This window comes from Protomyctophum parallelum (genome assembly GCF_964188405.1).
Source record: "Protomyctophum parallelum genome assembly, chromosome: 1".
Lineage (NCBI taxonomy): Eukaryota > Metazoa > Chordata > Actinopteri > Myctophiformes > Myctophidae > Protomyctophum > Protomyctophum parallelum.
This window is the reverse complement of record NC_139697.1, coordinates 7,190,569-7,478,926: the sequence shown is the minus strand read 5'-3', so window position 1 is coordinate 7,478,926 and position 288,358 is coordinate 7,190,569. Positions and strand designations below refer to the sequence as shown.

Below are 288,358 nucleotides of genomic sequence, written 5' to 3'. Positions count from 1 at the left end.
ACTGGTAGGCGAGTCAGTAAGATACTGTACTCACATACATGTACACTACACGTGTAGTGTCTGTCACTGCAACCTGCACTACAGTTAGTCACGTGGGAGTTTATGCAACCACGTGTCTCCTCCGATACAAATGAAGTTGCCAGCCACTTATTTTCACCTGACAGTTAGGAAGGAGGAGTGCAGAACTAGGGGGGGACAAATGAGCCACCAGAACAGCGACATAGATTGCCCCCCGCTAGGCTGTACCGAGCTTCCCACCCGTGAACATGGGTAATTGTGTTTGTTGGAGCAACTAGCCCAACCTGAGGCATACAGTATGTTCCATCTTGGATTTTAAGGCTCTGTTGAATGCGTTCCCAAACTATGTGCTCCATACTGTATGTCACATCACCTGCCTCCTTAGTGTGAGATAGTTCCTGCCTCCTTAGTGTGAGATAGTTCCTGTTTCCTTAGTGTGAGCCTGGTAGCTTGGTGTACAAGTACACACCTTGGACATGACACTGGTATGTCTCAGGGACTTACAGTACCCTCAACACAACGATGCTGGTGCCAAGCAGGGAGGCATTGGGTCACATTTTTGTGAGCTTTGTGTGTGTGTGTGTGTGTGTGTGTGTGTGTGTGTGTGTGTGTGTGTGTGTGTGTGTGTGTGTACCCCATAGCGTTTTGATTGGCTGAGCACGGACTTGAGGATAAAAAGTGAGGACAGAAAAGTGAGGACACAAATCGGTGTGATGTGATGATGTATGATTTTTTTTTTGGGGGGATTGAACCCTGACCTTCCAGTCTCACTGCCCCAGGTCTAGGGTGGACACCACCCAAAAGGCCCTGCTGGTTCCTTTTATAAATGGGGTTCGTATTTTTGAGGGGCGCTAGCCCCTCCTATGTCCAGCTTTGAGGGTGTGTACACAAACAAACACAAACATTGAATGCTATAGAGGGTATGCGCATGCTTAAAGTGAATGGCACATCGAGTGGCAAAGTGAGTTTAACATTGTTTAACGTTGTTTAATGCAATCAGATAGGACTTTTCTGTTTGGAAGCATGGGCTGTCAAGGCCTGAAAGGCCACTCAGTAGATATTCCTGCATAACTTCCGGGTTTGGTGATGATGTCACGTGCATGCCCTCTATTGATAATGAATGGCCAGCTTTGAGTGTGTGTGTACACACACAAACATTGTTGTGTTCAAACAAACATTGAATGCCATTGACAATGAAAGGCCAGCGTGTGTGTGTGTGTGTGTGTGTGTAAACACAAACATAAATTGTGATTGGCCGGAATGAGAAGATGTATGATGATAAGAGCGCCCCTCACTTCACACGGGTGTGATTTTCAATATCGTCCGATATGACCTTGTATGAGCATTGACGTCAGACTCAGGGGGCTTCTGATTCCATTTGGTTCTGCTTTCATAGGTTTGCATTAAAGCCTTTATCAATAAACGACATTGGAACAGATTCACTGCACTGAAGCAATCCTTGCGCTATAATGGATTTATCAGCTCTCTGTCTCTACAGAGATTATACACTCTGCAACGCGCTGAGGTCGGTGTGGTGGAGAGGAATTTTTGGGTGCTGTGTTTTATAGCTGCTGTGTTGCCGCTGGCGATGACAGATATGAAGTGGATGATTGAATGAGCGCGAAACCATGAGATTCACTTCCCTCTTTCTGTCTATCTTCTACACACATGCACAGTACACATAAACACACACACACACACATACACACACAGAGTGAGAGAGGAACACCCAGTGCTTTACAAAGCAAAATCCTGACCAAAGATAACCAAAAATGGACCGGTAGCGGTTTTTGCAGGGATGAATATAAACGTATGAACATATGAAGATTTCCAGTCAGTGCCGTGTCCTTCACGGAAAAATGAATAACACTAGACCTACTGTACATAGACTAAGGAAGCACAAATCATATCCTGCCAAAATAAATGTAGGACATAGTTCTCTGGCCTAATTTTGTGTCGGCCAAGAAAAAGGCATTCCTTCCTCAGAGGTCAATGCAGAGCACAAAGAGAGGTTACGCGCCTCTTCCCTGCTCTATCTGGACTGTGCGCGGTATTCTTTACACGTGTTGCTTCATAAATGGAAGCCCCTGTGGTCTCAAGTGCTGCTTGAGCCCCTGCGAGATGAACTGGTGAACCTCCTCTATCTACTTCAACATTCTTGTCAATTGGCTGAGTAGGAGCGAAGTCCTGTTATACATGGCCATAAAGGGCTGGTGGGAGTTTTAGAGAGTGTGTGTGTGTGTGTGTGTGTGTGTGTGTGTGTGTGTGTGTGTGTGTGTGTGTGTGTGTGTGTGTGTGTGTGTGTGTGTGTGTGTGTGTGTGTGTGTGTGTGTGTGTGTGTGTGTGTGTGTGTGTGTGTGTGTGTGTGTGTGTGTGTGTGTGTGTGTGCGTGTGCGTGTGCGCGTGTGCATGCGTGCGTGTGCGCGTGTGCATGCGCACTGTGCGCGTGTTTCATGGTAATCCAGTTTGAGATATAATGTGCCCAAGAGAACATTTGTGTGTAATGGTGGCGCTACAGAAAGGCCATTGGGCCGAGAGATTGAACTCTTTCAGACAGCAATTCTTTGAACCACGACGTCTATATTTGGTAAACTCCAGGCCTATAGCTGACCATCTAGTAAGCCATATAGATCGTTGCACACATTTTGAAACGTGATGATGTACGAGAAATAATCGTTGCCTCGGATCTTCAGCATAATGCTAACATTGCAATGCAGGCCAACATTCGGTTATACAACAGTCGGTTGTATAATGAGTTCTAAAACTCTTTCAATACGATTGTGCAGCTCATTGTTAAGACATTCAAATACTGAGTTCAGAGGTGCAAATGGATGAAATTGCTGTTGCTTCAGTTCCGCTGCCAATGCTGAGCCAATGCTGAGCGAATGGATTAGTTTAGTTTATGCCTTGATGAAAACTTAATTCTTCAGTCTAAAATGAAGCTGAATTCCCAGTACAAAGTGTGACAATGATTTATAACGCATGGTTCAGGTTGTAATCTGTATACACTCCAGAGACATGTTGACGTGGCATCCCTCACTGGCTATGAATCACTTTTTGTGTCAAATAGAAACCTTTACTTTATTCATATGAAAGCATATTATTCCACTTCCTTCCAATTTTAATCCAAGCCAGCCCTAATGAAGCAGTCATTTGGAGCCTTTTTCATTGCTGACAGGCTGAGTTATAGCTACTGTATTAAAAAAAGAAATCTTGAATTAAAGTGCACCCTTCAAAGGGATGACAAATCACCTTTAAAGTCAGCGAGAGATAGCTTCACTTTTTCCTCTCTCTTTTTCCACACAAGCGACTTCATGCAACACAAGTCTGGAACCCATTTCGGTCCCTTTTCAGATAACGACATGAGAAGCACTTAGGTGACACTCAGCAGAGTCCAGGTTTAAGCCACTCACACAATGAGTCCATTCATAACAACACAGATGCCATCTTTCCATTCGAATGCAGGACACTCAGGAGAGACATGGCAATAATAAAGCCCCGACATTTTTTGGCAGCACTCAGCCAGACATGACTCAGGTATGTGTGTTCAAGAGAGGAAGGTAAGGAAAACCACACCAAGGGTGGAAATGAGATGAAGCAGCTTTCTGGACTGAACCGCAAAATTGAGGTCAGATTTATTAATAGCCACTCGAGGGAGCGTGTGTCGGTTTTCAGATTAATCACATTTATTCATGATTACATACTGTACGCAGGCACACACACTCCGCTGGCAGTGTCCGGCTTGTGTTCTGCAATTACGGTGGAAATCTTTAATTTTCATCAATCACACACTACTGACAATGACAATGTCACTTAATGTCATGGTCTTAGGTATTGCTGTCACATTAGAGCTGTCAGGCAGACAGTTGTGTGCATCCCCATGCCAATGCAAATATATCATGCCTAGGTAGAGCGTGGCACAGTTCAACAGGGCTCATATCGAAGCTTGTACAGCAAATTGACCATAATGCCGTGCAGCTGTGAAAGTGATTGCATAATTGTGGATAAACGAAGACGTCTCACATCCTGGCTTTCCCCAAAGTAACACGCTCGGAAAGGGCGGACTGTTAACACAATATGACGTCCCACTAAATTAGAATAAATCGGCCAGTGAAGTGCACTATTTGGGAAATAGAAGGTCAATGAAACATGATGGCTGTGTGTTTTTTTATTTATCATAACCATTGAGAAATGAGCATATGAGTCCCACGGGCACAATTCCAACTGATGAGGAACCAGCAGAGGAGGTCCACACGTCTCGGCGATACGTGAAGCATAAAACCCGTGCGCTACATCAATATTTGAGAATCATTTCCTTTGCCCTGTTGGGACTGCGGTTGATATGGGCCTGGCATCCGGTTGTCCTGTTCGGAAAGGCTTCCATGTGTCGCTCTGCTCCACTCCAGAGTCCAGCGCACCGTCCAGCTGTCAGTGGGAGGTAAAAATAGAGGGTGAGAGGGAGAAAAGGCCTCGAGGTAGAGTATAGAATGCAAAGGCAGCCGCGGAGACCTCTCTCTCCTCTCTGACACCTTTCAGCAGATACCAGACGCACGCAATTAATCGAGCGCTTTCTTCCATAAAGGAATTAACCTTTGAGAGTGAAGGCGGCGTGTGTGTCTAATCTCCCGACACCTCGGTGACATGAAGCCTGCCTGAGAGAGAGAGGGAACGGGCCGAGCCCCGCTGAGCTCGGGGCCTTGATTCAATTTATCTTATCCAATTCGCGGCCAGAGAGCAGGCTGGCATGGACGTGCTGGAACATAGTTTCATTTCATGCATGCGTGCGCCTACACTCAGTTCTCCAATACTGTACAGTGTGCATAATGTGATGTACATGATGATGAGGGATATCGTGTGTTTCAGACCTACAGTTGTGTGTGTGTGTGTGTGTGTGTGTGTGTGCAGTAGAAGTGCACGTGTGTGTGTGTACAGTAGAAGCACTTTGATTACCTTCTTAGGTCCTTATCACTAGGATGATACTTGATTGTCTGATGTCTGTCTGCTGTGATGTCGGTTTTAACCGCTCAAGACCTATTTTAGACATTGTGGCGCATTGTGAGTTTTCCGCTAGTGCAGTGAGCTTTGTAATTTGGCTATTTTTGATGAAGAGATTTGGAGGTTTGGTGTAGAGGAGAAAAAAAAGCCCAAATCTCTTCAACAACGATAGCCACCCTACAAGCTGTATAGAAGTACAGTATAGGGAGTATAGGCCTATAAATCCCTGGTCAACTTAAGTATGGTTTAAGATGTAGTTAACTGTCTGGATTACAGTGTACCCTTGGGTACCAATAAAGAAACATTGAAATCTTGAACCCGAGATAGAATACAATTTGAAGTTAATTTGGGGAATTTAGCCAGCGTCAGTCCACTGTGAGAGCAGTTTGTTTAGGTTTTGTGATAACTTCTACTATAACCAGAAGCGCCACTGAGGCTGCACCGTTATCGCCACACCAAAGGCTGAGCAGTTTGGCGGCCGTGGCAGAGTTGGATCACAGCTCCCACTTTCCAGGCAGAAGCTGCGTTTCATTTTGGACATTTATCCGGCTTCAAGGTGACAGAGAGTGACTGGGCCGATATCACAAGAGGGTGCTAGCTACCCTGCCAGCCCACAGCCACAGGAAACAACTCACAAGGCTACACCTTCAGAGGCCTAAGATAAACACAACCACAGACCTATACAAGCACATGAGCACTGCACACAAGAATACAAATATATGGTAGTCTAATACTTTCAAGCCGCGACCCCCAAATTAATACAATTTGAGCTGGGGACCCCCAACATTTTGAACTGTGGACCCCCCAAAATAATCATGTTTGAACTGGTTTGAAAAGTACGTTTCTGAACGTGCCAAGTATCGCGAGACTGTCCACCGTGTCCTGTCTGGCAGCCAAATCTCGCGATACCTCAGAGGAAACGATACCTGCTGCTGTTTAGATCCTCAAATAAAATTACATACTGTGCACTCTGTGCACATCGAAAAGCAAGAGATTAGAAAACAAACTTTGATATGTCTACTTTTATATTCCTGAACCGATTATATGACACAGGTCTCAGGGGTTCATAAATAATGTTTGTTATGAGCTGGTGAAGCTGGCACCATTCACTGCTTTGTATTCATGTCCGGTGCGAGATTTGGCTCCCATGAAAGTGTCATGGCGCAGCACAGTCACGTGACCATGACCTTTCCTTCTCTAAGCTTCCTTGGTTTTGAGCAAGGACTATACGTAAAGAAGCCCAAAGTTTGGGTTATAGCTAGGGTTAGGGACAACTATGAATAATTCAAACATATAGAATCTTCTTATTATTTACTTAAATTTATTTCATCAACCTTTGGGTTCACATTTCCCTACCCTCCCAGTAACCTCGCCTCACCAGGCTTTCCACCACCTCGGAGGAAAGCCTGGACTCAGTGTACTCCTTAATTGGTTTTGAGGGAAGAAGGTAAGAGGAAAAGGAAGCTTTCTGTGCCAAGCTGAGTGCAATGTCAGCTTGTTTTAATTTATCTTAATGCCAGGGTAGTGAGTTTATTAACCAAAAAATGTATTGTTATTGGCTTAGTGTTTTATTAGATCTTTTCAAATTTGTTGGGGATTTGGTGGTGGAATTAGTCTTCAAAGTGCCGACTGCATGCACCAAAGCAATGAGGTGAAATCATTCATTCCCCCTGAGCCTGATGTTTTATACAATGCCAGGATTGTTTAGCGTTTGACAGGCGTGTGTATTTTCCTAAAGCCAACCACCCCCTTCTTCTCTCTGCATGTCTCTCCAGCGCTCACCACACAAGTTATAATAGACAGTTCTTTGACTCAAACACAGATTTTTGTATTCAAGATCCAAGATTTATAACATCTCTGCTCTTTACAAGTATGAGAGAGAACAGTCTCTCGGTTTCCTTTAACATTATTGATTTCAATGATTTGTATATTTTGTTTGTACCCCCGGCCGTCATTGATTAGAATTTGTGTCTCTGTTTGCTTGTATATAGATTTCTTTGTAAATCTACATAAGTAATGGGCAATAAAGTGTTCCTTATGGGTTCTGAAGCTGCCACAACACCAACAACACAGCACAGCACACACAGCTACATCAACAATCAGGTGTTATATAGTCGTATAATTCTTTTTATCGCATAGCCCCAGAAAGTAAAAAAACAAGTGCTAAATTGAACGCTAATTCAAATTTCACCTATCATTTTATAATGAACGTTTTACTTTCGGCAAGTGCTTCTGAGACCTTAGTGTCAACCCCTGAACACCCAGTTTATCTACATCAGTGGTTCTCAACCTGTTCTGGATCAGGGTCCACTTGAAAATCTGAAAGATATGTGATCCCCCCCGTAAAACATGTCATCTATGATTATACTATACTGTATATTATGTATTGTTTGTTTTTACCTTTCATGCTTATATTTTGCTCCCTGTATCATGTCAACATTTCTGATTGTGTTTCTTGTTTGCATTTTGTGTTTCCTTGCTTGTCTCTGTTTTTCCACTGATCTGTACAGCACTTTGGTCAACCGTGGTTGTTTTAAACTTGCTTTATAAAGTTTGATTTGATTTGATACTATAGGAGGAGGTTTTTTATCCTCAAAAAAAGTGTACAAATAGTGTTAAATCTTTATGTGGCCATACCCACCAGTTCATTAAGTATACTGTACACTTTAGAATCACCACCTGAACTTAAGCCTCACCCACAGCTGTTGTTGTATGATATTGGGGGAGGGGTTAGGGGAGGGGATGATTTTATGATGAGTGATGACACTAAAGTGGTGTATTTCGATTAGGCCTTTTTGACTCAAAGTCTGTCAGGAAGAAACCAAAAATACACGGGAAGACATATTTCAATATTCTAACCACACCTGGGGGCCTAATGTTAACTCACGGCTTCACTCTTAAGACCATGTTTATTTGTGTACCCGGCACCGGCGTCGATCAACGTAGTTGATAGTATTATCAGTATAATAGTTATTATCGGTATCTCAATGAAGGTTTCAAGGTTTGAAAGAAAGAAATTGTAAAATGGGCTCGCAACTCACTTTTGAATGCTCCAAAAAAATTGATTAGCAACAACAGCAGTAATACGACGTTTCGATCGTGAGGTAAAGTATAAAGCAAGAAAGAAATATGACGTTTAGTTATTTTTTTGCATACATTAATAATATATAATCAATAAAATCTGTGTTCACTATAAATCACTATATGAAAAGCATGCATGATCCTGATCTCTACTTGGCCATATGACACATAGTGAGGCTGTTATTGGTGCGTGACCCACCATACCATGGTCTACAAATCAAGCATTACTGAAGAATACCGTACCAAAACTATAATAAATAATTGCTATTGCTACCATCTGCTAAAGGACTTGTATGAAACATATAATGCTTTAATAAAATATTCATGGTGAGATTGAGCAAAGTCGCCTCCACTGATGGGATTGAATAACGTTGGCCTTGTCTTCCCTCTCTTGTCTTGGAATAGATGCAGAAAGGATCAGTGTGAAGCTCTGCAGGCTCATCCTCATGTCTCTGAGTCGCCATCCTCCCGCTATGGGCGCCAAGAAGAGAGAGAGAGAGAGAGAGAGAGAGAGCACGCAACAAATGGAAGGTACCTACTCAACTGTATCATGCTCTGTCTATAGCACATACATGGGTAACTGGTGGCCACATGCAGGATTTCGATTCAAATAATAGCTGATCTACAAGCTCAAGACTCGAGACGCGTTTTGAGCTTGTAGATCAGCTATTTTTGCTACGACAGTAATATGCAATGTGGCCCTCTGCAGTGAGTGTGGAAATGTAAACGCACAGTTGCATTGCACAGTGAGACACGTTTTGAGCTTGTCGATCAGCTATAAAAAAAATATATAATTCAGGATTTCAATTAAAATACTAGCTGATCTACAAGCTCAAGATGCGTTTTGAGCTTTTAGATCGGCTATTTTGCAGTAATATGCGATGTGGCGCTCTGAAGTGACCGTGGAAATGTTGTGGCCCTCTCCATCTTCAAAGTTGTGCTAGCATGCAGACACACCACATATACCTCTCGCACACATACACACCGTACATTACAGTATGTACCGTACTATATATACAGACGCATAGACTAAATTATGTGCTGTAAATGTCGTACCTTTTACATCCACTTACAATGTTTGACAGCTTTAGTTACTAGTTACTTTGCAGATGTATGTTTTTAATAATAAGCTGCAAAGTAGGCTACAGTACATTAACTGATCTAATAAACATCACCTGTAACAGCTGCAACATTAACGTGATAAACACATTATTTAAGATTTTCTATATAATTGCTTTTATGTAATATTAGTATATTTTGATGATGCTTTTGTACTGTACTCAAGGAAAAATTCAGAGAAGCTTACTTCTAAAACCACTGCATATGTACATGTTGTGTACACACACAACACTAAAAGCACTGCATATGTACATGTTGTGTACACACACAACACTAAAAGCACTGCATATGTACATGTTGTGTACACACACAAGCACTCACATAAGGATACTGTACCTCTTTACTTACCCAGCTGCTACTGAAATACAACAGTCAGTGGCCCCCATAGACATATCTATGGTGGCCCCCCACCATTCTCTGAGCTTAGTCTCCTATACAGTATCTCCATAATCTGAGGGAAGCTTAGAGAAACAATCCCATAGCTTCATGGAAAATGTTGTTAGCATTCTTTTGGGCAGTTATAAACCGACAGGCTGTGCCAGCATAACAGATTCGTTACACTAATGCTCTTTGTTTGTTTACGTCGCTTTCCAACAGCGGTGGTATAGCATGATCGCTGTCAAAAACTGAATTGGCTTGGTCTTGTAACCCTTTCGCTGTGGTGAACCCATATATTATCTCGTTCTTATGTTCTTTCAGTAATAAAACATACACTTTCTGAGAGTATTGAAGATGAGAGAAGGGGTTCCTCATATGTTTACTCCTTTAGATTAAATGTTGTGATTAAATCTGCAATTGAATGGACAAGAACCAGAACCTTTCCTTCCTGGGTTTTTGAAGCATTGAAAAACACAAACACACACAAAGAAACTCCACCTGATATTAAAGAGGTTTGAAGGAATGGAAAATAAATATAATAATAACTTGAATTGTTCCAAACAGGGACATTAACTTGTATTTGAAATGTCCATGTAATACTAGAATATTTTACAATCAGTCAGATTTGGCATTTCCATTTAAGATTTTGTAGGATTTTTTGTCCAAACTTGTCTTTATATCTTCAAGATTCAAGATTTGTATTGTAGGCTAAATCGTGTAGCCTACAGGTAAAAATCGTATGTAGCCTACTGTACCTGTACTGTAAAAAAAAAAAAGGAATTGAATAGCAGCTATACAAAAACAATGCGTTAGTGTTATATGTATATCGACATTGTGAGCATATGTTTTGATTTTCAAACTTGGCATGTGTCTCTGTGTGTGTGGTATGTGTTTAACAACACATACAGTAGGTGAGTAGGCTTCTTCTGAACATAATGTGACGGAGGGGGATTTATTGTGTGTCCGGTGTTTACTGTACGCTTTCCCCCTGGTCTGCTTGTTCATAAGCCAGGTCTTCCAGGGGAAATAGATATTTGCCAGCCTACTGCCAGTAACCATGTGGCTTACGTAGCCACTTAATCGCCACTTGGCAGCATCTGAAACAGTTTGTTCGTATCTGTTTGATACTACATCATATCAAACCTTGTGGCCTGAAAGCTGCAAAAAAAAAGCAGCAAGGAGTATGAGTGAGTAAGCGGAGGTTATATAGAACACGTTCTAGGAACAGGCAAACCTTTGTTGGTTAAAGTAAATGTAGACCTGAATTTCCCCACAGGGATCAATAACCAACTAACGTTGACAGATGTCTGTTAAGGCTTAAGGACTTATATCCATTCATATATTCATTGTTGATAGACTGTGATTGTATTTTATCCAGATACTCACTGTTCAAGGCCTGTTGACACAGCACATACTGTATAGGGTACTGTCTATTAATCGTATTCACTGCTGATAGTCTGTACATAATACTGTATTATTCCATTCTTGTATTTATTGGCTTCACAGATTCATATATTCACTGTTGATAGGCAGACATGATTGTACATTCATACATTTATATTTACAGACTCTACATGCAGCATGTTAACCCATTCTGACGGGGCATCCATTTTGGTGTCAGCATCATGTTATGCTTTAGCTATTGAAAAATAGCAGACCTACAAGCTCATATCGCGCCACCGAGTGGCGCGATATGAGCTTGTAGGTCTGCTATTTTTGAAAAATCGAAGAGCGACTGACGTTTTTTGAATCTGATCTCAGGTCAGAATGGGTTCATCAGACCAGTGTGTGTCCGGCGGAAACCTCGTATGAATCTGATCTCAGGTCAGAATGGGTTAACTTATTCATTTAGAGACTCAGGGCAGATGCGTACTATATAGTACAGTAGACATGCACCCAAGGTTCTTTTCCAATTCTTCATAGATGCTAAAAGGAGACGTGACTGGGATTTGGACGTATTACTTGCAGACAAACAAAGTCATAAATCCTTTGCCATGAGTCCGAAACTTGCTACAGATATCCAGCTGTAAATTTGCCCCAGGAATATACAATTGTCCAATAGGGGGAACCACCAGTTTGTTTTTAAGCCCTGATTATCTTAAACATTTGATCAATAAGGTCAACGCCATTTTGGAAATAACTTGGGCCCCTTCCCTACTTGGCACAGGTGTTACCACTGATACTAATGAAGGCTCTGTTCCATTCTGGTCAAACAGAGTCAGGGTGCTGTTGGCTCACTGGAAATACTCTGCTATCCCATTGGGTCTCAAAGTGTCCTTGAGTGGGTTCCAAATGGCCCCGTACGGGTGTGTAACTCATGGTGTGTACAAATGGGCATCGAAAATGTTCCCCCCGATTTTAGGCATACTGTATAGCCCATTCCTCATATACTCCTCCTGCGGCCTCAGCGTACACACCTCATTCAGTTTATCCTCTCTCTCTCTCTCTCTCTCTCTCTCTCTCTCTCTCTCTCTCTCTCTCTCTCTCTCTCTCTCTCTCTCTCTCTCTCTCTCTCTCTCTCTCTCTCTCTTTCAGTTCACTTCACACAACACACTGCCCAGTGTTAGTATGCTGACTTCTCACACTCTCTTTCTTCCTCACACTTGCAGTTGATAATCTAGTTGTCAGTGTTATTAATAGGGCTGTGCCCCTTGGCTGCCCTTTCCTACAGCATACGGGTCCTCTGGACTACTTTTCCCATGACTGTCCGCCCTGCTCTTTATCGCTTTGCCCTTCACCTTTTCTAAAAAGGATATTTTATGCTGTGTTGTTATGCTGCCAGGGCTCGGAAACAAGAGTAAGAGTCTAAAGGCCCTATTTTCGCCAGTGCCTTACCCCTTATCCCTATACTTCTTTCCCTTTTTTTTTTTTTTTACCATTTTCCACTGAACAGTGTTTATGTACGTATAATAGCCCGTGTAATTGTTTGTTATAATAGATATTGGCTAGAAGAAAGGCCACATGGGGTCACTATAATCAGTGGGGTTTATCCTGGGATCATAGGATCACAGATGAACAGACAGATGGGCGGGCAGACCAGTGGTGGAAAGTACATTTACTTAAGTACTGTACTTAAGTACAGTTTTGAGGTATTTGTACTTATTTTTGCTTCTACTCCACAACATCTCAGATCCAAATATTGTACTTTTACTCCACTACATTTATTTGGCAGCTTTAGTTACTATAGTTACTTTGTAGATTTGGATTATTATTACAAAACATACATTACCACTTCAACCCTATATACATTCTGGCCATTTGAAAATAGCTGATCTACAAACTATTTTCCAAAAATGTTGATACATTTGAAAACTTGAAATGAGACATTCTGCAGTACAGTACTTTCTGCTTTTGGCACTTTATGTATACATTTTAATACCAATACTTTTGTACTTTGACTCAAGTACATTTTGAATTCTGGACATTTTCTTGTAACAGAGTATTTCTATATTGCAGTATTGATACTTTTACTCATATACAACATGTGAGCACCACTGCCAATATAGGCATTGTTTGATCCCGGCAGCACGACGCTGTGTGATGTACGAAACATGGGGTGTTGACGATGACGAGTGCGTAGCTAGTGTGCAAAGTATGTACATATGAGGCATGACTGTATGGCAAAAACATAGCACTGTATCATAAACTGTCATCGTCCAAACCATATATTTGTAGATATGTCCATGAACCAATAAGTCATCTATTTTTTTTTGTTTTTGTCTGGCATAAGTTTGGCAGTGTCAGTTTTTACATATTTGGCTGTTTTCGATTGTCAGCACAGATGTCAGACGTTAAGAATTTATAACGTTGCAGCGCTAAACAGGCTTTGAGAGGGAGAGACTGCTATCCAGTGAGGTGCTAGCCTTTGTCGCAATTATATTACACGATCAGGTGGTGTTCAAGTTTAGCCAATGTAAACCGTTCAACAGATGCTTTAGAGAATTAATTTAAAATAATCCCATTGCTCAATCTCCTACAGATCTTTTTGTGTCTGTGTGTCTGCGTGCGTGCGTGCGTGCATGCGTGCGTGCGTGTGTGCGTGCGTGCGTGCGTGCGTGCGTCTGTCTCCTCATTTGTGGTGAAGTGGTAGGTATCTCTGGCATGACGGGGGTGATGCCTCATTAAGTCTCACAGGAAATACCACCGAGTACACAGTAAAGTCCTTAGTCTTCATTTATCCATCTGTATCTCAGAGAGCGTACAAATGGAACCTAAATGTCTGTTCGTACACTCTCTCTCTCGAGTTAAGTTGACACTAAATATTTCACAGTGTGAAAGTCAACCAGGAGTTGAAGGTTGGATCTAAGAAGCAGAAAGACTGTCAGAAATGAACATAGAGGTTATAATTCAAGGGAAGCCACACATTCCGAGCCACTGACTGAGTGAGGTGCACAAGCGCTGTTAAACAGATATTGTGTTGTTGCCCCCCCAAGGATCACTGGAAGGAGTGTCTGTCACAATGTGGAAATGACAGATAGAAAACACAGCCTCCTCGTGTGATTTAACTTTCTCACAACCCTTAGCTTTTCACCTCATTCTGCGAAATGCATTCCTAGCCGTTAGCCATTTGTCTACATTTTTGTAACTTGCGCAACGCTAACAATGGCGCGCCAATTTCCCACTAACGAATCCGAGATTCTTGATTGAAAAGCTGTATTCTCAGTATTCGCATAGAGCCAACGTGGACAGCGCCTTGTTGAGCGGCTGTGAGGCTTTTCACGGTATTTACTTAATGGTCCCTGGCCTTTTCTCTTATTTTTTTTTTAATCACTTATCATGACCACATAATTCCTCTGAGGTCAAGAAAACCACACTGGTGATCGGGCCAACAGGGGGGAGCATTCCGCCTGGACTAGCACGCCTCCGCATCGGCTCTCTTCGGCACTGGCTGGAATTCCAGTGAAGGTACGCTGTACATGTCGAGAGTGAGTCAGTCATTAAGATCCCCTTTTAGGTGCCGCTGACAGTGTGCTCTGCTTTGGATTTATTGCTATTTAGTGTTGCAATCCCCCGAAGTGCATTTTATTACTGTAATCAAAAGCACATCGCGGGTAAGGGGCGGGGGGTGAAAAGGACAACTGATTTATCATTTCAACGTCATGTGCCCGCAGTGGCACTGCCAAAGAGCGGGGTCAGTTTACACAGAAAAGCCTTTGCCTTGGGTGGGTGTCTGTCTTCTGCAGGCCGCTGTTACAGTATACTGTACTGTGTCACTGGGTGGGGAGCCCCTGAGGACACTCCATCATACAGTATATGTCATATAAGTGGGACGGGGTTGTATCACCTTTATTCATCTTCCTCCTCCTCCGCCGGATAATTCGGGGGTCCCCTCCCCGGGGACAGGAAGAAGGTGGATGTTTTTCGGCCCAGAAAAAGTGGCAGTGACAGACAAAACAGGACCTAATAAGCCCCGGAGAGCCTCATCCTTCTGGCCCAATCTCCACGTGTTGAGAGCTTTCTTGGCAAACGCCGCAGAGCATATGAAGGTGCTTAGTAGAAAACCTCTCCTTCACCATGGCAGGACAAAGAATGGAGGCGGCTGCGTGTATTGAGGGGGTAGCTAGCATGTTATAGCAGGGGTTGGATGCGGTGTTGAAAGGCTGGCCACTTTCCAGGCGGAATATGAAATGTCCGTTGCGGCGTGATGTGATAGACAAGCTATAGTTGATATACAAGTTTCCTCTGTGCACATCCGCTCTTCATTATCAGCTTGGAGGGTCTGGGTGGATGGCTGCATATATTTTCTATGCACTCCCCGACAGACCACAGCAGTTATGGATCCTGGAAATTGATTGCATCATTAAAAAGAAGTGTTTCATGGCTTAAATAAAGATGTTTCTACGTACATCTGAATTCTGAATTGTAGCGGGAGCATTGCATCATTAGAGAATGACTGTAATGTTGGCGGAGTCTGCCGACACAAAAATAGTGTACATTTTATTTTATTGTAAAGGACAGACAATTACTGAAGTGAATCAGCCTCGTTCAGTCTCGCTTTTTCCTCATTGAGTCATGGACCCTGGCAGATGCACGTCTCAGATTGTTTTGTAGGTATTGAAATGTTGTCTTAGCAACAAAATAAACGTTGTTTTTTTTAATGCAGGTGAAGTGATTGACAAACTGGCTGGAGAGCACCTTCTGACCCGGATCATGTTACTATTACTTTTATTTTATTTTGTTTGCTGCAACCAAGCAGCTGCTGAAGCCACTTTTTTGGTCAGTCTGCGGTTCGGTACACATTTAGTGCTGTCAAATACAAAACCCATTCATGGTTATTCATGGTTATTATTCCTGATAGCCCTGCATCCTGATTGGCTGAGCGGGCACATAATGTTTTATCTGAAATCTATTAAATACATGGTGGTCTTTGTAGCAGTTTCTGACACGTTTTTTAATGTAACGTTGTACATTCTAACTCACACATGCAACCTCTAGGCACAGGATGCTTGTTTTAAATTAAGACCTCACCTCTGGGACCCCCGGGCCGGGACAGCAAACGTCCTTTGGCAGGCACAAAGAAAACAAGTGTTATAATAAGTTATAATTGCATTTTCTGTGTTTTTATTTGGATCACACGCCTGAAACGCCCTCCAAGGTAAACCCTCCGTCAAACGTTATTGCATTTTGTCAAAGAAAAAAAGTATCAGCTTTAGATCTCTGGATGTTGCTTCTAACTTCAGCATACAAACGGGATAATAATAGCGGACAGCTTACTCTTCCTCCCAAAGCATGGCTCCAGTCTGTCAGCGGTTAACCCCAAAACAAAATGTCTGCCATGGCATGTTAGCGCTCCCGAGTCCTATCAACAGGAAGGTCAGATACTTGCTACAGTATATTGCTAGAATGTGTTAATTAATTAATAATTATACCTATGTATAGACCTAAGTACGGGACACATTAGTGAAGCTGTTTTCTATGTGTTGAATATTATAGTCTTATATCGTTTAATAATTACAAACACCTTCTCTTATATCGTAATATTACTAATGCTTTTTTTGTTTTGGTTGAACCCACAAATGGGAATTATCCGTGCCAAAGTTGTCAGACAAAACATCTCCTTCAAAACCACATTGAGACTCTGGCTGCATTCAATTATTTTCGACTCAATTTTCTTTTTCTTTGGGAAAATGTTTGACATATTTTACATCAGACTGTTGACTTCTAAGACCAGATTTATACTTTTTTTTGCGTGCAAGATACAATGTGCAAGTATAATTATAACTCAGTTTTAATCGTTCTGTCAGTCTGACAGAATGTATAGAATACAGTGTGGTTAAAATACGCACAAATACCTATACTGTAAAATAAGATGTATAGTCTATACATAAAAGGATAAACTAGATGGAGACTATCACTGATTAATCAATTAATGCAACTACTATTTCAGAAATTTTAATTGTTTAAATTAATAAAGTACCTTTTTATTTGATAATAATTAACCACTTTAACTCTGGCATCCCTATTTTGGGCATATCATTGTGTGGAAGTGGAAAATCCTCAAGCATTTACAAAAATAGTGAAAATTGCAGATCTACAAGCTCACTTACATTGTACAAGCTTAGTTTGTAATCTAAATTTAAGTATAAAATAGGTTTTAAGTGGTTAAAAATGATAATGGTTGCATTTAAAGCAGCATGAATAACTAAGGTAGCAGATTTATAGCCGCTGAATCCAAACTTTAGAAGAACAACAAGCAAGTAGAACATTATTAGCTTTGGAAGGCTGGGGCCTTTGGCACCGTCCTCTATTTTCATAAGTCCACACGTCCAGGCCTCACTCAGTACTGCGCATGGGGCGGCTGTCACTGTGACATGGTCGGGCTAGCAGAGAATGTGCCTGGGCTCTGCCCAGCTGTCTGCCCATCTGTAAAAACTGGGAAGCTCTCTTCACAACCAGGCCCCTTCATTATATAAACTGTTAGAACGCTAGGAACAACAAACAGAACCGGCGAGATAGGCAAGTTGGTCGAACCCACGGGCCACAGAGGTCATGCACCATGTGCTGGTGCTTTCGCTCCCCCTTCACCAAATTAGCTTCCATTTATTTTTACACGCTAATAGTGAGTGCGGTGCCTGACAAGTACATAGACACACACTTAAAATAAATGCCGAAGGCCCTGGCTGGTGTGTACTGGGGGTCGAGTGGAGAGGGCCCTTCATTGATTGTGTTTAGTGTCGGCCTCCTGACCCATACAACAAAGTGACATGATGTAAACCATTGGCGCACTTCTGCCTTTATTTGATGTGACAAGACTTGGAGTAAACATATACACAGTGTGGCCAAACCTTCACTGCGTCTCCACTGTGCGACAAATTTCCCCACGTGAAATTGATTAGGTCAAATTGGTGGCTGTGTGAGCACAAATCGTGTCGATTTAGCGGGATCAATTTATCAGTCATGACAGCTAAAGGAGACATTTGTTTCTGATCAGCGACCGAGGTATTTAAGTCTGAGCACCGCAGCATTCCGCGGTGTTGGAGTGCTTCACCTCATAAAGTGTGGGAGGAGGATGGATAGGTCTGGTTTGTTGCATGCTCAGAGTCCCTGACAGGTGAGTGCTGTTGCGTATATATATCCCCACCAATCGCAAGGCGAATGACTGCCAGTTAGCCCCTGAAGCGTGTTAAGGCAAATGCTGTTATTACTGTAGTTTTAATAGGCGGTTAATAGGCCCTGCAGCCCACGAGGTGTTTAAGGTCGGCACTAAACTCTGTCACTCAATCCCCGTGACCTCATTGTGTTTCTGATTGCTGAGACGAACGAGCGTCGCCAGATACTGATGCAATGATGCTTCGCAGGCCGCTTTCATATTCAGAGAAATTGTGGAAAAGCTTCCCCCCCATGTGAAAAAAAAAACGAAACAAAAATTCATGGCACACTTGGGTGCAATGTTTCTCCCCCTTTCTCTCTCTCTTTCTCTCTCTCTCTCTCTCTCTCTCTCTCTCTCTCTCTCTCTCGCTCTTCCCTGCCTCACGCTTTCGTCATCGTTTGAGTCCATAAATGTCACTCGTAATCAAGCCTCGTCAGGCAAAGTGAGCCGTACTGTCAACAACATTGGTGTGTTATTTATTTATTTTTTATTCGTATCACTTTGACGACGACTTTGCGCGCTATCTCATCGCTGTGACCGCGATTCGCTTAGAGGCATGAGATTAATCTATCGGAGCCCAGAGACGACAAAAGAATGACTTTGCCGGTTTGGCAGGCAGTTTTTATGAGTGCCTGCACGGATGTGGTCATGTCTGTTAGCTGCTTTTATCCACAGAGGTCATATCGTTAAAAAAAAAAAGTAAGCTCACATAAGCTCACACTGTAGCCCCTCAATGCGTTAGAAAACATTAACATTTGGCAATGCCACGGCATTATCACAGCTTTAATGGGTGGTCAGAATTTGATATGCGTGCACGAGAAAAGATAAGAGCCCGAAGGAACATGAAACTTGATTTCCAAAGCGCAATGTGCTATCTATAATTTAATGTTCTGCTAATCAGTTGGTCTTAAATTGAAGATCGGCATTGAATAAGTTGATGGCCTAAACAGTATACTTTAGGATTAAGTTAATAATGCATGAGCACAAGAACAACATATAGGCCTAGTGCCAGTACTTACTTACTAACATCGTCCTTTAAAGGTATATTCAGTGATTTCACTCAAAAAACCTTAGGTTTCGTTTTTGGCTGGGACCTAAGCCTTTCATCCAATCAGGATAGAGAGCCAAAAGCGAAACCTAAGGTTTTTTGACCCCCAGGGGTTAACTGGGGACAGGGAGGAACTCCTTATATGGTCAGCACACTCTATAGTAGAGAGGATTATCACAACAAAACAAAAAAATAAGTGATATTTGAATTAAGTGAAATCACTGAATATACCTTTAATGCATGTCTTTAAGTAAGGCTATTCCTGAGTCGAAAAGGTATTTTGCCGGAAAATAATGTTGAAATCCCACATCAAAACTTAGCAGTTTTATACTTTATGAATATGTCATTGTCACAGCTGTTACGTCAACATTGTGGTTATGTCAAATACATCAAAATCTAAAGAAACGCTGTAGGCCTTTTTTATTTTAACACTGTCACAATCAGATTGTTGGATGTGAAAGGGTATAGCTATAGCAACGATGAAGAAACCATTAAACTATAGCTGTTATAGATGTGATATTAATTAAGTCAGTCATTGAGTCAGTCAGTCAGTCATTGAGTCAGTCGCGTGTATAGGGCTGGCCCGCGTGTCGATCCAGACAAAAGGTTGTTATTGGCAGATAACACCGTGTTACAAAGACAGTTTTGTTTATAGAAACCTCTACTGGGCTGTTACGGTGAGGGCTCATCAATCTGTTGAGAAGGGAGTAGAAAGAAAGAAAGAAAGAAAGTAGAAGAAGAAGCAAAACAATCAAATCACTCTGCATTACTGCAAGAATGCACAGTTGGATGTGGAAACGGGGAGGAGGATGTCAAAACACAGCGTTAGGAGTGCCAGTGTGGTCTGCCCGAAGCACTTAGCCTGTGATGACCTGCGCTCAGTTTTGCGGGGGATTACCTTGGAGATTATTTCAGATAGTACAGTATGACCCGAATAAAAATGCAGAAACTGCAATTAACCCATTTTGACCTGAGATCAGATCAGTTGTTCTTCGATGATTTCAAAAATAGCAGACCTACAAGCTCGTAGCGCGCCAGATCTGCTATTTTTCAATATCTAAAGCATAACATAATGCTAACACCAAAAGGGGTTCCCGCCCAAAATCGGTTAACCCACAAAGAAAACCCATTTTGTAAACTCATAACTGAAAATATGGTCCTACTACGTTTTTACCTTAATTTAGGCCAACGGAAACTACTGTAATCCTGAAGGTTACTTGCTTAGGTTAGGTTCATTATATGTATTAGAAATGAGACACAGAGACATTAAACTCTTTGCCGGTCAAAATATATTTCCATGTACACAACACCACACAACGCACGCCTCAGAACTGGTGTCACCTCACTAAAGGTCCGACTATCCCCCAGACTGAAAAATAATGAGTTATGCCCTTTTTCTTCACAGTGTACTCAATGAATATAAAACCTCTTACACTACTATATTATACTGTACATGTGTACTGTCTGCGTGTGCAATGTGTGCATACTGTATACGCACACGCATGCACACGCACACACATGCACGCACGCACTCGCGCGTGTGTGTGTGTGTGTGCTTGTGCGTGCCACTAAGGAGACAAGAAAAATAAGAAGACAATGTTGCCCATAGCAATATGATCTGTGGATGAAACACAACAACAATGGTGCTTTGTCTAAATTACTACAAATGTAATATGTGCCTGATGCCTCAGCCACTTATTGCACAGACCATTATGCTGTTCAAGGACCCAGAGTTGAATTCAACCAGGTATCTGAGATTATAATGCATAAGAAATGGCAAAGAGAAATCATTAAAAAGCGCATATTATGCCTTCATGTTTTAATGTGGCGTGTTTGTTTCTGCACATTTGTGTGCATGTCTAATCCATGAGCATGTGATGAAGACAGGAGAGGGAGAGTGAGAAAGGAGAAACTGTTTTTAAACAGTAACTAACCCAGTAAAGTTTTCCAAAAGTCATCCATCTCACCACAACGTATACGTCCCACGCTAAACCTCCCAAAGACCATTAGCAGTATAGTCTCAAGCGCATAAGTCTATAGCTTCACTATTGTGCCTGTGTCCAGCACCAAATATTCAGAAAGCAGGTGAGGGATGACTCGTGACTATTATAGAACCGCTCTGTAAGCCAAATGTAAATTGATACAGGATTCACAAAGGTTTAATCACAAAGTCTGTTTGTGTCTGAGTACTCAATGACTTTAATGTGATGGGTCACATGGGACCCAGTTGCCATGTGTGTGCCTGCCCTCTTTTTTCTTAAAGCAAATATTTACATTTTCACTGCATAAATGGTGACATATGCCAGGAGCGCTTGTCAGGCATTTATCTGGCTTTTCAAGTCTACTCACTCACTCTTGTTTCTTTGTAGCTGTTTGGGCTTGCTTTAATTCTGTACGATTCCTTTATTCATGCAGTGTTGCTAATGTAGTGTATTTGTTTATTTGGTGAGATAAGAGTTCTATATGAAAATGGGCGATTCTGCTTGCAATTACAACCACCATACATGAGGCACATAATTTAGTAAAGTGAACTCCTAGCCATATTGTGACAATAATGCCCCAGGTAGACTTTATGCTAAGTTTGGTTTTAAATGTTTCATTATGTACAACTGCAGAACTATCTGGTGCTATATATAAGCTGTTTTGAATAGAAATATTGTATTTAAAGGGGACTGACATGGTGGTGTCATAAACTGATATATTTTACAGGCTTCAGAAACATTCAATTATCACTAAGAACAGCAGCTTTCAACGCACCTCAGAGCCATTTTGGCTATAATCCAAAACATGAAACAATTAAGATACAGATATGTTTGTCTTTGCTGAATGTAAGCATGCAGTATACGTTTTCATATCACTTCTCAGAGATAGCAGCACGTTGTGAATCTGTGCTAGATGGATGTTACATCAAGTGCACTATCGTTAGAGATTCATCTTCTACCGCGGTCTTTCTCCACCTGACACGGAGAAAACATAGTGAGCATTCTTGTAGCTCGCAGGAAACTAACCCCGGGTCCATTAAAGGATTACCATGGTGACAGAATCGACAAAACCCGGCTCTGTCTGATGTCGGCTGGATCATACTTCATGATATTGCAAACAAACCCCCCCGATCGTAGGTGTTGGGTGGGTGGGGTGGACAGCCAGGAGACGCAGACAGGCCCAGGCCTTGTTCACCGTGGGGCCTCTTTATCAGATCCACCGTCCTCCACCCCTCATTTATTACGGGAGTGGGCAGAGATACTGTAAAGCTGGAGGTTTTTACCAGAGCCCGTCTTCATTCGTCTCTCTGCATTCTGGTCCACCACCATGCATCATTCCCCCCCCCCCCAAAAAAAGAAAACACAACGACCTACAGACAGCGCCAAGATGCAGAGAAACACAAAAGACAGAAAACACTTTAAAACACACACGAGCGCTCTTTATAGGAAATTGTGTGTGACGTCCCTTTTCAGCGCCGTCTCACCACCTTTGTGCGCGAGTCATTGAACACCAGAGGAGAAGGGTGAACTGTGGCGACGCCTGCTGGGACTCACTGATTGGCCAGACAAGAGACAAGGGAGTCATAGGTGGACTTATTTCTCTCGCAACTGTGATCTCATCCAAAGGCACACAGACACACACCCACTCTGGCTTGATACGTGCTACGGTTTCAGAGAAGCTGATGTCATGCTCGTTTTCCCATGTTGGGCTCCGAGCGGCCCCATTACCACAAGAAGAAAACACAACATGACAAATGGCAGCGCATTACGATGGGAGAGCGCAAACATTGCCTGCCAGTGATGAAATTAGCGGGACAAGTAAGAAGATCTAGCTTCGACTGACTAACGCTGTCCCGTCTTGATGCACGATGCCGACAAAGTGACTTCGGGCCACGTCGCGCCGTGACTGATGTCAAACGGTGGTCCAAGTAGCCCCGGCTAAATGAGTTAGAGCTAATTAACCCATTCTGACCTGAGATCAGATTCATACGAGGTTTTCCACTGGACACACACTGGTCTGATTAACCCATTCTGACCCGAGATCAGATTCTAAAAATGTCAGTCGTTCTTCGATTTTTCAAAAAATAGCAGACCTACAAGCTCGTATCGCGCCACTCGGTGGCGCGATATGAGCTTGTAGATCTGCTATTTTTCAATAGCTAAAGCATAACATGATGCCGACACCAAAATGGGTGCCCGGTCAGAATGGGTTAAAACCACATTGCTATCTCGCTCCCCGCGGCGGATAGGGTTGCGGCGTTCAATAACGTTATGGTAGAATCGACGTGCTCGAACGCAATCGTGGCAATCAATCTCATGTGAATCGATGAGAGGCAGGGTGATGCAAGACGGGAGAAGAATTATGATACTGTATAAGAAAGCATGTTTCTGTGCAAGAACAATCTTTAATCTTAATGGAGTGATCCAAGGACAACTCTGCCACAGACTGACACGGCATGAACTGTAGTAAGCGGCATGGTGACAGAAGCAGTCGTTAGCTCCTACCAGGTGGCAGCTATCTCTATGTCTTAAAGTAGAAAAACGTCACACTCTCTGAGGTGACAGCTAGGGGAGGCCAGTGGACGTACAAAGACCACATTATCTCAGTGCTCAGGAATGCCACCGTGGGCATAAGGGTCCTCTTCTCACTGAACCAAGTCAATTGGTATTTATACTGTACCTCCAAACCAGGCTCAATTTGTGTGTGTGTGTGTGTGTGTGTGTGTGTGTGTGTGACTGTGTGTGTGTGTGTGTGTGTGTGTGTGTGTGTGTGTGTGTGTGTGTGTGTGTGTGTGTGTGTGTGTGTGTGTGTGTGTGTGTGTGTGTGTGTGTGTGTGTGTGTGTGTGTGTGTGTGTGTGTGTGTGTGTGTGTGTGCGCGCGCGGGCAGGGAGGAGGGGGGAGTTAGACCTAACTTATGTTTTGGAAAAGATTCAGATTTGGGTTAGGATTTGGCATTTAGAGGTTAGGTTGACACAATGTGTAGATTGACTATTTTTGTTGTGCAACATCTGTACAATTACGTATAAAATGCCAAAGAATTTAAAAATAGGATTTATAAAATAAAAGAAGCCACATGCGGAGGAGATTACAGGAGCCAGTAGACTACAGGTGTCGGGTGATATAAATATGTTTATCAGTATCCAATCAGCCTCAGGAAGTGCAGTGATTGTCCTCTCACACTCCATTGAACCTCCTGGTGTGTGCGTGTGCTTGTCTGTGCATTGTATTTACTCAGCTCTACCTCAGAAACCGAAGACGAAGACACACACAGTATGATATCCAGTCGGGCAGCAGATATACGTCTGTGTCCAGCCAACGTCCTCCTCTGAGCCCTGCAACAAGCAACGAAGCAGCACAGCTCATGTTCTTTGTTTACACGTTTGTTTGCACACGGGGTCAGTCAAGCTGTTGATTGCAAATTAAAATCAGAGCTCACGTTGCGTCAAATAAACTGCACCATGACAGATTTGATCAGAGTGATTTTGGGCAACAATGGGTTGCCCAAAGTTTGTGAAGAGATGTGATTTGAATAGATAGACGAATGAGCTTGAGCCCATGACATGGCAACACTGCATTGCAGTACAGAGCAACCCAGGAACAAATAATAAATAAAACATGTTGGAGCTTTCAGCATTGCTTTTCTATGATGCCCCGTACAGGGGCAAGATAAATATAGGATCTGAACCGCAGAAGCTTTAAGAGGTCTGGCAGTTTAAATGCATCACCCACGCTTCCATTAAACCTTCTTCGTCTATCCTTTGGACCGCATTTCCGTTTTCCATTTATTTTCAAATGCTTTGTCTGCTCTCTTAGACCTTAGTACCATAGCACTATAGAGCACACAGAGGGCACTGTTCCCAGGGTTCCTCTACTATTTTATTTGTATTATAATCCCCATACTCCATGAGGGTATTTTAGATCGCCTCATATAAGAACTGGGTTTGAAAAATAAACAAATCATCCCAGCGGTTTCACTCATATGGATATGAAGAATCAACTGACTGTGAGAAGACGCTGTGATGTTATTGCTGCCGAATTTTAATAGTTTTCGCTAGAAACAGACTGTATCAAATACTGTATGAGTGACTGACTGTCATAAACTATAGAGACACACCTCCCCGACAACATCGCAGAGACGGTTCGTTTATTTTTGGACCACAATTCTTAAGATGACCCAATGTTATTCTCCATAGAGAAAAAACTTGAGCGAGTGACGTCATGACTTTGGCGCTCTATGCAGTACCAATCCAATATTAGCCTACTGAGGGTAGTAGGCGTAGCTTAGTGGGTAGAGGGTCCGTCTGGGAAAGGAAGATAACCAGTTTGAGCCACGGCTCAACTATAGTCTACATGTTGAAGTGTCCCAGAGCTAGACACTAACAGCTCCCTATAACTGCCATCTGAGCAGCCATCTGCTGGGTGAAGCCGTAAAAGACGCGGATCATAAAATACTCCCTCCGTCTCCATAGTGTGGCTTCCCAGAGAACGGTACATTCTCTTATTCCTGAACTTTACTTCGCTCTGTTCGTGACCCATTTTTAGCAGCGCAAAGTACCGGAAGAGGAAATCGCCCTTCAGTCAGCAGCTGAAATAGAGTTACATTTACAACAGCCACTTTTTATATTCGATCTCAACCTGACCTGATGTTTGTCTCTGTATGGGGGGACGACTGAACCGGGGCTAGAGAGGGTTTGGGATGACAGGCGACAGAGCCCAGTTCCTGTCTGTGGTGGGCTGGGCCCCCACAAGCCCCAGGGATGGGGGGGGGGGGGGGGGGGGGGGTGTAATGAGGAATGGCAGCCGCCTTGCGCTAATGGCTCTGGGGTGTCACTCCACCACCCGTCTTTCCCCTGATGACATCATGGTCCCAGGCAGCCATGATGTGCCATGCTGCAATGCTTTGAGCATCCATCAAGTCATCTGCTGCCGCCGTGCACACATTAGACCAAGGTGTGTTGGGTTGCAAGATGAGACGCATGATGTGTCTATGTGGGCATGCGTGTGTGTGGTCATGATGTTAACCAGTAAATCACGTATACCTGATTTATACTTTGTGGATTCGTGTCACATGGTGAATCTACAAACTCTTGTAGTTATTTTTGTATAAAGTAAGCATATGTATAGGCAATAGAATGTTTGCGTATATTGACAAACAGCGACACCATGGTCAATGTGGTCATAAGTACCTTTCCTGTCTGGACCAGCCCTATAATGGGATCAGAACTTAATATCTCTCTCCAATTCCACAGAAAAGCCTAAGCATAACAAGACTGAGGCTCTACCAACGCCTTTGTTGATTTTACTCTGCGCTCACTACTTGAGTCTGTGCTTCTATCCTAAATCCTTTTATGTTTCTCCTGGGCAAAGGAAATCCGTTGAGGAGATTGGGCCGTGGTATTTGTTGCCTCAAGGACCTCTGGACATGGGCTTTACACTGTGAGCTTATTACTCTATAGGCTTATTCCAGTCATTGGTGGAGCCACCTCAAAGGCTTAGGCTGTTGGTTTACTGCGCAATGCCTTGAGCCCCATTTATACTACAGTACGCTGCCCACCTCAAATAGGTGATCTACAAGCTCACAATGCGATGTGTCGTGAGCTTGTAGAAGTGCTGTTTGTTTGCTGGTGTGCGACAGCAGGAAACGCCAGAGTTTAATTTAAGCAATTACACACATGCACTTCAGCACGTCCATTCTGTCTGCGGGCCTTATGAAAGTGAAAACCCCGGTCCAAGCACGCACGCACGCACGCACACACACAGTCACACACACACACACACACACACACACACACACACACACACACACACACACACACACACACACACAAAGAGTAACTCCTTAACTCTCACCTCTGTACCGTCAAGCGTGAAAAGTGAAGTCATCACTCACAGACATGCTAACAAGGCTATTGTGTGTGTGTGTGATTAAAGATCCCCTGGGAGGCCTCGTACAGAATGGACATGCATGGCTCTTTCAGAAGGAGCTCAGAATATGACAGGTCCGCCCGGGACTCAAAATGGCACAACAATAGCCTGGAGTGACCCGTATTAGCACTGGCAAATTGGTCTCTCTGTTGATGACTCAATGGCATGAGATGTTGGCACTAGATCAACATAATCCCGACTCTCTGTGTGTGTGTGTGTGTGTGTGTGTGTGTGTGTGTGTGTGTGTGTGTGTGTGTGTGTGTGTGTGTGTGTGTGTGTGTGTGTGTGTGTGTGTGTGTGTGTGTGTGTGTGTGTGTGTGTGTGTGTGTGTGTGTGTGTGTGTGTGTGTGTGTTATTTGTATTACCAGACTTGTTAGCACTGTATGTCCTCACAAGTATAGTAGACATTTTGAGGACCATTTTCTTGGTCCTCACATGATAAATGGATGTTTTTATGGTAAAAAAACAACAAAGTTAGGCTTACAATTAGGAAATGATTCAGGTTGAGGTTATAGGGTTATGATTCAGCATTTAGAGGTTAGGTTTAGGAGCTGGGTAAGACTTGTTCCTATTTCATAGTTAGTTGTGCGGTGATGTAACAAACGCATAAAAATTTTAGTAGATTGTAGCTTTTAGACCTTTGGCAGATTTTGGCAAATGTTATGAGCATTTGCGCCTGTCGTAGACATGCGCAGAGCAAGTTCAGTCAGGGAACCTCAGTCAGCGCGCCGGCCGTTAATTGGGCCACCGCAGCATCAGGCTCTCATCCACATGATTCACTCAGCCAATCACACGCTCACCCCATCTCATACCGGCTACTTGAACCAGAGGTTTGCATTCCTCTGCCTTCTTGCTTGCTTACTGCTGTTGTATCAGTGTGCTGCTGTCATACAACCTGCGCTCAATTCTGCTTGCTTACTGCTGTTGTATCAGCATGCTGCTGTCATACAACCTGCGCTCAATTCTGCTTGCTTACTGCTGTTGTATCAGCGTGCTGCTGTCATATACATCCTGCGCTCAATTCTGCTGCTGCTGCTGTTGTATCAGCGTGCTGCTGTCATACATCCTGCGCTCAATTCTGCTGCTGCTGCTGCTATACTGTATACCCGTGCTGCTGTATACAAGTGCTCACCCACCTCCACCCCAGCTACCACCTGTCGTTTTGGATCTGCTGTTTAGGTACGGGGGATTCAGAGTCCCTATGGTTGGGACTGATGCGCTTGACCTGAGTACCTAAAAAGCAGATCCAATACATCGCCAAACCATAATAAATATATTGCATTGATTATCTTATATTCAATAAATATATATTACATCCTCCTTGAGTTGTCTGACTGAACTGCTATTTTCAATCCTGTTCTAAAATGTTGAAGTCTTCACAAGTATAGGAGGCTAATATACAAGTAAGTGTGTGTGTGTGTGTGTGTGTGTGTGTGTGTGTGTGTGTGTGTGTGTGTGTGTGTGTGTGTGTGTGTGTGTGTGTGTGTGTGTGTGTGTGTGTGTGTGTGTGTGTGTGTGTGTGTGTGTGTGTGTGCGTGCGTGCGTGCGTGCGTGCGTGCGTGCGCGTTTCTAGTGTGAGAAAATGCTCACTCACAATCACTGACGAGCAGTGCCGATTAAAGGTTTGAAAAGTGTGTGTGCAGTCTGTGTGTAACCGTGCCATCAGCGCTCCAAGTGTATTGCGCAACCATGTAATGAATTCAAAAGTGTCCTTGTTAAAAGGGAAGGGTAAACACAGAGGGTGCTGAATCTATTGAAGCAGGTCTGAATGTGTTGCTGAGCTCTACCGGTGGACTCAAACAGAACTCCTTTCGTTCCCTTTTCACTATCTGTGACAACTACATTTATAATCCTGAGTTTGCCTCCTTTTTCTGCTTCTGGGAAAACTAAAATGAACCAGTCAGTTGCTTTTATAAGCACCAAGAGCATTCATTCTCACTATTACAGCATTCCTGTTTCATTAGCTTTTTTTCTTTTAAAGAAGTGGGCGGCAGTGCCCAGATTCGGCACAAACAAGGGACTAAATTATTTTCGCTCCTATGCCACCAAAATGTGGAACGCCCTACCAACAGTCATTAAGACATGTGAATCCCTTGACTCCTTCAAAACCGCTCTCAAAGGGCACCTACGGACGGCTGCAATTCGAAACTGGCCCCCGTAAAATCTGAATCCCCCCCCCTTTTTCCCCTCACTGTATAATATTCTATATATATATAATATTCTTTTCCCTTTTTGCTTCCTTTATGATGAATTCCTGTTCTGTTCTTTTACTATATAGAAGTGTCTATTTGTACGTCTCTAAATGTTTTGATGAATTGAACATGGTGGACCCTCTTGTAAACAAGTGTAATGATTAATTGGGTCGTCCACTCACAGGTAACAGTCTTTGTATTGAGTTTGTGCTTGAAATGTACTGTAATTCTGCAAACTGTTAATAAATATTTCAATCAATAAAAAAAAGCCTTAGGGTAAGGTTCCCAGTTCAAACCCGGGCTCCCCCAGAGTTATTGTCGAGGTGTCCTTGAGCAAGACTCTGAACGCCTAATTGCTCTCGATATGCAGGTGGGTGCCTTGCATGGTGTGTGTCGGTGTGTGAATGGGTGAATGTAATGCACAATCTCTGTAAACGCCTTGGATAAAGGCACTATATAAATGCACCATTTACCATTTAGAATGATCCAATGGGATTGTTATAATTTTTTATTTTACAAAGCAATAACTTTGTTGTGTATTAATCAGAGTACCGTCTTGCAAAATGAGTTGTAGAACAGTATGCTTAACCACATGAACCTAGTCCCTATTCAGGCGGAGAACATTCCGCAAAACAATAGCAGATCTACACTCACAGTGTGACGCATTGTGGCACCAAAGAAATGTGGTGTTGAGGGAATAAAATAGCAAACCTAGATAGAGCCCCGGTCAACTAAATATAGAGTACTTAACCCTTGGCCTACAATTCACGGAAAAAACGGAATTAATCGAAAAATCTAAACCTCCCGTTAACGGAAAAAACGGAATGACAATCAATATCAGTTATCGCGGGGTCAAAAGAGCAAAAATTTATATTTTTTCGCTAATATCACTAATTACTTGGATGTAATTTACCAAAAAACGGCCGAAATCCGCGTGATCGTGCGCTATCGTGCACGCGCGCCGTCTCTATGTGCGTCGCTGTAAAAAATGTGATATTTTGCGATCTTTTGGGGTTGATTTGAGGTTAATTTGACTTAGTTATGAAAAATATAGCATTAGCTTAGCAATCCGGACCAGCCAAGCTATTGACTAGGGTCAAAATACTACAGGATGTTGTTGATCGTTCAACCGGAAGTGACTTAGGAAGATCCGTCTATTTTAGCCAAAATCAGCATAATGGTGCTTTCCCGCCATCTGGTGGCGAATCGAGAGAATACATTTGCAATGAATGAAAAAAAAAAAAACATCTCTTCAATCCACCAGATCTTTCTTGTATGTTAAAACGATGAATTAAAAATATGCCAATTTGTTACCCAAACAAAAAAATTGGGACTGGTAGTCCAAGGGTTAAGAGGAAGATTTCAAAAGGCGCAGCACCGCCACCGCCCAAAGAGCCCATCTCACTTATGTCTCCAAAATGACCTTGGATCGCCTCAAGATCCCCCAGAATGCACTTACTAATGTTGCTCTGGAGAGGGAAGTCTGGAGCTCTCTGCTGGAGCTATTGCCCCCGCGACCCGACTATGGATAAGCGGTTGAAGATGGCCTGGATCTCACTTCCTCCATTCCCACATCCATTGAACTGTATATCACATGCTGCAGAAGACCAGTGGCAGTCTGGATTGATGTTGAATTAAACAAAACGTCCATCTAATCATTTCACAAGTGAAACATGAGACAGATTCCCATGCATGCCGGCTGCCTCCAGGCCACTCACAACAAGAGACATGGCCCATACTGGGCTCCTCACTCCCGCGTTAACATATCTGACTCAACGTGGGGGCTGTACTAGTGGATGTACCCAGTGGTTCTCTAACCTTTTTGGCTCAGGGCACCCCTGTAAATAACCTTTTTGTCCTCCATGGTACGCCTGAATTACATTTGTTCTTTATAGCGTCTTTATAGCATCGTTCCCACTGAGATGCAGTATGTCACAAGGAAAACTTATATCTGTTTAGATTAGGACAGGTTGAAAATAAATGTATAAATTGATATTTTGATTGATTGATTGATTGATTGAAATATTTATTAACAGTTTGTAGAATTACAGTACATTACAAGCACAAACTCAATACAAAGACTGTTAACTGTGAGTGGACGACCTAATTAAGCATTGCGCTTGTTTACAACAGGGTCCACATTGTTCAATTCATCAAAACATTTAGAGACATACAAATAGACACTTCTATGTAGTTAAAGAACAGAACAGGAAGGAATTTAACCACTTGAACCCAAGCATCCATATTCTGGAGGGAACATTCAGCATTTTACTAAGTATATAGGATCTACGCGTGGTTAAACTGAAGTGACATTCATACATTCCAAATATATTTTAAAGATGTGCTGTGATTTGTATTTTTTACTTAATTAGACCCCTTGGTGTGTGAAATGATGTCTTCCCTTTGAATTTAGGGTTTCTTCCTGGAGGCTGAAACACAACAAATATTTCATATATCAACAAATACTTATATATATATTTTTTTTAAATACCTGATGATCATGTTGTAAGGTGGAAGAAAATCACGGCACTCCATCTTTAAGTATTCTGCGGCACCACTGGTCTTTATGGTGCCACAGCACTCACTACACACACTTACAGGTTAAAGCTGCACTCTGTGCCTTTCATGTCCTACGTGGGAAATCGAACGCGGCTCCACCATGATGAAAGTGCTGAAATTGTTACAGCTGAGCCCATGTAAAAGGCCTAGTTGTTTCGGGCAGTACCGCCCCCCCCCCCATGTCAACCAGTAGTGGTGCAGACCTACCACAGCATCTAAATGTCTCAATAGGAGAGCAGCACATTCAACCATCGTACTTGTGTGTTGGGTTATATTGAATTAACATACTCTACTTTGATTTAAAATAACATTATTCTCGAAGTTGCATAACTCTTTTAACCCGTTATAACTTTAGCGTTTAACTCAAATTGATAAATTTACATTGGTTTTACTGTGTGCGGTAAAATCATGGAAAAAGGGATACCAGAAGTATACAAAAAATAACAATAAAAATAGTTACTATAGCCTCTTATAGCCTCAAGTGTGTCGTTTTCCTGATAAATTGAATGTTTACACTCCGGTGAGAATTTGGATCTGAGATTAGACAGCTCAATATTAAGAACGCGTAAATATGAACAGCTTGTGTGTGTTTCCTCCCGTGGATTTACAACCGCGCCGCCGGCGGGGCTGCTTGTTGTCAAAGCGAGTGTTCGGCGCGGGCCAAAACACACCAAAATACAAAGGAAGTCATTTTTGATCGTTGCAAAATATAGTGTTCTTCCAAACATATTTTGATAAGAAACATGTGCTCGCACTCTGCTCCCAAGCCTCGCGCATGATCTGTAATCTGTATACATCCCTATGCTAACTTCATTGTACGCGAAGCGCACAGCCTAAAGCTTTTTACATAACTTTGCAGAATTTAGCCTATATACTGTAGGGTAGGCCTACTGTATATTTTATGACATCATATTTAAATATGATGTGAAAAAGAAAAGTTAAAGCACTATATTCTGTAATCCTTGCTATTGAGTATTGTTCAGTGACAGGGTTCTATTGAGTATTGTTCAGTGACAGGGTTCTATTGAGTATTGTTCAGTGACAGGGTTATATTGAGTATTGTTCAGTGACAGGGTTCTATTGAGTATTGTTCAGTGACAGGGTTCTATTGAGTATTGTTCAGAGACAGGGTTCTGTAATCCTTGCTATTGAGTTTTGTTCAGTGACAGGGTTCTGTAATCCTTGCTATTGAGTATTGTTCAGTGACAGGGTTCTGTAATCCTTGCTATTGAGTATTGTTCAGTGACAGGGTTCTGTAATCCTTGCTATTGAGTATTGTTCAGTGACAGGGTTCTGTAATCCTTGCTATTGAGTATTGTTCAGTGACAGGGTTCTGTAATCCTTGCTATTGAGTATTGTTCAGTGACAGGGTTCTGTAATCCTTGCTATTGAGTATTGTTCAGTGACAGGGTTCTGTAATCCTTGCTATTGAGTATTGTTCAGAGACAGGGTTCTGTAATCCTTGCTATTGAGTATTGTTCAGTGACAGGGTTCTGTAATCCTTGCTATTGAGTATTGTTCAGTGACAGGGTTCTGTAATCCTTGCTATTGAGTATTGTTCAGTGACAGGGTTCTGTAATCCTTGCTATTGAGTATTGTTCAGTGACAGGGTTCTGTAATCCTTGCTATTGAGTATTGTTCAGTGACAGGGTTCTGTAATCCTTGCTATTGAGTATTGTTCAGTGACAGGGTTCTGTAATCCTTGCTATTGAGTATTGTTCAGTGACAGGGTTCGCCCCGTCTCAGTTCGTTAGTAAAGAGAATATTAACTTTCGGGATAGCAATTTCATCCAATACAGGAGTATGTGGAGGTCTCTCCACATTAACTTGGATACAAGTGGTATCTCAACCTCTACATGAATATTCTCTTACTGAAAAAATCTATATCAATGATTACTGTTGGAATAGAGCAATTTAACACTTATTTTAACAAAGAAATATCACTAAATGTACTTAACCACTAAAGCCCTATATGACAAAATAGTGAAAATAGCTGATCTACAACAACAGATGGCCTTTTGATGTGTTGTGAGCGTGGTGTAGATTACAAAGTTTGCAATATATATTTATTTTTTTAACAGTAAAACATTTTTTGCCCAAAATAGGGACACCACATTGAAAGTGTTTAAAACTTTGATCTTACCCTCACAGCCGCCCCAACAACACATGCGATTATCTCGCCTCTCGGTTTCCCTTGGACACGGCAACCGGCGCCCATATTTTAGGACACCAACAAACTTGTGCGTCAACCAGAGACAAGCTCTCCCAGAAATGTTTGCGCATGCTTTGTGTCTTGGGTAGGCTGGGTTATTCTGGGGGTTTGTTATCTAGGGTCTCCTCTGTGCATTAATTCCAACCCCCCCTTTCTTACGTGGCGGGCCCGCCGCTATCACTGAATACACACCGTCCATCAAATGCACACACCAACGACGTACAAACGCACGCATGCACACACGCACGCACGCTGTAGGCATGCCCACACAGACAGATGTGTGTGCGCATTACACAGGCCCATAATATACGCATGTGCACTGTATGCATTCATGTTAAAATTAGACCCACATGAGTCAATCTGTGCACTCTCAGAGTTAAATACAGACAATGTTACTGCATCATAGTATAACTGTTGACTATAATATATACACACATGTGTCACAAACACATCACCCTATCTCAAAGACACACACACACACACACACACACACACACACACACACACACACACACACACACACACACACACACACACACACGCACACACTTGGGTAGGCTGGAATATGGAGTGATCAAACCTTTTGCCAGAAATAGGCTGGCTGCCTGTCTCTCCTGACTCTGAATGAGGCATTTCAAAGCACATTGAATGCCTCATTATGCAGCTTAAATTAATTCATGCTCCGTCGCACGGCCGTGTCGCACGCCAGAAATAGAGGAGCGACGGCCCTCTCCCACCCTGCCTAACATGGCGGCTACTATAGGGCTGATTGGCAGGGTGGAGTTGGATCGTCAGAGAGGCGTTATTGTGGATCCCACCGCAGTTCTAGGAAAGCCCCGCTGTGATTGGCCAGTAGTCGCTGTGATTGACAGTTCTCGTTTTTGCAACTATGTCTAAACCTATACCCTATAACCTCAGTACTATGCCTAAACCTAACCCTAACTCTTAATATACTCTCAGTCGATTAAATATCTAAAACTTTAGTCTTTTAGTAATTTTGTCTCAGTCTTAGTTTGAATTTTAATAGTAAATTCAGATTTTGCTTTAGTCCTTTTTAATACACTCTTGAGGCGTCAAGAGTTGGTTTGTTGAGGAGCGGCGTTACTCTGGCTGACTTGAAGGCAGATGGGAACCAGCCTGAGGTTATACCAAAGTGTTGATGAAGGAGGTGATGAAGGGGAGAAGATCAGGTGTACGATGGTCAAGGAAGATTTGAGGGGGGGGTTTGAGGGATGGGGTCAAGATTGCAGGTAGTAGGTCTAGTGGAGGTCAGATGGAGATCAGGTAGTAAAATAGAAGCTCACGTGATGTGTTTGTTTGTGAGAATGTGAGCTTTGGTCAACGGACAACACTGTTGTGTGACAAAGTATGAATGAGGCTTAAGGACTTATCGATGTTTGACCGGAGGACCTGCTCTGATGTATTCACTCTCTGCTCTTCCTCCACTGGCCACATTCCCCCTCTATCTGCTTACAATTGGATGTATTTTCTTTTGTTTTCATTCCAGTGACATTGCCTTTAGTAGCTCTTACGTGCTCTTCAAAAGTAAATCCAGAGAAGTTGTACATTCTCAGAGTTTAATTAGATTTTTCATGCTTAAACAATATGCATGTAGGCCTACGTTGGTCCTCACCGATTTCTCATCCCCAACCACTAACCATCAGCAAAAACAACACTATTTATGAACCATTAAGACCTTTGTCATATAATCAGTTCAGGACAATTAAAGAAGACATATCACAGGTTGTTTTCTAATCATTTTGCTTTTCGATGTGCACAGTAAATAATTCGTTTCTGTCTCTGAGGTATCACGAGACAGAAACGATACCGGACACGGTGGACAGTCTGGTGATACTTGGCACTTCAGAAACATACTTTGTGCTCTTTAGATACCTCTATAAAAACAGTGTACATATCGAAAACCAACACAGCAGACAATAATGTGTTCTATGTCTTCTTTTATTTTCCTGAACCGAGTATTTTATAAAGGTCTCAATCATTATATGCTTGTCCACTCAGCTCCAATGTATTCCACCATTGTTTCGGCAGCAGTTTGCCACCCAGTGTGATGAATCTGCCGGTTGGATTTGGTAGAGAAAATGACATTGGCGACCTTTCCTCGTAAGCTTTCTGGCCCAGTAGCAGGGGGTGGTGCATGCACATGCCTTCATGTCCCTGTATCGTGTGCGTCCACACGCGCACCAGGCGCCATATCGACAGAGGAATCTGTCTCGGTGCATATGCAGGGCATGAGAGAGAGGAATACTGCATGCTGCCCCATTACTGAATGCAGAGCGAAAACACACTTACAGTCGGACAGGTGTCCTGAGAGAAGCAAGTGAAAGTATATGACATTGAGCACTTAATTCCAGGCACATGCTCTCTCTCTCGCTCTCTCTCTCTCTCTCTCTCTCACACACACGCACACTCACTCACACACACATGCATGCACACACTCACATGCACGCACACGCACGCATACATACACGCACACACACACATATGAACAGACATGCACAAAAGGGCAGAACTACCACATAAGCCTGGGTCAGAGCGTCTGTAAACCGATCCTCACAGTCTGAGCACATCCTCTGTGTGCCGGGGACCCTCTCTGCCTGGCTCACACACACACACACACACACACACACACACACACAAATGCACAGCGGCACACGCACACATATGAACATGCAGAAACACACACAAGCTCGTCCTTAGACACACATCGTACGCACTCACGCACGCACATGCTCTCTCACACACACACACACACACACACACACACACACACACACACACACACACACACACACAGTCACACACACACACACACACACACACAGTCACACACACACACACACACACAGTCACACATGCACATTCCTCCACATAGGCATAGTGAGGGGCAGGCTCAAGAGTGTGCTGGAAGCTTGGAGCTGTTCCTCACTCACAGCGCGTCTCTCACTCTCTCCACGCGCTCAGTCACAGAGCAGAGAGGAGAAAGTCAAGGCAGAGAGAGAGAGAGAGACCAGGGGAGGTCTGACGACACAACCCACACACCAGGCGCTGATATTTAATCAAATAGACTGACAAGGCGAATACAAACACAGTCTGTGTCTGGATGTGATATGATGTCTACTGCGGAGATGACCGAGACCTTCTGTTAGGACTGAGCGAGCTGTCATACCACGTGTGTGTGTGTGTGTGTGTGTGTGTGAGTGTGTGTGTGTGTGTGTGTGTGTGGGGGGGTGGGTGTGTGTGTGTGTGCGCGCAACTTTCACTGCCAGGATGGACTTCTGAAGGACTTCTGGAGTGGACAGACTACTCAGAACCACATATGCCTGCCTTTGTTTGTGTGTGTGTGACAGATCTGGGGAATTAAAGAGAAACCAGTGACTATGCTCGGCAGACCTTTTCCCCTCTGGAGGTCCTGCATAAGCATGGACGGTGTTCCTCACCGATTTCTCATCCCCAACCAGTAACCACCAGCAAAAAAAACTACTAGACGGCAGTCAGAAGACACTGACGAGAACTTCCACATCTCTCGGCTCATCTCTCAGCCGCAGGTCTGGTATGATGTTGTGGCACAAGCTGGCCTGCCACTTGCTCTCGCTGGCAGCCCTTCTGGTGATAGTGAGCTGTGGAGTCGGAGAGCAGAGGAGAGCCACGGAGAACGCCGGCAGCACGGGACAGAGTGGCACAGGTGGCAGTACGGGAGGCGCCAGCAGCAGCAGTAGCAGCAGTGGTAGTGGTGGTAGTAGTGGTGGTAGTAGTGGTAGTAGTGGTGGTAGTAGTGGTAGTAGTAGTAGTGGTAGTGGTAGTAGTGGTAGTAGTAGTAGTAGTAATGCTGGGAGCAATAATAGTAAAAGACAGTACCATAAGATCCAGCACGGCCAGTGTACATACACATTTATCCTACCTGAGGGAGAGGGGAACGGAGGAGGGAACTGTCGGGAGGCGAAAGCCGGCGGCGGTGGCACTACCCAGTATAACGCCAACGCTCTCCAGAGGGACGCCCCGCCACTGGAACAGACAGACTTCCCCAGCCAGCGCATCCAGCAGCTGGAGCACATCATGGAGAACTACACCCAATGGCTGCAAAAGGTAAGCTGGGGTCGGTCCCCCAATGGCCACCTCATGCCCGATTCATTCTTCTGCGTGCAGGTGTGTGTCCCGACGCAAAATATAGCGCAAGCGTGTCGGTGGTCTTATTCCTGTAAAAATCGGTCTTGGTGGTTAGTAATTTTTATTATATAAGGGAATGCAGGCAAGAGTTTGTAAACTTTGGTATTAACTTTCAGTATTGTTCAGATGTTCAGTTGTATTGTATCCATTTCTCCAGACTTGAATGAATGAATAACAATTATCTCTTAACGAAAATATGTTGTGTTTTGGTTCATCATGATTTCGCTATTGAAATAAATGTATTAATAATATTATGCTTCATAACAACATATAGTATAGTTTAAGTTTTACGCAGACACATTTTTGTGTGCACGTGAGAGGGTCAGTTCCTTGATGTGCTACGGTTGAAGTGCGTTTATTGAGATGCAGCATCTGCTTTTCTGAGGGTGTGTGGTCTTGTTGAGTGTTGCCGTTTGTTTGTGGTTTCACTAGATAGATCTTGGCTTTATCTGGATGACATTCTCACACCCAATTACCGGACAGGGTTTGCTGTGTCCGATCGGTGATCGATGTGTTTCTACATAGCTCTTCCACAAAGCCTTTTTTAAAGGCCTAAGATGTGATCAGGCTTTAAAGGGCTATGATATTCCATGGATAAGATGCAGTGAGTCACATTGATGAGGACACATCAACGGAACATAGCCAAGAAATCCACTTTTGATAATCCAGTGGCCTGAATTACCAAGACAACCATATACAATTTATGTTATCAATGCTGTGTTGTTATGTAACTGTATATACAGACTATACTGAGCTCTGTGTGCAGCTAGCTCCTCAGCATTCTGAGTTGCTAGTCTATCTACAGTATAGGGACATTGGACATGGTCTCTCTTGACTTCTGGCTCAATTTCTTGCATTGGACATAATATAAATATACTTTCTTTCTTTTTTTTCCAGTTCTCTGTGTAGCCATTCGGTTCAGTGTCGGTTCAAATCCAAAGTTAAATTCCACAGATGTCCAGTGGAGTTCCACAGAGCGTCGGTCAGAGCAGTGGTAGTTATATGTCAGTCACCCCCTTTTCTCCAGCGGGCTGTCTCTTTAATGGCAGGAAGTCAGAGAGAGCCCCCAGAGACACACAGGGAGAGGAGGGGAAAAAGAAAGAGAGAGAAAATGCTCCCTTCATTTACTCATGTCAAAAGACTTGTGAATATAGCTGGAGAATATAGAGTGGATCAAACCACAGACGGAGAATGACGTGACTTGTTTACACATTGTATATATCCAAAACCAGCTCTACATAATATACGTAGAGTCCTATGTCCTTTTTATGTTTTAAAAGCAATTTGTTTCAAATAACTGCTCCATTATAGGGCAGTTTATTTCTGTTATTAGTTGTGTTTGTGGAGCCACCAAGGTGTTGACTATACTAAATCGTGGCTCTACTGTGACGTGACGTTAATGACTTAAGAAATTGTGAGGTCATCACAGATACAGCTTGGCAGCAGAATTGCTTTTCTAAGCTTTGAGACTCTGCGTCTCCGAAATGAGCGGAGACTATCTCTCTGAAATGAATACATGAATCAAATAAACAAACCTCAAACTTCACCATACCCCAGAACCAGCTTCTCCTGGTCCGTGCGTTCCACAATATTGTCTCTCTCAAATGAGATTAGGGGTCTCCAATCTATGATTAATTGCTTAAACATAATGGTTTATTTTTCTCTGGGGGGGAAAGAAAAGGTTGCCTTCAGACGACACAAATAAATGCCTGCATGATGTCTGATGGATTTGATGGATTACTGTGGAATTGTGGGATTAATTGACCTGAACATAGTCAATAACCGTTAGCAGGCTGAGTTCTGCTGCTCATTAGTGCCCTTCTCAAAACTGTTTGGGGCTATACTGCTACTACGCCTTGTGAGCGTTTTTCATCTGCGGGGCAAGTGTAAACTTTTCACTCCTCATGTTTGGAGGAAATTGACATTCCTCATCAATTAGCCAGCCATTGGTCACAGTATATTTCCACCAACGGTTGATTGAGTTTATAATTATAGCCAGGCAGAGTAATACGTAAGGGACGTTAACGTCTGTTACGTCTCTTAACTAAAGTTCAGAGTCTCACATAGTTAAACGGAATTTTGTATGAATGCAAAATGAAATATTGCAGCGGAGGAATTTCCGGGACAGTATCTGTGTTCTATCATCTTATCAATGGACATCATTGAGTTTATCTAAAACATTCCTGGTGAAGGATTTTTAAATGGTCAAAGTTTGAGAGGTGACATACAGTAAGTTTTGCACTCGTGAGGAATCACCTATACTGTATGCATAGCACAGTATAAAGTAAATTAGTAGACTTCAATATATGGCACTGTGGAAATTGTTCATACCTACAATACACTGGCTCAATTATTGATGTATTTACTAAGAACTTTTCTACAGTGATATTTTAAGTGATGGCAATATTGCACAGCACACAGTTCAGAGGAATTTGGTTTGATTGGACAGTTTGGAAAGTCCTGGGTCTGTACAGCTCCCAATAGTGGTCCATGTGTCAACCAAGGCCAAGGGTGAAATAACAGCGTTTTTTATCTTTACTCAGTGAACCTCATCCATCTGTGATAGTCCAAGTGATACTATGAAAACAGAACGGCAGCGACGGTGGACTGACGCTTTTGACTAATGAGACGGCTAGAATAACCTCCCCTCCGACGTAGAAATGGGAGCATGCGAAAGAGCCTGCCATCGCCATTAATATCACCATGCCTCTTCGCTGACACTTTGGCATCCTTCACGGGACCACAGGCCTTTTTCATTTGCTTGATAAAACTGAATCACATTGTGATCCAAGCCTTAAGTTTCACAACGATTACTGAACAATTTTGAGTTTTCCTCGTCGGTGCATCTTTGGTGCCTTCCAGCAAAATTAGATAACTGTTAAACAATTTACAATTTACAATTTAGGCATTTAGCAGACGCTCTTAATCCAGAGCGACTTACATTTAAGCAAGAACAAAAGCATGGTAATACATCACATAAAAGCATTTATCATGAAACATGCGTAAGCTAAGAAAGTAACAGTGGAATATCTATATAATGAAACTATACATACACTATACATATAAACTATACATATTTACTACTATGCTATACATATGTACTATGGCGTGCTATGACTATATACAATACAATTATAGTGCTGTCTACATAACATGCTATAAGTCTGTGTCAAATGCTATCTAAGCCAACAGAAATGCTATCTAAGGGGTTAGGGTAAGTGCTATGGGCCATGATGGAGTCTGAAAAGGTGGGTTTTCAGGCTACGGCGGAAGATTGGGAGTGATGCTGCAGTTCTGACTGCAATGGGAAGTGCATTCCACAGTTTTGGAGCCAGAAGGGAGAAGAGTTTGGGACGTGTGGAGCGTTGTCCCGGCGTTTTTAGTGAGGGTACTTCCAGTTTCCCTGCGTTGGCTGATCTGAGTGCGCGGGAGGGTTTGTAGGGTTCAATCATTCGTTAAAGACACTATAGCCTTTATAACAAGTGGATAACGCATCAGCACCAGAAGGGAATAAGGTAAAGGCATTTCAGAGTGCAGTCTTAAACACACAGTGATAATTCAGCCTAATTACTGAGTGTGGAGAGAACATCAGGATGCAGTTAACATTTTTCATTGGACAGAAGATTAAGTGTCTTGGCCGGTCTATCTGTCTTAATCACGTCGTAAGCCTTGACTGCTTGTCTAAGGGGGAAAGCTGGCCTTAATGTTGCTCCAGCCAGCCCTGATGAAAGAAACGCACAAAAGGATACCATACCAGATACCTCCCACCCCCATGCCTGGCCGCTCAGACCACTGTGGGGGGTAGAGAGAGGGGGAAGAGTTAGGGAGAGAAAGTCCCAGCAAACAGCTGTTGGTAAAGCAGTCTGCAATCTTTCCTTCCTCGGTCCAGGGAAGAGTATATGGTCCCTGATAACATTCCTGTTCAGTCAAAGGTGGCTTCTGTTTGTCCAAGGATTACTTCCACAGCCCGGCCTGCAATGCAGTGGAGCCTTGGACGAAGAAGATCGCCTCTGATCTCAGGGAGAATTTAGTTGCGGGGGGGAAGCAAGCAGGCCCTTTTCAAAGTGCCGTGAGAAGTTTGTTGGCAAGATGTTCTGTGGGATAATTAAAGAAATGGTTACTGAAATGATTTGCGTGTATGATTGAACACATGGCTTGTGACTCTGAAGCATATATGTACTCTACATCTACTGTATGCTGCTACATACACCCCTCTACAGTACCGTACGTCTTCAATATTTCAAGGACAATGCGGACTTTGGCAGACAAGTCCAAGTCTCCAAGCCAAATAGTGTTTCTGCACACAAGAGTAAAAGTAATAGATCTTCATATTTCCCTTGTGGTGGAGACAGTAGAGAGTGGCTGAGAACAGTGTTTCTTGAGAACGAAGGCTCGTGCCAAACGGCTGTTGAGCAGGAGGAGAAAAGTGAAAGAAGTTATCGGCGCTGTCTTATCCCTGTGAAATTCTCATTGTTCTGCCTCTAACTTAACATGACCGTACTGATCAAAACAAACACACAGGGGTTTACCCAATGAACTCCACTCTCCGTCCTTCCATCCCCCATGTCCTTGCTCACTGTCAGTGAGCCATGTGTGTGCTTAATTACACAACGGTGATAAATTGTGAATGAGGCCGTGTCTCATTTGCAAGGAAAGTTGTACCAATTTAGAACATTCCTTGTTAGGTAAATGTTTTGTCCAAAAGGTGACATGAATTGGGACGGCTCAGAAAAGTCGCATCATGACACGTAAAATCTGACACAGATTGTGGCTCTGGTGTAATCATCAGGCCTCTCACGCACCTGGCACCAATCGAGTCTCTTGCGTCAACAGATTCATGAATGAATTTATGGACAACATTTTCAGAACTTTTGTTTTTATTAGTTTTTTTAGAGGAAGCATGAGGCTAAGTAAGTTCAAATGAAATAAATTTAATTAAAATAACCGGATGTAAGAGTTGTCAGCCTCACTGCACGGCCTTATGGGATGTTTTACACAGCCAGGGAGGAACCACTTGATGTTACATTGAATATTTGCCAAATCCAGGTATCGATGATTCCGACGCTATGCTTCCAATTGTAGCGAGAGACCGCCTTTAATAATCGTCTCAATAAAATCATCAAATATCAAATGCGACGGAGCATAATTACTACAGTCTGTGCTGAGTGATATTAGAGGGCCACACAGCATGCTTATAGGAGCCAAGGAGAGACCAAGCTATTTCAGGCGAGACTTCCTCTATCAGAGTTTATTTTAACTGATAACACAAGCCTAAAACCAACAATCATGATGATGCAGAGAAGCTAGGGGACGCTCAGCTGAATAACAAAAAAAATCCTGACCCCCATAATTTGTACAAGTGAAACCATGGATATATATATAGCCAAAGGTTGCTTATAGTAACAGTTTGCAGAAAATCCTCTTTTGTGTGTGCCTCACATTTGCACCTAGCTTCGAAAAGGCGAAAGGGAAACAGAGTTTTCTGTCAAGGGAATAAGGAAATGCATTACAGCTTGAGCAATGCCATAGCATTTCCACATGGACGTGAAAAAGAGCCCGTTGTTTGTCAATGTTCTTGATTTTCAGGAAAGGGGGCATTTAGTGTTTTTGTCACAGTCGATATGGCAGTTCACTTTGTTATGAACTTTTTTTTCTCTGCCAGAAGTCATATTTCAGTGCAGTCGTTAGCTCACTACACTCTGGAAGCCTTGATATTTGGCAGAAAGGTGCACTTAGCAATACAAGGTACTGTGTGATGAGATTCAATGAATGACAAAGTACATTTCTGGACAATTTTGTTCTCGCAAGTCCCATTACTGAGTGTACTGCTGTGTACTGCATTTTGAACGTGATCTATTTAGCTTTAATTATTATTATTATACAAAAAATAAAGTGTATTTGGCTAGGTGTGCAAGTCTTATATAACATCTGACCCGAAAACAATTTCACTTGCTTGCATCTTGGGACACACAATTGTATCTGTGGAATAAATTGAGAATGTCCTGTGATAGATTGGTGTTTTGTTGTGCCCCTGAGTATATTCACCTCTGGAATGGTTCAAATTTTTCTTCATCCGGTTACCGTGGCCGTTATAAATGATGGTGTTCTGCAGTATGTCACTCAGGTGAAGCCCACTTCTTTACCGTATTATACACTGTCGGAATTGATGTTTGGGTATTTTAGGCCACAGTGGCATTCAAATATGTCCTTGTGTACAGTATAAGCTAAAACCATTGCCCTTAAATGGAATGAGCATAAATAATATTGTTCTGGGCAGGCAAGTGGAAGTCATTAGGACTGTGTGTGTGTGTGTGTGTGTGTGTGTGTGTGTGTGTGTGTGTGTGTGTGTGTGTGTGTGTGTGTGTGTGTGTGTGTGTGTGTGTGTGTGTGTGTGTGTGTGTGTGTGTGTGTGTGTGTGTGTGTGTGTGTGTGTGTGTGTGTGTGTGTGTGTGTGTGTGTGTGTGTGTGTGTGTGTGTGTGTGTGTGTGTGTGTGTGTGTGTGCTCAACTGCACTGTAAGCTTGTAGTGTTGCCAAAAGGGGTTCGGGGCTATATCTCTGGCACTGCCTCTCTGTACTATGGGTGAGTGATTATGACCCAAATATGAGATAGTACTGCAAGTGCTCAGGCATTGTGAAATACTAGACAATACAGTCAAAGAGGTTGCACAGTTAGCGAGCCAGTAATGGTGTTATCGCAGTCTACTGCAACTAATCATGGCCGAGTTTGAAATTATTTTCGGCCATAGAAGCCGGCCTTATCTTCCTTGTATTTTGGTTTTATAATCGTTGTCGATAAGCGGAACAGTCGATAAACATTAGTGTTTCGTATCTGCTGTTACTCATATTGCTCCAAACTTCAGAGTTCTGTATAGCATCAGGGTTTAATCAAGGTCACGGAGACCAAAGCATGATATTTGTTGAAGGATAAATTAAAATGTGTCACCACTCTCCAGAAAAGGATTCCACCTCGATGGCTACAGAGTTTGCCTTGTATATAAAACGTGCCGCTAAAACGTTTACAGCTGTTTTCCTTCCAGGAACAGCTATCACAGAGAAAACATACATGCATTATTTTTCTGTTTTTGGTGTGGAGTGGGGGAGAAAGAGGGAAACACTATGTTAAGCTTTTTATGTCATCTTTGTTATTTCTGATTTTCTTGTTCAGTTGATGGCAGCAGTGTGGGCTAGTGGTCAGGCACTGTCCCTGGATCAGCATGTCACAGGTCCTATCCTGACAACATCTGAGACATGAAAGGCGTAACATGTAATAATAATAATAAACTTTATTTATATAGCACCTTTCATACATAAATGTAGCTCAAAGTGCTTTACAGAGCAGAAAAAATTATAAAAACAAAAGCAAAACAAAACAGCATTAAAACAGGCATGCAGTTTAAAACAATAGGACAATAGCGCAGTGTCAAATCAGGAGAAGGCAGTGGTACAAAGATAAGAACAGATAAAGCAGGGCAACGACATTAAAAAACGACAATAAAAAACAAGCAGTAATACAATACAGTGAGGACATGAATAACAAAAAAAATAAAAAATCACTTAAAAGCAATGTAGAGGTGGGTCTTGAGCTGAGCTTTAAAAATGTCTACAGAGGCTGCCTGACGAATGTACAGTGGGAGCTTGTTCCATGCCGACGGCCCGTAGAAGCAAAAAGCTGCTTCCCCGTATTTTCTAGTTGCCACCTCTCTAGGCAAAGCGAGCAGGCCAGCAGTGGAAGACCTTAGGGGCCGGTTTGGGACATATTTATGCAGGCAGTCATGTAGGTAGGAGGGCGCGAGACCATTGAGAGCTTTATAGACAAGTAAAATAAATTTAAAATCAATCCTAAAAACAACCGGAAGCCAGTGCAGTGATGCCAAAACTGGAGTAATATGTTCTCTCATCTTAGTTCTAGTTAAAACTCTAGCTGCTGCATTTTGGACAAGTTGTAATCTGTCCGTTGTTTTCTTAGGCAGTCCTGAAAAGAGTGCATTGCAGTAGTCAAGCCGAGAAAAAACAAAGGCGTGGATTAGCGTTTTTGCATCGTCCAAGGACAAATAGGCTCACATTTACTGAATGCAAAAGATTGTTGTTTTTGTCCACCCACAAATGCCATCTGAATCCTCTCCAAATACCCACAAATGCCATCTGAATCCTCTCCAAATACCCACAAATGCCATCTGAATCCTATTAATAGGAAGCCCCGAATACTGGCAACAGTACGTGTTGTATGCCAGTATTCCCACCCACCAAACTCTGACAGATGCATTGTAAGCGGTGCCTTTGTCCAGTCAGGGCTGGAGAGCTCGCTATTGAGGTTACAAAATGAGTTATTTCTTCATCTTCCTCTTCCTAGGGATGAAAAGCAAAACAACCCCCCCCCCCCCCCATCACAATCAGCAGGGATGAGAGATTCACTTTGAATCGGCGAACTGTAAGATGATAAATAATGAGCCGTGAAATCAGCCCGCATATAGCGAGAAAACAGATGAGAGAGGAAGTGACTAAAGGTGAAAAAAAGGAAGATATGGAAAGAGCTAGAGAGATATTGGGTGACAGATAAAACAGTTTGACCCGTGTTACAGCGCGGGCTGGATTTTAAATGACTAATAGTCAGTTCTGTTTCTCTTGTTTTGTTCTCTGCGCCGCCGTTGGGATGCGAGCCAGTTGTGCTATAAGCCTTGATGTCTCGTCCAGGAATGACCTCAGTTATTTATTTAGCATTTCTTCTGTCGGTGCGGGTTAGAGTTGAGGGGAGAGAGCTGTTTTTTTCTGCATGCCGTTCATCTCTCGTGATGGATTAACCTGGAGTGTCAAAGCCACACGTTTTATGGGGTTTTTCTTTAGAGGCACAGGATGGAGAGAGATAGGGCCCTTTCTGTCCTGTGGGTGGTTCATGCTCCAGGGCGGGACGTGGTTGTGGTCCTGGTTTGGTGATTTAACTCTGATCTAGTGGTGCTTGTTCAACCTACACATGCATGCACACACACACACACATACACACACACACACACACACACACACACACACACACACACACATTCTTTCATATAAGATATAAAGTCTGATACACATACTGTAGGCCTATACTGTATGCTGTACATGTACTGTATGCACGCAAAGTCGCAAACTTTAATGCTCACACACACACACACACACACACACACACACACACACACACACACACACGCTGCTCTGGAGGCTGCATGTCTTAACCCTGTCCAGAGTGGAGTTTGTCTAGTCTGGGACTCAGGCCAGCCTTCTCACATTCCAAACAATACCAAGGCTGGAGCTGGCACCGCTGACTGTAGATCACAGGCAAAGATGGGGATAATTGTCTATAGCAGCTGAACCGCCTGCCATCGTTTACCCTCCCATCAAATACTACCCCACTGCAGCTGAACCCCCTGCCATCGTTTACCCTCCCACAAAATACTACCCCGCTGCTTCAAATGCAAGTCAAAGGTCAATCCATATTTAAGTATCTTAGCACACAGAGGACAGAGCCACTATAGTCTTACCCTCAGTTACAGTCACACGTGCACGCGCGCACGCACGTTAGTTCTTTATTTCACCCCGCCCTGTCACCCCCGTTGCCCTCTGCTCTCTCGGCCAGATATCCCTTGCAAACCTCCACAAAACCATCGGTCCATATGAAATCCTCCTCCTGCCCCCTAGATATTGTCCCTACTTCACTTCTTAAGGAAATCTTTCCCACCGTTGGTCCCCATATCCTATCCATCATTAACAGCTCCTTGTCCTCTGGATCTGTTCCCCCCTCTTTCAAAGCTGCACTAGTCTCACCCCTCCTTAAAAAAACAAACCCCTCTGTACTGAGCAATTTCAGACCAATATCAAAATTACCATTTCTGTCTAAGGTTCTGGAAAAAGTTGTCTTCACCAAGCTCATAGACTATTTAAGCGAGAACAGCCTCTTTGAAAAGTTCCAATCTGGTTTCTGTGCCCTCCATAGCACGGAGACAACTCTCTTGAAGGTCGTCAATGATCTCCTCCTAGCCACAGACTCTGGGAACTGCTCCGTCCTAGTACTCCTTGATTTAACAGCAGCATTTGACACCATCGATCATGTAACACTTCTCAACCACCTCGAGAAATATGTGGGTATCTCAGGCACAGCCCTAAACTGGTTTTCATCCTATTTAACCGACAGATATTTCTCAGTCTCCATTAGTGAGTCCATCTCATCCAAAGCCCCGTTACACTGTGGTGTCCCTCAGGGCTCACATGGCACCTCGTCCTCCACACAGACAAACTGCCTATAACAGCCGAAACAGAACAGCTTTGCTCTTTGTCATGCCAGCTAAGACACACACACCGGCCATTATGTTTACTGTTGCGCAGCACATTCTGGTGTTCATTTAACGTTTAAAGTGTAAAAATGTAGCTGTATGGGTGTCAGGGCGTACCTGTGCATTTTGTCCACACTGTAGTTATTTAGTGAGCGCTCCCCTATTGTTTTAGATGTGATAGAGACCTTTTTTTGTATAAATGCTACTTGTAATTTATTGGAGCACACTGGATAATACAGCCATTATCTGCTCCCACAGGAAAGGGTGTATCACAGGCTATAACGTTACACTTGCCCTTTCGGGGGGCAGTTCTGGATGCCTAAAACGTATGATTCTTCCTGTATTGTTCTCCGCCGAGCCAGACCGCATCTCTAAATGGTCACAGGATTGCATTTTGCCGGGAATTCTACACGGTCTGGACAAAGGCCAGTCAAAATGTTCACAAAATGAAGCAACGCAAGAAAGACACGGAGGAGGAGAGGAGCGTCTGAGGAAATGTAATGCGAACAGAGATTTATAATAGCAGAAGCCACGGGAGACACATAGCAGACACCCTCGTGGGGCCAAACAGCAGATTCAAGGTAGATGACATCTAATAACAGCAGGTCTTTATGGTCCCGCTCTCCAATATCACTTTGAAATAACAAGTGGAGCCCGCCTTACAAGGCCCTGCACTCCTCCACCAGTATCTGCTGGGTGGGTGGATGGATGGGTGGATGGGTGGATGGATGGGTGGGTGGGCTCTCTGATTGTGTGGAGTCACAACTGGCTCCCACTGTTTGTGTGTTCCACAGAGATGCAAGGGGGTTAATCCTTCAGAGGTCTGTGTGTGTGTGTGTGTGTGTGTGCGTGTGTGCGTGTGCGTGTGTGTGTGCGTGTCATGTGCGTGTCTGTGTCATGTCTGTCTCGTTGTGCATTATGTGCACAATGTTGTGTGTGTGTGTTTGTGTGCATGCTACGCCCACATGTGTGCGGGTGTGTGAGCTTGCATTTGTGTGCAGACACACATGCGCACGCGATTGCGTGTGTGCGTGTGTGCGCATGGCGTACATGAGTCCATTACGAGGGTCTGTGTTCATCTGTGTTTGGATGGGAGGACCCTCAGGTTAACTGATGGGCTGCAGTGGATCAGAGCAGATCTGTTTCTGCAGACCCAGCCCGGTCCCGAAATGAACTTTAGACACATCAGCACAAGTTCTCACGTTTTTTCCATTACTGTCAAACAGCACTTCCATAGTGAGTCTTCACCATGAGCGATGATGTATACGTTCTGAGGGCCTTGGTGATGCATGGTGTTATGTCTTTACTGGCCAGCTCTGTGTTCAATTCTTCTTGGCATTTCAGTACCCGTAAAACATATACGGTGAAGCGCAAGGCACGAATACTGTGCTTTTGTATAGGGGATGTAAATGGGGCTGCTGTAAGACACGCTAGTGGGCTGTGAACGCTGCCATGCTGTAGAGTTTCTCTGCTTCGGGTTGCGGTTTAAAATAGGTTATAAAATAATATACACACTTGGTTACAGATTTTTGTCGTTATCCCCCCCCTCCCGCCATGTGTGAGAAGACTTTCCCTCTCCATCCGGTTACCCACCCGGCCGCGAACACCGCCTGGAGAGCCTGGCCAAGAACAGAGGCACCGTGGAGGATTCAAACCCCCAGTCTCTGTAGAGATATTTTAATCCATGAGCATATCGCAGTACTATAAATTCATACATTTGTATTACTTCTTTTACAGCTGCCGTTGAGTGTCAGTTTCTAATACAGTCCTAAAAAGACGCACGCACCCACACACACACACACACACACACACATGCACGCGCACACGCACACGCACACACACACACACACACACACAAAAAAATATTGTTTAAGGTGCAGAGGCCCAAAATATCTAACATCAATCTGAAAAATGTCATGAAATCCCCCATAAAACAGATTTATTATATTATTTGACATTTTGACTATCAAGTCTTCATCAGAACTTGATAGTGGAAACATCAACAGCTTTTATTACATTTGTGATCACTACAGTATGTTTCGGCTTAATCGCAGATTCTCCCCAATGACATGAAAATGATCACACAGCTCTGGGTTTGATAGTCACATTCCCAAAGATTGGCGCTATATATAGTATTGATATTAATCATTTATTATGTTTTTATGAGTCCCAGCTCTACAGACATGTCTCCATATTTCCTTTGGTTTGGAGGAGATAATGGTCCTATTGGTCATCTTTAGGTGTAGCTGGTTTAGATCATTCCATATCTCCCCCTGCTTGTCACTGTGTGTGTACACACCGGTACACACACACTTCTTCTGCACTTCAGTCCGAGAAAAGCAAAAATAAACAGAGACCCAGACAGATGAAAGGCCAGGGATGTCCTCCTCCCTGTTTACACTCTCACATACATCTCTCTCTCTCTCTCTCTCTCTCTCTCTCTCTCTCTCTATATATATATATATATATAATCCCTTCCTCTAACTCCTGATGTCTCTCAACCATCGTGCTCTCTCCCTTCCTCTCTCTCACCCTCTTTTCCTCAGTTTAAGGAATGGCTTGATTGCTTGGACCGCTCTTAGTTTGAGTCCAATCTGTCTGGGGTTGTACTCTCCAGATTTCTTGGAGCCTAGAACTGGGAGCATGTTGTAATTATCCACTCAAGATCCACAGATTATCGCAGATCTGTTTCTTTTAGTTCAGTATGTTACAAGAGGATTGATGTGTTTTATTTAGCTTTGCAGGCCTCGTTCTTACAGCAAGGCTATTGGATTAGTAAACCTGGGTTTACTTTATCTCACTACTATCTCATTAAAGTCGATAGTGTAGTAGAGGTTTGTGCGCCTTCGGCGCGCTCACATCATTCACACAATAAAAAGTTAAAAAAATAATAAAAGGAAAATCATTCCCATCACGCACCTGTAACCCAGCATGCCTTGCGCTGCGTCAACGTGCGTGTCACGTGATCGGCCGTAGCCAATCGGAAGAAGGAAACACAGAAGTGCAGTTTCTGTTTGTGGGCTGTTTTCTCAGAATGTATGCGCCATCCGTGGTAATTGAACGCAACGTGGATGTTCTGGGATCATTTCTGATGTTATGCTGTGTTGAGGTTTACAATATTTACACAGAGAAATATAATTTTTAGACAGAGGGAGTGACTAATGGTGGCTTTCAGAAACGGAAACAGGCAAAATGGTTTCAGAAACATGACACTTGTCAAAAATCGATTGTTCAAGTCACAACTGTAACTTTTCGTCCTGATGAAGATCTTGAACATGAAAATAGGCATGCGTTGTCGCCCCTCAACTTCTCCACGCGTCCAAAATAAACGCACGCCTGTCATTGAAAATGAATTACTAGGCGCGTCAGTCGCTGCCCCTCTTTACAATGTGGACGTTGAGTCGGGTTATTTGTAAAAAATCACACCCGTGTGAAGTGAGAGGCGCTCTTGTCGTCGTACGAATTTAGGAAGACATTTGACCTAATTTCTCCTTTCACTGTCAATGGCAAATATCGAGACGTGTGGGGACAAAGTCTGTATAGGAGGGGCTAGCGGCCTCAAAAAATTAAAAGGTACCGTGAGGGAAAGCATCATCATCCGGCATCAACCAGGAGTCAGGTCAACCCCACGTCCAAGGCAGAAGTCCGCTTAACCACCCCCCTCTCCTCCCCGCGTCCAAGGCAGCAGTCAGGTTAACCACCCCCCTCTCCTCCCCGCGTCCAACGCAGCAGTCAGGTTAACCACCCCCCTCTCCTCCCCGCGTCCAACGCAGCAGTCAGGTTAACCACCCCCCTCTCCTCCCCGCGTCCAACGCAGCAGTCAGGTTAACCACCCCCCTCTCCTCCCCGCGTCCAACGCAGCAGTCAGGTTAACCACCCCCCCTCTCCTCCCCGCGTCCAACGCAGCAGTCAGGTTAACCACCCCCCTCTCCTCCCCGCGTCCAACGCAGCAGTCAGGTTAACCACCCCCCTCTCCTCCCCGCGTCCAACGCAGCAGTCAGGTTAACCACCCCCCTCTCCTCCCCGCGTCCAACGCAGCAGTCAGGTTAACCACCCCCCTCTCCTCCCCGCGTCCAACGCAGCAGTCAGGTTAACCACCCCCCTCTCCTCCCCGCGTCCAACGCAGCAGTCAGGTTAACCACCCCCCTCTCCTCCCCGCGTCCAACGCAGCAGTCAGGTTAACCACCCCCCTCTCCTCCCCGCGTCCAACGCAGCAGTCAGGTTAACCACCCCCCTCTCCTCCCCGCGTCCAACGCAGCAGTCAGGTTAACCACCCCCCTCTCCTCCCCGCGTCCAACGCAGCAGTCAGGTTAACCACCCCCCTCTCCTCCCCACGTCCAACGCAGCAGTCAGGTTAACCACCCCCCCTCTCCTCCCCGCGTCCAACGCAGCAGTCAGGTTAACCACCCCCCCTCTCCTCCCCGCGTCCAACGCAGCAGTCAGGTTAACCACCCCCCCTCTCCTCCCCGCGTCCAACGCAGCAGTCAGGTTAACCACCCCCCCTCTCCTCCCCACGTCCAAGGCAGCAGTCAGGTTAACCACCCCCCCTCTCCTCCCCGCGTCCAACGCAGAAGTCAGGTTAACCACCCCCCTCTCCTCCCCACGTCCAAGGCAGCAGTCAGGTTAACCACCCCCCTCTCCTCCCCACGTCCAAGGCAGCAGTCAGGTTAACCACCCCCCTCTCCTCCCCGCGTCCAACGCAGAAGTCAGGTTAACCACCCCCCTCTCCTCCCCGCGTCCAACGCAGCAGTCAGGTTAACCACCCCCCTCTCCTCCCCGCGTCCAACGCAGCAGTCAGGTTAACCACCCCCCTCTCCTCCCCGCGTCCAACGCAGCACTCAGGTCAGTCTGTCTGCAACAATTCCATGTGGTGAAGTTAGCCGCACTACTGCACCTCTTCTTCCTGCTGCTCGCCTCTGTTTAGATTGGACTTAGCCGTGGCATGCGTCCTCTCACTTAGGGGGAAATACGCATAGATGCATGCGTGCACGCGCATACACACGGACAGACACGTGCAGCAGATGGACACACAACACTCACAAACACATGCGTGCAGATGGATACATATACATACTGTAAATACACACACACAGTTACTCAATCAATGCTTACACACATATGGAATCACACACACTGTAGTGTGTCCTGAGATGTTATATAATAAGTGTATTGCGCACAGAGAGACGCATAAGGTCAAAGAGATACATGGAGAAGGACAGAGAGAGAAAGAGAGATACAGTAGATGGATAGATAAATAGACAGACCGACGGCCGGATGGACGTTAGCCGCCGTCTGTGCCACACCATGACTTCAAAGAGCCTAGCTGGTCCCAGATCAAAGCATGGCTCACTTGGCTCAGTGCGTCACGGCCACCACTACACGAGGCGAGAAGTCGTCGTGGTGCCTAATCTGGACCTGATGTAATGGCCGGCTGGCAAACTTCAGATGGACACGGACTGAAAGGAGAGGAAGGAGGGAGAAAGAGAGAGAGAGAGAAGGCAAAACGAGGGCACCAGAGAGAGAGAGAGAGACAGACGGAGAGCTCCAGTGGAAGGCCCATGTGTTGGAGCGTGCTGTTGGAGGATTTGTGATCGTAACACTGGATGACTACACCGTCGGGCGTATAAACTCTGCAGCCCTTAATGGGATGTTAGGATAGAAGATAAACATGGACGTGACATTGAAGGAAACAACTGCTGTCATTAAATGCCTATTCATCCTGATTAGAAGGTGCACCCTGCGTGACAGATGACGCTCCTGGCACCCGCACTGGAACACATTAGATGCAGTGCTTATGTCACAAGGGATTCCATTATACTCCAAGTTAAACTGGAGCCCGCCGAATACGGCTTTAACGCTGATCGAAACATACCATCTTCTCTTGTCAAGTCCCATCTTGACGTTCCCCTTTTTTCCGTCTATATCTGTAATATTATTTCACAGCAGAAGACAGTTCGATTTGGTTAGATTGTTGACAGGAATACCATTTCAAAACGTTTTCTATGTAAACAGTACATGTGACGGCAGGCTGCAGCCCCTGTGATCGCTGTTTGCTGGTGGAATATAGGGGACGCTGGCGTGCAGTAGGTTGTGTGCCAGTGATATAAGTAAGCCATCATCAGATGGATTGCCGTGGAAAGTTTCCCATAATGCAGACTTGCGTCACAACAACTGTGGCCTGATTCTCTGTGGCGCTTGCTGGTCCTCGAGTACAAAGCTTCCAGGCGAGGTCCGACTAAATGAGCAGGTCCAACATTTGTTTGTATGTTTGGGTTTTCGTTCCGCATTCCCTGCATGTCTTGGGTGAATGCAAGTACTTCCTCTCCCATATACTTGCAGATACTCGTAATTAATTGGGGGTAATTTGAGGGCCCGCTTTGACATTTTTGAGACAGTCAACATGAAAGAGCCCGGCTGTGGTAACTGGAGGATTTGTGAAAATATACATTCATGCACAATCTCTACCGTACCGTGTTATGTTTCCAGTTAGTCATGAATAGAAGTCTCATGGCGGATTTCTGGTGGTAGATTCATGAAAGGAAAACGCATGTTATAGTATGGTTATCGCAATCTAATTAGTACTGATTGTACTGATTTGTGGAGATACATGTATTGAAAATATAACTGAAATGTGTTATGCTTGCCTTGATAGTTTTTTCCCTCTCTCACACCTTTCCCTTTTAAGAGGAGCGGCCATTCAAAACACTTGTTATCAGAGAGTCGATCAAGGTATGCTGCGCTGGAATCTTGTCTCCGAGGACAGCCAAATAATCGTCGTCTAGACCAACTCTGGAAATTCATTTCCAAAATCACGATTGTAATAATAAGCAAACGTCTGCATCACAGTACCCAAAAAAGCAAACATTTCTCTTGGATGTACTCGGAGCGCTGAAGAACTGAAGTTCAAGGACCAAACATGTTGTCCATCCATCCTTTTTTCTTTCTTGAAAAAAAAAAAAAAAGAGAGAGAGAAGAAGTTCATGCTTTTCAAAGTAGGATGTCAAAAATTAATTGCCCTTTGCTTTCGTTAACCGCGTTTGACTTTCTTGATAAATTGGCTTTCATCTTACATGTTACAGGCTTTCAGAGAATATTTTACACTATCCATCTTGCTCTGCAGTACATATAGGCTTTTACTTAACCATTGAATCCATGTCTTGTAGACATAACACTGTCAGAGACCTTGATTTAACAAGTCTTAACAGCTAGAAATAGCTTTATATAATGGCCAGTGGTGGTGAATTACAGTAGATGAAAGGGAAAGTGAGAGGTAGTTCACAAGCGAGGAATTAACATCAAAAAGAGTTTTTTTATTTTTTTCTCATGTGAACAGAGCTAAAATACTATGTATTTCCCTGCAAGAAAGAAATTTAAAAACGATTCTGGCAGTACAATATCCAGTCTGTTCTGTTCTCAGGCTTTTTGTAGATTCTCAATGTTTGACCTTAACCTCTACACTTTACATTCTCAAATCTGACTCAAGTTCAGCTACATTTCTCTTAAATTGTTTCCAAAAATATGATTTAGCGATGTGGAAATGTATGTTAAAATATGTATATAACTATATATATAATATGTCATAATTTCCGGTACACTAACGTTATTTGCAAATCATCAGTGTCATATATATATCCATAGGTAAATGGGCCATATAGGAAGCATATTTTTATTGTATTTCTCACGTCACATTTTTCACCTCATTTAACAACAAAAGTACAAAGTAATCGAAAGAATACAACATTATTTGTCAACGTAACTAATACAACAATGGATACACATTAATTGTAAAATATTTGGCAACATAAATAATACAACAATATACCATTTGGACATTGCCATAAATCGAAGATTTTTCATCACATTTTCAATATTGAATATTCATTTGTATCACTTATTTGGATATTCTCTTTCTTGGCATTGAATAATTTCAAATATTTGGAAGGCAAATAGTCGACAGTGACGTGAAGGTCTATAATAGTGCGATACTATATACAGAAAATCACAGGCTTCTTGGAAACCAAAGAGCTGACAATGTTTACCGCACAGTTCTCACTTTGTTTCACTTTGCTCACTGTTGTCAAAATGTTGTGTTAGAAAACCTCTGATGGACAGAAAGGCTTGTGCCTCCGGGCCTGCCAAGTGATTCTGGGCACCTCGCTCTGAAAACGCTGTAATTTGCCCCAAAGAGTAACACAGAAATGGTTGCTCTGGTTTCAGGTTGTGTACACTATGCTCATTATGTCCTTGGAAATGTTCAAACAAATTGTAATGAATTGAAATCAACACAACGGCATTCTGCAGCAAGACTGAGGAAGAGCGCGAGAGAGAGAGAGAGAGAGAGGGAGGTGGGTTCCTCGCAGACGGTACAAGGTTGTTTTTAGGATGGCAGTCAGTGGGTCTCTATGGCTGAGTGGTGTCCTGGAATCAACAGCAAACCAGACGCGTTCTCTTCACAGCGGTGAGATAGGCGGAGCCCAGAGCCAGACCACCCACCTCACTCGGGACCCCCTGTTCAAACCAGCCTTTTGGACCTAGTTTCCATTTTTGAATTCCGAATTCCCTTTTTAGCTCGCTGAGACTACAGAGACTCAGGTTGCCTCTCTCACTCTCTCTCTCTCTCTCTCGCTCTCTCACTCTCGCTGCCTTCGATTTATCTTGTATGGTTTGTTTGTTTGTCTCTTCACTGCGCCTCTATCGTTCTCTCTCTCGCCGTTTGAGGAGCGGGAGAAGGAAGTGCTGTAAACGCCTCGCCTGGCGGCCACCGTGTCAAAGGTGACAGAGGTCAAATGAGGGCTCATGACCTGAGTTGTTGTGTTGTACTCACCTAGTCCTGACACAATCTGTCTCAAAACAAGGTTTCAATGTGGACCTGAAAACAAGCCAGAGAAAAGTACCGAAAAGGTTTTACGGTAAAAGTATCAATACACTGCAATATACTGTAGAAATACTCTGTTACAGATCGGTTATTTTCAAATGGCTGAAATGAAATAGGGCTGTTGTGGTTACTGTATGTTTTGTAAATACAAAAATCTACAAAGTAACTAGTACGTTTTCAAATAATTGTAGTGGAGTAAAAGTAAAATGCTTGCCTCTGAGATGTAGTGGAGTAGAAGTAAAAGTATTGGAAATTGGAAATACTCAAGTAAAGTACAAATACCTCAAAAGTGTACTTAAGTACAGTACTTGAGTAAATGTACTTAAATGTGTTACTTTACACCGCTGCCAGTGGCTGACAACAAGACAGGAAGTGCTTGCATTTCCCGGAATGTTGACTTCTGAAGGGGTGACAGCGCAAGCCAAGCAGTAAAATTGTCAGTGTTAATTTAACTCCAAGAGTGTACAAATAGAAGCAAATGGACCCCACACCCATTTGTAACTCCCAAGATTTAACAAAAGGAACCAAATAGACCCGTAAGGGTTCATTCCATTTCATTTGTACACGCTAGTGAAATAGACACTGCGGATTTTACTGCACAGTGAGTTAGGCTAAGACCTCTCTCAGTCATGGGTGAATTATGGGCCCAGCAGGTTTTCAGAGAGGCATATCAAATTCACCCTTCACTGTCAGCCGCCGATAAGGAAGCGCAAGTGTATTCACTGGCGTGGGTCCCGAGGTGGCGTGTGATTACTCCAGGAGGTGCTGATGGGGGTGTAATAGCCCCTCCGCAGTTGTCCATTAAAGTGGTCTGAAATGGTTCCAGGCCCCCAAGCGCAAGGAGAAGCATCCCAGAGCTGAGAGTCAAGACCTCCACCCCCCCCCCCCCCACCCCCACTCACACCCCCCAGAGATAAGCAGCGATCTGACAGAGCTCTTACAAAAAATGCTTCATACACTCCAGACCCACCGTTTTGCTCGTCTCACTCACAGTGGCTCTCTCTCTCTCTCTCTCTCTCTCTCTCTCTCTCTCCTCATTACCATCGCCACCATTGCAGTACTACCACTACCTCCCATTGCTGCTGTTTAGAAAAGTTCAAGACCTCTTTTGGGCGGATGGAAAATGCTCTGAATGCGAAACGTCAGAGAAGTGGTAAACACTCGTAGTAATCTGTAACCGTGATAGCTAAGGGAGTAGCTTCTGCTGGGATTATCCTGTTTCAATTATGGACAATTTGAAAGCTTCTCCTGATAGCATATATAGCATATGCGTCTGTGATTAATTCTGCTGACAGATTGCAAAACCTCCTCACTTGTGATATTCTCCATGAATTATATAAGGATGTAGTGTACATTGTGGATATAATCCACGTTATCCACCTGCTGGAACACTTGTCTTTGTCAAACGGTAAACGGCTCCTCTGCTCTAAAATGCACTCACGCTGCGTCTTTCAAGTTATGCAGCCTATTAATTATGTCCTTGGACGGCCTAAAGCTGATTGTTTTATCATTTACAGCTGGTTGTAACGTACCTCCCAGGGCTCATAATAAGTCATAAACCGGCCAAAACAGAAGACGCTAAATGCTAGTGCTGTGCGTAAAAACACACTGCGATAGTTGCATTCGCAGGGCCCTTGTTTTAACAGCCTAACAAGGCCTCGCGCGGCGCAGAGCAAGGGTCATGGATGTCAGGTAGTGTCATTAGTGAAGCCGTGGGCAGTCTGTACGGAAACCAGCCTCTGCCAAATACAGCTCCTTAAACCTTTATGCCTCCCTGTCAAGTAGCAGTTTGGGAAACATAAAGTTCTCTTTATGTGACTCTCACTCTGCTAATGGTGATTATGTAAAACCAGGGGCAATATTTAGCAGGTCTAAAAGTAGCCCAGAATGCCATTGTACCTCCTGGAATGTCGCTCAGTACAAATCTGTTCTGTCACTTTCCAAAAATACAGACCAAAATGATGTGTGGTGTCGTTTTTGTGTTGTATTTTCATTTTATTTGTGGTGCCACATTTTAATTCCTTTCCTATTTCAAGCTCTCGCCTACATAATGAAAGCCATTCATCTTGAAAGGCCACCAGATTAGCCGCAAAAAGAAAAACAACAAAGTCAAGATAACATGGCATGTTCATGACAGAAATCCTATTTTCAGTGTAGTAACATATTCCATTAGTGGTAATGATACACCACATGGGTACAAAGATTAAACCTGGCTCTCTGGTTAAGCCTGACCTCCACCTATTTGGGTTGACCCCTGGTTGGTGGGCTCTGTGTGGAGACTAACCAAACATTGTGGTCTGGAAATCTGTATTTTCACAGAAATGTGATTTTTACGATTCACTGGCTCGTAGCTGTTTGGCTTTCTTCGATTGTCAAGAACACTTTGCTCTACCTATTGAAATCCATTCGTTCCAGTGTCAGGTTGGCTGAAGCAGGTTACGGTATATCTCCTGGTCAAACGTCAGAGAGAATCAGTATTTGGCATAAGGACCACAAATCTCAGTACCTCAAGAGAGAGAGAGAGAGGATACCATAACCTCTGTATACACATCATGTGCTCATTTATTTCGCCATCCCAGTCCCTACTGACTCAAACGGTTCTCCACATGCATTTAAATACTCCAGTCCTGGCAATGAAAGAAACTGTTTGCTTTTGCTGCTTGCAATATACTTCCATTTAGTGCTCAAGCAGAGCAGTTATGTTGAAGTGCAGCTTAGAGACCATTGCAAATAACTCGACACCCACACAGGCTATTTTACTGCTTCCCGAGTGTTTTCTTTCTTTTTCTTTTTGTGTCGGGCGTGTTTGTGTAATCTTGTTTCTCCTTGGTACTTTCCGTTTTATGGCCCCCAACAGATCCAGCCTTGAGTCAACCACATTCCCCGGGAGACGGGCCATGAGCCGAGCCCCAGGCATGGCGTTTCTGTCAGCCTTCCGAGTGTCACCTCACTTTCCCCTCTCCCAAGGTGACTTCCAGGTTGCGAAGTGTATCGCATGCTATTGCCACATGCAGCACAGTACACACATTGGTCTCGGCGGGTTTGCAAGCTTCAGTAAAAGGCTGCTGGTCGCTGTGTGACAGAGGAGAAAGACTAATCTAAGGACACAGAATCAAAACCGAAAAAATACTAAATCTATACTGTAATTCAGTATATCGCCACGTGTTGGATCGGCTATTATTGCCGAGTGTATAGATCTTAAGTGGCCAAGTGAAGCACTATGCACACATCCTTAGCCGTTCTAAAATCAGCGTAAACGTCCTTGTGTGGCTTATTGCTTTTCTAAAATCTTCATGCCAAATATGGCAATATGAAAATTATAGACTCTTCCCAATTCAAACGTTTTTTACTAACTGTAATTTCACTACAAAAACATTTTCTGTTGCTCTGCAAATGCTCTGCAAATGCACAGAAGGTTGGTACACATCATGGTATCTGCCTTGTTTTAAAACGATAACAAATTAAGTAATGCCTTTGTCCTAAAACCGATACGATACCCAGGAAGAAAAGGAGTGCTCCTCATACAGTATCTTGCCATAGGAAATGCTAAATTGCAAACGGTAATACATCCATGCTATGTGTTTACATGGACAGATATATTCCACTTGTATTCAGAATGACTGTTCATTCAAGATAAAAATGCTCATGTAAACACCTCAATTGGAATAGAATATTCCATTCCCGTTTGACCCAAATCAATTTTCATGGAGGTGGTACAGTATATACCGTTTGAATCAGGATATATTTACCATATAAACACTTGATTCTGAACGCTCCTGAGAGTTTGTAATGCATGCCTTATTTTACACATGTCTGCCCTCAGTAGTAGCATTCTGAATGAATTCTTTGGTCATGTAAACGAATGAGGCACAAGGACTACTTTTATTCAGGTGTCATGTAAACAGCTGGGTATATGAATCTCTGTTTGGCATGATTTCATTCTGAATGGATAAATATTGTCCATGTAAACACAGCCATTAGGATTGGAACGATCCATCAAAGAATTGCAGTTTTGAACCCAGGGCTGAAGCCATGTGCTTTGACTCCTCATACCATCCACTGGGCGCCACCAAGATCTTTTGTAAACACAGCTACTATAAATTCTATATGTCATTATAAGCGAGGGCAATCTATCAATGCTCCTGACCATAAGGATTCCAGACTCCACCATTTATTTTCAAATTTTTTGCCTAGATCTTTGGAGCTTTCATGGAACGAGACACTTATATCAGCCATGATGTAGTTAATAGTTTGGGGAAGTTGTTATTAGATCTGAAATATGGCCTAAAAGAATGGCGCATTTCACTTTAATGTCAATGCCAAGGGAGGATATTACGGTGAAAAGCTTATTCCACTTGGCAAGACATGATGGCTGATGGCTGAGACATGGCTGTTACATCCCACTCTGTTTTATTCTCTCTCAATTGGGACGATTTAAATGTTGAAATCCATCTATTCTTTACACGGGCAAGCAATACGCAATAATTCCTTGCGAGTGACAATCTGTTAAACATGCACAAATATTATGGCCATTATCATACTTTCAGTCACTCTCATTGCTAATAATTTGATTAAAAGTTGTTATATATTTGCTTTGCCAAGCAGTCATTTAATTTACTGTTGCGTTTCGCTCTCAGCTGTGTTAAGGAATGTTAAGTGCCTTCTCTGGACTTTTCTTTGGATAAAACGTGAATTGAAAGCCCTCCAATAAGCACGGAGAGCCATCAAACCGCTGGTGATGTACTGCTCCATTACTCTGCTGTGCAAAGGTAGTTTTAGACTTGTCAGGAATATGGTAGCTAGTAAACCTTAGGGCCTGTGTGTGTGTGTGTGTGTGTGTGTGTGTGTGTGTGTGTGTGTGTGTGTGTGTGTGTGTGTGTGTGTGTGTGTGTGTGTGTGTGTGTGTCTGTGTCTGTGTCTGTGTCTGTGTCTGTGTCTGTGTCTGTGTCTGTGTCTGTGTCTGTGTCTGTGTGTGTGTCTGTGTCTGTGTCTGTGTCTGTGTCTGTGTCTGTGTCTGTGTCTGTGTGTGTGTGTGTGTGTGTGTGTGTGTGTGTGTGTGTGTGTGTGTGTGTGTGTGTGTGTGTGTGTGTGTGTGTGTGTGTGTGTGTGTGTGTGTGTGTGCGTGTGTGCGTGTGCGTGTGCGTGTGTGCGCGCGTATTCCTCTCAGTTTTGCCCCTCGCTGAACAGACCAACCTGTTGGAGTCACTAGTGCAGCGGCAGAGATTGCCCTCCCGGCCGGCTTCCAACGGCCAATGGGCTCTATATGCACACGCCATTTTGGAAAGAACTTGGGCCCCTTCCCCCCCATACTGCTGATACTAATGAAGGCTAGCTGTTCCATCCTGGTCAAACAGAGTCAGGGTGCTACTGCTATCACTGGGATTACTATGCTATACCCCAGTGGGTCTCAAAGTGTCCTTGAGTGGGTTCCATAATGGCCCCGCGCAACAGGTGTGTCCATTTGGTTCCATTTGTACACTCTCAGAGTTACGGGGGTTCTTGAAATTAAGACGTTTGAGAACCACTGAAGTAGGGAAGTTAAGAGTTATTATGTGTGCATAGAGCCCATTGTGCTTGTTGCAGTGTCCGGCCAAGCCAGCCGGATGCAACACGGAGGGATCATAATCCCACAGGGGGGGGGATTCTGTTTCAGCTTCACAGAGGTGATGGCTGCTCAGACGGTCATGATGAGTGCTTGCTTGTGGAGGAGCAGTTAGGGGTTAAGTGTAACGCTCAGGGACACTTTGACACGTATTACTTGGTGAACTTTGTGATTAGCAGACAGCCTAGTCTACCCACTAAGCTACAGCCAACCCCCTCCCTACTAGTCTCCATGACGGTGGGCCCAAATATTTCCCCTGCGCCACACCTCTCTCTTGTTATACATTTAACACCTCCCCACGCGACCCCAGGATATAAAACACTGTGTGATGTGTGTGTTGACACATGTATCTTTTTCTCTCACTCTCTGTATGAATAATCGAATTGAATGCTATGACAATGGTCTGTCGTCGGTATGCCTGTGTGTTATACTATATCCACTGGGCCCTCCGGTAATTCTGATTCAAACAGTCATGATGTAAAACAGAATTGATTTAATCAAAAATAATAATAAAATTAAAAAACGCTATACATGGTAGGGTTGGTTGGGCTTCAGTCCAGTCCCTCAGCACTACAAGTGCTAGGGTGTGTGTGTGTGTGTGTGTGTGTGTGTGTGTGTGTGTGTGTGTGTGTGTGTGTGTGTGTGTGTGTGTGTGTGTGTGTGTGTGTGTGTGTGTGTGTGTGTGTGTGTGTGTGTGTGTGTGTGTGTGTGTGTGTTGTGTGCTGACTTTGACCGTGCTGTCAGGGAGCATCCCAGGACATCGAGCCCAATGTGATAATGAGAACAATCTGTACCTTCAGAGCAACAGAAAAACACAGCTGAAAGGGTTTGTGGTGTCATCAAACACTGTCTCTCTAAGCATCTTTGACTCGGGGTGGGGGGGGGGGGAATGTTTTCCTTCCCAGACCAGTGAGTGCAGCGTAGCTTGGTTAGTGACGTCTCTCTCCTGTGTGCAGTGAGTGCAGCGTAGCGTAGCTTGGTTAGTGACGTCTCTCTCCTGTGTGCAGTGAGTGCAGCGTAGCGTAGCTTGGTTAGTGATGTCTCTCTCCTGTGTGCAGTGAGTGCAGCGTAGCGTAGCTTGGTTAGTGACGTCTCTCTCCTGTGTGCGAGCAGCTCCATCACGTCCACGGCCAGGGAACCGGGAACGTACTGGGGAACATGCAAGAACGGCAGCTGAGTAAGGACATCAGACGTCACGTGGCATTGTGATGCTTGGAACCTGACCGAGCCCCGATGACGCATTCCTCCAAATTAGCCGCTGTATAGTGTCATCCTCAGCCAAGTCAAATAGAGCAAGCATTATAGAAGAGATAAAGTCCTTCTCTGTGACTTTGAAAGAGTAATGAAAAGTCCTGCTGTGTTTTTAGTCTCTGTGGTATGATGAAGTAAATGCCTGCACATAACAGGCGGGCGCTCGACATGAACTGTAATCTATAGGAAGAGCTCAATCCAGTCCTACTGTACCTTCTCCTCGGTCTTGTCATTGACTGAAGGTCTAACGATAAAGATGAAAGACTTCTTTCAAGATAAGCCTCAGTGAATATCTGTTCATCTCCGAGTACCTCTTCCTTCCCTAGCTAACCACCTACATCTGGTTCCACCTACATTCACTAGACTCACTCTTCACTTGGGGCAGAGCGCCTCTCAAACAATGGAAACACATAGCTTTGTTTTGCATAAACCTTTTTTTAAGGGGAACAAAGTCGGCGCCACTTAGATAATCCATGACACAGGGATGCTTCAGATAAGCTTTTGGAGACGTGTGACCGAAGGCATCCCCTGATGCTAGAAGTGTGTCGGTATCTTTTTCAATGTGTACGGTGCTCATTAAAACGGTGCATGGAAGCCGAAACATCTTCGTTCCATTGGATGAATTCTCATTTCAGGATCATTCTTCCTTGAATATATCAAAAGTATTTTCTTAATACTTAATACTGGGGGCACGGTTGCACATTTTGGTAGTGCTGTCGCCTCACAGCTAGAAGGTCCTGGGTTCGATTCCCGCTGGGGACGCTGTGGGCGCTGGGGGCGTGCTCTCTCCTCCGCATCATCACTGCACATACCCGAGGTGGGGTTGGCGAAAGGGCCTTTCTGTGTGGAGTTTGCATGTTCTCCCCGTGTCCCCTAGGGTAGGTACCCTCACAAAAAACATGCAGTAATCCTGGTCTCTAAACTACCTCCCCCTGGCCAGCCGGGGCACCCTCCACACGCCACGTCCGGCCGGGGAAACTCTCCCCTGGCCCTGTCAGGTGAAAAGAAGCAGCTTGGACTCCTCATGCATAGTAATTCTAAATGTGAATTTAAGCACATGCTACTTGTGTCTGATTTTACTTCAGACATGCTAGTGTTAAGAGTATGTTATTCTATGATCTGGAAACTATGGTCCCCACCCTGAGGTATTGTACACTGCAATGCATTTTATCTTGAATAAATCCTACATCCATAGGATTGTGGCCTGACTGAATTGGGAACTGGGTAGGAGGGAGTCCATTTTAATGTTGCGACCCAAGGTTGCCTTAGACTGGGTTGTAATAAATGAGAAAAAGAGGTTGCGCATCAGCAATGGCTTTCAGTGGAGTGCCAAACCCAAATCAAGTAGCCTATACATCAAAGAATAGGATTTTTATTTTTTTATCCAAAAAGGTAGCACATCCAAAAATTAAACAAACGGGGGTCAAAGTACTCACTTTTCCATTTCTTTATTGGCACACACCAAAAAGGAACACTTACGGCTATGCAGCCTTCATCAGAGCATGCTCTGATGAAGGCTGCATAGCCCACACGCAGCGGTTTGAAGCACTTCTCTTATTGATTTGAAAAGTTTCTCTTACTTATTTACCTTTTTCTAATTACAATTTACAATTTACAATTTAGGCATTTAGCAGACGCTCTTAATCCAGAGCGATTTACATTTAAGCAAGAACAAAAGCATGGGAATACATCACATGAAAGCATTTATCATGAAACATGCGTAAGCTAAGAAAGTAACAGTGGAATATCTATATAATGAAACGATACATACACTATACATATAAACTATACATATTTACTACTATGCTATACATATGTACTATGGCGTGCTATGACTATATACAATACAATTATAGTGCTGTCTACATAACATGCTATAAGTCTGTGTCAAATGCTATCTAAGCCAACAGAAATGCTATCTAAGGGGTTAGGGTAAGTGCTATGGGCCATGATGGAGTCTGAAAAGGTTGTTAACTTGATAAAGTTGTTATTTTGTTTTGCTCTCTCCCCCGGCACCCACACATGTAAAGCGTCTCTGAGTACTTAGAAAAGCGCTATATAAATCCCAGATATTATTATTACTATTTCCATAGTTTTATTTATTCAGCATTTCAGTCGTTACATTAAATAATGACGCACTTACATTTCATGTGAAACACCTGCACATTATGACATTCATGAACATACAAATGCTATAACATCACTGTATACAGGTATACAGTACAACAATATGCAGAACTATAGTATGCCTGTATCAACAGTGGCAACAAAAGAAGTCTCTTTTATGGCGGTTTTGTAACTTGTCTTGTTGCTTTTTGTTTTTGGACAGATTGAGAACTACATCAAAGAGAGCATGAAGGCGGAGATGGCTCAGCTGCAGCAGAGTGCCGTCCACAACCACACGGCGGCCATGCTGGAGATGGGAACCAACCTGCTGTCCCAGACTGCCGAGCAGACGCGCAAGCTGACCGACGTCGAGACACAGGTAACACGCATACGCGTGCATGTCCAGGTGTGTGCGCGGCGCACATACACGCACGCATGCATGCACGCATGCACGCATGCACGCGCTCACACTCACACTCACCCCCACTCTCTTTATCTCTATCTATATCTCTCAAACAAACAAACAAACGCAAAACAAACAAGCACACAAAATCCTTTATGGGCACTCTTTCTTTATCTGTCTCTTTTGCACGCGCGCACGCGCGCACGCACGCACGCACGCGCGCAAACTAAGGAAATCCACCATGCACCATTTAGCCTGCTATTCCACTTTCAGCTGCCTCAAACATGTCACAGAGAGCTGGCCAAAGACAATATGGAAGCCATAGAAAAAATACCTAACCTCGCTTCATGTTCATGTGGCTGCGGTTTTCCTCTTCTTTTCTGGACGACTGGGGGGACTTATAGGCGACAGGAGCTAAGCAAGCGGGGGGCCATTTTTGCTGATGCTCAATAAAGAGACATGTTTACCGAGCCTAAAATGATTCCTTTTCCAAACACAGCTGAATATCATCCTGAGTGTTACCATGTGTCGGGCAGACGCTCCATCTGAAATGAGCTCTTTATTTTCTGAGGACGAAGCTGATGATTTATATACACGCCTGACCTGTGCAGAGTCTCGCTGTTGCACCTTGGTGCACACAGGAAGCCTGTGAGAAAACCCCTTGGCTGTATTCCTGTCTGGGGACAGCTTTTGAATCAAATGTGTGAGAATTACCACAGCTTATAGAGGTACAGTATGTGATATATACTGTTAATATAACGTAATATATCAAAAGGTAATTATTATTCTATTTATAATAGCTACAAATTCCTATCGGAAAAAAAAATCAACTACATAGGTGCTCAGTGGAGGTGCAAAAAGTTTAAAAAGTACGGATGGTGCTTCAGAAAAAAAGGAGAGGGCGGATATAAAATTGAGGTACTTTAGTATAGTTTAAAACACCCGTTTTAAACTTTAACAAAGTACCTTGATTGTATGTCTCGCCCTCTCCTCTTGTTTCATATCAGCAACAAATTCATGTTGTGAGTCGACATACTGTACATAGCATTAGCAACATCTAAAATGACACAGGTGCTTTCCCGGATTGAAGGATATGAGAACGTATGGGCTTTCCAGGTCTAATTGGGTTAAATCGCTTTTTTAATCTGTTGTAGATAAGAAGCGGAAAATAAGCCCATAGAATGTTGTCGCTCTGTGGCTGTGGCTTCCGCCTCAGCGTCCTATATCATATTATTCTTTCGACACTAGTAAAAAAAAAGATTCCGACACTAACAGTGGTTCACATACCGGTATACACATTATCAACAGAATTCAGTAAAAAACGGCTACTGTGGAATTCTCCTTTAAAGACCATTTCTTGTTACTTCTATCAACCAAAAAAGGGAGCGGAGCGGATCACGATTTTTTTTTTTATATACACATTTATATACACCTTATTATCTCAGGGACAGAGCTGAAGAGCAGCAGTAACTCAGTAAACGTAATCGTAAAAGGTGCATGAACGTTAAGAATGGTTCTTCTCTGCTCCAGGTTCTAAACCAAACATCGAGGCTTGAGATCCAGCTGCTGGAGAACTCCCTGTCCACGAATAAGCTGGAGAAAGAGCTGATGGTCCAGACCAATGAGATCAGCAAGCTCCACGACAAGAACGGGTAAACCAACAAACACACCAAATATCAGGCTGCCTACAGCCTACCACCATGCTGCTGCAGGAAATACCCCGTACCACAATGAAACCAGATGGACCCTTATGGGTCCATTTGGTTTCATTTCATGCTCTCGTGTGTTTAAATTATTGTTAAACATCTGGATTACTTAATTTACAAGAAGTCTACACAATTAGAGAATGTAGAAGAATTGGTATTTTGATCAATGTTTCCTATGGTACCAACATCAATACAGCATGCATCCAACGACAACAACATATTCTTAATTTCTTACGTTTTGGGTCCTTAGATGCTAAATCTCATCAAATCAAATGGTGGTCCGTGGCTCAAATGCCGAATAAATAATGGACCATGGTATGAAAAGGGTTGAAAACCACTGATAGTCAGGTGGAATTTCAGAAACAAGGCCTTCTATGAGGAGGTTACAGGCGTTTAAGTATAATACAATACAAATACATTGTGTATTTCATTAACAGTCCCGCGCGCATCATGAAACACTGTTTTCGTTGTTCGGTTGTTGCAAAACAGACGATTAGAATGTGGGTTTTGGATAGATTCTAATGTCTCCACCTAATGTTATGCTTTTAAAATGATTGGACCAAAGGGATGATGCCGTGTTTGAAAGAGAGCAGTCCGAATTGCCCTCTGCAGATCAACACTGCCGTATACAGATTCCTCACAATCACTGCTATTTGACACAGAAATCTCTAGTGATTCCAGTTGTTGAGTTAACTCCCCAGGCTTATGGAAACAGATTGCTAAAGGAAATTTTCCTGCGCTTGAGCAATTACAAAGGAATTCATATTATGTCTTTTTTTTTTAACCAGTTAAAAGACAAACAACTCTATACTTGGTACACTTGTTTCACTCTAGTCAAAAAATATCTGATCTACAAGCTCAAAACTAAGGCTAAAGTGGTTAAGGGTTACCTCTTCCTTTTCCAATCCAATGAAAGCAGAGATGATTTGGTGTCAGCCTGTACGGTCTATCTGTCGTTGGATCATTGGGCAATGGCGAAGCATGGATTCTGTCAGGACTCAGTTCCTATCTCGTGCTAATCTGCAAAGTATATGATAAAGTGTGTTTATTTTGGATGCGTTGCCCATGGCAACCAAGCTCGCTGACATAAACATTTGCACGTCTATGGTGTGCAGACTTTAGGTTCCCATGTTTTTGTTCCCATATCGTTTACTGGCAAAGAAACAATTTCTATATGTGAATGAAGTGCATCGCTACACTTTAAATCACTACAATAACCGTCACAGAGCTATAGTTGGAAAGTAAAATGTAAAAGGTGATGGATTATCTAGATTTCATCTACAGTATTTCATCTATGTCCTTATTATGTCTTACAGGCAGCAGGGCAAAAAAAGTTAAATAAAATCACATCTTCACTAGTATCAGTCCTCCATGATTTCAAATTGAACGTCCAGTCTGCCAGTAAATTCCTCTCTGTTCATTTATCTATTTGAAGAACAAAATGTAACCAAATGCACTCTGGTTACGTTTGTACGGTACAGTACATGCTCGGAGTCATATTAATTCTGAATATTTTACTGTGTACTTATTTCTCAATCACAGTTTCACCATTTGTCCACAACCAACATATAATTGTTTTCTTTTGCTTTGTTTGTCCTCTCTTTCCTCTCTCCAGTGGTGGAAATCAATATATCAATACTGCAATGTCGAAATACTGAAAAAAAATTGTAATATTCTGTGTCTGGAATTCAAAAATGTCTTGGTATCAAATTGTACTCAAAGTAGCAGTTTTGAAATGTACTGTATATAATGTATACAAATCTGCAGAACTACAATGCGTCACATTGCAACACATTGTGATCTGATATGTAGTAGTAAAAGTATTGGAAATTGGAAATACTCAAGTAAAGTGCAAATACCAAGTACTTTCCACCACCGTAATTGTTTTCTTTTGCTTCATTGTCTGTCCTCTCTCCCCTCAGTCTCCTGGAGCAGAAGATGTCCTTCATTGTTTGTCCTCTGTCTCTCCCCTCTCTCCTCTCTCCCCTCTCCCCCCGCCACCATGCAGTCTTCATTGTTTGTCCTCTGTCTCTCCCCTCTCTCCTCTCTCCCCTCTCCCCTCTCCACCATGCAGTCTTCATTGTTTGTCCTCTGTCTCTCCCCTCTCTCCTCTCTCCCCTCTCCCCTCTCCACCATGCAGTCTTCATTGTTTGTCCTCTCTCCCCTCTCCCCTCTCCCCTCTCCACCATGCAGTCTTCATTGTCTCTCCTCTCTCCCCTCAGTCTCCTGGAGCAGGAGATGCTTCATTGTTTGTCCTCTGTCTCTCCCCTCTCTCCCCTCTCCCCTCTCCACCATGCAGTCTTCATTGTCTGTCCTCTCTCCCCTCAGTCTCCTGGGGCAGAAGATGCTTCATTGTTTGTCCTCTGTCTCTCCCCTCTCTCCTCTCTCCCCTCAGTCTCCTGGAGCAGAAGATGCAGGAGATGGAGACGCGGCACCGCTCTGAGCTGGAGACCCTGCGCGAGGAGAAGGGCAGCCTGCAGACCCTGGTGGGCCGGCAGAGCGGCGTGATCCGCCAGCTGGAGACGCAGCTGAGCCGCGCCACGGGCAACAGCACGGCGCTGCAGCGGCAGCAGCAGGAGATGATGGACACGGTGCACAACCTGCTCAACCTCTGCTCCAAAGACGGAGGTCAGTTCACAAACTAACCTGTCCGGGTGGCCCAGTCAGTAGGTCACGGGTTCGATCCCGGGCACCGCCAAACTCGGCGCATGAGGAGCACGGCTTGATGTTGTGCAGCGGTATATGTACTGGGAGCATAGACTGTAAAAGAAAATATGGACAAAGCGTTCCCCGGGTCTGATATGGACGTAAGATGAAGCCAGTCAGTCCTTGAATTGTAAATCGCCATCTTTCTAGATCCGTTTGGGCCCAACTGGCCCATTGGCTGGCCCAGACAACGAGGCGGGACTTTCCCCCTTCTTCTTCGTTGGTTTTTATTTTGACTCGAACGGGGGGTGGCTCCCGATCATAGACTGTAACGGTAGCCACGCCCCTCAGAACATACGCGACTGTATGGTAATTATTTTAACCCATTCTGGGCGGGAACGCATTTTGGTGTCATGTCATGCTTTAGCTATTGAAAAATAGCAGATCTACGAGCTTGCTATGAGCTTGTAGGTCTGCTATTTTTGAAAAATCGAAGAACGACTGACATAGAAGACATTTTTAGAATCTGATCTCAGGTCAGAATGGAAAACTGTCAGGATGTAGAAGAATTTTTTAGAATCTGATCTCAGGTCAGAATGGGTTAATAAATGGGACCATAACTTTCCAAAAATAATATTATGACATGAGAAATGAGACTTTAACCCATTCTGGGCGGGGTTCCCTATTTGTACCTTACCCCCTCAGGCCGGGAACCCATATTTGGGTTCTGTACAGTATGTACAGTATTCAAAAATGTAAAAATTTTGATTCTGCTATATCAATATTTGAAGTTTTTCAGAAACCTTAGGTCAGGATTTAGAGGCGTTTTTAGAATCGGCCTTAGGCCTGAATGGGTTAAACTAGTGACTGGAAGCAGAAAGTATTCATGACCATGTTTATTAAGGTAATACAGTCTAGGTGAAGTTGGGCCCAAATACATGGACCTCTATGGAGCTATGGGGTTTTTTGGGCCCAATGACAGCGCCACAACAGGCCATTATATGAACTTTCAGGAAGTCCCGATTTCCTCAGTGGCTTCACAAAATATCTGTCTGACTGCACCCTTGACTGGGAGCTGATGGTACAGTAGGTGTTGCACTCCGCCTCAGCATTTCATCTCCCAGAGGTCTAACACATTGAAACGGGCATAGACTCCAGTACCGTGGCTGATACCGTCAACAAGCCTCTCTGACTTATTTACATTACTTACTTAGTTCACAACCTGCTCAACCTCTGCTCCAAACACAAAGGTTAGTTATAGTCATAGTTACTGTATGCCAGCGAATATGATATAGTGGTTCTCAACCAGTGGTCCCAGGGACCACCAGTGGTCCTTGAAGGGTCCATTTTATTTATTTATTTCACATTGAGTTGAGAAGTGCAGTAGTGCAGGACTTTGAAAAGCAATACTGCAGGTTGTCCAGAACACTGTGTTCTAGTAAACAGACTAAAATCAAGGCGTTGCAATCCCAAAAAATATTTCCCCATTGTTTAGCAGAGCGGAATTTGAATGCGCTTATTTCAATATTATTGTTTTTTTAAATGTATTTTAACAAAGCCCAGAACTAGAATGTACAAATGAAGAATTATTACTTCCAAGATTCAGCGAATTTGATACATATTATTGTCACAGCCTTGATGTCCATGAGCCCCTACTAAGAGACCTGGAACACATTTGCTTTTAACCACTTTAACCATTATTTTTAACTTTAGCTATTGACAAATAGCAGATCTACAAGCTCATGCCGCACTATGTGCTTGTAGATCTGCCATTTTTGGACAAATCGTGAAAATGTGTGCAAATCTTATATCTTAATCTTATATATCTTATATTCTGTCACAGCAAAATTTTTTAACTCATATATTTGCTTCTGGGGGGTCCCTGAAAGAACATATTTTCCGATGGGGTTGGACAGCCAATTACATGTAATTTTTGTGGTCCTTGACCTTGACATGAAATAGTTTGAGCACCACTGATTTATCGAAACATAGGTTTCAAAAAACTATTATTAGAAGACATTTTGTAGAATCTGGTCTCAGGTCTCAATGGGTTAAACAATAGGCCAGAACTATAATGTGAAGAATGATTACTTCCAAGATTCATTAAACATATTATTGTCACAGTCAGCCTTGAGCCCCTACTAAGACGAGACATTAGAGATGCAGCTCTCTGGCTCTTAAGCGTGTGCGTCAGCGCGAAGCCAGCAGAGCTACAGGAAACAACATGGTCCTCAACGTAAGCACTGTTCCTCTCATAACACAGCATGCTCTTTTCACAATAACGGCTTATCAAACCTCAGTCCATAACGTCTGGACTGCGTGTTGCCTTACCGAGCTGTCAAACAGCCACCGTTGCTCCTGCCTTCTTTCCTATTGGTCTGCTCTACCCCATTATGATCATTTTGGAGGCCTGGGATTTACCTTTTGGCCTCAAGTTTAACCCCTCTGGTTGAGGTAGCCCCTCTGAACTCATTACCCCCATCTTGGCAGTTTAACCACTTAAACACTATACTCCGTTGACCAGGGGGTGTCCCCCATGAGGGGCCTATACTTGCCCCTGCTTATTCCCCTCTGTGTCAAATCTCTTCATCAAAAATATTCAACACAAGCTCTTTGTGAGCTTGAAGAGCTTCTATTTTCGCCCAATGTTTGCCTATAGTTTTGACAAACGTATTATGACCAAAAGCTCCCAAACCCACCGAAGCACCCCAAACTCACTTGATCACGACATTGCCACGAGATTTCACATGAATGTCTGTGCTGGGAATCGGTTACATGAAGAGCATTGGAGGAATCGTTATGCTTAACCATATGGTCACAGAACAAACAATAATACAAACCTACCAACCTGAAACTAAACACATTTCGGTGTATACGTCTCATCTGTGAAATAGGACAATCCGATGCGTGGGTTTTGTCTCTGGATTCCTTTGTTCATTACGACGCAAACTTCAAACTTTTGTCAGAACGTGTGTTTTTGATTTGTTTTGGCGTTCCGTTAGTATTTTTTCGATTGCCCGTTCTTCTTTTGTTTTAGTTTGAGCATTAGTTTGAGACGGGAAACGAGGGCATGTACTGATACGCGAGGAATGAGTGAGACATCACCGCTGGACACAATTACCACATGCTTTGTATTAATCTTGCTTTTCCTCGGCTTTAATGCTGCGTGCCATAAACATCACAGGCGGCCTCTTTTAAGCGTAACAGACTACTTTTCAAATGGTATTTGTGTACGCATTTTATTGCCAGACGACTTTGGGTGGCTATTAAGTGTGTCGGGGCCCATATCCATTATTTCCATATTATCTCACGTGGCGAGATCCAAGTAAACGCTGTCAGAAGACCACTTGGCACGTCGCATGATCAGATTTGTAGTCTGTCATGTTTAATTTGTTGCGCCGCAAAAACACAACTTTTAGGGCCATAGCCTACTTTTCATTTTGTCACCTTAGTCAGCCATGTTGCCTCCCTGTCGTCTCAAGTGTTGCCAGGGTCAACAGGGTAGATCGCCCACCGTGAATTGGCCCCCACACCCAGCCTCTCCCCATGTTGATTGGTGGCTGCCCTAACGAGAGGCGAATGAAATTGGAACATGGCCGCCGCCCGGTCTGTGGTTGGTGGTCCGGGTCCCCTCCCCTCCCTCTCCTCGGTGGCACGGTGCTGAAGGCTGAGCCAGGCGCATGGGGTCGGAGGTGACACCTCTCCTCAACCCGGGCTGAATAAGTCAAACTGTAATAGGTCCTGGGGGACAGTGTGTCCAGGGGGGTAGAGGGGTCTGACTGATCATCTGATGCACATCCATCCCCCCCCCCCCACACACACACACACACACACACACACACACACACACTACACACACAAGCGTTTCCCAGAAGCTTTTTGAAATGGAGAGGCACAGGAGCTCAGTTAGTTTGTTTACTGGGGGGGATGGATTATTGTTTTCATTAGAGGAATTAGAGGTTAGCATGGCGTCTGCTAGTGTCCGGCGCTGTTTAGAGAACTGAGCCCCGGAAGGTCCCTTCAAAAGCATGGAGACTCAACTGAAACCAAATGGACCAATTCAGTTATTGTTAAAAGCAGCAGTTGGTAAACCTTTATAGATCTTTAACTCTTGAGAGTGTAAAATGAAGCCAAATGGAGAGTTAAATTATTGTTACACAATTAGAGAATGTAGAAGAATTGTGATTTTCGATCACTTGATCACTTGAGCACTTACCCCACCCCCTTAGATAGCATTTCTGTAGATAGCGTTTGATACAGACTTATAGCATGTTATGTAGACAGCACTATAATTGCATTGTATGTAGTCATAGCACATCATAGTACGTATAGCATAGTAGTATAGATGTATAGTTTATATGTATAGTTTCATCATATAGATATTATTTATATTATTACACTGTTACTTTCTTAGCTTACGCATGTTTCATGATAAATGTTCTTATGTGATGTATTCCCATGCTTTTTTGTTCTTGCTTAATGTAAGTCGCTCTGGATTAAGAGCGTCTGCTAAATGCCTAAATTGTAAATTGTAACTCAGGGATGGAGATAATACTCGGAGAGAGAGGAGGTTAAATGCTACGTCTCTATACAAGCCTTTTTGGTTTAGGGATTGTCTTTTCTTCTCGTCGGGGTTTGCTGTGACTTTGCTATATGCACAAACTCGCAGTGAGTCATCTTTGATGTGGCGCGGTGCCGCCATGGGGCACATGTTTGGGTTGTAATCATTAGCGTGCAATGAGCCACACACTCACTTATTAAGGGTGATTGACCTCGGCTTTGGAACACGTCTCAAAAATGTCTGGCTTCCAAATATGATTTTCTTTTTTACAGTGTTGTATTATCCCTCTTAATGAACAGCATCAATCATTTTTACAGCCGGGATATCCCAGAGTGGGAAGGTGGCGCGATTTTAATTCCCCGCTATTTAGCTCAGAGCTCTGCTCGTGCAGTTCGTGACTGAGAATGGCAGAGCATGGCATGTAGGGTTTGTGTGTAGGTATTGTGTACAGTATGGAAAGTCATCAGACTGCCCCTATTAAAAAGCACTTTATGATCCACAGTCGTTCAACTTTTTTGTAGACACGCATGTAGTATTTTTAATGCTTCGGTGCCTGGCAGAATGGCTTCACAGTCACACCCGACGGTAACTTACAGCATGTTTCTGCATTCTGGTCATAATAGCCATAGCCAACTCAATGAACTTGTGCATCTCACCTCCCTTTTCACCCAGGGAACTTGACTTCTTCGAGCACTGCATGCTCAGCATCATACAGTAAATAAACATGCCAAATCGAAATGGTGTATTACTGGCTACAGCTGGCTAAAGTATTTACTAGGGAAAGTTAAAATACACACCATGTCCTCTGTTTCACTGTTGTAATAAAGCAGTGAAAGTTTTTATTTCGATGCACGATTTATTTTGCCGTTTGATTTTGAAATTTGTTTGAAAATGTCAGTTTTTTGGGGGGGCAGGAGGATAACATAAATTGCTTATAATACTGACAGGCCCTAAATGGGAAGACAGGGTTAATGTGGTTAACTGAAATACCACAGTGATCCATCGGCCTCTGTGGGGAACCAACACAATCCTCCATGGTATTTGTTCAGTTCACATGGGAGCAGTGAGGGCCCTGACAGTCTGTTTAGCTCCATATCTCAGCTGACTTGGGTCCAGTGCTTGGCTCATTTGGCAAGGGTACTGATTTATGCAAACACCCCCAGCCCTGCTGGTCTTTTCACATGAACCCCCTACTGAATACGAGTCCCCGCTGAACCACAAAATATTTGTCTGTAAATAAATATTGGGACATAAATAATATTTGCAGAGCCGCGGAGCGGCAGGCCGTTCTGAGTTATACGGCCAGTCCTATAGCAGCGCGTTCTTCCCCCCGAGTGAGATCTGAGTGGCGATTGTGAAATAATTGTCCATGCTGTTAAGAGATCAAGTGCCAGAACGTATGCCTTTGACACCGACCTCTTTGGCTTCCCTAATGTGCCCTGCCGTCTCCCAGCTTGAGGTAAATTGCCTGCCTGACAGCGCTGTCCTTTGTTGGGTTAAAGTCTGCGGTGCGAGGGCTGCTCTCTCAACCTGTCACAGCACGAGATTCTTGTCGCTGACACTCAATACTCTGTCAAAATGGCGGATGGTAATACACCCAATTGGGCGGACCACTTCTGCCACAAGGTGGGGGGGGGGGGGGGTGGGATCAAAGTGGGGTCTAAGGATCGCTGACACATTTCACTTTTCACTGACATCTTCCTTGAGTCAACATTCCCAACAGTAAAAACAATTGTGTGGAAACTGAGATGAGCCCCTCGTTTGAGAGGCGCTAGAGAGAGAGAGAGAGAGAGAGAGAGAAAGAGAGAGTGAAATCGGAAGGAATTTCCATCGATATAACAAGGGCTTGGGTAGGTAAATATAAACCACTTGTTATAACAGGAACTTGAAATTTAGAGCTTGTAGTATTTTGTCCTCAGCCCCCTTGCTTGGTTTCATAATATTGCCGCCATAATTATCTACAGATGGAAATGGACACAGCTGCCCCTTTGAAAAGGCCTGTCAAAGTGCGGGGCCTTCTCTCTCTCTCTCTCTCTCTCTCTCTCTCTCTCTCTCTCTCTCTCTCTCTCTCTCTCTCTCTCGGAGAGCGAGAGATCATCCAGTTGATGAACAGCTTTGCTCCTACTAATAAGTCAGTCACCCTCAGATTTTATCAGGGCGTTATGGGATATCCACAGCGAGGCCTCTCTCTTCGGCTTCTGCCTCAGCTTTCCTATATATTCTCCCCTCAGAGACATCGTGGAGATCTGAATCATGATCTAAACTCACTTGTCACAGTACGTTTTAACGGCGGGCGACAGCCAGATGAATTTTCCGGAAGTGCATTATTTGTCTAAATTGTCTATGGGACCTGGTGACTATACCGCCGATAGAAGGTGAACGGCCGAGAGTCGAAAAGTGGGCGGAAGAACGTCGCCTGATAAGATCAAAATGATTAATCTTTTCGCCCGATACCGGGCGATTAGGCGATGTGTCGGCCAATGCTCGGGGTTAGGGTCTTTGATGCTGTAGGGAAAAAAATCGATGTATTAGAAAGGCATATATAAAACATAGCATAGACAATGATTTCCATGAATCCAACAGAGAACAACTGGTCCAACTAGTCCAACTTTGCGATTGCATTTATTCAATTTCTATGCTTGTAAATTGCATACCCCACAACTTGTTTATCTGGTGCACATCTGGTTGAGATGGAACACTGGAGAATGATGGTGCCATCTAATCTATCACTAACATGTGTACACTGTTGCCACGGAAACGGTCGGTGGCGTGACGTCAGGCCACAGCGTCACGTCACCCTATAAAGTATGGCTCAGAAGACAGAATAGGTGTGTGCCAGGCTCCAGCCAGTCAGAGTCAGAAGAAATCCAAGTGTGCGCCAGTCAGAGTGGGACCGAAGAAGAGCCGAGTCAGAAGCAATAGAAAGAAGATCAATAATATAATATAATAATATACTTTCAAGCAATATATAAAAAAAGAGGTACCCAAACTAATATACTTGGGCTCAAGCATTCGACTCCATCCCACAAACTTACACCAGCCCTTTGACAGCTACCTGCTAATATAGGAAATCGTCATTACATACACCATTCATTTGATCCTCTCTATAACACTTCATACTGTGGCACTCGTGCCTAGTAGATTCGGACAGTCTCTTCACCAAGTGTGCTCCTAAATATACCCACAAAAACAATGAATGTGACAGCAATTGTATACTGTATGGAAAAAAGGAAAGGTCGTTGATACCGTCATCGATAATGTTTTTGTTACAGATTAGTGACAAAGAGATTACGACATAATTCAATGAGCCTCATTGTTGCCTGACAGTCATTATACCTTAGTTCTGGTGACAATACTTCAGACAGCAGATTTAGTGCTGACCTTTACAGTCCCACCTATCTGTATCACATTACAACTATTTATAGCACAGTTGGTCCTGCTCCAGATGTATTATGAGATTGACCCGAGAGATGAGAGCCATGCGTTATCTGCTAAAACAACATGGCTAGGAAAACCTGATACCTCAGGATTTTCCACAATATGATTCAGATCATGTATAAGAATGAAAAGTAATAAAAGCCTCAAATAAATGTATAATATATATTTTTATGATAAATTACATCACAGCTTTGATGTTGTTCCCTATAACCTACTCCCTGTTCTATTGATTAAATATTAAATGACGGGTGGAAACCTTGTATTTCCAAAGTGGTGCGTTACGATGTGGTTCCTATTATTCTTTAGTCGCAAGCTCTTGTGGTTACTTTTTATTGGTTCATTATTTAACCAATACAAAGAATTAACCACTTTCAACCTACGTAGCTACAGGTTCAGGTACAATATTCAGGAACAGCAGATCTACAACATGTTGCATTGCTACCTTGTGTTGTGTTGTGACCGTGTGGATCGGCTATTTGTGCTACTTGTGTGCGACTCTATCATACGATGTAAGTACTTAGTGCAAGGTTTTTGCCCGACAACAACAACACAGTACTCATTGGTGAAGAGTAAAAGGTCACCCTGCGTGTTTCCACAGCAGTGCCCAACAGCACCAAGAGGGTGGACGAGGAGAAGAAGTTCCGAGACTGCGCTGACCTCTACCAAGCTGGCTTCCACAAAAACGGCGTCTACACGATACACATCAACCCGCAGGAGACCAAAAAGGTGGGCAGCCACTTCTTTTCTTTAACTTTACAGCCGCAATGTTCAAAATAGCTCGCTTTCATCACTTCTAAGGCAGCTCTTTGAAGGGTGTTTTACACATGGGTCCAGGCTTGTTTTCTTTGAATCAGAGTGAGGCTCAATCTATCGGCCAGCGAATTATAAGCCAGAGGTACAGTATACCGAACTGCTGCTGGACACTGGCCAGTGGCCTGTGTGGATGCAGGGAACGATGGGTGCAAGGTGAATACCTTGGAGCTGAAAATACACTTGGCAGCCGGGGCTGGAGTTTAGGAGGGGAGGGAGGGTGAAACAGGTGTTCAGTACTTCAACGTGCGTGTGTTCATAACCTCGATAGAATAAAAAACAATCGTCATGGTTGAGGTTGTAATATATCTGTTTGCATAAAATAAAAGTTTGTGCATCATCCCAGTGCTTTGCTGCAAGATTAATGGCAGAGGAGTGTGTGTGTGTGTGTGTGTGTGTGTGTGTGTGTGTGTGTGCACGCGCATATATGTGCGCACATGTGGGTTAATGTGTGTGTGTGCCTCGTGTCTGGTTTCATGGATCATGTGAGAGTGATTGTGTCAGCCAGGGTACTTCCTTAATTGTACCCAGGCTGTATTCCTGTGTGTTCAGCTGCATGAGATGGCTCTGAGGTGAGAGACCTCCTCCACTCCACCCGCGGGGTCCCGTCGCCCTAAAAACAAAAGGCCACCACGCGGCAGTTTTCACCGTGGTCCTCCATTATCGGCTTACACACACACACACACACACACACCCTGAGGTCCGGGGGGTTAAGGGCCACGGCGCCCCCAGGTGTCTCTTGGTATGTGTCCAGGCGAGGTGGGGACCTCCTCTTTCATGTGCCGAAACGAGACCCTCTTCTCCCCTCTGATGGGGACCAGAGCCGCTGAGGGATAAGGAGACGTTGATTAACCACTACTTTCAACCTGGGGTCCCAATTTTAGGCATGTCAATTTACATGAAAAGTGTCGACTGTCGACGACGTTCTACGGGTGCACAGGCTTGGTTGTTTTCGCTGCACGACAACATCGTACCACTAAGTATAATATAAGGCTTGTGTTTCAATCATAATTACACATAAAAGGATTTTAAAAAAAAGTGTGAGAATCAATAGAATATTAAGATAAGAGCATAAAAAATTGGCAAAGCTAGTTTTAAGAAGACATTTAAAAGAGCTTAATAACTCATCAGGCAAGTCAGAACAATGTGGTAAAGGCCCGATTGCCTTTTGTATTCGGTCTACTCTAGACTGCGGAACGACCAGAAGGGCCCTGTCCGAGGATCTCAGGGCTGCACTTTACTATTTCTTTATTACATAATATGCATCAATGTGCTGTATGTACTCAAATATGAAAGGTTTAGAATAGTGAAACCAGTCCACGCATTGAGTCCATATATCTGTCATGAAATACTGAATCTGGCTGTGAAGATCATTCCAGAACATACTGTAACCTCATATGGTCTCTCTTACCATGTTTCAATCCCACAATATGCTTCATAAATCATGTTCAACATCTTTTCTCCAAGAGCTTTTGGTATGACTTTTCTTTTGCTTCCTTTCTAAATTATGTCATCAGCCACTGTCACTTGTCATGCTCGTTCCAGTATTATGTTATGTTTGGTAATTGCGGAATATGACATGTCGATAAATAACTTTCCAGATTGAAAACGGTCTTCTGGTGAGACTCCATAATGTCTTCATTCTTCATGAGGACACATACTTGCATGGCATTCAACAGGCTCTAAAATATATGCAGTTCTTAAGTGTGCTTTTACCCACTTTGAACCCGACATCCCTATTTTAGGCATGTCGTTATCGGCAAAAAGCTTTAAGTCTTAAAAAGTTAGATATAGCGGATATAGTCATACAAGAAGACACGGTGAATGGCTTGTTGTAAGCAATGTCACTCACGGGGGTCACGGTGCCTGGAACAGTCGGTAGTGCTGTTGCCTCACAGCTAGAAGGTCCGGGGTTCGATTCCCGCTGGGGACGCTGTGGGCACTGGGGGGCGTGTTCCCTCCTCCGCGTCATCAGTGCCCATACCCGAGGCGTGGTTGGCGAAAGGGCCTTTCTGTGTGGAGTTTGCATGTTCTCCCCGTGTCCCCTAGGGTAGGTATACCCTCACAAAAACATGCCGTAATCCTGGTCTCTAAACTACCTCCCCCTGGCCAGCCGGGGCGCCTGATGGAGGGGAAAGGAACTGGTCAGAATAACGTGTTCCTTCCACGCGCTACGTCCGGCCGGGGAAACTCTCCCCTGTCAGGTGAAAAGAAGCAGCTTGGACTCCTCATGCATTACATATGGATTACGTTAAATAATTGACACTGGGTGAAAAAATGGGTTACAAAATTGTGGGATAAAACCTTTTTATAAAGAAAAAAAAGCAATGTCACTCACAACTACCAAATTTATGCATGTTTTAACATTTCTCGGCACCGCAATGTTTTTCAAGTTTCAGTTCATTTGTCTAATGAGTGGTGCTTCGCTCACTTTATCAAAGTCGGTATATGGCCCTCTGGACATTAATGGCAGGTATTTGGCTATACACCGAGATGAGTCACGTTGGGAGAGGCTGGGAAAAGGGAGCGTTCTGGAGCCAGGCCATCCTAGAATTGCTCATTCATTGTTGTGTGATTGAGCCAGGAGCGCATTGGGACCATTTAGGTTGAATGCAGTGCATTGATCCAGTTGTCTCCTGTGTAAAATGTAATTAATCTCGAAAATTGCTGTGTGTAACTGCTGTACATGTGTGGCCACTTGGAGAATTGTGTTCCGTTGTGTTCATCGCTGTGTGTGTGTGTGTGTGTGTGTGTGTGTGTGTGTGTGTGGGTGGGTGTGTGTGTGCACGTCCACGTGCGCTGCAGGTGTACTGTAACATGGAAACAGCCGGCGGTGGATGGACAGTCATCCAGCGCAGGGAGGACGGCAGTATGGACTTCCAGAGGACGTGGAAGGAGTACAAGATGGTAAGACGGGACGGATATATAGAGCCTGCACACGCACGCACGCACATGAGCACGTGCGCACGCTCACACGCACACACTGAGAGACGCATCCAACACTCATCCGTATCAATTCAACGGGAGGACAACAATGTGGACGACCACTTTCAACCTGGCGAAAGTTTTGCAAAACAACGTTGGATTTTTGACAGTGCTAAGCCTGGTTTATAAATCAGGCTTAAGTGGTTAAAAAACAAGACACTGAGACGAGCTAGAGAGAGAGAGACATGAGAGATAGAGAGAGGGAGAGAGAGGGAAAACACTCATCCATATCCATTAAAAACAAAATGATGGAGTCTTGCGATGAGACAAACATCCTGTAGTAAAAACACATTTCCACCAGGCAGATTATGACAGATTGGCTGTGCTCTTTGGCCCCGATGTAACATGCTGAAAGCAGAGATGCAGGGTTCCCTTCTCCGAGCCCATGTGGAACGCCTCGACCAGATGTCCGAACCAACCTTCTCCTCGACAGTAGCAGCTGGGGACGTCTGGAAACTGTACCCCCCCCCCCCCCCCCATCATTTGCATTAGCAGCATTGAGACTCATTTACAATTCATCCACTGACTGCGTCATTTGGTGGGGAAAAAAAACGAGAAATGAGAAAAGTGTTTTGACGTGTTTTGTCGTCGATTCATTATAAATCAGCCTTTGGTTAGGGTGTCAGACGCTCGCACCTACCATATATATTACAGTGAGTTAGAAAACAAACATTTTTGTTTCGTCTACTGTATATTGCACTGCACCAGCCAGGTGTTGCGGAGAACATCATCTGTTTGTCATTAGGAGGGAAGTGTGTATATGTGCGTGTTAACATCGCCAACATACTGCAGGAATGAATGGCTAGACAGAGTATGGTATTTATTCGCCCTGGAACTAATCATGATGGAGCTTACGGTACAACTGACCCGTGTGTGATTTTCGGCAAATGTACAGTATCACTGTCAAGTGATTTGGTTTTGTTAATAGCCGCCACCCGTGAAGTGCCTTCTGTTGCCATAATGGAACGGTTTCTCTTCTGCACTGTGATCGAGACCAGTCCTCCATGGGTCAACCTGTGGGCAGATGTTTGCAATGCTAAAAATATGATATTTATGTTAATATAAGACTGCATCACCGTACCTATAATTACAGGCATTATGTTAATGAGAAGATCCCATATAATGCATGTATAATGTTAAGGTTATGTTATGTGTGGCTCCGTGTGGCTCAACTTATTGATGTTTCACTGTGCCAGCTCAATGAGGCTCTCTCTCGCTCTCTCTCTCTCTCTCTCTCTCAGAGAGAGAACAAGCTTACACAACTCAGAAAGCCTCAGACAGGTGTATAGAGCAAACGAGTGCAGTGGAACACAGTGCTATGTGGGCTAAGGGTGACGTCGAGGCTCATGAACCTTGGCAGACATGCATGTCGCCAATATACCAGCGTAGTATTACCACCGGTCCTCCACCTCCTCTCTCCTTGAAAAAAGGCCCGAGGTGATTGATAGTGTTTTATGGTGTGATTAATTTCACAGCGGTTGGTCTCCGTAGGCTAGTCTCATTGTTTTAATGCTCTGGAAGGATTTGTAAATCTTTCACTCAGAAACGAGGGAGCCAATGGTGTTGTTTCGTTCCCTTCGCGGTGAGGAAAAGGGAGAGGCTTCTGACAGCGGGGAAAATACATCGCATAGTGTGATCTTATGACCGGGCAGTGTTTATAATTACATTTCCAGAGCTGCATAATATGTGCCACAGGAGACTGCCATGCATGATGTGACTGATATTTGCAAGCCGCACCGCCTGTTCAGCATCTTACGAAATCAACGTCGATATCAAACCTGCACAGAAAAACATGTTTATGTTTGGTGCGCCCGAGGGGCCCTATGATTTACGAACAGATAACTTTCTACATATTCAGCATTCATATAAAGGTTTTACCTTATTTTTTTATAACTTAAAGAGAACTCTGGGCAACTGAAAGTGAATTGGAAAACGAGCTCTCTGTCCAACAATATGACTAACCATCTCCATCTCTTTGAAAGATGTAGATCAGGTTCGCGTGTGAGTGAGGGGGGAACGCGTAGTTCTGGAACAATACAAAGGCAAACTCTGTTGACAGAGCCTGGACTCGATCGCTCTCCTGCAGCCAGGGATCCCGGCCGGGGCAAGCCCCATGGAGGAGGCCTTCTGGAGCGAGCTGAAAGGCCCCGCAGTGACAGTCATGAGGGAACGTCTCATCAGCAATGAGATCAATTTTAGTGGGAGAGACAGCGAGAGAACAGGAGGCAGAGAGAAACGGAAAGAGAGAGACGACGGCGAGCGAGGGAGAAACATTGAGTGATGGAGAGAAAGACACAGACCAGGACAGCTGGAAACTAAGAGAGGGAAGGATGGAGAGGCAGAGCGAGGCAGAATGTCGCTTTTATTTTTATATAGCGCCACAACAAACGTCTCTTGGCGATTTACATATAGAGCAGGTCAAGGTCGTTCGTTATAGGAGACACCCAACAATTCCCCCATGAGCACTTGGCGATGACGACGAGGAAAAACTCCCCTTTAACGGGAAGAAATCTTGAGCAGAACCTGGCTCTTGGTGGGCGGCCATCTGCCTTGACCGGGGGGAGGCAAACAGACACTCAAACAGACGGAGCAACAATAATACCAGTGTGAAAGAGTATTATGAATAACAAAGATTAAGGATTTAAAGACATATTAAAAGACTGACAGAGACAGAGGGAGGGAGAGAGAGAGAGACACAGCCCCAGTCACTTTCTCTTCCACCCACACAGCAGGACATGCCTCAGACCAGTGGAATGCCCCATATTTACTTTACCCCCACATCTTGCTTCTAATCAACACACACACACACACACACACACACACTCTCGACACAAACACTTTCTCCTCCACAACCGCCCCAACCTCCTCCTCTCAGACAGCCAGCGCTGCATGGTCCAGACAGCCCCGTCAAACTGTAATATGCATCGTTATATATTATTACTCACCACCTCCATCTGTGGCTCCTGTCGCTGTCAGAAGCACTTTGCCTACAGTATATGACTAAGCGGCCGGTCCGATCGCATTTGAACTTAACGTTTTCAACAATAAAAGTAGGCACACACGCTTCTGTGTGAGTGTGCATACATATACAGTACACAGTCTGTGAAAGTAATAATATGTTTCTGAACACATGCGGAGGAGGGCGTCGTAAAGCTGGTACCAATTTACACTCTCTTAAGTCTTAAACATGTACTGCTACCCTCAGCCCAATAACATGCTTCACTATATTATGTACAACCTGCAAAACAAGCTTTAATGTAGGGCCCAATAGGTGCCACTCAACGCACTCATGCAGAGAAATGAAAATTGCATGCGTGTGTGTGGGTGTTTATGCGTGTGTGCGTACGTGGCGCGAAAGCCTGTGAGCGACAAGGAAAACACATCTCCGCAGCCAGCGCGGGAACATTCCTGAAAGTGGCCATGATGGCCGCGCGCCCGGCCATAATCACGTCGGTTTAAGCGCCCATCCTGAAGCTGGCTTTGGTGACATAACAAATCAAAGAGTCGGAAAGCGCTTGGACGCGTCTTTCCCGGACAGACAAATGTTATTAGAAAATTCCTCTATCCAATTTCAGAAACATTTTTCTTTTTTTCTTTTCTTTTTTTTTTCTCTTCAGGCCAGAGATTTCATCTTTCCGAGAAAGAAGGAAAGCTATGGAGGAATGTCTTCCATCCCTGCTATATCCATGCATTTAATGAGTGGATTTTGTGTGGTGATTATTCATTCAAGACTGTGTTTGTTGCCTCCGTCCGTCTCCTGCAGGGCTTCGGGGCCGTGTCTGCGGAGCACTGGCTGGGGAACGAGTACGTGTTCTTACTGACCAGCCAGCGGCAGTATGCCTTACGGGTAGAGCTGACCGACTGGGACGGACACCAGGCCTTCTCCCTCTACGACCGCTTCCACATCGGCAGTGAAAAACACAACTACAGGTACCATCACTACCACTGTCGACTACTAGTACTAGTACTAATACTTAACTCGTAGCCTGCCTTTGGTGTGAATCCGCGTCATTTGAATTATTCTGGCCAACCGCCATTGGCGTAGATTAGCGTTAATTGGTCTTTTATAGTGCTTTTGATCGATCGAGATGCTACTCACATTTAGTTTTGGGTTGCTAGTTGATGATGTCAACAAGACTGGAGTGTGCCATTATTGTGTATGTTTTATCTTGAACGCTGCGTACACCCACGCCCACTATCTGTTTCTTTCAATCGCCTTTATCTCCAATACCTTGTCCCAGATGGCATTTCTGGTCAAAACAAGGTTTATTTATGTATTCCTATGAGGTGAATTAATTAATTGATTAGTCCTAGCTGGCGGGGAAAGTGTGTTAATTTAACAGTGTATACACGTCTAACCGAATGGACATTACATTACAAACTCTCTGATTTACAAATAGATAGCCTAAATGAACATGGAGGATTTTACTCTGTACTATGCCTACTGTTTTGTCTACGGCTAATAACATTACTGTACCATTTCTGCTACTACATTTAGCTGGTAATTGACCATAAATTTGAGGATAGGGATGCCGGGGCCTTAATACAGTAGGTAATAAAATATAACGGTATACTTGATGCATTCCATGTGGTAGCCGGAATAGTCTGCCAAATTTTTGAATTTGAATTGTGGTTGAGTTAGTATGTGCACTATATACAGCACTGTATTCACATAATTTAGCTATATGAGCAGAATAAGTAAATGTTTTGAGGCCGTTATTTCTTGATTTCACGATAGTAATGAGAGATAGAGCCTTTTGACTGAACGAACATAGAAACAACAAGAAGAGAACAAGAAAATAAAGCCAAATTTATAGGCTTGGCCGATACCAGTCCAGGCCGATACAGACTTCCAACGTGTTTCAGTCACGTCTCTCGTGAATTGCTGTATCTCCGTCCAAATCCCAGCCTTTCCAAACGAAACAAATCTTTTGTCATCTTCCCTGCAAAATGCCCCTGACGGACATCTTGTCATTGTGCGCCGAGTGGGTGCAAAGCTCTCTGTTTTCTTTTGAAAAGCCGGGGTTAGGGCTAGAAGGCCTCACGCTATGGCAGATGCTTGGAGTGCTATGTGGAAAATGACTGGAGACTGGCTGCAGAGGGTTCCCAGCAATCACTGCCTTCATATAGGAGATGGTCTGACAACTCCTATTTCATTGTTAGAGCTAGATTCCCACTCCCCTCTGATAAACCATGCCTTTAGCTTCAACTCTTTTCAACTTTGATTGAAAGGATTTTCAGCTTTTTGCTTTTTTTTTAATTTATTTTTATTGAGGTGGGAAGGGAGAGTCCAAAGGCTTTAAAAGCCTTTACCTCTCTGTATTCCTGTTTTTGAACACTGAGGTTGTGGAAAAGATAGCGGCGTCTGTATTTTCCCGTAGTGGGGGGGCTCTCAGGTCTTATTGTCAAATCTGATTTACAGAATTGCCCTTGATTAAGTGATGACAGGTTCTTACTTGAATGAGTTTCCGACTTTAACCCATTCTGAACGGGCACCCATTTTGGTGTCAGCATCATGTCATGCTTTAGCTATTGAAAAATAGCAGATCTACAAGCTCATAGCGCGCCACCGAGTGGCGCTCTACGAGCTTGTAGGTCTGCTATTTTTGAAAAATCGAAGAACGACTGACATTTTTAGAATCTGATCTCAGGTCAGAATGGGTTCATCAGACCAGTGTGTGTCCAGTGGAAACCTCGTATGAATCTGATCTCAGGTCAGAATGGTTTAAGTGTCAGTACCTGGTGCAGGCTCGGCGGGTTTTCTCAGAGGACTGAAGAAATGGATTTCACGGGTATATACCTATCGGAAGGGATCCCCTGATTTGTTTTGAGTTTTGCACAGGCCAGGCCGAGGTTTCGTACATCAACCAGCAGGAAGGTCGCGCTGTTGTAACCCCATCTCTCTTTGCCTCTTTGGTCTTTGGTTCTGTTTCTGGTCTGGAGCGACTGACTGACTTCATCTTTTCCTGTGGCATGTATAGACTTTGGCACTCTGAGATTTAAGTGCACAGGGCCATATATGATGTTGTTCAGGGGGAAGATAATTCAGGTATGTTTATCTACTCTATCTAAAAGTAGGGGATTTTATCTAAACTCAAAGCATATTTCACTTCATCAAAATGTCACCCCTCCCAAGCTCTCTCTCTCTCTCTCTCACACACACACACACACACACACACACACACACACACACACACACACACACACACACACTTTCGCATTCCGACATCCAGCAACAGAGCCTTGTGATTGCGCCATATTCTCCATGCTTTTCACACGCATTTCACTGTCATGTTACTGTCCCTCACAACAAGCACACACAGTTGAGTTTGTAACCTTCAGCACAAAAGTACACAAGGTTTCAGCGTGTAAACAGTAATTGTTTTTGTCAGTTGTTGTTTTTGTCTTTTGGAGCAGAGAGAGAGCGAAAGAGAGGGGTGTCCTCCTGGCTCCCGGAGGAAGCTCTCTCTCTCTCTCTCTCTGTTTAGGAGTCCAATCATCGTGTGATCTCTATAAATAGATTTGCTCTGACAAATAGTTGTGGTATGACAATCGCACATTGCTTCTCAGAAACTGTGGCCAAAACAAACCGGTGGACCAGCGGAGAAAGGTTGCCATGTTCTCTTCCCCTAGCTCTCTCTCTCTCTCTCTCTCTCTCTCTCTCTCTCTCTCTCTCGCTCTCTCTCTCTCTCTCTCTCTGGTTCAGTGCATGCTGCATTTAAATGTCAAGTAAACTGCGACACAGATTCTCCAGCTTAGAATTATTGTGAGTGGAAAACAAGAATAGCAACTGGTAACGGCTGTGTTTTGTTCTTTAGCTTACATCACGTTCTGCCCATCGATGCACTGGGGCTTACAGGAACACTGTCTGAGTCAGACAAATGACACTGATAAGGACTGGGTAGTGAGATATGCACGTCTCTCTCTCTCTCTCTCTCTCTCTATCTCTCTCCCCCCTATCTCTCTCTCTCTCTCTCTCTCTCTCACACACACACGCACGCACGCACGCACGCACGCACACACACACACACGCACGCACGCACGCACGCACGCACGCACGCACGCACGCACGCACACACACACACACACACACACACACACACACACTCACTCACGCAGATCCAAGCTCAGACATATACCACCGCTGAAAACCACAGGGTTATTCAGAAGATGCGCATGCCTTGCCATTTATCATACATACCATGACAAATTATGATAAACCGGCGGGGCTCGACATTATCTAATGATGTGTAGCAGCAAACGTTTGTTTGCATTAATGCCAGCTCCAGAAATGACTCTGCTTACAGAGAGGAAGGGGATGGGGGGGGGGGGGGGGGGGGAGGGAGAGAGAGAGAGGAGAGGGGAGAGGGGAGAGGGGAGAGGGGAGAGGGGAGAGGGGAGAGGGGAGAGGGGAGAGGGGAGAGAGAGAGAGAGAGAGAGAGAGAGAGAGAGAGAGAGAGAGAGAAAATTAAATCATGTGAAGGAATATAATGTCACATTTGTTTGCTTTAAATGCTTTCCAACCTGCACGGCCCTACAGTACCAACACATCTTTATTTAATATCTAGCTGGCATATTGTATATAGTATGGTAATGGATAATAAAACCATTGTATCTGTACATTATTCATATCTAGGTTATAGTGTAAATATATGGTGCTGAGAATGGAGCCAGCGGAGGAATACGTTGGCATTACAAATTGCAGAGCCATACCGGTTGGTTTGTGTTCCTACTCAGACTGTGACATTGGAAACATCTGCTGCGATGATGTCATTTCCAGACAATAGTACTATTGCATGATAATTAAGTACATTATATTGCAGTACAGTATATTACCGAGAAGATATGTGTATAATATGGCTGTACCTTAAGAGAAAATATGGACATAAATCAATGACTCAACTACTATCTCTTTGGTTTAAAACCCCTTTTCAGCAAACCTGTCCTTGGCTGGTTTTCACCCATGAATCAAATTTCATAACTTGGAAGTGAAGTGGGATGTCTAGTGGAGAAGTTCTATCTGATAGTCCTAGCTATACAATCAGCAAAGTGGTTTAACATGTAATACACAAGTCCTTGTTGATACGGCTGGATTTTAATATGTTTGGCTTGACTCCTAAGAGCAGATTACTACAGCATAAAGTTCCCACTGAACACACAACCACGCCGTATTGTGAAATAAAATTAATCCTATTGCTCCGCATTGTGATTGAGACTACCATGATTGCAGAGGTCACTGTCGTTATATAACAATATGAAATGGCGCCCTATCATTGTGGCTAAGTACACATTAAATCGAACTCTGTTCGATAAAACCCATATGGACCCGTGAGGGTCTAAATTAACATTGAGGATTTTGCTGTGTGAGTTGTTTTGTCAGAACGAGGGGTTGCAGAGAACAATAAACAGCAGTTTGATGACTGGTGAATAATCAAACAATAGTCATCTTATACGCCTATTTACTCGATTGCTCTCATGTGTCCACATTTCTGCATCACAAAATAAGCCTCTAGTAAATAGTAACAAATAAATTCCACCCATTCCAATAGACCTGGATTGCACAGAAAGCAAAATGGACAAATAAAAACGGAGAGCTGAGTAGGAAAGAGAAGAGGAAATCAAACCACACAATGAACTCAATAACACGTTAAACTGTTCATGTCATATTGACTTTCCATAATGCCACTGAAAATTGCAGAACTTTACGTTCAAATTACAAGAAACCAAATCTAGTTACCCACCAGTTTAAACTAACATAGATTATGATGGCTGTGAATTCCAGGAATCAAACGGCTAAATTGGTGTCAGATCAAATTCATCATTTAACATAATGATTAATTTAATATAATCATAATGTCAGTTTGGCCCGGGCTCCTGCGTATCACTTACTATGACTGGAATTGAGATCCACTAAATCTGCCAGCTTATGATGAAAGTCGAACAACGTTCGTCCTAAGCGTTTTCCTTTGTGCTCTATAATCCACACATTTCGCAGAGTGGATTCAAGGTTTAATAGTTGACTTCAGAGGGTCAGACGGGGGTGATTTTCTTTCTGTATAATTGCCCTCCTCAAAAGCAATGCTCGTAGTTGTTTAGAGGGTTCTCCCTGACCCATGACACTAGTGCTGTTGCACGATAGGGCTAACAAACCCCAAGGGGCTCACATTAACGTGTTTTGTTCCCAGGGAGAGGGAGAGATATAGACTGTATATGCACACATACTTACTGAAAGATCTGTCTTATTTTTTGTTCTGTGTGTGTGTGTGTGTGTGTGTGTGTGTGTGTGTGTGTGTGTGTGTGTGTGTGTGTGTGTGTGTGTGTGTGTGTGTGTGTGTGTGTGTGTGTGTGTGTGTGTGTGTGTGTGTGTGTGTGTGTGTGTGTGTACCACCAACTGACACCACACCGTACTGTATGTCTGTGCGGCCTGCTGATTTATACTTTGTCGTACGATGGAGAGTTGTATAATTCAGGGGAGGTCAGGCCGAGTATTTCCGTGTGTCGTTTGACCAATCAGATATGGCCACATCCATGTTGTTCCTCGCTGGTCGGGGTCAAACAGATAGACATCCGTCAGAGATCATGCCTGCAGGTCGCGTGACACTCTCTGCCAACCAGTCCTATGTTGACTTTCTCAACAACAATGGCTATTCTCGGAGGAGCAATTTTGCATTGATTTGTAGTATACATTGATTTGTAGGATAAAGAAAAATATTTGCTCACTACCCCAATCTGGGTCAAGTATGTATAAATAATCTGTTTGGAGGACCAGATGGGATTCGGGACGATATGGTTGTGTCAGAGATACAGTACTTGGTCAGCGACCAAGCACTTTACTAAAATGACAAACACTTTGCTGTAATTATCTAAAGTAACTTTCTTTGCTTTACTGGTATCGTGTTGTGTATTAAATCCAACCAACTTGTATGTCCAAAACTTCACATTACTGTCCAGGAAAAAAATAACCTCTGTTCCAATGGATCGAATGTAGAACTTTAAGAACATCTCTTGATAATACTTTTCATTGTTTAAATATGTTTAAACCTCACAGACACACTGAACCACCACAACCACTTTCACTTTCAGTTTTTTGTAAAAAAAATAATCTGCCTAATGATGATGTCACTGGAAGACGGTTTCTAAACTGCCCACAGCCCTCCTATGAGACACAGACTGAGTAGAAAAATATCGTGCCATTTTATCATGATTATTAGTGAGGACCTATTATATGAAGATAGGTTGAAAAGTGGTGAAGTGGTCGTAGCAAAAAATATCAGATCTATAATCTCACAACGCGTCACATCGCAATGAGCTGTACTTTTGTACCACACTCTTGTGTGGCGATGTAGAGCATTAAAAAGAATCATATAAAGTTGAAACATAGAAGGTTTCTGTCCGACAGCAACCATATGTAAAAACAGGCCATGAACATTTTGTTCAACTCTTACTGTACTACAGTAGTAGCAGTGGTACAGTAAAATTAAGGAAGTGTTGAGCATTGCTCAACACTTCCTCAACGCCTGACACACATGGTTTATGCTATGCCTGTAAAGCTAACCTTTTTCTTTAGTATTTTATGTTTATTTATAATAGCCAGGGGTAGAAGTATGTAGGTCAGTGAATCGGTCGGTCTGGGTTTATTATACAGAATAATGTTAAAACACCAGTCAGTCAGTGTGCATGTGAAGGTTCAATACAACCTCCAAGGCACCCAACACAACCGTCGTTGTCCATCATGTTCAGATGGGAACACGCACGTTTTGCAGTACCTGTGTGGGAGTTTAGCTTATGCACAGACACAAGTTGAGGTTTTGCGGTAGGTTAAAAAAAAGTTTCGGATGTGTCTCTATAGGTTGGAAACGAAGCCTTATTATGTTTATTCTTTGACTGGCCGTTACATCTTTATTCAATATCCTTCCCCTCATCCAGGCGGCCAAGTTCCAAAATCCAGGGATTTCTCCACATGGTAATGACCAGATCTCCCAGAGGAATCAGATAGATCTCCCTTAGATGTTTTTTGAGATGTGGGATTTGGGGAAGAATTTGGCAGAGACTGCATGTGGACTTGTGCGTTCTGTGACCCCATGGCATGTCCTAGCCTCACACTGAGATGGTGCGTTCTGTGACCCCATGGCATGTCCTAGCCTCACACTGAGATGCTCACTGATATTTCACATATACCCCAGCACTGCTCTGACGCTCCGCGTGCAGGCAGTGGTCACGTACAACATGTTTGTCCACTTAAAATGTAACTGCACTTAATGTCGGCGTAAAGGGCTTAGCGGTCCCTCTGGTGTTTCATTTCTGCGTGATGGATTTTAAGCCTAATGGAATTATGAGCTTCGCAGAGCAGATGATGACTTGTTATTTTTCTCATGTTCAGCCCATTAGCTATAAACCGTCTGTGCGTATTGTGGAAACGGCACCTAATTGCAATCATTATTATTAATATTAACACATTGATTATAGTCATCAAATATCAATAGACAACCATGGAAAAGAAGAGAAGACAAGAAGGTGTACTGTACTCTAGTCTGTACTGTGCATGTACACACTGCAAAATCCTGAGTGTTTAAGTTGTAACTCTGGCAAGAGCGGTAAAGGTTGACATTGACAGCCTGACTGTAGTCTGTAGACTCTGTAGCTATAGCATGATATGCACCATAGTATATACGGTACATGTCCTTGTGCCTTTACTTTACGTCTGTCTCCATGGAGCTATACAACCATCAGTGGCCCGAGTGGAGAACGCGAGCGGGCCTCAGCCTGCCAGACACCTCTGTGGCCCCCGCGGTAGGAAGTGATCCATTGGGCAGAGTGATTAACCTCTGCTATGGGCCAATCAGACTTCACTTCAGCAGGCTAATGACTGCCAGGTGTGCAACAGCCAACAGCACACGCTAGACCCTGAGCCAGGTTGGTCGTCGTCTGCGTCTAAACACTGTGAGATGAAAGGCAGACCTGGTTGGGCAACGCCGAATTGCGCTTGTCGAAAGATGAGGGATATGTGAGATGGAAGGAAGACCGGTGGGCAATGCCGAATTGTGCTTGTCGAAAGATGAGGGATAGCATGTTCCTTACATTTAAACACCAATGGGAAAATAGTGAATGATATGTATGTTTTACAAGTGTGACAAGTGGCAGGACTCTTTGTTTATTTTCTTCACCATAAGTTTCTACCAAGATACTATTCCTTGTAAGGTCCACATTAAAACATTACAGTACGCTTACTTTCAGTCAACAATACTCAACATCATGCGTATTATTCAACATAATATTATAATCTTGACAAGCGACAATATCTGCAGGATTTGCAGCTTTAATGAGGTTCTGAAAAATGTGAAACACTTTCTATTGCCATATCTCATTACATTAAGTCCCCCAGAAGCATCGCTTGATCTTTGCACAGTGTGTATTGTTTTGAACCGTGATGTCCTTCATATTGTTACCGCATACGACAGTATAATATCCTCCACTTGCCATAACGTGGGGCGCTCTGCAATGAGACATGGCAGATAAAAGGCTCAACGCAAGCAGAGGACATGTTAGCGGTGTCTGGGGGGGCCCCTGCTCCGGTCCCAGCCTGCATAGCCGTAATCCGACATGACTTGTCTCAGTAGACACGAAAGGAGACACGTTTATGATTTTCTTTAACATTTGTGGAGGAATGCTCATAGGGGCTCTGAGGACCCCCCCCCCCCCCCCCCCCCCTCCATCATACCCCTCCCCAATGGCACGCGTGAGTTATAGCACTTTGAAGCTTTATTGACGGGATGTTGTGTTTTCCTGCTGGGGTGGAAGTGCAAGGTTCCTCCTCTTTGTTGCTCAGGATAGCATGGAAGTATTGAAGCCCAAAGGTTTGATTTACGCCGAAGAAGTGACTCTTATATAACCCTCTCTGTGTTTCTCCTATAGAGGTAAAAACAGATATGCTCTTGCAACTGCTTTACAGGGTATGGGGCTGCTTTTATATACAGTATACTTCTTTAGTATACTGTTCAATTGCAAGGCTATGTTTCACTTAAAACAAATATTTTCCGTTCCTTATATTTATTATTACGTAACAAATGTTGCAACGTAATAGGGATAATATTATCTTAGAACAGTGCAGATACACTGGTTTGAGTAATACTGTATATGTACAGCACATAGGTCCTGAAACATCCACACACTTATCGCTAAATGTGGCGCTGTGTGTTATTATGCGTGTGTGAGTTATCGCCGCTGATGATGTACTACTCCCGTGTACACTTTCTTTGCAAACATTATTACAGCTTGCCTTATAATGCACTGAGCTAATAAAAACACAGAGCATTTCAAATCAGATACTATGAAACCTGTGATTGCCTAACAATAGGGGCGTAATTGTAGAGGCACATTTAGAGCACTGTTACTTCAGTCATTCAGTCCATTTCTCATTGGAATTTGATCAGACACAAACAAGAAATCCTCGTCTGACCTTGTTTTTGCCAGTTCCCACATACACGGCGTGCTGTAATACTCTCTAAGGTACCAGGTCATTACGACGGGATAGGAACAAAGCTTTAATAATGACGCTGATACTCCTACGATTTTGACTCTTAAGTTCCAGTGCTGAAGGATTACTAACATGTCCGTCCCCCCCCCCCCCCCCAGTGGATGCTAAGGGAATGTGATGGCTGCAGACCAAACCCCTTCCCTGGAGGTGTCATTGACAAAACCCAAATCAACCCCCCCTGAACTGCAATTGAACATTCCTTGTCTTTATGAACCATGGCCAATCTCTTTTCCCCGAGTTATTTTAAGGGATCCAATCAGATTGGCGCTCTGTGCCGTTTCAGTTCCCGCTTCGACCAAGCAGATGTCTGACCCTTACAATAAAATACGGCCTGTCAGTGACATGAAATACATGACCACAAGTCTGTCTGTCTCTCCCCTGCCCCCAACACCCCCCCCCTCCTCTCTCTCTCTCTCTCTCTGTCTCTCTCTCTCTGTCTCTCTCTCTCTGTCTCTCTGTCTCTGTCTCTGTCTCTGTCTCTGTCTCTGTCTCTGTCTCTGTCTCTGTCTCTGTCTCTGTCTCTCTCTCTCTCTCTGTCTCTGTCTCTGTCTCTGTCTCTGTCTCTGTCTCTGTCTCTGTCTCTGTCTCTGTCTCTGTCTCTGTCTCTGTCTCTGTCTCTGTCTCTGTCTCTGTCTCTCTCTCTCTCTCTCTCTCTCTCTCTCTCTCTCTCTCTCTCTCTCTCTCTCTCTCTCTCTCTTGCCGAGAAATCTCCGGCTGAACAACCGCACTCACAGGAAAAGCATGTCTATCTCTTGAGTTTATATAGCTCAGCTCATCTCCACATTACTCCACTTATCACTCGAGTGCATAATGGACCCGGACAGGGATAAATACAGCTGTCAATTGAGGTGGGGATTGTTTGTCTGGTAAATATACAGTTGCACCCAGTAAACACAGCCGCGGCATATTGGAAAAGGGGGGCCTGTCAATGTGTCATGCTGGAAATCCTTGCTGATGATGTGTCTTGGCAGTGTGTCTCACTGGAAGGGAGGTTGTACTTAGTTGTAAGCCTTTGTTTTTTTGCTTTTTTTCAGTTGGGCTGTAAATGTGTAGCAAAGTCTGTTCTTTATCAGGCCAGTAGCAGACCTCTTCCTGGATTTAGCCAGTCCTGTAGCAGAGAAATTACCAGGCAGGCACCATGCAGTCATCCTACCAGTAACTATAGGTTACTTTAGTAACCCCAGTTATTTAAACAAGGACCAAAGAATTAGGGTTATGATGTCACGTGTCAAGTGGTGTATTTCGACTGGGCCTTTTGACTCAAAGGCTTTCAAGATGAAACCAAAAATACTTGAATATTATAACCACATGCACCAGGGGTGCCCAAAACGTAGATCACGATCTACCAGTACATCACAAAGGCTGTGCAGGTATAGATCACATGACATGCCCCTAAAAGTGTGGCCACCCCTGACTTAAGCCATTCGAACGCCGTGGTCAGAATCTTGAACGCTTTAAAGATTTTCCCTGACTCAGAAACGGTTGAGAACCGCTAATATGAAGTGACTGTATACAGTATGCTGCACAGCAAAGAGTATTAATATTTACTGGTCCCTGGGGGGGAGGAACATTTCAAATTGCTTGTACAGTTTCACCCACCAGGAGCTGTAGGGGTTAATATGTTGTTCTGGGACACACAGACAGGCAAACCCAAAGGTTGAACTGGTGACCTTCTGATTCCCAGGCGGCCTCTCTACCCACTGTCCTAACATACAGTACACTGAGTACACTATGCAGTACAGCACAATAGCACATCAGGGATTATGCACCAGTACGACGGGCTACAGCATTTATTTTCATCAGGACTGACCATTTATTGCAATTACCATACCATACCATACCATCTTTATTTATATAGCACATTTTAAAACAACAACGTTGTACCAAAGTGCTTTACAGTAAAACATTAAAAAACAACTTCAACATTAAAAAACAACTTCATTTAAAAACCACAAAACAACCACAAACAACATGCACAGTGTCACGTTAAACATCAAACATCTCATACTGTGCTTGGAAAAGCCAAGGAATAAAGGTAAGTCTTGAGGCGTGACTTAAACACACAATTAGGCATGTAACGATATATCGTATATCGAAACTGGTGGCAATTTAAATTAATTTAATAAAAACATGTATCATGATACATAATATCATATATATATATATATATCAATATAAATGTTAAAAAACAGCATTTAGGAAGAGGAATGATAAAAAGGTTTCCTGTCATTTACTCCAGTATTGAAAACAAACAATCTTTTTCTAACTATAAATGCACCAAGTCTCTCTGTGTGTGTGTGTGTGTGTGTGTGTGTGTGTGTGTGTGTGTGTGTCTGTAATCCACGTAACACGAGAACCGTTCGCCACACCGACTTCAAATTCGACACACGCGTTTCACACACCCCCACAGGAAGTGCAGTGCAGAAATTATGTAAAAAAAGAATGTGAAAAATGTATCGTGGACCTAATATTGTGATTTGAATCATACCGTGAGTTGAATGAATCGTTACACGACTATAGCTAATTGCAATATATTGCATTCAGTTTGGCGGTGTGCAGGGACGTGCAGAGAGTGTTAGAGGGGAATTATTATTAAAAAACATACATTAACTACTTCAAGGGCCACTTCACCCCTTTATAGTATTAACATTGAGTGAGTTTCTTCCAGCGGTGCAATGTCCTTTTCGGCCCTATTTTTAACGTTGGCTATTTGAAACCACAACGTGCAGCTGTGAGCTTGTAGATCTGCTATTTTCAAAAGACAGGACTTTCTGCATAACTAGCTAGTACTGCCTGACTGCCGTTGTTTTTAGTGAACAGAATCTCGTGAATTAAAGGGACACTTCACCCTTTTTGCAAAAAAATATATGTTAATGACGTTTAGAAGCTTTAGATCACTTTCCTGGGGGTATTTATGTGTGTAATATGTGGTTTTAGTTATTTTAGATTGTAGCAGTGAGCCTGTTGTCTCTGATGTCATGGACACTGGTCTCACTACCTTCCTGGACTACAATTCCCATAATTCTTTGGCGCACTGCTCCTCCTTGTGGATAGGGGGAGAGCTGTCCTACTGAGACAACATGTAGTCCAGGAAGGAAGTGAGCCCAGTGTCCATGACATCAGAGACAACAGGCTCACTGCTACAATCTAAAATATCTAAAACCACATATTACACACATAAAGATCTCCAGGAAAGTGTTCTAAAGCTTCTAAACGTCATTAACATATATTTCTTTGCAAAAAGGGTGAAGTGTCCCTTTAATGTACCACCACATGACACAGAATTTGCATTGAATTTGTATTTCAGTGCTGTGGTATAATGTATGTTAAGGCCTCTATGACCTGCTTTACGCACAACGTAATGGTTCAGCACGTGTCTCACATGAAATATTGTGCATATGCACACGCACCTCACCACACACGACCTCCACAATACATGCGCACATGCTTATCCAAACTTGCCATGTCCAACATTAATTTTGTATTGCTGTGGCCACTGATTACACCCATGACTCACGCTTATATTTTAGTATTACCGGTATTAGTTTAGTTGGCTTAGCGAATTCCCCACTGTGACCTGTAGTCACACTTTTTCACTCGGCTGTGCAAATCATCCATTTACACAGCTGTCTAAATACGGGAGTCTTTTCACATTAAATGACTCTCTTTCCTGAGGGATTTACATGCAGGCTCTCATTCTCACAGGAGCCCAACCTGGACCTTTCCAGCTATTTTGAACATGTACACAAAACCATTGTAGCTTCATAAACATGGTGCAACATCTCCTAAAACAAATATTATTATTATTATATATATTTTTTAGGGTCAAAGAGGGGTTAAGAATCAGTGATTTGAGGTATAATTATTCTCCTTTAAAGAATCATGTTCCTCGTAGTTGTTTGTAGGGGGAGAGTTTGCCATGACCCCATGACATTATTGTTTTTGTAATAAAACTTGCAATAAAAGTTTTAAAATAAAGTTTTCTCCTCCTGGAGTGAGACTGAGTGCCCAAAGTTTGTGTGTTTGTGTTCATAACCTCGATAGAATAAAAAACAATCGTCATGGTTGAGGGTGTAATATATCTGTTTGCATAAAATAAAAGTTTGTGCATCATCCCAGTGCTTTGCTGCAAGATTAATGACAGAGGAGTGTGTGTGTGTGTGTGTGTGTGTGTGTGTGTGTGTCAGTGTGTGTGTGTCCGTGTGTGTGTGTGTGTGTGTGTGTGTGTGTGTGTGTGTGTGTGCGTGCGCGTGCGTGCGTGCGTGCGTGTGCGTGTGCGCGCAACATTCATGATTCCACACCTCTCAAAGCAGTTCATCAGCCTCATGTACGTATGTTACTTTCTCATCAGGATGAAGTCAGATTGCGAGGATATTTCATCCCGGACATTTTTACTCCCATGTCCATTCCTCATTGATGAGAACGGAACTCAGGAAATCATTTCTACTGAAGCTGAACCGTGTTTTATAGAAGAGGTCCTCACTGGCATGGTGTTTTAATACTGTTTCTTGGCTCTGGGAGCTCTTCTTTGGGGGAAACAAACCGAGAGAGCGTGAGAGAGAAAGATGGAGAGAGGCCGCAGGTTAACAGAGGGCAAAGCAAAGCGAAATGCATTCCTAGTGCTAACGATGGAGATCACCATGGGATATCGATGCGAGATGGACTCAGTGCAGTGTGCTTTCCTCCCTCCTAACCGTAGGGATTTCATCACAGGACACACCCCGCCCAAAGATGTTAATGATCTCTGGTCGCATATCCAGTTTAATACCCTTAATGGTTCAGCATTGTCTTCTTGATGCACTATTGTTGCATTCCACACTTATACTCAACTGGATGAGTATTGATTGTCTGAAGACTACAGGACTATAATGTTACTAAACTAAAGCAATATAGCTCACGAGGCCATGGTTTACAGCGGTTTAGGTGCACAGTAACTGCACAGTAAGTTTGGGAATATTGCAAACAAACTTTTAAAGTAGCCTTTGGAAATGTGAAATTAATTGATATTGAGCATTGCATGGCCTGTTTCTCCCTCAAAAGTTATTTTGTAAATAACATTTCACGATAAAATTGGAAGCTATATTTATTTGGCACAGTAATATTGATGTAATGCAATCACAGATGTGTGTTTATAGAGCTTTTTACAACGGCTTTGAACGTGGATCAGCCAATCGTAATGAAGGACTGAAACTATCCATTTTATAATGTGATTCTACGCTTGTGATCTCCCTTGAAAATGCATCCAAATATAGCGAAATTGAGCAATGTGTTTAGGACATACAGTAAAATATTTTACAAATACTGACACACCCTACCTCCCCTATCCGCCTTCACTTCTTCTCACGCTGCAGTGCCCCCCACACACACAGTTAAATCAAATAATAACAATAACAACAATCTAAGTCAAATAAGAATGTTAGTGTAACTCTGACAGTTAAACTAATACGCGGTATTGTGCCGTCAGGCAGGTTGGTTGGTAGACCGCTCGGGGTCCCTCTGTCTCTCACCACCACTGTAGCTGGAGCTCAGTGATTTACACGCTCCACATGTTCAGGTTAGGCCCAGCGGCCCCTGAGAGGTGTAACACATTGTATACAGTACACGCTGTACATGCTTAACTGTGTCTGCGGCTTCCGAGGCAAGGCTTTCTCAACACGCAATAAAACAGTATACGTCTAAGCCTTGGGAATGGGCCCTAGCTGTGACACACCGAGGCGGCCGGCTATTCCTTGCATTTTACAGTAGCAGCAGTCCAGCAGGCGCGGTATCGTCTGTGGATTCATAACGCCACATACGGCTCTTCAATAAAGTGAAAGGTTTTTTTCGTGAAATCCAACTCTGACAGCGAGGTATGTGACATTGTGCAGACGGGAAGGAAGGAAAGACAGTAGGAAACAGGTACCAGGCCATGTAGTACAAGGAGAAACATTGTACGCTGAGGTTTTGGAGGCCGATCGGGCCCTGTGGGGGTTTTGCAAACCCTGTCCAGCTGTCCAGCTGTCTGCTCACATTGACGTCGTACGTAGCGTAGCGCTCTATGTCCTGCTCTGTATTACTGTAACAGGTCAATAGTGTTTATTATTTCTGCTTCTGCCGTGGTGTAAATTGCCAGGACCGTGGCACGTACACCGCAGTGGATATGTGCCTCCCTAGACCAGATCCTTATATACTTCCTCTGCTCTCTATCTCTGGGTTTCAGTCCCAATGCATTCTACTCAAACCCCCTATCCCTCCCTTCCCTCATTTCTCATAGCGTGTTAATGTTGTTCCAGGTGTGGAGAGTGTTTACAGAGCAGATGCCGTCAGTCACAATACAGAATATATCTCTCCGGTGACAAATTTTGCACGAAGTGTTATGTCTTCTTTCTCCCTTTTATAGCTTCACAGTGCTCACATTGCTACCCCCTCCTCACCCCTCTCCCCTTCTCTGTCTCTTTTCCATTCCTGCGGGTCCCCCCCCCCCCCCTTCCTCTCTCTGACAGGCTTTACCTGAAGAGTCACAGTGGGACAGCAGGCCGACAGAGCAGCCTGGTGATCCATGGAGCAGACTTCAGCACCAAGGACGTGGATAATGACAACTGCATGTGCAAGTGCGCCCTCATGCTCACTGGCGGTGAGTGCCGCGTATAACATCTACATTATAAAACAATTAAAGTATACAATTCTAAAGGAATTTATTGATGTCTACACACTGCATTATGTATGATGCATTATATAATGTTCTTATACAACCCACATAATTATAGTCATAAGAGAGGGAGAGAGGAAGAGTTTGATCAGCGTGAGAGAGAGGGAGGGAGATTGATAGAGCGGAGGAGATATAATGGGTTCCGAAACGGTTATTATTATTATTTTTATATTTTTCTGTCAGTTTAGCAAATTTAGAGGGCTAGAAAAGGATTTCTGGTGATGCTGTGATTGTTAGGGTGATCCATTGAACTGTGCACTGAGACTAGGGTTGCGTGCAATAACCGCAATATCGCCATATCGCATATAAGGCATACCGTAGTATCGAGTTCTGTGATTATTACTTGCGCGAGCAGAGCGCATTGTACTGTTCGGCTGCGTATGTCGGTGGACTGTGAATTTTTGGTGCCGTCGCTCGGCCAATCCAATCAGGGATTGTGGATTTTTGATGGCGTCGCTCAGCCAACCAGAGGGCAAGTTGGCAGCTTGCTGCATATGTCGGTGGCCATTCATGGCCTACTTCTGTGCAAACCGCAAGTTGGCAGCTTGACAGAGTGCATTTTGTATTTAAATTTTCATCCCATGATTTTGTATGCCGTTTTTCATCTGGTGGGAATTGCCTAAACTGTAATCCTGGGTCCTACTCTCCCTCTGCCAACCTGGGGAGAGTCCCAAACTGAGCTCATGCTTCCTTCAATGCATGATATATTATATATTGTTTTTTATTTCATTTAAAACAAATTTGCGATTATGGTTCAATACCGCCATACCGTCGGTAAACAGTGATTCATTACCGCGATAAAAAAGCCATACCGCCCCAGCCCTGACTGAGACAGTACTGTGAATAGATTATAGCTGAAGCCCTTACAGTGGTATTTATGATGACATAAGCATTCTATCAACCATTCCAAAAACACTGCTCACTGATTGGCCTATGCATGGCCAGCTCCACTGTGTCCGTTCCCAGCCGCTGCCTTAGGTCATCAGCACAACGACCTGACATACGACCTTACATGCACACATTGCATGAATAAGGCCAATTACGGCCCTAGATAATATAGGCTGCATTCTGCAACGGATCTCCACGTCAGCGCATTGTGGTTTGAAACCGTGCGCACTATAAATGTCCCTGGGCCGGGCACCAAGTGTCAGAGAGATTTAGAATGACTCTAATTCTCCTGCTGTGTAAGCGGAGAGCTCGACGATGACCCAAGCTGTCACAAGTATGGCAGGGCCCTATGGCTGCAGCGCGAGCCCCGACCTGGTACTAATCAAGCGCCTCTTGACTGCAGAGCGCAGATTTAAGGTCAGTTTTACCTCTTAGGTCATCGCAACAGTGACGGGTCAAAGAGGAATTGGCGTGCCATCGTAGATCAATGCTCCGGTTCTGAAAAGGTCTGATAAATATGACCTGGGCTGGATTCTCAGCCCGCCATATATATACGGCCGGGCAATAGGAGCAAGCATGACAACACGCAACACGCTCGCTTTACCAGCGACCATCTGATCCCAGGCCGGGCTTAGCGCTAAGTATAGCTCATGTAGATTTTGATTTATCTTGTGCATTTACAGGAACGGGCTCAGGGTTTGATACACAGTGATGTAAGTCTCTGGAAAGGTTCGGAGAAAACACTTCTCTGCTATATTGAGCACAGCCGGAGCATGTCACATCGCTCGATATGGAGGATGTTGTAATTATATAATGGGCTGTTATATAAAGGACAGCCACAGACAAAAGGGACACACACACACACACACACGGTATTGTGTGCATCTGAACGTACTGTAAAAAGCAGTGGAGAGAGGGGGAGAATTCAGGGTCAGTAACCCCAATGTCCTGAAACTAGAAAACCGTTTTAGACGTTCCGTTGTTCTAAGGGAAGACACCCCGAATGTTTTTACCGCCCGGAAGCTTGGGAGTTTGCCCCCGTGTCTGTTGTGCTGTGAGTTCAAGAGAGAGAGAGAGAGAGAGAGAGAGAGCGAGCATGTGATAATGAACCATGAGCCAACCAGGAGGACAGGGCACTGGGATGTCTGGTGAAATGTCACGCACCACACTGGTATTCAGGTCTGTGGGGAGAGTGTGTGGGTACGTGGCCCTGGCCCTGTTGTCTGTCACATGCCGTAGATGGTCTACGCAGTACACAGTATTGTGTGTGTGTGTGTGTGTGTGTGTGTGTGCGTGCGCGCGCGTGCATTTATGCATGCTTGTGTTTGGGCATGTGTGTGTGTCTGTTTCATGGAAAGTATAATGCTGGCACGTGTTCAGGAAGTGTAATTTGTAGGTAGATTGTAACAGGCCATTCAGGCATACTGTAGTTTGCAGCGCACTGATACCCTCCATGCAACCGTTCTCTAAAATATGTACCAGGGGTTCATGAAATAAGAATATTGGCACCTTGTGAGTAAAATAATAGCCCTCTAAGCCACTCACTATAATAAAGTCCCCTTTGAGCCCATGCAATTTTACGCTTTCTTTAAATAGGATATAGTCCCTATCCGTTAGCAACAGGTATTGGCAGCCCAGTGAACTGCAACATAGTGATAGCTTTGAAATGTGGTCTGAACCACTGCCAAGGCTCATGGAACACTTTCAACCTTTACCATTACTAAAGGCACTGACAACTTGGGGGGTAGCAGCACCTTTGGTCAATCACTCTGAAACAGCCATATGCATTTCTGCTTCAAATTAGTTTATCTGTAAATATTATTGCGAATTCTTGGGGTTTCACATTGTAATTAAAGCTGTGATCCTGAATGAAACATTATTTGAACAAATCTATACTTTATGTTAATATAATGCACCATGGCACTCAACAAAGGTTATGGTATAAGGCGCTGACCTTCGGGAACAGACTTATACGAAAAGAAAAGTGTCGCACACTCTGGCTCGATATGCAGCAATCTATTTGTTGGCCAACATGACAAAACCTTAATCAAATAAATGAGGTGGAGGTGGTCTTCCTACTCTCCATAGAACATTTTAACCCTGGTGTACTGACTGAAGGTCATAAGCACAATATCGCGAGGAGTCTGTCTCGGAAAGGTAGACATGTAGTCTCTCATGTGGCAGACCTGGGTTCACGTCCCTGCATGTAGCTCATAAACGTTATGGATTTGCAGCTTTTGTTTCATTTGAAAGGATTACAAGTACAGTATTGTCAGTTTTGTCATCTCCTCTGTTCCCCACTATAGGCTGGTGGTTTGATGCCTGCGGTCCGTCCAACCTCAACGGCATGTACTTCACTCAGGGGCAACACGTGGGGAAGCTGAACGGCATCAAGTGGCACTACTTCAAGGGCCCCAGCTACTCGCTACGCGCTACAGCCATGATGATCCGACCGCTGGACTTCTCCTAGAAGAACTCACATCCTCTGAGAGCTTCTTTTCCCTCCAGAGGTTTGTGTAACGCCTTGGAGGAACACTTCCTGCTCTGTTGACCTCGTTTCATCTCATTACACTGACCATGGGAGTGATTTTTGTTTTCATTTCAGAAGACTGATTGTAGATTGGTCGAAAACGCCTGAGCTACAAGCAGCCAAGGCGCCGCCATGTGACGCGTTGTGGTCTTGTAGATCAGTTATTTTCGCCATGCGATGGCCATCGTCCGATAGAGTATTTAAGCATGGTAAAGCTGGATTCGCAACCAGAGCCGCTGATATATCGAGATCTAAAGCTGCCGTTCCGATACGCTGCTGATCCCCTGTTAACTGTTTTACCTGGACTGCACTCGTGTAGATGAAGGGAGGGGCGAGGAGGGCTTTTGGATTAAGGAGACATTTCACAGAGATGATTATCTGGACCGAGGGTATTTGGCAAGCGGGCTCAAAGTATTAAAAAGGCGTTTGAACTCGAGCCACCTCACTCTCTGGACGAATTGTGTGCTATGAACATTCATTAATGTCAAACAGAAGATCCCCCGGTGATTTGTGGGACCCAAGACTCTTGCATCAATGTTTCTACTTTTGACCTGGACTTGTGTACAGTGTACAGAAGGGACTGAAGCGAGCGCTTCTGAAACGGCGTGCAGATGTTGCGTCGCCGCATGGCGTCTCCACAGGACTCTCAATGAACTTGACACATCTGGAATGTTACGAAGACAGAAATGGGAGCCGATGCATATATGTTTTGTATTAAAATGTTGCGCACTAAAAACAAAGACCATAAAAGTCACATAAATCATTTGTATTATACAGTGCGTTGTTATTTTTTGTAATCAATATTGTGGTTATCCCCGTTGTTGTATTGTGTTCAATGTGGGGCTCTACATCGCAAAGCCCTGATAGTTAATTTAACTCTAGGAGAGTCAAAACTGACAATTTTTTTTAAACACTCTGAGTTCAATTAAAACTCATGATTTTGCAGTGTATGTATCTTTTGTACATAGTTTTACCTGCCTAATATACAAGAAAACACATGCTTACTTACATGTTAACTTGGCGTGGGTGGTCAAGTCAGTTTAAGCGATGGTTGGAAGGTCACTCGAGGTACTGTGCTCTGCCACTTACAGTAAATACCTGCTCTCTTGCCAAAGTGAGCTGTTTGTTTTCAAAGTTCAAGGTGTCATTATTATTGGATTAGGCCCTGAACTGGGAATTATCAGAATTTTCTTATTGGCTGACTTATGACCAGTATATGCCAAAACTAAAAGTTTGGTGATCATATTGCCTGTTTAGAATATGAAAACGGAGTATATTATTACCAAGACTCATAATCGTAATCATTGTGGTAACTATTACAGCTGTGTATACATGGGAAACCGAAAATGTTATGTTCTTATTTTTTTTACCTTTTCTTTTTTCTTTTTCAGTTGACAGCTGCAAATAATTGGAGGTATCCAAAAACATACAGCTCATAACTGTGGAAAACATACAGCTATCATAACTGTGGAATAGAGTACATCCCCATCACATGCATATTGAACATTGTAGCATATGTTGCAAAGGTTTATCCAGAGTTTGCCTTTAGATGTCTTTTTTTGCAAAGATTGTGAAGGAATGTGGTTACAGTTAATGTATTGTATCTCATGTCTGACTTTGCCGGCCATCATCGGGCCCCTGAGTCTGTCCCATCATCGGGGCCCCTGAGTCTGTCCCATCATAGGGCCCCTGAGTCTGTCCCATCATAGGGCCCCTGAGTCTGTCACATCGGCCATCATAGGGCCCCTGAGGCTGTCGCTGTCGCACGTGTCTGTCAGTATCGTGATGTTCTAACCACAGACCAAAAGACAAATCACTTACAGAAAAACGCTAATATTAAAACGCACCGAATGTTCTTCATCATCAGCTAAAGACAACTGCATCTCACTCGCAGCTCGGCATCCAGGATACTTCTGTCTTTCATCAGCGCGCCTTTAGAAGGAGGAGGAACGATTGGAGAAGAAGCATGAAATAAATGATTCCTGCAGTGCAAGAGATCCCCTGGACTTGCATTGCATAACTTGAAAGAACAAGGAATTTTTTTGTGTGGTATTTACCAAAGGTGCATGCAAAGGCGAGAGATTGAATGTATCTGGAACTTGTAAAAGTATGACGTGTAACATACAGTACTTCAATGGTGTAATTTAACATGTGTAACATCCTGAGGAAAGGTATTCACATTCTAGTTTTTATTTCTGCAGAAATCACAATGGTGGTTTTTTTAAGTTGAGCATGAAACATAGAAGTACAGTTAATCTGAGAAAGGAATGTGCCTGGATAACTTCTGCTTTTACCTCATTCAAAAGAAAATGTAGATTTGCTGATTTATTTAAACTATTTTCTTTTTTTGTATCCTGGTCAATGTTGTGTTGTTAGGTTAAATAAATACAAAACATGTGATGCACTAATGTGTTCAATCTGGGTGTAGCCTGAATGTCCACATACTGTACATACATACTGTACAGTACACTAGTGATGATGGACAAAGCCATTGAGTCGATGCTTCCACAAATCAGTCTCATCACAGCTCTGTGCGTGTACTTAACGTCATTGTGGAGCAAAACTCTAAACTCCCTTTCATGAAATATATCTTCAAAATCAAGGCAAATAGTGCTTTGCACACGCTATGCCATGCGCAGCACACGCAGCGATGCGGAAAGACACGAGATAAACGGAGGAGATAGTCTTCGACAGATGTGAGCGCCCCGTTCCGTCTTTCAGGGCACAACCAGATGGCCAGAAAGATTAGGCTTTTTCTTTCACGCCTTTTCAAGCAACGCCATCGTGGCCGTCGGCCCTCACTGGCTCGTTCCCTTGCTCGTTCACTTGCGTACCGTAGTGACAGATTGCCAGGGTGTCAAGCGATGCTGTCGGGACCTCCAGCGTCTGTCCATAGTTGACATTCCTGGGCCTAATCAGAGGTTAAACAAATTACTGCAGCCCTGCAAACTGCCGCTTATCCCTCAGCGCCTGCGCTGACCCGACACCCTGGCAGGAATGTGTTCTGTACAGAGTCTAGACCAGAAGAGGGTGACGAATGTCCCACCACCCTCTCACTCACTCACTCACTCACTCACACAGTGAAGAGGATTGGGTCCGGGTTGGTTAGCAACTATAGTGGCAAACTGTTGTTCCGGACGGTGCCATGTCCTCCTTCGAGGTGAGGACACTAAACTCAACAAGAAGAGAGCTTATAATTCACATTTTATTTAGATTGTGGAAGAAAAGAGCCAGTTGTGTATTCCAAAGGAAAGGTTTAGAGTTTAGACCACGCTTCAGCATCACTCACAACCGTGGCTAATCCCCAAAATATGCACACACGTACATCACAGTATGTATGCACGCAAGTGCGCGCGCACACACACACACACACACACGCACGCACGCACACACATGCACACAATACAGTAACAGTATCATCACCGCAAAGCCTTTGCCTCCATGGCCAGTTGGCTGCGCTGAAGACAGACCATTTCCTGCATGTTGGAAAGGAGGGGGCGACCGTGGTGGAGTGATGGGACTTCCAGAAAGACGGGGTCCGGACTGTAGACGGACAGTCCTGGGCCGCCAGCCAGATCAGATAATACACAATACAGTACCTATAGTGTGGAGGACCCCTCCCCCCCCCCCCCCCCACTCGGCCCTCCCACACTCGCCCCCACACGGACACACACAAGAGACCACCTACTCACATGGAGAATAATGAAAGACATGGGACAGAGATCCAAGAGAGGACGTGGACATTTGCTCTGTGAAATAAGGACATCTATCACAGCACAAGTAGTTAAATGTTTAGAGGCCAACATTCCCTCCTTGATTCCAGTGAAGACAAAGTGACAAAATGACATGTAAGATACCAGGGAACAGTCAGCAAGTGCCCGTAGAGATCTAATGCCATGATGCAGCAGCACAAATCAGTAAGCTATAGCAGCCTTTTGCACCTGCTGCACCCTGTGTTAGTATGCGGGAACCAAACCCCAGGGTCTTGTTCCTTATTTGGGCTTGTGTATTATAGATGGAAATACTGCAAAAGAAAGAAAACAGCAGACCCATGTCCTGTCACGTGTACATCACATGTTGACAAGAACGGATAAAACGACTCTCCGCTTATCGGTAAGCAAATTAAACAGCACTGCATGAGTACAATACAAATTCTAAACAATTTAAATACCTGTTCAACTGTAAATAAGACATCGGGCTTGACAAAGAAACCATGCAATTCCCAATGTCTTGTCACTGTACTGGGGCAGTACAAATCCAGAGATGTTTCGTGTAGACGCCACTGGACCTCCCATAGTGGGACAGTGAACCTGGGTTTGTCAAATTGATTGATTGATTGAATACTTCATTAAACCATTTTGGGTGGGAACCCCTTTTGGTGTTAGAATTATGTTATGATTTAGCTATTGAAAAATAGCAGATCTACAAGCTCGTGGCACGCCACCAAGTGGCGCCCTACGAGCTTGTAGGTCTGCTATTTTTTTTAATCGATGAACGACATAGAAACATAGCTTTTTCAGAAAACTGTCAGGATGTAGAAGACAATTTTAGAAACTGATCTCAGGTCAAAATGGGTTAAAGGTATATTCAGTGATTTCACTCAAAAAACCTTAGGTTTCGTCTTTGGCTGTGGGACCCAGCCTTTCGTCCAATCAGGATAGAGAGTCAAAAACGAAACCTAAGGTTTTTTGACCCCCAGGGGTTAACTGGGGACAGGGAGGAACTCCTTATGGTCAGTACACTCTATAGTAGGGAGGATTATCACAACAAAACAAAAAAATAAGTGATATTTGAATTAAGTGAAATCACTGAATATACCTTTAACATTAACAACTGGAAAAGCACAGGGAAGTACAGTAGGCCTATAATAGGCTACAAGGTCTGCTAAAAGGATGAATCCATTCCAGAAGTTTCCATCGAGGTCCTCATGTACTCAATTCATCGAAAAAGGACAGAGACAGATCAAGTGTGAAATGCAAGGACAGAATGCAGGAGATTAGGCTATTCAGGATTCAATGCCGTTGCCAGTGTGCTTGAGCATGAGGCCAGTTTAAAACACATGCATGCTGACTGAATATGTCAGCAACTAAAATTGCTTCAAGAGTGTGAATAAAACAATATTTTATTTGCATTGGGAAACCATGGCTTTACATGATAAAGTAGTGTTTCTGACATTAACGTGCTGCGACGGCATTTTGCAATGTTGTCTTATCGGATTTTGACTGTGCACACTAATTTGGTTACATCAGTGGGTTAAAACCGTTTAACCATAAGCAGCTGTTTGTGGAGAAAAAACCCCCTGAAAAAAATACAAACGGGTTGAGTATGTTCTTGTGTGACCTTTTTATTTGTGCTGTAAAAATAGATTCTATGAAGACAGCATGAAGAAGCTTGCGGCTTTGTGTGAGGTCACCAGTTCTTGACCAGACTGTCACATTCAATATGTGCGGCTGCCACAGGACAGTGGAGAGAGGGTTGGCTGCCCAGGGCTCAGAAACAGTCAAATGTTGAGCAAACGGTAAAATACAGGGTGTTAATTTACATTTAGCCGTGCAGCATTGATATTTGGATATTTTGATCCAGTGGGGATGAAGTAGGCCTACTCGACTCCAGTAGCATACTTGATTATAGATACTCAGTCAATACCTTTAGTACCTTTAAAATGCTTAGTATATTTCACTTTCAAATAATAATACATAAAAATCACGCCCCCCTCACGTATTATTAGAACACTATTAGAAGGACAGTGAAATATCCCTTTAAAGGACATTCATTTTCATTTATTTTTATTTTCCATTTTTTCTGTTTTATGACCTCAATTACACCCCAACTTTGAACATTCAGTGGATTTTCTCTGGGGTTTGGAAGCCTTTTGAGCTGCAATGAAAAGAGGCAAAACTGTGAAAACAGTGACATATGATATGCTGGCAAATCCCATTGACATATGGGATTTGCAGGCTGTGACATCACAAACAGCAGGAAAATCAGAGCACTTGTTTGAGCCAGCCAAAACCCCAGACGACAGAAAATCTACTGAATGTTAAAATGTTAAAGGTTTTGGGTGCAATTGAGCTCAGAAAACAAAAAAGAACCCAGAAAAATTAGTACATCCTCACATTTTCTGTTTAATATCAATGTAATGCCGTTTTAAAACATTGTCCAAAAAAAAAACGTTTGCATAAAGAAATCTAATGAAACTAATAATCTACAAGCTCACAACATGCCACAATGTGACATGCTGTGAGTTTATACAGGTACAGTAGAGCTGGTGTTTGTACACATGGGTTCATTTCCTTTGTCAGCAGGGTTGGTATTGGTCAAGAAGCAGAGAGAGAGGCGGGACCTGCATATCCCTGCAGTGTGCACAATGATGACCAATTCACCTCACCTGCTTGAGAGAAGCCAGGAGAAGGTAGGCATTGTTAGCATGAAGCATTGTTTTGCGTCTTAACTGCAGTGTTAGTCCTGTTTTGGTTGAATTGATGTGACATCTGCAGTAGTAGACCGCAGGTATCTGAGTATTTTAGGGTAAAGTTTGAAGAATGAAAGAGAAGGAGGCCTAAAGGGCTCTACACCAAGCACTATAACTGTAAAATATGAATATAATATTAAAAACATCTTTAAAAATCATTCAAAATCAAGTGCATGGCAGAATCCTCACCACAACTATGACAAACAGTGGTGCACAGTTGCACACTATACTGTACGTCGTATACAGGTATATGTTGTGTGTTGCTTGGTGTTGAAGGTCTTTAAAGGCTTTCTTGCCTTTATTTGTAGTTGTTACGTCCCCACCAAAGAGGTCCAGGTGTTATTTTGTTCAAAAGCGCATTATTGGCTATTTCCCCTACCATAAGCCCTCAATGAATTTAATTGAATTGTATTGAATTAAATTGAATGGGGCATTGGGTTGTTGTGCTAATTCGCTTATTTCCATCGCTCAAAAAAACCCAATATATATCCTCTCTTCATAATGTAAATAATGAAGCGGCACACTTTACTACTTATTTCGATGGAAATAAGCAAATTAGCACAAAAACCCAACCCCCATTGAGGGCTTATATGGTAGGGGAAATAGCCAATAATGCACTTTTGCACGAAATAACACCTGGACCTCTTTGGTGGGGACGTAACAACTACAAATAAAGGTAAGAAAGCCTTCTAGTCCAACATTCTCCTTTAAGACTCATGCTTCAAACGTCATCAGCCGCCGATCTGTGTTTTTCCAGTTAGGCTGTAACGTTTGTCAGATCATTCTAAATGTATACTGTTGAACAACAAATAATTAGGTTAAACAATCATTCAATGGTTTTACTGCCTCTCTTGCTATCAAGACAAAATATTTTTTGTTTAGTTTTTTCTTTTTGTGGCAGGGGTTTCCCTTACGCTTGGTTTAATAATTCTGAACATTAATGGTCTGATTTTGGAGAATAATTATACCAAAGCTAACCAGCTATTAAAGTCACTCAATCAACCAACCCCTGCCATAAGACAGAATCGGGCTTAAAAAGGCACAGGGGAATTAACTAATAAATTCATCACGTGCAAGCCAACCAGAAATTGTTACATCTAGTATTGACATCAATGCATAAATTTCCAAATGGTTCCCTCAGTCCTTCCAGCAGTTTGGTGAAATCCAAAACCAACCATGTGGTCCCAGCAGAATTGTTAAAATGAGGTGTTAGGTCATGCACTTTCCGTTAATGGCCCTTTCTTAGAAAATAAAGAATCATTGTTTTTCTCCATGTGCTAAGGCATTTTTTTTTAAATAAGACGTAATCAAGTGAATGCATTCTGGAGAATTCCAAATCTAGCCTATTGGATCTGGACCATGGGTGAAACGATTCTCTATGTCTCGTGAAACGGCACATTACTGAATTATTGCGACACCAAAGTCTGCAAGTGAAATGATCTTTCAAGACAACCAAAGGTCAGTTATCCTGCATCCTAACTCTGTGACATTTGTTAAGAGTAAGAATGGTTGCTATTGGCACGGCATATTGGTTTTAGGAATAATATATATTCTGTCCAACCATGGGAACAAAGCTCATGAGAGCGCCTTTGCAAGCCTTTATGAAATGATGTGGGACTGTACAATGCCAGATTTGAGTAAAAACCCCTGTTTAGCAAAATAAACGTAAAAGAGTGAGAGTGTAAATGCGGTAGAGGTGACTCCCACATCTAGAAGACCTCAATAGGTGCTCAGTGTGATGGATGGCTTGAGGTAGTGGGAGTGACAGTTGGTTTAGAGAGAGTGCGTTAAGGCAAAGCGAGACTCCTGTGGGCCCAGGCAGTATAGTAGCTTCTCGGAGTTGGACTAATAATATAAAAAGCTCTCGGCTAGATGAATTACCATGCAGCTTAAAAGCATCGGCAGTTAATTTCATGTCTCTTTCCTACGTGTTAGTAATGCTTGAATGAGACCCCTGGGACCCCGGGGAGACTGTGAATCATGTTTAAGACTCTGCTTTGACATGCACAGTTTTAGCAGGGAGCATTTAGTTTGTTGGTGTAATTCTCATGATGTAGACTTCTGTATAATATGTCTCTGACGTTCTTCTACATTGCAAAGGCTCAAAACTGCAGATAATATATATAATATATAATATAACATTAATCACTTCAATGTCAACGATAAAAAGTGAAACAATGAGTGGATGGGTGAACATTTTGTAGAGCAGACCAGGACCTATTTTGGGATATTTTATTTCAGGGCTCTGCATTTATAACATTTTCCACACATCATCATGAAGCATGAGAAGTGTGTAGCTGATTATGAAATGCTCCAGAGATTTCAGACAGCCCACCATATAGTCAGAGATAATGAGGTGTGATTGCTGACTTAAGAGGCACAAGCCAAAAGAAACACCTTTTTATTTTAAGACTGATGTTTCTAAGACCAAGTCTATCAGCAGCTCTGAGGAATATGGTGGTGTTTTTGGCTTTATAGAGTTAGTCAATGCAGTTGGTTGACAGAACATCTAGCAGCTACACAATACTACACCAAGTAGGTGTGAGGGCTAAATATTGTGCGTATAGCTACTAAAGTGGTTTGTGCATCTTCGACACTCACGTCAACAGCTTATATTGTGTATTTGTCTTCCTTCACATGATAACACCGTGCCCACTGTATAAATTAACCCTACATTTTTATTATGTAAATGTTGCAATACTTGAATGCATGAGAGATGCACTTTAAATAAACACACATAGGTTTCAGTTCTATAAAGTACTTTTGTTTTGGGCGGTTCATACAGTATGTTTAATTAAACCATTTAAGCCTGAGGCCGCGTCTAATAATCGCCTTCTAAATCCTGATCCTGATCTGAAAACCTATCAACAACTACCCCAAAAGACGTTCCCATCCAGAAAGGTATAGTTACAAAAAGAGGTTCCCGTCCTGGGTTAAAAGAGGGATACATGTAATGTCAGGAAATACCATATACAGTACCATGGCATTTTGGCAGATACCATGCCGTACTGTAAAAGTTTCATACCATTTTACAGTATACTCTGAAGTTCCTACAGTCTGTACCTGATGTTCTTGGATGAGAAGTGCTCATATTCATATTCACTGGCACATTTATCAAGCAACTCTGCAAAAAGCCAGGCCTGTGTCATCCAAAAGCCTCCAACAGCGAACGTGTTTTAATCTTCTTCAGTCTTCAGCCCCGTTCGTATTCCATCCACAAAAGAGAGAAATCCATCACGAACGAGGCCTATAAATCTAATTTAAGCAGCTTTAGCACTTCTTCCGACCGTTAATGAGATCATCTGGCGTCAGAGTCCCTCTCAGTCATGCTGTGGGTCTCCCTGCAGGTCTCTCTGCTTCCTGGCCAGCCCGGCCGGCCCCTGCTGACCCCTGTCTGTAGCTAAAGCTAATTTACTTTATACATCTTTATTTATGTGGGCCAAAATGTAATCGATGACACACAGGCTTTTCGAGTGAAGTATTAGTCGATTAATGGAGGCGCTCTTTTATAAAAATTGATTCCCTGACATGGTTTACTTTTCCTTGGCCAGGACACATGTATTTGTGCGGCTGCCATGGCCCTTCTCGTCGGGGTCACCACCGGTGTGGATGTGCGCTGCAGTTGTGTAGAGAAACAAGAGTGGATATCGGTTTTTGTTTTAATGCGTTTGGTCAAGTTTGCGCATCCAGATGATTTGTCAACAGTGTCGTGTTTGACAGTTGTGGATGTTATTGGAGATGATACCAAATTCATCAGAATTGGCTGTGTTAAAAACAGGAAAGAACACCCTTTGATTCCTGGATACAGCTGTTGCAGTCCTTCTAGTGTAATTCAGTTGCATGCTGTTGTGAATAAAGCTCACCATTTAAGTGCAGAGAGGGCTCTAAGCATCCGTCACATGTTCAGACGTTAACAATCATGTTAATTATTGGCTGATTGCAGCAACAGAAATCCAATTATCTTCAGGCCAGTCCGCTCAAACCACCTCACAAATCAGCATCAGTCTAACGCGAGGGTCCAGCGAAAGAGAGGCGGTCACACAGTTTCCAGCTCTGCACAATTAATTCAGATGGCCAAGCCAAACAATATACCACGGGCTAGTTGTGCACTCTGAGGAATACAAGATAAACAAAAAGGAGAATATCAGAGTTATTGATATGCACCAGAAAACGCAGGTGTTTCTCCTTCCAGTTCTGGAGGTTGATACTCAGCTGGACGTTCGTGTGAGGGACCACACAAAGGTCCAGGTGGACCAATATAGGCCTCTCATTAAAATATGTGTAGCATTTACACCTGCAACTTGCAATGAAGCACTGCTAAATGGGATTAGACTTAGGTTTGGGGTGAGGGTAGATATGGCTGTAATGGCGCTATTAAGCAAAGTCTAAAGGGTAGAAATAAGCGGCCTTCTCCGAAATCGCTATTGTTTTTGGACGAGTTTGATATGTTCTTGCAGTCCAAGAGAATGCACGCACATAATGAATAAAGATTCGAACAGGTACAGGATTAAACAAATAAATAAACAAATAGTACAAGAGAAGATAGGATACCCGCATACTCATTTTGATGCATGCATGCGAGTTCTATTAAAATGTTTGTTTCAACCAAAATGTTCTTCGTCAGAGTTGGTGACTCTGATGAAGACCGTGCAGGTCGTTAGTCATTTATTTTTGTACTAGCGCCTATACTACATAAAAGGCTTGAATTGTCTGTGCTGCTTCAGTGTCTTCTACTTCTGCTGAAGCCGTTGTCCTGTGATGCACTGGACCAGTTCAGTTGTTCCTGGCTTGAGGCACGTTGGTAGATTCAGGGTACTAATACCATTGGAGGTATTTTTATTTTTTTTGATCAAAGTTTTTTTATTAATGTTCACACGAAAATATTATACAACATTTTTCGAACATTTTTTTCCCCTTTTTTCCCTCCCCTCCCCCCAGAGTTCCCGCTCTGAAAGAGCCACAACCCCGGTACCTTGCACCATATGAAATAAAAGGCACATACAAATATACATAGACATAATAGAAGACTAATAGAAATATGCAAACAAATAATAATAATAAATATGTATAAAAAAAATAAAAAATAAAAATAAAGACAATAATAATAATAATAATAATAGAAATAAATTACAGTAGGGTCAGTGTAATAAGTTAAGGATTGTTGATGTCAGCCGCGTTCATCCTCTCAATGTGTGTCAAAAAAGGTTGCCAAATGGTGTAAAATTTTAAAGCACCGGCGTACCCTCTTGTGGAGTAGCGAATCTTCTCCAATGTCAGATGATGTAAAACATCATTAACCCAAGATTTAAAGGTTGGTGGTATTTTCTCCTTCCATTTAAATAGTATTTGCCGCCTAGCCAAAAGAGATGCAAAGGCTATCATATTCTTGTTTTGCCGGCTAAGATGTAGATCTTGGGAAATAACTCCAAACCATTGGAGGTATTTTGAGGTACTTCTGGGGGTAAAGAAAAACAATATCTGTTTTGTCTGATATTGGTTATGACCAATGATGTATCCCTTGTTCAGATTCTTTTTTTTTATCTGGAAAGTAAAACTATGATACACGTTAGAAATAATTTTTATATGCTATGATACAAACTCGAGCGTCTAGCCAATTCACGTCAGCCCGTAGTAAATGAAAGTTGCCAGCTAACTTACTGCAATATGAAATATGAAAGCCAAAATAAAAATATATAAGTGGTTGAGACATACGTACAACTGCAACCAAGGACAACGGGGGGGATTAAGCTAATTTCCAGCAAGATTTCAATCTTTTATTATTTTATTTTTTGTTGATGAACAATGGCGTTTATTTCAGCATGCTAACATTCCATGCAGAGAAAGTTAAGATTGGAATCTCCACCACTGCACTACACATACCTATAGCACCCATTGTAATAGATAAGGTTGAAAATTATTAGTTACAGAACAAATTATTGACACTACTTTGATTGAATGAACGTCAAATTTGCTAATCAGGTATAAACTGCTAATCAGGTATCCTACATGCAACACACTGAGATGCAGTGGTGTTAAGTAACTAAGTACTACTTACTTAAATACTGTACTTAAGTACAATTTTGAGAAATTTGTACTTTACTATATCCCATTTCCAATGCTATTATGTCTACTCCACTACATCTCGGATCCAAATATTGTACTTTCATTCCAATACATTTATTTGAAAACGTATTTATTTAGATTTGTATACACATACATTCAAACCTATATATTTCGGCCATTTGAAAATAGCAGATCTACAAGCTCACAAAGTATCGCAAAGCGACCCTATTTTCTAAAGATTTGAAAACGGGTCGACATTCACATTCTGCATAAATGAGTAGGCCCTACTTTTACATTTTGGTGTCAATTCTTTCGTAGGCTACTTTTAAGTAAAAAATCATACCCGTGTGAAGTGAGGGGCGCTCTTATCATCATAAATCATCATACATAATCTCATTCTGGCCAATCACAATTTGCGTCCTCACTTTTGTCTTCAATGTTTGTGTTTATGCAATGTTTGTGTTACAGTTTACACACACCCTCAAAACTCACCATTCATTGTCAATGGCATTCAATGTTTGTGTTAACACAATGTTTGTGTTTACACAAACCCTCAAAGCAGGACATAGGAGGGGCTGCGCCCCTCAAAAATGTGAGTACTTTACCCTGCACTGCTGAGATGTAAAGAAGCAGTCTTAAAGCTATACAGCCTTCCAACACTGACCCTATGCTGACCTCTACTGGTGAACTGGCTCCCTCACATTCATTTCTTGTGAAACCTGTGCTGTGGACAGTGATGGAAAAAGAAATACTCCAAGTCCAGGTCACTCCAAGTAAAAGTATCAATACTGCAATATAGAAATACTCTGTTTCAAGTAAAAAATTCTGCAACTTGATTAAAATTACAAAATGATTGTCATCAAAATGTACCAAAAGTAAAAATGTCCCATTTAAAGTTTTCAAATCAGATCTACAAGCTCACAATGGTTTGCATCGTGAAGTGAAGCTGAAGTGGTTAATGTATGTTTTGTAATAATAATCAAAATCTACAAAGTAACTAAAGTTTTCATATGTAGTGGACTAAATGTATAATATTTACCTCTGAGATGTAATGGAGTAGAAATAAAAGTATTGCAAATTGGAAATGCCTCAAAAGTACAGTATAAGTAATTGTACTTAACACCATGATTCTGCTGATTCTGCCCCTCAAAAATAATAGTTATAAACTCATTTTCACGTTTTGTATTTGTTTCAGGATGTTGAATGAAGATGCAAGGAGAGTATTTGACACAAGGAGGAGCGCTAAGTCTTTCTCTCTCAGGTAGGAAGAGAACACAGGCACACATATAGTGATAGTAAGCTCTGACTGTGACACACTTCCAGTCTGCAAGACAGACTGCCAACAGCTGTCAGCATGCACGCACGCACACACACACACACACACACACACACACACACACACACACACACACACACACACACACACACACACACACACACACACACACACACACACACACACACACACACACACACACTCAAACACTATTTATACAGAACTTGTGCACGCAGCTATCGAATTCTACACTCAGAAATAAACATAGGCCTACATCAATGTTAAATTCATGCTCTTAAACCGGCACTTAACACTTGAACCAAACCTTACTTCCTCAGCCTGCTAATAGACAATATGATATTAAACTACAGTAGCAGGCATGACACGCAGCAAAGGCTGTCATGGATCAGGACTCGAACCTGCGACACGCTGTATTGCAGCTATAGGTGCCCGCACCGCTACGCCAGCAACTCAGGCAGAAGATTGAATACAGATACTTAAAAGGTATAGCAAAATACTACAATCTAGAAATTTTCTCTTTCAAGTCCTGTATTAAAAAAAAGAAGAAAACTTTTACAGTAGCAAATGTAAAAGTTGCCTACTCATTATGCAGAACGACTTATATTATTGGGTAGTAGTCACTACTAATGCATTAATGTGTTCATCGCTTTAATGTTACAGCTTAATGACTTCATGTTTAAACTATCATAATACGTAATAATAATGTAAATATGCAAAGAGTAAAACATTCTAAGTTACAAGTAAAGTGTAATTACTTGTAAGTATTTACTCAAGTACTTTAGTAAATGTACTTACAGTAGCACCACACTATCCAATTACAGTACAGACACTGTCTCAAATGTGGGGGTTAATTTGTCTGATATAAAGCCTGCTTCATTGGCTGATCTACAAGCTCACATCATGTCACGTTGCGACACGTTGTGAACCTGTATATCTGCTATTGTTTTGTAAATTAAGCATAAGCCTATCTGCTTTCAGTGGCCTCTACTTGTGCGAGGGAACCATGATCTCACCAGGCGCGCTGCAAGACTAAACCCTGCTTGCGTAAGCAGGCGCTCCTCGTCTTAGCTCCAGGTGTCACATTCTTTCCGAGTGAAAAAAGAAAAAGCCCATGCGCCTTTTCTCGCCTTATATTAAGTGTCTGCTTGTCAGATTAAGTGTCTGTGTGGCACGTACTGGCACCCTGTGTGACTTGGCAGACAAACCTGTGTGACTTCCCCCGCCTGCTGCCTCCTCCAGCGTCAACCATTACAGATAGTGAATTACAGATAGTGTGAATGTGTTCGTTATTCAGAGGCTGCCTGCATTTCGTCAGGTCAGGTGATGTTTGCAAGGAATTGGCTGTATAACAGTGGAAGTGAAGGCGGGAGCAGCACACTACATTCATATATCCCCATCATGTTGGGTAGTTCGGTTTGCTGTTCCGCTGCCTCTGGTTGATGATTATTAATACTAGAGCGGTGGATATCAGAAAGAGGAGATACTGATAGTGTTGTCTTGTCATGTTGTTCTCTGCGTCATTCCACACGTCTATGCAGTGATATTAAGTCTGGCATGCCCTGGATAGTTCAAATATCTTCCTTGCCATACTTGATACATTCAGACCAGGATAACAGAGCTGCCACACAGGATCATTCCGTTATGTATACGAGGTCATCTGGACTTTGATGGATGTCTCACCTACACAGAATGTTTTTTCATTTAGATAGGTGTTGTGATTTATACTTGGCTGCATGTCGTGTCTAGCACTGAAAATAGCAGCTATTTTTTGTGGCAGAAGTAGACGGGAACTGTCTGAATTCTGGATCAATCAATAATCGATGAGGCAATATAGGAGTCGAGACGATATTCTCAGGTGGTGATGGTTATATATGCTTTATGTACATGATATCATGGGTAGAAGAAGTACAATAATACTCAGGTCAGTGGTACCGTAGTTCTACTGTGGATGCTTCAAGGACAAACTGAACCATAACAAGGTGGGCTGTAACATGAACAATGGCTATTAGGCTTAGTGGAGACATCTAGGGCCCTATTTGTGTCGGTGCCTTACCCCTTATCCCTAAAAAACATCAGGGATAATGATCTACTGTATATCCACACAACGTGTGGATATACAGTAGATCGGCTAGATCGGCTAGTTGAACAATTTAAAAACGTTTTTCAAAATATTTAAAAGGCAAAGAAGTTTAGGGATAAGGGGTATAGAATGGCAAAAATAGGGCCCCTAGGCTCTTACAAGCTATACCGAATATCACAAGTCATGAGTGATGGTAAAATATAAAGGCTAGATATAAGCAACCATATAATTCTTCCACAATATGAATAGACATAGAAAACGTAATGTTCTAATAAGAGGATGACAGTTGAAATGCAATATTGACACTACAAGTATCTTGATAAAGGAGAGCACATGGCATCAGAAAGATACAGTGTATCTATATGTTTACATACTGTACTGTACTGTACTGGGAACCTTGTGCGTATTACAACAACAGGTGATGGGCCTATACAAATAAGCAACAGCTGGTCTGATGTGCAAGTGTCATATACTGTATCACAAGGGATTTGGTCTTGAATCCCTGCATGGCTAAAGTTTAATGTGTGCAATACTACATGCAATATACTGTATAGCAATCACTAAGAGAATGTGGACAGATTGACTTTGCACTTACAGTTGTCTGTCTGCACATACTGTATTGCCCCAGTCCACTCCTGCAAGCTTCGCTGCTCCTCCTGTCTGGTCCTTTGCCCATGCTTGTCTCCTCCGGACATGAAGCTCCACAATCATCTGTGATGAAACGTGAGCCCTCTGGGTCAACGAGTGTCGGGGAACAACGATCAGGTTGCTTGCCTGGGATGACCGAAATACTTTCCACCATCATGATAGTTTCCTCTCCCCATTTCAGAGCCATTGCTGCTATAGGCTGGCTGCAGTGGGCAACACGGCAGCCAGCCAATGAATGGAATGGAGACCGCGCCTTCATGAATTTCGGAACCCTCAAGGTGTCAGGGAGGACCAGGAATTTTACGCAGACGTCAGTTGTCACATTAATTCAACCACAAAGTCATGTCCAGGTCACAGACCACGCAGACCTGTGATAGGAATTCCCATTCCAACACAAGCATAAGGAAGCTCCGTTCGTCCAGAATGGTGTGCAACCTGACAAAGAGCTGGCAAACTTGGGTGAGTGAGAGCGAGGGCAAGCAGGCCAGTGAACCTGAACCCTGTGGCTGGCCTCCGACTCCGCCATGTCTGGGAGAGGCAGCGGGGAACCCCCAACAGACATGGACGTCCAGAATGGTGGTGTCTCTGACACCTTATCCCCGCCCGGGCCAAGCAACAGCTGCTTCTCAGAATCTCTTCCAAGCCCATCCCTTGGAAAATCAGAAGACATCACCTCGTGCACAGGAGTTGTCCCAAGATGGTTCCACTCAGGCAACAGTCTGGCCACCACGCGAGACTAGGTCAACTCGGACAGAGGGGGAGGTTGAGGGTGAGACGTCTGCAGTGCCAGTGGTGGAGTCCCGTGTCAAGACCAAGCAGGTGGTGAAAACGGTGTCCACTCAGGAGAAAAGCGCCAGCATTGGATTCCTTACTGGGAGGATAACTAAAGAGCCTTTGTCATCGAGGGAGAAAATCGACAAGATGAATAAACAGAGCTCACCATCGCGCCGCACAAAGTGTTCCAACGTGTCATCACCGACCAAAAGCTGGAAGCAGGTGGAAAAAGAGCAAAAAGCTGTGGAGGATGATGAACTTGAGGAAGCAGACAAGAGCCTGAAGACTGAGGCAGGACATAAAGATAGAACAAACTCCTGTATAGAAAAGGAACACAACGGCTCACCCAAGGAATATTCTGAGTCAGTGTGGGTAAAACGTCCATCTTTGCCAATGTGAGTATTAACCTGAGTAACACTTTAGAATTGTTGTGCTGCCTTTTCCAGGACTGATGCTGTTAAAATAGCAGGAGGAGTTTACTTGAACTGTGTGTGTTGTTAATCAACTTACAAAATATGCCTTCTCAGACATTTGGAAATAGTTTACTAATAGCTTGTTCAAAGGTATGGTTTTAAATAATGAACAAACGCACACAAGTACTTCATAACGCATTAACAGATAGTGAATTGTCTATTAACTATTTATAAGAGATCATTTTTCTAAAATGTTAAGGGCTTTTCACACCGGCAGCGACACCCGTGTTGATCTGTGAGGTAGCACTGCACTGCATTGTTTGAACACAAGTCAAGTCAACTCTTGATGCAGGCATAGGTGTGTGTATGAGACGAGCAGGAATGCAACGATTTCACGGGATCGTGGACAACTCTGAATGAATCCGTTGCACTTGCTTCTCATGTGAAACACGAAAACACAAACATTGACTAGCCTACCCTACATTACAGCCACACATAAGCAAGGTTCATTGTGTTCGTCTCCAAAGAAACCCCCTTTCTTGTGTGTTTGTGTGTGTGTGTGTGTGTGTGCGTGCAACCCAATGCTGCTGGGTGAGTGTGTTTGGCAGCATTGGCACTTGAGTACGCCAATGCTGCTGGGTGAGGTGTCACTGTTGCCTAACGCACACACAGACCCATTGACCACTGCAGCACGCACAAACAGGCCAGGAAGGAGGGGTCATTACAACCCCCCAAAGCCACCGCTCACTTCACATTATGGTGTGATTATTATTTAAAGTTTTTGGTGTGTGTGTGTGTGTGTGTGTGTGTGTGTGTGTGTGTGGACTGGACACACTGAACTTGTTTCTTCTGCACAGATACAGAAACAAGGATGCTGAAGATGCCAATAAGATCAATGCACTGTCCAAGAAGTACAGCGCCGTGGGCAACCTGAAGAGTCGCTGGCAGAACTGGTCCTCGGAACACACCGACAGCCAAAAGCTGAACCCCTTCAGCGAGGAGTTTGATCAAGAGTACTCCATGTCGCAGCGTCTCCACAAGGGCCAGGAGGGCTACGGGCACCCCAAGGAGGGCACCATGACAGCAGAGAGGGCCAAGCGCGCTGAGCAGCACATCCAGGGTGAGATTGCTGACATATGCTACGTGATCAGGACTATGAAAGCTCCAGATGGGGACGGCAGGACGCGCGTCACCTTTAGAGAGCTGTTTGATAGATATGTGCGTATCTCTGACAAGGTGGTGGGAATACTGATTAGGGCCAGAAAACATGGGAAGGTGGCTTTCGAAGGGGAGATGCTCTGGCAAGGCCAGGATGATGCTGTGATCATCACACTGCTTGTCTGATGTGATCACAAAGTTTTTACTGGATCATTTTTTTGGATATTCATTTAAATGGATATGGTACAGTGGAATTTATGGAATAATCCCAACATGCACTTGTCACTGGCGCACTTGAACAAAGCAAGGCAAGCAAGTCAATGCAAAGTGTTTTCGAATACAATTTGACCTGGATATTTTCTGTGGTGGGCAAGTGCAAAACGAAACAGGACAAAGCTGTTGGAAAAGAGACAAAGGCTATTAATCACAGTCAAACTTGCATGGAAATGGATTATCTGAAGGTTGGTTGTTTGCTGCTATATACTGTATGTTTTATGTGAAGACTGTCAGTAATCCATTGTGAATATTATATGTAATTTGAAGTTTTGCTTAAATTATTATTAGATATGTGCGAATCTAAGATATCAGATACAGCGGTAACTGGACAATCCGTGCACTCATAAAGTGGATGAACAGTCTCTGTGAGCAACCTCCAACATGTCAAACTTACAAATCACCCAGCAAACACAATACAACTGCACAGATGATGTCATAGAATTCATTTCTGAGATGACACTGGTGGTTATCTGGTCATGAAGGAATGATCACACCTGTGTGAAGTAATATATATATAAGTCTAACTCACGTTGATTCGGTGATGTAATGGTGATAAAAAACAAACAAATTATCTTTATTGTTAATGGCATTTAATGTTTGTGTTGGGGACAAGATGATGTAAATTTTACCTTCATTGTCAACAGCAAACATTGAACTAAAAACAAACAGACCTGTGTGTATATAGGAGGGGCTAGCACGTAGCGGCCCTCAAACATCACACCCGTGTGAAGTGAGGGGCGATCTTATCATCGTACATCATCATCATACATCATCTCATTCCGGTGTTAAGCAATGTTTGTGTTTACACGAACACTCAAAATTGTCCATTTATTGTCAATGGGATTGAATGTTTGTGTAGGAGGAAGTTTGTAGCACATACACTAAAAGATTATCACCCCTCAACAACAACAGCTACAGTAGCAACCTTTATCATTCAACAGAATGGCTGTACTGTATAATACCAACAACGGTGAGGCCTGTCCGCCCGCTAGCAACACCTGTTGTTCTCAGCAAACTTCCTCCCCACACTGTCGGGAAATCCCAGCTGGGAATTTCATTCACAAAGGCAATTGGGCAGTTCATTATCTACAGTAACGTTAAGATGAATAATTGATTAATTATAAGCGTTGATAAAATGGTATTTTCTCATTGTCTGCGAATAAAGGCTGTTGTGATCACCCAGCATTCATTGTAACCAACCAACGGTGGCCTGAGGTTGGATAACCTCAGGCAACGACGATTGCCCGGGTGTTCATCTATGTATATTAAGTTAAATATATATTGGATTGGGTTTCAAGGAAATGGACAACTGCCTGCTCAGATAGGCCTACACATTGACATATGTCATATGACTCATAGACAGTTGGGAGCTGTTTTTCCCACAATGCCACAGCATGCCAGATAAAAGATTGAACAATTGGATAACAATTCCTTGGAATGCCCTTGAAGCCTAATTCAGACAGGACTGCATCAATGTCTTGGAAAATGTCTTGGTACATTGTCCAGATGTTATCTGCTTGTTTTTCATCATTGACATCTCTTTAGATGGTCAAGAATATGTGCAACACAAATAATAACAGCTGTGACTTGGTATAAAACTCTGCGATGTCAACACTGATGCCAACATTCTGGAGTCAATACAGTACAAGGCTATTGATTACAGAGCAAACGTTGAAAGCAATGTTCATAAATCAAACATTTGGGGTTACAATTGCTTTGAACTGAGCCATGGATTCAATATGACTCAGTGCCCACTGTCCAGATATTGCATAGACGTACATCACACATGTATGGTTAATATTTACAGAACACATTCATAAAGAATACAGGTAGGTTCAGCTAGAGTTTAATTACATTATTATGCTGGTTGTTTCAGAATCAGAATCAACTTTATAAAAGAGAAATTTGTTTTTGTGCAAGCTCCACCGCTTTAAAAAAAAAGTTTCCATAAGAAAGTGAAGAAGATCAATAAACAAACAAATTCTATACATATTTACACATGGTACCGGATCTCTATCCGGTGTGCTAAGTACGTGATGTAAGACATCACATGTGTTTGTCTTGCATAAATAGCAGCCAATATATACTGTACATGATGTATGCTATAGACGTTAGTTAAGGTGCAAGAAAAAAAACTTTGGATGCAAAGGTGTGAAGTGTCGGTGTGTTGCAACCACATAGTCCACATAAATGACACTGGTTTTAATCTGCAGGGAATTCCATGAGGAAGAGTAATACAAAGTCACTGTCCCTGGTTGTTTTACTGTATCAGATCATAAACTTCTGAGATGTCACTTTAAAACACGCACGTGCTGCTGATTTATCGTCAACGTCATGACAAAGAATCTTAGTGTTTTGTTCTTTTGGTTCATGCGACAACAATTAATAGAGTTTTCAGTTTAGAGCTGAAAACAGTGGTTCTCAAAAACAAAATCACATCAAGGACCCCCAAAAACATTATTTAGCTGCGGACCACCATTTGAAAAGATGATATACTGGGACCCCTGCATAACAGGAGGATTTGTCAACATTTGTCGCAGATCTCCAAGCTCTGAGCTTGTAGAGTAGATCTGCTATATTCAAATTATTGAACAATAAAGTAGGTCCCTGGCCTCCCCGGACCCCACTTTCAGAACCAGTGGTTTAGAATCAGATTAAGATCTATTAAGTTAGACATATTTTGTTACTTTTGTAATCATTTTATTTATCTTTGTCTGATCATACAATTTGTCTTAGACGGCCAGACAGTATTCTAATGCCACTTACTGTATACTGTAGGCACATCTATTATAAGCTGTAAGCACGACCCTCTCCTATGAAGGAAAAACATTATCTGCAGTGGTAATCAGAACAGGTGTGTCGTTTCAATGACCATGTGAACAGTGAAGCCTGATTTGAGTATAATTAAATAATGAGGCTGCAGACATTGCTGTTTTGACGGCCACCAGATTAGAGCATCTTTTGGTTGGCATTTATAGTAGGCCTAGACACTTACTGGTAATCTCTGATGCTTGAGTATTTGTGAGTATTTCGTCACTGTCATGTTTCTATTTAATATAACCAAATGGACCATTTCAGTTACATTTGTTACACTTACAGTATACACTCTCAGTCACAATGTATACATTAATGCAGAGGATTTTGTAGTGTATAATTTATATTAATTAAACTTGTATTAATTTGTTTTTGTTTTGTTTGTTCCAAAGTCAAAGTCATACGATTTGTCACACACGTTACCACAGTGAAATTTGTTCTCCGCATTTGACCCATCTCTTGGAGCGGTGACCCGCAGCCGTGCCGTGGATTTGACCCCCCAATCCAACCCTTTGATGCTGAGTGTCAAGCAGGAAGGCATTGGGTCCCATTTTTACAGTCACGGACACTCTAACCACAAGGCCACTGAGCTGCATCGGTGAGCTCCAATGTTTTTAAACGATCATTAACATACAGTATTTAACAGCTTCCTCTGCAATGTATCCCTTGGCTACAGCACAAGACAATTACTCAGACAGGTAAACATTTCTAAGGTTCTCTTACTTTGCATAGCAATTCATCTGTGTCTGTGTGACATACAATATTATAATGACTAGTCCTTACCCGTTCTGAATATATGAACAGCAAATGATGTTCAGTGTGGGTAATGTGTTGTAATAGATCACATTACTGATAGGGGGGAACGGGGATTTGTTTACAGATGGTCTTGGGAAGTTAGGTTGGGCACAAAAGTAGGCTACTGTAGTTTCTTCTGCAAGAAAATGCTGCAGTACAATCATAAGTACACCATTGATAGCTTGGTATTGTGGCTGCTTTGGAGAGGTTATCCTTTAAGATGAATAATCAGTTGGATAAATATGATTTGAAGTGGAACGTGTTCCTCAGTCATGTTGCAGGTCCTTTGGTGTGATCCATGGTCAGGCAATGCCCTTTTGCTTGTTTATTGTATTAATATACTGTACATAGTCCTTACCCGTTGTATGGACTATTGCCCCCCATACATTTATTTAGAGTAAGTGAACGGTCGTGCTTTGTGTAAATGGCCGTCGTGAGGTTCAAAGAGTACTGTTCCTTTTTAGATTCCACGGCACCAGCGCCATGGGGGAGGGAGGGCGCACACACACACACACACACACAAACACTGGGCCCAGCGTGTAGGCGTACTGTAGTAAATAACTGTAGTAAATATAGGCGACTAATAATGTGCATGGGATGGATTAGTGCGTGAGTGTGGGTTCAGCGCACACTCGCAATTGCAGCTAGAGGGCGACGCGACACACACACACACACACACACACACACACACACACACACACACACACACACACACACACACACACACACACACACACACACACACAGCGATGTATGGATAAATCACAGAGTTGGGAAATGCGCACGCAAGCACATAAAGAAGCAATGATGCACGGGCGTGCAAACGATTAAATGTGTTCAGATATGCAGCTGCTTACCTGCTTCGGTTTCGTTTGCGCGACTGGCTCGCAAATATTTGGCGTCACGCGTGCGTTGTGCGGTGCGTTTTCTTTTTGGCATGATGCGTTTTTTGGGGGGTGATGGCAGAGTATTCCAGTCCAAGCATGAGTCGTTGTTGTTTGTTGTTGGTGGAGTGGGCGAGTCTACAGACAGTTCAGAGTAGTTCACAGGTCACATCTCACACAGGAGCAGTGAAAGGGGGAGGGTCCTTCGGATGGCTGGCCTCTGTGCTGGTGGAGAAGTGTGACGATTATGACGTCACAGCAACTTTGCCCGTGGGATCGTGTGGTGATGTAAAAACAATATTTGTACAGTAAATATGACAGTTGCGTCGGTAAAATGTAGCCTAGCCGGATTCTGGGAGCGTGCAGATTTATTTTGGCATGGAGAGATGTGTGCTAATAGTGTGGCTCGGTCGGAGATAGACCACGGATAAATAAACGGATAAACGGCTGTGCTGGTGCGAGGTTGCGCGTTTAAGTCGGCGTTTTTATTCACTAATAAATTCATTATTAATCTTATTGAAAAAATGGCTTCGTTAAGACCTCCATATTATTATGGTCAATGCCTGTGTGAAAAGTGGGAGTGATTGGTGCAGGCAATGAGGAGATACGGCGGTGTTTCTGACATTCATTCATTCAGACATTCATTCAGACATTGACTGAATTATAGTATGATGATATAGAAAGTGTAGTTTCTACTGTACTGTATACTGTTATGTGATTACTGCATCATCTCTATCTGTCTATCTCACAGAACGCAGTACGTTGTTTGCTTTGGTCTGCTCTTTGCCACGGTTTTGGTTGACCGCAAGTGCTCAGATTACTAATTACTGTGCTGTACTCATGTCATGTCATGTCAGATACAGGGGCTGCTGCATTCTGTATGTGACCCTGTTAAAAATGTAAAAGCCTTTATTAGGAGGCAGTCTGATTTATAAACAGTATACAGTAGCCTGCTGTCCATTTCACATCCTTATAGGCACGCTTAAAGGTATATTCAGTGATTTCACTCAAAACACCGTAGGTTTCGTTTTTGGCTGTGGGACCCAGCCTTTCGTCCAATCAGGATAGAGAGTCAAAAACGAAACCTAAGGTTTTTTGACCCCCAGGGGTTAACTGGGGACAGGGAGGAACTCCTTATATGGTCAGCACACTCTACAGTAGGGAGGATTATCACAACAAAACAAAAAAATAAGTGATATTTGAATTAAGTGAAATCACTGAATATACCTTTAACTACACAATATAAACAAGCAAGCAAATTAGACCAATTCTGTAGCAGTCTATTCATACCACTGCATTTTAAATGCTATACATACAACCATGTTAATTTGCTGCTCTGAGGGCAGCTTTTGAATTCTGCTCTCAGCACAGCTTAAATGCTATACATACAACAATTTTTATTTGCTGCTCTGGGGGCACCTTTTGAATTCTGCTCTGGGGGCAGGTTACTGTAAATGCTATACATACATCCATGTGAATTTGCTGCTCTGAGTGCAGCATTTGAATTCTGCTCTGAGGGCAGCTTATGCTATACATACAACCATGTTAATTTGCTGCTTTGGGGGCAGCTTGAATGCTATACAGTAAATCCATATTAATTTGCTGCTCCGAGGGCAGCATTTGAATTCTGCACACAACTCGAATTAAAAGAAATCCTTGATCAACAAATCCTTGATTAACACTAATCTAAGCTTTATTTAATCTTTCTTGGTGCAATTGGCCCTTGTCACTGAATATCTACAGCATTTATAGGTCACCTGTTAAAGAATGGGGAAACAAACACTATCTCGCCAAAGAATCTGAGCAGGAAACAGTAGCCACTAACACCTTTCAACTATCACCTTTTAGTCATGCTATAGGAATCTGTGCTGGAGGTTTACCTGTGATGAAGACAACAGCATACAGGTACGTACATATGTAATATGTTGCATGCTGTTAACAACGATGCAATCTGAAACTTATTTTAATGAACAAATAATATACTGTAACTAGCAAACTGACTGCAGTGGTTGGGGGTGGACTCTGTGACAAATTTAGAATAGACCCTTTGCTATGTTTTCGTTCTTTGTGGTCACAAATGTGTCAAAAGTGAAGACGTTTACAAGAATACATTTGATGCCTGGAGTAAATTTACCTGCCATATGATGAAAACACTACTATATTTTATTGATAATAATTTATATAATTTATAGTTAACTAACTAACTAAGAAAGAAAGAAAGAAAGAAAGAAAGAAAGAAAGAAAGAAAGAAAGAAAGAAAGACAGTCCCCAGTGAGGAAGTGATCCCTTTTTTGGCTGTCAAGCAATGAGAGAGCCCCCTCTGCTGGTTATGAAAAACCTGGGTAAATAGGGGAAGTTTGTAAAACACAATATAATAAAGCCCTTTAACATTGTTTAGATTATTTGTTTTCATCTGATATTTATGTTTAATTGTGTTCGATTAAAGATTCAATCATTTGAGAGATACATTAGCCTAAACTGCACCAATGCCCTATAGCCTCTGTTGTCATTCTACACCTGAACAATGAATGGTCTCTCCTTCAAACAAGTTTACCTCCAGGTTGCTGATGTTACGGCCGACTGTTTGGGTCCAGATATCGTCATAGCATAAGCATAGCTAGCTCAGCTGTCGACTGAACTGGGTGAGACAGATGCAATATGCTATGGATTTGTATATGCTGTAATCTTATCTGTTGTCATTATTGCACCACTCAGTTCACACCGGTGTGATTTTTTTCTTTCAGTCTAAGCATGCTATAAAACACAACAGGTATTTGTGGGTCTATTTAACGATGCCATTTACTTTTCTTAGAAATGCTGGATTTCCTTAGACCAATGCCCATATGTTAACTACAGGTAGGCTATGACACTACAATTGTTTGCCAGATTTTTATAAAAAATGTTGACCTCTGTCTAAATAATGTGTTTTGTTTTTCCTGTTCTTTCTTAACCTATGCCATTCAGTTGGAACTTATGTTTGTGGAATAATGTCTTGCCAAATATGTTTCTAGTGTAGAAATGTAGGCTTGTGTAATTTGTGTATTTTCTTAATTCTTTATTTTTCCTTTTAGTTTATTTTTGCTTTATTAGTTTTCCTCTGACTCTGAACCCCAGGCCTAATACTTGATCAGCTCCTTTTTTTCCCTGACAATTGGTCCAGCAGTGCTGGAGATTACAGTCACACCGACAGAAGGACGGACATAAGCAAAACAGACAAAAAACTGTCTAAGTCCAAATGTCATTCTGACCCCTCCACGAAAAGGCCTCGTTGTCCTGACCCCTTATCTATCATTTATACATTATGGATAAATAGTGTTGTGGCAGTGATGGTATTGTTTTTGACCGGTTCCTCCGCTCCAATACGCAGCTATGTGTGTCCCTATGTATGTCTGTCTCTCTGTGTCCATCCATCCGAGCACGGACACCTAAGCCAGTAGAGTAAAGTGGCACAGATTACACTACAGTACGAGCCTTGGCCTCTGGGCGCGTTCCTGGGGGTCTGGATGTTCCGGGGACCGCCAAACGGACCCCCCGGGGACCCCCACACGCGGTAACTCTGCATTTCATTACCGTTTCGGACACATGGCGGCTCGCTGGAACCGGGCCGGCCCCATGGGCCTGGATGTTCCGGACACACGGTAACTCTGTCATTTCTCAACCGTTTAGGATGCAGGGCGGTACCGTCGGAACTGGACTGGCGCCCCGGTACCGTTCCTGGGGGTATGGATGTTTGAGCTCACTGTGTTCAGTATTATACTTTGCACAACTAGAACAACAACATTGTTCTTTGTACTATTCTGCTATGTCTGCCTAAAGGTACATGCAGTATACTTGAAATTCCATTCTGGAAAGGTGTTCCATTCCTCCATTACTGAAATTAGTTGTTTGTTTGTTGTCTATTGGTGTACTATTCTATGTCTGCCTAAAAGTACAGTACTCGTTAGAGTTAAAGATTTAGCTGGGGACCTGGAGTCTGTGAAATCTTCCACAGATTTACAGCGCGGTGGATTTTTGAAAATGACTCAAATCATGAAGGCAGTGTGCAATTTACGTGGAATCTTTCACAGACTTTCATACTATAGGCTGAGGAATAATCCCACCCTTTTCACATTGGCCAGTTACAGCGCCACCAACAGGTGGATCTGTTGTTGTTGTTGTTGTTCTACAAACAAAAGAGGCTGATGAGTGATGACCCCCCTTGGGCCCCCTCAACTTTCACTATAACTAGACACTTTACCTCCCCCCCCTCTCTCTCTCTGTTTAAAAGTACAGGAAAAATCTCAAAGTAGCCTACAGGTAAAAATATAGTAGCCTACAGGTAAAAATCTCTCTCTCTCTCTCTCTCTCTCTACAGTATTTACTTTGCACTTTGAGTATTTACTTTAGTGTAATTAGTAGCCTACAGTATATACATTGTCCACCAATTAATTCAACATACATGTCCTGATGAGAAGCCTTGATCGTGCTGTGTGAGCCTGCAGTGAGACTACACTCCCCAGAATGCTTTGTGAGGTGGCGGCAGGCAGCTGTGCGCTCGAGCTTGCTGCCCGCAGCAAAGTGCTCATAAACGTGCGAAACAAGGTAATGAGAGGAGAGCATTGACTTAAACATTTCCTCAGTCAGCTCCCTGCGAATGATGCTCAAATCTATGGAGTAGCACAACAATGGCTGTCGAAGGTAAGGCTCATTCATTCAAGCGTTTCAACGGACATTGTCAATTGCTTTATTGGCGCTTTCATTAGGAGGTGTTATTGTATCATGAATGATGAGGAATAAATAAATAAACGGAGAGCTGCGGCTCAATAAAGACGCGCTGTGCACAATCAAGTCAGGCAGTCAGCATGGCTGTGATTGGATGATGTTGCAGCCTAGTCTGCTTCTCCGCGTTTAATAAGAATGGCCCTGGTCATTTTTTATCACTGTGTGCAGTGCACCATTCATGTCTCTGTCTCACGATAGACTGTGCTGCTGCATGCATGCATGCATGTTAAATGCATTAATTGGCCGTACAGTACATGCCATAATACAGAAGATTGGTGTTGTTAACTCGGCTCAAGCGTCATAGTTTGTTTATTTTTGTGTGCGTCTGTGTTCAGAACGGAGTGGTTTGACTAGATAGAATGAAGGGAAGACAATTTGCTTTAACAGGTGTGGCAGAGACAGTGTTGCAGGTTCATATAAACGAGACGAGAGCAAACACATTTAATTGCATATTATGTCAAGTAGGCTATTATAATGGTCTCTATAGTCTTCGTCTGTTTTTCATGAGGATTCCGTGGAGTTGTACGTGGTGAGACCAAAGCGCACGGTCGACTTCCGAGAGAAAAGAAAAGGGAACGCACTCGAATATAGCGGATCTACAGCTATATTTTCGACGATAAACATCATTGTTTCCATTTGCAACACAGCGCAGTCTCTTTCTCTGAGTATTCAGTTTCTTGGAGCATCAGTCAGGGTCGGATACGTCTCGCAGCAGGTGGCATGGACAAAAAGTCACACTGTTGTCAACAACAATTCTCGTAAAGGACATTAATGAATGGTCAATAGCCTATTATTGCTGCTGTTGGTGAGAGATTGAACAGTGTCTACTCCTGCACGTGCTGTCAAACAGTGTCAGACACTTCTCCCTAGTGTTCCGGGATGATGATGGGCCAGTCCCCTCACCTTGTCGGAGGCATCTTGTGGATTCAAAATCCAATGAGAGGTAGGCTATGGGAACTTTAGTGGTTCGGTGTTTGTACATTCCCTAAAACTGGCTTTTCGTTATTTGTTTTTGGTTTGCTCATGGTACGTTTGGTATGTGAGTTGTGACAGTTGACAGACAGCCCTATTACTCTCTCTGGCTGACGGCGACAATGATGCTTTATTTGTCCAGTCTTTGTAGCCCTTAAACTGTACGACGCTATCAGTTTCATTTGAACCTGTCTCTCCTGTTCCTATTTTTTGTTAAAAGTGAGCCTGCAAGCACGACACTGCTGTTTACCAGTTAAATATTTACATGCACAGAGATTGGAGGATTGCAAAGGTAGATGGAATGTCGAGATGCATACACTGCTCTCTTTGCTCTCTTTCTTCTAAAGTCACACAGTAAAATCCTCAGTGTTTTAACTCTAAAAAAATTGACCCATAATGGTCCCGTAGACGGCGTAGAGCAGTGGTTCCCAAACTTTTTCATGTCAAGGACCCCCAAATCGACACTCATTAGCCCGCAGACCCCCATTAGAAAATATATGCCAAGGACCCCCAAAAGAGAAGATTTTTACTAACGGTGATTTTCAACACCCATGCAGGTTTGACCTGAATTAGGCTACGGCCCCCATTTAATGAAATTTCTATCTCTGCGACTCCCAATTTATATTATAAAATCAATGTTAATGTAACTCTGAGAGTGTACAAATGGAACCAAATTGACCTGTTGGGGTCCATTTGGTTCCATTTGTACACACTCAGTTACAGACCCATAAGGGTCCATTTGGTTACAAACTATAATTTAGGAACTCTCTCAGACCCCTGGGGGTCCCCAGACCCCACTTTGGGAACCACTGCCGTAGAGCAGTGGTTTTCAACCCTTTTCATATCTAGGCCCATTCATTTTTGGGCATTTTGAGCCACGGACCACCATTTGTTGACATTTAGCCTTTCAGACCCAAAACTGTATTTATCTGGTACCAATAATAATAATAAACCTTATTTATATAGCACCTTTCATAAATAATTCACAGAGCAGAACACAAAAATAGAATAAAACACATGCAGCAAATCAGTCAGGACAGAGTAGGAACGCAGATATTAAAACTTAATAGGAGAGATAACAGGCAAACGTTTATGAAAATAATTATTATTCTACATTTATCCAATTGTGTAAACTTGTTGTAAATTAAGTAATGTAGATGTTTAACAATAATGCAACTCTTGAGAATATAAAATTAAACCCAATGGTGTCATTTTACACTCAAGAGTTTAGGGGCTGTATTTTGCGTGTCTTAAGTACCAGGTCTTATTCCCTAACTTGAGTAAACTAAAGACCTGGAGGCGTGATCAATGCTCTTTGGCCACTCAGAATAGCCAAATGGCATTGATCACGCCTCCAGGTCTTTAGTTTACTCAAGTTAGGGAATAAGACCTGGTACTTAAGACACGCAAAATACAGCCCAAAATCTAATAAGGGTCCATTTGGTCACCAACTGTCAATTTAGCTGGGGACCACCAGGAGACCCCTCAAGGACCACTGTTGGTCCCCGGACCACTGGTTGAGAACCACTGCCGTAGAGTAGAGTCAATTTGTGCACTCTTAAATGGTCCGGATTTCACTGTGCATTGATTTAAAATAGGCCTACCACAAAACCATCTTATTCAGGCCACTCTCGGAGTTAAAGTGTAATCTATCTAACATTAAATAGCAATGTCAAAGGCATGCGCTATTATCTTTATCATTGCTTAGCTTTATCAGAAATCACCGTTCTGGGCTTTCCTTCACAGACATTCTTTGTCCTCTCCATGGCTGATCTGTCTGAAGCTCTAAAAAACAGAATGTTACTGATCAGTGCTATCGAAATAAAGCCCTTTTTATAATCCATCCAAGACAGTGAAGTTTATGCTGTAGTAGTGCACTGGACCTGGTTCACAAACACTGCGTCGGGACCCATGTGTGGGTCAATTTCTGTTTCCTATTCCTATACATATTGTTTTTAATTATTATATCAAAACATTCCCAAAAAGCAAAGTTTTCCATGAATTAAAACCAAGTTCAAAGATTATTTTCAGTAATTTCATGGAGAAATCAAATAAATTTGAAAACAAATGTTAAGTAGTGAAAATCTACAAGCTCACAACGTGGTGTGAAGCATCACGTTGTGTGTTTGTAGATCTGCTATTTCCAATAGTTTGGGTCAAGGGCAAACATCTAATCTCTCTTTCTGGTCTCGGCCTGAAACGTTTGGGAACCACTGCTGTAGTGTCCTTTGTGCTGCCTGTTGCCTGGAGATTTTCTTTTTAATGTTGCTTTGCAAACATACAATACTGTATTGTATGTTGCAAACATACAATACAATGTTGCTTTGCAAACATACAATACTGTATTGTATGTTGCAAACATACAATACTGTATGTTGCAAACCTACAATACAATGTTGCTTTGCAAACATACAAACATACAACAGTGCGGCGTTGAGTCAATCATGCAGATTTAGAGAACAATTCAGTGAATTGCAATACGATTCACTGCATCTTCGACAAAAATGGATGAGCTGTGCCATTATCCACTGAAGCTGCAATAGTTAAGTGTAATGCCATCTGCCATGGATGAGCACAGAGAGCAGAAAAACTGCCTTTCCAAAGCGACAAGGCCAGATCATATTTTATCAGAATAGCCTAAAGCATTTGTGTAATGCATGGTCGTTGGAATAGGACACCTTGAAAAGTCTGTTCTGAGGGGCCATGCCTCAGAGAGAAACTGACACATTGACCTGAGCTGACAGTTGGTATAATATTTATTAATTTTCCCCTTTTTTGGAACTATAGTGTTACCAATGCATGGAGCAGCCTCGTGTTTTTTGTGCTTTGCTTTTCTACTAGGGATGGTCCGGGATATTTTGGGACCGATCCCGATCACCAATTGTTTTTCTCATGATCGGCAGATTTCCGACACCGATCTTGTGCGTAAGGGGAACTTTTTGAATATTTCCATAATTGATGTCAAACCCGTGTCAAAACTGTTCCTGTGTGTAGGGAGGAAGAGGAGAATGTTTAGGCCTGTCAGAAAGATGCAACATTATATTATACTATATATATTTGATTGACATTTATACCACTTAAATGGTGTAAAAGATCGGTTTCTGCAGATAGGGTAAATTGCCGATCACAGATAGGGTAAATTGCCGATCACCGATTGAGTCATTTGGAGTGAATATCGGCTGATCACCGATCGGTGGCCGATTATCGGCGCGTCTCTATTTTCTACAATGTAAAATTGTAGAATTAGTATTGTACTTGTGTATAAATGCGTGTATACCTAAGAAACCTTAAGTGTGTATAAATACGTATACAGTCTCGGTTAAATTAAATCTGCAATCTCTAAGTTTCATGTCCTTTGTGTGTAGTTTGGTCTCCCATGATGTGTGGGAGACCAAACTTGCTGCTCTGTCAAATAGGCATCCCTGCTTTTCCAGGGGAGATATTGTGCTTGTGAGTTTCGGGCAGTGCTACCTTTCCAAGTCGTCGTGCTAGTTTATGTTGCAGAAACAGTGTAAATTGATCGGCATTACTGTAAATGTGCCAGAGTTTAATTATAATTATTGTTCCTTTTTACAGTATAGACTGCGCATGATAAATTATAGGCCTCATTACATTTAAATTCTTCAAGACGGCTGTGCTTTTATTGAAATGTCATAAAAAATGTAATTCTGCAGTGTCACTGTTTCTCGATGTACCATTCTACCAGCCCCTACGTATAAGACAGTGAATATAGGGCAAGTGCATGAATCATTAATAACGTATGAAAAGACAATTAAGCCTACCTCTTCAGAGTCTTGCAGCTTTGTGGCTGCATTTGCATTTGTCATGATGTGAGCATTAGAGTATTTTGAAGTTCACCGCTGCTAAATGTAAAGCGTGGTTTTGTTTAACTTTAAAGGGGGCTGTAAAGCGTGGGTTTGAAGGGGTCTGTGTGCCTGTCTTCAGGCAGCCCCATGAGAGTGTGTTCTGTGTTAAGCAAGGCTCACATTGCTAGAAATTTGGGATGATGTACCCCCGATTCAGTTAAATTTGAACTTGCATTATACCGCAGCCTCCGCTGTAGGCTACTGGTTTGTACTGGGTGAGTTGTTTTGAGCAACACAACCTTTGTCAAAATGAGGGCCTTGGCTTGTGAACTGCAACATGATGTGTGTCAAATTGCAAAAAAGGCAAAGAAGTTTAGTTCTAAATTAAGGATAGAGTGCGGACGGGGAGCGACAGCCCCACCCCCTGCTATTCATTTCAATGGAAGTTACTCAGTGGCGTTTTGAAGCACCCGGAAGAATGCTCTACTTCCGCAGTTGGCAAATGCAGAGGTGCAAATGAGCGCTCGATGTTAAACCCCAGCTGTGCAGGGTTTCCTCATGCTCTAGTCTACGCAGTTCCAGCTTTGACCAGTAAGCTTGACGGCTTAAATGTTGGCCAGCCGTTCTGGGGGCTTGGTTTACGCCTGTAGCTGAGATCTTTAAAGGGACACTTCACCCTTTTTGCAAAAAAATGTTAATGACGTTTAGAAGATTTAGAACACTTTCCTGGGGGTCTTTATGTGTGTAATATGTGGTTTTAGATTTTAGCAGTGAGTCTCTGATGTTATGGACACTGGGCCCACTTCCTTCCTGGACTACAATTCCCATAATTATTTGGTGCACTGCTCCTCTTTGTGGATAGGGGGAGGGCTGTCTTACTGAGACAACATGTAGTCCAGGAAGGAAATTAGCTCACTGATACAATATCTAAAACTACATATTACACACATAAAGAGTCTCCCTTAAGGTACAGGTACCTCCGCCAGCCTGTTTGCTTTGCCTCTCCAATGTCCTGCCCTGTCCTGCATGTCTGTGCATCCATTCAGAAAGCTCATTCTGAAAGCATCCTCGGGGATGTAGCTTAGCAACAGAAGTAAATTACATAAACCGAACACATTTGAGTGAAGGGGGTTTGGTGGTTTGATAGATTATATACATCTCTTCAGTGGCAGTGGTGCTATTGGACTTCCTGGAAAATGTAAAATGCAAATGCAAACTTACAGGATAGTCTTGTCTTTCCAATTCTACCGGACGGTTCTTCCTATTGCAGTGGTGGAAAAAGTATACTCCAATGTTTTACTTAAGTAAATGTATAAATATTGAAATATAAAAATACTCTAAAGTCCAGAATTCAAAATGTACTGAGTACAAAAGTATTAGCATAAAAATGTGCTTATGTACTCATTATACAGAATGTCCCATTAAGTTTTCAAATGTATACAAATATTTAGAAAATGCGTTGTGAGCTTGTAGATTGTCTATTTTCAAATAGCTGAAATGTACAGTATACAGAGCTGAAGTGGTTTTGTAATAATAATCCAAATAAAATCTACAAGGTAACTACTACTAACTAAAATGTTCAAATAATTGTAGTGGAGTAAAAGTACAATATTTGTCTCTGAGATGTAGTGGAGCAGAAGTAAAAGTATTGGAAATTGGAATTACTCAAGTAAAGTACAAATACCTCAAAATTGTACTTAAATACAGTACTTAAGCAAATGTAGTTAGTTACTTTCCACCACTGTCCCAGTGTCCTAGCTAGTTCAGCTGGCCTGACTGACCGTCCGCTTGGTAGGGGAGACCCAGGGCCTTGACTGTCCGCTTGGGAGGGAAGAGGCAGGGAAGGACCCAGGGCCTAGGCCTGACTGACTGTCTGCTTGGGAGGGAAGAGGCAGGGAAGGACCCAGGGCCTGGGCCTGACTGACTGTCCGCTTGGGAGGGGAGAGGCAGGGAAGGACCCAGGGCCTGGGCCTGACTGACTGTCTGCTTGGGAGGGGAGAGGCAGGGAAGGACCCAGGGCCTGGGCCTGACTGACTGTCTGCTTGGGAGGGAAGAGGCAGGGAAGGACCCAGGGCCTGGGCCTGACTGACTGTCTGCTTGGGAGGGAAGAGGCAGGGAAGGACCCTCCCAGGGCCTGGGCTGATGATGGACATGTCAGGCTATTTTGTTGTCCAGCAAGTTGGTTTCTTTCACTTCATTTAACCCAGGCTTTGCAGGGAATATAGAGTCATATCTTCCCCACAGCACCAAGTGTGCTGTTCTCTAGTCCATGCTCTTTGAGTTTTACGTAACATTTTGCCTGCCAGTTGGTTTAGTGCGGTATGATAGAAGATGTGTGCTGCTTAAAGGTATATTCAGTGATTTCACTTAATTCAAATACCACTTATTTTTTTGTTTTGTTGTGATAATCCTCCCTACTATAGAGTGTGCTGGCCATATAAGGAGTTCCTCCCTGTCCCCAGTTAACCCCTGGGGGTCAAAAAACCTTAGGTTTCATTTTTGACTCTCTATCCTGATTGGACGAAAGGCTGGGTCCCACAGCCAAAAACGAAACCTAAGGTTTTTTGAGTGAAATCACTGAATATACCTTTAAGCCATTAAAAATCACACCTGTGGTGCAACTCCCCTCTTCCCCCCCCTCTCTCTCTCATTAGCAGGCAACAGTGCAGCACTATCTCTCTCTCTCTGTTTCTGGCACAACAGCGCCACTTATGAGGTATAAACCGGATAACCGGTTTTTGATGCAGGCGCTGTAACCCCAGGGGACAGCCACGTGTCCCCTTACCCCACTTTGAGAACCACAGCTGTGTCCAGGTGCTTGACAAAGGGCAGGTCAACAATTAAACATAAATAAAAATAAAGCACAGCAGACGGCAGATATAGAATATTGCCTTCTTGTGCATTTGAAATACCCTAGAAAATGTTGGGTGGAATATTTTTCGTGTGACTTTTATGCTTTCCATCTTTGAAGATGTCGGCAGATATATGCAGTCCTGTGATAGATTCTTATGGTTGTGGAACAGGAATAGAATGTAACTTTTAGGCTTTGATTGAATCAGTGTCTAGGTTGTGAGGGGAATGGGGAGGGTGGGTACCTCTGGGAATACGCAAGTGTCGATTAGTGTGATATAAAGCTACTGTAAAAAACATTGTTTCTATATTTACCATATGAATCGTCAGCACCTGCGTCAGTGCTCAATATGAATTAAGTTTACACTCCACTCAAAATATATTCATACTGTGGTAGAATCTCAAGGATGAAACCAAACGGGGTGTCTACTGTATATCTAGACCTGATGAACAAGCATTTGAGGCACTTCCAGTGCCCTTCACAGTATTAGGCCAGTAATTTGAACTCTGTCCAATTTCTTGACAGGACACTTTTAGCTTTTTGTACAGCTGCAATGTTGGTGAGTTTGACGTTTAATACAATCAGATAGGACTTTTCTGTTTGGATGTATGGGCTGTAAATGGCAAATTGCGGCTAGTTGCCACCCTGCCATTAACCTAACTAGAGCGGTGCCCGTTGGAGCCCTTTATGCCCATATATGGAGTTCTTTGTCAGGCATGCCCAAATATGGAGTCTAGAACGTCAGAATGATGTCAGAAGTCGGTGGGACGAACCCTTAGGCATGCCCGCAGGCCAGCTCCATTTATGGACACTGGGCCCTTTTGTGGTGGTTCTGGACAACCGTGGGTCCGACTGACTCAACACCGCGCACTGCACTCCCTGTGGGTGTGTGGAACGTGTGTGTCGAATTTGAAGTCGGTGGGGTAAACGGTTCTTGAGTTACGTGGATTTCAGACCCACACACACACACACACACAGAGACTTGAATGGCAAGATGGCTGCGGTCTGCATAAAGTAAATTTTATTCAGAACATGGCATTGCAAGCACCCATGTCCCTGATGGCCATGAATTTCAATGAACTCTCTACCGCTGACTGATTAAGGCCACTGAAGTGCGACGGTTGGTTGTCACTGATATTACAGTGGCTGTGGAAGGAAGAGAAGGGGTCAATGTCAGGTGAAGTCAGTCGTGAGTGCCTTTTATAACGGCTTTAAAAAGGGATAGTTCACAATTTTTTAACTTGAGTTGTATGAAATACTTGCCATTAATATAGTGGTTGCAAGTTGCAACTGAATTAATTGATTGCCCGAGTCCCGTGGTGGGAGTTCTGCTTTGGTTTTCGCTAAACACATTATTCATTAACAGATCTTTGTCACACAAGTCTCTTTATATTCATGTGATCAAGATGGGTCCTTCCCATTTTTCATATTCCATCCCGATGGGCTTAGGAGGCATCTGTTTGCAGGAGTGGCTCGTTTTGAATTTGAAGAAAATGCCTCAAATCATGAACGTCCAATTGCTGTGAAACTCTTGCACATTCCAATTGGAATGGAACAATGCCACCCTTTTCACATTGGCCTATTATAGCGCCACCAATAGGAACATTTTTGCAATCTTTTTTTTACATTACTCCTACAGATACTGTCTAAACATCACGCTCTCTAGTCATGTGCTCAAGACGGATCTGTCCTATTTTTCATATTTCATCAACATTGCTGGCCCTCAATGACCTACCTGGCCTGGCGGAGACCTGTGCTCTGAGGAGCACCTTTTCAGTTTAATCTGTATCCTGACTGAGTTCTTTATCCTGATTGGATAAAATGTGCCCCGACCTGAAAATGCATTTTTATTGATGAAAAGACAGACAACAAAAAAAAGACAATACGAAAAAAGAAAAAGGAGAGAAACAAAAACAAGGCTGCATTATTCATATTATAAGAAACATTCATTGAAATCCTCATACATTATCGCTAGGCTGAAAGAAGAGATCCCACTTTTCCCACTTTTGATAGAACTTATCCTCTTGTAGTCTAAGTATGAATGTTAGTTTTTCCATAACATAACAGTTCCTCAGTAATGTCCATCCAATGTTCATTCGTTGGCGGCTCCTGTTGGTACCAGTGTCGTGTGATCGCTTTCTTACTCGTTGCTAAGAGGATCTTGATGAAATATTTTATCATGTATTAGAAACTCTTCAGGGATATTTTCCAGCAATAAAAAGGAACAAGTCTGAGGTATCTTAAAACACAGAATGGTCTCCAAGGTGAAGTGGATATCCAGTATTTCTGAATTTTAGGACAAGTCCAGAATATATGAGCGTGGTCCGGCAACTTGTGGCCACACTGTCTCCAGCATTGCTGTTAATGCATTTAGTTTTTGAGTGGTGCAACCACTCCAAGGAACAGCAATGTCCGTGTTCACCTATGTGTTGGTTCACCTATGTATGTGACGTTAATGAGCACCAGTATGAGTACCAGTAGGGGCGCTGTTGTGCCAGAAACAGAGAGACAGTGCTGCAGAGAGAGAGAGAGAGAGAGATAAGTTGCACCACTCAGTTCACACGGGTGTGATTTATTTTTAATAAACAGCTGGAGAGACATGGAGACTCCTGTTACTTATCAGAATATAGAGTTATTTAACACTTCCACATCTCATTCTAAAGTATGGGAGAACAAACATTCTTGCCATTGTACCGAGAGTGATACTAGTCACTTACAGACAAAGTCTGTGACGTATTGTGTTTTTTGTGAAATATTTATAGCCTTTCCTCATGCTCCAAATGCTCCAAATGACAATTCTATTTTTATTATGCATACTCTGCCTTTGATGCAGGAAGCGTTGATAACTATGTGTGGGTTCTGTGCTCCCTGGTGGACCAGAGTGTACAGTAGTTAAATTTAGCTCAGTCACACTTGGTTCTGTTAAAAAGTGGGTCATATTTCTCTCTCTACTGTACAGATTCTTTCCCATTTTCTCCAGATGTTCTTTTGTTGCTTGCTTCTGTCCACCTCCCTTTCTCTTCCTCTCCATTTCATTTTTCTCTCATTTTCAGTCCACGTCTCCAATTCTCCATCCAGTATCAGTCTCTCTTTCCCTCCTATACGTTAAGTTAAGTTGGTGTCCATCAGATTATCACTTATAATAACTGTAAATAGCAAACATTTTCATGTAAATTACATTGGTCATGATAAACTCATTCAAACGTGGGAGACAATTACTAGAATTCTGTTACATAGAGTATATGTTACAGTCTGTGCTGCCATAATCCCCTTTTTATATGATTTTATTTGAACACTTGCTACCAACTTGCTAGACTCAATATGTGGTCCAGGAACCTCCAGGTTCTTTGAGGGAGTGCTAGGGGTCCTCTTAATAAACGATTGATAGTTAAATAGGAACCAAATGGGCCATTGCAAGTCTGTAACTAAGAGTTTATACATGGAACCAAATGGAACCATAAAAGTAAAAAAAAAGAGAGTTAAAAACACTGAGGTTTTAGTGTAGATTGAGGTTCTCGGGATAACAATTGTATCAATTGGGTGCCCATGAACTAATGTTTTTAAATGTTTCCCAAACTATTTTGTATGGGTTGTGCATAAGAAATGATTAAAACACCTCATTAAAAGGCAACAGCAAACACACAGACGGACCAGTACCTTCCAAATGCAGCACTGTGACATTCAAATCTCATGTACTGTACCTTTGACATGAGCAATGACCCACATTTCTCTGTGCCAGTAGACGACAAGCTGCCCTTTCGATCTTATCCGCCGCTAATGAGGGAGACGACAAAAGTGGTGCCAAACCACCTCTCTCTGCATTATTGTTTTTAATATTGCAGTCCAATGTGAATGCAATATTCTGTACGTGCCGACGGGCACGTACAGGTACTGAACTGAAAAAGTATTTACTATTTACTGTGTTTAAGGACCTGGAGAGATGGAGACACTACAGCAATGATTGCTATCCGTATCATTTTCACCACTTTTAACACAATGGAAAAACAACAAAATACAGTATACTGTTAAGAAAGCAAGGGGAAAACTGAGTCACTTAACCATGTTGGTGAATGTTAAATGGTGACTCACTATAAAGATTGGCATATATTTTTACGGTACAGAGTACTAGGGAAACATAATGTGTGTTTGGGTAACAAAGTTGTTGTCCTAATTTATCTCTGTGCCACAGAGACACAAGCACCTGACTTGTGTAGTTTTGCTATTTTGCTGACATAGCTTTGCGGTCTCATTTATCTGCAAAGAAAGCTGATATAACGATATTGTGCACACAGTGTCACAGATAATATGGATAGCTATAACATGTGGCAGATAAAGTTAACTCACTCTGCATCTTAGAGAGAAGAATCACCCACATAGGAAATTCACACGCAGACAAATGAGCTTAACTTAGCCTGGGAAAAGCGCCCACGTTTAATCTCATGTAGTTTCTCACTGTAAGCGAAATAGGATGAAATATATCTTAATTAATTTCCCTCTGTCTCCCTGGCTTTGAAAGCAATTTTTTAGAGAAGCATCTTGAGGCAGACTCCTGTGAGGCACTATAGGCCTCTACTGTAGAGTTGCTGCTGTGTGCAAAATGGCAACATGAAACGACAACAATGGAGCACTAATGTGTGTGGCCTGCGATTGTGAACTACTCCAGGCAGTAATACACTCCTAATGATGTAATGATACACTTTTAATGATGTTTATTGTTTAGTACACAAACACTTTCCCCTCTAACAACTCGCCCGGTATTCCTAAAGTAACCTAAGTATATTATGCTAAAACGGTTAGTTATTATTCCTAACCTTAACCCCAATTTAACTATGCCTAACCCTAAACTCGGTGCTTAATTTCAGCCAGAGCTTGGCTGAAATGATTCCCAAAAAGGCCTCCACCCACACTGCACAAAGAACTACGTTGCAGGGCGGGCGCAACTACGTTCTTTGCACAGTGAGTGTACGCTGCTCATAAAGGTGGAATCTTCCGTCAATGGCGTACCTTAGTGATCAGAATTGGAAACATGCCTGTGGACGGCTGGCCGTGGAAGTTGTTATTCCCACCACGCGGAAAAGCCCCCCCTTTCAAAGTATTTTTGCTTCGTTGTAATCGGTTCAGGTTCGGACGGGAGAGGGGGTGAAGGTGAATGGTGGTGACGCGCCTGGTTGTTGTTGTGTGTTGTACAGGCTGAGCCACGCTGGTGGCTAGCAGTCAGGCAGTTTGTAATCAATAATCATCTCTCTTATGAGTCTTATCATGACATGGTTACTCGCTGTAGTAAGTTAACACTTTTTCACAAATCAGTCTGTGGCTAGCCTGTGCAGTCTGATTTGTGAAAAAGTGTTTGGTATACCTACTGTCTGGCTGTTACTCCGGGCGGAATTACCGCCAAATACCCCCAAACCCGACGAAAAACAGATTTTTCAGCACGTGCACGTGCATGTGCATGTGCGGGAGTTGAGCTCCGGCATCATTGAGTTAGAAATTAAGCACTGCCTAAACTTATTTCTAACCTTATTCTCAGTAAAACTAAATAAAGAATACATGAACCGTCGGACCGAGCGGTCGGCCTGTGTGGTGTGAGAAACACATTGGCATGTTGTTGTATGTGTTTGTGTCTTGTACGCATTATTTTATGCATTGCTTTAGCCAGTTGGAGGATGTTTAACATGATTCCATTGAGGCCTTCTCCCAGCTGGGTGGCGACCAGGAGGCATCCTTACTACTGACCTCATCAACTGTCTCCTTACTACGTGAAGGTGCAGTGGCTTTACTTTGAGTCCCTCATGGAGCCCTCATTATTCCTATGGGAGATGCCAGCCATCCTGCTTGATGAAATGGTTCAGCTTCATAATGTTTTTCAGAATACCTCTATGTGAAAGCCGCTATTCAGTGATTAACTTCCTTAGTCTACTTATAGCGTGTATAAGAAATATACCGCTGATCGGTCCATTGATTTGTGAGATTAGCCACAGACGGACACAGACAGACCCTCTTTCAGATGGCTTGCCTCCTATGAGGCACGCTGTTAAAAACAACTCCTTAAATAAATAAAAAAGAGGGGACAGATTTCCATGTAAACCTCCAAAGCTGCTGTTCTTGCATATCAAAAGAGCAACTGCTGAGTAGATGTCTGTGTCATTTTGCTGATGCCCTTCCATGTTCCCTGCCAGACGTCCGCTTCAAAACCCCCGAGGGCTGAGCTGGGGGAACAAACGCACCCATGTCCTTTTCGTTGTGAATCATGATTAGTGTCACCTTTTGGCTAAATATCCCATAAACTCATGGTGGAACAGGGGGCCGCTACACCGTTGTGTGACAAAGCTTTAAAGCAGTGCCTAAAAGGGTGATTGATAATAATAAGTGCTTCACATATAACAATACATAAACGGGCAATTCAAATCAGCAATGGAAATTAACAAAAGCAAAAGGGCAATAGTAAAAGATCAATACAAAAATAATGAAAAATAAGGTGATAAAGAGAAAGCAGAAACTAGATGTTCACTCAAACGAATTAAAAGCCTTTCTATAAAGTATTTTAAAAGTGGACACTGACGTGGTCTGTCTAATTTCCAGTGGTAGTTGGTTCCACAGCACAGCCCTACCAGCGAAAGCCCTGTCACCTTCCGTCACCAGCTTTGTGTTGGGGGGGGACAAGTACAACTTTGTCTGCTGATCTAAGATTAGTCAAGATAGTTATGTTAAAGGAGAATTCCATACTAAAAGGCTTTCTTACCTTTCTTTGTAGTTGTTACGTCCCCACCAAAGAGGTCCAGGTGTTATTTTGTGCAAAAGCTTCTTATTGGCTATTTCCCCTAACATAAGCCCTAAATGAATTGCATTGAATTGAATGGGGCTATGGGGTGTTGTGCTAATTCGCTTATTTCCATTGCTCAAAATTATAATTTCTTTGTATATATCCTCTCTTCATAATGTAAATAATATCCCAAGCGGCACACTTTACTACTTCTTTCGATGGAAATAAGCGAACTAGCATAACACCCCATAGCCCCATTCAATTCCCATTCAATGCAATGCAATTCATTGAGGGCTTATGGTAGGGAAAATGGCCAATAAGGAGTTTTTGCACAAAAAAACACCTGGACCTCTTTGGTGGGGACGTAACAACTACAAAGAAAGGTAAGAAAGATAAGAAAGCATTCTAGCATGGACTTCTCCTTTAACTGTCTCTGCATGGGCTGTCAGTTAGAGAGACAGCCTAGAGACAGTTAACCCATTCAGGCCTGAATGGGTTAACTGTCTCTGGGCTGTCAGTTAGAGAGACAGCCTAGAGACAGTTAACCCATTCAGGCCTGAATGGGTTAATAAATAAGGCTATGGGCGTGTGATGAATAAATTGTTGCCTGGCTTTTGATGTTATCCAACCGCGGTCATGGCTGTATTAAATATGCCTTCATTTGGATACACAAGCTCAGGGAATCTACGAATAATCCCATGCAGGAGACAATCTCCCTCGGTCGATCTAGCAATCTATTGATGGATTGCTGCAATTCCCTTCTTTCACTGCCCAATGCAGAAACATTCTGGTGAGTACAGACTACAGGCCACAATGTATACCCTCTCTCCTTTGCACCTGACAAGAGTAGATAATCCCACTGTATAATCTTTCTGGGACAAAGGAAATTGAGATGAAAACAAATAAACCCCAACATAATTTTGTATGCTGATCACATACTTCGCATAATGGCCCCCTGAAAACTGGGCCATTATCTTCCAAATGCTGAGAGATGGCGGTGCCTGTGTGTTCGGAATCATATCATCACTCTGGCCCAAGCCATCAATCTGTCTCCCACCAAAGATGGTGAATAGCGCTGCAGTAATTTAGTAATACATCCATGTGTAACGTTCATTCAGTTTCTCTCCCTTTTTTCCTCTGTATTTCCGCCGTCTCACTGAGGTATGGAGAGAAAAAGGACATGGGAGGAGGGAGGGAGACTTTCTTCCTCATCTGATGTGTTCCTCTTGCAATGCACGTACGTGCGGCGCATGTCAGGAAGAAGGAGGGAAGGATGAATGTAATGCTGCTATTTATAGCAACTGTTGATAAAAAAAAAGAAAGCATTCCTATCTCCTAGCCCCCAGCAAACCCCATGTTGCCCCTTCCCCTTCCATTCATCAAGCAGGAGAGAGGACTGAACCCGCCTTTCCCCTGTCGGTCTGCCCTTGCCCCCTCGTCTTCTTTAATCACAATCTCTCCGTCTCCCTTCATAACCTCCCAGTGCATTGTGTTGTCTTGTTAGAGGATGTAATGTATAATTCATTTCTCCTCCAGTGTGGATGCACAGTGCACACCACCAGTCATGCGTTGAGTTAGGGTGATGCCAGGAGGATGAGGAGTGGAGAGAGAGTGAGGGAGCAATGCTTTCGTGCCGTGCATCTCAAGTTGCCTTTGGTCCGTTGAAACATGGCCTACTCATGCGCGTTTTCCTCTATAACTCAATAATTCTCACAGACTCTCGGAGGCCCTTGTGTAATTTAAATGAGGCACATTCTCCTGTGAGGTCATGCTAGTTTTTTTTACTGTGAGAGATACAAATGTAGTTGAGGGAAAGGAACTTAGAGGATTGCACTGTGCAGGAAGTTGTTCATCTGAACTGTTTAGGGACAGAGATGGTTCAGGGGAAACCGGTTTGAGAAAGCAGGGCTGGAAGGAGACATGGGTTTTGTTTTCACATTTCAAGGAGTGACTCTGCTTGGCATTCTTTCATGTGTTGAGGTCTTTTGAGGTCAGTCGATTTTTCAAAAATAGCAGACCTACAAGCTCGTAGCGCGACACTCAGTGGCGCGCTATGAGCTTGTAGATCTGCTATTTTTCAATAGCTAAAGCATAACGTAATGCTAACAACAAAAGGGGTTCCCGCCCCAAAATGGGTTGCATGGGGTCCCCTGAGGCAGTGGTTATGGCCCAAAGGTGGACCGTGAGGATATAGCAAAATAGGCCCCCAAATAATTGGCAAAACACTAAGATTGTAATGATATTATAACATTAATTTAAAACTAAGTGGTATTTTTGTTTTCTTTTAAACCTTAAAAATGAGTGATACCGGTAAACATGAACTTAAAGTATGCTACGTTCAGTACCATTTCCATTTATCCATTTATTCCATTTATCAAAACTGGAACACGATTGATCATTAAATTAAACACATGCTCTGAAAGTGCATGTGGTGTGGCCCACCCATCTGACCCTTTCGCCGAAAACAGCTGATCTACAACAAAGTTCACAAGGTGTTGTGTTTTGACACCGTTTTTGTTCCCTGAATTTTGATTTCTTCCAGAATACATTGAGACAAAACGAATCAATGCTAGACATTAGGACAAGATTACCCCCCACACACACACACACACACACACACACACACACACACACACACACACTACCACCCAATAGTAGCCTTCATACTGTCTCTTTCATCTGGAACAGTTTTGAAGTTGCATTGTTTACAAACCGTTTTGAATGATGTCAGGCTTGCGGTCAGTAATTGCCCAGTGACGGTGGCCTGTAACGAGCCCTTGAGTTGGGCTGTGCTCCAAGGCTGTGTGCGTGTGCGGCCCGCCAGCGCGGCGGGGCTGATTTATGGAACTGTCATCTTTTTCATCTGTATGCCATTGCCAGAATCCTCACGGAAATTAATGCAACCAGACATCCTCACAGTTGTGCATGCTGAGACGTTTATCAAATCAGATGGTTTACTCGGCTCATCGTCCACCCCAGAAATAGCCATTGGTCATTATGAATGTAAGAACAATTTGTGTGTGCGTGTGCGTGCAGCCGTGCAACCTGTTTAAAGTTTAAAACTATTACAGTAGCTGGCAAAAATGTGCAGCCCAAAAATGTGCAGTCTTTCAAAAATCTTACTTTGACCCCTACCCTCTCTGAGTGAGGAGCTGCAGGCCTTTCCTGCAAAAGAGCTGATTGTTTGATGATGGAGCGATGTTTCTTTCACTTTCACCTGGCAGCTCCCTGCTGATAACATCCTGTTCTCTCCTCCATATCACGACCGGAACTAAAACAAGGCCTAAAAACTGGTTCCTGTAAATCATCAAAAGAGTACGTGTAACAACCTTGCATGTCAGCATTGCACAAAGAACATCAAAGAGCTGTGAGAAGTGACTTCCAAAGTGATGAAACCTTGCACAGTATGATGAAAACCTGATGTGTGAGTTTTATCCTGGATCTCGTATAAAGGCTTGCTACAATTGTCTTCTCTGCTACAACATCATCTCTGCTCACTGCTGGGCTTGTTCATCGTTTTGATTCACTTGACTGAAGCTGTTTTGCATTAATTACATTTTGACCTGAGATCAGATTCTAAAAATGTCTTCTACATCCTGACAGTTTTCTAAAAAAGCTATGTTTCTATGTCAGTCGTTCTTCGATTTTTCAAAAATAGCAGACCTACAAGCTCGTAGAGCGCCACTCTGTGGCGCGCTACGAGCTTGTAGATCTGCTATTTTTCAATAGCTAAAGCATAGCATAATGGTAACACCAAAAGGGGTTCCCGCCCAAAATGGGCGGGAATTTGATGCATTTAGATCAGTGGTTTTCAACCAGTGGTCCGGGGACCACCAGTGGTCCTCGAGGGGGTTCCAGGTGGTCCACAGCTACGGAGAGTTGGTAACCAAATGGACCCTTATAGATCTTGTTCTCTTGAGAGTGTAAAATGAAACCAAGTGGACTGTAAATTAGTCCGTTTGATGAGGGCTAGATGCACAGAAAAATGACATACCGTACCAAAAATCTCCATCGTTGCCAAAGATTTATAGGAAAATATTTTTCACAAAAATAAAATATAACTTCCAAAAAAAATGAAAATAACAAACTTAAATGACATGCTTAAATTCAAGCACCCAGTCTGGACATTACCTGTCCTAGGGCAGAGCTTCCCGCATTGTGCCCCTTTTCTTCTCATGTCTCACCATGGACTGACTACATCAATTCAAACCCAGGCCTCTGACTAGTGGCCCATACCATCTGTCTAGAGACAGGTTTCCCCAAAGCATTAACTTACAAATCTAGTGAACATGTAACACAGAAAACATTTCCCAACCTTTACAGTATACTTGTCAATACTAAAGTAATTTAAAAAACCAGGTTTTAAACAACCCGTCTCGTTGCAATCATACTAAATAGTATGTATTGCCAGACACCTGCACTAGAGTTCTCAAACTCTGCCCGAACCCGACCAGGCCCGACCCGACCCGACATTTTAGGGCCGGGCCGGGCCTAAAATGTATGCTAATCAGTAGGGCCGGGCCGGGCCTGGGGCTCCATGAGAAAAAAAATATATATATTTAATTTGTTTAGAATAATAAAAATAATAGTTCTGTTCTGTCTGTTTGTGTATTTATCTATTATGAAGATGGTGCTGACTGGCGTTTCACTTTTACTCTGTGTAGAGTTCTCAAATTCTGCACAAACCCGACCAGGCCCGACCCGACCCGACATTTTAGGGCCGGGTCGGGCCTAAAATCTATGCTAATTAGTCGGGCCGGGCCGGGCCTAGGGCCTGATCAGTTAGGGCCCAGTTATGGCCGGGCCTTAATTTTCAGGCCCGATGAGAACTCTAACCTGCACCCCTGCAACATGGTGCAACCCAATTTGAATCCTCCACCTATAAAAGGAGCAGTGGATTCAGTGGTGACTCTTTTGTGTAACTTTGACCAGGAAATGAGGATGGTGTGAGTAGTGGGTGTTTGACAACATAGTAATGATAATACTTAAACTGTTGGACTTTGAAAGGAATAAAAGTATGTTTGACCAACCCATTGTCTCTGTCCAAATTATGAAATGAAATTAATGAATATATGCATATAAAACTGTAGAACAAGTCAAGATCAACTGATTGCTAACTTAGCCCGCATGCATAGTTAGCAAACTGTTTGATAATGACTGAATACAGACATGTGGGAATGTTGAGTATGAAATGAGGTTATGCCAAACAGAAAATGAAAAACAATTAAACATGTGTGGCTCAAGAGTGAGAAGTGTGAAAAGCATTCTGTCTTTATCACATGGACCCTTACCCCCCCCCCCCTATCCCATTTGGTTTCATTTTACACAGTCAAGAGTTAAATTATATTAGCCTACTTAAGTTAATTTACAAGAAGTCTATACAATTAGTGAATGTATAAGAATTGTTAATTTGATCAACGTTGGCCTGTTATCTCTCCTATCAACATCAATACAGCATGGAATGTGGACATATTTTGTAGTTTTGGTTCTGAGAGTTTTGGTTCTGAATAAATAATGGGCCTTGATATGAACAGGGTTGAAAACCACTGATTTAGATGACAGCCACACAGTATCATGCAGATCCTCAGAAGAATGAGATTGGCTGTGTATGAAAATGTTAGAGATTTGTTTGGAGATACAGGCAATGTGTATCAGATAAAGTGAGTTCCACAGCCATGTTTACAGCCGCAGGGCTTATATTCTCAATGCTTATACAGTAGGATAACATCTGAAACATAACCAAATCACTTCTGGTTTGAGGCCTTAATTTATGCATTGATTGATTGATGGTGAAACAGAGACAAGCTACTCTTCCACCATCTAATGCCATCTGGCGCCATCTAGTGACATTTCAGCAGTGTGACATCTTTTGGCATAACATATTTTGGCATAACTATCTTTAGGCAACGATTCACTCAATTCATGATACGGTTCGAATCACGATATTAGGTTCATGATGAAGATTGTTAACGATTTTTTTTAAACAAATACATTTTCTAGACAAATGACCGATTATCATTTCTGAAATCCAGTGTTTTCTTTGTTTTCAATAGTGTAGCAAATGAAAAAAAAAAGAAAATGTTTTATTTACAATATTCTTACCCTATTTTCAATCCTGAGGTGGATAAGCCAACTTTTCAATACTGTTTTACTAAATCGATTTAAATTGTCACAATTTTTTATTTTATATATATATAGTGTATGGTATGTATTTATATATGTGTATGTATGATTAATCATGACTTTAGTAAGGTTTAACTGATATATTATACTGACATTCTTTACCTCTCCCTCTTCTTGTCCTGCCTCAAATTCCTGGTCTTTCTTTCCTCTCTTATTTTCTCCTTCCTTTTCTCCTTCTTGTCCGCCATCCCTACTTCTCTCACTCTCCCTCCTTTGACCTCCATGTCCCTCTTTGTGTCCTTGTCTCCTTCCCTCACCCCCCTTGCATCTCTCCCTTCCCTCGTCACACCTCGTGGCCTTACACCCAGCTGTTCACTGCAACCTGAGCCAGAATGGGATCGACCACCAGATGTGCCCCGAGGACAACATGACTTCACAGCTGGAGGAAGAGGAGGAGACCGTGGACCAAGGATCCGTGTTGCTGTTGGAAGACGACAGCCCCCCGTACCGGGAGGGCAGCCCCCCCGGGTACCCCCCGTACCGGGACAGCAGCCCCCCCGGGTACCCACCGTACCGGGAGGGCAGCCCTCCCGGGTACCCCCCGTACCGGGACGGCTACCCCCCGTACCAGGACAGCAGCCCCCCCGGGTACCCCCAGTACCGGGACAGCAGCCCCCCCAGTGGGTACCCTCCGTACCCTGACGGCAGCCCCCCCAGCGGGTACCAGCGACACCCCCCACCCCACCGCTCCGTCTCCGAGTCTGAGCTCACACGGGTAAGAAACACTAAAGCAGCCTGAGATGTTATAACCTCATTAAGTACCAGGTATTATGACTTAACTTAAGACATGGAGGCGTGACCAATGCGATTTGACCACTCAAAATAGCTAAACAGCATTGGCCACTTCTCCAGGTCTTAAGTTAGACGTGGTAGGCCTACGTAAGAGACGCAAAATATGGCTCTTAACCTCTCCCGGATCTCCCATGCATGCACTCATCTGAAGGTTTTACATCGTGTGTGTTTGATTGTTTGATTTATTAACAGTTTGCAGAATTACAGTACATTTCAAGTACAACTCAATACAACAACTGTTAACTGTGAGTGGACGGCACCATAAAGCATTACACTTGTTTACAATAGGGCCCACCATTTTCAATTCATCAAAACAATTAGAGACGTACGAATATACACAACTATATGGTCAAAACAGGAAATCATCATAGAGGAGGTAAAAAGGGAAAATAAACATATACAGTGAGGGGGAAAAGGGGTGGGTTAGGGATTCAGATTTTACGGGGGCCAGTTTCTAATTGCAGCCGTCTGTAGGTCCCCTTTGAGGGCGGTTTTGAAGGAGTCAAGGGATTGCTTGACTCTTGGTAGGGCGTTCCACATTTTGGTGGCATAGGAGCGAAATTTATTTAGTCCCATTGTTTGTGCCAAATCTGGGTTGCACATGGTTCGTTGAACTTCCTCTGGTGTTGTGGGTGTGGACTTCGTGTGTGTGTGTGTGTGTGTGTGTGTGTGGTTTTTTTTAAGATCTTTTTTTCTGCCTTTATTTGATAGTGTACAGTAAGCTGACAGGAAATGGGGGGGAGAGATGGGGAGTGACACACGGCAGAGGCCGTCGGCAGTTGTGTGCACAGATGGACACTAGGTGGTGCTAGAACACCTGCCCGTTGCCCTCTGGACAGCAATGTGTCCTTTTTTTGTACACTGTACAGTGTACAGTATATATGGCCCATAATGACATTGATCAATTCTTGATAAAAAAGCTTCTAATATATTATTTATGCCTCAAAAATCTATAAATCTCACACTATTAAGGCAACCGGCTGGTTCCACGCACTGCACAAGGTGCCCTTTTTTCACTTGAGCACCTGCCCCTCTAAATGTCTGTGCACGCCACTGGCGGAGTGGCGGAGCTGAACCCGATTCGCAGCCTAGGTACCCGGACCGCTAGGCCGGCCCGGGCCACATCAGTGAAGTGGCGTCAGGTTTTCTTTTGGAGGTTCCAAATGGACCCTCACAGGTCTGCAACTCTGAGAGTGTAAAATGGAACCGTAATGGTCTATTTGGTTCCATTTCTACAATCTCAGAGTTATGGGAGCTAATTGAAATTGAAACATTTGATTGAACCATTGCTGTAAATGCATTTTAGGTCTGGTTACAGTAGCTTGCTCAGTATGATGATACACTGAAAGGTGAAAATCGACTTTTGTCGTTTTTGATCTGGTGTAAACAAGGAAGTGAGCAAGGATGTAATATGGAACGCTGCGGTTTGAGGCGCTGCATGCTTCAATTGTTCCTCTTCCTCTAATTATAGTTCAAAGGTTTCATCAGAAGCGATACAGACTGAGTAGCGTATTTCCTCTCCAAAAATAGACTGCGGTTGGGATGGTGGGGAGAGATGAGTATTCATAATACACACTGTGCGCGCACGCACACACACACACACACACACACACACACACACACACACACACACACACGTCACACACACACCCACACACACCGATCTACCCGTCTTTCTCGTCCAAGAAACCAGGAGTGACAGTTATAATTGGCTGTCAGTCAAGCTAACTGGAAGTGCGTTCAGTCAAACGGTGTCCTTGGTGTAAACCCTGGACGAGCCTTTGAAATGCCAGCCTGTAGAACTGTGTTCAGTTATCTCACACACACACACACACACACACACACACACACACACACACACACACACACACACACACACACACACACACACACACACACACACACACACACACACACACACACACAGAATAGAGATGTTTGGTTCAATGCAATCAACAAAAAATAAATGAAGTAGAAACAGGAACTCCTTCGCTTTCTTAACCCACTCGGGTGCTCTTTGTTTATTCCTACTAACAACAGCACTACATGTTTAGGGCAGTGGTGCTGACAGATTCGGCTGTTGGCACAATCTGTCTTGAGAGATCAGGTTTCACGTGGTTAGTCTTCCGCTGTCTGTTACCTTTTCATCTGCTCTCCATGTGGTCTGTGTTGCATTGCATCATTGTTCAAAGGACTGCACGGCGGCGGCGGTGGCTCAGGGGTAGAGTGCCTGGATGGTAACCGTAAGGTTGCCAGTTCGAACCCGGGCTCCCCCAGAGTTACTGTCGAAGTGTCCTTGAGCAAGACACTGAACCCCTAATTGCTCCCGATGTGCTAGTTGGTGCCTTGCATGGTTTCCGCTGCCATCGGTGTATGAATGTGTGTGTGAATGGGTGAATGTAATGCTCAATCTCTGTAAAGCGCCTTGGATAAAGGCGCTATATAAATGCACCATTTACCATTTACATGGATGAACATGGTATGACACATTCCACTGTGTGTAAACTAGACCTGGCCATAATGCTACTATAATACGACTTGCAATACTTACTCTGTATAGTAGTTTGTTTTGTCAGCTGGGTGGGGTTGGCCATATACACAATTTCTCAATGACACTATTTCCAGTGTCAACACTTGCTATACATCCCGTGTCTCTAAGTACTGTTAGTGCATTATAATTGCCTTATTGCCATAGTTGTAATACGTAATAATAATGTATTCTGCTCACTGTGATAATGCTTTATAGTGTGCTTATAAGTCACGATAAGTGGTCATTGGGTGCTAAGTAAAGTATTTACATTCCTGAAGGCTGAAACGTTTTTATTTGACTTGGAGCACCCAATTACCACGAATAGTGATGTATAATCATTCTATAATGTGTAGTATTACAACTATTAAGAATTATAATAAAACTATGATCCTGGCCAAAAGAAAGTCAGTTACAGTCTTATACGCCAATTACAATGCTTTTAGACTTTACCCTATACATAAGTCATTATAAAATGCCCTTAAATGTGTTATGTATACTTATTGTTATAAAGCATTGAGTATTTATGAGTGGTGCTTATGACTAAAATTATAGTGTTACATGGGTCCGTACGCTTTTCCGACCAGTCATTGGTCCGACATACGGAAAACGACCGGATTAAGGTTAGCGAACATGCGTAAAGGTTGGCGACCGGATCAAGGTTGGCGACCGGATCAAGGTTGGCGACCGGATCAAGGTTGGGGAACATGCGTGAATGTTGGCGAACATGTGCTGCTCCGTGCTTGCGGTTATGGTTAGGTTAGGGTTTCAGGTAGGTTGTCGTTGTCGGACCAATGACTGGTCAGAACTTGTTACAGTATAAGCAGATTATAATGCAATATACATATTTTTAAGTGGCTGTAAATAGCATTTGATTCATATGAATCCATAACTAGAAAAGCAGTTCCTGCAGAAACTGTGTGGGCTCGCTGAAAACCTGCAATGGTATATTGTACAGTAGAAAATTCCCTGATCCAGTCCAGTCCAGTCCAGGTTGTTATAGCAACGCTGTATTTGTTGTTCTAGTAGCAACCACAGATACCCTCTGTGTGAACCTAGAAAGATCTGAGCGTTCCTCATGCAAAAACGTTTACAAAATTTAAAATTAGCAAAAAGAAAAATACAAGCATACAGCTGAATATATTGAAGTTTGAAGTATGTGGAAGTAGTTGGATGCCAAAAATCTATCTACAAATCTGAAGGTTCCCTGTTCAATCCCGGGCCCCCCTCTGGCTGTGTGTCAACGTGCCCTTGAGCAACTTGACACTGCTCCCCATTGAACAGGTTGGTAACTTGCACGGTTGCCTCTGTGAATGGATGAATGTAAATGCACTTTGTAGTGCTTTGGATAAAGAGGCTATTGAAATGCACCATTTACCTTTCAGGGCCATTTCAGCTTGACTCACCAACACTTTTAATGTAGAATATAAAAGCCAAGCCCCAGCGGCTAGTTGGATTTGTAACCAAGCCCACACACATAAACGAAAGGAGGTGTCATTCACTGCTGCCATTTTCCCTCATTTTTCTCCTTTGTGCATTTAGTGTTTGTATTGGCTGACTATTGTGTAAATGTTTTATGCTGTGTTGATGAATACTTTAGCTCCATTGAAGTATTCAATCAAAGCAATAAAAACATGACATGCACAGCAAGCATGGGTCAACTCACACTGACAACATCATACGTAAAGTGTTCTTGGTTTGACACTGTATTAACTTGACTCTGACATTGTAATTTGGTTGCATTTGTACCCTCTAAACTTTACTAATGGATAAATGAACACCAAACATTTTACTGTGCACCCTGTGTGTTATGGACCCAACTTACTCCCAAGGTCAATGAATTACGTTCTTTGATGTGCCTGAGTGAATTCGGCACTGCCTGTAAATCCAATTTCAACCTGAGGCGGTTTTTAAAAAGGCTTATTAATTCAACCAGCGCAGTGTTATTCTCCCCGCAACCCTCCACACACACACACACACACACACACACACACACACACACACACACACACACACTTGCACTGCATGCACACAAAAACACAGTCCCATCCTTATTGTCCCTGTGTGTAACAGAATAATTAAGAAAGGGACTTCTCATCTCCTCGTAACGCTGTCACGGAGAGAAAGAGAGAGTCAGAGACACAAAGAGAGAGCAAGCAAGAGAGAGAGCTTAAAAGACAAGAACAGAGATATGGAGCGAGAGAGAGAGAGAGGGCCATATCGCAGTCATTAATTAACTGGGTGCTGGACAAAGTTGGAGCTGACACGGCCGCCTCCATGTCTCAATGGATATTTACTCTAGTATTGCATGTTTCTGGACACTAGGTGTCAGTATGTAATAGTGAATATGCCCTCACCATGGCAGCGGATATAGCCCAGATGAATTCTCCAGCCAGGTACTGCATTATGGAAGAGAACAGAAGGCTTTAATCCATGTGACATCATATCATATATAGCCTAGACAGAATGTAGTCACCCTGATGAAGGCAGTTGGGCCGCAACACGTATACGTGCATTTTAATCGCAATGCATTAGCCACTTTTTCATATATATTTTTGGACTATCCTCAGAAGTGGGGTTGAGGTGAATCCTTTACTATGACCCAAGTTGTGTTTGTCCATAAGCTCTTAAGTAGAATGCATCACTCATCCTGTTGTTTTAACCCTATATACTTAGTTTGCTGGGGTCCCATAGATCCTTTCCAGTGGTTTTCAACCCTTTTCATGTCAAGGAAAAGGCCAATTTTTTTATTCGGCATACCACCATTTGATGAGATTAAGCCTCAGACTCAAACTGAAGAATATTTTGGTATCGTTGGATACGATTTTGTCGATTTTGTATTATTGATGCGGCACTGGTACCATAGGAGAGATAACAGGCCAACAATTCTTCTACATTCTCTAATTGTGTTAGAAGATAGAACAACAAAACATTTCAGTCTTGTTTTAGCACTAAAATTACATTTATTTTCTAATTCTGTTGTTTAAATTGTGTCAGAACGTCAGAAGAGAAGTCAGAGAAGACCTTTTTGTCTGGTTTAACACCAACATAATTAGGCTAGATTTGATTTGATTTAATTTGCAATTATTCAGTTTGACTCTGTTATGCTACCAGAGAGAGTTGTTGGAATAAATACATCCACAGTGATTCCTCAATTAGCACTCATATCAAATGAATCTCCATCAATTAAATATGCACCAGACCTCAGATCAAATTGTATCTCAAATCAATTCAATTCAGACCAAACCTCAGAGCCCAAATTCCTTTTCAAGGTAGAGTATTAAATTATAACCATTCTGCTTCACTGCTTCACTTCTTCTATTTCTCAGGTATATCTTGATATAATAACCTTGTTCAAAAGCAGAAATATCAAAATATCCACTGACCATCATCCTTGATATTTCTTTATTTGAGTTCACTCTTCGATATGTGAAGCATCTCTTTCTTTTAGGATGTATCTGCCGGGCTTGCTCCTCAATTCAATTTCTTCTTTCTTTTTCAATCTTTTCACTAAATGGATTTCCTTCAAAACTCTATCTCGGCGCCGTCAAAAGAATCCTTGTGTCCGATCTAAGAAGAAATGGCTCTTATCATTTCTGGAATGGAACAAAAAGACAATAGTGACCCCTCTGGCCCTTGTGTCAGCCCATTACCGAAAAATGATGAGAAGAGCGCAATGTGTCTGCAGGGGAACGGAGAATGGAGATATTATGGTTTGCACACACATGCAGTAACCGCAGTTCAACTGGGGAATTTACTCTGGGAGTCACGTGACCTTCATATCTGGGAAGACACAGACTGATCTATACTAGGCAACATATCTTTATTTATTTTTAAATTAACCTCAGCCCTATTTTATACTTTTGTCGTATGTTGGTGTAGCGCTATAGCTGATCTACAAGCTCACAATGCATTGCAAGCTTGTAGCTGGGGGGGGATATCTTTTGCCTGTAATGAGATTTTTGCCTGTAATGACATGGCCAAAGTAGGCCATAAGACAGGTTTGAAAGTGGTTAATTACTCCATCATCGCTCTTATAAAAGAAGCCTGTGGTTGTCACGTTATACATTTTCCCCGAGTACATCCATAATGGATATTTAAATGGTTATCAGCCTAATTGCAATTATGGTTAATTATGAGCATCATGCGTGTTTCCACAGTGGTTGCTACGTGGTATAATGTTTGTGCCTCTGCGGTATGGCTCTGTTTCCCTTGTAGCTTTGTTTTGTTGTTGTTGTTGTTTTCTTTTCTTTTTTTAATGTCCTTGCTCTGTTGCCAAGGTAACATGAAGAATACGTGAACTGAGACTCGCGTATATCAATTAAGCCAAGCAAGGACAGCGTGTCACAGAAAAAGCATGTTGATGAATAATGTGCGTGTCTTGTTTGTCTTGTGTCTTGTTTGTCTTGTGTGTGTGTGTGTGTGTGTGTGTGTGTGTGTGTGTGCACGTGCACGCGTGCACATGCTGCTTCTCTATGCGTGTGCACATGCTGCTTCTCTGCGTGTGTGTGTGCATGAGTGCACCACCCATCCTTACGCGAGTATGCACTATGCACTGCTCCCAGACATATTCCACTTAGAAATAAAGCAGGCTTCTTCTCTTGCCCCCCCTGAGCTGTCAGTCAAATCTCTTAATTGGGCCAGAGTCTCTTGCTCGCTGCTCATCACGATTGTGCCGTACTATTTTCTCCTCTCCTCTCCGGCATGCAGGCTGGCAGGAATAAGGCTCACCTATTGGACCAGCCAGCTCTGCCTCAGGAACACTAACTACACAGCTCTGGGCCACGTCGTACGTCCTGGCACAATGTAAAACACAGATGGCCATTGACTCAGGAATGAGTTCATAAAAACAAAAAAAAAGAAAGTAAGAGAGAGAGGGAGTTGTTGGCAAACTCTTTTCTTTGCAATCTGGAACTTATTTTAATGAATAAAATGTTATTTCTAACCAATCTATGAGTAGTATGTTGAAGCTGCTATAAGCAATAGTATGTCAAAAATGTTATGACTTTTTTTTAGTCTCTGTGACACATCTCTAGGGGCCGCAATCTGCATTCAAATATTTTCTTAGAAGCTTTGTCATTGGTCGATTTGCCTGTCTGCTTCCTGATTGGTTAGTCATTGCGACAGGGTTTTTTTTCCGACCAATGACAACGTTTCTAGGAACATCTTTGAATGCAGATTGCGGCCCTAGATGTGTCACAGAGACTAAATTTTTTGGGAGCGTTCTACCCATTGCTGGCTGTCTGAATACCCAAAAAAAGGTCATTACATGTTTTTACATACTTATTGCTTATAGCAGTTTTAATACAATATGACATCATCTGCTGTGGTTGGAGGTGGTTCTACCACTAGACATGTAGACCCTGGTGTTGTCGGGTAGGAAACCCACTGGTTGAGAAGTAGTCCTGCCGGAAGCTCATGGGCCTAATATCTCATCTGAACAGGTGGGCGTCGCCGCGCCGCCCCTCGCATGAGCTGTAGAATTGTGGCGCCTCGTCCTGGGGAGACGGATTTTGCATGCAGTCACTTCCTCCTTCACACAGTGTGTTGTTTACTCCGTCCCCTCTTCTCTCTCTCAATGCTAAAAACATGCACTCATACACATTCTCTCTCTCTCTCTCTCTCTCTCTCTCTCTCTCTCTCTCTCTCTCTCTCTCTCTCTCTCTCTCTCTCTCGTCGCTTCGGGCTAGCAAGTCAGGGTTAATTAGCATTGAGCTGAGCTGTGTTTAATGGTTAATGTGGTTTTCTTCCTGCAACAGCATTAAGCTTCCTGCTGCGTTTGCTCAGCGCGGCCGCTCCCTGTAGAGCCCGTATGCATGATGTGACCATCTCAGCATCCAGATCATGTGGCCTTATACCTGCCTCCCTTAACCTGCAGGGGTTATACCAACCACCTCCGTGCCACGGCCAGCATGCAGAGCAGCTCCCCCATTCTCATTCTCTCCCCCCTAGGAAGCCATGCAGGTAGAGATGAGTCTGAGGGACACGTTGTACTGTGTAATAACAGAGGGGGGGCGGGCGGGCGGGCGTGCAAGGCAACACGGAGATGGCAAAAGATGAAAGATTCAATGTGAGTGCATATGAGGGCGGGGGGGGGGGGGAAGACAATGTGATAGATTTGACAGGGACAGCGAGCGATTGAACACGGGGGAGAGATGAGAGATGGGGAAGAAAACAGAGGAAATAACTGGCAGTGCCTGTTTTTCAGCCTTCCCTAGGTAGGTGGAGAGAGAGAAATGTATTTTGATTGCCATTCATTCCACACCAGGCTGCAGAGCCAGAGAGAGAGAGAGAGAGAGACAGAGAGGACAGGCTGAAGTGAAGTGAAGGGAGTGGATGTGAAATTTTAATCACTTTATTTCCCCTTCTTTTCCAGTTTTGTAATTGCATTAGCCTCTCAATCAAAATCATAAGCACGCACGCACTGTGACCGCTTTGAAGTCAAAAGTGATCCAGTTGCAACGCTGCATGCCTGCCTGCTCTAACTCATTGTAACAGGAATACAATAGCGTGTGTACCGTATGCGTGTGTGTGTTTGTGTGTGTTTGTGCGCATGTGTCTGTGCATGTGCTGCGTATACCATTACATGCAGTCCTAACATAGATTAATCAATACAGGGCATGTTTTTTGTCCTGCTGGATTAGCGCTACAGAATACGTGACTATTTGGCCCTATCGTCTTTCCCCAACTACCTCACTGGGTCACAGGACACTGTACTTATACTGGGATGCTATGAATGTCTGGGTTAGTTCATACATTTCTGCATTTACCTCCAGACTGAAGCAAGACAGCTTTTTGTTTTTGTTTTCACTTGTTTTTTTTATTGAGAAGAAAGGGAAAAAAGACAAACATGGAAACAAGAAAAAAGAAGGCTGCATTTTTCAGATATTACAGATTAATATTTGAATTGCTCATACATTGACCATGGGCTGGAGGAAGAGATCCTTGTAGTCTGAGGCAAGACAATTTACAATTTAGGCATTTAGCAGACGCTCTTAATCCATAGCGATTTACATTAAGCAAGAACAGAAAAGCATGGGAATACATCACATAAAAACATTTATCATGAAACATGCGTAAGCTAAGAAAGTAACAGTGGAATATCTATATAATGAAACTATATATATATAAACTATACATATATACTACTATGCTATATACTACTATGCTATGACTACATACAATGCAATTATAGTGCTGTCTACATAACATGCTATATCTATAAGTCTGTATCAAATGCTATCTAAGTCTAGACGTCTTCTTAACTAGAAAATGGGTGAGATAGGTACTCTGTTGAACCCAGAAGGGATGTCGGGCTGTCCCACAGCGGATATATCCAATATAAATGTCAAGATTGGACAGATGGAACAGTACAAGCTCTTAAAACGCGACATGAATATGTGCACAATCAGAAGCAAATGACCACAATAATCCACTGATAAGAGCAGCCTACAAGTATGCACACAGATCATTTAACAGCCTATATTAACGCAATATTTGTCAAATCTCGTTGTTTATACCTCTGCCAATCCGAGAAATCTCAGGTTTGATTAATATGATTTAATCTGGAATTAAAAATCTTAATTATTATTATAATGTTTTTGTACTCTCATGGTAGAAACAGCCTACATCCGAATCCTCCGTGCACGTGGCCGCGCACGTGGTTATTAGTGTTTTTCTGCTCAAAATGGGACGAAGTACCATGTTTGGGAGTTCATAAAACATGAATCCGTGCTTGCGCTAAGAAAATCCACCGCTGGTGGTGGAACGTCATTTTCGTCATCACTTTCGAGCTCGAGTCATGGGAATGGCATAAATACTTATTTCTGTCAATATGGATTGTATCATACATATCGTAGTTTCTATAGATTATGATGATGTAGATAAACATTAATAGATAATATTCCCTCAATAGATTATGTCTTCAAGAGTGGTTGTTTTCTTTGTCTGCTTGCAGCCGGGGAACGTGAAGCTGTCCAAGCCAGTGGCCCTGTGGACCCAGCAGGACGTGTGCAAATGGCTGAAGAAACACTGTCCCAACCAGCACCAGATCTACAGCGACTCCTTCAAGCAGCACGACATCACAGGTACCACCAGCCAAGGCACCGACACTAGGATTCATTCCTTTACTCTATAGTGCCACCCAGAGGCCAACATTCACACTTGAACACACAAAGAAGAAACAAGGATGACGAGTCCTAACTGCCAGGTGCAGAAAGCTCTCGTTTATGAACATCTACAGTATAATCGGTGTGTGTGCCGCAGCCTCTGCCTCAGATCACGGCTTCACGTTGCAGCGTTCAGAGTATGCACCCAATATGGCTTCACGTTGCAGCGTTCAGAGTATGCACCCAATATGGCTTCACGTTGCAGCGTTCAGAGTATGCATCCAATATGGCTTCACGTTGCAGCGTTCAGAGTATTAATCCAATATGGCTTCACGTTGCAGCGTTCAGAGTATTAATCCAATATGGCTTCACGTTGCAGCGTTCAGAGTATGCATCCAATATGGCTTCACGTTGCAGCGTTCAGAGTATGCATCCAATATGGCTTCACGTTGCAGCGTTCAGAGTATTAATCCAATATGGCTTCACGTTGCAGCGTTCAGAGTATTAATCCAATATGGCTTCACGTTGCAGCGTTCAGAGTATTAATCCAATATGGCTTCACGTTGCAGCGTTCAGAGTATGCATCCAATATGGCTTCACGTTGCAGCGTTCAGAGTATGCATCCAATATGGCTTCACGTTGCAGCGTTCAGAGTATGCATCCAATATGGCTTCACGTTGCAGCGTTCAGAGTATGCATCCAATATGGCTTCACGTTGCAGCGTTCAGAGTATGCATCCAATATGGCTTCACGTTGCAGCGTTCAGAGTATGCATCCAATATGGCTTCACGTTGCAGCGTTCAGAGTATGCATCCAATATGGCTTCACGTTGCAGCGTTCAGAGTATGCATCCAATATGGCTTCACGTTGCAGCGTTCAGAGTATGCACCCAATATGGCTTCACGTTGCAGCGTTCAGAGTATGCATCCAATATGGCTTCACGTTGCAGCGTTCAGAGTATGCATCCAATATGGCTTCACGTTGCAGCGTTCAGAGTATGCACCCAATATGGCTTCACGTTGCAGCGTTCAGAGTATGCATCCAATATGGCTTCACGTTGCAGCGTTCAGAGTATGCATCCAATATGGCTTCACGTTGCAGCGTTCAGAGTATGGGTTTTATGCCGTTCAGACTATGGGTTTTATGGGTACGCCTCCCATTGGCTTAGAGGCAGCCTAGAGACGAGGCAGCCAATCGTGAAAAAGTGTCCACTACGGTCGCTACTAGAGGTAGTAGTGCATGTAGGCCAGGATGCTTTTCAAGCACCTGGCAAAAACAATCTACTGCCTGCGATACTTGTTGAGTAATTTCATGCTCCCTGGAGAATGGCCATATTGAGTGACCCCCATGACCTTTCCTTTAGTGCCACCATTTATTGGCATTTGGAGCCAAGGTTCTTCATCGGGTCAAAACTGGTTGAGTTTTGACCCGACGAGTCTAGGCTCCAAACGTCGTCGATACATTACGTTGGAGCAGATGAGTGTGCCGGTTTATTCTTTTTCTCCTTTCAAAATAAGGCATGCATACATATTCATAATGACATGGTTGCAGGACAACAGCAGCTCACATGTCAGGCCAACACAGATAATAACATCTATTATAATATTATCACCCACCAATTAAACATTCAGCTTTCAGTCAGTGTGTCCAGTGAGGCATATACTGTAGATACTGCCTGAATGCGTACTAGGGAGCAGGACTATAATGCAGCCATGGTCACAAGTCGCCCATGCACGTCATCAACATCCTAAAGCAACGCTGTCCATTTTTTTGCTCGGATCTATAGCTGTCATACAGCCGGCCCCTCCAGTCCGAGTGCCATAGCCTTCCCCCTCTGACTGAATACAGAAGAAGCCATAATTGTCATTTCATGCTCTCTGTGCAGCTGGAAGTCATTCATAGCAAAGCCAGGTGCTCTCTGCACCCGATGTGCTCCTCCGGCTGTCGTGCCCGCCCGCCTGGCCACAAAGCCTTCCCGTCTGTCCGTCTGTCCGTCGTCTGTCCCTCCATGCCTCCTGTCACCGTCACCGTTGACAACCGTTACCGCGTCAATCATCCCTCTTTAACGAGGCCATTCAAGGTCAGTCCTGGCACTGCTAACGACTCTCCAGCCACATAGCGAGGGGACGGCGGCTAATTGCCTCGCGTTCTACCGCTCAGGGCACGACGGAAGCCCATTAATATGTTTATTTGCTGCTTCCAACATCCTCATTGACTATGCTGGCCTGATGAATGGCTCAGCGGACGATGATGATCATTAAACCCCCCTCCCCCCATATATCTTCGTGATGTAATGCATATAATTGGATGAAGGACAAGGCAATGAAGGCATGTCAAGAACAGCAGCAGATGAGCCTGTGTCATCCTGTCATGCATTTGGCAAAACCTTCCCTCGTGAGGGATGTATGTAAGCAAAATGAATATGACTTGAAGAACACTTTAGTGTGCCTGATGAGCCTAATGTATTCTTCTGTAGTCTGTAAATAAATTAGGTGCTCTCTTATTAGCCTTTCAGTAATGGAAAAACAGCAGCCCAGCCTCCTAATGAAGAATTAACTTAATGACCTGTGTTTGTTATTAAGGTGTGGTGGTGTTACAAGGATAGTAATAGTGCAGAATGGGTTAACTAAACGTGCGCGCACGCCCTCGCGCAAAAACACACAGACACTGCAGCGCCAATTAGGAGATAATGACATGCAAAAAACATGCAAGTAATTCAGTTTGTCATCGCATCAAGCATTAATTAACAGAATGCAATTAAAACAGGCCAAGCCATACCAATTGGGCTCCCTCACTCTGCAATTTGCATCCCAATCAATCTTTGAAATATCATGCGGCTCTTACTCTTCCTCTCTAATAGAATAAACAAGGGAAACAAATGATGAATGGAATATTGTGGTGGAAAACAATCATGTGTACACAAACAAACATACAGAGTATGAATATTGAATACATTTATGAATGCACACGGGCATACATCAGTGAATATCTATTTATTCAATGTGCTTGTCATGCTCTAGATGGGACTCTCAGAAAGTGGAAAACTGTGTATGCAAAACTTGCGTGCAATCAACTGCGCGTGTGTGCGTGCGCATGTGTGCACGCCATTGCCGGTAGATAAGACTTGTGTTTTTGATTCACAGCTGTTGGTCTTCCCTGGGCCATAGGCCGTTCCTGTCCGTTCCATCCATAACAGAATACTCTCTTTCCTGCTACCACCAATAGCACTCCATTCTACTTTGTCTTGGCCACATCACAGTACTTTGAAGTAGTAGTGAATCAATAAGCAGTCTCTATTTCAGATCATAATTCAAACGGCCATCTTAATTGTCAGAGACTGCAGAGAGTACAAAGAGATGCACTCTTTGTACTACTGTACGACTGGGGGGCTGTACAGTACAGTACAGTACAGTACGTCAGCTTGATTTATAGCCGATCTACAGGCTCACAACGCGGCGTGATGCGACGCGTCGTTCGCTTGTAGATGATCTATTTTTGTCATGCGACACCGTTGTGTGACGAGGTATAAATGGGTCTTTAAACTTTGAATGGCCTCCAGTATGCAGCAGTCTCCTCTCTGCCCGCCCCCCCCCCCCCCCCCGCCCCCCTAACCTCCAGCCAGATAAATCAATGTTTCCTATCCTTTCCCACTAGCCTATACTGCCAAGATACACCCTCCCTCTCAGCCCACCCCGTCACTTTCCTCACCTCCTCAGTCCCCACGGAGAGACAGCCCAGAGCCTGACTTTAACACCAAGCTGTCATTAAAAATGCATTAAAGCATATTAAGGCGTAATTAGATATTAGTCCGTAATCCTGCACACTACAATTACAAAGGCAAAAACTCCTTTTGCACAGGAAGATTGCGGCAATGCAAATGAGTCGAGAACCCCAATTCACAATCACCTCAAGTGGAACCAGTGCAAAAAAAGGTGTGCTGGTATATACAGTATAATATAACAGAAACAAGAGGGGTTATGTGACAGTTGAATTATATTTTTCTGTCATGGAAGAAGAAATTGAATTAGAACATGGAAATTCAATCGACTCTCTGCAGGCATACAGAGATGAGAATTAGATGCAGCTGTAGCTACAAGCCTGTCAGCTAGCCAGCGAGCCAGTCTCTCAGCAACCAAGCCAAGTGATTCTGCCATTTGGCCAATTTGTTAAAAAAAAACAGGCAGGTCTCAGGATTATAGTGCAAATGAAAATGGCAACGACTGCCGGGGTGTGAATAGGGACCGGGTACACTCAGAACCCTCCATCCATTCTAGGAGACCACTCCTAAGGAATAAATGGAAAGCTCAGCCCCCATAATATCCCCGTTGATGTATGGTGTTATAAGGCCTTACTCTGAATAATTAATAGCCTGTAATATTAGCGGTTTAATGAAGGGCAGCCTGTATCCAGCAGTTCACAGTACGGCGGTTCAGACCTTTAAAGGTCTGTGCTAACCCACCTCCCCACATCCATCCACCCACCCCTCCCCCCACCGCCAGAGATCCATCATCTCTCCAGTAAGAAAATCACAGCAGCCTTGTGTAGCTCTGGACGTGTTCCTCTTTGTGGCCCTGGTCTCAAAAGGGTTAGCAAATGTATATTTGATGAGCCACGAAAAAAAAGAAAAAAGGATGAAAGGTGAAAAATGCCATTTTTAAACCAGCCCATGACACTGGGCGATAGGCCCCAAAACAGCACTTGAGAGATGGGACGAGGAGTCCCACAGGTGTTAACGCGGAGTGACCTCCATCAGGGCCGCATTGATGTGTCACCGAGGAGCGGACGGGCGCACCGTCAAAATGGTGGAAAGGGGAGGGGGGGTGGGGGGGTCACATGGCTGCAACCATTAGCTTGCAGGGCCATGAAACGACTCCGCCGGTGGCCATTGTTTTGTGCTTCTCCGGAAAAGGACACTTGAACAGCTCTCATTTGATGAGCTGTCTGGGGAGCCGTTGAGCTTCCAGACAGACGGGATGGAGCCATGGTTAGTATAAAGAGACTGATTTGTACTTTGTCCTACAGAGGACGGTGACGTGTCCCCCACCAAATATAGCTAGGCCGCGTCACAACGCAACGCAAGTTTGTAGATAAGCTATTTGGGCCACAGGGCACCATCACATGACATACACAGTATAACTTGAGCATAATGCTGTTAGGCAAGGTGATAGCTACTCTCTGGCATATTATATTTTGATTAGTTTATTATAATGGGATGTTTAGAATGCGTTTCCCTATGGATTATGGAAGCTACAGTATGTTGATTTATCCTAGATGGGAAATGCAGTATACATCAGTGCAGTTAAACAATTACAACAAACTGTCCAATCTTTGAATGGCCTCGACTCAACACTAGTTCTGAATTCTATAAGAATCCAATAATAAAATGTTATGATAATGTACAGTATATCCTCTTGTCAGAGGATAAAAGAGACACTTATTGTTTTGATGTGCATTTCAGTTAATTATTGATGGTCATCATAGTCTATAGAACCAACAATATTGACTATGCAATCAATAATAATTTGTATATTGTATCAATAAAAATGTATAGTTTGATCCCAGCACTTAACTCTATTTCTACCAGGTCCGTATACCGTATACGTACCCCGCCGCTAGGGGGCGTTGTTTGCTAGGTCCGTATATAGGACCCCAACGTATACTCTGTGTATAACCCATTCTGAACGGGAACCCATTTTGGTGTTAGCATCATGTTATGCTTTAGCTATTGAAAAATAGCAGATCTACAAGCTCATAGCGCGCCACCGAGTGGCGCGCTACGAGCTTGTAGGTCTGCTATTTTAGAAAAATCGAAGAACGACTGACATTTTTATAATCTGATCTCAGGTCAGAATGGGTTAATCAGACCAGTGTGTGTCCAGTGGAAACCGCGTATGAATCTGATCTCAGCTCAGAATGGGATAAAATGGTTGAGCCCCACGGCAGCTTTTAACATTGATCCGGTTGCTATGGCAACGCCCCGTCACCACCAGCTATGGGCTAAATGGTAAGTCCATTTACCTCGGTTACAAGCAGGATTTTCAAACCTCCATAAGTCGGAATTTTTGAGAGCTGTCCTTGGTTCTGCCATCCAAAGTTCGGATGTCATTTGTGACTTTGTACCGCATCGCTCCCGATGTTTCTGACGACGGGTAAACATAATGATAGCAAAGTGTGTGTGTTGAGTGTGTGGGGTGGGGGGGGCGGGCAAACCCCTTTTCTTAAAGTGGACGCAGATGGTGGCACAGCTTAACTTCATTCATGCTAATAGCTACTGTAGCAGCAGAGAAATAATTAAGTTATATTATGTTTAAAATGTTGCATACAAACTCACACATGTTTTTTTGGTTTTGTGACAAATCAGAGGATATGGAAGAATGGATTTCAATGCTGCAGCTGCAAAGTGGCAAATATGGAAAATATCCCAACAGGATGGAACATATTTTTTCTGCTTTAGTTCAATAGTGAACAGGAAAGTGTCTACATTTGTGGAAATCAGTAATGAAATATTATTCGTGTATACAGAGGCCAATGTCAGGACAGCAATAGCAATTTAACGGAATATGGGAAAAGGATGTATGAAGCATTGTAACATCAGTTACCTTACCTGCATTGTAAAATTGTAAAACACACACACACACACACACACACACACACACACACACACACACACACACACACACTTACTTTTTGTTATTGTTCATCATTACTCGTGTATCTCTTTACCCATACCTGTATCTGTGTTCCATGCCAGTGTGGTGCTCCTACAGTATGTGTCAACTGGCGCTTCCCCAGGATCAATAATGGGTCTGTCTAGCTATCTACACATTCCTCTGTGACCATATTAGACATACCCTACTAGTCCGAGCTCATGCAACACTGTGATTTGATCAGTCCAGTCACAGTTTAATTCAAGGTGATGTGAAGCACCTGTGACAGCTGGTTATCTGAAACTGTAGCCGTTCGTATAACGACCACAGTAAGCCGTGATTGACTGTATGGCGGGCTTACGGGCCGTGTAATCCCCACAGCGATTGCACACAGTGATCTCTGTAGCGGATCTCCATAATCCATAGTGATCTCCCAGTGCTGTTAGCGTCCCGCTGCGCTGTCCACAGGTTGTTAGTGGTGGCTAACCAGGAGAGGCACTGTATAATGATCAGATAGCTACAGTGGAGATAGATCAGTGCTAGTGAAATCAGCATGGGGGTATACTGCTGCTGAGAGGAGAGAAGCTTTGAGGCACCTTGGTGTGTGTGTGGGTGTCTCTCTCGCTCTCTCTCTCTCTCGCTGCTCCCACTTCTCTTTCCATATTCCTCACTGAGTCTGCCCTAGTCCCCCAGCTTGCTGTGGCCCGGCTCCATTGCTTAGGATAAACCTCTGTCGTGTTCTTAAACAAAGACTGCGATCAGGTCTCTTTGCAGGTTGCTGATCCAGTCTGGATCTAGAGCGGATATAGAGAGATATGTTCCATAGGTGCTGCTGAAAGCCTGGTGGTGACGCGAGGTTATCTTCAAGATAATAACTGGCCTTTTCTTCTTGCAGCCAGGAATAGCATTAGCATCTGATCACAGGAGCTCCGTGGCTGCACTTTGCTGGGTGGATAAGGTGGCTGATATTACATAATTAACCATTCACATTCTAGTTATAAATATTAAACTTGAATATCTAAGGAGTTTAAAATTTCACATCTGCTTAGATTTTTAGGGGTAGCTACATTCTCAGTATTTTTATTCGTAAAGTTATACTCTGATCCCTCCCTGGCCTTTTTTCTTTTGCTGTCGTCGGTGAATAGTTTTTTGATGGCGGCTCACGTGTAGAGCACGTGTCTTGCGTTATGGCTCAAAGATTTTTGCTTGGTTTGCTTTTGTGTAGCTTTTATGTTGAGCATCTCGCGTTGCTTCTGATTCTGTGCCAGAGTGACTGCGGTGCCGTGTTGGGAGTGTGTAGCTAACCAGATGCTGCTCGGTGAGACAACTGTCCCAGAGGACAGTACTGACAGACACACACAGCTGCCGCAGGAGTGCTGAAATCTGTGTGACCATCATGGAAGATTCACCTGAGGGAGGTGAATTCATATAGTGGCTGGAATACTAGTCTGTTCCTTCTATTCTCAGTTCACCCAGCACGCATGCCCAGAACATGTCACTTATGTGATACAGTGGAAAGGAGAGCCTAGGTTAATCTGCTGCCTTCGTAGTAATGTCCTCTATCGTAGCCATGGTCCTCACTGCTGGATTTAGAATGGCGTGTGCGGGCGTGCATCCGTGCTTGCGTGTGTGTTCAGTGCACACTTAACATTTTGCACTTTCACATCCAGTGTGTGTGTGTGTGTGTGTAGTGCGTGTGTGTGCATGTGCGCAATAGGTTCTCCCATTCATCAAAGCTGTGGTTGACTGTGCCAGACCATAGCTGTAGATTAATCTGCTCTCAGCCCAACACCGAGGGAGGCCTGCTGTCCCACCACTCATTAATCTAATTCCCTGGGACACACTGTGTGTGTGTGTGTATGTGTGTGTGTGTGTGTGTGTGTGTGTGTGTGTGTGTGTGTGTGCGCGTGTGCGCGCGTTCCCTCGCTCCTGTGAACCACCAAATTTATAGGTCTGCTCCACTCTGCAGTTGTTGATACATTAACAGTGCCACAGTGCAGCCTGACTCTTTGATGGAATTCAAGCTGTTGGATGATATGGCATCGAGAGAAACCGCCGGTAAAAATGGCAAACTGCAGTACAAGAAACGTGAAATGAAGGAAGCACACAGGAGTGTCTAAACAACTGACAGGTGGAGCACGTTTTCACACAAATTCCTCCGGCGAGGATATGGTGAATAAATAACTTTCCCTGGTTCTAGTTCAGAAGATGTGTTTCCTCGACTCACTAGCCTTGGAACGTCTCGGGATCCCCCAGGAGGAAGTCACTAATGTTGCTCTGGAGAGGGAAGTCTGAGCACTCTCGTGGGACTGTTGCCCCCGCGACCCGTATACGGATAGGTGATTGAAGATGGATGGATGGATGGTTAGTTCAGAAGAGTACACAGAAAAATCTTGAGTGCTACATGGACACCTGGCTGATGTTCCTCCTACAGTATGGTCTATACTGTAGGTGGAAAATCAGCCATAGTTCTGATATGAGGAGATCAATATTGTTTTAAAAACTATAATCTATAGCCAGATAACAATACCCAAATGCCTCCTCTCCTACTCCAGCATGACAGTGTTAGAAGAATGTTGTTGGGACTCGTGAAAACAATATTGTGCAACATCCTAAACGTAATATATTATAGTATGAGAAGAAATAATAATACAAAATATACAGTGAGAAACAAATGTAAGGCACATTAGCTTATCAATATGCAGCTGTTCCAGAAGTCTGGAGGTAATATGCATATGCATACATATCTAACTGTGCAGGTAATTTGTATGTACATATCTAACTGTGCAGGTAGAATAGAATAGTTATTTTGTTACTGTTGTCCTACGCTGTAGAGTGCATTGCGGGAATTTGGCAGAAGTGCAAATCTGTTTAGTGTTGTGATTAGTCGAAGAATATCGTACCCGGGGGAAATGCATCTGACGGATGTTCTGGCCCTGACCTGGGTTGATCCCTGGGTTGTGGTCCATAAATGTTTGGTGGTTATTGTGCCCTGTATTGTCTGTCTTGATGAAGGTCTAATCGACCGAAACATCGACCCAATAAAGAGCAACATTTTGGCAAGTGTCTGACAATGTGCGGAACCTTTTCTTTGTTTTTCAAAGATACCCTTTTTTTTATTTTTTATTTTTTTTGCGGCTTACGCCTTTTATTGATTTTTTGAAGGGACAGACAGTAGGCTGACAGGAAACGGGAGAGAGATGGGGGGATGACATGCAGTAAAGGCCGTGTCGGGTCCGGGAGTCGAACCCGCGGCACACTGCGACTGGATTACCAGTCCGGTGCCCAGACCGTTACGCTACGGCCTGGGCCAAAGATACCCTTTTTAATGGATGTTCCGGCCCAACACTTCCGGCTATGCACTCTCTGCCTTATAGGTTGTGACCAGGCTTTTCTCTTCGCAGATGAGTAAGGCCGAGTCTTGCTCTGTGGCCCGGGTCGGCCTAGCGGTCCGGACACCTAGGATGCTAATCCAGCCTGACAGCGTGTCGCGGGTTTAACTACCGATCCCGACGACCTTTGCTGCGTGTCACTCCCGATCTCTCTCTCCCCCATTTCCTGTCAACTTACTGTAAACTATCAAATAAAGGCAGAAAAAGCCCCCCAAAAAATATATCTCTAAAAAAGAAAAAAAAGTCTTGCTCAGGGACACGTATAGACACATTGCTGGCCTGGCCTGGAATCGTACCTGGGACAATCAGGGGGTCTGTCTCTCCAAACAGGCTCACTAACCATTCAGTAATGTGCATATACTGTACATATCTAACTGTGCAAGTAATGTGAATATGCATATATCCTAATATAAATGCACCACGTCTCTGTGTGTATACATATGTACGTGTGTACGTGATCCCTGCTTTGATTGGCCGAGCGACGCCACTAACGATATACAATCCCTGATTGGCCAAGGTGACCACCTAAATTTACAATCCCTGATTGGCCGAGCCAGTCACGACATACACAGTCGAAAACAGTACTTGCGCGCTCTGCTCGCACATGTAATAACGGGGTGGGGCATGCAATTCCAACTCCAATGTAACACCACCATGCTGGAGGACATGAGTATTGGGATCTGGCCTTGCGTTGTCTTCTATGTATTTCTCAGCTAAATGGAAAAGATATCATCAAACCTGTTGTTTCATGTCATTGAGTGTGCAGAATGAATGCTAGTCTGAAAGTGTACAATTGGACTTACAAAATGGAGAGATGAACACAGAGGATTCAACTGTGTAGTAATTAAGTTAAAGTACACCACTATCAGTTTCTGAAGTATTGACTTCCTTGTCTATCAATCTAGGTGAGTTTTCCTAGTCCAATTTATACTGTGAATTACGCTGGAGAAACTGGACAGAGACACAACTATTTGAGATTGCACCCTCTGTATCACCGGTTCAACCGACGCTTCTGAATTGTATTATCTGTGAAACGTTAAAACATTTAGACCTGAGGACGATTCTACTTCTAAATCCTGACAGTTTTCTGAAAAACAATTCTTTCCTACTGTATGTCAGTGGTTCTCAAACATTTTCATGTCAAGGACCCCCAAAATTATATGTAATTGGCTGCCAACCCCCATCTGAAAATATGTTGTTCCAGGGACCACCCCCAGAAGCAAAGTTTTGAGTTAAAAATGTTCACTCTGAAAGAATATACGCAATGGCTAAAGCATAACATAATGCTTAAAACACCAAAAGGGGTTCCTGCCCAGAATGGTGGACAGAGTGGAATGTCATCCATGAGTGAAACGCATGCAGTGTCCTAATGTTATGTGGATGTGTTTAGTATTCTGAAGGCGTTAAAAAAAGGGAAGGGAGAGAGAGGATGAAGGAGCGAGAGAGGAAGGTAAAAAGGTGATGAGGAGACATCGTAGGTGTTCATAGCTTGGTTAGCAGTGAGTCAAGCACACGGCTCTGTGGGAGCCCCTGCCTTGGAAAAGGCCATCGATGTGAGAAGTGAAACACTGGGTGAGAGGGTGGGAGTGGAATTCAAATCCAATCAATATTGTACAACCGAAATAGGCTAAAGTACATTAAATTATTTTCTCAAGTCAATTGGCCAAAGATAAGCGAGTGGAGGCGAGCGAGAAGGGGGCTTAGTTCCTATCATAGAGAGGAGATGAAATGATTACACGCACACACACACAGTATCAGAAGTAGCTTGCTTACAACTCAGTCATGATAGTGCCGGGAAGTAGGCAGTAGTAGCAGTATGTGTGGGAAGGTCTGCCTGTCTGCCTGTCTGTCTGTCTGTCTGTCTGTCTGTCTGTCTGTCTGTGTCTGTGCACGTTTGCGTGTGTATGGGGCTCCATTCGTGCCAGAACGAACTGCCAGGACTTAGTGTCACGTGATTTTCTGTCATGTCTGTTTCTATGTGAGTTGACCCACTGAATGAACTGACCCACGGAAGTGACAGTAACGCACTATAAGGTCCCAGCACACCATTAAGTGGTTGTTATATTTCTTCTGCTGCAACCAAGCAGCTAGTATACAGTAAGACACTCTGCTGGTCGGTCTGGCAGTCAGTCTGTCTGTTTTGGGGTGTCAGACAGTCTACCGCCCCAAAACGTTTAAGCACTGCCACAATACAAACCCGTGGATTGGAGCCCCTGAATAATACGCAACATAATAGACCTACATTTCTGAGATGTATCTCTTATAACCTTTTGTAAGTGAGCCATTGTCTGTCTGTGTATTGTATCTGTAGTACAGTATGTTGTGAATGATTGGTGCTAATGGGGATCCATAATAAAGTAAAGTAAAGTCAAATTTAAGCTGCAGGCTCCACTCCTGGCGGTGCCCTTCCGTCAATTCCTTTCAAGTTTCAGCTTTGCAGCCATACTCCCACCGGCACCCAAAGACTTTGGTTTCTGTTCGTCTGCACATAGACCGGCTGTGATTTGCATGATGCATGAGCTATTAACCGACTAGGAATATAAATGTAGTCAAAGTATCCGTGAATATTCTGTCACCAGCAGCAGTATGGAAAAATATTTAGAATCAATCTACATTGGATATAAATGACATCATATACCATCTAGAGTGTAGAGTCTACACCAAACGTTTATAGCAGTTTGCCTTTAAGGGACTCTCATATTTTACCATGTCCCCCCCCCCCCCGCGCCGCCATGCTGAATATGTCTACACTTCACTTCATTTTTGCATAATTTCTACCCCTCTCTTCTTCATCCACTTCTCCCCATTATCTCTTCACTGCTCTTATCTCCCAACCCCCCCCCACCACACACACACACACACACACCCATGTGTTCTTCTGCTTGTGTCCATGCTACACTGCTTTCTGTATTAATTATGGCTTTTGGAACTTTTTTGGAGCCAGTGACTCAGAACTGCAGTGGGGAGGGTGTGTAGGGGGAGAACGATGGAGAAGAACTGCAGTGGGGAGGGTGTGTAGAGGGAGAACGATGGAGAAGAACTGCAGTGGGGAGGGTGTGTAGGGGGAGAACGATGGAGAAGAACTGCAGTGGGGAGGGTGTGTAGAGGGAGAACGATGGAGAAGAACTGCAGTGGGGAGGGTGTGTAGAGGGAGAACGATGGAGAAGAACTGCAGTGGGGAGGGTGTGTAGGGGGAGAACGATGGAGAAGAACTGCAGTGGGGAGGGTGTGTAGGGGGAGAACGATGGAGAAGAACTGCAGTGGGGAGGGTGTGTAGAGGGAGAACGATGGAGAAGAACTGCAGTGGGGAGGGTGTAGGGGGAGAACGATGGAGAAGAACTGCAGTGGGGAGGGTGTGTAGGGGGAGAACGATGGAGAAGAACTGCAGTGGGGAGGGTGTGTAGGGGGAGAACGATGGAGAAGAACTGCAGTGGGGAGGGTGTGTAGAGGGAGAACGATGGAGAAGAACTGCAGTGGGGAGGGTGTGTAGAGGGAGAACGATGGAGAAGAACTGCAGTGGGGAGGGTGTGTAGGGGGAGAACGATGGAGAAGAACTGCAGTGGGGAGGGTGTGTAGGGGGAGAACGATGGAGAAGAACTGCATTGGGGAGGGTGTGTAGGGGGAGAACGATGGAGAAGAACTGCATTGGGGAGGGTGTGTAGGGGGAGAACGATGGAGAAGAACTGCAGTGGGGAGGGTGTGTAGGGGGAGAACGATGGAGAAGAACTGCAGTGGGGAGGGTGTGTAGGGGGAGAACGATGGAGAAGAACTGCATTGGGGAGGGTGTGTAGGGGGAGAACGATGGAGAAGAACTGCAGTGGGGAGGGTGTGTAGGGGGAGAACGATGGAGAAGAACTGCAGTGGGGAGGGTGTGTAGAGGGAGAACGATGGAGAAGAACTGCAGTGGGGAGGGTGTGTAGGGGGAGAACGATGGAGAAGAACTGCAGTGGGGAGGGTGTGTAGGGGGAGAACGATGGAGAAGAACTACAAAATATACAGTGAGAAACAAATGTAAGGCACATTAGCTTATCAATATGCAGCTGTTCCAGAAGTCTGGAGGTAATATGCATATGCATACATATCTAACTGTGCAGGTAATTTGTATGTACATATCTAACTGTGCAGGTAGAATAGAATAGTTATTTTGTTACTGTTGTCCTACGCTGTAGAGTGCATTGCGGGAATTTGGCAGAAGTGCAAATCTGTTTAGTGTTGTGATTAGTCGAAGAATATCGTACCCGGGGGAAATACATCTGACGGATGTTCTGGCCCTGACCTGGGTTGATCCCTGGGTTGTGGTCCATAAATGTTTGGTGGTTATTGTGCCCTGTATTGTCTGTCTTGATGAAGGTCTAATCGACCGAAACGTCGACCCAATAAAGAGCAACATTTTGGCAAGTGTCTGACAATGTGCGGAACCTTTTCTTTGTTTTTCAAAGATACCCTTTTTAATGGATGTTCCGGCCCAACACTTCCGGCTATGCACTCTGTGCCTTATAGGTTGTGACCAGGCTTTTCTCTTCGCAGATGAGTAAGGCCGAGTCTTGCTCTGTGGCCTAGCGGTCCGGACACCTAGGATGCTAATCCAGCCTCACAGCGTGTCGCGGGTTCAACTACCGATCCCCACGACCTTTGCTGCGTGTCACTCCCGATCTCTCTCTCCCCCATTTCCTGTCAACTTACTGTAAACTATCAAATAAAGGCAGAAAAAGCCCCACAAAAAATATATATCTAAAAAAAAAAAAAAAGTCTTGCTCAGGGACACGTATAGACACATTGCTGGCCTGGCCTGGAATGGTACCTGGGACAATCAGGGGCTCTGTCTCTCCAAACAGGCTCACTAACCATTCAGTAATGTGCATATACTGTACATATCTAACTGTGCAAGTAATGTGAATATGCATATATCCTAATATAAATGCACCACGTCTCTGTGTGTATACATACGTACGTGTGTACGTGATCCCTGCTTTGATTGGCCGAGCGACGCCACTAACGGTATACAATCCCTGATTGGCCAAGGTGACCACCTAAATTTACAATCCCTGATTGGCCGAGCCAGTCACGACATACACAGTCGAAAACAGTACTTGCGCGCTCTGCTCGCACATGTAATAACTGGGTGGGGCATGCAATTCCAACTCCAATGTAACACCACCATGCTGGAGGACATGAGTATTGGGATCTGGCCTTGCGTTGTCTTCTATGTATTTCTCAGCTAAATGGAAAAGATATCATCAAACCTGTTGTTTCATGTCATTGAGTGTGCAGAATGAATGCTAGTCTGAAAGTGTACAATTGGAGTTTACAAAATGGAGAGATGAACACAGAAGATTCAACTGTGTAGTAATTAAGTTAAAGTACACCACTATCAGTTTCAAGTATTGACTTCCTTGTCTATCAATCTAGGTGAGTTTTCCTAGTCCAATTTATACTGTGAATTACGCTGGAGAAACTGGACAGAGACACAACTATTTGAGATTGCACCCTCTGTATCACCGCTTCAACCGACACTTCTGAATTGTATTATCTGTGAACCGTTAAAACATTTAGACCTGAGGACGATTCCACTTCTAAATCCTGACAGTTTTCTGAAAAACAGTTTTTTCCTACTGTATGTCAGTGGTTCTCAAACATTTTCATGTCAAGGACCCCCAAAATTATATGTAATTGGCTGCCAACCCCCATCTGAAAATATGTTGTTCCAGGGACCACCCCCAGAAGCAAAGTTTTGAGTTAAAAATGTTCACTCTGAAAGAATATACGCAATAGCTAAAGCATAACATAATGCTTAAAACACCAAAAGGGGTTCCTGCCCAGAATGGTGGACAGAGTGGAACGCATGCAGTGTCCTAATGTTATGTGGATGTGTTTAGTATTCTGAAGGCGTTAAAAAAAGGGAAGGGAGAGAGAGGATGAAGGAGCGAGAGAGGAAGGTAAAAAGGTGATGAGGAGACATCGTAGGTGTTCATAGCTTGGTTAGCAGTGAGTCAAGCACACGGCTCTGTGGGAGCCCCTGCCTTGGAAAAGGCCATCGATGTGAGAAGTGAAACACTGGGTGAGAGGGTGGGAGTGGAATTCAAATCCAATCAATATTGTACAACCGAAATAGGCTAAAGTACATTAAATTATTTTCTCAAGTCAATTGGCCAAAGATAAGCGAGTGGAGGCGAGCGAGAAGGGGGCTTTGTTCCTATCATAGAGAGGAGATGAAATGATTACACGCACACACACACAGTATCAGAAGTAGCTTTCTTACAACTCAGTCATGATAGTGCCGGGAAGTAGGCAGTAGTAGCAGTATGTGTGGGAAGGTCTGCCTGTCTGTCTGCCTGTCTGTCTGTCTGTCTGTCTGTCTGCCTGTCTGTCTGTCTGTCTGTCTGTCTGTCTGCCTGCCTGTCTGTCTGTCTGTCTGTGTGTCTGTGCACGTTTGCGTGTGTATGGGGCTCCATCCGTGCCAGAACGAACTGCCAGGACTTAGTGTCAAGTGATTTTCTGTCATGTCTGTTTCTATGTGAGTTGACCCACTGAATGAACTGACCCACGGAAGTGACAGTAACGCACTATAAGGTCCCAGCACACCATTAAGTGGTTGTTATATTTCTTCTGCTGCAACCAAGCAGCTAGTATACAGTAAGACACTCTGCTGGTCGGTCTGGCAGTCAGTCTGTCTGTTTTGGGGTGTCAGACAGACAGTCTACCGCCCCAAAACGTTTAACCCATTCTGAACGGGCACCCATTTTGCTGTCGGCATCATGTTATGCTTAAGCTATTGAAAAATAGCAGATCTACAAGCTCATATCGCGCCACCGAGTGGCGCGATACGAGCTTGTAGGTCTGCTATTTTTGAAAAATCGAAGAGCGACTGACATTTTTAGAATCTGATCTCGGGTCAGAATGGGTTCATCAGACCAGTGTGAGTCCGGCGGAAACCTCGTATGAATCTGATCTCAGGTCAGAATGGGTTAAGCACTGCCACAATACAAACCTGTGGATTGGAGCCCCTGTATAATACACAACATAATAGACCTACATTTCTGAGATGTATCTCTTATAACCTTTTGTAAGTGAGCCATTGTCTGTCTGTGTATTGTATCTGTAGTACAGTATGTTGTGAATGATTGGTGCTAATGGGGATCCATAATAAAGTAAAGTAAAGTCAAATTTAAGCTGCAGGCTCCACTCCTGGCGGTGCCCTTCCGTCAATTCCGTCAAGTTTCAGCTTTGCAGCCATACTCCCACCGGCACCCAAAGACTTTGGTTTCTGTTCGTCTGCACATAGACCGGCTGTGATTTGCATGATGCATGAGCTATTAACCGACTAGGAATATAAATGTAGTCAAAGTATCCGTGAATATTCTGTCACCAGCAGCAGTATGGAAAAATATTTAGAATCAATCTACATTGGATATAAATGACATCATATACCATCTAGAGTGTAGAGTCTACACCAAACGTTTATAGCAGTTTGCCTTTAAGGGACTCTCATATTTTACCATGCCCCCCCCCGCGCCGCCATGCTGAATATGTCTACACTTCACTTCATTTTTGCATAATTTCTACCCCTCTCTTCTTCATCCACTTCTCCCCATTATCTCTTCACTGCTCTTATCTCCCAACCCCCCCCCCCCACACACACACACACACACACACACACACACACACACACACCCGTGTGTTCTTCTGCTTGTGTCCATGCTACACTGCTTTCTGTATTAATTATGGCTTTTGGAACTTTTTTGGAGCCAGTGACTCAGAACTGCAGTGGGGAGGGTGTGTAGGGGGAGAACGATGGAGAAGAACTGCAGTGGGGAGGGTGTGTAGAGGGAGAACTGTGGAGAAGAACTGCAGTGGGGAAGGTGTGTAGAGGGAGAACGATGGAGAAGAACTGCAGTGGGGAGGGTGTGTAGAGGGAGAACGATGGAGAAGAACTGCAGTGGGGAAGGTGTGTAGAGGGAGAATGATGGAGAAGAACTGCAGTGGGGAAGGTGTGTAGGGGGAGAACGATGGAGAATAACTGCAGTGGGGAGGGTGTGTAGAGGGAGAACGATGGAGAAGAACTGCAGTGGGGAGGGTGTGTAGGGGGAGAACGATGGAGAAGAACTGCAGTGGGGAGGGTGTGTAGAGGGAGAACGATGGAGAAGAACTGCAGTGGGGAGGGTGTGTAGAGGGAGAACGATGGAGAAGAACTGCAGTGGGGAGGGTGTGTAGAGGGAGAACGATGGAGAAGAACTGCAGTGGGGAGGGGTGTGTAGAGGGAGAACGATGGAGAAGAACTGCAGTGGGGAGGGTGTGTAGAGGGAGAACGATGGAGAAGAACTGCAGTGGGGAGGGTGTGTAGAGGGAGAACGATGGAGAAGAACTGCAGTGGGGAGGGTGTGTAGAGGGAGAACGATGGAGAAGAACTGCAGTGGGGAGGGTGTGTAGAGGGAGAACGATGGAGAAGAACTGCAGTGGGGAGGGTGTGTAGAGGGAGAACGATGGAGAAGAACTGCAGTGGGGAGGGGTGTGTAGAGGGAGAACGATGGAGAAGAACTGCAGTGGGGAGGGGTGTGTAGAGGGAGAACGATGGAGAAGAACTGCAGTGGGGAGGGTGTGTAGAGGGAGAACGATGGAGAAGAACTGCAGTGGGGAGGGTGTGTAGAGGGAGAACGATGGAGAAGAACTGCAGTGGGGAGGGTGTAGGGGGAGAACGTTGGAGAAGGAGCGAGTCAGAGAGAGACTGGTGGGCTGAGAAAGACCAGAGAGTTAGAGAGGAATTATGCTTAATTTATACATCATGGTTGCGGGCCAGTGTTGCATGCTGACCAAAGCAGATCTACAATCTTGTACAGTATAGATCAGTTATTTTCGGCATGCGATATGGCACGCAACCAAGTATAAATCAGTTTTTCTGGTGTATAGGCCATGAGGAGTTAACACATTGAGTACGCCGACTGCCTTCAAAATATAGGCTATAGAATACCGGAGGTGTCTGATCGCTTTTACTTTGAAAGCCATGAACCGGAAACACTTTCCTAAAAAAGTTGACTTTACAAAGTGACCTCAACATCCCCGATCATCTTAATATATTGTTTTACGCTCCAAAAAGCGTTCATATTTTGCGGGAGAGACGGATGAGGAGCAGAAAATAAGCGCCAGCATATCGCTCTATTCATCACCACGGAGAGCGCCCTGGATTAGGAGCTACGAGTCATTCTTTCCGTCTCGCTAACGTGGGAGTCAATAATAAGCTAATAGTTGCACTGAGCGTTAGCATACGGCAAGCGAAAAGCGAAATGCCAAAAAAATAAATAGGAAAAATTCTGAATATTAATATCTCGCCCCGCATCGCTGGGATGTCGCTAGGACGTCCTCAGACGTCCTTAGAACTCTACTCTACTCTATCCTATGACGTTCTCAGGCGTCCTACGTGCTGTAAGTGTTAATGGCAGCAAATTCCTTGGGACCATCATTTGTGACAAAATTTGACTCAGGGACTGCCATTGAATTTTCGTTTTTTTCATGTCATACTGTATAAAAGCAGGGAATCATATCTTCAAATTGACATTGGTTGTTCAGTTTGGCCCACCAGTTTTGGAGATATGGCTTATAGAGTAATGTCTTGAGAAAACAGGCTTGAAAGGTTCACTTCTGTGGACTCATTACAAACATTACACCTAGCTACATGTTTGGGCATTTATTTCATAAATTTACATTATTACTTATTGTCTCCACCAGGCCGAAGGCATGTGGGGAGAGTATGTTTTGCACTCCGTCCGTCCGTGTGTCCGTCCGTCCGTCCGTCCGTCCGTCCGTGTGTCCGTGTGTCCGTGAACAGCTAATCTCGGCCACCGTTAACCCGGTCGATGCCATATTTTGCACACACACTCCCTGGATGCCAACGATGAACCTCTGCCCCAAACTTTCCAGTTTTTCCTGTTATAGCGCCACCAGGAGGCCGCTTTGTGCAAAACAAGTTTTTGCACAGTACACCTACAGATTTTGTCCAAACATCACACAAATTGGTACACAGTCTCTCTAGAGCCATTCAACGAAACGGGTCTTTCAGATTTATCAGACTCCATCCTGATTGGTTAAGATTGGCTTCCAAAGTTCACAGGAGTGCTCAGTTTCAAACAAAATGCTGCAAATCATGAACACATCGCGTGATTTCCGTAAAATTGTGCACCCACATTCCCACTAGGCCGAGGACGAAATGCCACATGAACAATTTCAACTCAGCCTCAAGGTGGCGCTATAACTGGCCGAAAAGTGTTTTTACCTCTAACTGCACGAATCTGTGGATAACCTGGTGGAGACCTGTGCCCGGAAGGGCACTTTTTCTAGTTTCATACATGCTCTAGTATGTGAAGAGTCTGCCTGTGCTATTAACTCATTTTGGAAAAAAAATAAAAGTTTTTCTCCTCTGGTGAAAAGCTATAATTTGACAATAAGACGTTTCAGGTGTCAAAGGCAGAAATGGGTTAGCCTGGGTTCCAGCCTGATTTGCTGCATTCCACGGACCTGAAAATGTGATTGATTGATTGATTGAAATATTTACAGTTTGCAGAATTACAGTACATTTCAAGCACAAACTCAATACAAAGACTGTTAACTGTGAGTGGACGACCCAATTAAGCATTACACTTGTTTACAACAGGGTCCACATTGTTCAATTCATAAAAACATTTAGAGACATACAAATAGACACTTCTATGTAGCTAAAGAACAGAACAGGAATTCATCATATAGGAAGAAAAAAGGGAAAAGATATATATACAGTGAGGGGAAATGGGGGGGGGGGGGGATTCAGATTTTACAGAGGCCAGTTTCGAATTGCAGCCATCCGTAGGTGCCCTTTGAGAGCGGTTTTGAAGGAGTCAAGGGATTCACATGTCTTAATGACTGTTGGTAGGGCGTTCCACATTTTGGTGGCATAGGAGCAAAAATAATTTAGTCCCTTGTTTGTGCCGAATCTGGGTTGTACATGGTTTGTTGTGACTTCTCAACTCAGTCTGGACAGTCTCCTAATCTCAACTCAGTCTGGACAGTCTCCTAATCTCAAACTTGGTAGGCAGGACATATGAAAGGCTGAAATGGAACCATGGCTTCTGGTTGGTCTGTGGTGTGGGTTGAGGAAAAACACCAGTTTGACGTATCGCACTGCACAGTTACTGCTGTTGTCCTGCAACGTCCCCTTATCATTCACTAAACTCACCCCACACAGCCATCATTGTTTTTGTACTACTGCATCTGACAGTGGACTAATGAATCGTTTACTTTTTACCATAGTTTTTTACTCTCACCTCTCGAACGGCGCTATTTTTTGCAGTGAGACAGTGGGCAGCTTCTAACCGTGAGAAGCATGGACAGAGTGGCGCTGGCTGATGACATATCAGCAACAACGTGGCTACGTAACAGTTGATGTTATCAAATGCGAGTCAAGCAGCCTCTGTCCAGACTGAGTAGCGACTAGCGACTCAGCGAGTGACAATTCAGAATCACGGAACGCACGATTCAGGCTGGAACCCAGGCTAGAAATTAGTGACTTTAACAGAGCTGTTACAGAGAGTGTTCTCACGTCCTCTATCACAGTTTGGTATGGAAACTGGCAACTGCTCAGCTGACACAAGAAGGACCTAAATAAGGTAGTGAAGAAGCATTAAAAAATAAAATAATAATGAGGATCTGCCAAGCATCTGTGATATTCATAACGCCTGCATTCTAAGGACGGGTCTGAAGATAATCAGGCTGTTTTTGTTCCACATCTTCAGGAAAAAGATTACAAAGCATTAAGATCAAAACTACCCACAGCTTACAGTATAGGCTACAGTATATATCCTGACAGAGTTATCCTCTCATCATCAGTTCAGAACATTAACTGAATTTGTGTGGGATTTTATTTTTTAATGCACCAGCATTTTCATATTTTATACTATTATATACTATTGTATTGTCGTGTCCACTGAGCTCACACTAAGTCAAATTCCGATCAATGTCTCATTGAAATGCTAATAAAGTATTGATGCCCGAATCTTCATTCACATCATGAATCCTGGAATTCCTGAAATAATTGGTCCCAAAGCCGAATTCTGAGTCCTGTCCCGTGTGTTTCAAACCAGAGTTTCTCCAGAAATATGTGTACATTCCTAGGATGAGGATACAAATCAACGTTGAATATGCAGATCTATTACAAATAAAACATTTGTAACAACAACAAAATCAATATGGACAATATAACAAGAAAAGAAAACTGCAAGAGCATATCACAATAGTAAAAGTCATATCACAAAACGGTAAACATCTAGGGAAAATATTGAATTCACCCAGGTTCATTTGGCAGACCACATGGAAAGTATTTGGTGGTTAAGAGAATTCATTTTAGAACCTTACTTGAATTGGTGTGAAGATGTAAAGGCAAATAATTCAAATATATTACACCCTCTGAAGCCTGAGTTTGAGACATAAAGGCCTTTTCAGGTCTTTGAATGTTTGTTCATGATTGTCTTAATTTGTCACTGTCCAACGCACCTGCATCCGCATCTGAAAGATATACAAATATACGAACTATTGAGTGTAAAATTGGAACCAAATTGAAGGAGCCATTCTTTTCGTTTTTGTACATACTCTGAGTTAAACTTACACTACATGTCCACTAAGGGAGTTAATTTAACAATGAACATGATTTGATTTTGTACAATTCTTGCGGCGCTACAGTCATCTATACCGATTAATAATGTTCTTATAGTTATTATTAGGCCACTGTCCTTTGCTTGCCGGCTGTTAATATTCTGTGTTCAGCTCGGTGTGTCTTTAAAATGCATTTATTTAAAGCACAAGCAGCACTCTATGTGGACGTCGGACGTATTAAGCATAATCAATGGATATCGTGTCTCTCCGGAATGCTCTGAACGTACCGTGTGGAGCAGGTGGAACGTCACATTGACGCAACACAGATTGTGATTCAACGCAATGCTCTTCAAGCAGGCCATGCCTGGCATATAAAAACAAATCTTGGCTTCCTTACAGAGGCGTTCCATCCCACTGCTATCGCTCTGCTGCCTACCGACCAGAAGGACTGGCGCGTTGGTGCCACCTGCCAAGAACTGGCAGCTTGTTCACAAACCGTCAGCATGCCTCCCAGCTTCCACCACCACGCTGCCCACACCTACACTATACTCATACCTTCCATTAGCTTTTTGAAGATCTTGTCAGTGATTTATCCCTCGTCTCTATTACATGCTTAGAAATGGTGTTGGCCAAGAATCACATGGTGAATGAAATCATGTATAGGGGAAACGGGGAGTTTTAACCACGTATAAATTTAGTTGACTGAGTCCCCCAGGGGGGTCTGTAATTGGCCTCCCCCTTTTAGTGCTCAACACTATCTATGGCAAAAACTGCTATTTTCACTGAGTGTTCGCCCTCAGAATTGCTGCTCTATTTGCTATTTAAATGTGATCATGTTTTGGATTAATGAGATCAAATGTTCTTTTGGAGTGGCACTAAACAAAGATCAATAAAGAAGCCGTGTGTGTGTGTGTGTGTGTGTGTGTGTGTGTGTGTGTGTGTGTTTATTAAAGACGGTTATTATCGAAGCGTGGAGAATGTGAGCCTCTGTTGCCATGCCGATCTATCTTTGGTTACATGATGAGGTGCCAAGTGATGGTTGGTCAATATTTATAGACCCATAACAGCATGCTTTGTGTGCACAGTGGTTGTCTCTGCCAGACTATCTTGTCTCTTCTAATGCTCGTTCCTCCTTTCTTTTCACTCCCTATTTCCCTCTGTCTCTTTTTTCCTGCCCACTCCTCACTAATCCCTGTATCTCAGTCCCTCCATTTAATATTCCTTTTCTTCCTCACTTCCGGGCCTTTGCGACCGGAGTTGGCTCCCCAGTGTTTTTGTAATGGGGAATGATCAAGCCATTTCACGTCGGAGCATCTTAACTACGCTTGGCATTTTACCCCCATCTGGACTTGTGCTGAGTAAAGTGCTTCTTTTGTTAACGGCAGGAAAATTGGTCTAACACATTCAACTCTAGTGTACTTCTAACACTTAAGGGTACTTAGCTTTCCAAACAGCTCCCCTTTGTACTGCGCCAGCGTGCGCGACGTAGAATGGGGGGGCACTGTCCTCAAAGAGCCCACAATAAATCTTCAAAACAAGTCAATAGGCATGAAATTACAATGTGTGTCATTCTGTGTTGTGCCGTTCAAAAGAAGGCACATTGAATAAGAGTGAGTACTGAGTATACCAATTTACGGATGAAAATTGGATTCTAATCTCACGCCATTATCGGCTTCAGTGGATTTTTTCACAGAATGAGCCGAGGCAACGGGAGAATGAACCCTCACTATGAGAGACACTGTGTAGGAGAGACTCAGGAGCACGCCATAACACCAGACAGACACCAGGGAGAGAGAGAGAGAGAGAGCATACTGACAAATATTTCACGAAAAAGGAAGAGAGAGGCAGAGAAACATCTGGGAGAGAGAGGAAGAGCACCAGTGGTGGAAAAAGTACAAAAGTATCAATACAGCATTGTAGAACTATTCAGAATAATAAATGTACTTACCGGTAAGTACCAAAAGCAGAAGGTACTCACTATGCAGAATGTCCCATTTCAAGTTTTCAAATGTATGCAAATATTTTGAAAATAACAGATCTACAAGCTGAGAGCTTGTAGATCGGACTATTTTCAAACGGCCGCAATGCATATAGGGCTGAAGTGGTTAATGTATGTTCTGTAATATAAAATCAAAAAAGTAATTACCGGTAATTAAAGTTTTCAAATAATTGTAGTGGAGTAAAAGTACAATATTTGGCACTTAAGTAAATGTACTTAGTTACTTTCCGCCACTGGAGATTGAGAGAGCACTGAGAAATATTTCAGGAGAATGGAGGAGAGCTAGAGGCAGAGAAACATCTGGGAGAGAGAAAGCAGGACAGCTCTACACGGTAGCATCATGTGACCGTCGGACTGTGGCACCCCACTGTGAGACGATAAACCACAAGAGTTTAATGGAACCGTTAGCCTATGAGGAGTGATCAGTTCACTGGCTGTCAGCCAATCAGAGGCTCTGCCTACTGGGGCCCTCATTAAGGGGCAAAGGAGTAAGGGGATCTGCAGGCAGGGGTCCGACCTAACGCATAGTAATTACTATGAATTATCTTCTTATCTTCTCCTCTCCATCCTACATTTCTACAAAGCCATCCCGTGACAAGCATTGTTAATTAGACCGTTCTCCATTTTCCTTTTTATCAGCAGCAGAAATCCCTTTTACAGAAAACGATCGGGAGATTAAATTAGGGGATTTCAAACGAGTTGAAAATTAAGAGAGAGACACAAGAGGGTTTTGTTTCAGGGGATATGCAAATTATTATGTTAAGATGAGAATTGTGTGCTCTGCTGGGGAGAGAAATCAGATCAGAGCATTGAGTTTGATGTAATAGCAACAGCCAGTTTATATATAATTCAGTGCAGGACTTGACAGCATCAAGAGATTTGTACGACTGAGGGAATATTGTAGGTTTGGGCATGTACTGTAATACAAGATTTATTGGCCATTTTTTTCTGCCCTTGCATCATGCCGGCGGGCTCGTGCGTGCGTGCGTGCGCGCGTGCGCCCACCCTTCCTCATACATTTCCTGTGGTGGCATAAATTCTTTGTCTACATCTTTCTGCCCTTAAAGGACCACTTCACCACTTTTCAACCTATCTTCATATAATTGGTGCTCAGTAATGATCATGATAATTTTTTTAATATATCCTATACCGAAACAGACGCTTGCTTACCCCCTCCCTAATACTATTACCAACAAGTAGGGGTCAGCAGCGACAAGAGTCTATAGTACAAGGGGTCTATATAAAAATATTTAAAAAATAATAATTATGAACTTAATATTGTGTAAATAAATAATGTAAACATTTACATTATTTATTTACATAATATAGATATTGAATATTGTTGAACGCGGGGGACTGATTTTCCCCCGCGGAATAATAAAGGTATCTATTTATCTATCTATCTAACAATGTAACTAGTTTGGAATGTGGAGACGGAATGTTTTTGTGTGTTCATTCACAATGCATTTTGTAAGTGTTATGGCGTAAATGGACATTTAATACGCTGTGAGCTTCAGCCCAGCCCATAGGCCTTTTCGATCAACCAGAAATGTTGGATGTAATGTTTATGACATGTCATAGTACTGTTGATGGAAATAAACTAAATAAACAAACTCACTCGCTTCCTCACTGTCCTGCAGGGCGAGCTCTGATGAGACTGACGGACAGGAAGCTGGAGAGAATGGGCATCATGCAGGAAGCCCAGAGACAGTACATCCTGCAACAGGTCCTGCAGCTCCGCGTCCGCGAGGAGGTCCGGACCCTTCAGCTCCTCACGCAAGGTACCAGAAACCTCACCACAAAAACACGGCTTTAAGCAGTAGAACTCATGAAGGAGTCACGGTGCATGGTTTAACTCTGAGACTATATCAATGTAACCAAATGAATGGGTCCACATTTGGTTTCATATTTGTACCCCCACACTCAAGTTGATGGATGGGTGGATATTTACTGTGTATTAGGGGTGTTCGATATGGCGATAAATATTGTCTGGACGATACAATTTCTCCACAATATGGCTTTTTAGAGTTATCGTTTCCATCACGATAAATTTGCTGCATTATCGTGATGGAAACGATGTGTACTTCTGCAGTACACGTCGTTCACCAAATATAACAAATCTACAAGCTAACAACGTGTCGCTACTGCACCGCAATGCAAGGCATTGTTTGCTTCTAGATCGGTTGTGTTCTGAGCACTCCCAAAGTCCCCGGCCCCTTTCTTCTGGGCAGAGAGGGAAACAGGGGTGCGTTGCGCATTCACGTTTCACTCACTGGCACTCAGGCACTGCGCTCTGCACAGAATAATATGTAAAGAAAGACAAAAGAAATGGACGGCCAATTATACTCGGATGACGAGCGAGTGGAGGTTGAGGAAGGACTAGTTGAAGGTTCCCAAAAATATCTTTGTCAGTGGGATGGAACTATTTCGGATTCTCGGTAAGGGACAAGGACCAAACGAACAGTTTCGCCAACCGCAACTTCATACTTGCATAAACACGCTGTGTGTGTGTGTGCGTGTGCGTGTGCGTGTGCGTGTTGCGTGCGCTGTTCACCGTCAGTGTCCTCAAACTTTCATAATGACAATTTAAAGTGAATCCTACTTGATGCGACATGCGTCCATTGATGATACTTCTTGTAAACTGAGTTTAAAACGTTGCCACGTTCAAACGTATCCAGCAAACAAACTCCTCAGCTAAAAGTTATAGTATTCCAGGGAAGCAGATGGGATCAACACTTGCAACTTGCAAGGCGCTTAACATTTTAAATCCCTTTAGAGGGTAAAACCACAACATAAACCGGAGTTTCACTTCACTAAGGAATGACATAGGGTATTTTGCCTTGAAGTGCAGTAAATGAAGGCAGAGTGTTGACAAAGCTTTGCTTTTTTTGCCTTGAAAATCATGAAAGGCAGATGTTTTGCATGGCTCTGCTGTGCTCACTCAAGTACCCCTAAATGAATATGTATTTGACTGCGGACCCCCATCTGAAAAATATTTTGTGTGTGAGCTTGTAGATCGGCTATCAAATAGCCAATGTGTATGATTAAAGTGGTTAAATACTGTGGATATTTATGATATTCATAAATTTAGCTGGGGACCCCCTTGAACTGCTGGACCCCACTTTGAGAACCAATACCATAGGTTGTAGGACAGGTTAATCACTTTTTTTAAAGTGATTATATTATATCATATTTTGCATTTTTTCGCAACTTTTGCAATTTCTCACAATTTCTCACAATTTTAAGGCATAAATTCACATAAAACTGCATATTCCATTTCCATCGTATAATCAAGGATTTTCTCCCGCGTTTTTCTGGAGGTTCTACTAAATGGCATTTCTTTTTCGTAACGTTTTGTGTTACATTGTACTGTTAGAAGGCTTTCTTACCTTTATTTGTAGTTACGTCCCCACCAAAGAGGTCCAGGTGTTATTTTGTGCAAAAGTGCATTATTGGCTATTTCCCCTTATAATATAAGCTCTAAATGGGGGTTGGGTTTTTGTGCGAAAATAAGTAGTAAAGTGTGCTGCTTGGAATTTGATTGATTTGATTTTTGAGCGATGGAAATAAGCGAATTAGCACAATGCCCCATTCAATTCAATGCAATTCCATTAAATTAATTGAGGGCTTATGGTAGGGGAAAGAATGAGCTTTTGCACAAAATAACACCTGGACCTCTTTGGTGGGGACGTAACAACTACAAATAAAGGTAAGAAAGCCTTCTAGCATGGAATTCTCCTTTAAGTAACTTGAAACTAACCATAAATGTGCGAAAGATATCGTGATAATATAATTTATCGTGATAATACTTTTGTCCACCCCTACTGTGTATCATCATCTAAGGTGTGATCTTACTTATCATAACAATCAGCTTTGAGTCATCCATACATTTTATAGAACCTTTTTAAGATAATGATATATTTTTTTAGGCCTTATTGATAGTAGTATGGGTGACGAAAGCGGTGACAAAAGGTTGTGGGGGTCGGGACTCGAACCAGTAACACGCTGTCAGGCTGGATTACCAGCCTACAGTAGGTGCCCAGACGGCTATACCAGCTGTCCGGGCCAGAAAACCAGTTTATATGTCTGATTTTGTTATTGTGGATTACACTGAGATATCGGTATGAGTAGCTAAGCAACTCCTTGTGTGTTACAGAACATGTAGAGAGAAGACTTCCGCACACCCGGCAGGCAATTTGGGATTTGTGCGATGATGACAAGGAGTATACAATGTGCTGAAAGAAGGGACATCCGCACACTGCCACTTGCTGGTTCAGAGCAATTTTATTGAGCAACGTTTCGGTCTTGCGACCTTCCTCAGGCTTAATTCAAGAATGGGCTGACATTGTCACTAAATACATTTCAGGAAGTGTAAACAACCAATCAAAATGCATGTAATTTATCAAACAGATAACAGCTGTGAAGAACCTTGTCATGTGACTTGAAGGTGCAGTGTTTCTGTGAACATTCCTCATATATATCATTGAAAATAACAGATTACAATAATACAGGGGAAAAAAGAATTATACATAAATGTCATGCCATACAACATACAAGGAAGACATACAGTAAAATAAATGTCAAATGTAAGATCCTACTCTGTCCGAAAGAGTGGAAAAGAATAAGAAAAAGAATAAAAAATTGCACCTAAAGTGCCTATTGTACCGGCTGGACAAGAAGTACAGATCAACATTTTCTATAGCATAACATTCAATAGTAGTTCATCATTAAGCCCTTTGGGGTGTAAGGTTTGTAGAGTGTGGATCCAGTAGGCCTCACGTTGTTTTAAAAGGGCATCGTGGTTACCACCTCTTCTTGGAAGTTTGACTTGTTCTATACCAATAAAGCGGAAAGTAGATATGTCATGTTTAAGGTCATTGAAATGCACTGCAACAGGGTATTCACGGTCGTTTCTTCTGATCGAACTCTTATGTTCACTCATTCTCTGTTTTAACTGTCTAGTAGTTTTGCCTATGTATGCTAAAACCAAAAGGAGGTCTTATGTGTATTGCCACATTGAGCACAATGCCCACATGGATAATTTCCTTGTGGGAGTGGACTTAACAGGGTCTGTCTGAGTGAGACCTGGGGAGATTGAAAGTCAGAAAGTACAAGCTGGTCTTTTAGATTCTTACCCCGTTTAAAGGAGAATAGGGGTGGGTATTTGAATAGTGTAGCCAATTCAGGGTCAGAAGTTAAAATATGCCAATTTTGTTTAAAAATAGCTTTTATTCTATGTGAATAAGGAGAATATGTGGTTACACATGTGACCGAAAACTTTTTCTGAGTTGTTTTCAAAAGCTCAGAACGAGGTTTATTTAAAGCTAATGTGTACGCTTTATCAATACATTCAAGTGAATGACCTCTTTCAACAAACTTGGCTTTCATCTCAGATGATTTATCAATAAAATCCTCATTAGAGGAACAAACTCTTCTCAGTCTGTAAAACTGACTAATGGGTAAAGACTTAATGAGAGTGGGGGGGTGGTTACTGGTGGCCAATAATAAAGTATTACGATCTGTTTCTTTCTGATAGAGGGTTGTGGACAGGTTACCTTCATTCAATACTATCCACATATCAAGGAAGTGTACTCTTGATTGGCTACATTCCATAGTGAATTTGAGATTAGAGTCAAAGCCATTCAATAATGTCAACAAATGTTGAACTTCATCTAAGCCACCTTTAAAGACACAGCATATATCATCAATGTATCTATACCATTTAATAATGTTTTGTTTGTACATGTTTTTTTCAGAGTTGTAGACATATTTCTCTTCAAAATGTCCCATGAACAGATTGGCAAAATTGGGCGCAAAGATGGAACCCATGGATGTACCAGATACTTGTAAATGAAAATCATTGTCAAAACTAAAATAGTTGTATTTCAACACATAGGAGGCTAGATCAATGATAAATTGATTTGGTGGTATGCTTGTGTTGTCTCGACTGGCTAAATAGTATGTAAGAGCATCAAGACCAGCATCATGTGCTATGTTAGTATATAGGCTAGTGACATCTAAAGTGAGTAACCATGTGTCCTCAGATAGATCGGAAATATCAGAAATCTTATTACTAAAGTCAGTAGAATCCCTTAAAGGTTTAATAAAAAAGTCTACATATTCTGACAGGGGTGACAAGAGAGAATTAATCTGTGCCACAATAGGTCGTCCGGGTGGATCAATCATAGTTTTATGAATCTTTGGAAGTGTGTAAAACACAGGTCGGATTGGGTGTTGACTGTATAAGAAGTCAAATTCAGGTTTGGAGATGAAACCTTTGGTTCTTGCATTCTCCAAAAAAGTGAATATCTCACGCTGAAATGACAGGGTTGGATCCATAGACTGTAAAAAATATGGACAAAGCGTTCGACGGGTCTAACATGAACGTAAAATGAAGCCTGTAATAATATGCTAATTCCTGATGTAAGTCGCCATCTTTCTAGATCCGTTTGGTACCAGCTGGCCATTGGCTGGCTCCGTTTGGGTCCAGCTGGCCATTGGCTGCCCAGACAACGAGGCGGGACTTCCCAATCATAGACGGTAACGGTAGCCACGCCCCTCAGAACATACGCAACTTTATGGTGATTATTTTAATTAATGGGACCATAATTTTCCAAAAAGAATATTATGACATTAGAAATGAGACTTTAAACTAGTGACTGGAAGAAGAAAGTATTCATGACCATGTTTATTAAGGTAATACAGTCTAGGTGAAGTTGGGCCAAAATACATGGGCCTCTATGGAGCTATGGGGCTTTTTGGGTCCAGTCCAGCGCCACAACAGGCCATTATATGAACTACCGATTTCAAATGAGGCTTCACGAAATATCTGGCTGACTGCCCCCCTGGTTGGATCACTTTTAAATTTTTTATAGAACTTTTTATCTGCCAACTGGGACAGAATTTCTAGTTTGTATTTATGAGTATCCTGAACCACTAAACCCCCACCCTTGTCCGCAGGTTTAAACACCAAGTCTTTATCATCAAGCAACTCCACAAGGGCCTGTTTCTCCCTATGGGACAGATTACTAGACACTCTAAAAGGTTGTTCATTAGTTTTTAAAACATCCTGCTCTACGAGTCTGCAAAAAGTATTAATAGAAGGATTAGATACGTTCGGGCAAAAAGTGCTCTTAGATCTAAAGGGACTATTAACAGACGCCCCTGATGCTATAGGGTTTTTAGAAAAAAAGTGTTTCAATTTGATCTGTCAAACATTTAAACAGATCTACCTTAAGGCCAAACGAGTTGACCCCACTTGTGTTAGATACAAAGGACAAGCCTTTTGATAATACTGTAAGTTGGTCAGTAGACAGTTCCTTTGAAGATATATTAATTACCGTCTGTTGGAGTAACTGCGCGTCCAGGGACGGTGTTCTTTTCCTGGTTGCACGTTTGCCCCGCCTGCAACTTTTTTTCTTTTTTGGACTGTCTGTTGTTGTCCTAAAAAAGCAGGAGGACGGGGTGGTGGGATACTAGAGTCGCTGTCTCTGTCCGTCGTGAAGTCGCTGTCCATTGATTCTTCATCCCTGAAACGATGTCCTCTATGGTCCTGGGTCCAGCATATCCTCGGGTAGTGTGAGGAGGTTTCGCTGCAGCAGCAGGGCACTGAGAGTCTGTAGGTTGGGGGGAGGAGGCAGGTTTAGTGCTGATGTCCCAGTCGTACACCTCATTGTACAGATAGTCTTCAGCGTCCCTTTTAAACTTCTTTAGTTTCTTCACATGTTCCTTCTCTTTATATTTACCAACAGAGTCTTTTATAACAGAGTCTATAGTTTCAAACTCGTTGCCAAATTTACTACGGAGCTCAGTCTCATTCTGACTTTCAATCTCCCCAGGTCTCACTCAGACAGACCCTGTTAAGTCCACTCCCACAAGGAAATTATCCATGTGGGCATTGTGCTCAATGTGGCAATACACATAAGACCTCCTTTTTTAACCATCCTCATACTGGCAAGAAGTTCAAGATCAATAACATATGATCAAATGTCCCTGTGGTTTAGCATACATAGGCAAAACTACTAGACAGTTAAAACAGAGAATGAGTGAACATAAGAGTTCGATCAGAAGAAACGACTGTGAATACCCTGTTGCAGTGCATTTCAATGACCTTAAACATGACATATCTACTTTCCGCTTTATTGGTATAGAACAAGTCAAACTTCCAAGAAGAGGTGGTAACCACGATGCCCTTTTAAAACAACGTGAGGCCTACTGGATCCACACTCTACAAACCTTACACCCCAAAGGGCTTAATGATGAACTACTATTGAATGTTATGCTATAGAAAATGTTGATCTGTACTTCTTGTCCAGCCGGTACAATAGGCACTTTAGGTGCAATTTATTATTATTTTTCTTATTCTTTTCCACTCTTTCGGACAGAATAGGATCTTACATTTGACATTTATTTGCTTATTTTACTGTATGTCTTCCTTGTATGTTGTATGGCATGACATTTATGTATAATTCTTTTTTCCCCTGTATTATTGTAATCTGTTATTTTCAATCATATATATGAGGAATGTTCACAGAAACACTGCACCTTCAAGTCACATGACAAGGTTCTTCACAGCTGTTATCTGTTTGATAAATTACATGCATTTTGATTGGTTGTTTACACTTCCTAAAATGTATTTAGTGACAATGTCAGCCCATTCTTGAATTAAGCCTGAGGAAGGTCGCAAGACCGAAACGTTGCTCAATAAAATTGCTCTGAACCAGCAAGTGGCAGTGTGCGGATGTCCCTTCTTTCAGCACAGTGTTACAGAACATACCACACAGCTCTCTGTCAATTGTATTGCTCATTATGGATCAGAACCCAAGGTCAAATACAGACTATAACGTACTATATGAGCCTACAGGCGTCACAAGTCACCATATGATACGTCTAGTGTACTGTATGAGCCTACAGGCTTCACATGTCACCATATGATACATCTAGTGTACTGTATGAGCCTACTACTGTTATGTTATGTACTGTTATGTCACCATAACATCTAGTGAAGAGCGTACTGTATAAGCCTACAGCGGGGTGCATGCTTTAGTTCCGACATACCATTGGTCCGAACGACAACCTACCTCAAACCCTAACCTAACCATATATGATTATGGCAAATAATCACAGAATATCACTGCACTGAGAGACATGCAGCTGCTGTATACTCATGCAGCTGCTCTATACATCTCCTTACAACAGTGTTTTACAGGATTGTGCCGTTTGTAATAACACCATAAAACCGCCATTAGCCTTTTCATGTCACGCACCCCCTAGAGGGCGTTCACGCACCACATGGGGTGAACGCACCAGGGTTTGGGAACCCCTGGCCTACAGGCTCCACATGTCACCATAACATCTAGTATAACGTACTCACTGTGTAAGCCTACAGGCTTCACATGTCACCATTACATTAGTATAACATACTCACTGTGTAAGCCTACAGGCTTCACATGTCACCATAACATCTAGTATAACATACTCACTGTGTAAGCCTACAGGCTTCACATGTCACCATAACATCTAGTATAACATACTCACTGTGTAAGCCTACAGGCTTCACATGTCACCATAACATCTAGTATAACATACTCACTGTGTAAGCCTACAGGCTCCACATGTCACCATAACATCTAGTATAACGTACTCACTGTGTAAGCCTACAGGCTTCACATGTCACCATAACATTAGTATAACATACTGTGTAAGCCTACAGGCTTCACATGTCACCATAACATTAGTATAACATACTCACTGTGTAAGCCTACAGGCTTCACATGTCACCATAACATCTACCGTAGTGAAGAACTAATACTCCTTAAAGCTGCAATCAGGGTATGTATTTTAATGAATAAAACGTTGTTTTATTTTTAACCCATCTATGTGGTATAGTGTAACTAACACATGTGCAGTGGTAGCAGGTGGTGGCACTTTACGTTGAGAAATGTATAACTTTGTGTCGGGTAGGACACTTACAGTACTGATTGACAATGACACAAAAGCAGTGGTGTAAAGTAACTTGTACTCAATTACTGTACTTTACTGTGGTATTTCCAAATGTCTGTACTTTTACTTCTACTCCACTACATCTCAGAGGCAAATATTGTACTTTTACTCCACAACATTTATTTGAAAACTTTAGTTATATACTTTGTAGATTTTGATTATTGTACATTTCGGCCATTTGAAAATAGCCGATCTACAAGCATAATGAGCACATTTACTTTTGGTACTTTAAGTAATTTTTTTGTACTTTTACTCAAATACATTTTCAAATTCCTGACTTTTACCTGTAACAGAGTATTTCTGCATTACAGTATTTGTGTTTTTACCTAAGTAAAACATTTGAGTACTTTCTTTCCACCACTGCACATAATACTGCCTGAAGCCCATGCATATATATATCTCCCCTGAGCAAGCAGCGACGCCTTCTTGTCAGTAGTGGTAGACATTAAGGTCTCCCACACGGGAGATCTGAGATTCAATCCTGTGTAGGACATGACACATACGTATTGCATTTTTAAAACGTGGATGCGGTCTAACCGTATGGTGCATATGGAACTCATCTGGTCCTCCTCTCCCTGACAGCGGTTCCACCCCGGGGTATTGCCAGCTTACATTACAATAGTTATAGAATAGAATTCACATGCCAGCTGTTAGCCTAGAAATAATTGTTTTGTTTTTGCATGCATCCCTTTTTGGAACATTTGGTCTTCTTTACTCATCATCGTAGTAGCTGCTGTGTATACCTTGATTTTATTTAAGAAAAATAAATTAAAACATTTGCAAAACATCGCAACGTTATGACACAATGATTGTGTCATGGTGTTCCATAGTTTATACTGCTGTGGCATCTCATGCACAATACATCACTACTACGCACTGATATCCTCAGTGTTCATCTTATCTGTCCATTTGGTCCCAATGCACCCGACGAGATGCATCACACATGCTGCACCGTAATACATTATTACCACTATTTAATACCACGTCTCTGCATAACACCAGTGCAACAGCAGTCATCGAATCCCCTCAGTAACATACAACATCCACTTATTACAATAACGGATAACATTTTCTCCATGAGAATCAGACCTCCTCCATTCTCAACAGACAATTTCACCGAAAAGCATCAATAACCTTTTGAGAGCAGAAAATGTTCTAAAATGTATATCCGTAATCTGTGTCTCTCTGCACTCGCCAGCATCCTGCCACTTACCACCATAACACCTCATGTTCTTTGGTCACTTACCACCATAACACCTCATGTTCTGTGGTCGCCAGAATTCATTGGGCAATAACATCCACTGCACGTCTCAGAATAACAGCCAATCAGCAACACACTCTCTCTCTCTCTCTCTCTCTCTCACGTCCAGCCTTTTCCACTTCTTCCATCTCAGTTCATTCTCGGCAACGCATCACATTTTCGTTAGCATCTCTCAAATTGCTACCTCCGCCCCCACTGCCACCATCAACTCACAAAATACCACATTACCATCACTTATATTAACAAAAGAGAAAATACCACATTACCATCACTAATATTAACAAAAGAGAAAATACCACATTACCATCACTAATATTAACAAAAGAGCATGTCCACAGACAGACAACACTACTATCACCAATATTAACCCTGAGTGGCAAGGAGTTCTCCGTTCAATCAATTAGTAACGCCCAGCACTCAGATTGATGATAAAGGACGGAGATTATTGATATAAAAACCGATCGCATCACTCCACAGGCTGGGAGCATCCGTTGCACAACATTCAATGTTATTTTCTGTTGGGACGTCATCGAACATGTTCCCCCCCATTTTAGCCGACGAGACTTGTTGTCGTTCGCCTCGGGAGTGTTTTGGCTACATCAAGCTACTTCAGCTACATCCGGGATAGCACCTGGTCCGTCTCTAAATGTGCTCCGCTGCTATAAATCGATGGGCGCTCTGATTTAATGGATTAAATAACCCTGGGCGTTTGGGGTGTTAGCGCTTGTCCACAGACACACAACAGACAACATTACCATCACTACAATTATAAAGAGCCTGTCCACAGACGCACACAACAGACCACGTTACCATCATTACCACTAACAAGAGCCTGTCCACAGCAGCACAACAGAGACTACATCATCATCATCATCATCATTAGCATTAACAAGAGCTTGTCCACAAGTCTTGAGTTTCAACAGGCTTCACCGGAACACTCCCAAGACAGTGAATAGCAATCATTTGGCATTCAGTTGTAGAACACGATGTTGACATAACGTATTGTCACTCGCCGTGGTTTGGGCCACGTGCACACGGCAAAATCCAGAATGCCAATTTAACTCTGAGAAAAACGTAACCGTTAGATGAACACGAGTGCATTTGGAGAGAGGAGTTAGTTAGCTGTCTTTCCAGCATCCCATCTCCCTCCTCTCCTACGTTATGGGAGGTGACAGGCCACCGGGCCGGGCAGACACAGGGCTCCAGCCTCAGTAAGAAGCTCTGTTAGTGGAGGCGGCCTGGGCCTCGGGGGGAGAGGGACCGAGGGACCGAGGGGATGCAAAGAGCAATGATAGATGGTGGGGTGGGGGGTGGGGGGAAGAGAGAGTATATATCAAGAGAGACGGAGCGAGAGCGTAGTGTGCGTAATGGAATGTGAGGGACCAGGATGCATTTGGCGGCTATTAACGTGTCTGCACACTGCTGCGTTTTTCGGATTTTTAGCTGCGCTTTTCCGCAAAAAGCGTTTTTACGAAAAACACGTTCAGTCTGCAAGGACCTTTAATAACTCCCGTTTTGTGGTAAAATAAACACCACCACCAAAAAGAAAAGAAGAAATGTTGAGAATTATAATAGGGACAGAGGAAGAGGACCAACAAAAATGGGGGATTCTTAAGCTGTCGCTTGTGGAAATGCTGGTGGGTGAATGAGGAATACAAGGGGAAGGAGGAGAGACAGAATCGTTTCCAGGCCCAGGGCCCGCACTTCCTGTGGCTGTTGCTATGGGGAAATTCTCCCGTAACAAGTCGGAAACTGAGAAAAGGGAGGGAGGGAGGGAGAAAGATAGAGGATGAGAGAGAGGGGGGGAGTATAGGTGGTGTAGTGATGGGAGGAGAGAAGATGGAGCTATATTACTGTAGGTGGGAAGTTGTGCCTGCCTGGCTGTCTGCGTGCGTGCAAGCGGGGGTGGGGGTGGGGGGGGGTGTGAGGGGAGAAAGAGAGATGGATAAATGATGGGGGGGAAAGAGAGTGACAAGAAGGTGCAGACGTGGACCGAGAAGCAAGAGGGAAAGATAGACAGAAAGTGCTACACTAATAGAGCAGGGATTTTCAAACGTTTTCATTTCAAATGAACCTCAGTTTGATATGCATTAGGCCACAGTCCCCCAATTTATACGACTTTGTATCTCTGGGACCCCAATGAACACTGTGAAAATCGTTTATTCATTTAACTCTAAACGTGTACAGATGGAACCAATGGTTCCATTGCCCTGTAGAGACTGTGAGAATTATGGACGCTATCTGTAATAAACTGGGACATTTTGCTTTCATCATTTGGTTTCACCCTGGAACACCCTCAGGGACCCTTGGGGGTCCCCAGACCCCACATTGAGAACTGTGTGTATGAGAGAGAGAGAGAGAGAGAGAGAGAGAGAGAGGGAGAGAGATAATAGACGGAGTGAGGGAGCAGCTAGGGAGCAATGTGTCGTAATTACTCCAGTGTAACCAGACAGAATTAGCCAGACGGACAGAGATTAACCTTTAAGGGTTGCTGGTCCACAGGAGGAAAATAATTAGATTTCCCCTGTCTCCCCCTGCATGCCAGCGGCTGACGGCTGGGAGCGCGGTAGAGGCTCATCCTTTATCACTTACAGTCAACAGAGACAGGGAGTTACAGGCACTCCAAATGGAGAGCGATAGCCCGGACGTTGTCTGAGTGACGAGGACATCTGGCTCAAGTCGAGCAGATTTGCTGACACTTGCAAGCACTCTGGACATGACGCGTGGCACGTCGCCAAGATACGGTGGAATGGCCAACACGTGCATGCTGCCTCTGAAATGGCACACTATTACTGTATATTGTGTCATACACAGATTTGTATATTATTATAATTGATTCCCCTTTATTGCCTGTTAAATCTCATATAGGAGCATCCTGGTGTACAGTATCTATTCTACGGTATGGTCGCAACGCATTGGGCGCTTGTAGATCGTCTGTTTTCTAATAGCCCAAGTATAAAATGGTGCTTATGGTGTAGTCACGTAAAAAAGTACACGTCTCTAATTGTTAGCTATGGCTACTTGAGTAAATGGAAATGTGATGAATCTGGCCCTCTGTGGCGCTTCCTCTTGAAACCTCCCTTCACACCCTACCCTCTCTCTCTCTCTCTGTGACAAGTTCCCGCCACATTCTCAGCGATCTAGAATGACTAATCGTTTCCTTGCTCGCCGGTTTATTTACTCCTCCCTTTTATTGACCCCTGTGTTTGTTTAACCCTCTAAGACCCGGATTAATTTCTACTTGCAAAAAAGAGATTTAAACCTTACTACTACTTTGTACTACTAGGAATTAGGTAAAAAAAATATGTATCTGTGGGGGGTATTTATATGCAAATATCATGACCAATGGCATTGAAATGGCATTGCAATGAACATCACTGATGATGTTTAGGTGAAAAAAGAACAGGAAAAAAAAAAAAAGTAATTAATTAAAATAGAATTGTTGCTATAAAGCAACGCTGGGTCTTAGAGGGTTAAACATGGTGTGTACTACTGTCTACAGGCCTATTATGTCACTTATTGTCTGCATACCAGACAATAATGGGGTTGACCAGGACACTAAACTCTCCATCCCTCCATCTCCATTGTTACTACATGTTTGTGCTTTTACTGAAGTAAATTTGGAATTTTAATTGCAATACTATTGCCGTATTTATACTTTTACTTAAGTAAAACATTTGAGTACTTTTTACACCACTGCATATAGTCTGATCCATCACAGACACTGGCCTTGGCGTTCACGGTCATCTCCTCCTGACCACCCCTCACTGAGCTGCACTGAACCGTATGATTGGTCAAATGGATAAATTATCTGACTTGTCTATTGTTCGCAATTCCATCCAATATTTTCGTTTAAATTCAAGTGATTCCCCACCTGGTGAGCACAGGTTACTGGCCAAATGATATGCAAAACAATATTTTATTCATAATATAATTTATAAACCGTGACAATTGAATGCACCAAAGCGTGATGTAGAACTGGGCACCATGAATGGGTAATCCATTCCTGTGTGTGTGTGTGTGTGTGTGTGTGTGTGTGTGTGTGTGTGTGTGTGTGTGTGTGTGTGTGTGTGTGTGTGTGTGGCTAATCTTGCGGACACGGAAAATCGTCAAATTTATGTTTATAATCCGTGTGTGAAAATCTCTTAGATCCACCAACATTGTTGTGGTGAAGTCCGTACTGTTTGGTCCCATTTTCAAATCCACAAATCTGTATGATGGAATGCCAAGGGTGAGCTAGAAAATAGCAGCCATGAGAATGAGACTTTCAGGACACTGCCAAAGACACCAAGAGCTGCCAGCCAGCAAACTAGTGCTTTGGGAACCAACACACGGGCACCGGTCACGAGGACGTCCGACATTAACATACTGAATGTGGATGCACTCAAGAACAACGCTGGAGCGCAAAGCACCAATGAGCTGGCCAGATGTATGGAGAACCAGCATGACTGGAAGCAACAATGGAGGGCTCGCTCGTCTGCGGACGACCTGGAGAGAAAGGTTGCTATGTCCGTCTCCTCTTCCACAGATGCATGCGCTCATCTTGCACAGCACTCCGCTGGGGAGACGCAGAGAGACGGCAGCACCTATACAATATGGCTTCAAGTCAACTATGAATAGAAGTGCGGCCTGGCAGACAGCGCAGCATGCCAGTGTGGCGAGCCTGAGCAGACTGCAGAATACGTACAGCATATACGTCACCACCTGTCCTCCTCTGTACAGACCACCTCCAGAGGCCTGGGCGCGGCTACACCACACTGAGTTGGACATTTGACGATGATAGGCGAAAGAAGAATATCCCATTAAGAGCTGACGACCCGACTCTACAAATGTCTTCTAAATCCTGACAGTTTTCTGAAAAACGTATCAGTGGTGCTCAAACTTTTTCATGTCAAGGACCCCTAGCATTATCTGTATTTTACGATGGCGTATTACTGAAATCTCTCCCCAAATCATACCTTAGAAAGAGTCATATTTTGACAGCAACAACTGCATGTCATAATTTCACCCCCTGCCTATCTAATTATTGGACAGTATTAGGATGTTGATATTCAATTTGTATTCATCCTTAGGGCCCCAAATCACGCCTTAGAAAGCATTAGTGTCTATTTCGAACAACGTGTTTTTTGACTGGGGAGTCATATTTTGACAGCAACTACCTGTCATAATTTCACCCCCTCCCTATCTAAGTATTGGACAGAATTAATATGTTGATCTTTAGGGCCCCAAATCATACCCTAGAAAGCACTAGTGTCTATTTAAAACACAAAGTGTTTTTTGACAGAAGAAACTGCCTGCCATATTGAATTTTGTATTCATCTTTATGCATTATTATGCATTTTCACGGTTTTTCAACAGCTAAAGTTTTAAGTAATGGCTAAAGTGGTTAAAAGCTAAGGCGACACAGAGGCGTTCCAGGTCTTAATGGGTTGACCTATGATCTGTGATCACATGGGCGAGACACTGTTCAGTCAAAGCCCATGTGTGATTAACTGCTGCAAACTAAATGGGACAACATTGACGTTAACAACAGTATGTCAGACAGTATAATTATTATTATTACTGAAGCGGAAACCCTGCATAGATTTGTGCTCCACTAAGAGCACCTTTTTACTTCTATATTCAATTTCATGGTAATAACCATTTCAGAGTTTTTTTTCAATAGCCTCCCTCCCTTTATTATGGACAAAATAATAACTATGCCAAATCATTACTTTTAGGGATGCTTGAATTACACAGCTGAAAGAATTTTATGAAAGTGGTTACAGGCTATACTGTGCTAACCTCTGCATGCAGTATACTAATAAGGAGCGATCACGATGAAAATAAATGACAGAATTTATCGAGAGACAAAAGTTTCAAAATGCTTCATATTGGTTGAAATAAGCTCTGCAGCACACCTAGATACAGCATGGTCACATGGAAAATCCTACATTATGCTATAAATATTACTTCACCTCTGATTAGAAATAGCAGTGTATGCTAAACTAGGCTATAGCCCGCAGTATACAGCATAAACATGTGGAATTGGAACATATGAGTATAGTCATTTTGAACTGGAATACTAAATGTGTGGGATTGTCCCTCCTGGTTGTATGAAAATGTTATCCTGGCTTGAACATAAAGCTTTAATTAAAGCAATAAAGTGTGATAGGCCCTAAGATGAGGGAGAAAAGACACAGCCTGAATGAGTTTGCCTCAGTTAATCCATCCATCCATCTTCAACCGCTTATCCGTAGTCGGGTCGTGGTGGCAACAGCTCCACCAGAGAGCTCCAGACTTCCCCCAGAATTAAGTTACTAATGTTGCTCTGTAGAGGGATCCTTGGTCCTTGGTCTTCCCGGGGGCCTCCTTCCAGTCGGGCGTGCATCGAGGACCTCCCTAGGGAGACGCTCGAGAGGCATCCTAACCAGATGACCGAACCACCCAAGCGAAGAACCAGCGACTCGACTCTACTCATAGTCTCACACGTGTGTCTAAACTTCTCACTATCTCTAAGGGATATGCCAGCTACCCGCATGAGAAAACTCATTTTGGCCGCTTGTATCCGCAACCTTATTCTTTTGGTCCCACACTTCATAACCATAGGTGCCTCAGTTAATGTAAAACATAAATAAATAAATTGCAAAAGGAGGATTGCTTTGAAACACAAATTACAAATTCTTCTCATCTTTCAAAATCCCCATTAACTCATTTCAGTCTCAAAATATGTTTTGCGGTTCTTTTATGTGAAAATAATAGTATTACTAGTAGGATTAATAGTAGATTTTCTTAATTACTTACTAATATTTAGCTCTTTTGATAATGCAATGTGTGAACCATTTTTCCCTCATTGCAGCATTATAAAACATAATATAGAATGTTAGCTGAAGGGTATATAGGCTAAAGTTCTACCCTAAAATGGTAGTAGTAAGTGCCCCATGTTTGGGTTTAAAACATAATGTAAGTTGCTGGTGCGGTTTTAGTGGCTTCCCACTGACAAGAGAAGCAATCTTGAATAATAATGTCTAATTGGAGTCTTGGGGAGAAAAGGTTTATGAACAGCTTTAGTAGAATACTTCTTGAGCTCACTATGGCCTGGGGGTAGTAAGGGAAGCATCACGCGAGCATCACGCGTAGTTTAGTAGACAGTAGTTCCTTTTGCTCTGGGCACTAGGATGAATTATCTATTTTTCTCCCATGGTTTCTTACAGCAAATGTCTTAATAGTTAGAAGATCTTTATAAAACAAATGCCAGAATCTTTTTCTTTTCAGTTAATCTACCATAAGAGATTTATTTGTCAGATTAATTCTTTGTCTTTTAAAAAAACTGAATTGAATGTGTGTAGTATAGGTACACAAAGTGAGGCAGTGAATCAAAGATAATTCTTGCTCTGTGCAGACGTGATCATACATTCTGGTTACGCACTCACTTATTCACAAGGTTGGTACAGTTTTTAATGCATTTCATAATGTATATTTTATATAATCAATATCTAAGCCTAAAAAACCTCAGGCCCATGAGTCATATCAGACGTGTTCTGTATCCACCAGTGCCGCCACCTCATCTGTCAATGTCTCGGCGTACTTGAGAAAGCCTGCACTGTATTGTGCTTCACGCTTGTTAGTCCCTGAGAAAAATGAGCAGTGCTTTTTGTTTCTATTTGACACAGTATTAATAGTGTTGACCTTTACATAATATCGTCTGCCTTGCCTGTCATCATGCTGGAAAATCAAAAGAAGTACTAATAACCTTAGCTGTATCCCCAAGAACCTTGAAAACGTGTATTTGTACAGTATGCATACTGTAGTATTCATTTTACTTTATGAATACTGTATGCTTGGAGTTCTTTCGTTTGCAACTGGCAGGTGCCTTTACTCATAGCTAAAGTCTCTGCACCTTAGGCTACACGGCAGAAGTTATGGTATAGGCTAGAACTCACTCTGGAGTCTTCAGTCAAAGGAGGCATTTTCAGTAAATTAGATGGAGGATGTCCATTTGAAAAATCTTTCAATAGTGTCTGCTGCAAGGCCTATAAAGAATGAGAGTCACTTTATATACTTAAGGAGCCTTTGGTGACTTCCATCCTTCCTTTGGGCTTTTTAGTGAATGGGATATATCTTTCCTTAGAGTGAGAGGAGCTGAGTGGTCTCATTATCCAGGCGCTCAGCGGGATCTTGCCCTCTTGTGGAGGCACTTCCTCTTGAAACCTCCCTTGACGCCCTCCCCTCCATCCACCCCCCCCCCCCCCCCCCCCGTTCTTTCTCTCTCTTTCTGTCTATCTCTCTCTCTCTCGTTGTCTTTTTCTTTCTCCCCCTCGAAAGGAAGGTCAAATTAATTCTTTTTCATAATTTCCTGTCAGTGAGATTCCCCCCTCGGAGACTCTGTCTATGGCTCAATGCTTTAAAGAAGTGATTAAGGTGAAGAAGTGTGTGCGCGTGTGTGTGTGTGTGTGTGTGTGTGTGTGTGTTTGTGTGTGTGTGTGCACTTATATAAATTGTATAACACCATTTAGCTGCATAGCAAATCACACTTGTAATTGTCACCCACAATTGAATTTTCACTTCAATTTGAATGTGAACAAACTGTGGACGCCTGGCGTAGGTGACTCTGCACATTATGGATTTGTACGTGCAAAGGTTGCGTGTATTTCAGAAGCGAATGACTGTACTGTTCAGAGGACATGGTCTGCCCTAACGTTGCTCATTAGCACACCGTGTGTCACCAGAGGTCTCAAAGCCTGGTTAGCCACACACTCAAAAGGTAGCTGCTCACCTCAGACTGTAATAGTCGTTTGAAATACCGAGCATACATACGGTAATTGTGTCTCCCATTGTGAAGGCAAAGGGCTCCGTCAGTTAACCCATTATAAGACCTGAGACCACATTCTACAAAATGTCTTCCAAATCCTGATGGTTTTCTGAAAAGCGTACGAGTGGTGCTCAAACATTTTCATGTCAAGGACCCACAGAATTATCTGTATTTGGCTTTTGGCCGCGGACCCTCATTTGCAAATATGTTGTTCCAGGGACCCCCAGAAGCTAAAAACGTTAAAAATGTTTGCTGTGAAAGAATATATATTCAAAGATTTGCACGTTTTCATGATAAAAACAGCAGATCTACAGCAGATCTACAAGCTCGTAGCACGGCACTCTGTGCCACGCTATGAGCTTGTAGATCTGATCTAATCTAGTATAAAATTATGGTTAAAGTGGTTAAACGCGGAGGTGGCACAGATGCGTTCCCGGTCTGTCTGTCTGTCTGGGTTAAGGTGCTTGTGCGTGAACCAAGGGTAAGAGTGTTTTGAAATGCCAAAGAATTTAAATGAGGCTAATTCATGTGCGGTATTCATTTCCCTCAAAATATTGTGAGAAGCCTATCATTTCATAGTCTATAATGCCAATAACAGACTTTTCCTCACTCTCCAGTCTCCATTGCTTCTAACGCGGGCCGTTCTCTCTCTGTTGCGAAACAAGCAGGGATTGTAGTAGCGTCATTGTTTTACCCAGGGAGAAACACGAAATACAAGAATTCAACAAACCTGCACCCCATCTATCCATCTCATTTCTTGCTTTCACTCACTCTCTCTCTCTCTCTCTCACTCTCTCACTCAAGGACATCAGAGCGGGACGCAGTCAAGCATGAACATCATGTGCGGATGTCTTAATGAAGCTGAACGAGAGAGGGGGCATTGCTAGAATTCACAATATGAAGAAGAACATGGGGAGGGGAGAGACATGGGGGGGAGAGAGCCATGAGAGAAAGGGAAGAAACGTAACAATAATTATACGATGGCCCTAATTTTCAAGGGAGCGTATAACCCATTCTGAACGGGCACCCATTTTGGTGTCAGCATCATGTTATGCTTTAGCTATTGAAAAATAGCAGATCTACAAGCTCATATCGCGCCACCGAGTGGCGCGATACGAGCTTGTAGGTCTGCTATTTTTGAAAAATTGAAGAACGACTGACATAGAAACATAGCTTTATCAGAAAACTGTCAGGATGTAGAAGACGTTTATAGAATCTGATCTCAGGTCAGAATGGGATAAACCAGCGTGGATCCGAGCCCAGGAGTCATCCCATCATGACGGGGCTCACGTGTGATACTGTGATTCATAAAGCGGTCGTATCGTATCCTGTCAATCACGCATTGTTAGAATGAACGGTGTCTGCACTGCTGAGCGCTACATGATTTAAATATCACACCCATCAAATCTAAGTCTATTTACCGGTGTGTATATAACACATTTTGACCGAGGACAAACCAAAGTGCTGAACAAGAACAATGTAAAAGCAATAAATGACGTAAAAGAGCAAAGAGAAGGAGACGGCTGTATATAAAGGTATATGCATAGACAAACAGCATTAATAAGGAGAAAACCTTGTTTCAGAGGCCTCGCCTCGCGACTTTTGCCGAGAAAGTATGGAAAGCGAATGAGAGAGCGCTAATTCTTTGGTGGAATATAACCCCTCCAATCATATCAGTGGTCTCACACACACCTACCATTATTTGCATACAGAACCCAGACTGGGCACAGAACAGTCCCAACGACATCTGTCCAATGGAACAGACTATGGGGCGGCCATAGCTGAGTGGTTATAGTGAGAGCCCCTGGTTGTCCCAGGTTCACTTCCAGACCAGGTCAGGTCAGCAATGTGTGTCCCTGAGAAAGACTCTTAACCCCCAATTGCTCCCTGAGCGTCGGAATGGCTGCTCACAGCTCCTAGTTGTTATAGAATGGGTAAAAAGCAGAAGACGAATTTCACCTACAGTATGTGCATACTATATATACGTTTAATTTGACAAAAACACCCCCAAAGAAGTGGGGACTATTCCATTCTACTATTCTAAACTATACAGTGTCATAGTCAGAACAATGTGGTTTATGGAAGAAAATCATTTGGTAATTTACAACTTGTAAATCACTAACTAATAGCCATCATTGACAGTTTAAAATAATATAGACTATCCTACATTATCTCCTGAAACATGTGTTACATGAATAAAATATATAATAATCTTTAGTAGATGCCTATCACACTATGCATGTTAATGGCTGGAATATGTTTTGAATATTAATGTCGCCCAGCTGCGTTGCGCCTTGGAGACATCCGTGGGCTGTGTTTATAAATTAAAATCGTACTGTAGATCTTCTTAACCCATCCTGACCGGGCGCCCATTTTGGTGTTGGCATCATGTTATGCTTTAGCTATTGAAAAATAGCAGATCTACAAGCTCATAGCGCGCCACCGAGTGGCGCGCTACGAGCTTGTAGGTCTGCTATTTTTGAAAAATCGAAGGACAACTGACATTTTTTAGAATCTGATCTCAGGTCAGAATGGGTTAATCAGACCAGTGTGTGTCCAGTGGAAACCTCGTATGAATCTGATCTCAGGTCAGAATGGGTTAATGGAGTCGGGCCACGAGATATCCGAATGTCTGAATGACCGATTACGCATCTAACCTGAGAGGATAGATTGTTTTCATACCTCGATTGTCACCGGTTAACGCCGCGAGTGCAACTATACCTATTTATGTTGGGGATAGATATAGTTAGATACAGTATGATTAGATGCATGTTTAAGTGAATGAGTGGCTGCCGCACGTTTAGATACCTGTCAGATTGTCAAGCAATGCTTGCACTGCATGTCTATACATGTGCAACTGGCAACTTTATGCAGCCCCCAGGTCAATATCCCAATGCTGATATACAGTATTATTGATTTCAGCTATTACAATTCCAAATATGCAAACATGACCCCGCTTAAATTACTTCAGTCTATATCCGTAGCTTAATAACTAGTAATAAAATGTTGTCTTTTTTTTTGTCCAATGTATTTGTATTTAAGTTCATAAGGTATACATAAGTATTACTAAATGCATTTGAAATTAAATGAAAACCCATCGTGTGAGGCGTTTCGAGCTTGTAGATCGGCTATTTTTGCTACTTTTGTGTGACAGAATGACTAAGTAGGGCATTCATTTATGAGAAAATTGAAAATATGCAGATAAGAGGTTTCTGCCCGACACGATATGCAATGTGTCCCTCTGGAGTGAGTGTGAAAATATAGTGGCCCTCTCCATCATCAAAGTTGCCCCACCCCTGTCATATATATTGGCCATTGTGCACTAGTTGGTAGTCCTACATGACGGGTTGTGTATGTATGTGGTTCCTGACCCATGAGCCAGGGTATGAGGAAGCAGATTGCTTTTGACAGATCCACTGATGTCCCGTTCATTAGCCTGGGTCTCCCTTGGCATGCTCGGTGTGGTCAGACTCAGAATAGCTTGACGCATTAGCTTATGTCCTATAATGACTCTCTGCCATTGTGGGAGATTTTAAGCGAGCATAGCCACATAGACACGTTGGTTTAGATGTGAGCTCACGCCAGAAAGGCCACGTCTCAGTAGAGGCTGGAAAGAGTCTATAATCTAGACGTAATAGAGTTCATACGTCTTCCTACCAGGATTGAACTTTGCGGAACGGGTACTTGGCGAGAAAAGTCGCGGCCTGAACTTTGCAACAACGGCGACCCCACAGGTCGATTGAAAACCGAGCGCTCGATATAGTTAGTTCTATTATCCCTTTTTAAATCAGCCGGGGCGGGTAGCGGTTTAAGTTTCGCCGCGCGGAGCCACATTCATCAGTTTATGGCGAAATGAGGAGCCATTAAAAAGTCATTGCGCTGCTCGGCTGGCAGTTTGGCCGGTTCCACTCAGTCTGCTGCCGTCTCACTCCAGCCTCCTCCCCGACCACCACCACCGGACACTCAGGAGCCCAGACGGTACAGCATACAGACAGTCCAGACTCCTGGGCACACGCCTTCAGCTTCCCAGCAAACCGCTCACGGTCTTACCAACCTGGATCGATAGCCCAAGACACTTACTGTACTCTGAGACCAGGCAATTACCCAATAAACATACTCCAGCACTGGCTCCAGCCATGGAGAGGATAATGGAGAGGAGTAGAGGCCACTCAAGCTGCAGTTGTTTGGTTTGTTGTTTGTTGCCATGGTGGCACTAATGCAGTTTTTAGGTAGATTGGCGGTTGGCAGATTATCAAGTTATTATATATATATATATATATATATAGTTGATAACTTGATATATCAGCCAATTGCATACTTAGTTTAGACTAGTCATTGGTTAGACATGGGTCAAGAATTAGGTTTAGGTGTGCTGCCCTGTGGGAGGTTAGGGTTAGGGTGAGGGTTTGAGACTAGTCTAAACCAAATACTGTCTAAAAAGTACTGCACCCGTTTAATCTGAAGAGGCTCACACAAAGATAGCCTATAGAATATTGAAAACATTGGATTTTGATATGAAACGTTTGGTGTCTGGAGGAAAAAGGATCATTATTTATTATATTATTTAATGGCAACTGGGTGTAGCGTGGCCGCGGACGCCTGTCGAAACACGTTGCCGAACCTGCAGGCAATGTCTGTAAAACAATCTGACGGACATAAAAAGAACATTTGTTCATTGTCTCATTTTCAGTTTAGGAAACACTAATAATGGTCGTCTGCTCAGGAAGCCCAAACACACACACGCTACCATAGAGAGAGCGCACAGAGAGCTCAAGGACATTTTGCGGGGAAATGAGGTGCATCGAGTAGGATCATAAAAGGAAATGATGTATACATAATGCCAGTCCTGGATCACGGTTTGTGTATCATGAATTGATAGCAGCATACTTGGTGGCAGGCCCACACCGTTCCTGATCATCCATTGTTATTGTAACATCTCTCTCTGTAGGGTCACACATGCTGTGTAAAGATGCGGTCTTTGTAATGTGACGTCTAAGAGTAATTCTACAACAGGTCGTTTCGAGGAAGCAATCTGATTGGTTGAAACGGCTTCTAGCCGTGGATCAAACCAGCACCATTCACCGCCTAATCAAAACAAAGAATTCAGCCGCTCTGTTTTCCCAAAGCGCTAGCAAACTCGGTGGCTAGGCTAGCTAGTTTCTTGGGACATTTGTGGTCGTAGTGACTACATCTGTCATTAAAAAAATATTTATTTTCAGCGATTTTCTTAGTTTTAAGGGTAACTGATGTGGTTTAACGTGATTATTGCCACTTCATTGTTGCTTGCGGAACCGTTCCTTACCGCATCACTGTCGTGGCAATAATCACGTTAAACCACACCCTCTCGTGTAATATTGCTTAATTTAACTTCTCACCCTTCAACACAATCAGTGCCGGGATTCCTTCAAAATAGAAGCTCTGGGGTGCCGGAAAGCCCGATTTCATTTATAAGATATTGTACATGAAAGGAACCGCGTTCCTATTTTGAATGAGAGGCATGTTGAACTCAGAAATGAAGCACTGGATGGGTCTCAGCTACACTTTTGTGTTATACTTCATCCCCCCATGTAGTACGCAAAATACACACAAACACTCACACTCACACACACGTGCGCACTCGCACGCACGCACACACACACACAGCTCAGTCTGACATTGAGTTGTAACTTAACACTAAAAACAAATCGTTTCTTGAGTAAAGCACATTGATCAACAGCCCCATCATCAAATGTAATTGGTGCTTAAGTGCTTTAACCATATATTTTTTTCATGCTTGATTGCCTGCCTGCCAAAATGGCAAGCTAGCTATCTTTTTTCTTTCTGTCTTTCTTGGTGAAATATTAGTAATTTACTCAATTGTCTTCTTTGGGACAAGTGACAGTCTGAAAAATACAAACAACAAAAAAGGTTTTCCTGCTATTAAACAGTACAATTGCACAGGCTTGTATTTGAAACATGTATTGACAAGCTCACATGTCTGCTTGGATCGGCTCTTTTTGCATTGGAGCTTTGGTGTGTAGAGGGGGGAAAGGGTATGGGGCCAAGTATATATGTTGGACCCCGGTCAGAATCAGAACTTTGTTGTCACAGGCAGTACCCGTAGATTGAATCCACTGCGGTGCATTTGGCTTCGTCCAGCGTCCATGCAAACACAATTGGCCCGTGTTCAGGGGGTTGGCCCCCGAGCGGAGAGAGGGTCATACAGTATTTGTCACTGCCAGTGTTGGGTGTAACGGCGCTATTAATAACGGCGTTATGTAAGGGACTACTTTTATTGGTAACGGAATAAACTAACTAGTTAGTTTTGCAATTTAGTAGTTAGTTACTTAGTTACTTTTCCAAAACAGTAGTCCCGTTACTATAATGTGTCCCTGTTCATTTTGTGTGCAAGATTTAAAAAATAATAATAAAGCCCCGACTGCCCGCACTGTCTATTTCTCCTGCCTTCATATCTGTGTGATTTATCTTCCCAAGCCCCAATGCACAGCGCATAGTATAGCCTACTATACATCCTGCGTCTACTACATCCTGTAAGTTCACTTAAGAAATAAAAGTATTGTTACAAACAGCTTTTATTTTGAAGAGGAAGAGGAAGTTGTTTCGGTTGTAGCCAGCTACTATGACAGTGCCGGTGGTGGTGGTGGAATATACTCTATGCCATATATGTCAAACTCAAGGCCCGGGGGCCAAATCAGGCCCGTGAATGAATTATCTCTGGCCCGCGGGATGATATTGAATTAGTATTAGAACTGGCCCTCTGGTATATTATTGCACGGACCACCGGCACCATAATACTACAAGTCCTGCTTTGTGAGGATCATAGAACAGGAAACTGAGCTTAATAATAATGCATTTTCAGTTTTAAATGCATTTACTTTTTTGCTATATTTGCCTGGGACGTCCTCCTGACCGCGGTGCCCATGTGTTGAAACACAGTCCGGCCCTCGACTTCTACCAATTTATTTATTTTGGCCCACCGTGTATTTGAGTTTGACATCCCTGCTCTATGCGGAATAATAATAACATGCTTTAAGCCAAAGTAAAAACCGCATGCGTCTTTGACTTAAACAATGTAGTCTAAACACTTTGGAATTACGTTATACATGGTAGATCCTCCGTGGCTGCGTCATTAGGTGAGTATTGTTTAATGAATTGTTTAAGTTTCAGTAACATTCATCATCAATGCCCCCCCCAAAATAACAGGTTACAGGATTCTCATTCCGTTACTGTCTGTCACTGCCTGCAAGGATGGCCGCCGTGCCATTTCTTATAAACTATCTTGTTCATACGTGGGTCCACGGTGGTGGTGATGGTGTTGTTCATGCGCCGCGGTGCGCGCCGTGGAGAGGGCATCTGTGTGCGCTGTTGGCTGGTTGGAGCGCAGCGCAACAGCCTTTCTGTCCAGTCCTACGTGTATAGACTGGCGATTGTGGCGAATTATATTCGTTAATAAAGAGAGAGAGCTGTAAAGGGGATATTGTCTATATGGTCAGTTCATGGTGTGTATATCATTCTCGTTTTTAACCATAGAGTTAATTAGGGCGCAATGACGGTATGCAGTAGCCTAATAGCCTACAATGTAAACAACATTAAAACTGGGTTTTAATTGTCGGGTAACGGAAAATAACGGAAAATAATCTAACTTGTTACTTTTCTCAGAAGGTAATCTGTAACGGTAAGGGATTATTTTCATGGGCAGTAATTCAGTAACCTAACGACGTTACTTTAGAAAGTAACGATGCCCAACACTGGTCACTGCACATACCCCTACAGTCTGGGGCGGCGCCTGTCAGCGGGGAGCGGTGGGCGGGAGGAGTAGATGGAAGGCTCCATGTCCTCCTCCTAATGGGGGCTCCTCCTCACTGACAGATAGGGCAGCAGCGACGGATCCCAAATGTGTGTGGGGAGGAATTCATTGGCTTAATGGCTAAATTGGGGAGAAAAGGGGTTACAAAAGAATCCCAGGTTTACAGGTGTAAAGAAGAGTATATAATATGTTTTATTATATTATTATTTTTTCCCCCTGCACCCTTCATCATGTTGTAGTTTTCAGGAAAGAGAGGAAGGATAGAGAGAAAAGCAAGGACAAAAAGCACAAGATAGAAATGGGTAAAAAAAAAGAAAGAAATTCAAGACATGTAAATACAGTACAAGTAAGCATAAATAATAGCAGCGAGGTTAGACATGAGGTGCAACAATAAGGTGAGGCTAAAAATAGCAGTACATAACATTCAGCACTAGCAGTGACAGATGGCAGTCTCACAACGGCTGATTCGGTCTGGTTTATTAACCAGATGCAGGTGACATAATCCACACAGGGGGGTAAACAAGTCCACATACTGTAGGAAAGCCAAAGAAAATTCACATGAAGGATAATCTCTCGAGAATAATCTCTCGACAGATTCAGAGCAGCGCTTACTGAATCTGTCGGCAGGGGCATTCAGAACATCGCGTATACGTTGTTGTTAGTGTTAATTGAAAACATAGGCGCCCCACCAGAAGAGGAGGGCTCAGGGCGGACCAAACGGTCCAACATCGTATTGGGCTGCACCCCCAGAGGCAGATTCAAATGGAAACAAACACAGCAGTTCCCAGATCGCATGAAGGAAGAGCAGTGTGGCAGGCCGGCCTGATGCTGGCTGGGAAGAAACTGTTCACAAATGTGGTGGTCTGGTCTTGATACTGCGGTGTCTGTAGTAGGAGTTGCGGCGTGAACAAATTGTGGCTGGGGGCGGGCTGTCCTTTATGAGACGATGAGCTTTGACTACGCACTGCTTCTCAGACAGTTCCTGGAGGGATGCAGCTCACCTCCCACGATGTGCTAGGTCCACTCCACACTACGCTCTTTGACTCTTGTCAACAAATTATAGGGTTTAAGTGTTTTAAGACACAACATTGCATTCACGACAGCCAGTTGCAGTGCATTACTTTGCTGTCATTACAATAAGTCGTTTTGGTCCATAATATGCATACTGTAGTAAGATGGAGCTTCACCTTAGCACTAATTAATTAGTTTCTCTTCTTTAGTTATTTAGCTATTATTGTGTGGATTCACTGGATTGCATGCATATACAATAGTAATAGTCATACCGTAGGTTTTATATCCAAGTAAATGTACGCCAAATTCCAGCAATGCACTATACAGCGTACAGGTTGGTCTTGTCCAGCGTGGTATGCGTTCAGTTTAACCTATGGCTGTGGCAGTTGGTTGGCACAGGCTGTTTATTGACGAGGCATGGGCATAGTGAGAATGAAATGGAATGATCTGCACACCAAATAGCTCCCAGCAAAAAGACTCCCTTCCTCAGACGTCTTGTTATTGTACAATACAGAGAGAGGCATGGCAGACTTTTAATTTAATTTCTTATCTGGCCTGTGGGTATCTTATCCATTGACCCTACGCGCCTCCTTGGTTCATGTGAACAATAACATTATTCCCCCAGCATATTGGAAACAGAACAAGCTTTGACCTCTGGTGGGGTTTTAAAATAATTAATAGTAACTGAGCTGTGCTGCTTCTCACTATCTACAAAGCAACACAAGGAACCAGTAGATGAGTGATGAGGGCTTCCAAGACTTTTATTTATTGTCTTTTATTGTCTTCATAAATATTAACAACCCAGTAATGTCAGGGTACAATATAAATTATACTGATATTTTGTCAACAACCAATGATATGAGTATATCATGAGTACATCCATTTAATTTACTGTGTGTGTGTGTGTGTGTGTGTGTGTGTGTGTGTGTGTGTGTGTGTGTGTGTGTGTGTGTGTGTGTGTGTGTGTGTGTGTGTGTGTGTGTGTGTGTGTGTGTGTGTGTGTGTGTGTGTGTGTTCGCCTGCAAACTTTTTCCACATGCTGCTTTCTTGTTTATTTGTTTGTTTAATGCAATACATGAGCCAACATAAACAGTCTCTCTCACACACACACAAACACACACACACACACACACACACACACACACACACACGATTCTCATATATCTGTCATATACATTACATTTCCTCAAAGCTGATCACATACTGACGTGTCTGTTGTCCGTGTGTCTAACTGTATGTGCGTGTGAGTGACCGTGAGCTAAGCTTACCCTCTATGAAAGATTTAGCTTGTTCACAGAGGGGAGTTATTAGAGGGTGGGTGGGGGGGGGGACGGACGGACGACTCCAGGGCCACATCAGGGCCAGTTTGTAGTATTATCGGGAGATTAAAGCCAGTTCATTGAAAGGTCTCTTAGCTATTCCACCAGATTGATCTCTCCCTCTCCAGCCAGCCCGCTTTGATACACAGCCACCAGTACCAGCTTGTTCTCTATTTTCTTACCCCCCGTTTCCATTTCTGTCTGTCTGTCTGTCTGTCTGTCTGTCTGTCTGTCTGTCTGTCTGTCTGTCTGTCTGTCTGTCTGTCTGTCTGTCTGTCTGTCTTTATCTACGCAGTCGCAGACATCACATACTCTGACAGGAGTCTGACTCATTCTAAACTTGAAATGCTGTGCATGCGTGCGTGCGTCTGTCTGTCTGTCTGTCTGTCTGTCTGTCTGTCTGTCTGTCTGTCTGTCTGTCTTTATCTACGCAGTCGCAGACATCACATACTCTGACAGGAGTCTGACTCATTCTAAACTTGAAATGCTGTGCATGCGTGCGTGCGTCTGTCTGTCTGTCTGTCTGTCTGTCTGTCTGTCTGTCTGTCTGTCTGTCTGTCTGTCTGTCTGTCTGTCTGTCTGTCTGCACCGTATCCATTCCCTCTACCTTTTCATTCTCGCTCCTCCGGCTGTTTCTCCTCCCGTCGTGTTACAACAGCCGCCGTGTTGTTGCAGCATCGTCTCGTCTCTGGGACTGCTGTAAGGCCAAGTGAACGTTTCATTTCCTACCTCATCCTGCCATCATTGTTCTGCCTCTCTGTAGCCTTTACTCCTTCTTCTTCCCATCCTTCTGTTCTCACTGGACAGACACGCTCCAGCAACAACAAAAGGGTGACACATCTCTCGCACACATCTGTGTCTGCATTTTGTGCTCACTCTGTTCTCTTGCTAATCCCTCTCGCTGTCTCTCTTAGCCATGCTTGCTCTCAGTCATCTGCTTGTCTGTCTGTCTGTCTGTCTGTCTGTCTGTCTGTCTGTCTGTCTGTTTGTCTGTCAGCCCTTCAGACACCACTACTGCAACCACTAATGACTAATGAGGGATGCCTGACGCTTCCCTCTGGCTGAAGATTTGATTCATTGTTTTGCTGTAATTACACCTTGGGCTAAATCTTCTAAGTGTGCAAATACACTTATACAGCATTATACAGCATTCCTATAAATCGTGTACCTGGGAGATATCACTGCCTTTCCTCAGGAAATAAAGGCTTAAAATGAACTCACTGACTTTCCTCAGGAAAGGCAGTGAGTTCATTTTAAGCCTTGATGTAAAATAAGACAAGGTTTGGGCATACCTCAAGGCCCAAGTATTACTGAGGTTTGTACCATAGGCCTGTAGTGCATAGCAAAGTGAAAGCTGAAAGCTTGAGTATGTTTGGTTCTGACCCTGGGGACAGTAAGCAAACCTGTCCCAGATGATCTAATAGCTCTGGATGGCTCATAACAGAGCAATATATCAGATAGTGCTATATAAGGCATTAATAATATTTGAAATTCAATTATTTTGATTCATAGGAAGCCGATATAGCTGTCCTTTTTTGCAGAGACCTGTAAGACAATACTACAGACTGTAATCAAGCCTGCTAAAAACAGAAGCATGAACAAGATTTGGGTGATTTGGGGTTTGAAAAGTACTGGCATTTGATTGTTCTTTTTTTTTTGGCACCAAAAGTTTAACATGTATCCTCACTTAGTTAAAATTCTGTATGTATTTATTCATTGCATTGTTCAGTAACTGTATATGGGTCCATAACCATCTGGATCTTTTGTTATGTTGTTTTCCAAAATGTGAACTAGTGGTAATAGCTAGATAGAACCAGTGAGAATGGGCCCTTGGGGAACTCCAGATGTCAGATCTGTACAGGTGCTGGCAGTAGGTACAGAGTAGTCTCCATGTTTCAGAAGGGATTTAAACCTGTTAAGGGAGACTCCCACACAGGGTTCAGTCCAGTAATGTCTTGTGGTCTACTTTGATAAATGCAGCACTGAGACCCACTAGTGCTAAAACAGAGACTTTGCATTGTGTGTTTAAATGGATGTTGTTTAATATTTGGCAGTAATAGATAATGGATAGCAGTAATTCTGCAGTGTGATGTCAAAACATTTATTTAGTGGCAAGAAGTATGGATGGACTGGGTACATGATTAACAATAATACTAATATATTAATATATTTTTTTAAATATATATATATATTTTATATACTCATACAATACTACTCATACATTTCCACATTTATATGCATTCAGTAGTGCTTGGTTCTAAAGCGAGCAAGACGCACACTATTTGTTATCTCAGTGTCGATACAGTATCACTTGTAGTGACTCCTGAATTTCCCCATGGGATCAATAGGCCTGTCTATCTTATCAGCATGTTGCAAAAGTTGCAAATAGGCAGGGAAGTATTGCTATTTTGGTGATGATTGAACTTTTTTAGTTGTCTGCCGTTTCTTAGTTCTAACGTGTGCTACTCACACAATATTTGGTGTTTATTGGCTCGTACTCTGAATGGGGAATTCCGGGGAAAACACATCTTCTTTCTTTTGCCGCTTTTCTGTTTGTTTGTCTACTGCAGCAATGTTAAGACGACATGTTTACATTAGTACACTGTGTGTGTGTGTGTGTGTGTGTGTGTGTGTGTGTGTGTGTGTGTGTGTGTGTGTGTGTGTGTGTGTGTGTGTGTGTGTGTGTGTGTGTCTCGCCAGAATGTCTCATCTTCTATCTACCTCTAAACCCAGGAATCCCTGTTTGTCTGTGTCCACATTATTTTTGCCAATATATGGAAATCCCAGAATCTCTCCCAAGTCGGTGCATCATTCATCATGACTGATGTAATAGTAGTACTCTGATAACGGATATTACACCAGGAATGACAAATTAGTTTTGCTGGGAAATAAAACCTGAAACATGGTGAGAGTCATCTTATATTCAGGCCAATACAGCACAGTATAACAAAAACAATGTGATAATGTACGTGCGTGCGTGCGTGCGTGCGTGCGCCTGCATAACTTTACAAAAAGATTGATTTTGTCAGTGTGACTTGATGACAAAAGCTAAAGTCTTCCACTCAGCTTGTTGACTACAACTACACCTGGCTTTCATGTTTGGAGGACCATCAAGGGTGATGGGCTCTGACATCCATTCATGGCCAGCTCTAAGGCGATCTGACAATGATTGACAGGAGACAAGACAGCGACTTTTGAAAAGATTGTGTAGTGTGTGAATTATGTTCAAGGATCTAATCTGACAACTTCACGTATCCATCAGACACACAGACTGGCAGGCAGTTTGATTAATTTGTGCTGCATTTGAAAAGGAAAAATGGGATGGCATTGGTAGCAGTGATGTAAATAGGTTTTCAATGTAATGGGTCCCAGGACCCAGGGGTGTTCTTCTGGATGGCTCCCATGGACATTTTTATCCCTGCTTCAACAACGTTGAGTCATATTTTGTCAATTTTACAAATTGCAGCATTTATCTCACATTTCATCTAGTATGGTTATAAAATGGTTATACTGTATTCATGTATAAAATGTACCTGAAAGAAATAACACAATTCTAAATCTGACAATTGCAAAGAGTTATGCAAACAACAGTGCAAAGTATATGCAAACATAAAGTAAATTAAATGGCACCAAATTACAGTACAGTGCTGAGTACAGCACCCACAGATGGGTCCATTATCAATAATCTGTGTTTTAATGCACCCTATTAGCATCACTGTGGTAGATGGAGCTTGTACAAAAATGAATTTCACCCATTGATTTGAAAACAAATCAAATAATCTACTTCCTTCGCCGTCTAAGATCCTTCGGTGCTAGATTCTTCTTTTGTTCTTCACTTATGTTATTTTGAGTGTTCTTCAGTACTGTAGTACCGGTAAAGTCACAACTGCTGCAACAACTAAACATATTTTGTTCAAAGATTGTTGGACAGGCCCAGGCCGTAGCGTAACGGTCTGGGCACCGGACTGGTAATCCAGTCGCAGTGTGCCGCGGGTTCGACTCCCGGACCCGACACGGCCTTTACTGCATGTCATCCCCCCATCTCTCTCCCGTTTCCTGTCAGCCTACTGTCTGTCCCTTCAAAAATCAATAAAAGGCGTAAGCCGCAAAAAAAAAAAAAAAGAAAAAAAAAAAAAGATTGTTGGACAACCACTTCAGAGACTCAGTCTATACATCCACGTATGATAACGGCATCCTAAGGTTAGCAAGGAATATCACCTCAAACACTAGCCATGTGATTGATGTATGGAGAATATAGGTTGCTATACCTTCAGGAAGGAGACATGGTGTCCCAGCATACAAAAAGGTCAGACAAATGAGGTCCTTTGTCCACCAGTCGACTTTGAGGCTTAATCAGGAGTTGTAGCCAGGGGTTATCTAGGCGGTGGACATTGCTCTTGTCTTCATGTCTTTATGTATGTCATTTTGTTTTGTTCTTTGTACTATGTCAACTGTGTGTGTATATGTGTTCTGATTACATGGCTGCTGGGTCGCAAGACAAATTTCAGTGTGAATAAAGTACTATATCTTATCATAATCATATCATACTAATTATGTAATTAAGGCTCTGTTCCATTTAGTGTGCAGTGGCTCTCAAACATTTTAATTTCAAGGACCCCCCATACAGTAACTCTGAGAGTGTACAAATAGAACCATGATTCCATGTGTACACTCTCAGAGTTACACACCCGTACGGTTTGGAACACTCAACACATACTCAAGGACACTTTGAGACCCATTGAGGTAGCAGAGTGTTTCCAGTGAGCCAACATCCACAATAGCAGCAGCACCCTGACTCTGTTTGAGCAGGATAGAACAGAGCCTCCATTAGTATCAGCGGTATAAGTACCTCTACGAACTACGGGCTGGCTGGAGCGGCAAATGTCAGCAGGGAGTGTTTGCCGGGAGGAGTGGGAGTGGGTCCCGGTGCGACTCCTCACTGATGGGGGTACAATAAACTGTGTGTGGGGAGGAATTAATGGGCATAACGACTTATTTGGTGATTAAAAAAAGGGTCAAATCAATTGTCTAATTTTAAATGAAGTATTATAAATAAATTGAGTATTAGTACATTTAGCAATAGTATTAACAGCCTTGGTAAATGTAGCAATAGTAGTAACAGCAGTATAGATGAGGTAGTGGAAAAAAAACAAGATGAATTGATGGCAGATTTACAAGACGGGTAACACAGTAATACAGGTGGTAATGTTCATGTTTATAGCGTGTGCATAATGCAGCACAATTGATGGGTTTGCACATTTTCCACAGAGCAGCGATACTTGTACAGCTGGTGCTAAATGGCAGGTGCACAGAGCTTGGCACATCATCTTCTGGCTATAGTACCATGGCAAAGTAGGAGGGAAGTGTGGCGCGAGATAAACGAAGCCTTCTTAGCAGTATCTGGTCCGTGAAGTTGAATGCTGTCTCATGGAAACAGGTTGTGGGAATACAAGGTTTGTTTAATTAAAGAGATTAGTAGCATGACAAGAATTACTATTGTATTTCCAGCTAACTGGAATGACTACATGCTGTATGCCTTCTCTACTTTCAAAACCTATCCTTCCTTACTCATCCCTTTATTAAATATAGACTGCTGTGTACTTAGTATTTACTCTTGGCCTATGTCAGATGAAGTGTGTGTGTGTGTGTGTGTGTGTGTGTGTGTGTGTGTGTGTGTGTGTGTGTGTGTGTGTGTGTGTGTGTGTGTGTGTGTGTGTGTGTGGCCTCCAGTAATTACATTCTGTATAAATAAGATGTGTGAATGTCAACACTCAATTACCTTTTTATTCACTAAGTCAACTCTCTGACATTAGGAAAAAGAAACACTGTGACACATGACTTGTACATAACGTATAATTATATTACATGATATTATTCATCACCATCGTGTACTGTGGTAGCAGGGGGTGCATCTGTCTGTGATCTGTTCTGTGGCTGCCAGCAGTTCCCTGGCCTCGCAACTGCATCTCCCGCTATCTGCATCGCACGCACGCTGATATTCCTCATCTATCTACAGTATGCACCAAGTGTCTGTCTGTCTGTGTGTCTGTCTGTGTGTAATCCATCGAGAACCGTTCGAGCCTCCGACTTCAAATTTGACACACGCGTGCCACACAACTGCAGGGGGTGCAGTGCCCAGTGTCGAGTCGGTCGGACCCACGGTTGTCCAGAACCGCCCCAAAAAGGCCTCTGCCCGGGCTCTGGACAGGGAACATGCCCAGGGTCCATATATGGAGCTGGCCTGTTCTGACATCATTCTGACGTCTGCATAGACTCCATATTTGGGCATGCCTGACAAAGACCTCCATATATGAGCATAAAAGGGACACAGACATAATATCTGGGCGGGGCATTAATTTCCAACGCGCATCGTTCCAGTACCACAGGCCAGTGCCCAACGGGTACCACTGTAGAGGCCCCACGGGCACCACTCTAGTGCATGGGTTCCTAACCACTGGTACTAGTACCACTAGTGGTACTTGAGCCCCCCTCTGGTGGTACTCAGAGGAGGTAGTTGTTCTGACCAAGCAATTGGTTGAAATAGGCTCTCCAGCCGTGCTGAAATGAGGATGACATGAGCATGACCTAGCCGTAAGATTGTAGGACGGATGAATCACATTATAAATATATCAGTTGTGCATCAGAGCAGCAGCAAAATTGTTTTAGGAATGGAACAAAAACAAAACAATTTAAATTTTCCTCCTGGGTTAATAATAGTTGAATAGGATGGGGCAGATCTACGCTCCTGTATTTTAACATCAGTTATTACGGTGGTACTTGGAGTGCCAGATATTTTCTGGTTTCTGGTTTCTTCAGTATAAAACGGTTGAAAACCCCTGCTCTAGTGTATATAAGGACATCTGCTGCGTCAGCCTAAAGTCTGTCTCAAGAGATGACTTTCTATCTGCAGTACCAGTTCTTGTGGATCAGAATTACACGGTGCTATATCTGTCGATAAAGATGATGTCATGTGTACAATTGTGTAAGTCAGAAGGGGGATATTACTGTGTGCTCATTATAGGTCATTATTATTATTATTAGCGTTAAGAGATCATTCATGTTTTTACGACGTGGTGGCGCCTAATGCTTGAGTTAGCACTTTATTGGGTGCACGGGTGTTGTGTGCCAAAAATAGCAGAATCAAGATTATAGATACCGGTAATTAAATTATAGATAATCAAATTATAGATATATTTAAAAAAAAAAAGAGAGAATGGTGGTCCCTTATTGGCTGTTGATGGTGACGTAACTAAGGTACGTTTCAAGGTTTGTATAATGTCAATACAAGTCTAAAGGATTTAGACTTGTATGCAGTTGCATTTGTAGCAGTACTTGCTTACAAGTTGGCACCTTGACAGAGTGCATTTCTATACTTTCTAGATTTGGATGATTATTACAAAACATTAACCACCAGAGCCCAATATAAATGGTAAATGGTAAATGGTGCATTTATATAGCGCCTTTATCCAAGGCGCTTTACAGAGATTGTGCATTACATTCACCCATTCACACACATTCATACACCGATGGCAGCGGAAACCATGCAAGGCACCAACTAGCACATCGGGAGCAATTAGGGGTTCAGTGTCTTGCTCAAGGACACTTCGACAGTAACTCTGGGGGAGCCCGGGTTCGAACTGTCAACCTTACGGTTACCATCCAGGCACTCTACCCCTGAGCCACCGCCGCACAAAACATTAACCACTAGAGCCCAATATACATTTCGGCCATTTGAAAATAGCCGATCTTGCAGGCTCACAATGCGTCTGCGACATCTGCTATTTCAAAAGATTTGTATACATTTGGAAAAACTTGAAATGAGACATTCTGCATAATGTGTACTTTTCATTTTGGTACTTCCTACACATATTGATGCCAATACTTTTGTACTTTTACTCGAGCACATTTTGAATTCTGTTAATTCCTTGTAACAGAGTATTTCTATATTGCAGTATCGATACTTTTACTTAAGTAAAAGATCAACCCCCCCTCCCTGTGTTCGTTCCATTGAGTTGGCTCACCACTGCATACACAGCAGCTTGTGTGTGTGTGTGTGTGTGTGTGTGTGTGTGTGTGTGTGTGTGTGTGTGTGTGTGTGTGTGTGTGTGTGTGTGTGTGTGTGTGTGTGTGTGTGTGTGTGTGTGTGTGTGTGTGTGTGTGTGTGTATATTAAAAGTAATAAAAAACTTTGGGAGCAGCAAGAACGGCGTGCGGATAATAAATTATTTTCTTGTACTATACAGTATAATTATTATTTTATCCTGCTCCAGTTTAAATTCTCGCTTGGGATGTGTTTACTGTGTACCGTCTTGAACTGTGTTTATGCATATTGTACCTGTTCTGCACCATAAACAATGTGTGATACAGTCTAGCCCTTTTTTCATTTAGCATAGGAACATATTGGCCCATTTATAGGACTGGCCCAGAAGGAGCTGGAAATCGAACCGGGAATCTTCTGATTCCAAGACACTGGAATCACTTTAGACAATTCTATGTCTGTGTATGAGAGAGAACACTGCAAGTGCAATGCAACACTGAAAATTGTAAAATCACCACACACACACACATGTGCGTGCGCACACGCACACACACGCGCACACACAAGACCACCACATTTTACATGACTCTTTAATGTCTTTTCATCTAATGATACAGTCACCCATGACAACTTTATTACAGCTGTAATGTTGAACTTAATTACAGGTTGGTATCAGTTCTGTTTGTGTGCGCGCACGCCTATCCGTGCCATGTCGTGCACACACGTGTGTGTGTGTGTTTGCGTATCCTTGCATGCATGTGCACAAGTGTGGTCTGAAGAACTCTCTCGGGCTGTGAGGGGGGGTTTAATTTATTGTCCACCCTGCACACCACAGCGCTGTGTCATTAAAACGCCTACTATACATAGTAAAAACCTCCGTGTTCATTTATCCATTTCTAACTCAAGAGAGTCTACAAAGGGACTCTTTACGGGTCCATTTGGTTACATTTGTACACTTAAATTAACTCTCGGGATTTCACGGTGTTGTGGCTGGGTGCGCTTATTGCAGAGGAAACGCTGTTAGTGTTTAGAAGCCTCAAGAAAAATCAAAGGACAGTCCATGACCTCCTCTGGCTTGGACACAAACTATCTCTCGCGCGCGCACACACACACACACACACACACACACACACACACACACACACACACACACACACACACACACACACACACACACACACACATTCACAGTTGGTGGTTTCCTGGTTGTAATTATGCAGATAGAGAGAAAGTATGTGGCCAGTGAGCAAGACTTTAATTTGGACTGTGCCTTTCGCCCTCTGTGTTCCTCTAATAGTTCCATTTATTGTAATTTGTTCCGCCTGAGGCACTGAGTCATAACAAAGGCATTTGGATGTAAAACAAATGGAAGACCCACACACATCGAGTGTGTGTGTGCACACACTCGCATACATTGGTTTTGCAAACCTTTTAGGACGTTGCATTGATTTTAACATTCATTCTATATCCTCTAACCGTAGTCGTAACCCCAATCCAAACCTAAACCACTACCCTATGAATCTTAAGTAAAATCTAATTGAGGTTATAGTCCTATGTGTACTATCGTAAAATATGCACATCACTTCGTGGAGGTGCTGGGTTCAAAAAGTAACATATGAAAAGAGAAGGGAACCCACGCACTCATATGCTCCAAAAGATAAATGTATTGACGACGTTTCGAGCCAAGGCTCTTCATCTGGTCAAAACTCAAAACAAAGAGTTTTGACCAGATGAAGAGCCTTGGCTCGAAACGTCGTCAATAAATGTATCTTTTGGAGCATAATATGAGTGCAGTGCGGGTTCCCTTCTCTTTTCATATAGTCCTATGTGTCACATACTGTACATACTCGCTGTATGCAAGATTTGTTCTCCGCATTTGACCCATCTCTTAGAGTGGTGAGCCACAGCCGTACCGCGCTCGGGAATCATTTGTAGTTGATCTAATCTCCCCCCCAATCCAACCCTTGATGATACTGAGGCATCATCAAGGGTCTTTGGTGTGACCCGGGCCGGGGATGGAAACCCGACCTCCCAGTTTCAGGGTGGACACTAACCACAAGGCCCCTGAGCTGGAGGACACTAGTTTATCTCCAATGTGACAATGTTCCTGACATGCTGTAAAGACTCAACTGTTGTTGTAGTATATACGGGAAGGCTGTGTTTGAAGTGCTGCTGCCCTTTGAGCAAAGAATGTAGCTCTGGAGGACTCACAGACAAGGTCATATTGACATGTACCTCTTCAGAGGGCACTGAAGGCTAAATTGAATATAAATCAGCTGTGTACATGTGCGTGCGTGCGTGTGCGTGTGTGGATGAAAGCACGGGGTCGCTAGATGTGCAAGCGCGGGCGGGTTTCTGTGACTGTATGCGTGTACACAGCACGCTCTGTGTTGCTTGTACAGTATGTGCATGAGCTGATAAATGTATCCAGGCCAGTGGTACTAGAGACAAACACCCCTGAGACTTGATGGAACGCCTCGTGGGTCCGTCATCTAAATAAATCAGCATAGAAACATCAATGTGCTGAAGGCAACGAAAAGTGACTCAGTCACACTGGTGTGTTTGTACGTTGTGCTCACGCAGGCACAAAATAAGACGAGAACAACAATGATATATAATAATACAGAATAAACTTTCACTCGGAAAGAGCAGAATAACCTTTCACTTAGTAGGCGTTGGCTAGCTTGACAATGGCCTCAACATGTGGTTTTGGGAAGATTGTAGACAGTAGGTGTCTCACTCATATTTTCTATGCTGCATCTTTGCTCTCAGTCACTCCAAAGGAATGTGCACAAGTCAAAATTTATAATAAATTCCTAAATTCAAATAATGGCCGTGAAACAAATCCTCACAAACGGTGACAGATTGAGATGAAGTCATCTCTCGAGGTAGTCTGGTTCTGTACAGAGACCGCCGGAGCCAAAACAGTTAGTTTTAGTGTTAAAGCTACTCAAAAAAACATGAACAAGTTCCAACACGTAATAGGCTAATAAAACTGCAGGGGGATAAAAAAAAAATACAGTTTTTGAGAATATCTGCGGCAAAAAAAAAAAGAAAAAGAATACCCCAAACACTAGCCTAATATTTCAAATGATGATGATTTAACCCATTCTGACCGGGCACCCATTTTGGTGTTGGCATCATGTCATGCTTTAGCTATTGAAAAATAGCAGATCTACAAGCTCATATCGCGCCACCGAGTGGCGCGATACGAGCTTGTAGGTCTGCTATTTTTGAAAAATCTAAGACACTTTTAGAATCTGATCTCGGGTCAGAATGGGTTAATAATGAAACTTTCAGGATGTAATAGACATTTTTAGAATCTGATCTCAGGTCAGAATGGGTTAATGTGCGCACAATGAAAAATAATATATCCCTCATAAATATTTGCCCGCGAGGTTTGCTGTCATATGCCTCAAGTGTGTACGAAGCCAGGGCCGTAAACGGTTGGCATATTGGAGTACGGCCTTCCTGCCTCGCTCTAGCCCTTACGGGTTCTCTGGGCCACTTTTTATAGTGACGCCACTTAAAAACACTGACATGCTATAACTCCACATGTTCCACAGCCAAAAGCTTAAGCACCACGCTGTCTGTGTGTGTGTGTGTGTGTGTGTGTGTGTGTGTGTGTGTGTGTGTGTGTGTGTGTGTGTGTGTGTGTGTGTGTGTGTGTGTGTGTGTGTGTGTGTGTGTGTGTGTGTGTTGCTGCTTTCAATGTGAATAACACAAGAAAGAAAGTAATAAAATTAAAGTTATTTTCTTGTACTATATATTTTTGAGTGGTGCAACCACTCCAAGGAACAGCAATGTCCGTGTACATGTGTTCACCTATGTATGTATTAATGAGCACGAGTATGACTTGAGTACCAGTAGGGGCGCTGTTTGCCAGAAACAGAGAGAGAGAGATAATAGTATTAGTGCTGCACTGTTGCCTGCTAATGAGAGAGAGAGGAGGAGGGGGGGGGAGAGGGGAGTTTCACCACTCAGTTCACACGGGTGTGATTTTTGTATTTTATCCTGCTCCGGTTGAAACTCTGGCTTGGATGTGTGTGTGTAACTGTGTACTATCTTGGACTGAGTTTATGCATATTTACCTGTTCTATACACCATGAACCCCGTGTGATACAGTGTAGCCCAATTATGAACATAATGGCGTGCGTGCGTAAGTGAACATTCACAGTAATCTCCAAGGACGTATATACTGTAGTTGACAGTAGGGATTCACGTCTACTGCACAAATGTCCCTAGCAATTATTTTGATTGACACTAAATAGTGTTTTGTCCATCAGCAGCGTCTACTCCGCATTCAATAGATCTTATTCTGTGGCTCACTCTCGTCTCCCTATAGATCCAACCCCCTTGGTGATTGGCTTTGCCATTTCTTGCTAACATACTGTATCTATGAAAGGCGGTGGGCCTATAGCCTACCATGTCTGTGGTATTGCTCCATAGTTGTACCTTTTGTGTGGAATTACATTAGCAACATAACCAGGGGTGGAAAGTGACATTAGTTGAAACGCAGCGTGTTGTGAGCTTGTAGAATCTAGATCTAGCTATTTCCGGTATTCCTCCCATTGCAATGTACTGTATACAGTATATAGGGCTTTGGTTACATTATTTAGTTACGTGAATGGAAAGTGGAAACCCGGGTGAGCCGAGGGAACCGGGGGAAGAGTGAGGGTCGTCTCAGGAGAAGACGGCAGTCGCAGCTCTGCTCCGGATAGGGTCACACCAGGTTTAATGTAGCATCTCGCCCATTCTAATGCTTAATCAAACATTAACGGAACCTCTCGACCCGGCCCACATGCTTAATGCACTCAGTGGCAGCCACATGCTTTGCTGTTTGACGGAGCAGGCTGTTTTGCATTAATGAGAGAGAATACCTAATAGAGTTGGATCGTATTGTCTGGCCGTGAATTGGAAACTATAACACCATAATTAAAAGTAGTGTTAGTTTGGTAGAGTAGAGGCAGTTCATTTATTATGGATGGAATGCACAGAAAAGATAGACAGAGCGAAAAGACAGACCTTCATCCACTCATCGGTTGGCTTTAGCAGCTCGAGGAGTGAATTCCATACTTCTCTTTCCCCTGGTCTACCTGAGGCTTCCCGGTGTTCCTCTGCCAGCATGAATATATCATTCTCCTGCATTTTCCCTGGTCTGTCTCCCCCAATACACCCCCCCCCCCCCCCCAGACCCGTTGCATCTAACCACATGACGCTCTGGCGGCAAGATGGGTTCCACAACTTCGGGACCCTGGTGTCTAACCACATGACGCCCAGAACCTCCAGGGCCTGCGGGCTCCGGCGGCAAGTTTTCACCTGCTGTTGTAACTCTCTGAATCCTCGGAGAGCTGTCCTGCCACCATCCCTGGAAGCTTCCGACATCCTGTTATTGCAGTAAGCCCTAAACCGGCTTCACGAAGGACCATATAAAATACAACTCAAACCAGTGCTGGTTTGTCTTGTCTATAGGACCCGCCACAGTGGTGTCCGATTAGACCGTAACCGGGATGCCGAAACGTCTTAACACAACGATATCTGGTTTGTAAGGCCAAATATCGGAGTCTCGTACGGAGGGCGATGGAGTCTCTCACGAGGAGCGTATAGAAAATGCTGCTAGCTACCTTAAACCTCTTCAGAATCTTTTTACTGGATGCGTGTCATGATGACGATGCCAGCCAACTGGGTGCGTGTCACGATGATGATGCCAAACGTGTATACCCATATACTGTATGAGGTTTCTAAATTAGTCTGATGTCAGTGCTGGATGTCACCGTCGTCCTCATAAATGGAGCTCTAGGTTGTCTCCCTATATGGAGCTCTAGGTGAAAGCCTTCGTTCCAACCATCCCTAAGGGATTGATACCAGACACCCTCCAGAGGAAAAAATAAAAACATTTTGACATAATTATTGTACCAGCATTGACCAACACTTCATGTCCAGACTGGGAATGAAGGAAGTGAGTGAGTCCACCGAGTTCCTGCGGTTCCCTGCAATGAGTAACTGTATTGATCCCTGTGAAGATATTCAGCTTTCATAGCAGCATCACAGTAAGAATGACAAAATAGAAATTTAACCTATTGAGACCTGAGACCAGATTATACTAATGTCTTCTATCAGTGGTTCTCAAACTATTTCATGTCGAGAACCTCCAGAATGATATGAATTTGGCCGCCGACCCCCATCTGAAATGATCCAGGGACCCCCCGGAAGCAAATATTTGCTGTGAAAGAATATATTCTTTAAGATTTATAAGATTTGCGACATTTTCACGATTTTTCAAAGCCGTGCTATGAGCTTAGATTTGCTATTTTTTTATAGAGTGGTTAAAAGTTAAGGTGACACAGATGCGTTCCCGGTCATAATGGGTTAATAAAGATATTAAATCTGAACTCCATTTATTGTGGATCCATTGGGAGTGTATTTCCTGCAGACAACAGAAAAGCAAGGATTGCATAATTAAGGAATTGGATTCGGTATTGAAGCTGCATATCATTCACATCCTCATTATTTGCCACGTTATTAAAGGGTGAGGCTTACAGGCCGAGTTTATTCAAAATTAAAATGGGAGTTTCATTGGAGAGCAGTGGGGTGTCATCATTCTGGCTTGGTTTGCCAAGAGCTCATAAAGGTGCCCTAGTAAAAAGGAAATGTAAAAAACACTTTATTAATCAATACTTATTAGTGCTTGCTTTCTGAGGACACATTTAGTGGACCAGTATGAGACCTGAGAGCCAACAGTGAAGGAAGGAAATCTGAGATGCAGACACACACACACACACACACACACACACACACACATTTAAATGTCTTTATTTGAGTCCACATTTATAAAATACATTATCAAGGGCACATCATGGGTACAAAATGCAACTTCTCCTCCAAATTGATTGACTGCCTATAATGGAGGATATTGAATATATATGTTGTCAGCTGCTTTGATTTATACTCTCTGACCACCAGCCTGTGGACATTCGACCCAAGCTGCCAAATATGAGCCGACACGTTTAGCCTAGTTGTATAATGGCTTGTACTAATGGTTGGTATTTTAATTGTTTAGTAAGAAATGCTTCCTCTAAACCTGAATCAAAAGCACAGCCAACTTCCAATAGAAAAACATCTCTGCTGTTCTTGTCATTTACAATGACATCCAGTGTACTGCATTTGCCGTTCGCTGCATGCACGCGTGCACACACACACACACACACACACACACACACACACACACACACACACACACACACACACACACACTGTTTGATGCGCACTATACACACATTTTAGATTCTTAGGATCATCATTATTTCCATGACACTTTGATTGGCTGGTTTACCATAATGAGTAACCTCATGATATTCTCACAATTAAAGAGGAGATGTAGGATTCCTAGTTGCCTAGTTAGGCATGCACAGTTTTCTGAAAAAGCTATGTTTCTATGTCAGTCGTTTTTCAAAAATAACAGACCTACAAGCTCGCTATGAGCTTGTAGATCTGCTATTTTTCAATAGCTAAAGCATAACATAATGCTAACACCAAAAGGGGTTCCCGCCCAGAATTGGTTAAATCTGACGTGCTGTCTGACTGAAAGTTGTATAACCTGTACCAGAGAATTGGTTTTTAAGTATTGGGTTGACTGGAAGTACAATATTCATCAGTTCTGTAATAAATCATGATTTGGAATTCTTCTATATAATACAATACAAAATGTTATAAATCATACACGTGCTGTCAGCTGTATCTGTTATCAGTTTGTATGCCCTTTCACACAAAGAGAACATAGAAGAGTAATAACAACTATCAAACAACAGGGAGAGCCATATTTCACATGCGATGCGACACAAAAGAAAGGCTCTGAATTCCCAGCGTGATTCAGATTGATAGCCATCAGCTGTTATTATGTACCGCTGTGGCAGCTATCTATCCTTGTTTACCATCACCGGGGAACACGGAACAAATGTCAGGCAGATGCTTCAAAGTTCATCCCAATAACCCCCTTTCATGACGTGCAACAAGCACATGCACACCACACCACAACAGCGGCTGGTTTATGTACTCTTCAGCTTCAGCTTCAGTACTATCAGCTTCTTCTTCTGTTATCTACAGCCTTTCATAGATGCTTTCACAAGCTTTTCTTTTGTTGCTCCGTAAATTGTAAACTGTCAGTTCAAGTTCTGAGGTCTGTCATCAGGCGACCTTTTACAGAAACCCAGGGAGGAAGTAACGGGAAAAATCCTGGTCACGCAGCTGCGTAGTTTCATCCTGCATATCAGCCAAACAATGTGGACTTATTCATCACCTCCAGATTTACAGCCCAGACCTGAAAGGGAGAAAGTATTCCAGGCCCCCCTTCGCCCCGACTTCCAACGCTCATGTCTCATGTGCAACACTTTTCATCCTCTGCAGAAGAACATGGGATGTGTCTGTTTCCTCCCAACGCGTTCCAGCCAATCTCTCATCGATAATCCTTTTTGAAATGCCTCTTTTCTCTCTCCCTCCCTAGCTCCCTCACCATCTCTTTCTCTCCTGTACTTCTGAACTTTTCCCCCCTTAATCCTATTTCCTAAAATGGCCCTGTGTCTCCATTTGGCTTGTCCGAGCAGCAGCACAAGAATTAGAAGCCTGGCGTTCGCTCTCCAGTCATGTGGAAAAGGCAAGGGGAAGAAAGGAAGGGAGAATTGGAAGTAATGGGGTGGGTGGGGGGGTTAAAAGAAACAGACCATGACAACTATAGATGGGAGGGTTATGAGAAAGAAATGATTCAGGCTGTTACAATATTGATGCTATCCTCCCTGAAGCTTCAACCTTTTCTCAGTGAACATCTCTCTCCTGTTTCCTACTGTCATGGACGCCTTATTCACTGGCTCCACTAGTTCCAATTAGAGGGCCATTATGAGGGGCACATTTCCCCTGCGCTACATGCTGTGTGTTCACGTGTTTGCACACAGGTGTGCACATGTGAACGGGTCATTTTCTCCCATTTTCCTTTGTCCCATCAGATGTGTCAGAGGCATGACTGCTGTTTCCGTGGCACGGGGGCATGTCGTGAGACAGCAATACTGGGATAGAGAGAGAGCTGCTGAGTGTAGCGGAGAGAGAGAGACAGGCGAAGATAGAAGAAACGTAAAGCAAGCAAGGGAGGACGACATACCAAGAGAGACATGGCAACCGGCTCGAGGGAAATCTTAGCAGGCAATATCCAAAATCAAGGCGCTCTGCAGCGCCACCATAGCCCCACACAATTACACTGCTATCTGACAAAGATATTGAGCACAGATCCCTTGCTATAGTTCTGCTGATGCGCACAGCCAGATACAGCCTGGGATTTCTTTATATACACTTAAACGTACCAAAAATGGCATTAATGCTTATTGAAAAGGGTATCCAGCCAGGCAGGCAGAGCAGGTCACGAGGATCTCTGGGATTGTTCTCTTCTCTGCAGTAGAATAGCATGGCAGATATGTGGCCAGCGCCAGTTGCTTTAGGTTATGGGGTTGTTGTTGCCATTCATACTGTACTTGCTCGGAAGGAAGTGGATTTGCAGCGTGGTGTTGTGGTATAGAGTTGGCTGGGTTGGATTTCCATGTCTCTGCCGGGGTGCATACTTAGTTTAGACTAGTCATTGGTTAGACATGGGTTAAGGTAGGTTTAGGTGTGCTGCCCCGTGGGAGGTTAGGGTTAGGGTGAGGGTTTGAGATAGGTTGTAGGACTAATGACTGGTCTAACCAAAAAATGACTAGTCTAAACTAAGTACTGTCTAAACTAAGTACTGCACCTGTGCTGCCCCGTGGGAGGTTAGGTTTAGGGTGAGGGTTTGAGATAGGTTGTAGTTGTAGGACTATTGACAGGTCTAACCAATGACTAGTCTAAACCAAAAACTGTCTAAACTAAGTACTGCACCCGTCTCTGCCAACGTCTCAGTTGACCTGGAGAGGTTATAGGCCAGTGCTTTTCAACCCCCTCAAGGAGCCTGTGAGGTCCTTGAGGGGTTTCCGAGTGGTCCCCAACTAAATGATTCATAGTTAAGGAACCTATGGGACACTTACTGGTCTGTAACTCGGAGAGTGAGCACATTGAACAAAATGGACTGAAAAAAATGGGGGTCTGGGGCCTAATGCAATTAAAACTGGGGGTCCATTCGGGTTATTCCCTGCTATTCTGCATGCTGTTCTCTCCAGAGTGGCTATTTTTTCCAACATCCTTAGCTTAGTAATCCTTAGCACCACATAATTAATCATCAAGGTGTCTCATATCTCTCTCTCTCCCCCCAGTGTCCCTCTCTCTTAAGATATCCTCTTTCCCCCTTCTCTTGATGAGTCAGATAAGATGTCAGCCCACTTTATGAAGTTCCAGATGGGAGCGAAGGTGGGCCATGAATCACATGCGATCGTTAAGTGATTCCGTTTTTATTTATTTAGGAAGCTGTGTGCCTGTGCTAAATCACTAAATCACTGCCTCAATAACGGCCACCGAAGGACAGGAAGTTCAGCCAAAGCTGAAAGAAATGATGATGGGCCACAGCAGGGTGTCCTGGTGGCTCAGCACGATCTAGGATGTTTACATGATGCAACACCACTGGCTTTACGTCAGTGGTGTGACTAGATGTCATTGGCCCCCGACGCAGGCTGATCAGCGAGTGCCCCCGACAGCAAACCCCCCCCCCCCCCCCCCCCGCGCGATCGCCAGTGAAAATAACTAAAACTGACTCTTTTTGGCTTATAAACAGCGCAGCGGCTGAGCGGGGCAATGTACAGCAGCCTGTAAAAACAAGTCCAAACTGTGTGTGGGTTTATATTAAACAGCGGGGCACTGTACAGTTATAGTTGTGATTTGTGCACCTACCTGGCTGTCGGGACTCGAGACTGAGAAAGCCCACTGCATGCACACTCGCCATAGACACTTATAACTTCCTTCACGTTATTAGCCTACAGCCCTATGCTCTAACAGAGCTGTTAGGGAGGCGGGGCATATCACACGTGTGCCTAATGCATAATGGTATGGTGGCTGTGTGTGCTATAGCAGCAGCCACCACCAGGCTCCGCCAAACTTTGTTCAACTCAACTGTCATTGCATCTCTGTATGTGTTTTATGATTTTATTTTACAGACGGCACGGGTGGGCGGCCGTGTGCCCCCCTTGCCTCTGGGCCCCCACGCAGTCGCGTTGTCTGCGTCACGGTAGTTACGCCCCTGCTTTACGTCTAGGATGCATGTTTACATGATGCAACACCACTGGCTTTACGTCTAGGATGCATGTTTACATGATGCAACACCAGTTGGCTTTACATAGATAGGATGCATGTTTACATGCAACACCAGTTGGCTTTACATAGATAGGATGCATGTTTACATGCAACACCAGTTGGCTTTACATCTAGTTCATGTCCCTTAACCTTATGGGTTAGTAACCCATTAAGACCTGAGGCTGATTCTACAAACTAGAAGCTCTAGCGCTATATGGAAAAAAGTAACACAGAAAACTGTGGCCTGTAGAATGATGTTACCAATACCATAGGTGCGCGTTGCTGTTTGATGATGTTGCGTAGAGTGGTCCTATAATGGGCTAAAGAGGTGGCTGAAATGTGCCTGAATAATGCGTTTTATATTAACTGTACAATATGTGAAGACATTGTGCCTAGAACAACAACAACAAGCCTAGAACCTTGGCAGAGTATACTTGAATGAATAGTATGTGGATGTGTGGAGGCCAGTGGAGTGCTGGTAAGCTCCACCTTAGAAACCAGACACCACGTCGACCCTATTCTGATTCTGCTAGTGGGATGTCTTCTTAATCTTCTAAACAGTTTTCTGAAATATGTATGTTGCTACATCAGTGGTTCTCAAACTGTTTCATGTAGGAGGACCCCATAACAACATATTTCATTCCAGGGATCTCCCTGCAGCAAAGATATTTTGGAATAGCCGACCAATGTGCTATAATATAATATATTATATATAGCAGTAAAAATCCCAAATGACAGATGCTTTCCTGGTTTTAATGGGAGCACTTCTCAATCTCAAACTTTTCAATCATCAATTGTTCCTCAATAAGGCTCATTATAAGATGGCACGAATTCCGTTTGCTCACTCTGCGTCTCTGCGCGTCTCAGAAACATGCTCACTCTGCGTCTCTGCATCTCTGGTGGGCTGTTCACAGTTCAGAAACATGCAAACCGCTGATAGAATCAATGGGGATTCCAAGCTGATAGAAACCACAGCCTTTTACTTGCTTGTTAAAGTGGTCCTTTGACATGTGCTGTCTACACTGTGAAATCCTCAGTGTTCATTTAAAAAATCACACCTGGGTGAAGTGAGCGGCGCTCTTATCAGCGTACATCATCATGGATCATTTCATACTGGCCAATTAGAATGCCTGTTGCCACAAATTTACGCCATATTTGGCGGACATTTGACCTAATTTCTCCTTATATGAGACGTGTGGGGACAAGATGGCGTAAATGTTCCCTTCATTGTCAATGGCATTTAATGTTTGTGTTGCGGAGATTTTGTGGGGACAAAAAAATCAAATATCACACCCGTGTGAAGTGAGGGCCTATCTTATCATCGTAAATTATCTCATTCTAGTCAATCAGAATTTGCGTCCTCACCTTCGTCTTCAATGTTTGTGTTACGCAATGTTTGTTTACATGAACAGTCAAAATTGTCAATGGGATTTAATGTGTGTGTAGGACAAAGTTTGTGTTAGCACATACACCCAAAGCTGAACATAGGAGGGGCGATCGGCCCTCAAAACAAAAACAGTTACAAATGGATAGAGCATTGAGACTGAGGATTTTGCTGTATATACAGTAGGCTATTAGTATGTATAACACCATAAAACATATTTATAAAAAGGAAAAATGTTCAGTTAATCTAAAATGAACATTTTATCCAGAGGGATTTAGAATAAGTAACCCCAGCGTTATAATCAGCCTTTGATTATAATGTTATAATTAATTAATAATGGCAAGGAGACCCTGGATCAAAGCTAGTATAGTGCTCTGAAAATAGATGACACAAATATAAAATAATGAAGTAATCAAACGTCAAACATGAACATAATCCAATGCATAATTCTATTTTTTTTTAGGAATTATCCAAACACAAGATAATTGTTGTTTTTGAGGGGCGCCCCTCCTATACACAGGTTTAATGTTTGAATTTAGTTCAATGTTTGTTTTGTAAACGCCATTGACAATGAAGGGATAATTTACATCATAATGTACCTCATTCCGTGCTACGGACATACACACTCAAAGCCGTGCATAGGAGGGGCTAGCACCCCTCAAAAAGAGTCCTTTTTACACCACTGTCACTGTGGGAGGCTCATCTCAACTCAATGCATTCCTCAAGGAGGAGAGCACCCGATAAGAGCTGCATGCACCGTGCAAATGTAATACTACTGTATAGTATTTAATTTAGAGGAAGCGATATTCTATACATTAATTAAATATCAAATCCAGTACAGTTGGGTGCGGGCCACTTTCTCTGAAAGGCCTTCATTTTTTTATGCTAAATAATTAATGAGATTGTATATGTATCCAGTCTTTCCACCATTCCTAAAGTTTAATATTATGTTAGAGAAGCTATAGTTTAATCGTGTTTAAAATGATATACTATAGCATTGATGAGCTGGATATTAAATGACTGCAGGCTAACAGATGACTAATTGATGAATGTGTCCTTATATTTACACACCCTGGTATTTACACACCCTGGTACCATCTGGATTTGAGGGCAAATCACCAAAGGGCTCAGAATGTTGTGTGTGTGTGTGTGTGTGTGTGTGTGTGTGTGTGTGTGTGTGTGTGTGTGTGTGTGTGTGTGTGTGTGTGTGTGTGTGTGTGTGTGTGTGTGTGTGTGTGTGTGTGTGTGTGTGTGTGTGAGTGATTGTAATGCTTACATCAGGGAACCCTTTGATCCACACTGCTCCCTTTGCACAGCAGTAACACAATTAAAATTGTGGTGCGTGTGCATGTGCATACATGTGTGTGTGTGTGTGTGTCTCTGTGTGGGACCAGTGTACTGCAGTACATAGAAAGAACACACATCTGCTATACGGCTTGAATTATGAATCTTCTTCTCTTGGCCATGGGGTGAAATATGAAACACCCCTTCTCCCACTTGTTCCCCTTAATGTCAGTGATCCCCCCCCCCCCCCCCCCCCCCCGCCACACGCACGCACGCATGCACGCGGGGTGATGGACGGTGAACACAGATTGTTCACCAATGGACTCTATGCACACAGACAGAATAACTCTTCCTACTTCCGGCCGGGCCGCTGTCCTACTTCCTTCACAGGTGTGAGTTCTTTCCATAACGGCGTGTGTGCATAGATAGAGCCCATTGCGATACGCCCATCACACTCCATCACACCCACCCACCCACCAGCAGCAACAACAACACCCCCACATTCTCACCCGAGTGCCATGACTTGAGGCGCTAAAGGTGGGATGAGGAGGGTCACACAGAGGGTGGGGTTAGGAGGAGGGGGGGGTCTCTCTTCAAGGGCTTCAGAAGCTCAGCGTGTGTTGGAACTCAAAGCCCTGTTAACCCCCATTACCCTCTCTAGCGCCGTACCGCAGGATTAGTAGAATACAAATAGCCCCCGGTGCGCTTCGTGCCCCGTCCTCCGCACGCCAACCTCCGTGCCTTCGAACCCCCCCCCTCCTCCCTCCTCGATATCCCCCACACCCCTGGAAGAGTTGCTGACGAAGGGCCAGGGTGGGGGGAAGGAAATATGATTTGGGGCCAAGCACAGGTGTTTATTTGAATGCTAAACGCTGGCCGTGCTGCTCATTTATGCACACGCCGTAATGACGGGAATACATTAGCGGATGATTTGAAGGAAGAGGAGCTGCAGAGTGATGATGGCGAGATGCCTCCGGTAATGTGTTGCTACTCCACTGCTTGGTGGTGCAGTGGCGGTGGTTGTGTGTGTGACCTTGGGTTGCAGAGGCTCAAGACCGTGGTGAGAGCTAGATGGAGAGTGTCGGAATCGCCTCAGGGACGCGTGGTTAGTTAATAATTGATTAGTCCATGTTATTTGTGTCGTAGGCGGTCATGTCTCGACGAGAAGGCACAGCGGGTCAGCGTGAAAGGGAAAAAAGAGAGCACTATACCGAGAAAGAAAACAATGACCGTCGATGCTTTTAACACTCATGTGTAGCTTTGAGAGACTAGGGGAACTTTATCACATTTTGCATTGCTGTAAATAGCCATTTTGTTCAACATGTTAATAGGCTTACAAGACTGCCTTGTAATTACAGTAGTACCAGTAGTAATTATATTTAGTAAAAGCGATGTGTTGCTTTGTCCTCCAGACCATGAGGGAGGTGAAGTGAGTTGGCCTTCCTATATTCACTAACTAACGCATAACGGGACATTATTATCAGGCCATTTTTGTATTGATTGATTGAATAGTTTATTAGACAGAATGAATGAACAGACACTCAGTCCAAAAGGCATAGCACAAAAAAGGTCCTTGCGGTCTTGTTTCCAATTGTATGCAATCAATTCATAGACATGATGACATGAACAATAACAACATTCAAAATCACAGGTATAAAAAAAGGTGGATAATTCAGATGATGGATTTGTTTGTTATTTAATTTGTTTCTCTGTATGAATTAAATGGACTCACTACGTTTAATTAAGCCATCATGCTGCTGTAGATAAATATTGAGCCACAGATGGACCAAGCCCATCACACACATCTATGGAAACAACAATTGAATTGAATCATTATGCAAATTCCCAACCAACTTGTATACTTCACCCCATTATTTTTGTGTGCCTAATTGTCTCCACCAGGCCGAAGGCATGTGGGGAGAGTATGTTTTGCACTCCGTCCGTCCGTGTGTCCGTCCGTCCGTCCGTGTGTCCGTGTGTCCGTCCGTCCGTGTGTCCGTCCGTGTGTCCGTGAGCAGCTAATCTCGGCCACCGTTAACCCGGTCGATGCCAAATTTTGCACACACACTCCCTGGATGCCAACGATGAACCTCTGCCCCAAACTTTCTAGAACGGCCTGTTATAGCGCCACCAGGAGGCCGCTTTGTGCAAAACAAGTTTTTGCACAGTACACCTACAGATTTTGTCCAAACATCACGCAAATTGGTACACAGTCTCTCTAGAGCCATTCAACGAAACCGGTCTTTCAGATTTCTCAGACTCCATCCTGATTGGTTAAGATTGGCTTCCAAAGTTCACAGGAGTGCTCAGTTTCAAACAAAATGCTGCAAATCATGAACACATCGCGTGATTTCCGTGAAATTGTGCACCCACATTCCCACTAGGCCGAGGACGAAATGCCACATGAACAATTTCAACTCAGCCTCAAGGTGGCGCTATAACTGGCCGAAAAGTGTTTTTACCTCTAACTGCATGGATCTGTGGATAACTTTGTATGCCAACTCCCTAGAGGCCAAGGAAAAACCTTTGCCTGGAATTTTTCACATCTGCTCTTTATAGCGCCACCAGGAGGCCCACATATGTAAAACACATTTTCTATTATTACTCCTTCAGATTTTATCCAAATTTCACGCAAATCGGTACACATGATCTCCATAGTCATGTGATCAAGACAGGGTTGTTTGATTTCTCATATTCCATCCTGATTGGTCACGATTGGCTCCTACAGTTGAGAGTAGCCCGCTTTGTACAAATCGCCACAACTCCTCAACGCAGCGTCCGATTGTGATGAAACTGTGCACGCATATTCCCACTAGGCTGAGGAAGAAATGCCACTTGACAGTTTTTAACAGCCTGATGGTATCCTGGTGGAGACCTGTGCCCAGAAGGGCACTTTTTCTAGTTCTCATCTGAGATCTCCATCTCTCCCCTCTGCTCTCCTCCCCCCCCCCCCCCCCTGTTCTCCTCCCCCCCCCCTGCTCTCCCCCCCCACTCTCTCTCTCTATCTCTCTCTCTCTCTCTCTCTCTCTCTCTCTCTCTGTTTTGTTTGTCTGTTTTTCTCTCATTCACGGTAGCTCAGGCCAATACGAGACAGACCCATATGAGATTTCTGGGTTGATGGAAAAGTACAGCCACTCAGTCACACTGTGTGTGTGTGTGTGTGTGTGTGTGTGTGTGTGTGTGTGTGTGTGTGTGTGTGTGTGTGTGTGTGTGTGTGTGTGTGTGTGTCCAATTGTGTGTTTATCACACTGCAGACCTCTACAGGACAGTGACAGTCAGTTTAATTCTATTTCTACAGCAGACAGAGATGCTCCAGATAATACTGTCCTGTGAGGTACGGTACACAGTCAAATCCTGGGTCATAATAAGACCCTTATGAGTCAATCTTTACACCTCCAGAGTTAAACTAACACGCTTCAGTCGGTTCACAAATGAACTTTCAACAAATTACGTTGCGAAATGTGAGCAGTGGTTCGCAAACTGAGGGTTGGGACCCCCAGAGGGGTCCCCAAATGATTCACTTAATGTCCAACATTGTTTTCTCACTCCATATAAACAAACCAACATACAGTATTTATAAGTGTATTCAGCCTGGGTATCTGTACACTTCTAAACTGACAATTTACTGACTTCTAACAAATGAAGTAAAACAAAATGTTATGCCTCAACTTGTCAGGGTGTAGGGTCCCCAGTTCAGATATGATTATTTTGGGGTGTCTGGAAGGTTTGAGAACCACTGCAACAGCATGCAGCAAGGTAAGCATTACTCATTTTATTCATGAAGCGCCTTTCAAAACAGTTGTTACAAGGTGCTGTACAATAAAATAATATAATAAAACAAGAACATCACAATCAGAGATAAACCAACGTTAAAATAAGAAACAGAGCAGCAAAAGCAGTACATAGAAATAGATAAAAACAGTACATAGAAATAATCACTATAGCAAACCAAAGTGTTTACGGTACAAATTAGTTTTAGCAGCTTCTTAAAGTTCTCAACAGACTCAGCATTTATTAATGCTAAATCATTCCACAGTGGCCTTGTGGTTAGAGTGTCCGCCCTGAGACTGGGAGGTCGGGGTTCGATCCCCGGCCGGGTCATACCAAAGACTCTAAAAATGGGACCCAGTGCCTCCCTGCTTGACACTCAGCATCAAGTGTTGGATTGGGGGTAAGTCCCTGCGACATACTAGCGTCATGTCCAGGGGGTGTACTTGTACATCAAGCTGCCTCACGCTACAGAAACAGGAGATAGGCTCCTGCCCTACGGGCCTCATGGCTCGGCAAGGCTACTTACTTTTTCTATTCCACAGTGTAGGTGCAACAAATGCATAAGCTCCATCCCCTTTAGTTCGCAGCTTAGTAGTCGGGGATAGTGAGAAGACCTTTGTCAGAAGACCTGAGTTGCCTCACATTTACCTTGGGGTGCACCAGTTCAGTTAAATAAATTGGGCCCAGCCCATGGAGAGATTTATAAGTAATTAATACAATTTTAAATGTAATTCTGGAGTCAATTGGTAGCCAGTGTAAGGCAGCACACGCACGCACACACGTGGTTTAATCAGGGAGAAGGTTGTGCGCTTTCCACAACTTTAGCAATACATTTGGGATCATAGATGCATTATAGAAGATGAACACCCTGCGACCCATCCATCCGCACATATCCCCTGGAACAGAAAGTCCTAAACTTTGTCACCGCTCGCTGCATGATCGACCGCGTCGTTGCCACCTCGACTCAAATATGTACATGCATTTTCTTCGCGGCTATTAATCATTGTGGCATCGTAGGCCATTTGTGCTGGCTTTTTCCGCCGTGTGCTTCTGTCCGGAGACATCAACTCACTGCCACTTGAGGATTAAATGCACTTATCCTCAACGCTGTATGGCTCACACATGGCAGCGATATTGAGTGTATTTCCCTCCAGAGGAACGGTTCATAAGCTCAATCTAATTGTTTACAGCCATACACCAAAGTAAAGAGCAAATGGCATCAGACTCCAGGGCCCCTAGTTTTTTTCTTTCTCCTCAAGGATATCTTTAAAGAGAGTAATCGCCACACGCATGCAGGAAATGCGCTGCACTTCAGTGACACAGAATTGTGCGGTCGTGTTCTTTTTTTGTTTTGTTTTTCGGTGTGGTAGACTTGCTGCATAATTCCCACCCATACTGGAATAGCGTCTTTGGTATAACATACACCACCATTTATGGCGTTTGGTTTCTCTAATGCTATGCTAAGGCTATGCTGGTGGAGACAAAGTAAACTCTAGATGTGTACTATCTAGCTTCTGACAATGCCAACATTGACCCTTCCATTTGTTGAGCACAATGAGCAGTACACACCACTCCGTGTGTCCCTATATGTGTCTATATGTCTGTCTGTTTGGGGTATGAAGAGCTGCAGTACCGCTGTGTGACCTAAAGTGCCACTGTTGAGCAGCCTACAGGCCCATTCACACTGAGAACTATAACAATAAAAGTATAACTAACAATGAAACTGTACCGTAGAGTACAGTACAGTAACTATCAACGACGTAAAGTCTATGGGGGCCACGGGGCCGCAGCCCCCATGAAGACTCCCAGGGCCCCTTTAGGCCCCCATGAAGATTTTCGTGGACATTTTACATTTACATTTACATTACATATTTTCTGGGAATTCCAAACATTTTGGACCTCTCCGCCGGCAAATATTCGGGAAAACAGCGCCTCCCCTGTTGTTCCTCAATTGTTGCGAGGCAACAGCTTGAGAGACTACTCCGCCGGCTGTCCAAGAGGTGTTAAAAAGTAGGCTACTGAAGAAGGTCAGTAGACCGAAAGCTTGCCAAAATAAACTGATTGTGTGCAGATCTGAGTGTGCGGAGCTTCCCTTTATTTTTCCTCATACTCCTTTTGTGGCTCCAGCACCTCCTCTAAAGTTTTTTTCAGCAGATGAGCGGTGGCTCCTTTTCTATAAAAAGTAGGCTACTCAAATGCTAATCGGGTTTCTTTTGTTTTCACCTAGCCAGATGTCCACAACATCAAAGCGTGTCAGAATTTCATGGTAGTTGTTCTGGAGTCGTGACATAATAAGTTAATAACACTGATCAAGAATTCACCAAAGAGACCTAACCCTACACAGACTAGTGAGACTACACACTGACTCGAGAAAAGACCCATATCGTCCAAAATAGGCTGATCAGTCGTTGTTGTACTGGTATAGGCTAATTCATTGGTAAAAGTATGCTAAAATAACTCATTTTTAGACCATTTGGGAAATAAATAAATAAATAAATCCGCGGCGGCGGCCTCGCTACGCTCGGCCGCGACAGTCCCCCCCAACGCAACTGTAGCCTACCCAAAGGTAAAACGCACCCGCCACCTATGATCTCTCTCCCTCCGTATCTCTCTATATCTCCCTCTCTCTCTCTCTCTCTCTCTCTCTCTCTCTCTCTCATATAATAATAATAATAATAATATAGTCCTGAAAGTCCTCACCTTGGCTTGGACATTGGCCTATAGAAGCTGCTTTAAAAGTACCAGCGAAAACAACTTATTTTTTTCCGCGCTGCGGCGGGGGACGGGGGGTGCGGGGAGGCGGGGCTGCGTTGGGGGGGGGGGGGCCTTGAGGATTGATCAAACTCTTCGGCTCTGGTAACTATCACAATGAAAGTAGTGCTCAGTTCACACAGTTGCAACTTTCTTTCTCTCTTTGGCTGTCATGCATGGTAAATCAAAACTAAATGGCATTCTCCCTCGGCCCTCACAACTTAATTGGCCACGTCTCTGTTGTTTACACATACTCGCCTATCAGGAGAGGGCCTGAAAACCAAGCGGGTGTTCCTCTGAAGGTTCTGTCATGAGAACAGTGGGTTTACTTAAGTCAGCATTCCTTTCTTGATTTTGTTGTTTGACGTGCAGTGCCAATTTCCTCAATCTCCCTCCCTTTCTTTTTATCCTGAGTTTTTATCCTGAGTGAAATGGTGCCTCGATGATGATAGCAGCCCAGTTTATCGTGGCAGTTTGCAAATTACCCTGAAGTGGCCGCTTTTGTAATTGCTTGTTGGAGTGAGAGCAGACCTGAATCCGTGCGTGCGAAATGGAGACAAAAATTCAGCAAGATGTGCCTGTGTATCTCTGATATTTTGTTTGATTTTGATTTGATTTATTTTATATATTCATGATACAATTCATAGAGGAGCAGTACAGAATTATCAGGATTGCACAAAAGGTCAGAGGACTTAATTCCATTGTGATCCAAATAAATAAATAGTTACAGCATATGATAAGAAGAACATGTGTACTAACATTACAATACTAATGACATTTACAACCGGCCATCATAGATCAATAAACAAAAGACAATAAATGGATATAAATAGATAAATACAGCACTATACTAACTTGCCCATCAGCCACTTTTTCAACATATTTTTTTGAAAATGTTCAAAGACTGGGCAAATTTAATTTCCCTTGGGATTTTGTTCCAATCCTCCACCCCTGTATATTTAAATGAGCTTCTTGTCTCAGGTTTGGTGGTTTAACATCAGCTTTGTATGTAGTTGTGCCGCTGCTGTGTTTGTGTAGTCTTGCATAGCCAGACTTTCAAAGAGCTCCGCCTACTGGTGTGTGTGTGCTCAGCCATATATGTATTCACATTTTAGTTCTGCATGTGTGTTGGCGTGCGTGCGTGCGTGCGTGCCCATGTGCTGAGTCGACCGTGTTTTTGTCCAGTGTGCCTTAAATGCTCCTTAAATGGCCGTTTTAGCAGCTGACTTCATCACACCTGCACACTGATTAAGATCTTTAGGCTCCAACAGTAATTACCTGTCAGCTCGGTGTCTTTAACACGCCAGAGACCCTCGAGAGGAGGGGGAGGGAGAAAACAAGACAACAGAGAGAGAGAGAGAGAGGAGAAGATGAGATAACAGTTATAATGGCTAAAACATCGAGTTGGGAACATAAGGGCTGGAGCAAAGATGACAGAGAGGCATAGACGGAGCTGAAGAGTATTGGAAATTGAAACGGGATGAAATGGAAAGATGGCGACTGAGGAAGAACCATGGAAAAAAATAGAAGAGAGCACCCCAAACACGCCCCCACTGCACAGCCCTCCCCCCCCCCCCCCTCGCACCGTCAACTGGCAGCCCCTGTTTAAGTGAACAATGGGAACCCTTCGCCCATTTACACTTCTCCTCTTGTCTTCTCTTATCTCCACCTCCTTCATTGCAGTTCCGTCAAGTGCCTCATCCTCTCTCTCTCTCTCTCTCTCTCTCTCTCCACCCTCCTAGACAAATTAGGGCCTGCATTCACACATCAATCAGAGTGCCGCAGTCTCAAGCAAGGAGAGCGGATAGAGAGGCAAAGGCTGCCATTCGTATTAATACATCACCTCTCCAGCTCTAAATGACAGACTAACTGAATTGCCTGGAGCTTATACAGCGGATGGTGTTTCGGTTGTCTGGAGGATGTACACCGCATTTACAGATTGTTATTTTTATAGGAGAGTGTAGAGAGACGGAGAAACTAAGAGTAGATAAATGAGAAACAGGAGATCGTAGGCTAAGAGCAGAGAGGGGAGAGACAAGCACAAGAAATGACCGTCAGTCAGATTCTAACTTGGTTCCTCGCGTGGCACGAACTGGTTGAGGCCCACAGTTTACATGTTTTTTTGTGGTAATTTGTAATTTGTTGGCTCGTTTGGTTGTCGTTTGGGTCGTGAGATGGTCTCGTGATGATGGTGATTTGAACATACAGTACATCATTATAAGACTTCACTTTACTTAGGCCTCCCATACCACCCACGTCCGACCCCAGGACATGAAAGAGGGGGGAAAAAATCAAATATGAAAAGTGGAGGGTGGATAATGATGAGATTAGAGAAAAGAAAATCAAAGGAATAATAGGGACATAATAAAATAGGAATAGGAATAAATTCGCATAGAAAAAAGATAAGGAGCATCTTTGAGTTGAATTGAGACAGCATCCAAGTAGTTCAAGAAGGCGGCGAAGGCCCCCCCTGCAGATCTCGTTGTAGGGACATAGAGAGAATATCTATCTTTTCATGTTTAATGCACAGAAACATTTCTTTAAGCCCAATTCTCATGTAATGGCTGTCATCTTCATGATGTTGTACCCTAACTGACAGACTGAGTCACAGCTATAGCTTGTAGCAAATTCTGTTTTTGTGGTCGTTTCACGACTCAACCGGGTGTGTGTGTGTGTGTGTGTGCGTGCGTGTGCCTGTGTGTGTGGTGCAATTGCTATATTTCTTTGTGGGGCAATTTGGTTGTCAGTGTGGTGTGAGATGGCTGGTACACCCATGCTGCCTACTCACCCTGCTGCTGCCAATGAACCATTAAGACAAACTCATTTTCTTCTGTTAATGAAGAGTGAAATCCTTTAGTTTAACACCAATGGGCTTAGTGCATGTCTGTCTTTGCTCCTGTCTGCTCTCAGAGCAGGCCCAGCAGTAGCTGTAGCTTAAATGCCTCTTGCTTTCTCAATATGACTGATGATTCATTTAAAGAGGCACCCAAGCAAATATTGTTAGCTTGCTGCTTTTGATAGAACACCTCATAGCTCACAGTTACCGTCGCGCACGTGTGCACACACAGACACGCACGCACACACACACACACACGCACACACACACACAGACACTTCTTCTCGCTGCGTGTCATTTCACAAACGTACGTATGTCGTACGCAGTGGTTTTACATACTTATGGGCTAAATACATTGACCATGCATTCAACATTCCCAACCCCAATCATAACCAATCTAACCATACCATACCCAACTTTTGTTTGCAAAGCACGAGCGACCGTGTGCTATGTCAACCAATCTACTGATTATTATAGCTGTTATATAATGCTGTGATATAATGCCTCAGTGTTCAAATGCATGTACTCATAAATTCAATTGTAAATTCTAAACCCGCAATTAAATCAACAAAAATTGGCTCATTTTTTTAATTATTTCTTTAATGTTCTTGACAATGCCATTGCAATTTTTGTCATCATTAGAATGTCTAGAACATGTTTTATTTATTATTGTGAAAGATATCGCCCAAATGTAAATTATTAATTTATTATTATTTTAATCATTATTATAAATGTGCATAGAATTTGCAACATTTACATCATTTCCTCTGATAAGTCCTAGTAGTAAAAAGTAGTAGTAAGGTTGAAATCTCTTTTTTACAAGTAGAAATGAATCCGGGTTTTACAGGGCAGTTTAAGGAGGCAGTAATATGCAATAGTCCCATTCCTTGCATGAACACTGATAATCACAGCAGGTGCTTAATTTATTTTATCTTAAGTTCTGTCTCTACTTCGCTGATCTCTCCCCACTTTTACCGACAGAAAAGCCCCACATGTACAGGAGAGGGATGTGTAATGGGTTCATAAGGGCAGTGGATTGTGTCTAATGCTCCTGTTTCTCTCTCCCTCCCTACTTCCAATCGCCTATTCTCCTATGCAGGGTGTCAGTATTTTCAGTGTTTATCTTAACCTGAGTTACTACAGCAGGGCATTTCAGGTATGGTCAAATAAGCTACAGTTACAGGGAAGTTTTCTAAAATTGACTTTCCAATACTTTTGTATGATTTACTTTTTAGCTTTAGCAAAGAGAGATTAGATTTTCCAATATGTATTCACAGCCAACCCCAGATGCGCCGCTTGAATAGACGCACCTCATTTTCCCATTGATGTAGATCGGCTATTTTTTATGCGGTATAAATCCGTATAAATGAGGCTTTAAAATATGCCCTATGGTGGCTATAGGCTTCCATAGAGCACAGCAGAAACATTATTTTTTGTTTTTAAATTCTTATCGCACGAATTTTGCAACCCAGTTTGTTTTCACCCAGTGTCAATGATCTAATGTAATCTTGGGCGCTGCACTCCCTCTGCCAACCTAGGGAGAGTAATGGACTGACCCCATGCTTCCTTCAATGCATGAGGAGTCCAAGCTGCTTCTTTTCACCTGACGGTGTGTACTGTGTAGTTTCCCCGGTTAGGCGTAGAGTGTGGAAGGAACGCGTTATTCCAACCAGTTCCTTTCCCCTCCATCAGGAGGCTGTGGATCAGGAGGTCGAGCAGGTCGTCCAATGATCCGTGGGTCAGTGGTTCGAATCCCTGCTCCTCCTGCCCACATGTGGAAGTGTCCTTGGCAAGAGACTGAACCCCACATTGCCTCCAGTGGTTGCTACCATTGGTGTGTGAATGTGGGAAGTGAAGACGCTGGCGTTGACTGTTCGACGCTTCACCTCCCAATGTATGAATTGATGGACCATTGTAAAGCTTTGAGTAAGCACTATGTGCATAGAAAAGCTCTATAAAAATGCAATCCATTAATCTAACTCTGGAGTCTGGACCAATTTTTACAGCCTCCACAGTTAAATTAACACTCATAGGACTTTGCTGTGTGGCAGTGTTTACTGTTTACTATTTGTTTTAGAATTAGACAAAACCTAAACGTGTGCGCTTCATTCTAGAGACATCCACCTCCCACTTTCCATGTCCTGACCTACTGTATAGTACAGTATGTCCTGCATTGTCACTATGGCAGTCCCTGGCTGGGAATAATATACTGTAGCTCAACCACATGGTCAATCTGCTGTCATGTCTCTGCACTGTGTGATTGGTCACTGTCAAGTACAGTAGGTGGCGCGAGCAGGTGTCACTTTTTGGGTGGAAAATGATTTCTCCCACAGTTTTACGCCTATTTAATCCATTAATAAAATGTGCCCATCGTTTATAGCGCCCGCACCACTTTTACCGACAGACAGGATGTTGTTATGAATGTGTGTGTAGCAGCTAACAATAGCCACAACACTAAAGATGCGATCGACAACAACGGGAGGTAAGAATAAATCTATCACGACTGGCGACTGGACCACGGAGGGCCGTCAAACACAGGATATTTTTTTATAACTAGGCGGGATGATTTAGATCGCGAGTTATTAATGTTTTAAGATTTTCGTTGTCGTCAGCTAAACATTTTCGATGACGTGTCACTGTTGTGCAACACCGAGGATTGCGCATCTAGGCTGTGGAGCGATGCGATCCGTTTTCATATCACTAATTTGATGGAGATTAATCAATCTGTGTCTCGGGCACATGACCGTGCACTTGAACTTGACGGTGATTTACGCCATGGGCCATTAAACTGTTAAGTAAACCTGCAAATCGATGTGACAAAAAAAACATTGACAATTAGTCATCTAATTTCCCTTTAATTGTTCCCTTTCAGCATCCCTTTCCCTCAAGAGCAGCAAGTGTGATTGACGTAATTACTTTTGGAAGACATCTGTCTGTCACATTATCTGTCACACTGAAGTCCTGAGAACAGAACATCTGTCCCTTGTTCTGGGTGTCAAAACCCCTTAACTGTACAGAAAGCATGATTTTTGTCCATGTGACTTGATGACAAAAGAGAAAGTCTTCCACCCAGCTTGATAAATATGTACAACTATACGTGGCTTTCTTTGTTTGGAGTAGCCTACCATCAATTCATGACCAGCTGAAAATGATTGACAGGAGACAGCGACTTTTGGGTAGCTTTGAAAAGATTGTGTTCAAGGATGTTTCATGTTCAATTATTTTCAAGTGGCGTGCGTGCGTGTGTGCACGCGTACGTGTGTGCACTTATGGACAACTCCAACACAGCTGTGGATGATTATTGGAAGTATTGGCTGTATTTACTATCGTTGGGTTATCATGAGACTGGAATATCGATCTATTTTAATAAATCATTATTGCAATCGGTGTGCAGTAATTCACTTAAAAATGTACAGCATCATTAACTTCAGCGTTCATATACAGTTGCATTTGCTACATCAACAGTAGTCAGTCCAGCTAGCTAATACCAGGGTAATTGGAGGACAATAAATATTATAGCCTTCAACTGACCTGATTTAAAATGGAAATTCCATTAATTATAATAATTGAACAATTGCATTAATCTCATGGCCTCAGACAGTTCAATCAGGATTTGTGAAGACGAAAATGTTTCTGTATGAGCCAGGAAATGCTATTTAATGTTCTAAAGCTATTTGAATGTTCTAAAGCTATTTCCTTGGCAATAGATGAGTAGCTAATTGTGTGCACTGAAACAACCTTATAGCAAATCCAGTTCTGTTGCTGTGGTGTAAAAAAAAAAAAAAAAGAAAAGGAAAAAATGATTTATCCCTGGAACAAAACGATTTCATTCTTCAGTGAGCTGTACTTCAGTGCATACTCAGAGGTCAGGGTTCGAGACAAACTGTTCTCTCTTATTTCCAACTTTTCAAATAAGTAGCACAGAACATTTAAACCATCTTGGCTAGTATATCAATTGTTTACTGTATTGTTGCTAGGGTTGCCTTGTTAACCCCACTGGCTGTGCATGCCTGATGGACTGGCAGACAAAGCAGCTGGCCAACAACTCATTAGCCTGATTCATACGTGGTTGTGTGCTGTTGTCGGCGCTGAAAATAGCCGGTTGCGACGACGCGTCGTGAGCTTGTCGCATGGCCACCTCCGTACGACAGCATACAAATTGAGCATTAGCCTCCCTCTGCATCCAGAGCACAATGTGGACTCATTGCAAAGCTACAGGTAGACACTGGAGAGAGCTACTGCCCTGCAGTGAACAGCAGCCACTGCACACCACCACTGCACACACCCATAAAACACACACATGTACAAACCCTCAGTATAAGACTGCTATTACTATCCCGACTAAAACTATGCTGGGACCTGCATGGGGCTTTGCAGCATTAGGCCTAGTGGTGGCTGCTGGTGAGCAACTGAACTGTATAGTCTAGTCTTGCATAGCCAGAACTACTCACACCTCCCCAGAAATCTGAGTAATCTGTTTGTCATTTCCATTCACAAAGATATATTTAAAAAATATTTTTAGATCTTATTTTTTTCATTTCCATTTCTAGCAAGCTATATGCTTTGATATTTTTTTTTAAATTTATATTAGGATATATTTGCACGATTGTAAAGACGAAACAGAAGTGGGGTGGAGGCTTCACTTCCGCTTGCTCATGGAAAGGGCTTCCGTTCTCTATACTGTATGACCGGGAGGCAACAGCCTGGCCACGCCAGACTAGCAACTGTCTCTCAGCCCCAACCAGGTGTGTCAACGTCAGGCCCTGTGAATATTCATTACATGCCTCCGCTGCAGATTAACCCCCCCCCCCCCCCCCCCACCCCAAACACGCCACGGTGCCACCCACGCATCCCCCATATCCACTGGGACCAAGCCACCCTGACATCTGACATACCATTTTACACACATCCTGCTTGGTGTGACGCGCATTACACCGTGTGTGTGCAGTGTTCTAAGGTTAAGGTGTCTAGCTCAAGGGCAGTGTGGCATTGAGGCGACGGGTACTGTATGGTCCCGCTGGGAATCCAGGGGGCCTCTTCATCTGTTCAGACCCCCCCCCCCCCCAGCTGGTAAATGCACTGTATTATGCCTGTTGAGGTCACGCACCAAATACATGATCACTGACTTAACCCTGATTTAATTTTGAGGAACTGCGTGCACTTAGCATGCGTACGTTGCATGCATGTGTCAACGCACATGGTGCCAACTGTCACTTCTTTTCCATGAAAATGCTATGAGGGAACTTGAGCTCCACCTTAAAAATAAAGAACATTAGAGATCAAGAGTATTGCAATAGTCTATAATCCTGCAAATATGACATACATCCAGTGGCAGGGTTCCGTTCCCGCAACACGCCACAAATGCAAGTGAGCGGTGGAGCGTCTTTTCAGCCATTCACTGACAAACGAAGGACCGGAAGTAAAAAATCGGTTATGTAACGTGACCCGCGAAAGACCCATTTTGGGCGGGAACCCCTTTTGGTGTTATAGCATTACGTTATGCTTTATAGCTATTGAAAAATAGCAGACCTAGGTCTGCTATTTTTGAAAAATCAAAGAGCCACTGACATAGAAACATAGCTTTTTTCAGAAAACTGTCAGGATGTAGAAGACATTTTTAGAATCTGATCTCAGGTCAAAAAGGGTTAATTATGGTACCAACCAACTTCAGACTCGGTACCCGACATCGATTGGTTTTACGGTTGTCCGGAACCGCCGAACTGATCGATATGTCCATAGGTATATCTAGATATTCCTCTTTTACGTAAATTAGTTTTTACAATTACAAGTAAAGAGTTAGTATAGCTAGAATTCGAGACAGAATGTAGTATATTGAAAGGATGAGCCCCTTGAGATGCCTCATCTCATTTTGGGGGGGTAATCAACTCAGATAGATAGATAGATAGATGGAATGTGATAATTATGTCCACAACAGTTATGTCCCACAACAGAACACCCACATAACACACATGTGCACTCAGATTATTCATTAGTACACCTCGTGCACACATCAAGTGCACAATCGCACAAAGACACGCACATATGCACCCAGAAACGAGTACCATTAGCTCGCTACTGTGGAACTAATTGTTGGTAGAATTGATTTCTTATTTAATTACAAGACGAGCAAATTAGTTTAAACCATTCTATACGGGAACCCATTTTGGTGTTAGCATCATGTTATGCTTTAGCTATTTAAAAATAGCAGATCTACCGAGTGGCGCGATACGAGCTTGTAGGTCTGCTATTTTTTTTGAAAAATCGAAGAACGACTGACATTTTTAGAATCTGATCTCAGGTCAGAATGGGTTGATCAGACCAGTGTGTGTCCAGTGGAAACCTCGTATGAATCTGATCTCAGGTCAGAATGGTTTAAACTAGAAATATCCCGGAGCCGCTCAAGGGGAATTAAAGTGTAAAGTTTTCAGTAGAGAGGAGAATGAAATTGGCTATGCACGGCGGTTGGTTTATATGGCTGAGTGGGAGGATTTTATTGTTCCCGTTTCCAAGTTTATCAGTGTGTACACAAGCGCACCCCGGAGAGAGACTCTGCTGGATCATTTTGTTTAATGCACCTCCCATTTAGTTTAGATTGAAAGAGGATATTAGTTTAGTTGCCTGGGCGATCCGGGCCTCCAGCTCAACGATGCTGTTGTTGCCATGGCGAGGGAGGATAACGATGCTGTCAACGACGATGCCGTGGTAAGGGACAGATGAATGCACCGAGCAAGCCAAATTAAATGCGGAGACGTCGGGCGAAAACATGAGAGATAATGTCTTGTCGTCCTTGTTGAAGTATGCCAAAAGTAATTCCTCAAATGCAAAGTATGATTCTACCCCCGAATAAACGTCCCCAGCATTATTTGCACTTGAACGTGAGACATTGCTAACCGCTGTTGCCTATCCAGGGGGCAGACGTTAGTCCAACGTACCAACAATCTGACATATGTGGCCAGTTAAAACTCACCCGTAGCTCCGACATGCGTGGCCGGTTAAGACACATGCGTGGCCGGTTAAAACTCACCCGTAGCTCCGACATGCGTGGCCGGTTAAGACACATGCGTGGCCGGTTAAAACTCACCCGTAGCTCCGACATGCGTGGCCGGTTAAGACACATGCGTGGCCGGTTAAAACTCACCCGTAGCTCCGACATGCGTGGCCGGTTAAGACACATGCGTGGCCGGTTAAAACTCACCCGTAGCTCCGACATGCGTGGCCGGTTAAGACAAATGCGTGGCCGGTTATAATTCACCCGTAGCTCTGACATATGTGGCCGGTTAAGACACATGCGTGGCCGGTTAAGACCAGGGGGGCAGTCAGACAGATATTTTGTGAAGCCACAAGGAAATCGGGATTTCCTGAAAGTTCTTATAATGGCCTGTTGTAGTGTCCGGTGAGGTAAATATTTCTACCTCAAGTACACTATCTAACTTGACTAAAATTAGACAAATAAGGACGAAGAGTTTCGGCATCAAAACCCTCAGACGATCAGATGAAGGAGCACGCAGAGAGATGTGAATTGAAGATGGATTGTATTTATTTGCAGTAAGTCAGACAAAGACAGAGGGCTTCCCGCGGCCCTTGAGTTGAGCCGCGGAGCCCTAGAGCTGACCGTCCGGGCAGGCTGCCCCCACAAGACTAACTCCACATTGTATTTACAGACATATATATATGCAGTTTTCCATCAAACAGAGGAGTTTCTGGGAGGGGTTTTAAACTTTAACATATCAACAGTGGCATAGAAATGCATACAGAGTGGCCTCTTCGTTGAAACAATAGTATGCTACCTTCCTATCACACCTGACCAACCAAGGTACTTGACTATGCGTGATTGCCTTTAAACTTGCAGACAGACAGACTAGACAATCAACTTAGCACAGAATGTAGTAGAATAAGAATGGATTATTGAGTCTAGATACGACATTCCCCCCTTTCAGCGGACTTACCGTCTGCTGAATACAAAATGTGGAACAATAATTCCCTTATACCCCCCTTGACCCAATCACATGTACTATACTAAACATTAGGAAAGAAACAACAGAAAGTTACACTTTAAAAGTTCCCAAAAATAATTCCAGGCATCATGCATATATGAAAATTGACATTTGCACTTTACATTTAAGATATACAGCTTGTCATAAATGATTTTCATTACAGTGGGTATACATAACATTTTCGGATCAGTGGAGAATTCTCTTTGTGTTATTTCAAACTCTTATGGCTAAAAAATGTTACAGGACAATATCACAGGGACCTCTCTTTGGAGACCCACATGAAACACGCCGTCACTTTGTCACTTTTGACAAAACAAAGACCACTCAAACGAAGAAGGAATCGCATTTTAAGCCCTAGAGAACCACAAAGAGTAAAATTAAACTCTCTTTAAACACTGTACATTTTCGGCTGCCAATTGCCTCGTAATTTAATCACTATTTGGACAAATAAGTAATCTCAAACCATGCAAAAAATGGAAAAATGATTAGCACAATTAACTGACATTTAAACACACCACACCTTTGTCTTACCCTGTGTTTCCATTTTTAAAACACACAAGTTTTTGCAGACACGCTTAATAATCCATTTATACTTTGAAACTATTTCCCCTCAAAAGTTTGATCCGGACAACAGCACGCTGCAACTTCACTATTCCAGTACCCCTTTAAGGCCTGGTAAATGACGAATCGACCTACGCTGCTACCGTTTCCTCACTCACTCCCAAAGTTCCAAGTTATCTCGATATTAACAGCAAAACCTTGCACGTCGCGGCACCTAACTGCCTTTTTTTAGTTGACTATTATTCGCACACTAAATTTCATACGAGAAAACAATAATTAGCTCTATTAATACCAAGACGAATTACGTACTGACGCGTATTGATAGGGCCACTATCGTCCGACTGACTACAGCCACATACAATTGTTTCAATCGAGCTAAACATATTTAATCATTTCCAAGACCCCCATAGGCTCTTTAATCAACTTTTTTAACTAATTTAAACTTCGACAAAACACATATCAACACATGCCTACATATATGTTGAATAAACTTACATTACACAAACGTTTTGAATACAGATAGATTGTTGAAACTCTTCCATCTGTTATAAATGAACTATTCTAGTGTCCTCTTCCATTGTCTCTTAACTTGCTTAATATCTATTATTCGTTTGAGAAAAAGTCAATCTACCGTAAAAACACAGTCACTGCTCAAAAATGAAGCGATAAATCAATATCAATGCTACTTTTTCACCAAAATTACTCTTAGTCCCACACGTATTACTACAGTGAAGTAATAGACTATTAACCTATTCTGACTACCATTTTCACTCTGGTTAATTTAGCCCACAAATTCGACACAGAACTTATTCATACTGTATTTTAAATCCTTCTCAAATATAATTTCTCCCCTCTAAACATGTGACTTGTGACGTACCTTTTGTGGTCAAACTGAGAACTGCATCATGTTATGAAGAAAACCTGAAATGTTTTTTCCGCGCACTCACGTGTGTCCTTTGTCCTTTCGTGTCCCACTCCCATCCAACACACAGTCACACTCCCCCCTTCCAGACATTATGAATATGAAATATCACACAATGACTGGAAAGAAAAATATGAACTCTGTGTAGCTACAGGTCGATCAAAACGCAACACGTGAGCTTGCAGATCTGCTCTGTTTGAAGAATGAAGAATGAATTGAAAACGTGGTCGCCGCTCTCGACCGCTGATGAGATGAATCGCGCCGTGCCGTCCGGTCGCCGCATTGTCGGACTCGGAGACCCCCCTTGGTGAAGACTCACTCGTTGAAGGCCTTGTAGAACGCCTCCCTCCGGCCGCTGCTTGCTCGCCGTGAAGAGACGCATCCGCTCGCCGCTTGTAGTGTCGCCTTCCCCGGTCGGATCGCCGCCGCTTCCCGCCGAGATGTGGAGATCCGCAGGTCGCCCGTCGTTGCGCTGTAGAGGCGCTTTGTCCCGCTGCTGCACGGCGTGTCTGGAGAGCCGGTCCCTCCGCTTCGTCGCCGTCCATGTCGGAGAGCACCGCACGTGCTGTTGGTCCAACCCCCGTCGCCGAATCCCTTTGTTCCGCCGACCGCCGTTCGCCGAAAAAATAAAATTCCAATTTGTCAAAATTGTCCACTGATAGTCCAACGTTCTTTGTACCTGGCATGGAATTAACCACCCCAAAAGTAAATCTGTTCAGGCTCCATTATGAGGTAAATATTTCTACCTCAAGTACACTATCTAACTTGACTAAAATTAGACAAATAAGGACGAAGAGTTTCGGCATCAAAACCCTCAGACGATCAGATGAAGGAGCACGCAGAGAGATGTGAATTGAAGATGGATTGTATTTATTTGCAGTAAGTCAGACAAAGACAGAGGGCTTCCCGCGGCCCTTGAGTTGAGCCGCGGAGCCCTAGAGCTGACCGTCCGGGCAGGCTGCCCCCACAAGACTAACTCCACATTGTATTTACAGACATATATATATGCAGTTTTCCATCAAACAGAGGAGTTTCTGGGAGGGGTTTTAAACTTTAACATATCAACAGTGGCATAGAAATGCATACAGAGTGGCCTCTTCGTTGAAACAATAGTATGCTACCTTCCTATCACACCTGACCAACCAAGGTACTTGACTATGCGTGATTGCCTTTAAACTTGCAGACAGACAGACTAGACAATCAACTTAGCACAGAATGTAGTAGAATAAGAATGAATTATTGAGTCTAGATACGACACCGGGTAGCTCAGTGGGTAGAGCTCTCGCCTTTGGACCACAGCTTCATGGGTTCGATCCCGGGCAGCGCCAACTCAGCGAATGAGTAGCACGGCTTGGTGCAGCAAGTCGTGCGGGAAGTAGTGGGAGCTGATGGTAGGTGTGGCGCTCCACCTCAGCAATCCATCTCCCAGGGGTCTAGCGCATTGTAACGGGGATAGACTCCCACGTGTTACCGGCTGTTACCGACAATAAGCCACTCCCGACCTACTTCATGAATACTTTTTGCTTCCAGTCACTAGTTTAAAGTCTCATTTCTAATGTCATAATATTCTTTTTGGAAAATTATGGTCCCATTTATTAAAAAAATGACCATAAAGTCGTGGCTACCGTTACAGTCTATGATCGGGATTCCCCACCCACTCGAGTCAAAATAAAAACCAACTAAGAAGAAGGGGGGGAAGTCCCGCCTCGTTGTCTGGGCCAGCCAATGGGCCAGCTGGGCCCAAACGGATCTAGAAAGATGGCGACTTACAATTCAAGGACTGACAGGCTTCATTTTACGTTCATGTTAGACCCGGGGAACGCTTTGTCCATATTTTTTACAGTCTATGGTTAAGACACATGCGTGGCCGGTTAAGACACATGCGTGGCCGGTTAACCCATTCTGACCGGGCACCCATTTTGGTGTCAGCATCATGTTATGCTTTAGCTATTTAAAAATAGCAGATCTACAAGCTCATATCGCGCCACCGAGTGGCGCGATACGAGCTTGTAGGTCTGCTATTTTTGAAAAATCGAAGAGCGACTGACATTTTTAGAATCTGATCTCAGGTCAGAATGGGTTCATCAGGACCAGTGTGTGTCCGGCGGAAACCTCGTATGAATCTGATCTCAGGTCAGAATGGGTTAAGACACATGCGTGGCCGGTTAAGACTCACCCATGGCTCCTGCGTGCGGTTAGGGTTAGGTTTGGGTTTTGGGGTAGGACGTCGGACCAAAGTAGTGTCTGACTGTTAGTACGGATCGGCCCCCGTCCTATCCACCATGATCTACTACAGAGACACAGTACACGTCATAATCCTGAGCATTATTTTGACCCATATGGGTGCATTTTTTTCCACTCTTTAGAATTGGATTAAACACTCAGGATTTAACGGTGTGCTCACACTTGGCAGAAGAAGCAGATGGAGAAGAGGAATGAGAGATGTCAATGTGAGGTCATCAGCATACACGCCCACAAACATCAAGTTTGCCTTATAGTGCGAGAGAGAGAGAGAGAGAGAGAGAGAGAGAGAGAGAGAGAGAGAGAGAGAGAGAGAGAGAGAGAGAGAGAGAGAGAGAGAGAGAGAGAGAGAGAGAGAGAGAGAGAAAAGAGAGAGAGAGAAAAGAGAGAGAGAGAGATGGAAACTGCTGAGTGCGAACACGGTTATTCCTTCCTCGTTGGGAGACCCCCGCCCCGCCGGTGCCATCAACATCACTGCCCCGGTTGTCGACTCATCACATTTCTGTGGAAAATGAGATTCGCTGTACTGTGAAGACTGATGATCTCCCTTTAACCTCGGCTACTGAAGCACTTTTCCTGCTCTAAAATAGCAACTGAGCCTTTTCGTGTTTTCAACCCCCCCCCCCCTCGTGATCTCGTCGTCGGAAGCGCCTTGTTGACTTTGAACTATACGCCCTCGCTCGTACTCGCCGGATGATTTGAAGGCGGGGTCTTGTTTTTGAAACGAACATGCGTAACTCAAGGGCAAACGGGAGTGTGGTGTGTGATGATACAATGTCTCTTTGATACACATTTTCATCAATTTGAGCTTTAAGGGCATATTGTTGGCCCCATAGGAGCTAATTGGACATGCAGTGTCAAAGTGCAGTTGTGCAGCTAATGAGCGAAGCACGCGGTGCTGTCATGGGACCGTGCTTTTCAACCATTTTCATATGAATGTCCATTATTTATTTGGCATTTGAGCCACAGACCTCCATTTGATGAGATTTTATCCAAAACTAAAGGATATTTTGCTATCGTTGGATGAGATTGTGTCCACAATTCCATGCTGTGTTGATGTTGGTACCATTAGGAGAGATAACAGGCAAACGTTGATCACAATAATTATTCTTGTAAATTGACTAATGCAGATGTTTAACAATAATGTGACTCTTGAGAGCCTAAAATTAAACCAAATGGGCCGTTTAGGTTCATTTTACGCTCTCAAGCGTTAAAGATCTATGGGTCCATTTGGTTACCAACTCTCCATCATTTAGCTGGGGACCACCTGGAACCCCCTGAAGGACCACTGGTGGTCCCCGTACCACTGGTTGAAAACCACTGAATTAGGACATCTGAGCTCACACTGTGGTGTTCTGTTGAACACCACAGGACGTTTAGAGACAGATGAGACAGCAAGTACCACATTTGAAATGCAGTGAGTGATAGATGAAGTAAGGGAGAGCGAGTATATCGTAGTTAAAGGAGAAAGAGAGACAAACAGAGGAAAAACTATTCTCTCGGAGCACAATGGTGGATGGTGCGCTCTCCAGCTAAATAAATTATCACGGGGGGGCTATTTTTAAGCTGAAGTGTAAATGCAGTAATCCTCGGTGCAGGAGTGTGAACAGCGAACAGAGAGAACCCACATGAGGGAATACAGCACTCTCTTTCTCCTCCCCCCTCCCTCCCCCATCTCTTCTCCACTCTCACCGTCTTTTTCTCCGCGTCTCCACCCTGTATTGGCACCTCCTATCCTTTCCCCTCTTTATCCGTTCTGCTATTCCCCTCTTCATTTTTGTTTTGTCCGTGACTCTTCCTCTCTCCTTTTCTGCGCTACGCTGCCTTTCATATGGTAAAGCCCTCCTTTCTGTGTCAGAGTATTTAGCTTATCGCAGAGTCCTCTTTGGGGACTCCACAGACTTCCATTGTGATAAACAATGAGGGGCCTTTTGAACAACACAGGGAGGGGAAACATGCAAGTGGCACGCAGAAAGAGCAGCCGGAGCGCTGCGGAGGGGGTTGGGCCGTGCCAGGCTGTTTCCGGATCTCCAAAGCCAATTGTTTTGCAGCCCTATATGTATAATGTAAAGGGCCTGATGTTTTTTTCAGCCCGGGTCCCCTGGCCTATTATGGGATCAATGCTCACTGGAAAGTTCTCTCTCCCCAAGACGCTGTCGTTTTCTTTTGCAGCATTGTGCTGTTTTGGTATGGGCGAGGGGACCCTCCTGCGCGGCTGTTTTAATAGCACATAATGGGGTGTCGTTAATCACCAGGCGCGGGCTGAGGTTTTACAAGGTTAATGATGGCGTAGCCGAGCTCTCCACGGCCTCCCATTCCTCAGGTATTTATCAGTGTCAGGATAAACCTGTGAGCTTGGCGTGGTTCATAGCTCTCTCACGCTGTGTCGCGCGCTCTCTCTCTCTCTCGCTCTCTCTCTCTCTCTCCTCTCGATGACTCTGCCCCCCCCCTACCCCAGCCCTTGTTCCTGCCTCTCTCTCTCTCTCTCCTCTCAATGACCCCCCCCTACCCCAGCCCTTGTTCCTGCCTCTCTCTCTCTCCTCTCCCCCCCCTACCCCAGCCCTTGTTCCTGCCTCTCTCTCTCTCCTCTCCCCCCCCCTACCCCAGCCCTTGTTCCTGCCTCTCTCTCTCTCCTCTCCCCCCCTACCCCAGCCCTTGTTCCTGCCTCTCTAACTAGCATATAAAAGAGCGAGAAAATGAACTGGAGCTTGAACGGTGACGATGATGGAGCACTCTGCGACGATGCTAGCTACAGCTCCAGTTTCGCAATCAACAAATTAACATTTTCTAACTTGGCATCAGCAGGCTGATGCGCAGAGGCATCCATCCATAGTGCACATTCTGCTTTGAGCGTCGGGCTGAAACCGTAACACGAGAGCTAAAAATGAGCTTTGTAATTCAATATATTAACAATTAATCCCAGCTTTAGTCATACAACCACAAGTCATAATATTTGCACACACACAGGCACACACAGACACTTGGGTGGCTCCTCTACCCTACGGGAGCCATTCTCTTCTCCGTGAGCGACAGGCAGTAGTATATTCTGCACACATATGGCTCATTGTGATGACAGCACTCGGGTGGATTGCGTCAATGTGGTAATCATGGTGAAATCGGTGGATTCTATGCAACGCCATCAAACGTCTTAACGACCAGCACTGGAGGCACACACACGCACGCACGCACACAACGCATATATGCGTACATCTGTGCTATATCTGTGATGAATTTGTTTATATCGTTACGCTGTTGTTTCTTTTTTTCCATTGCCATGTTTAAGTCCTGGAGGCCACATTGAGGATGATTTCCTCTCGCTAAAAGCAGTAAAATGAAGTAACTGTAGTGAGCAAAGTAAGAGGGGCCCTGCTGAGCAAGAAAAGGAATTGGCAGCATTGAGCCATGCTCTGTGTGCATGTTTGTGTACATGTGCTGAGTTCTACAATAACTTATACGTTTCCATTTTCTATCCAGTCTTTTTCAACTAACCACCCCGTCTTCTCACATCCCTCAAACAGTCAGAACCAAGCAGGTGCATACCGTATAGGAGTGATTGCCTAGGCTTCATAGAAGAAAGTGCCCTTTTTATGTCTGCATAATTCCTCCCATTTATAATATTTCTCCTGGCAAACCACAGTTGCTTTCCACCCTACTCTCATTCAATACAACGACGACTAGGCTCGAGGTTGTTTTGTTTTCCCCTCCTAATAAAGTCTGTTTTGTTTTTTAGTGAGGGAACAAGGCCTGGCGTGCTCAACTGTGGCAGTTCAGCCTGCCACCAACACAGAACTTAACAAACAGGGTTGAACTCTGAATTATTCTTTATGGTTTATGTTGCAGAGAATGAGCTTTGTTTGACGTTATGTTTATTGTTTCCATTTGTTTGATGTTGGCTCCAGTGTAGGGAGCATACCAACTGTGGGTTTGTGTGGGGAACATGCCAACATTGGTTTTGTGTATAGTGGGAAATTGAGTACTCTAATTGTGTTTATATTGAGTGGATATTTTGAGTAGTGTGTGACACTCTAAAATGTGTATTGACAAATGTAATGTCTCTGGACATAGTGAAATGAACTGGTGTAATTGTGGATTCAGTTAGGATTTGGTTTGGTCCAGTGGGAGGGGCTTAGCCTATAAGTAGGGAGACCTGCCACTGCCAGATAGATCAGTCAAGGTACTGTATGACTGTGGAGGTGTGAGACCCAGGCCAATCTTTCCTGTTCCATGTTGTAAATACTTTTGTTTCATTTTGATCCTTGGATTTATGTGTGTAAAAGGTGAATAAAACAACCCACCTCGTTTCTGCACCAGGTACTCTCTGGCCATCTTTTTCAGTGATTTTCCAGTGTTTTCACTATTTTCAATGAGCCTAACTTACTACCCACGCTAGGCAAAGTGTGACATCAACTCAAAGAGTATGACGGATGCCGACCTAAAAAGGCACAAAAATAGCAACTGAAGTTGTCAGAGCTCGCAAATATGAGCATGCAGCAGAGCATAAGCAAACAGACGTATTTAAAGCTGTAGACCTTCCTCAGCGCTTCTGAGACATATTTAGTTTGTGGGTCTGAGACTTGGTTGTAGGACATTGCCAAGTTAGTAATTCAATCAATATCTTCCATATTTTTAACTTAGGTTTTTAACTGAACTTTTGCTTGAGTGGGTCTAGAATCGTTTAGCTTCCCAGGAGTAGAGCTCTTCACGGGTCACCTGGTTCCGAAAAGGAAAGTGTGCGAGTGGCCGCGTGCGCCTTGACTTTGCTGCGAGTGTTTATGACGGTGTATAGTTGGTGAGTTGTCAAAAATGAGCTCCAACAAACGGCTATGGTGCATGTGACTGAGTAGATGGAATAACAAAAGACCAACATTGACAACAAACAAAACACACACACACACACACACACACACAGAGAGAGAGAGACGGAGTACATGCAAGAGAGAGAGAGAGAGATGCAGTACATGCATAAAATAGACTGATTTATTTAACCTCGCTGGGTAATGCTGATGTGAAGTTTTGTTTGAGAGAGGGGAGAGAGAGATGGGGGCGGGGCGGGGGTGGAGGAAAACTTCCTGTCAGTTGTTTATGTTTGTGAAATCAGGGCAGGAAAAGAAGGAAGCGTGCTAGCAAGCAAAGCAACCGCAGAGAGAGATCACGATGACCTATTTTGAATGCAGTCTGAAAGACGAGGCTCCCTAAAACCCTATGTGAGGGGCACTGCATGAGGCTCGAAACAATATCCCACCTCTTAATGCCTCCCTCTGCGTGCGCGTGTATGTGACGCGACGTGTTACATGTGCAGGGTGGTGTCATGTGTGAAGGCGTCTCTGTGATGTGATATGTGGGCAAGTGTGAAGGCGTTTGTGTACGAGTGATGTGTGCAACTCTTTGCCATAATTTATTAGAGTTCCTTCCTAAACATATTCTCTCAGAGCCTGAGAGCATACAGTACAGAATGTGATGCAGATGAACTGCAGCACGCCTTGGCTGCGACATCTACTGCTGTCAGCCTGTGTAGGTCAACTGGAGCTGTTTCCCAAACAGTGGGTCGGGACTAGAGACTGACACAGGAGTGGATGTTCACTCCCGTCCCAGCCCACTCCCACAGGAACAACTCCCACCCTGTCCCACTCCTGGTAGAATGACTCCAGATCCCACCCTGTCCCACTCCTGGTAGAATGACTCCAGATCCCACCCTGTCCCACTCCTGGTAGAATGACTCCCACCCTGTCCCACTCCTGGTAGAATGACTCCAGATCCCACCCTGTCCCACTCCTGGTAGAATGACTCCCACCCTGTCCCACTCCTGGTAGAATGACTCCCACCCTGTCCCACTCCTGGTAGAATGACTCCAGATCCCACCCTGTCCCACTCCTGGTAGAATGACTCCCTCCCTGTCCCACTCCTGGTAGAAGGACTCCAGATCCCACCCTGTCCCACTCCTGGTTGAATGACTCCAGATCCCACCCTGTCCCACTCCTGGTAGAATGACTCCCACCCTGTCCCACTCCTGGTAGAATGACTCCAGATCCCACCCTGTCCCACTCCTGGTAGAATGACTCCCACCCTGTCCCACTCCTGGTAGAATGACTCCCACCCTGTCCCACTCCTGGTAGAATGACTCCAGATCCCACCCTGTCCCACTCCTGGTAGAATGACTCCAGATCCCACCCTGTCCCACTCCTGGTAGAATGACTCCAGATTCCACCCTGTCCCACTCCTGGTAGAATGACTCCCACCCTGTCCCACTCCTGGTAGAATGACTCCAGATCCCATCCCACTCCTGGTTGAATGACTCCAGATCTCATCCCGCTCCCACTCAAAATGACTCCCACTCCCCATCCCGCTCCCGTTGTTGTTCATTTATAGTCATGAGGAAAGGCAATGGATTTTGTGTTCTTTTTAGATTACTGTGTTTCATGCAGTTTTAGGAATTCAAAATAACCGATCTACAAGCTCACAATGCGGCACACATTTTCTCTAAGTTGCGGTCCCGGGGGGAATGTATAATTATCTCTCTTTTGGGTCACAGACTAAAAGGTTTGGGAACCACGGCGGCTTAGCATACTGGTGCATATATCAGTTACAGCCATCGTGTCCCTCTGAGGTCAGACGCTTAATCCTCGGCCACACCTGAGAAGGCTTTGTTGGGAAGGACCGACGGGCTAGCCATACCTACAGCAGCATACCTAACATGTAACACCGGGTGCTCCACTGAGTGCGTTGCGTTGCGTTTGGATGGCGTCAAAAAAATTACCGAATGGTGGAATGGCTGACGCTGTCCAGACACTGTCCAAACGCAACCGTCGGCAGTGGTTCAGAATCATCTTTATTGTCACATCATCACAAGTAAAAAAAATCACACACCTGTGTGAAGTGAGTTGGCGCTCTTATGATCATGCATCATCTCATTCCGGCCAATCACAATTTGCGTCCTCGCTTTTCCGTCTGTTAATTATAAAATATCTCACTGCTTGTATAAGTGAGTGACAAATAAAGCCCTTTTGATCTACAGTATATTCTGTCTCCTCACATGCTCCCATATGCGACCATAGATAGATAGATAGATCTTTATTTGTCATTGCAACGTGTACAACGAAATTAAAAGTGCCAACCAATCAGTGCATCATATCACAAAACAACATACTGTACAAGCTAAAACAAAAACACACATGACTTCTTGTTATTGCACAACCCCAGCAGCACTAATGCACAAACATGTAATTTCAGCTGTTATCGCACAACAAACCCTTATTGTACTTAAGATAGCAGAGAAACGGCCCAGGCCGTAGCGTAACGGTCTGGGCACCGGACTGGTGATCCAGTCGCGGTGTGCCGCGGGTTCGACTCCCGGACCCGACACGGCCTTTACCGCATGTCATCCCCCCATCTCTCTCCCGTTTCCTGTCAGCCTACTTTCTATCCCTTAAAAAATCAATAAAGGCGTAAGCCGCAAAAAATATCTTAAAAAAAAAAAAAGATTGCAGAGAAACTAAAAAGTGTCACAGCAACAGATCATTTTTAGCAGCATTGAGTGCAAGTACCGCTGTGGGATAGAAGCTGTTACTGAATCTGTTGGTCTTGGACTTGATCACTCTGAACCGTCTGCCTGATGGCAACAGTTCAAACAGTGAGTGAGCGGGGTGGGAAGTGTCTTTTATAATGTTCAGTGTTTTTTTATGACAGCGGTCTCTGTGTAGTTCTTCCAGTGTGGGGAGAGGGCAGCCAACGATCTTCTGTGCCGTGTTTAAGACCCCCTGGAGCTTTTTCCATAGCGACCACCAGTAGAATCTAATATGATGGTATTAAAGGACCACTTCACCACTTTTCAACCCATCTTCATATAATAGGTCCCCACTAATAATCATGAAAAAATGGCGCAATTCTTTTCTACTCGGTCTGCGTCTCATAGGAGGGCTGTGGGCAGTTCAGAAACCGTCTTCCAGTGACATCATCGATGGGGAATACAAGCTAATAAAAACTGCAGGCTTTCTAGTCCTGAAAAGTTGCAATGCGAAAATGGAAGCCATCGTTCTCACGATAATGAAAATCTAAACATTTTTGTAAAAGAATCTTGTTTAAAAAATAATCTGCCTAATGATGATGTCACTGGAAGACTGTTTCTAAACTGCCCACAGCCCTCCTATGAGACACAGACTGAGTAGAAACAAATCGTGCCATTTTATCATGATTATTAGTGAGGACCTATTATATGAAGATCGGTTGAAAAGTGGTGAAGTGGTCCTTTAACCCATTCTGACCGGGCACCCATTTTGGTATTAGCATCATGTTATGCTTTATCTATTGAAAAATAGCAGATCTACAAGCTCATATCGCGCCACCGAGTGGCGCGATACGAGCTTGTAGGTCTGCTATTTTTGAAAAATCGAAGAACGACTGACATTTTTTTAATCTGATCTCAGGTCAGAATGGGTTTAATCAGACCAGTGTGTGTCCAGTGGAAACCTCGTATGAATCTGATCTCAGGTCAGAATTGGTTAAGACACTGATTCTCAACCCTTGGACCCCCAGTTCCATACGCTTTACGTAGACGATGTTCATCTCAGGAACTCCAAACTACACTGTGAAATACTCTGACAGTTACAAGTGGAACCAAATGGACCCCCGTCACGTTGAGAACCAGCCAACAAACCACTGGAAGTCGTTCTCTTCCCAAACTCCCTAATCTCACAAGCCTCCTCTCCGTGCTCCTGGTTCTCTCTGCTTTCTGCTCTGTGGCGTCGTGAGGTGAGATCATCACAGAGGTCGTGCAGGGGTGTGTTGTTGAGGGCTGCGTGTGTCACACTGCTGCTAATGTGTGGCTTTGAAGTGGCTGATTTCAGGGGGTATACAGTTCTAGTCGGTGCATGGGGAATCAAGTTTATACCATTATATAGGGGCACGGTGGCACAGCTGTCGCCTCACAGCTAGAAGGTCCTGGGTTCGATTCCCGCTCGGGGCGCTGTGGGTGCTGGCGGCGTGTTTCCTCCTCCGCGTCATCAGTGCCCATACCCGAAGGCGGGGTTGGCGAAAGGGCCTTTCTGTGTGGAGTTTGCATGTTCTCCCCGTGTCCCCTAGGGTAGGTACCCTCACAAAAACATGCAGTAATCCTGGTCTCTAAACTGCCTCCCCCTGGCCAGCCGGGACGCCTGATGGAGGGGAAAGGAACTGGTTGGAATAACGTGCTCCTTCCACGCGCTACGTCCAACCAGGGAAACTCCCCCCTGTCAGGTGTAAAGGAGCAACTTGGACACTCAAGCATGAAGGAAGCATGAGTTAAGTCCGTTGCTCTCCCTAGGTTGGCGGAGGGTGTGTAGAGCCCAGGATCACATCACAGGATGATTGACACAGGGGTGAAAAATGGGTTACAAAATCGTGGGACAAAAAATATAAATTATAAAAAAGTTTATACCATTATCTTCTTATTTATCCGTCATTTTATCGGGTCACGAATGTCCTTTGTTCTGCTCGGCTTTGTATTATGCTTTTAAAATCATGTATATACAAACATCAACTAAATAGAAACGCAAACACAGATCACAGAATTTCAAACAATGAACTTGTGCAGAGCCGTATCAAGAGAAAACACTCGCAAAACACCACTGGGGGTGATTCGTGATTATGTTATTAATCCAAAAGTGTCCACAGTCACGGCGGGGCTCCACTGCAGCCACCGAGCGTCCGTCAGCATCGTGTCATTGTCAATGCAGGGATTGTCCCCTTTGAAAAATAAATGTGTGCAGGTTAGCGTTTGTTGGTAGGGGGTCGGACTAATGAGGAAACACTGCTGTTATTAGCAGTTGGCCGCTGCCGGAAAATGCACTCGCTCTCTCTCTCCAGTCGTGAGTGATGGGGAGGACTACAGCAGTGGGCTCAGTACGCAACCCTGGGGAACTCCTATATTGAGGGCGAAGGTGCCGGTGGGGTCCTGTGCTCCTGGGGTCTGGCAGACAAGAAGTCATGGACCCAGGCACACACCGCAGGATCCAATGCTAGGTCCACTGCTTTGAGAGGTGAATGTGATAAGTGAATTTAGTAGTTACTCGCGCACACACACACACACACACACACACACACGCACACAGTCAAATCACAGTCACAGACTGACCTTTTTCATGTGGGTTTTGCAGATTATACAAATCTTTGTAAAGAATGGAGCTGGGATTCATTTCCAGACTAATTTCCTCTGTTTTGTCCTTGAACATTGAGACAGGCAGCACACGTTAAAATCCTCTATGTTAATTGAACTCCTGAGAGAGTGGAAATGGACCGTAAGGGTCCATTTGTGTCCAGACTTAAATTATCGTTTTTACTGTGCACTGTGGCAATAATCATCACCTTTTAGTATAGGCTTTTCCCAGGTTCTTTTATAATTAAAATCTAGTTCATGAGAGATGGTTTAGATTTAGAAGATTAGTCTTATAAATGAAATGGCCCCATAATAGTATCACAACAGCAGCTGCATGTTTTTCATGAATTATAATAACAAAGTATCCTTGAAATTTAAAGTGTGTGTGTGTTTGTGGTTGTTTGGGTTCCTGCACAATTTCTATGCATGAGAGAGAGAGACAGAGAGACAGAGAGAGAGATATTTACCTACATTGACATAAATTGAGCGTCGCAGTCCTGCCCCCTACCAGGGCCCATGAAATGATTCTCCGTTCATTTTCCTCATAGACTTTTCAAAAAGTATTTATTTAAAGACCTTTTAAGCATCGTAAAAAGCCAACTCTTGTCGTGACAATTCATGACAACAAACACAATTTTTTGGGCCAAAGAATTAGAAGAAAACGGCAGTTACAACACTCTTTTTGTTGTTTTTCTTCTTTTTAATGATTTGTTTGGTCCAAAATATTGTGTTTATTGTCATGATTTGTCACGACTCGAGTCGGCTTTGTCCGCGGCGTAACCGTCTTTAAATAAATAATTTTTGAAATGTCTATGGGAAAAATGCATTGGGGATCATTTCCTGGGCCTGGCATCGTCATGACAGGGGGCGGGACTGTGACGCTCTATACAGTAACTACAGTAACACATGTGTAGGTACTCGCTATTATTATTCCTAGTCCCAGACCCCACTGAACGGGCGCTCTGACAACTCAGCAGGAGTCTGTTAGTCAGCGACAGAGATTGCCCTCCCCGTCCCCGCCTGCCAAAGACTGGCCAATTGTATTCGGATGCACCGGTTTAAGCATTCAAACCCCACAGTGGTGGGCAAGGACTTTACGCTTGCACCACCCAAGCGCCCCCCGGACAGGATAATCTCACTGCCGTGCGTGCGTGTCCAGAGTTAAAGGACCACTTCACCACTTTTCAACCTATCTTCATATAATAGGTCCTCACTAATAATCATGAAAAGGCATGATTTTTCTCTACTCAGTCTGTGTCTCATAGGACGGCTGTGGGCAGTTTAGAAACCGTCTTCCAGTGACATCATCATTAGGCAGATTTATTCTTGATTTTTGATTTTTCTTTTTTTTGAAGGGACAGACAGTAGGCTGACAGGAAACGGGAGAGAGATGACATGCAGTAAAGGCCGTGTCGGGGTCCGGGAGTCGAACCCGCGGCACACTGCGACTGGATTACCAGTCCGGTGCCCAGACCGTTACGCTACGGCCTGGGCCGGCAGATTTATTCTTAAACAAGATTGTTTTACAAAAATATTTAGTGAGAACGATGGCTTCCATTTTTGCATTGCAACTTTTCAGGACTGGAAAGCCTGCAGTTTCTATTAGCTTGTATTCCCCGTCGATGATGTCACTGGAAGACTGTTTCTGAACTGCCCACAGCCCTCCTATGAGACACAGACCGAGTAGAAAAAGATTGCTCCATTTTTTCATGATTATTAGTGAGGACCTATTATATGAAGATAGGTTGAAAAGTGGTGAAGTGGTCCTTTAACAGCTCAACCTATCCTATGTCGATACTGAGTGACTAGACTACATTATGCATTCCCTGTGTGCCTGTATGTCTGTGTCAGTGGCTCTTTGAGCCTTTAGTTTGCATGTGGTAGTGGAAGCCAGAGAGCCTTGACTATTCTCTCTGGGTCCTTCGGGGTGGGAGGGAGGGAGGGAGGCTGGATTTGAAGAATCTCACCAACTCACTGACGGCTTGTCAAGACCCTCCTACGGACTGTGATGAATTTCAGCCCATTGTGTGTGTGTGTGTGTGTGTGTGTGTGTGTGTGTGTGTGTGGGGGGGGGGCATGTGCACGTGCAGACAGTGTTTACATACATGCAGAAATGTGGGCTTTATTCGGTGCATTGTGGTTTGTCGATAATGATGATGAATTTTATGTGGAGCAAACACTGTGTGTGTGTGTGTGTGTGTGTGCGCGCGCATGTGTGTGAGTCTTTGTGTGTGACACAAATCCCACAGCTAAATTCTGAGTGTTACTGTAATTTAACCGTTACAGGTTACATTCTGTTACTGTAATTTTACTGTTACAGGTTAAATTCTGTTACTGTAATTTTACTGTTACAGGTTAAATTCTGTTACTGTAATTTAACCGTTACAGGTTAAATTCTCTCCGAGTTGAATGAACTGTGTAGGAAGGCTTCCGCATCCATTTGTAGCACCGTTTCTGTTGACATGCACTCTCCAGTGTTCTGTGATTCCCTTTTTTTTGCCTTGCTTAAATTCATTTATACGTGGAATATCAAATCTGCTTCATCCTATATAGAGTATTGTGCTCTCTTTGTGCTGTCTGTCTGTCTGTCTGTCTGTCTGTCTGTCTGTCTGTCTGTCTGTCTGTCTGTCTGTCTGTCTGTCTGTCTGTCTGTCTGTCTGTCTGTCTGTCTGTCTGTCTGTCTGTCTGTCTGTCTGTCTGTCTGTCTGTCTGTCTGTCTGTCTGTCTGTCTGTCTGTCTGTCTGTCTGTCTGTCTGTCTGTCTGTCTGTCTGTCTGTCTGTCTGTCTGTCTGTCTGTCTGTGGGTCTGTCTGTCTGTCTGTCTGTCTGTCTGTCTGTCTGTCTGTCTGTCTGTCTGTCTGTCTGTCTGTCTGTCTGTCTGTCTGTCTTTATCTACGCAGTCGCAGACATCACATACTCTGACAGGAGTCTGACTCATTCTAAACTCTAAATGCTGTGCGTGCGTGCGTGCGTGCGTGCGTGCGTGCGTGCGTAAATGGTTCCGTATGCACTATATATGCACTTGATAGACAAGCTATTGCTGTCCGCCCCCTCTGTTTGCGCTGCCCGCGAGCACAATGATGCCTGCCGTTATCGATTTCTCTCCTGCCATTTTATAATTATGTCTCCTCTCCTTTTTTATTCTATCCCCATCTGTCTTTTATCCTCTCTGTCTCTTATCTCTCCTCCTTATTCTTTTTTTCCCCCTAATTGCCCCTCCACCACCCCGGATCCATTTTTCCTGCCTCACTGTGACCATGGTTGTTATCTCGGCCCCCTTTCGTTTGATCTCCACTCCTTAATTTCCTCTCTCATCTACGACAACTTGCTCTGTTCACCCCTGTCCCCGTTCATCCCCCTCTTCACGCTGTTTTCTTTCTATTTTTTCTTTTGTTTTTTTGTTTGTTATTTAATTCCTTTACTTCCGCATTCTTCAATTCAATTCTTCTCTCATGTTCTCAATGCATCTGTCTTTCATCGTACATCGGCTTCGCTCTCCCACTTCAAACACCCTACATTTCATTCCATCCTCCATCCGCTCCCTCCCTCCATTTCTCTGTTTCCTCCTAACTCTTCTTGTCCTCCCTTGTCCTCTGTCTCCCCCCCCACCCACCCCCTCTCTCTCTGTCTGTGCCACAGCTTCTCTGGAGTGCTCTCCAGGTTCACCGTAGAGTGAGATGGACCAGAACAAACCAGCCAGCCACCACAACAAGTACCCAGATGGCCGTCGACCTTTACACCTTCAGCTCACGTATGTGCTCCAGCCGGACGGTGGATCCGCCTCCTCCCTGCCCTCTGTCCTTACCCTGGATGTGCAATCAGCGCTCCTCATTCTGTGACCACTGGCCCCCCCTGACCTCGACTCCCCACACGGCTCTTATCTAGAAGATAAGTGACGCTCGGTTACAACCCCGCAAACAAGTCCCCACACTGTTCTCATGTTCTGGCTCGAGTATTTCCTCAAGAGTCCAAACGACTTTCATGGAACCCTTTCCTGGAACCCGACCAGTAGTTTCCATTATATTTGTCCCCACGCCGTGACATTTCCAGTAAACCTTCCAACTGGAATTCTTCTCCTATTCCTTCTACACCTCACCAACACCCCCACCTTTAAAGAAGCAGGCCAGGCCAGCAACCAGGCCAACACCCCATCCACATGGATTCTGCATTGGCAACCGGCATCAAAAAGCTTGGCTGGAGTTTCTAAAAGCACTTTAGACCATTGTCTCACAATTGGACAAAACGTATAATGTCTGTGTGCTGAATTGCTTTTAGGAGGAAACCACTCCCACACTGTGTCTGTTAATGTTGAGAAGGGGGACACGTCACCATCCATCATGAGCATAATAAACATAGTTTCCTGGCCTTATTCCCTCCCTGTATGTTCCTCTATATGTAGCACCCTGATGTACGTATGTAGCACTTATTGTGTGTTCTAAATGGTAAAATAAATGGTAAATGGTGCATTTATATAGCGCTTTTATCCAAAGCGGTTTACATAGATTGTACATTCACCCATTCACACACCGATGGTGGAGAAAACCATGCAAGGCACTAACCTGCACTTTGGGAGCAATTAGGGGTTCAGCATCTTGCTCAAGGACACTTTGACACTTACTCTCTCCAGTTAGTGCATGGTGGTGTTAATCACTATTGAGACAGGGTCACTATACCCTTCCATGGACGTTAGGTAGGGGCTATAGAAAGACTTTGGGCTGGTCAGATGTTTTGTGGGCCACTCTCTTGCTCCTTCTTTGTCTGTATGTCTTTCGATAACGATACTGCAACAACGGTAGGAGAGTGACACATTTTTCACATCAATGTGTGTGTTATTGTCTGCTCTCTCTTTCTGTCTCTCTCTCTCTTCTCTCTTTCCATCTGTGTGTGTGTGTGTTCTGTGTACCAATTCAGTAAACAGTGATTGAGCTTGACTGTTGAAGTGTCTCTGAAGTTTCTCCCCATCTTGCTCGAATTCACTATTTTCTCCTACTTCTGTGTCTGGACATTGTGGATCACTGTCCTATAGAGTAAACAGAAAACCTGTCCGTTTGGGAGAAATGCACTGTGAAAGAACTCCACTGTGACAAAACTTCACTGTGGAGGGGAAAAGGCAACAGTTTAAAAGAAAATAAACTGGCAACACACAAGGCACTATATGGTTAAAAGATGAGTTGACTCCTCAAAACAAACTGTATGTATTGTGAAACACAAAGCGGGGGAAATGAAGCAGAGACATGAAATGGGTTTGAGGTGTGAGAATGAAATTCCCTCGGTGACCTTAAAAGGACTCAAGGTTTGTGAGTGAAATGATTTGCTGAACCGAGTGTGGGGAATAGCTGTTGAAGAGAAAGGAACTGGCAACGCATAAGGGCTTGGACGTGCCAATTCATTTTGCTCTGCAGAAAAAAAAAGTGAGATTACAGACAGCACCTAAATCCTCTTCGTCTCTTGCCCCTATAGCATCCCTCTCTCTCTCCTCCTCCTCCTTCTTTTTCTTTGTCTCTTTTTTCTGTTCTGATCTAGCGGCTCTATTTTTAGATATGACAAAATAGTAGAAGGGAGATGTGCCGTGTGCAAAAGCTAATCATGAAAAAAAATGTTGTCTGTACATGTTATTTATCTCTGACAACGAAATCTCTTGAATATAATGGCCATTCACTGTTGATGTACTAGGTATTGTAACTTTACTTTAAAGCACACTGAAAGAAAGAAAAAGCCCTGGGCCAGTCAAGTCCAATTTCATTCAAACCTTTGTTTATTCTCGAAAGACATTGAGGTCATCCTCATTTGCAGTGTCGCCGAGATACACATAGTACAATATTTCAAAGCAATAAACAAAAACAAAACAGAACAGTAACATTTCCTCATTGCGTGACGTAGCATGTAGGCTTGTTTAATAACTGTTTATAGCTTTGACCTCTAAATATAAATGACTTAACCCTCTAACACCCAGCGTTGCTTTTTAGCAACAACTTTATTTAATTTAATTACTAAATTAATATTATTTTTTTCTGTTCTTTTTTCACCTAAACGTCATCAGTGATGTTCATTGCAATGCCATTTCAATGCCATTGGTCATGATATTTGCATATAAATACCCCCCACAGAGGCTGAAATTCACACAAATTAAAAATGTCTGGACTCGATTTTGAATTTTTTTTAACCTAAGACTTTTGACCTTTACCCTAATAAAAGTAGGTAAAATAATTGTAATATATGTTTTTTTGTGATCATTAGAATGTCTAGAACATGTTTTATTCATTATTGTGAAAGATATCCCCAAAATGTAAATTATTAATTTATTATATTATTATATAATTATTATATAATTATTATAAATTTTTCATCAAACTTTATTTATTTTATTTTTTTAACATACTTTTTAGTCTTAGTCCTAGTAGTACAAAGTAGTAGTAAGGTTGAAATCTATTTTTTGCAAGTAGAAATTAATGCGGGTGTTTGCCGGTATATGCTGATATTGTCCATTGTTGTGACAGCAACAATGGCTTCTTTTCCCAAATGTTGCACATAGCAGTCGGGTCAGTCGGGACACAAACGTCTGTCAGCGGAGTCACTGTCATAGCATGAAAAGTTCATTGAAGAAAAACCAATTTAAGAAAGTTGTTTGGTGTATCTGCTTTTTTTCTCCTTTTTTTTAAGCTCAGGAAATTGCCTGACGGATTGAATTTCACATGTAAGGACTCTTTGAAATATCTCTCCCAAATGATATTTTTTCAGCTTGCTTTAAAGTCTCACTTCACTTACAAATATTTGTTTTTGTACAAATTGTTATGTTAGCAAAACTTACCGGCCGGCCAAGCACCCTTTTTAGGGGCAGCTGTAGCTTATATTATGGTAGTATGGGTATATGCAGAGGTGGAAGAAGTACTCGTATGTTTTACTTAAGTAAAAGTATCAATACTGCAATGTAGAAATACTGTGTTAAAAGTAAAAGTATGGATTTCAAAGTGTACTTGAGTAAGTACAAAGGTGCCCATTATGCAGTATGGCCTATTTCACAAGTTTTTAAATGTATCAAAATCTTTTCAAATTAGCAGATCTACAAGATCACAATGCGTCGCATCGCTTAATTGGAAATGTATATAGGGCTAAAGTTGTTAAGAATCACAATCTACAAAGTAACTAGTAACTAACTAAATATTGGAAATATACAGCACTTAAGTAAATGTACTTACTTACTTCCCAAAGTTCCCACCACTGGAAATTCTTCATCTCTGTACTTTCTCAAAGTCTGAGTCACATGTGTGATGTCACCAGTCTGTCATAGTCACTAGCATGCTGAAACCTGTGTGATGTCACCAGTCTGTCATAGTCACTAGCATGCTGAAACCTGTGTGATGTCACCAGTCTATCATAGTCACTAGCATGCTGAAACCTGTGTGATGTCACCAGTCTATCATAGTCAATTCAATTCAAAGGGCTTTATTGGCATGAGAAAACATACGTTTACATTGCCAAAGCAGAAAGAACAATACAACAATACATACAATAGTCACTAGCACTTCATTGGCTGAAACCTGAAACCACTTCGCTTTGAGTAGTAGTGGTGGTGGGAGGGATGTAAGGTCTCTGATATTGGCATATTTTAATACGGTATTCATAGATCCAGCCAGGATTTCTCAGTCTTTTTCTTTTATTGTTTTGGGTTATTAATATGTTAAACAACATATTAATCATATCAGTAAAGACAGTATTTTTTGCATACTTTAAGAAGGTGTCTGGAGTGGGACTTTTAAGATGACGTTAATGATGTTAAATAATTTGTTGGTGCAGGTTCTAAACTGTTAAATCCACTGTGTTATTTAACACAGAGTGTAAAAGCGGACCCTTAGGGGATTTCACTGTGTGTAGCCCCTGAGAGCCATTGGGTTACAAAGTAACCATCCATTTATTGTTTGGGTTGTAAGTAAGTAACGGTTGCCTAATTTGGCAGATTGAATAGTATTGATCAAATTCCCATCAGGATTACAATACCCTTTGCGCTGGAGAGAGTGTGTGTGTGTGTGTGTGTGTGTGTGTGTGTGTGTGTGTGTGTGTGTGTGTGTGTGTGTGTGTGTGTGTGTGTGTGTGTGTGTGTGTGTGTGTGTGTGTGTGTGTGTGTGTGTGTGTGTGTGTGTGTGTGTGTGTGTGTGTGTGTGTGTGTGTGTGTGTGTGTGTGTGTGTGTGCGTGTGTGCGCGTGTATATAGGGTTTTGTTGTCACATTGATAGTCACATAGAAATGGAGATGTTCCGAGTAAAACACAAGTGGCTATTTCACGGTTGGATGGAGATGCCGTGTCAGTGACTGTCAGGTCCATAGGGGCCCGGCTCCGGCTCCGTCTGCTTTGGAACGCTCCGCTCCTTGATTTCAGATTGGAAACTGTCAATATGTGAACTGGAAGAAATTGTCTTTAATGGTTCTCATGGTTCTGTTGAGAGTCGCATGGATATGATGCCGGGCCTCATTTAGACAACATGTTATTTGAGAGATGCAACAACAACAAAAAAGAAGGATAAGAAAGAAAGGAATGTTACTAATAAATAAATAACTAGGTTTTGTTCTTTGGAGAACATCATGTTGATGTATTGCCATGTCAAGTCATGCTTTATTTAACATTTGCTTCATTAAGAAACATGAGAAGACACTAACTACCACATCCACATGCACCATCCACATGACGCCGAGTCATACATATTGCCATATTGCACCTACCTTTATTTTTCAAAATATTTATAGAAATGATGATTTCTTTATAGAAAGGATGTCCATTGAATCCAGTTCCTAGAAATGCCCGCACTGATCTAGGTACAGCCTTAGCTTTTCAGTTGTTATAACTCTTCTAAAGCTTCAGTTCTATGTGGCTCCCAAAGGGTGGATCACCACAAGCCTGTAATGTAGGATTTATACTGCCATGTCATGCACCGTGAGCTTTTAGCAGAGCTGCAAGCTCACAAGACGCTGCGCCGTTACGCGCTGTGAGCTTGTAGCTCTGCTAGTTTCGGTGGTCAACTATAGCACTGTACAAATGAGGCTTGACAGAAACTATTCCCTTCTTAAACGTGTGTCCTCTCATGAACTCTGCTCATGGTTTTTAGACCATGAGGCTCTCTTTAAAGCTCGGGTTAGTGTCTAAATCACACACACAACAGGACTGTTTTAGAGCGTCACAGTTCTGCCCCTTTCATGATGACGACAGGCCCAGGAAATAAGTCCCCATGCATTTTTCCCACAGACATTTCAAAAAGTATTTATTTAAAGCCATGAACAAAGCCAACTCAGATCGTGACAAATCATGACGACAAAATCGACCAAACAAATATTTTGGGCCGAACTTCTTTCTAATCATTTGTTCGGCCCAAAAACTTTTAATCAAATTTGTCACGATCGGAAGTGGCTTTGTTCGAGGTCTTTAAAAAAATACTTTTTGAAATGTCTATGGGAAAAATGCATGGGGAATTATTTCCTGGGCCTGCCGTCGTCATGAAAGGGGGCAGGACTGCGACGCTCTATTGAGGTTCCATTTAAACCTCAGGTTAGCCTCTAAAACACAAAACGGGACTGTTGGGTTAACTTCCCACATGACAAATGCAGCAACATGTTGCTGTTATCCACCGTCCCTGGGAGACTGCGTTCCTGGTTTTCATCTGGTCTGAGTAAAAACTAAAACACCAGCACCATCGTTGCAGGAGGTACAATATTGATTCTGTGTAATTCCTCTACATCTGTATTCAATAGTTTCATTGGCAAACCAGAAATGTACACTGTAAAAACCTCAGTGTTCATTTAATTTAATTTTGTATGGGTCTGTCTGGTTACATTTTGTACACACTCCCAGTGTTTGCAAATGGATACATTTAAAACTGAGGATTTTAACGGGTAGATTTCTTGCTGCAAAGGCTTGAGGAAAAACTGTCCACCCATTGAGTGTTCCTGGCGCTGCTAGCCTGGCACTGCCAGCTCATGCTTATTTGGCACGCTGTGTTAAAGTGTCCGAGGGCTTGCCCGAACTGGCTCAGCCACCACGCCATCTCCCAAACAGCCGTAAGGGGCGTGGGATTCGCTCGCCCACACCAGGGCACTGTTAAGACAAGACAAATGCCAGGCGAAACCTCACACAACGTTATTGCACAAGACCTGCCACACGTGAGGCTGCATTCTCACACGTAGCACGCACCCGAGCTCAGTCAAAGTAGACTGTACTTCACTTTTACTTAAAAAACTAAATAAACACAGTATACAAAAGCATATGCTCTTTTTAATATCAATGCATGCACAACAAATATCAGCTATTTTCACTATAGTTGAAATCTAGTGGTCAATTCATAATGTAGCCTATCCTAAAATACTGCAAGTACTCAAGTAAAGTACAGAAGGTACAGTACTCAAGTAGATTGTTGTGTGTGCGTGCGTGCGTGCGTGCGTGCGTTCGTGCGTGCAAGCAATCAATGTGTATACCAAGGTTATAATAGTTAACTAAAACGAACTAAAAAACTAAAACTAGAATGTAGCCACGCTAACCCTAAACCAAAGTACGAAAAAAACTAAAACTAAACTATAACTAAACTAAAACTAAGCATTTTCACCAAAATAAAAACTAAATAAAAACTAGCAAACCCGCTCTAAAAACTAACTGAATTTGAAAAGAATATGTCAAAACTAACTAAAACTAAGCTATAATGAAAAAAACTAAACTATTCTAACCTTGGTGTATACACATAGTGGATTCCCAACACACACACACACACACTGCACACTCAGCCAGCGCACACAATGCTGAACAAATAAGCAGCAGACAAAATCACAGCAGTTCACCCATTGGCTATATACGCACACACTATGCATAAACTAATAACCTGCAAGCAAGTGACATCCATGTGTTAATCAACACAACGACACCGTCATCCAAACTAGGTATGTTAAATGCATGTCTGATGTTTCTGTCAGGGTGACGACAGCATGTTCCATGTTCACAACACACAGGCATGCAGACCAATGCTCTACTACCCCCTTCTGTCTACGTATAAGGTGCCTAACGATGGATCTTAATGGTATTATTGATTATGATGAGGTGTGTGTGTGTGTGTGTGTGTGTGTGTGTGTGTGTGTGTGTGTGTGTGTGTAAAATAAATGGATAAATAAATATAATATGTATAAATAATATGTATAAATAATGTATATTGTATTATGTGTTCCTCCCATAAGCTTGGACTGCGTCAGAGCCATAGAATACTCCGTTCACTTCATGGGGCCAGTCCAATGGCTGGTCTTACTTAACTTCTATTGGCGAAGAGTATTTTGAAGAGTGGCGGATGCAGTACTAAGTTCCGACCATGAGTCATTGGTCCGACAACGACAACCTAGCTCAAACCCTAACCTAACCATAAACCGCAAGCACGGAGCAGCGCATGTTTATTGTTCGCCAACCTTAACGCATGTTCGCCAACCTTAATCCAGTCGCCAACCTTAACGCATGTTCGCCAACCTTAATCCGGTCGCCAACCTTAACGCATGTTCGCCAACCTTAATCCGGTCGCCAACCTTAACGCATGTTCGCCAACCTTAATCCTGTCGCCAACCTTAACGCATGTTCGCCAACCTTAATCCAGTCGCCAACCTTAACGCATGTTCGCCAACCTTAATCCGGTCGCCAACCTTAACGCATGTTCGCCAACCTTAATCCGGTCGCCAACCTTAACGCATGTTCGCCAACCTTAATCCAGTCGCCAACCTTAACGCATGTTCGCCAACCTTAATCCAGTCGCCAACCTTAACGCATGTTCGCCAACCTTAATCCAGTCGCCAACCTTAACGCATGTTCGCCAACCTTAATCCAGTCGCCAACCTTAACGCATGTTCGCCAACCTTAATCCAGTCGCCAACCTTAACGCATGTTCGCCAACCTTAATCCGGTCGTTTTCAGCATGTCGGACCAATGACGGTCGGAAAAGCGTACGGACCCCAAGAGGGACAATGTCCTGGACCGGAAGTCAGGGACGGCTCCAGGGCCCCCCCCCCCCCCCCCCCCCCCCACCTAAGAAAACAAGCCCAATTGACTTTCTATGTAAACCTAGATGCATCTAGCATCTAAATAGCCAGCACGCTCATACATAACACCCCCAGTCACTATTTTCTGGAGCCTTCGCTGCTGGAAGTTTGCAGAATGCACTGGACTCAGGCAACAGCCCAGCTTTGATGATCTTAAATCCCTTTATTTTGGATCGTTTTAGTAATAGTACGACATAAACATTACAGAGACTTTAGTTACAATACTTTAAAACAGTTGTCATGTTGCTCACATGCCTAAACATTGCTGATATTTGTGCCGCCCTTGTTGAAAACAATGTATTTAAAACTCCAGCTTGTTAACGCTCCAGGCTGCATGAACAGTGCTCGAGCGCTCCGTTTTCTGCCCCCTCAATGTCGTAACTCTAGTAATTAGTAATTACATTGATTCATCATACACAGTATAGCTGCAATCAGCTACTATGGAGTCATTGAAGAACCATTCCGGTGTTGATGCATGTCATTTTCTATGGCTGGCTGTGGCCATGGGATAGGGCTGTGCACTTTTATTATAGTTTTTATTGTTATTATTGTTGCTGTCCATCTTTCTGCCCCCCCCATCCCTCCCTCACTCCCTCTCTCTCTCTCTCACACCCCAACATGGTCGAGGGAGATGGCTGCATGGCATAGGGCAACAGGTAAAGGGACAACTTCAAATATTTACATAATTATACACCACTGTACAGTATCAACACTATCAGTTGCTTTTTGGATATAATTTTCATGGATATCACTTAAAATTCGAATAATTCTGATATATCACTTTAACCAATTCTGACCTGAGATCAGATTCATACGAGGTTTCCACTGGACACACACTGGTCCTGATGAACCCATTCTGACCTGAGATCAGATTCTAAAAATGTCAGTCGTTCTTCGATTTTTCAAAAATAGCAGACCTACAAGCTCGTATCGCGCCACTCGGTGGCGCGATATGAGCTTGTAGATCTGCTATTTTTCAATAGTTAAAGCATAACATGATGCCAACACCAAAATGGGTGCCCAGTCAGAATGGGTTAATGACACCATTACGTTGAGAAAGTTTGACTGTGCTTGGTATAATATTGGCCTATAAATGTACATTGGAAACGTTTAGCATTCTAAACCAGCTTTTGCTGAAGCCTATACTGTTAAATATGATTGTAAATGTATAATGATGGAATAAGTGTCCCTGTATTTGTGGAGGTAATATTACATCCACTCCTGATCACAGCCTGGAAGTAACATAAGACATTTTGGGGGCATACATATTAAAGTATTA

General features: G+C 43.4%; 3 protein-coding genes across 5 annotated transcripts; all 3 read left to right on the top strand.

Moving 5' to 3' along the window:
- The first annotated feature begins 37,093 nt into the window (after window positions 1-37,093).
- angpt1 (angiopoietin 1) lies at window positions 37,094-108,256 on the top strand. Its single transcript, XM_083789145.1, has 9 exons — window positions 37,094-38,204; window positions 66,648-66,803; window positions 68,358-68,479; window positions 70,929-71,161; window positions 79,777-79,904; window positions 82,794-82,895; window positions 86,737-86,903; window positions 102,990-103,120; window positions 106,390-108,256. Exons 1-9 carry the CDS (start codon window positions 37,674-37,676, stop codon window positions 106,551-106,553), a joined length of 1,734 nt encoding a protein of 577 aa, XP_083645271.1. The 5' UTR covers window positions 37,094-37,673; the 3' UTR covers window positions 106,554-108,256.
- A 15,111-nt stretch (window positions 108,257-123,367) lies between these two features.
- On the top strand, window positions 123,368-128,977 carry abrab (actin binding Rho activating protein b). 3 transcript variants are annotated; one of them, XM_083780632.1, is made up of 4 exons: window positions 123,368-124,342; window positions 125,224-125,799; window positions 126,939-126,959; window positions 127,025-128,977. In XM_083780632.1, exons 1-2 carry the CDS (start codon window positions 123,516-123,518, stop codon window positions 125,702-125,704), a joined length of 1,308 nt encoding a protein of 435 aa, XP_083636758.1. In that variant the 5' UTR covers window positions 123,368-123,515; the 3' UTR covers window positions 125,705-125,799; window positions 126,939-126,959; window positions 127,025-128,977. The 3 variants fall into 3 exon arrangements, with proteins under 3 accessions (XP_083636758.1, XP_083636756.1, XP_083636757.1); XM_083780630.1 differs by having other exon boundaries at window positions 125,218-125,799; XM_083780631.1 differs by having other exon boundaries at window positions 125,218-128,977.
- A 5,888-nt stretch (window positions 128,978-134,865) lies between these two features.
- On the top strand, window positions 134,866-279,496 carry samd12 (sterile alpha motif domain containing 12). Its single transcript, XM_083767479.1, has 5 exons — window positions 134,866-134,964; window positions 155,929-156,335; window positions 166,897-167,026; window positions 193,338-193,478; window positions 278,672-279,496. Exons 1-5 carry the CDS (start codon window positions 134,952-134,954, stop codon window positions 278,701-278,703), a joined length of 723 nt encoding a protein of 240 aa, XP_083623605.1. The 5' UTR covers window positions 134,866-134,951; the 3' UTR covers window positions 278,704-279,496.
- Window positions 279,497-288,358: the final 8,862 nt, after the last annotated feature.

What these genes read in the sequence shown, in the direction of transcription:
- angpt1 (XM_083789145.1), top strand. Translation starts at nt 37,674, where the DNA reads ATGATGTTGTGGCACAAGCTGGCCTGCCACTTGCTCTCGCTGGCAGCC. An exon ending in TGACCGACGTCGAGACACAG is followed by an intron (nt 66,804 to 68,357) that starts GTAACACGCATA and finishes TCTCTGCTCCAG; the next exon opens with GTTCTAAACCAAACATCGAG. An exon ending in AAGCTCCACGACAAGAACGG is followed by an intron (nt 68,480 to 70,928) that starts GTAAACCAACAA and finishes CTCTCCCCTCAG; the next exon opens with TCTCCTGGAGCAGAAGATGC.
- abrab (XM_083780630.1), top strand. Translation starts at nt 123,516, where the DNA reads ATGTCCAGGTCACAGACCACGCAGACCTGTGATAGGAATTCCCATTCC. An exon ending in AAACGTCCATCTTTGCCAAT is followed by an intron (nt 124,343 to 125,217) that starts GTGAGTATTAAC and finishes TCTTCTGCACAG; the next exon opens with ATACAGAAACAAGGATGCTG.
- samd12 (XM_083767479.1), top strand. An exon ending in CCGAGTCTGAGCTCACACGG is followed by an intron (nt 156,336 to 166,896) that starts GTAAGAAACACT and finishes GTCTGCTTGCAG; the next exon opens with CCGGGGAACGTGAAGCTGTC. An exon ending in CCTTCAGCTCCTCACGCAAG is followed by an intron (nt 193,479 to 278,671) that starts GTACCAGAAACC and finishes TCTGTGCCACAG; the next exon opens with CTTCTCTGGAGTGCTCTCCA.